General features: G+C 41.8%; 3 protein-coding genes across 3 annotated transcripts; 1 reads left to right on the top strand and 2 right to left on the bottom strand.

The window, feature by feature from the left end:
• Positions 1-47,975: 47,975 nt before the first annotated feature.
• Positions 47,976-99,577, bottom strand: LOC142668212 (uncharacterized). The gene is made up of 6 exons (XM_075847083.1): positions 99,458-99,577; positions 86,766-86,863; positions 86,593-86,671; positions 86,372-86,469; positions 86,107-86,218; positions 47,976-50,593 (listed from the first exon to the last, which is right to left on the bottom strand). Exons 1-6 carry the CDS (start codon positions 99,540-99,542, stop codon positions 49,740-49,742), a joined length of 1,326 nt encoding a protein of 441 aa, XP_075703198.1. The 5' UTR covers positions 99,543-99,577; the 3' UTR covers positions 47,976-49,739.
• Positions 99,578-99,605: 28 nt separating this feature from the next.
• LOC142696031 (oocyte zinc finger protein XlCOF29-like) lies at positions 99,606-107,110 on the bottom strand. The gene is made up of 3 exons (XM_075847618.1): positions 106,853-107,110; positions 100,315-100,478; positions 99,606-99,833 (listed from the first exon to the last, which is right to left on the bottom strand). Exons 2-3 carry the CDS (start codon positions 100,390-100,392, stop codon positions 99,606-99,608), a joined length of 306 nt encoding a protein of 101 aa, XP_075703733.1. The 5' UTR covers positions 100,393-100,478; positions 106,853-107,110.
• Positions 107,052-244,244, top strand: LOC142657594 (uncharacterized). The gene is made up of 8 exons (XM_075832778.1): positions 107,052-107,343; positions 111,337-111,500; positions 111,967-112,140; positions 112,225-112,348; positions 115,777-115,874; positions 116,040-116,154; positions 123,223-124,489; positions 243,626-244,244. Exons 2-8 carry the CDS (start codon positions 111,423-111,425, stop codon positions 244,242-244,244), a joined length of 2,475 nt encoding a protein of 824 aa, XP_075688893.1. The 5' UTR covers positions 107,052-107,343; positions 111,337-111,422.
• Positions 244,245-259,888: the final 15,644 nt, after the last annotated feature.

The following is a 259,888-nucleotide window of genomic DNA, read 5'->3' as shown; positions in this document are numbered from 1 at the left end:
GTGATAGCTTTCTGAGAACAGATAATGTAGTAGCGTTACCTGCAGTCCTATGTAACACCACAGATAGCAGTGATAACTCTCTGAGTACAGATAATGTAGTAGACGTTACCTGCAGTCCTATGTAACACCACAGATAACACACAGTGATAACTCTCTGAGTACAGATAATGTAGTAGATGTTACCTGCAGTCCTATGTAACACCACAGATAACACAGTAATAACTCTGAGTTCAGATAATGTCGTAGATTATAACTATACCCACAGACACATATAAACACACAGAGGCATATATATAGGGCAGCAGAGTATAAAAGGGGCAGCAGAGTATATAAGGGGCAGCAGGGTATATAAGGGTCAGCAGGATATATAAGGGGCCAGCAGGGTATATAGGAGGCAGCAGGGTATATATGGGACAGCAGGGTATATAAGGAGCAGCAGGGTATATAGGAGGCAGCAGGGTATATAGGGGACAGCAGGGTATATAGGAGGCAGCAGGATATATAGGGGAAGCAGGGTATATAAGGGGCAGCAGGGTATATAAGAGGCTGCAAGGTATATAAGGGGCAACAGGGTATATAGGGGCAGCAGGGTATTTAGGGGCAGTAGGGTATAAGGGAGGCAGCAGGTTAGATTAAGGGCAGCAGGGTATATAGGGGGCAGCAGGATATATATTGCAGCAGGGTATGTATAGGGGCAGCAGGGTATATAGGGGGCAGCACAGATATCTTCGTTTGTCTGTTCTACTTTAATATTGAACACACACTTTTACAAAGAGACATAAACACATGCAGAGACACACACACTGTAACGTATACACATACAAACACAGAGACACATACTGTATACACACAGAGACACATACTGTATACACACAGAGACACATACTGTATAGACATAGAGACACTGTAAACACATAGAAACACATATTGTATACACACAGACACATACTGTATATACTAACATACACACACACACATATACACACAGACACATAGATACTCACCATCTCTCCTTGCTGACGGCATCACAGGTTTCTTGCAGGACGGACTGTGGGCAGAGCTTCCTCCTCTTCACTTGTTCCTCGGCTTTTACTCCATTTATGTAACTAAGAGCAGAGCACAGAGTAGAGGCAGAGCCCAGTGGCGCCCCCCACATGCTCGCACGCCTCTAAGGCCGGCCATGAATATACCCAATACATATTAACTTGTTATGTGTATTGGACTATACTGATAATATACTGTGAATATCTACTGTGTTCTGTTTATTCTGTGTTTTATTATCTAAGTGTGATTTGTATTAATAAATATTACTTTTATTATACTATTGCATTGTGAATTACAATGTGAACATATACACTTAGGGGCTAAGAAGATAGTTAGCGTTAATACAAAGGAAAGGTAGGGAAGCTAGGCATAACCCTAGTGACGCTAGTATGAAGGAGGTAGTAATAGTGGGTGACACTAGCCCAGTGAAGCCCACTGTTATGCCAGCCCTTTAACATCAACTCTACCATATGAGGCGGTTAAAGAAAGGACAGTAAATAATAAGGGGAAGGTACAAAAGTGGGTATATGTTACAATTGCTACTAAAATCTAATTTTTATTGATTAATGATAATTAAAAAATCAATATTGATATGAATATGCCGAATGCAGAGACCCCTATTTCTGCATTCTAAGGGTCAATCAGACTTAGCGTCTAATATATGCCCAATCGTACTGTACTATAGTCATCTCGTAAATGTTGACCGTTGATGGTATAAGTGCCTATTGTGATGGAATATATATGGCACTTATCTACACCTTGACTAAAATAGGAGCACCTTAATCTATACCTGATTGTATAAGGTGTGGGCTAGTTGTCCTGCAACTAATATACTAAGAATGATCGTATATAGTATGTTGCTTCAGAATTACTGCTCAATGACAGTAATGGTGTAGTGCATAGAATGGTGCTAGATTGAACCTGGCATGCACAGCTGGAACTGCCGTAGATGCTCTATTTAGACCTGGTATTTGTAGGACAAGGTAAATAGAGATGCAGTTGATTCCTTGAGCCTCTCTCCCTATGAATATGTGCGGTAGAGATACTCTAGTCTGGGCCTGGTCACTGGGCACTGCTCACCAACATAGAAACTCCTCCACTCGTGTGCTGAACGGAGGAAGCGATGGAGCAGTGGGGGAGGGCAGGCTAGATAAAGGCTGAGTGTGATACTGCTCTCCGGCTCTGTACTGACTCCGCTCGTATACAGAGCGGGAGCAGCCGGGCGTCTTGTGTGGCATCCCACAAGACATGAGGGGAGATCCCTGGAATGTTTTTTATTTGGAAATTTTCCTCTAGTAAATCTGTGAGACACTTTTTATTGTATCCGAAGCTTAGAAGCATTTTGTTCAGACGCCATTTAGGGGATCTGTTGACCTAATCAGTAATCTGTAAAGATAGGAAGATAGGGGAGTGATCCGAATGTAACTGCGTACCAATACCGACTGTGGAGCAGCATTGTAAATGTTCCTGAGAAATGAACAAATAGTCAAGGCACTGGAATGACCTATGGGCAGATAAGTAGAAGGTGTAATCAATACTTGAGGGTGAAAGACTCCTCCTCAGGATGTCCTTTTCCAGAGACATAATCAAATTAGTTTGCATGACAACACAAGGACCAACTTTGTCTCTGTGGGGCTCCCATCACATCTGGGTGCTAATATAATCAATACTTTGGAAGCCAGACAGCGACACTCCAGTACCCACAGGTCTACAGAAATGGCTGTATGGGACAAAAGAAATATAATCCTTCAAAGCCCTCCTGTCATAATTCATATTGTATATAACCCAGCTAGGTATATGATCCAGGAACTCGGACGCTCCTTGGGTCTCAAGCGCAGGGATTCTCGACCATGAGAAACCCCAGAACTGAATGTTGGTTACAATTATTAATATGTCATAGTCATGTTTGGTATGCCAGGGTTGGTTAATATATGCCCGGGAACCTGTCGGACATAGTATCTCGCTACGAGATTCATATAAAGCGTTATAACCGATTAGAATTGTGTCCGACAACTTTCCCTGTTTTGCATGTAATTAGCCATCCTCCTTCCACCTGACCAGGAGGAGGGGTGAGGGGTCTTGTTTGGACCCTTTATAGTGGCATACCAAGAAATACACAGTGTCAGACCAAAGGAGATGCGACCACATTGCAGTTCTGTCCACCTTCAAGCTGTTCTCCTCAGTGGGATCTCAAACCTATCAAATACGTAAGAAGCCTGTTATTCTTTGCTTTATTCCATTTTATTTTGTAACTTTTTTGCTTATATGTATGTCATTTTATTTACATAATTTTTGTAACCTTTTTTGTAAGCACTGTACTTTCGTATATTAAACCTTAACATTAATAAGTTTGTTCCTTGCTGCTCTAAACCTACCCACAACCTCGAAGAGGAAAAGCATAACCTGTTGAATGCTATTTAGATTCAGTGTGTGCCTGTGTGAACGTGTGTGTTACCAGGAGGAGGCTCTTGTCGGCCTAATACGGCAAGTGGTGGCAGCGTTTTGTGTGGATGTGTGAACTGGTTTTGGGGTGCGCTTTAACTCATTGTTAGCCTGTTGCGATAGGTGTGTGTAATAGTGAGAGTGGACAAGCGGAGTTCCTCTTTACAGTAGCATCCAAGTCACGTGTGCCGGGAGTGGTGTTCGTGACAATATCTAACAGCCATGGAATCTGATTGGTATTGGGGACATAGACATTGGCAAAACTAAAGAGTTGTGATCCCACATTCCCCTTAAAGGGAACCTGTCATCAGCATTTCATCTATTAAACCAGCAATAGCTGGTGGAAGTGGGTGAAAAATCATTTTTATGTAGCCTATAATTATCTTCTGAATCAGCTCTGTACCTATAGTATTCAGTTTTTTTTGTTACCTGTGCTGTATGCTAATGAGCATAAAAGAGTCATATCTTCATTTGAAAAGAGTTATATCTTCATTCCTCAAGCCTTTCCAAGTTATCCCCGCCTCCTTACTTTTCATTGACAGCTTAATTTTGATTGACAGCATTCAGGGCGGGCCAGTTTTTGGCGGTGGGCAGGCATAAGAAGAGGAACAAACAAGACTGCCGGATTTTTACCATAAAAGGCGCAAAATGTTTGCACACCGTTATTTAAGGTCGGAGGAGGAGTTTAGGAGAGGGGATAACGCCAATGATCTTTTGACAACAGCAGCCAGCTGAGTCCCCTCTGAGTCTTGTAAATGAGTAACATAAGAAAAGGGTATATTTCTCTGGAAAACGATGCTCACCCCTCTTGCGGCAGAACTGTCAGAGCCATTGTGATACCACAAAGGATATTATGAGAACGAGTTTGGGGTAATGATTAAACTAGAAGTGCGCTTCTTGCAGGAACAGTATAGAGCAGTGTTGTTTTTTAAGTAGGGAAAAATTTCCTTTAACCCAAGTCCTTTAACATTGTAGGAGACTATAGTTACATCGGCCATTACAACAAACTAGTGTAAGAGGATAGCATGTGCCAGGGCTGTCGCAAAGGATGAGCATCAGCTTCTCTACTATAGGAAAGTGTGAAGAGACAAGTGAGTGTGTGTCTCTTGCAACAAACAAAACATAACAGTAAAATTAGAAACAGTTTGTTAATCTTCATGAATATGAATATATCGAGTAGTGGACAACACGTGTCCTTCATATGTGAGAGGAGTGTTTTCCCTTGCTTTGGTCAGGACTAAATCCTTGTCTAGAAAATTAAGGAAGCGGCAAATTATATCCTGGGGGGGGGGGCTCTGTAGGTTTTGCCTTAGAGCAGAGAGACCTATGTGCACATTCAATGATGAAGATCGAAGATATGTCTGCTCCCACAATAGATTTGCAGATCTGCAGGGATGCTGACAGAATGTCAGTCTCCGGGATGCCGCGAATGCGGACATTGTTCCTTCTTCCCCTGTTCTCTTGATCCTCAAGAGCAGTATACAGGGAATTTATATGATCCTCACAGGATGAAAAGCACTGTGAGACTGCTATATTATAATCCAGGAGTGAGGCTTAAGTGTTCTCTATCACTTCAACTCTATGGCCTATATTCCCAAAGTCCTCCTTGAAATCAGTTAGTTCTCTGACCAACAGCTCTGACCAACAGTGCTTTATGGAGAACTTTTTTAAAGAATGACCTGGAGAGAGGGAAATCTCCTGTCTCTATTGTCTCCTCTGATTCACTCTCACCTTCTAAAGCCTCATGGCATGGGTCTCCTCGGCTTGATGCTGCTGCAGGCGGCACCTTGTGAGGCCGCGCCCTCTTCTGTTTTTTTACAATTTATTGAGATTGCCCTGTGATCCTGATGTTTTTTCTGAAACAGTTTGTTCCCTGGTATTTCCCACGCCATATTTCACCATAATGTGATCGATCAGGCTAGCGTTAGTTTAATTAGAAGGTCAGTGAGAGTGAAGAGCTCAGCGGTGTGCGTCCATGCAGTTCAGCTGTTGGCTCCGCCCCCCATAATAGGCAATCTTTATCTGATTGGTGGGTGTTCGACTCTTGGACTCCCCATCAATTAGCTTTATTAAAGGGGTCATCATTCCTTTCACTGCTCCATACTGTTAGACAGGGGGCACACTTGTAATGCCTCTTCACTCTATTACACACTTCTGCCATTCATTTTAAATTCACAACATCTCCAAGCTTGGGGCCGTGCTACGTTGCACTGTAAAGGTGATAATCTTTTACCTACAAAAAAATTATATATTAAAAGCATTAGTCAATGAAAAATACAATTAACATAAAAGACTTATGGCCGGAGCTCCCTGCTAGGTATAAGGAACAGCAGCATCTGAAAAATGGTGCTACGCCCGGGAGGACCCGCTCCATCCGTCTGGGCTACCGCCTTCTGGAACCTATCCCGCATTGACAGCTATCTCTTCTGGATGATACTTTCTAAAAAATGAGGGACCAAAAAACTAAATATGACTAATATTCAGAACTAAAACATGCTTGAAAGATATTTTTAATGTACTAACAATTTAAAAATGAATGTAATATTAAAAATTAAGTCTACTATTAAATTATTTTAAACATAATAAGAGAAAATAAAACACTATATGTGTAGCCGAATTATAAATCAAATAATAAAAAAAAAGATTCATATTCTGCAAAATACTGAAATTAACATGAAACCGTTGTCTGCAGAGTTGAAAAGAGATGAGTGTGAGGGACGTGTGTTCCAGGTTTGTAGTGGAATGTATTGTGTGTATTCACATGTGTCATATTTTGATGCCAAAAATACAGAATCTACATATGGAGCATACAACCAATATGTTAACCCCTTAGGGAGCAGACATTTTCCCCCTTATTGACAAAGGAAATTTATGAAAAATATCACATTCATAGAGAAGACCCCTGCGCATTGTGCCTATTACAGAAGAAGCAAGTGCAAACTTGACAAACGACACACTAGGTAGGTCACTACCTTCCCTCAGGCGCAATTCTCAGCAGCATTCGCGGTGGAACGCGCACACAGAGTACCCGCACGACCGCCGCAGCCAGGTATGCCACCAAGACCCTTATTAGCTCATTTACTCAATTGGAAGGATCGGGATCAGATTCTGCAGATGGCTCGTTTACATCCCAATATCCAGTACGAGAATTCCAAAATGATGTTGTATTCAGATTTTTCGGCGGAGTTACAAAAAAAGCGCGCCACATTTATTGCGGTGAAGCGGAAGATGCGGGATCTGAATATATCCTATTCCATGGCTTATCCGGCTAGTTTATGCATTACTGATGGAGGAAAGGCGGTTTTCTTTGGAGATCCGAGAGAAGCGGAGGAATGGCTATCTATGCGACCAGGCGACCGTCGGGATTGAAAATAGCCACATGCGACTCGTCAGGCTGGCCGAGATACCGGAGGTCCAGGTATGCAGTACGGCTTTTCTTCTTGGTGAACGGACTGGCAGATTGGTGACTGAGCCAAGACATTCTGATTTGAATTCCTGAAGCCATGAGATGGGGTGGCCGACTCATCCTTTTATCCTATGGACTGTCCGGTGTTTCTGGCTGAACGTATAAAGAGGTATGATGGGGAATAGCGGGGGGAACTTGGGCTAATATAGTTGCTTTATTTCTGTGCAGGTTAAAAGTACCATCTTTATTGTATGCACAGATACCCCGAAACAGTCAGCTATGAAATAACAGCTACATTTAAGCCTTTACAGGTTGCTGATAAGTTTACCCATGGGAGGGGAACCATCTCATGGGAGTCCCCACAGGGGGAAGTTATGTTTTGTTGGATGAAAGTTACAATGCTTGCTAGATGTATTCGGCAATATACGAGATATATGCTAAAGATATATAGATTTCATCATACACAGGGGATATGGGGGGGAATCCTGGTCAAACATGTGCAGGTAGGCGTACATGGCTGATTTGAAAGTTATGTCCTGGAATATTAGAGGCATGGGCACTCCCCGTAAGAGAATAGCGGTGTTTCAACATGTGAGGGAATTTGGGCCGCATATTCTATGCCTCCAGGAGACGCATCTAGTGGCTGATACAGCACATCGCTTAAAAAAACCATGGGTTCAATGGGCGGAGCACTCGTGGCACACAACGTATTCTCGTGGGGTCTCTATTCTAGTTCATAGATCGGTAAGGTGGAATGCCACGCAGACGGTGTGAGACACAGAGGGGAGATACGTATTTACCCATGCATATATTAATTGTGTCCCATTTGTGATAATAGGGATATATAATCCACCCCCAGCAAATTTGTCCATAATACAGTCAGCAGTTCACTTTGTTTCCAGCTACCCTGACGCTAAGGTAATATGTATGGGAGATTTTAATCTTCTGTTGAATCCGTCCCGTGATAAATTTGTACCTCGGGGTGGGGCTGGGGAATTTACCTCAACCTCCAACCTGCAACGCATGACGGACGAGATGGGATGGGTGGAGATGTGGAGACTGAGACATCCTCAATCTATTGAATTTTCCTGTTTTACTCCTGCCAGTGGGGCACTGTCTAGAATAGACTATGTGTTCGGTTCGGTTTCACTGGGACCCAGGGCGACTGAGGTTGAATATGCCCCTCCTGGTGCCTCGGATCATGCGCCATTACAGGTGACGTTTCGTTTATATGATAGACAGGCTAGCAAACTCAATTGGAGGGTCCATCCATTCTGGTTGTCGCTGATAGGGACAAACTACCGAATTCCTGATCAGCTAACCCAATTTTTTTAAATCCATGGCGAGGAGACTGCCGCCCTTTTGAAGTGGGACACATTTAAGGCATACTTGAGGGTCTGTTTGCGGTCGACTATCTCCTTTATTAAAAAAAACATCCAGGGCGGAGGAAGATAGATTGGCAGGGAAATGGAAGGACAGGGAACAGACATTTATAGAGGAGCCGACTGATGAGAACAGATTGCAATGGCAGCAGGCGGGCAGACTGTATCAGATATATCTCAAGGAGAAGGGGGACAGGAAGTTGTTCTTCCTTAAACAAAATGCCTTTGAATTGGGCAATAAGTCTAGTAGATTATTGTCACATGTAGTACATTCTAATCAATCCTCTCCTGCTATTCTGGAAATTCTAGATGAAGGGCGTCAATCTATTCATGACGCTGAGCAGATAGGGGATCGGTTCCGTAGATTCTATATGGATTTATATACATCCCAATGTGATTACTCGGAGGAGTCATTGAAGGAATATCTGGAGGGGATAGCATTTCCGCAGATATCAAGGGAACATAGGGATTATTTGGATGGGGCTTTCAATCTGGAAGAATTACAGACGGCTGTGAAGGATCTAAATAGTGGGAAGGCGCCAGGGCCTGATGGGATCCCGCTGGAAGTGTATTCCCGATATTTGGATATCATTGGTCCTGAATTGCTCCAGATGTATACGGCAGCCTTTGAAATGGGGGAATTTCCTACTTCTTTATATGAAGCTACCATTATTATTTTGCTGAAACCGGACAAGGATGCTTTGGAGTGTGGATCTTACAGACCTATCTCCCTGCTCAATCTAGACTACAAGATATTAACAAAAATTTTAGCGAACAGACTTAACCATATTATAACCTCAATCATACATGAGGACCAATCTGGCTTTATCCCGGGGAGGTCCACGTCTGGGAATATTCGAAGGGTTCAGGCGGTTTCACAAGTAGGGAGGCAGTTGAATAGGCAATGGGCATTGGCGTCTCTTGACGTGGCAAAGGCCTTTGATTCGGTGGAATGGAGATACTTACACGCGGTTCTAACTAAATTTGAGTGCGGGCCTGAATTCTCCAAATGGATATCCATCTTATACAAACATCCTAGGGCGAATTTGTTAGTTAACGGGGTGGGTACGGCTTTATTTGATTTGAGCAGGGGCACTAGGCAGGGATGTCCACTATCTCCTCTTCTCTTTGCACTAGCCATAGAACCCTTGGCTCTTCGCATACGCCAGGACCATATATTTAGGGGCGTGAATATTGGCAATAGGGAGAGTAGGATAGGATTATATTCAGACGATATGGTTCTATATATGTCCGAGGTACACAAAACTCTACCAAGGGCTATTGACATTGTGAATTGTTTTGGTCAGTACTCGGGTCTGCTGATAAATTGGGCTAAATCGGCACTGATGCCTTTGTGGGAAGTGGATTGGCCAGATATATATTATAACCTGCCGGTAGTTAAGAGTTTTAAATATCTAGGCATTCACATCACTAAGCTTCCAGCGGAGTCTCATGACAAAAATATATACCCATTGGAGACCCTATTTATAGAAAAATTTAGGCCATGGAAAACGCTGCCGTTGTCCGTGGCGGGACGCGTGAACTTAGTAAAGATGATCCTTTTACCAAAAGGATTGTATTTACTGGAACATGCGAATGGACCCATTCCGAGATATTTCTTTGATAGGTTACACTCTCTTACGGCTAGCTTTGTTTGGGGGACATCTCTAAGGAAAATTGCACTGACTAAGCTACAGCGTCCATGGCACTACCTGATTTCTACACCTATTTTTTGAGTGGTCAACTGCGATACTTGAAGGAGTGGATCAGCAAGGGGAAGGAATCCTTCTCCGACTATGCTTTGGGACAGGTGCTGGGCGTTTCAGTCATGTGGCCGGTGTTGGAGAATCCAGCTTTGTTTAGAGGAAACCTGCTTCTGCTTCACAGACTAGCACATCAGGTGTGGAAGGCAGCAAAGTTGATGTGTAGCTTTGGGGCTATGGAGGAAGGAACGCCGCTGGGGGATAATCTCATGTTTTCACATTTACACATATTGGAGGGATCTGAGTATTGGAAGGGAAATAGAGTCCAATGTATGGGGGATGTGTATGATGACAATGTGTTGCTATCATTTACCCAGATGATGGAGAAATTTGGATTAAATCGCACCCAGTTTTACAGGTATCTGCAATTAAGACATGCGCTGACCGCACAGTTCAAAATGCAATCCCCGTCTATTTCAAAATTCCCGCTGATAGGAGTGCTTAAGACACAGGGACCCAAGGGTATCATCTCAGCACTATACACCCATCTCCTAAACGCAAAAATTGAAACGCAAACGCTGTCTGTGCAGATGACATGGCAGGAGGTTATCCCCGGTATGTCAGAGGAAGACTGGATGGAGGCTCTGGAGTCTCCTTTGCTGGTATCTCCATCTGTTAATAATAGAATGACTCAACTGTACATTTTACACCAGTGCTACCTTACACCAACTACTTTACATCGCATGGGCAGGATGCCAAATTCTGAATGCCATAGATGCCATTCCTCTGGGGCTGACTTCATGCATCTCATATGGGGTTGTCCCTGTGTTAGCATATTCTTGGATGCGATACTGGAGGTATTAAATAGCATTGTTATGGTGCCCATACCCAAAACTCCGGAAGTATGTTTGTTGGGTTTGCTGCAGGAGGAAAGATGGACATTTCATATACGGGTGTTTCTCAGGGAAACTCTATTTCTGGCTCGGAAGGCTATAGCCCTGAGATGGATCGCGGATAAATCCCCCACGATTGAGCAATGGAAATCACTAGTTAATACTGTCATACCGTTTGAGAAAGTTGTATACAGAAATAGGAAATGTGAAAAGAAGTTTGGGAAGATTTGGGATGACTGGCTCGCAACATCAGAGACCTTGGGAACGAGAGGGAGAATGCACTCTTTAATGCAGTAGATTTCAGGGAGTGGAAGAGAGAGAGAAAGAAATGAAGGATGTACTGTTATATTGGGTAAATATGTTTAGACCGATCTTTACTAAATATAGGTATAACGGAATAAACTATGATTCAACTTGGATATTTTCTGAACATGTAAGGCTAGGATGTACTGTATGATCTGTACTATGTACTGTATGAAAATGTATGGAATGATATGTGTTAAATTTCCACGTACTATTGTTTGATTTGCTGTAACATCGTATATTGTTTATTGCAAGCTTGGAGTTCAATAAAACGAGTTTAAAAAAAAAAGAATGGAACAATGAGGCGTTGGTGGCGACCTTTTGGCAGGGACTGTCCTCGCACACCAAAGACGAGCTAGAAGCCCACGATCTTCCTTGTATCCTAGATGCTCTTATCCTGATGGCTACCCGGGTCGACATGAGGATCCAGGAACATGCTAAGGTGGTTCAGCGGGAGAGACGTTTTCACAGACTTGCACCCTCGTTCCAGAGACCACTAGTGCCTCCTCTTGTTGCTCTACCTCAAGAACCTATGCAGGTAGACAAAATCAGACTGCCCGAGCAGGAGAAACAGCGCAGACACTCTTCAGGTCTGTGTCTATATTGCAGCCTTAAAGAGGCTCTGTCACCAGATTTTGCAACCCCTATCTGCTATTGCAGCAGATAAGCGCTGCAATGTAGATTACAGTAACGTTTTTATTTTTAAAAAACGAGCATTTTTGGCCAAGTTATGACCATTTTTGTATTTATGCAAATGAGGCTTGCAAAAGTCCAAGTGGGCGTGTTTATAGTAAAAGTACAACTGGGCGTGTATTATGTGCGTACATCGGGGCATTTTTACTACTTTTACTAGCTGGGCGTTCTGACGAGAAATATCATCCACTTCTCTTTAGAACGCCCAGGTTCTGGCAGTGCAGACACACAGCGTGTTCTCGAGAGATCACGCTGTGACGTCACTCACTTCCTGCCCCAGGTCCTGCATCGTGTCGGCCACATCGGCAACAGAGGCTACAGTTGATTCTGCAGCAGCATCAGCGTTTGCAGGTAAGTAGCTACATCGACTTACCTGCAAACGCCGATGCTGCTGCAGAATCAACTGTAGCCTCTGGTGCCGATGTGTCCTCGCTCGTCCGACACGATGCAGGACCTGGGGCAGGAAGTGAGTGACGTCACAGCGTGATCTCTCGAGAACACGCTGTGTGTCTGCACTGCCAGAAGCTGGGCGTTCTGAAGAGAAGTGGATGATACTTCTCGTCAGAACGCCCAGCTAGTAAAATTAGTAAAAACGCCCCGATGTACGCACATAATACACACCCAGTTGGACTTTTACTTTAAACACGCCCACTTGGACTTTTGCAAGCCTCATTTGCATAAATACAAAAATGGTCATAACTTGGCCAAAAATGCTCGTTTTTTAAAAATAAAAACGTTACTGTAATCTACATTGCAGCGCCGATCTGCTGCAATAGCAGATAGGGGTTGCAAAATCTGGTGACAGAGCCTCTTTAAAGGCCTTTTAGTGCACCAATGTCCACAAAAGCTGGGAAACTCCAGCACCAAGGGTTGGTTGGAAAGACAAATCTAGGTGGGACGATGCCAAATGTCTAAGCCTCTCCCAAGTTATCTATTCCTGCGACCATCATCTCTGGAGAGACATCACACTTCTCCTCTGCCTATCTGGATTCTGGAGCAGCTGCACATTTTATCCAGCAGGTTCTAGTAGATCGTCTACATCTAGAGACCGTCAGACCAGACGCGCGTTTCGGCGGGATGCCTTCGTCCGGGACGGTCTCTCTCTGCAGAGGTATCATCATGGGTATGTTGTTGTTTTCACCCCTTCCATGCTGCTTCATTTAAACTTTTTTTGGAGCGGTATTTGGCTGCATTTTTTTGCCCACAAAAGCATTACAGGATGTTGCTTAGCAACAGGGTGCTGGTGTTATTCTAATCTCAGACTCCACAATTGACTTAGTTCCCTTGTGCACATTACTATACCATTCATGTCATTGCTTGCACAATACTTCCTATCATCTATTCAACCAGTCTGTTTGCTCCAGTAAAACAACTATATACTGTTTATATTTGTTATTTATCTTACTTTGTACATATATCCTCTGCATTGGATGAACGTTTTTATTCATGCTTTGCATGACTCATCTTTTAATCTCTGCAATTTTCGAATAAAGTTTATATTTTCTTCAATCATATGTGTTGTGTTAATTGTGCCCCACACTTTATAGGTTATATATTAGATGTTGAGGGTCAATGCACCAAGATTTACTTGGTTTTACTAAGATCTTGCTCTGGATTCGGTCAATGTTATTTATTTTTTCTACATATATTAGCAAGATCGTTTCCTGTATGTACCAATAGGTTTATGTTAAATCCTTAGGGGCAGTAAATAGCATTCCGTCAGAGGAGATAATTAATGGGATAGAGGTACATGGGCGCTCCAACCTCGCCAAGTATGCTAGTAGTTTGCCATTCTTATCACCAAATTCAAACACTAATGTATCAGTAGACAGCAAAGTTTTTTTGTTTGTTCAATATGTAGAGTGTGCATCTCCTTCTTGGTTCCTGCCCATTGACTTTTGTTAGCTGCACAGGGATCTGCAATATATTCTCTCTCAGCCCTCTGAATCTCACCCACCAGGAACCTCTCCTTCTCCCGGGACGCTGCTCTGCACTTTGCCACCCCTGCCGCAAAAGCACCTCTAACCGTGGCTCTTGTAGGTGTCCCATACTACCAAGGGGTCCGGGTAGGAAGAGTTATGTTCCCAATATAAATTGTGAGAGGACAACACCTCAGACCTGACCTCAGGAGAGGACAGTCATGCTGGATGGAGTCTCCATATTTTGGAGTCAGCTGGAGGACCAGCTGAAAACGTCAGTATGACAGCTGAATGATCCGAGATTCCCCTAGGAGTGACGTCCAGAGAAGTGACTGCAGGTAAGAAGTCCCAGGACGCCATGGCAAGATCAATTTTAGAGAACGTTTTATGGGCAGAAGAGTAATGAGAGTACATTTTGTCGGTCGGATATTTCCAGTGCCACACATCTGTCAAATGAAGCATTGAGGACCAAGAGTTAAGCTGAATAGAAGATGGGTCCGTTCCTCCCGTACGATCCACCGAGATATCAGGGACCGCATTGAAGTCACCTACACATAACAGTGGGCCAGCAGGGAATTTTGACAATTTCTGAGCTATTAAATCCAGCAGTGCAGGATCCATAGGTGGGGAATCGTATATATTAACTATAGTAAAATTTGATGCATGTATTGAACAGTGTATTATAACATATCGCTCAAAATGGTCACAGGCTACCTGCAACACCTCGAGGCGCGCACTTTTGGCAATGAGGATCGATACCCCACGAGAATAGGTAGAATATGAGGAATGATACCCTCTCGCAATCCAAGACCGCTTAAGGGGTAACATTTTTTTGTCCAGTTAAATGTGTCTCCTGTAAACATATAACATGGGGCGAGTGTTTCTTAAAAAAATTGAAAACAAGAGCACGTTTCAATTTAGAGTAAAGCCCACGGACATTCCAGCCCAAGACCTTAATTGGAGCTATAGTACGCCTGGAGCATAGGAAGCAGCCGGAGACCTAGTGCAAACATAGGATAGGAATGAAGAAAAAAAGAGTGCACAATCATTCACACAAGCAACCATCTTACATATCATGGAACCATATAATACAAGAAAAAATAGACCCCAAAAATCCCTCTCAAGCACTAAACTCTGCTAGTGCAGACCTTTACCCACTAACTGAGAACAATGGTCCCTGACTAAGCTAACAGCTAACATATCATCACAGTCCCGAGACCTAACCCCACTGAAAGGGGGGGGGGGGAATAAAAAATAAAGCAAATCACATAAGAAAAGTGATAATTTCAACATTGTGGGGAGAGAAAAAAATCTCGCTGTAGGGCCATCAATCACCCTCAATTTGGCAGGATATAACATAGCGTACTTGTATCTCTTTTCTTGGAGTTTCTTCCTGACCTCCGTAAAACGAACACGCTGCTTCCGTATAGTGACTGAAAAATACGGGTAAATGGAGATCCATTCGCTATTAAATAGGATAGTTCCTTTGCACCTTGCTGCTTGGAGAATAGCATCTCTAGCCCGCTCAACAGTAAAGAATGCTGAAAAAACAGTAGCATCAAAGGTCTCCTTTAACCACCATTCCAGGAAAGTGACTGAGTCTGTGCCTTCTGTCTTTTCAGGTAGCCCTACTATGTGGATGTTATTCCTTCTAAGTCTATTCTCAAAGTCATCAGCCCGTTCAGCAGAGGCCTCCACCTGCCTCCTTAAGTTCACAATCTGAGCCGGAATAGGACGTAGAGTATCCTCGACCTCTGAAATCCTGAGCTCTATTTCGGTAGCACGTTCCCTCACCTTTTGCACATCATGCCTCAGTATAACAAAGTTTTGACACAGTTCATCAACTTTAGTAACTAGCAAAAATTGACAGGAGTTAATCGCAGACAGTAGTTCAGCAAATTTTGTATCCACATATGAGGAAGAAACAGGCTGGTCCTATGGTGATAATTGTCTGGGAGGACTCAGTGATCCATCAAATATGGACAAAGACGGGTCTGGAGAGGCGGGGAGACGTTCAGGTCTAGTAAATTGTTCCAGCTTCTTCACTGTATTATCTTTGATTTTAGACAGGGCCGCACCAGGGGCACTATCCTCTAGATTGTCTAATGATTCTTCATCAGAAGGGGGTATGTAGTTCCCTGTCATGGATCTAGTCTTCCCCTTTTTTCCTGCCTTACTACCTCACATGCTGTAGAAGAGAGGCTTCAGGGTATACTTAAGATGGAGGGTAATCAGGAGCAATGGATGGAGCAAGCCCACTGGCTACGGTGTATTGCGTCACAGGGAACCAGTGCAGGACCCAGTGCTGGGTAAATAATAAGTATGTGCAGATAGCGTAGTCTTACGGCTGACAATGTCTTATGAGGCACCGGGGAAGAATCCTCCTTTCTCTAATGGGACTCTCGCTCAGACAGCATGTCTATAGGTGGCAGTGCAACACCCACCTCACAGCGAGTGACATATAGGCAATGCAGGGTGTCTCCATGTCAGCAGGCCATCCACCAGCAGTCTTTGTCACTAACCTCCTCCAGCTCAGATCTCCACAGGCAGGACAGTGCTCTAGCATGTGGCCCATCTCAGCCAACCTCCACGCGTCAACCTGAAGTGCCGCTTGGTCCCCCCGCTCCTCGATCCAGCGAGGCCCCACAATCTTCGATCCTGAAACTACACACAGGCATGGATATAGGGGGGAGTGTAGTCACTTTTCCTGCCTTTGTGAGCGTCTTTGCAATAAAGATGGCAGTGATTTTGTCAGGATGAGGAGTCAGGGAACTTCAGGAGCACTGTGAAGCACGTCTACTCAGGCAGACATCCGGCCACGCCCCTCTTATATGTCTATATTTAAAAAAAATCACCCAACACCAGCAACTGTGATATAAAATATACATATTTAAATTTCAAAGGGTGGAAATCAAGGAGATGCTATTGACAGAGTTGCTCTCATAGGTAGATAAATTTCCAAGTATACATATATACATTCCAATATACGGCCGCGTTCAATAGTGATCGCGGCTTTTTAGGGGTTAAGCTATAATCGCCGGCCTGCTACACGATAGCGGCCGGCGATTGTAACTATGGCAACCGGACACCAAACAATGGCGTCCGGCTATGCCATCGACGGAAGCAGACGAAGTCAGGACCCACTATACTTGCTGTCAGTGAGTAGCTGACAGTTCTGATACACTACACTACGCATGTAGTGCAGTGTATTAGAATAGCGATCATGGCCTCCTGCCCTCAAGTCCCCTAGTGGGACAAAGTATTAAAGTAAAAAAAGATGTGTAAAAATAAGAAAATAAAAGTAATAAAAGTAAAAATCCCCCTTTTTCCCTTATCAGTCTTTTAGTATTAATAAAAATAGATAAATAAACAAATAAACTATACATAATTGGTATCGCCGCGTCCGTAACGGCCTGAACTACAAAATTATTTCATTATTTATCCCGCACGGTGAACGCCGTAAAAGAAAATAATAATAAACTGTACCAAAATCACAATTGTTTGGTCACTTCACCTCCCAAAAAATTGAATAAAAAGAGATAAAAAAGTCGAATGTACCTAAAAATGGTACTGATCGAAACTACAGTTCGTTACGCAAAAAATAAGTCCTCGCACGGCTTTCTTGATGGAAAAATAAAAAAGTTCTGGCTCTTAGAATATGGCAACACAAAAAGTAAATTATTTTTTACAAAACGTATTTTATTGTGCAAAGACATAAAAAAAGCTATAAACATCTGGTATCGCCGTAATCGTATCTCCTCGCAGAATAAAGTGAATATATCATTTATAGCGCACGGTGAACACTGGAAAAAAAAAATAGAATAAAAAAACAATAGTAGAATTGCTGTTTTTTAGTCACCACGCCACCTAAAAATAGAATAAAAACTGATCAAACAGTCGTATGCACCCCATGAAAACTGCAATGAATTCCTCAAGGGGTCTAGTTTCCAAAATGGGGTTTTACCGCACTAGGGCCACATATGGGATATTTCTCAAAACTGAAGAACCTGGCCAATAAATATTAAGTTGCGTTTCTCTGGTAAAACCTTTTGTGTTATAGAAAAAAATGCTATAAAAAGGATTTTCAGACAAAAATAAATATGTAAATTTCACCTCTACTTTGCTCTAAATTCCTTTGAAACACCTAGAGTTCATAAACTTTCTAAATGCTGTTGTGAATACTTTGAGGGGTCTAGTTTCTAAAATGGGGTGTTTCATAGGGGTGTCTAATATATGGGCCCCTCAAAGCAACTTCAGAACTGAACTGGAACCTAAAAAAAAATAAAAATAAGGCAATGCTTCTCCTAATGAGCATTGCCTACTCCAAGATGACCCCAGTTTTGACCGTTTGTATAAAAACGGAGACCCCTATTAGACCGTTTCAGTGCCCGGTTTTCCCAAGCATACACCACCGAGACGTGTATTTCTATTGATGAGTTCTTGGTACATTTTAAAGGGAGGCTTGAATTCCGCCAGTACCTGCCTGGTAAGAGGGCAAGGTATGGTGTGAAGATGTATAAGCTGTGCGAGAATGTATCAGGGTATAGCTACAAATTTAGGATATATGAAGGAAAGGACACCAGTATTCATCCCCCAGAATGCCCCCCCCCCTTTATTGGGAGTTAATGCAAAAATTGTGTGGGATTTGGTGCACCCACTGATGGACCAGGGTTACCACCTCTACCTGGATCATTTTTATACCAGCTTCCTACTCTTCAACTGCCTCGCTTCCAGAAGTCCTGCGGCATGCGGCACTGCTACAAGAAATCTGAGAGGCCTCCCTAAGACTCTGTGTAATGATGGGGGTAGGGAAACGGACAAGTGAGCCCTAATCTACCCGCCACTCTGTCCCTGCCTACTTGCAACGACCCGCCCTAGGTGACGGGGTACAACTGGGCGGCGGTCCCTATGCTCAGTAAATGCACGAGACAAACAGACAAGGGTACACAAAGCTAAGGGAAATGGGGCAGTTGCCCACGGCAACACTGTGAGCAACAAGAGTGGTGAACGAGCCGAGTCAAACCAGGAGTGCACGAGGTACCAAACGCAGAGCAGGAGAGTAGTCAGTAAGCCAGGGTCAGTATGGAGCAGGATCAAATAGTTAGAAGCTGTAGCTGGGCCAGGAAACCACACGAGAAGAATCACAAGCAAAGGAGGAACAGGAAAGGCAGGTATAAATAGACAGAGGGCGGGAGCTAGCTCCGTCTGGCCAGGCTGCGATAGGCTCTCCCACTCCTAAGCCGGCCATCCTGAGTGGTGGAAGATGGAGTCAGTCTCAGAGACATAGACTCAGGTGCAGACTGATTACCTATGGGCGTATACACAGAAGTTGTGCCTGGCAGATACTTTACAGTACCCCCCCCCCTTTTATGAGGGGCCACCGGACCCTTTCTAAGTGGACCTGGTTTATTGGGGAAACGAAGGTGGAACTTCCTGACCAATACCCCAGCGTGAACATCCCGGGCGGGTACCCAAGTCCTCTCCTCAGGTCCGTATCCTCTCCAATGGACCAGGTACTGGAGGGAGCCTTGGACCATCTTGCTGTCCACAATCTTGGCCACCTCGAATTCCACCCCCTCAGGGGTGAGAACGGGAAGAGGAGGTTTCCTCGAGGGAGCCAAGGACGGGGAGCAGCGTTTAAGGAGGGAGGCATGAAACACGTTGTGTATTCGAAAAGATGGGGGCAACTCCAGTCGGAAGGATTGAGGACTTCAATGACCTTATACGGCCCAATAAACCGGGGAGCAAACTTCTTGGACGGGACCTTAAGGCGCAAGTTCCTAGACGATAACCACACCAGATCCCCGACCATAAACAAGGGGTTAGCAGAACGTCTTCTATCAGCCTGAGTTTTTTGTACGCTCTGGGACGCCTCTAGGTTCCTCTGAACCTGGGCCCAGACTGTGCACAGTTCCCGATGAACGACCTCTACCTCGGGATTGTTGGAACTACCAGGTGAAACGGAGGAGAACCGTGGATTAAACCCAAAATTACAGAAAAAGGGGGAGACCCCTGACGAGTTACTGACCCGGTTATTAAGGGAAAATTCGGCGAGGGGAATGAATGAGACCCAATCATATTGACAGTCAGAGATAAAACACCTTAAATATTGTTCTAGAGATTGATTAGTCCTCTCAGTTTGGTCATTAGTTTCAGGATGGAAGGCAGAGGAGAAGGACAGATCAATCTCCAACTTTTTACAGAAGGCTCTCCAAAACAATGAAACAAATTGTACCCCTCTGTCCGAAACAATATTGACAGGGACCCCATGGAGACGCAGGATGTGTTTGACAAACAAGGTAGCTAACGTCTTGGCATTGGGTAGTTTCTTGAGGGGCACAAAGTGGCACATCTTACTGAAGCGGTCTACTACAACCCACACCACCGACTTGCCTTGAGATGGAGGCAAATCGGTGATAAAATCCATGGAGATATGGGTCCAAGGTCTCTGGGGAATGGGCAAAGAACGTAGTAAGCCCGCTGGTCGGGACCTGGGAGTCTTGGACCTAGCACAAACCTCACAAGCGGCGACGTAGGCCTTAACGTCTTTAGGCAACCCAGGCCACCAATAGTTTCTGGCAATGAGGTGTTTGGTACCCAGGACACCTGGATGACCAGATAGTGCGGAGTCATGATTTTACCTAAGTACCCTTAGCCGGAATTGCAGGGGAACAAACAGCTTGTCCTCAGGAAGGTTCCCAGGAGCTGAACCTTGATCAGCCGCAATTTCTGAGACTAAATCAGAATCAATAGAAGAAATGATTATACCAGGGGGCAAAATACAAGCAGGATCTTCCTCCAAAGGAGGACTGGCCATGAAGCTACGCGACAGTGCATCGGCCTTAATTTTTTTAGACCCAGCCCTATAGGTAACCAAAAAGTTGAATCTGGTAAAAAATAGCGCCCATCGATCTTGTCTCGGGTTTAGCATCCGGGCAGATTCTAGGAAAACCAGATTCTTGTGGTCGGTAAGGACCGTTACCTGGTGCCTAGCCCCCTCCAGGAAGTGGCGCCACTTTTCAAATGCCCATTTAATGGCTAAGAGTTCGCGGTTGCCAATATCATAGTTACTCTCAGTGGGCGAAAACTTCCGGGAGAAGTAGGCACAGGGACGGAGATGGGTGAGGGGACCTGGTACCCTGGGACAAGACAGCCCCCACTCCCACCTCGGATGCGTCAACTTCCACGATAAATGGCTCCATTTGGTTGGGCTGAACCAGCACCGGGGCCGAGATAAAGCACTTATTAAGGACCTCAAAAGCCTGGACAGCCTCAGGAGGCCAGTGGAGGAGATCAGCACCTTTGCGAGTGAGGTCCGTAAGAGGCTTAGCGATGACCAAGAAGTTAGCAATAAATCTCCTGTATTAATTAGCGAACCCCAAGAAACACTATAACGCCTTCAGGGAGGCAGGTTGGACCCATTCCGCCACAGCCTGGACCTTGGCGGGGTCCATGCGGAATTCATGAGGAGTGAGGATTTGACCCAAAAATGGTATCTCCTGTACCCCAAACACACATTTTTCGGTTTTAGCAACCAGTTTTTTTTCCCGAAGGACCTGGAGCACCTTCCTGACATGCTCAATGTGGGAGGACAAGTCCTTGGAAAACACCAGTATGTCATCAAGGTACACTACAAGAAATACCCCCAGGTAATCTCTTAAAATCTCATTTATGAAATTCTGGAAGACCACAGGAGCATTACACAACCCAAAGGGCATGACGAGGTATTCGAAATGACCTTCGGGCGTGTTAAACGCAGTCTTACACTCATCCCCCTCTTTGATGCGGATAAGGTTATACGCCCCCCGTAGATCAAACTTAGAGAACCACTGGGCCCCCTGAACCTGATTAAAAAGATCAGGAATCAAAGGAAGGGGATACTGGTTCCTTACAGTGACCTTATTCAAGTTACGGTAGTCAATGCATGGCCTAAGACCACGATCCTTCTTCCCTACGAAGAAGAAGCCAGCACCTACCGGAGAAGTAGAGGGGCGAATGTAACCCTTGGCCAGGCATTCCTGGATATACTCTCTCATGGCTTCACGTTCGGGACAAGAAAGATTAAATATCCTACCCTTAGGGAGCTTAGCTCCTGGTACCAATTCGATAGCGCAATCGTATTCTCTATGAGGAGGTAACACTTCGGAGGCCTCCTTAGAGAAAACATCAGCGAAGTCCTGAACAAACTCAGGTAGCGTGTTCACCTCCTCAGGGGGAGAAATATAATTAACAGAAAAACATGACGTCAAGCATTCATTACCCCATTTGGTAAGCTCCCCAGTATTCCAGTCAAACGTGGGATTATGCAATGATGGGGGTAGGGAAACGGACAAGTGAGCCCTAATCTACTCGCCACTCTGTCCCTGCCTACTTGCAACGACCCGCCCTAGGTGATGGGGTACAACTGGGCGGCGGTCCCTACGCTCAGTAAGTGCACGAGACAAACAGACAAGGGTACACAAAGCTAAAGGAAATGGGGCAGTTGCCCACAGCAACACCGTGAGCAACAAGAGTGGTGAACGAGCCGAGTCAAACCAGGAGTGCACGAGGTACCAAACGCAGAGCAGGAGAGTAGTCAGTAAGCCAGGGTCAGTGTGGAGCAGGATCAAATAGTTAGAAGCTGTAGCTGGGCCAGGAAACCACACGAGAAGAATCACAAGCAAAGGAGGAACAGGAAAGGCAGGTATAAATAGACAGAGGGCGGGAGCTAGCTCCGTCTGGCCAGGCTGCGATAGGCTCTCCCACTCCTAAGCCTGCCATCCTGAGTGGTGGAAGGTGGAGTCAGTCTCAGAGACATAGACTCAGGTGCAAACTGATTACCTATGGGCGTATACACAGAAGTTGTGCCTGGCAGATCCTTTACACTCTGCTTGGGCAAACACTCAGAAGGGGTGAGAGCAGGGCACAATCTAGCAGCAACATATTGTGTGTCACGTACAAGGACAAGAGAAATGCCACACCAGTACCCATGTACCTGTACGAGGTACCAGTACAGAGACCCCCAAACCAGACTGCATTCTGGACTACAATAGGTACATCGGAGGGGTGGACTTGTCAGATCAAGTCCTGAAGCCCGACAGCGCCATGCAGTGTTGTATAAGAAGCTGGCCGTGCACATCATACAGATGGCATTGTACAATGCGTACGTGCTACGTCGATCTACAGGCCAGACGGGAACTTTCCTGGAATTTCAAGAGGTAGTTATCAAGAAACAAATTTTTAGGGACCAAGAAGGGGGGGCACCCAGTACTTCTGGAAGCGGGGCCACACGCATCGTACAAGGGCAGCACTTTCCAGGAGATGTTCCCCAAACTGGCAAGAAAGGAAAAAGTCAAGAGGTACAAAGTCTGCTATAAGAGGGGGATAAGGAAGGACACAATATATGAATGTGACACATATCCCGAAAATCTAAGGCTCCGTATGAAAGAGTGCTTCAAAATGTATCATACATCCCTTGATTTTTAATCTACCCCAGTTTTAATTACCCTGATGCACTCCGCACAGTTTATCCCCCTCATCTTTCCCTTCTGAGCCCTTATGCGTGCCCAGGCAGCTGATAACAGCCACATTGAGGGTATTGCCATACCCGTGGGAACACACAGTTTATGGGGACATACAGTTTATAGTGTGTATGTCTCCGGTCAAAATGCTCACTACACCTCTAGATGAATGCCTTAAGGGGTGTAGTTTTTAAAACAGGATCACTTCTTGGGGGTTTCAACTGTACTGGTACCTCAGGGGCTTCTGCATACATGACTTCGCACCAGGAAATCCCCAGTAGGCCAAATGGTGGTCCTTTCCTTCTGAGTCCTCCCATGGGCCCAAACGTCAGTTTATCACCACAAATTGGGCAACTTGGGCAACAAAATGGGGTATTTTTTTTCTTGTGAAAATAATATATTTTGAGCTAAAGCTACATATTCTTGGAAAATATATATATTTTTTAAATTCCCAGCCCAATTCAAATAAGTTCTGTGAATAAACTATGGGGTCTAAATGGTCACATTACCCATCAATTAATTTCTTGAGGGGTGTAGTTTCCAAAATGGGGTCACTTCTGGTGGGTTTCCATTGCTTTGATACCTCTAGGGCTCTGCAAATGCGACATGGCACCCGAAAACCAATCCAGCAAAATTTGCGCTCCAAAGAACACACAGCGCTCCTTCTCTTCTGAGGCCACCCATGGGCCCAAACGGCAGTTTATCGCCACAAATGGGGTATTGCTGCACTCAGGACAAATTGGGCAACAAAATGGGGTATTTTGTTCCCTGTGAAAATAAGAAATTTTTATCAAAAATGACATCTTATTGGAAAAAATGTAATTTTTTACATTTCACAGCCCAATTCAAATACGTGCTGTGTAAAAACTGTGGGGTCAAAATGGTCAGAACACCAATAAATGAATTCCTTGAGGGGTGTAGTTTCCAAAATGGGCTCACTTCTGGTGGCTTTCCATTGCTTTGATACCTCTGGGGCTCTGCAAATGCGACATGGCACCCCAAAACCAATCCAGCAAAATCTGGACTCCAAAGAACAAATAGCGCTCCTTTCCTTCTGAGCCCTCCTATGGGCCCAAACGGCAGTTTATCACCACAAATGGGGTATTGCTGCACTCAGAACAAATTGGGCAACAAAATGGGGTATTTTGTTCCCTGTGAAAATAAGAAATTTTTATCAAAAATGACATTTTATTGGAAAAAATGTCATTTTTTTTAATTTCACAGCCCAATTCAAATACGTGCTGTGTAAAAACTGTGGGGTCAAAATGGTAACAATAACAACAACAACCATAAATCAATTCCTTGAGGGGTGTAGTTTCCGAAATGGGGTCAATTTTAGGGGATTCCTACTGTTTTGGCACCTCAACACCTCTTCAAACCAGGAATGCTGCCTAAAATATATTCTAATAAAAAAGAGGCCTCAAAATGCACTAGGTGCTTCTTTGCTTCTAGGGCTTGTGTTTTAGTCCACGAGTGCACTAGAGCCACATGTGGGAAATTTCTAAAAACTGCAGAATCTAGACAATATAGATTTAGTAGTGTGTTTCTCTGGTAAATCCCTCTGTGTTACAGAAAAAAATTTAATACAATTGAAATTCAGCAAGAAAAGTTAAATTTGAAAATGTCACCTCTACTTTTCTTTAATTTCTGTGAAATGCCTGACGGGTTAAATAAACTTTCTAAATGCTGTTTTGAATACATTGAGGGGTCTAGTTTTCAAAATGGGGTGTTTTATGGGGGTTTCTAATACATAGACCCTCAAAGCCACTTCGGAACTGAACAGGTACCTTAAAAAAAAAGGCGTTTGAAATTTTCTAAGCTTTGTAACGTCCAAGAAAAATAAAAGAATGTTCAAAAAATGATGCCAATCTAAAGTAGACATATGGGAAATGTGAACTAGTAACTATTTTGGGTGGTATAACCGTCTGTTTTACAAGCAGAAGCATTCAAATTCCGAAAAATGCTATTTTTTATACATTTTCTCAAAATTTTGCAATTTTTCACCAATAAACACTGAATATATCGTCCAAAGTTTACCACTTACATAAAGCCCAATTTGTCACGAGAAAACAATCTCAGAATCGCTTGGATAGGTTTAAGCATTCCGACGTTATTACCACATAAAGTGAAATGTCAGATTTGAAAAATGGGCTCTGTGCCTTAAGGCCAAAACAAGGCTGCGTCCTTAAGGGGTTAAAGTAAACTTCTTAAATATGTCTAGACTATTACATGGTATTATCTTTGTTCTGTCTTTCTTAGCACTACATTTTATGACATACAAAACAATGTCATAAATAACATCAATGTTTTCTTATCTGCCTTATCTTAGAATGCCATTTGCATCCTGTTCTGCGTGGTCTTCTGTGTGGTGACTACAATTATTTTCCTGTTTCACACAGCTTATTTCAAAAACTGCTAATGAGACATTTTTATATAATGAATATTCTTTAATTGATAGTTATTTTGATAACTAAAGAAAAAGCTATAATCTTAATACACCTTACTCTCAATTACTCAATTTCCTCTTTTTTACAAAATACTGTATTCAACTGTTCTGTCTCTATTGGACCCGATACCCCTATGGAAGCTCAGATCTTTCTATCCCTTCCTTTACTAGTATAGCGGCTATTAGAATTTACCTATCATGACTTACAGTGGATACTGTGGTATGGCAGAAATGAACACGGGTAGCCGTGTAAACTGTGGGATCGTCAAACTTAACTTGAGATCCTTTCCCACAGATCAGCTGTAAGTCATTTATCTAAAGAACAAATTAAGTATATTTCGGCCACACATGAGCCTATCCCTTCCTAACCCCTTCTTACCCTACATAACTACACTGTAACTTAAAACAAACTAGAGAGGTGTCTTAGTTTACGAAAGATATAGAAATTGAAACAGGTGAGAAGTATAAGGATAATTAAAATGACAAGTATTGGGTGTAAAATCCAGTTGAAAACTCCATTTGCCATTGAGGACCATCCCTTGAAGACATCATACCAATGATGTTGGGTATCAGTCTCTATCTTGGTTCCCAAATTTACAAGTTGCTTGCCGACAAAGGTAGTGTATATCTGTCTCTCAGTCAGCGTCTTATTCCTAATCTGCAAATGTTGCTCAAGCTGCTTCGTACGATTGATTATCTTAATCATTTCCTCGAGAGAAAGAGTAATATTAGAATCAGGGATAGTACCAAGATACTTGTTTAGTCAAGTCAGGAAGAAAAGAGAAAGTTTCATTGTTTCAAGTTAGATGAGTAACATTAGACAAACATCCAGAAAAAGGGTTAGACAAATGAAACATACTAGTAGTTCTATTATCTGGTTACAATACAAACATACTGTGGATATACTTCTTGGAAAAACATAAAATCCATGGATTCAGCTATTGTGTTACTACTATTTGGCATCTATCAATCAGATATAAACCTGTTATTTTCTGTGTCCCTCGCTTTGATGACTGTTGTGTAATAATGCAACATTTTATCTTAGTTTCATTATGTAGTGTCACATTAATCAAGTTCCCTTTGGGTTCTATCAACATCCTTCCTGGAATTGGGAATCCTTTTTCTACCGACTACCATAAGGTATTTATTCCTGTTACAGTCAAATTAACTACTGTGCAGCGGAAATTTGGTGAACATGTAAAATTGTCTTGAGTTCGGTCATGTGTGGAGTTTATCCAACCCCATGTTCTTCTACCACTAGTTGGCACATTTATTAAAGTATATCCAGGTGCATATAAATGTATGTGTAGAAAGCAAAAAACAATGGTAGAGAGCCATATAATGAACTTCATTATGTGTGTTCACTGAGAGGCTTTTTCAGAAATCTTTCACAGTGAGATGCATGGATCCACGTAGGCTTGCCTTCCACCTTTACAGATGTACAATTTAGCCGTCTTTACCTTGACTTTTAACGCATTAAATAAACAATGGCTAGATCTCTTAGCTTGACCTTTTCAATGACTTTTCAATGGCTTTTGTTGTGTGATATCACGCTGCAGCAAGTTATCAGAGTCAAGTTAAAGATGGCTACATCTGTAGGTGTGATAAGCTGGACTTGGTAAGGACCGTCAAATCTGGGTTCCAGTGTTTTCCTGATGTGACTCTTAATTGTCACCCAATCTCCATGCTCGAAAAAATACCTGTCATGCACTTCGGATCTGGAATAGAACTAAAAACACAGTGATGCACCTGCTATAAATTCTTTTGTAATGCACCCACATATGTAGTTAAATCTGATTGTAAATTCTGCAATTGCTATGGAAAGTATAAGCCTGTCTTTGGTGGTCCACCAAACACTTCATAAGGACTAAGTGTAGTCTTTCTATTAGGTGTAGTTCTAACTGAATACAGTGGAAGTGGGAGACACTCTGTCCATGGTCTTCCCATCTCTGTCATTGAATTGTGAATTTTCAGCTGTAATGTTCCATTTAATCTCTCAACCTTGCCACTGCTTTGTGGGTGGTATGGTGTATGAAATGCTTGTGTGATCCCTAAGGCTGTCATTATTTCTTGAAGTACTTCTCCAGTGAAGTGTGTATCTCTGTCACTTTCTATAACCTCAGGTAGTAATAATAATAATAATAATAATCTTTATTTATATAGCGCCAACATATTACGCAGCACTTTACAATTTAGAGGGGACATGAAACAAACAATATCAGACATTACATAGTGACAAAGTTCATTTACAATTCAAACCTGAGGAGTGAGGACCCTGCTCGCAAGAGCTTACAATCTATGAGGACATAAGGGAGACACAAAGTGTAATAGTGTTTATTCTGTACAATGGTCCGGCCATTTTTATACACATGCGGTGGTGACATAAAGCTGCATGAGCCGGTAAGCAGCCAGTATCCGTGTATGACGGACATGAAGAGGAGGAGTGTGAGGGAATCTTATTCTGATGACTAATCTATAAGGGGGCTATGGAAAGGAGTCAGATTAGGGAATGTTATAGGCCTGTCTAAATAGATGTGTTTTCAGGGCACGTTTAAAACTGTGGATATTGGGAATTAATCGGATTGTCTGGGGTAGCGCATTCCAGAGGACGGGTGCAGCACGAGAGAAATCCTGGAGACGGGAGTAGGAGGTTCAGATTATGGAGGATTTTAATCTAAGGTCGTTGGCAGAACGTAGAGCCCGAGTAGGGTGGTAGACAGAGATGAGGGAGGAGATGTAAGGAGGTGCAGCACTGTGGAAAGCTTTGTGGGCGAGAGTAATAAGTTTGAATTTTATTCGGAAGGGGATGGGCAACCAGTGCAGTGACTGGCACAGATTAGAGGCGTTGGTGTAGCGGTTGGTCATAAAGATGAGCCTGGCTGCTGCATTGAGGATAGATTGGAGCGGGGAGAGTTTAGTGAGGGGAAGACCGACTAGTAATGAGTTACAGTAGTCAAGACGAGAGTGAATCAGAGCAACAATGAGAGTTTTGGCGGTTTCCTCCGTAAGAAAAGAGCGGATTCTGGAGATGTTTTTGAGGTGAAAATGACAGGAGCGTGAAAGTGATTGTATGTGAGGAGTAAAGGAAAGATCTGAGTCAAAAATAACCCCGAGACAGCGGGCGTGCTGCTTAGGAGTGATGATAGTGCCACACATTGAGATGGAGACATCAGGTTTTGGGAGGTTAGTTGATGGTGGGAACACAAGGAGCTCAGTTTTAGAGAGATTCAGTTTCAGATAGAGAGAGAGAGGACATGATGTTAGAGACAGCGGACAGACAATCACTGGTGTTCTGTATTAGAGCAGGGGTGATGTCACGGGAAGAGGTATATAATTGGGTGTCATCAGCGTAGAGATGGTACTGGAAGCCAAATCTGCTGATGGTTTGTCCAATAGGAGCTGTGTAGAGAGAAAAGAGCAGCGGACCTAGGACTGATCCCTGAGGAACCCCGATAGCAAGGGGAAGAGGAGAAGAAGTGGAACCAGCAAATGACACACTGAATGAGCGGTCAGAGAGATAGGAGGAAAACCAAGAGAGAGCCGCGTCCTTGAGGCGTTTGTGGTCTACAGTGTCAAAGGCTGCAGAGAGATCCAAAAGAATAAGGAGAGAGGATTTACCGTCCGATTTAGCCACCAAGAGATCATTTGAGACTTTAGTAAGGGCAGTTTCTGTGGAGTGTAGAGTGCGGAAACCAGATTGTAAGTGGTCAAGAATGGAGTTAGCAGAGAGACACCATATCTGCACACCATTTCTGTCATTAATTATTTTGCTGTGGCTCTGGTAGTAGGCCATGACTCAGGCCATCCAGAGAAAAGATCAATGCATACCAACATATACTCATAAGTATCCACCCTTGCCAATTGTATAAAACCAATCTGCTGTCTCTGGAACGGGTACAATGGCCTGGGTGTGCATCTTTGTGGCACCTTCACAGTTCAACCTGCATTATGCCAAGCACAGACAACACACCCCTGGTCAAACTTGGCAGCAATATTGTTGAATTCTGGCACTACCCAGTGCTTACTTACCATTGCTTCCTTCGACTGGTGAGTAGGGCCATGTGAGTGGGCATACATCATATGGTATAATACCCTGGGCATGCAGTTTAGTACTTACAGCAAATAGCCCATTCTCACATTCTGTGCACCCTTAGCTATCCATTCTCCATTCAACTTACATAGTTGATCCAAATCCACCTCCCCTGCCTTTGGCAAGGCTTCCACAACATACATCATCATGGGGAGGGGGAAGAACGTGGCTGCTTTAGAAGCAGCGTCTGGTCTTCCATTTCCTTCTGCTTCACGTTTCTACTCCTTAGTATGAGCTTGCACATTAACTATTGCAACCTGGGCAGGCAGCTCAGGTGCACTGAAGAGCTGGGCTACCATATTCATATACTTAATGGGTTTTCCTGAGGATGCAACAAAGTCTCTGCTGCGCCAAATGGGACCAGTCATGTGCAATGCCAAATGCATACCTGGAATCAGTGATAATGTTTGCTGTCTGATCCTCGGCCATTATACAAGCCTCAGTAAGTCCTTTCTGCTCCGCCTCTTGAGCTGACATAATAGGAGGAAGTGCCTCCTGCTTAAAGAGACTCTGTCACCAGATTATAAGTGCCCTATCTCCTACATAATCTGATCGGCGCTGTAATGTAGATAACAGTGGATTTTATGTTGAAAAACTATCATTTTTGATCAAGTTATGAGCAATTTTAGATTTATGGTAATTCGTTTCTTAATGCCCAACTGGGCGGTTTTTTATATTTGACCAAGTGGGTGTTGTAAAGAGATGTGTATGATGCTGACCAATCAGTTCATACACTTCTCTCCATTCATGTCCATTTGTACCCAGCACAGCGTGATCTCTGTCACATACACCCACATTAACTTTACTGAAGTGTCTTGAGAGTGAATAGACATCGCCTCCAGCCAGGATGCGATGTCTATTCACACTCCCTTTGCTTCAGTAAAGTGTGATCTTGCGAGAAAGCCCCCAACTTTACCGAAGCGTCGGGAGTGTGAATACACATCGCATCCTGGCTGGAGGCGATGTCTTTTCACTCTCAAGACACTTCAGTAAAGTTAATGTGGGTATATGTAACAGCACAGCGTGATCTCGCGAGATCACGCTGTGCTGAATACAAATGGACATGAATGGAGAGAACTGTATGACGCTGATTGGTCAGCGTCATACACTTCTCTTTACAACGCCTACTTGGCCAAAAGTAAAAAATCGCCCAGTTGGGCTTTAGAAACGAATTAGTATAAATCGAAACTTGCTCATAACTTGCAGAAAAATGATTGTTTTTCAAAATAAAAACCAACGTTGTTATCTACATTACAGCGCGGATCAGATTATGTAGGAGATAGGGCACTTATAATGTGGTGACAGCCTCTTTACTTATATAGGAGATAGGGCACTTATAATGTGTACTAGTATCACCAGTGTATGTTCTAATACAATGTCACTAACTTTGGCTTTGAGCACCGCACAGGCTGCTACTGCTCTTATACAAGAAGGTGCTCCTCTGATAACTGAGTCTAGTTGTGTCGAGTAGTAGCCCAAGAGTCTGTTTTCCCTACTGGTGCTGGGTCAACACCCCTTGTGTGTTTGCCTGATGTTCATGACAGAAAAGGGTGAAGGGTGTGTTGTAATCGGGATTTCCTAGCGCTGGTGCTTCAAGCACAGAATTCTTTAGCTGTTCAAAACAGCTTTCAGTTTCATCATAATTTTGAAAGATCGTTTGTTACAGTTTGCTATTAGGTCATAAAGAGGCTGCATGAGGGACGAAGCTGAAGGAATCCATTTGCGACAATATCCCACCAAGCCTAGGAAGGTATGTAATTCCCTTTTTGTAGTTAGGGCCAGCATTAGGTGCGGGCAAACTTGGCAATTGCCCAGGGCCCCCATCTTCTTAGGGACCCCTGCCCGCGGCTGCTACGGGACCCAAGGCATGAGGGGGCCCATGCTGCCCAGCCCATAACATCGGAAGGGGCACCGGTGCTAGCGACAGCCACATTCACTTGTATCTGCGTCCTAAGGACACAGATATAAATGAATACTACAGGCCTCAGGCCTATAAGGTGGTGGGAATAATCTGTGCGCAGGCAGGCCTGATAACGACACTGGATCACGCTGGTCTGCGCAAGCGTCCCGTCCGGAGGCTGTGCACCGCTCCGTTCGTCGTGTGAATGGGGTAAGTAAATGCAATATTTTTCTTTTTTGGGGGGTTATGTGGCAATATACAGGGAGGATTGCTGTGTGGCACTATATGCTAAGGGAGTCAATGTGGCACTACATACAAGGGAGGGGGCTGTGTTGCACTATATACAAGGGAGGAGCGCTGTGTCGCACTATATACATGAGAGGGGCACTGTGTGGCACTATATACAAGGGAGAGGGTTCTGTGTGGCACTATATACAAGGAGGGCTTTGTGGCACTTAATAAAATGGGGGCTGTGTAGCACTATATACAAGGGAGGAGGGCTGTGTAGCACTATATACAGGGTGGCTGTGTGGCACTATATAAAAGGGGGGCTGTGTGGCACTATATACAATGAGGGCTGTCTGGCACTATACACAAGCGGGAGCTGTGTGGCACTATACACAAGGGGAGCTGTGTGGCACTATATAAAATGAGGGCTGTGTGGCACTATATACAAGGAGGCTGTGTGGCACTATATACAAGGGGGCTGTGCGGCATTATATACAAGGAGGACTGTGTGGCACTATATACAAGGGGGGTTTTGTGGCACTTTATACAAGGGGGACTGTATAGCACTATATACAAGGGAGGAGGGCTGTGTGACACTATATACAAGGGAGGGCTGGGTGGCACTGTATACAAGGGGGGAGCTATGTGGCACTATATAAAAGAAGGGCTGTTTGGCACTATATACAAGGGGGCTGTGTGGCACTATATACAAGGAGGATTGTGTGGCACTATACACAAGGGGGGAGCTGTGAAGCACTATATGCAAAGGGGCTGTATGGCAATATACTAAGGGGGGGCTGGGTGGCACCATCTACTAGGGGGGCTGTGTGGCACTATTTTCAAGAGGGGGGGGCTGTGTGTGTAGCAATCTACAGGGGGCTGTGTGTGGCGCAATCTACAGGGGGCTGTGTGTGGCACTATCTACAGGGGCTGTGTGGCACTATCTACTAAGGGGGGTGTGTGGCACTATATACAAGGGAGCGGGGCTGTGTGGCACTATTCACAAGGGGGAGCTGTGTGGCACTATGCACAAGGGGGGAGCTGTGAGGCACTATACACAAGGGGGAGCTGTGAGGCACTATATGAAAGGGGGCTGTGTGGCAATATACTAAGGGGGGGCTGGGTGACACTATCTACTAGGGGGCTGTGTGGCACTATCTACAAGGGGAGACTGTGTGGTGCTATCGACAGAAGGTTGTGTGGCACTATCTACAGGGGGCTATGTGGCACTATATACAAGGGAGGGGGCTGCGGGGCACTATATACAAGGGAAGGGGCTGTGTGACAATTTATACAAATGGGCTGTGTGCCACTATCTACTAGGGGGCTGGGTGGCACTATCTACAGGGGGCTGTGAGTGGCGCTATCTATAGGGGGCACAAAGGCGGCATCACTGCTGTGGGGGCACAAAGGTGTCAGGTTACTGATGGGGCACTTTTATTGTGTTGAGCACTGAGGGATCATTATTACCACCTGGGGCACTGTGGATTATGAATTTGTTTAAAGGATGGGGTATAGGTGTGGAGGATGATGGAAAAGCGAGAAACCTACATGTCTGTGCGTCAAATTCTGCAAAGACAAGTCATGGATGGAATAAGTCGTCACAGTCGTCTGGGCCGGATGGAGAAATAAAGGGAAAGTGAACGACTCTAATCAAAGAAAACATCACCTGTGAGTCACTAGATATAAATGTGCTGTAATCACTTATATAGTCTGCAGAGCTCCTGTGTATAACTGGAATCTTCTACTATATGGTCACTACATGGTGGTAATATTGGTCTTTGTATAGTGTTTTTTTATTCAGTAACATTATGGGGGTATTATTGAGTCACTATGTGGTTATGGTGTGGCGGTATTATTCAGTAACGGTATGGGGGTATTATTGAGTCATTATGTGGTTATGATATGGAGGTATTATTCACTAACGGTATGAGGTATTATTCAGTCACTTTGGTTATCGTGTGGAGGTATTATTCAGTAACAGTATGGGGGGTATTATTCAGTCATGGTGGTTATGGTGTGGCGGTATTATTCCATAACAGAATGGGGGTAATATTTAGTCACTATGTGGTTATGGTGTGGCGGCATTATTCAGTAACAGTATGGGTGTATTATTCAGTCACTTTGGTTATGGTGTGGCGGTATTATTCAGTAACAGTATAGGGGTAATAATGAGTCACTATGTGGTTATGGTGTGGCGGCATTATTCAGTAACAGTATGGGGGTATTATTCAGTCACTATGTGGTTATGGTGTGGCGGTATTATTCAGTAACAGTATGGGGGTATTATTCAGTCACTATGTGGTTATGCTGTGGAGGTATTATTCAGTAACAGTATGGGGGTATTATTCAGTCACCATGTGGTTATGGTGTGGCAGTATTATTCAGTAGCAGTTTGGTGGTATTATTCAGTCACTATGTGGTTATAGTGTGGAGGTATTATTCAGTAACAGTATGGGGGTATTATTCAGTCACTTTGTGGTGATGGTGTTGAGGTATTACTCAGTAACATTATGGGGGTATTATTCAGTCACTATGTGGTTATGGTGTGGAGGTATTATTCAGTAACAGTATGGGGTATTAGTCAGTCATTATGTGGTTATGGTGTGTAGGTATTATTCAGTAACAGTATGGGGGTATTATTCAGTCACTATGCGGTTATGGTGTGGCGGTATTATGTGGATCTTATATTGTCTTATTATTAGTAATAAGGTCTTATAATAGGGAGTTGTGTTCAGTAACAGTATGCAGGTAATATTTCATCTGGTATTGGTATTTAATAACATACTATGTTTATAGATAATTTTTTTGTGTGAGAGGGGGGACATATGCTTTAGGTTTTGCAACACTCCTGGAGGCGCTACAAACCAGTGATGCAGTTCTCTCCACACTGCCTCCTAAATTGACTGCATTATTGATACAGCAAGAGTGTGCTCACATCAGCTTTTGGTTTCTGTTGATGGCATCTGTCAGACCTGTCCGTCGGTGGAACCCATCAACGGAAAAGCAAACGGAAACAAAAGCTTCCATTAAAAATGGTTTCCATTTGTGTCCGTTCCGTAAGGATTACGTTTTTTTTACATAATCAATAGTGCAGTCGACTGATTACAGATTAGTGCAAACCATATGTCAGTACATTATATTACCATTGTAATGCTATGGTTTCCGTTCGGTTCGCGTTCATGGGTTCCCCTGACGGAGAGGTCTGGCGGAAGCCATCAATGGAACCTTGACTCAGATGTGAACAGGCCCTAATTCAGCATTTGGGGCCCCACTTTTAACTGTGCCGAGGGCCAAATTTTGTCTAAAACCGGCCCTGACCATAGTTAGAAGAAGCCAGAATTCTGGCGAAACGCGCGTCGGGTGCTTAGCAACAATTTTAACAATCCTCTGGTGCACCACTTGGCCCTAGCTGTCTAGGTTCCACTACTCGGTCTACGTTCCTCACATTGCAATCACGGCTGCCAGCTGGTTGTCCGTGCTCGTGGCTGCAGTGCGCCCTGCTGAGTCTATCAGCTGGGTGTTTGCATTCTGTCTGGCTTCTTACCGGCTCCCGTTGGTGACTCCTGTTCACCTGCGGGTACTGACAGCAGCCTCGCCGCACACATTCAGTTGCTCCTGGGGTGAGGTTCGGTGCTGGACCTTAGCCCTCGCCGCTCTGCTTTTGCCCAGGTACCACTGAGGCATACCTTGCCATCAGGCAACTTGCAGGCGGTCAATGTGACACTGCTTCTCGGCTCACAGCTGAGCACGGCCACTATTGCTCACGGCCGTCCTAATAGCAGAGTCATTCCCGTGAATGACTCTCTCACATTGCCTCTCAGCTGACAGCTGAGAGTGTTCCTACTATTACACACGGCCGTTCCCAACGCTGCTGCTCTGCTCTCCAGGGACACCAGCGTGAGGGTGCGGTTTAGTGACTGTTCACACCGTTATACCAACACTAACGCAGGGGAGAGAGGCTTGCAAGGTCTCACCTCGCTTATCATTACACTTCTCAATACGCAGCTGGGCATATCTCCACTGGCCCAGCTGCACTTATTACCACATAGTGTAACTGTTAGGGATCTGCCAGGTACTTCATCTAGCTATACTCCTGGGATTAATCAATCCACACCTGAGGCCAGACCTGTTCGACTGACACCATCTCCCACCAACCAGGGTGGCAGGCTCAGGAGTGGGAGAGCCTATCGCGGCCTGGTCTCTCGGAGTTAGCTCCGCCCCCTGCCCTTTATTACCTGCCCTGTGCTCTCCCTCAGTGCTTGTAATTCTTTTGGATTCCTGGCCCCACTGCTGCTTGCTCCAGCCTGCTTCTGCCGTGCTTCTGCCTTGCTGCAGTTCTGCTTGACCTGCTTTGCTTGCCCTGGCTTGCTTCTGTCTCCGTGCCCGCTCGGGTGTACTCACTTCGTCCTGGTCCTGACTGTTCGTTCGCCGCCCCGTTTCCTTGGCGTTCCGTGGCTACTGCCCCTTCCCTTGCGTGTTCCCTGTTTGTCTTCCAGTGCACTTAGCCAGCGTAGGGACCGCCGCCCAGTTGTACCTCGTCGCCTAGGGCGGGTCGTTGCAAGTAGGCAGGGACAGGGCGGTGGGTAGATTAGGGCTCACTTTCCCTTCACCTCCTTCCTGCCATTACATAATTACAAGCCCTTACCTAGTCTACCCTTTCTCCTACGCTGACGCTATCATGGACCCCCTTGAGACCCTGACCCAGCAGATGCAGGGCCTCTCCCTACAGGTCCAGGCCCTGGCCCAAAGGGTCAATCAGGGTGACGCTGCTTTAGTAGTACCCCTCACCTCACCTCTAGAACCCGACCTCAAGTTACCTGACCGGTTTTCAGGGGACCGTAAGACGTTTCTCTCCTTCCGGGAGAGTTGCAGACTGTATTTCCGCCTAAAGCCCCACTCCTCAGGTTCCGAGAACCAGCGGGTGGGTATCATCATATCCCGACTCCAGGAAGGGCCCCAAGAGTGGGCCTTCTCCTTGGCTCCTGACGCCCCTGAACTTTCCTCTGTTGATCGTTTTTTCTCTGCCCTCGGACTCATTTACGACGAGACTGACAGGACTGCTTTAGCCGAGAGTCAGCTGGTGACCTTACGTCAGGGTAGGAGACCGGTTGAGGAATACTGTTCTGATTTTAGGAAGTGGTGCGTAGCTTCTCAGTGGAACGATCCGGCCCTAAGGTGCCAGTTTAGGTTAGGATTATCTGACGCCCTGAAGGATCTGCTGGTTAGCTACCCCTCGCCTGACTCCCTTGACCAGGTTATGGCCCTAGCAGTACGACTTGACCGACGTCTCAGGGAACGTCAGCTAGAACGCTTCAGTGTGCTCCCCTCTGACTTTTCTGCGATTCCCCCCGAGGTCCCGTCTCCTCGCCCCTCCACGGAGGACTCGGAGGTACCTATGCAACTCGGGGCCTCCATGTCCCCTCGACAACGTAGGGAGTTTCGCAGAATGAATGGTCTCTGCTTCTACTGTGGGGACGACAAGCATCTACTGAACACCTGTCCCAGGCGCAAGAATAAGAAGCCGGAAAACTTCCGCGCCTAAGTGATCATCGGGGAGGTCACTTGGGCGCACAGGTATTTCCCGTTAATGTGAAACGCAATAAAATTTTGCTTCCCTTTCAGGTCTCGTTTGCTGGCCGGTCTGCCACGGGCAGTGCTTTCGTGGATTCTGGCTCATCTGCTAATATCATGTCTGTGGAATTTGCTATGTCTCTAAAGATGCCTTGTATTGATTTACCTTATCCTATCCCTGTAGTAGGAATCGACTCAACCCCCCTTGCTAATGGTTATTTTACACAGCATACCCCTGTTTTTGAACTCCTGGTTGGCTCCATGCATTTGGAGCAGTGCTCTGTACTGGTGATGCAGGGATTATCGTCTGATCTGGTATTAGGTCTTCCCTGGTTGCAGTTGCATAATCCCACGTTTGATTGGAATACTGGGGATCTCACCAAATGGGGTAATGAATGTCTGATGTCATGTCTTTCTGTTAACTCTATTTCTCCCCGGGAGGAGGTAAACACGCTTCCTGAGTTTGTTCAGGACTTCGCCGATGTGTTTTCCAAGGAGGCCTCTGAGGTGTTGCCCCCCCATAGAGATTACGATTGCGCCATCGATTTGGTGCCTGGTGCCAAGCTTCCTAAGGGTAGGATATTTAATCTTTCATGTCCTGAACGTGAAGCGATGAGGGTATATATCCAAGAATGCCTGGCCAAGGGTTTCATTCGCCCCTCGACTTCTCCTGTAGGTGCTGGCTTCTTCTTCGTGGGGAAGAAGGATGGTGGTCTTAGGCCGTGCATTGATTATCGTAACCTGAATAAGGTCACCGTAAGGAACCAGTACCCACTTCCTTTGATTCCGGATCTTTTTAATCAGGTACAGGGAGCCCAGTGGTTTTCTAAGTTCGATCTACGGGGGGCATATAACCTTATCCGCATCAAAGAGGGGGATGAGTGGAAAACTGCGTTCAACACACCCGAGGGTCATTTCGAATACCTGGTCATGCCCTTTGGGTTGTGTAATGCCCCTGCTGTCTTCCAGAATTTTATTAATGAAATCCTGAGAGATTACCTGGGGATATTTCTTGTTGTGTACCTTGATGACATACTGGTGTTTTCCAAGGACTGGTCCTCCCACGTGGAGCATGTCAGGAAGGTGCTCCAGGTCCTTCGGGAGAATAATCTGTTTGCTAAGACTGAAAAATGTGTCTTTGGGGTACAGGAGATACCATTTTTAGGGCAAATCCTCACTCCTCATACATTTCGCATGGACCCTGCCAAGGTTCAAGCTGTGGCGGAATGGGTCCAACCTGCCTCCCTTAAGGCGTTACAGTGTTTTTTAGGGTTCGCCAACTATTACAGGAGATTTATTGCCAACTTCTCGGTCGTCGCTAAGCCTCTTACGGACCTCACCCGCAAGGGTGCCGATGTCCTCCATTGGCCCCCTGAGGCCGTCCAGGCCTTTGAGACTCTCAAGAAGTGCTTTATCTCGGCCCCCGTGCTGATTCAGCCCAACCAAGAGGAGCCATTTATTGTGGAGGTTGACGCTTCCGAGGTGGGAGTGGGGGCCGTCTTGTCCCAGGGTACCAGCTCCCTCACCCATCTCCGCCCCTGTGCTTACTTCTCTAGGAAGTTTTCGCCCACGGAGAGTAACTATGATATTGGCAACCGCGAACTTCTAGCCATTAAATGGGCGTTTGAGGAGTGGCGGCACTTCCTGGAGGGGGCCAGACACCAGGTAACGGTCCTTACGGATCACAAGAATCTGGTTTTCCTAGAATCGGCCCGGAGGCTTAATCCTAGACAAGCTCGGTGGGCACTATTCTTTACCAGATTTAATTTCTTGGTTACCTATAGGGCTGGGTCCAAGAATATTAAGGCTGACGCTCTGTCACGTAGTTTCATGGCCAATCCTCCTTCCGAGAAGGATCCCGCTTGTATTTTACCCCCTGGTATAATCGTCTCTGCCACGGATTCTGATTTAGCTTCTGATATCGCGGCTGATCAGGGTGCAGCTCCCGGGAACGTCCCTGGGGACAAACTGTTTGTTCCCCTGCAATACCGGCTGAGGGTACTCAGGGAAAACCATGACTCCGCTCTATCTGGTCATCCTGGCATCTTGGGCACCAAACACCTCATTACCAGAAACTATTGGTGGCCTGGGTTGCCTAAAGATGTTAGGGCTTACGTCGCCGCTTGTGAGGTTTGCGCTAGGTCCAAAACCCCTAGGTCCCGACCTGCGGGCCTACTACGTTCCTTGCCCATTCCCCAGAGACCTTGGACCCATATCTCCATGGATTTTATCACCGATTTGCCTCCATCTCAGGGCAAGTCGGTGGTGTGGGTGGTAGTCGACCGCTTCAGCAAGATGTGCCACTTTGTGCCCCTTAAGAAGCTACCTAACGCCAAGACGTTAGCTTCTTTGTTCGTGAAACACATCCTGCGTCTCCATGGGGCCCCAGTCAATATCGTTTCTGACAGAGGGGTACAATTTGTTTCCTTATTTTGGAGAGCTTTTTGTAAAAAGTTGGAGATTGATCTGTCCTTCTCCTCCGCCTTCCATCCCGAAACTAATGGCCAAACGGAAAGGACCAACCAATCCCTGGAACAATATTTAAGGTGTTTCATCTCGGACTGTCAATTCGATTGGGTCTCATTCCTTCCCCTTGCTGAATTTTCCCTGAATAACCGGGTCAGTAACTCGTCAGGGGTCTCCCCGTTTTTCTGTAATTTCGGGTTTAACCCAAGGTTCTCCTCCGTCTCCCCTGGTTGTTCCAATAATCCTGAGGTAGAGGAGGTTCATCGGGAACTGTGCACTGTCTGGGCCCAGGTTCAGAAGAACCTAGAGGCGTCACAGAGCGCACAAAAGATTCAGGCGGATAGTAGACGTTCTGCTAACCCCCGGTTTGTCGTCGGGGATTTGGTCTGGTTGTCGTCCAGGAACTTGCGCCTTAAGGTCCCGTCCAGGAAGTTTGCTCCCCGATTCATTGGACCTTATAAGATCATTGAAGTCCTCAACCCTGTATCCTTCCGTCTGGAGCTCCCCCCATCCTTTCGCATACATGACGTCTTCCATGCCTCCCTCCTTAAACGCTGCTCCCCGTCCTGGTCCCCCTCGAGGATACCTCCTGTTCCCGTTCTCACCCCTGAGGGGGTGGAATTCGAGGTGGCCAAGATTATGGACAGTAGGATGGTCCAGGGCTCCCTCCAGTACCTGGTTCATTGGAAAGGATACGGGCCGGAGGAGAGGACTTGGGTACCTGCCCGTGACGTTCACGCTGGGGTATTGATCAGGAGGTTCCACCTCCTCTTCCCCACTAAACCGGGTCCCCTTAGTAAGGGTCCGGTGGCCCCTCATAAAAGGGGGAGTACTGTTAGGGATCTGCCAGGTACTTCATCTAGCTATACTCCTGGGATTAATCAATCCACACCTGAGGCCAGACCTGTTCGACTGACACCATCTCCCACCAACCAGGGTGGCAGGCTCAGGAGTGGGAGAGCCTATCGCGGCCTGGTCTCTCGGAGTTAGCTCCGCCCCCTGCCCTTTATTACCTGCCCTGTGCTCTCCCTCAGTGCTTGTAATTCTTTTGGATTCCTGGCCCCACTGCTGCTTGCTCCAGCCTGCTTCTGCCGTGCTTCTGCCTTGCTGCAGTTCTGCTTGACCTGCTTTGCTTGCCCTGGCTTGCTTCTGTCTCCGTGCCCGCTCGGGTGTACTCACTTCGTCCTGGTCCTGACTGTTCGTTCGCCGCCCCGTTTCCTTGGCGTTCCGTGGCTACTGCCCCTTCCCTTGCGTGTTCCCTGTTTGTCTTCCAGTGCACTTAGCCAGCGTAGGGACCGCCGCCCAGTTGTACCTCGTCGCCTAGGGCGGGTCGTTGCAAGTAGGCAGGGACAGGGCGGTGGGTAGATTAGGGCTCACTTTCCCTTCACCTCCTTCCTGCCATTACAGTAACAGTCATTACTTCAATCAAGGCTACACTGCCAGTCTCAATTCAAGACAGAGTGATCGGTAGAACCCTTAGCTTAACAGCTTCATTCATTCATAATGCAATCTGTGGCAGTTACAGTATAATCATCTAGTACTACTAACGGAACATACGGACAGCAATATTATATATCACCTCATCATTTAATTCATGGCCAAGGGTATGTGAATTGAGGGGTCACTCACACATACCAAATTGCACCACTGGACCTTTTAATCATTTGTTCCTTTTAATGCAAATATAATAAAAGTTAATTATTAATTTTCTCACAGACCACATTCTTTTCCCCTTTTCCTTTTCCTGATCTAACTCAGCTCAACTTGGTGGTGTACACCAATGTGGTCTCTTTGACACGATACAATATTGTGTAATAGGTGATCTTCACCAACCTTTGCTAGTTAGTGGGTTTAACTTGGCAAGTGCCCCCTTCCTCTGTGTTATATGCTTCGTCTGGGAAGACATGCAGTGACCTAGAAAGAGGACTTTTTGGACCTCTTACGTCTAGGGATAAATATGTATCCAAGTGGGTATAGAACTACTATCTGCCACATTTTAACATCAAGTCTTTCTTCCATAGCCAAAAAATGCAGACTCAGTTTCCGGGGTCTAATTCTTTGCATTCGCCCCTTTTTTGGTGAGGGCAGAGATGGAAGCATAAGTGAAGAAAAATTAGGGATGAACGGACGGTAGAAATTTGCAAAGCCCAGAAACCTCTGTATAGCACGGAAACCTCGAGGACGAGGCCAATCAAGAATGGACTTTACTTTTTCAGGATCCATATGGAGTCCATGATCCGAAACAATATAACCCAGGAAGAGTAAGGTTCAAAGGTGCATTTTTCCCATTTGGCAAAAAGGTTTTTTCCCCTTAACTGCGACAGGACTTGCTACCGATGTGTCATCAGATCGGGTGAGTATATCAAGATGTCATCTAGATAAACCACCACGCAGACATACAATAGATCCTGGAATATATCATTCACAAATTCCTGGAACCCAGTTGGAGCATTACATAACCCAAAGGGCATCTCGAGATATTTATAGTGATCATCTCTGGCGTTGAATGCAGTCTTCCACTTGTCATTTTTACAGATACGCATCAAGTTATAAGCCCCACGAAGAACCAGCTTAGTAAAATTCTTGACTCCACAAAAACGGTAGAAGAAGTCAGAAATCAGCGGTAAGAGGTATTTGTTTTTGACCATGATTTTATTCAAACCACAATAGTCTATGCAAGGCCGAAGGAATCCATCTTTTTTCTCAACAAAGAAAAATCCCTCTCTCATGGTTCTACTTGACATATGTTGACATGGCTTGGGTTTCGGGTAGAGAGAGGATATACCCGTCTAAGAGGAGGTAAAGTTCCAGGAAGTAATTTGACCAGACAGTCGTATGGACGATGTGGCGTTAGGGTCTCAGCCTTCTTCTTGCTTAACATGTCTGCATAGGAGGCAGACCAGGAAGGAACTGAGACACAGGAGGTCGGGCAGGATGAACCACAGGCAGACAGTTGAAGTGACAGCAAGATCCCCACTGAAGAATTTCTCCAGAATGCCAATCAAGCACTGGAGCATGCGTGCAGAGCCAGGGTATTCCCAACAGAATTGGATTAATAGCCACAGGTAAAACGAAGAAGGCTATATGTTCAGAGTGTAGAGCATCCACATGTAACTTCAATGGTTCAGTGATGAACAGAATTGGGCCTGGCAACAGATGACCATTCACGGAAGCCACCGCTAGAGGTTTATTTGGAGGAGTCATGGACAAGTGGAGACGTTTTACTAAGGCCTGGTGTATGAAGTTCCCAGCCACTCTAGAATCCAGATAGGCAGAAACAGAATGTGAGTCTTCACCAGCGAGGATAGAGACAGTAATCTAGAGTTTAGGAGAGAATTTTACAGAAGGCAAAGGTTTACCTAGGGTAGTCTCTCCTATCAACCACAAGATAGGAAGAAATTGAGACAGCACTCCAAAATATTCAAAAATAAAGATCCTTTTATTCCACGTGTGTGCAACGTTTCAGCTCAGTGCGAGCCTTTCTCAAGCATAACAGTGTGACACTCAAAGCACATATATATGCAGTACAAAATCACAAAAGCCAATTACATATATATTATAAAATCGTGAGAACATGATACATCAAATATGTATAACATTTATAACAGTAGAATCCCCTATGAATATGGCAATACATACATGGGGAAATGAATGTGAATTATTAAATACATTTAGTATAAACAGTGTGTTTATTATAATAAGGCCAATCAATCAGATGGGCTACATGTGTGTGATAACATGTGAACAATGTCTAAAGACAGGTGAATGTTATAAAATTTAAGTTAAAAACATCTTACCCTCGCTGGATCGGCTGATGGCTTCAACCGATCCTTGAGGCAAAACTTTGAGAAAAAATGTCTGAAAAAAAGAAAAAAAGAGAAATATATTAAATATTTTTCAAAATATGAATGGTATATCTAAACCAATATGGTATAAATAATGTATATAAAGAAACATCTGCCCGTGGGTTTACCATCTTCCCTACACTGCCCCTCTTCCTCTATAGTCAGGAAATCAATAACAGTTTGACCATTTTTGTATTATGAATATACCCTTTATATATATATTTTCTTTATATACATTATTTATACCATATTGGTTTAGATATACCATTCATATTTTGAAAAATATTTAATATATTTCTCTTTCTCAGACATTTTTTCTCAAAGTTTTGCCTCAAGGATCGGTTGAAGCTATATATATATACACACTGCTTCTATGCTTTATTATATGTACCCTATTCCAAAATATATTTTTTCCACATTGTATATTTGTCCATGCTTTACCTCTAATTTAATACTCTCTTTTTTGTGATGCGGTTGTTCTGCGTTTGTGCACTACGATTTTATTCTATATAGTAAAATTCTTATCTCTATACTCATTATGGGATATTGAGATCCATCACTCATTGAATATTATCATAGGGACATAATATCTGTCCTTCTTCAAAATACTGTTCTATATACTATATATTGCTGTCTATATGGCTGATTAAATTTTTGTAGTTTTACTAGAGGATAACATGGACTTATATCGTATGAGGTGGTTCTGCCCTTTTCCAAAATGGCGCAGAGTATTGTCAGTGAGTTCCGCGCAAGCGCGAACAGATGAAATACACTGTGACTAATATCCGAAATTGAGAGGATCTGACGCCATTCGTATGGAATTTGTAACGGTGAGTGGCCCTCTACTAAAATGGCGATTTTCGCTATGAGTGGGCTATGCGCATGCGCGATATGACGCGATGTGCGATGACTCACACCAACAGGTAATAGGATTACTTAACATTTAGATCTACATAGTAGAGAGTGTAAAATGCCATCAGCCGATCCAGCGAGGGTAAGATGTTTTTAACTTAAATTTTATAACATTCACCTGTCTTTGGACATTGTTCACATGTTATCACACACATGTAGCCCATCTGATTGATTGGCCTTATTATAATAAACACACTGTTTATACTAAATGTATTTAATAATTCACATTCATTTCCCCATGTATGTATTGCCATATTCATAGGGGATTCTACTGTTATAAATGTTATACATATTTGATGTATCATGTTCTCACGATTTTATAATATATATGTAATTGGCTTTTGTGATTTTGTACTGCATATATATGTGCTTTGAGTGTCACACTGTTATGCTTGAGAAAGGCTCGCACTGAGCTGAAACGTTGCACACACGTGGAATAAAAGGATCTTTATTTTTGAATATTTTGGAGTGCTGTCTCAATTTCTTCCTATCTTGACTGAGGGGTCACTCTTGGACTGTGACCTGGGAGATGTGCACCCGTTCGAGAGAATTAAAGCCGTCCTGTGCTGCTGATTTGCTCCTATCAACCACAGGTGCTGGAGCTTTCCGGCTTCTGAGAACCCTGCGGCACAAAATGACCCTTTCGTCCACACTACATGCATAGGTTAGCAGGTTGTCTATGCTGCCTCTCTTGGTTTGATAGTCTGACCCGGTCAACCTGAATTGTTTTTTTCAGAGGTAGTAGCGTTAGAAAGCAGCAGGGGTCTCTGAAAATTACGCGCCAATCTAGAGGGCTTTCTCTCTCGGAGGGTTTCCTGAGAGCATTCTCGGAACCTCAGGTCTTTGCGGGTAGCCAAGACAATAAGGGAATCCAGAGTGGAAGGGAGATCACGACCTGCCAGATCATCTTTAATCCTACTGGCCAATCCTTGCCAGAAGGTTGTGACTAGGGCCTTGTTGTTCCAAACAAGTTCCACTGTGGGAGTCCGAAATTGTATAGCGTATCTCCTACCATCAAACCTCCTTGACGAAGGGACAGAAGGGATACAGCGGCAGAAGATGTACGGCCTGGTTATTTGAAGACGGTGTGGAAGGTGTCTATGAAGAGATGCAAGTTTGACTCCAGTCTCTCACATTCCCAGAGAGGGTTTTCCCATGCCAAGGCCTTGCCATACATCAGTGAGATGATAAAGGCTATTTTCGTCTGGTCCAACGGAAACAGATGGGAATGCAATTTAAAGTGGATTTTACATTGATTGAGGAAGCCGAAACAGGGTTTGGAGTCACAGTCATAGTGGGGTGGAAGTGGCAATTGAATTCCAGCTCCAGAGCTAACTGGAACTATGGCTGGCTGAGGAGTAGCTGGAGCTACAGCTTGTGGAGCTTTCGGAATAAGAACAAGAGCGATGTCCAGTCAACTAGTGATGGTATTTACTGCCTGCAGTAGCTGATTCTGGCATAATCGGAGGTCTCACATATCATCCTGCATAACTTGAACCGGTTTTTGGTTTGCCAGCTTTGTCCATGGCCTAAGCAGACTGTCACGTCTACTGGGAATGTGGACCCACTGGGTTACTCCGCCGTAACGGAGCAGCTGCTGGTCAGACAAGTTTAGGACAGTCACTGATCGATGGTACCTTGATGGCAGGCTGGTGTCGGATTACTGGAGGTGGGCTTGTGCTGAAATATCAGAAGCTAGCTTGTGCTGGATTATCGGAAGCTGGCTTGTTACAGACAGTGGAGTCATCACAGACCCTGGAGTCAGGATACGGGACTGGACACGGAGACAGGACTCAGTATGCAGGGCTGAACACGGACACAGGTTTCAGGGAACTGGATATGGAGCCTTCGCAGACTAACTCTGGGTTAGAACTAACATTGCTCAGGCACTGGGGCAGAGGGCAGGGTGTGCAGGGATAGGCTGGAGACACTTTAATGGTGCGGGTGCTGGTGCTTTAAGAAACCATCTTAATTCTGCGTGTGCACTTTGGGAACCAGGAGCAGGAGGCAGAGCACGTCAATGTCCACAGCGAAGAGGGAGACGCCGGCGGTTAGTAGAAACAAACTGACAGCCGCAGCCGCCATGGGAGGGGAGATGTCGGCAGTCTGCGGCTGTCGGTGCTACAGCTGAAAATTCTAACAGAAGGTTGTATGACTGCATTCCACTGTTACCAGTAATGGTGAATTAATTAAAACCCACATGCTTCATACATTATATGGCCCAGAGTCATGTCAATTTTGGATAGCAGAATGTGTGTTTTAGAAATACATGAAAAAATTAGTATCTGATCTATTTCTCCTCAAATTGGCTTAAAAGCAATCAAGCTAGTTTTCTTTTGCAAATGTAAAGCTGACTCACCAGCAATATTCTAGCAGTGTAATTTGTTTCTTCCCAGCTCAGTTGCATCCATGTATTTTGAACTCTTTCATTATGGGCAGCTGTGTCATGTGATCTCAGTCTGACCACCAGAATAGACTGTGCTATGTGTAGACAGGAGATCATTTCACTTGTGTGTCTGTCTTCCTGTGAACTACAGGGTTACATAACCACCAATCAGGTCTGAGAACCCTCCCAGCTCCACCCTCCACATTCCTCTGTATGTCCACCATGCATATAGTGCTGCTGAAGAGATTTTTTCTTTCCTATCTAAGGGAGCAGGAGTGCAGTGATATAATAGGTGATTCCACACAATGATTAGCTGCAGTTATTAAACTCCCCTGACTCACGCTGTCTATACTATCTGTGAGTGTTGTGTGCAGAGAGTCCAGTGTATTTCTTTAAGATGCTGCTCACTGTCTCCTCTTGTAAGTACTGGAGAAAAATATCACAAGCCGGAGGCAGAGGAGACAGGCTGAAGCTGCATCACTTAGGATACACTAAAACTCTAGTGTCAGGATAGCAGTTCTATGTCACTGATCCATCACTTGCTGCACTTAGATAGTACTCAGAGCAGAGCAAGTGCAGTGTGGTGTGACTCCTCCCCCTCTGCAAAGCCTGAAGCATCATGGGAAATGTAGTATGCATTAGGGGAACCATATCAAAGGGGAAGATGGCAGTCAACCCATAAATTATGTTGTGCCTGCTATCGCTGACTGCCGGCACATCTTACTTACTCAAAAATAGATATTGGGATGCACTCCTCAATCTATTGGAGTGGTGCTAGTAAGGTAGGGACGAGAATCCCACAATATTGGAAATATATAACCCCAGCACACACAGAGGTACACAAGAGATCCAGATGCAAACAAATTTAAGTTTTATTGCAACAAAAGTTGGTAAAGTTGAGGTAGTAAGCGACTTGGTAAAGACGTTTCGGCCGAACCTCGGCCTTTGTCACTGTTCGTAGATAACACTGGTATGGGATGTCCGCCGGATACACAGGGAAGATCCGGAGGACATCCCATACCAGTGGTATCTACGGCTCTTAATGCCGGCGTCTCCCTCCCCAGAGACAACTGCACATGTGGCTGCAGCTTCCCCACTGAATCATCTAGGGTGGACGCGTGCTTGTTCCCAACCTTAAAAGGGCCAGCGCCACACCTGTTCAAAGTTCCCTAGTCAATCCCTAATACATCCGTGACTTTAAGAAGGGCTCTGCCCTTCCTCTCCTTGCCGGATCATTGTTGTGTCTGCCCATGTTAGTCTTTGCAAATGGTCCCTTAGTTGTATCCTGTATCTGGTGTTCCTGTATCTCATATCCAATAATTGTGTTTGTTCCTGTGCGCAATCTGGTGTTGGAGTCGAGGGTGCCATCTGTGGCAAGCGTCATCTGTGCCAAGTATCATCTGTGACAAATGTCTGTTACGCTACGTGTCTGCTACGCCTAGTGTCTGCCACGCCGAGTGTTTGCCAAATCATCTATCCAGGTACCCTTGTCCTAGAGACTATTATTGACTATTGTTTGGCCAGCTGCTACTCCGATATGTCGAAGCGGCCTAGTGGGTCCACTTACCCCATAGCCATGACAAATCAAATACACAGGTATACACAAGAGCCTCTACATTATACTTTAATAGAAGCCTATGCGGCATTATGTAGGAAAATAAAATTGCTGCAGTGCCTTAACTATGGCGACTCAGATTGGATACTTGAATATGTGTTTATTCATCCCTAAGGATTTCAGGTATTTCCCAATTTTCTTGGCTCTTTGAAATCAGTTTGAAACGTCTCCTGATCGCCTGTATTTCGACGTTAATTTAACCTTTTCCCCTTTTTTATCTCCTTCCTTCACCCCTTTTCAGGGAAGTTTATCAGCATACATTTCAACAACAAAGAGGAAAACAATCCATATGTCTGAGGTTTAAGTAAACCAATTTTTTCTAAAACATCTCTAAGGATCGAATCACACTTTTATGAAAAAATTATTGATGCATTTTATTTAAAAAAAAGCCAGGAGTGGTTTCAAGACAGGAATAGAAAATATAAAGTAAGAATTTATACTTCTTTCTGCTGGATTTACTTCAGGCTTTTTTCATGTGATTTTTTTTAAACATAGTGCATCAAAAAATACATAAAGATATACTCACTCAAAGCAATTTTGCAGCCAAAATGTCTGAATGGAGCTTGTAGAATCAACCTAACGCAGATAAATGGAACAATCTTCAGTTACAAATATGCCATGAGTGAATAAAGCGAAAAAACGATTCTAATAATTTGTACCAATTGTGGAGAACCTGATTCTAATTTTAGGTCTATTAAAGTCGTGATAAATATGACATTTCCTTCAATTGTAAATTCACAGATATTTTTCCTTTTAATTAATTATTGCAAAAACTATTATTTTCTTATTGTCTGTTTTATGTCTGTGAAGAGCCTGATGTGTGTTAAAAACTTATTTTGCTTTTATAGCATTTATCACATTCCAAACAAAAATATGATTTCTTCTCCATGTTTATTCTCTGATGAGTTCCCAAATATTATTTCCTTGGAAAACCTATTTCATGCATAGAACATCAAAACAGCTTCTCCCCTGTGTGACTTCTCTAGTGAGTCCTAAGTCTGGCCTTCGTAATAAAAAAAATTCCCACAATCCGAACATGAATATGGCTTCTCTCCTTTGTGAATTCTCTGATGTGTAACGAGACTTGATTTTTGTGTAAAACATTTCCCACATTCTGAACATGAATATGGCTTCTCCCCTGTGTGACTTCTCCCATGCAAAACAAAATTTGATTTATTTGTAAAACATTTCCCACATTCTGAACATGAATATGGTTTCTCACCTGTGTGAATTCTCTGATGTATTACAAGACTTGATTTCTTTATAAAACATTTCCCACATTCTGAACATGAGTATGGCTTCTCTCCTGTGTGAATTCTCTCATGTATAACAAGATATGATTTCTTTAGAAAACATTTCCCACATTCTGAACATGAATATGGCTTCTCCCCGGTGTGAATTCTGTGATGTGTAACAAGATTTGATTTATCTGTAAAACATTTCCCACATTCTGAACATGAATACGGCTTCTCTCCAGTGTGAACTCTCTGATGTGTAACAAGGTTTGATTTGACTGTAAAGCACTTCCCACACTCTGAACAGGGGTATGGCTTCTCCACTCTGTAACTTGTGTGTGAAAAATGACCTGAGCTTTTTGTAAACTGTTTACCACATTGAAATCTTTTACCCCCTCTCTGAGCTGTACTTGTGGTAATAATCTGTGATTTGTCAGGAGAAGATTCATCATGATTACGAGAATTATATAATAGATCTGTACTCTGAAGTCCTGGATGTATATTAATGGTAGTGAGATTTTCTCCTTTAGAGTGCTGAATGATATCTTCATCTTCTGCTTTATAATTTAGAAATAACACGAAGTTCCCCTCAGAGTTCATGCTGGGATTATCTGTTAGGATTAAAAATAAATTTTTGTTTTTTTTGTCTTTTTTTTAAGCCATAAAGTTGACATAATCATAACAATCCAATTACGCTGGAAACACACATGTTTTTTTTTTAGTCAAAGCCAGAAGTGGATCCAGCAGGAAGGAAAAGTATAAGCCATACCTTATGAGTTATTCCCTGGCTTTGGCTAAAAAAAACACCAAACAAACTGCACCAGAAACTGCACGTGTGATTCAGCCGTATAAAGTTTTATATAACACTTTAAAATATATTGATGATAAAGTACAGGATTCTGTTCTACACAGTCACCACTTTTATTACATAAACCTTTACTTTAGGTGTTTCGCAAGAATGAAAGCAAAGTGGAAGTGAAATGTAAAATTTTCACTTTTATTTTCCCCAGAAATTAAATTTTAATATACACTACCGTTCAAAAGTTTAGGGTCACTTAGAAATGTCCTTATTTTTGAAAGAAAAGCCAGTTTTTTTCAATGAAGATAACATTAATCAGAAATACACTCTATACATTGTTAATGTGGTAAATGGCTATTCTAGCTGCAAACGTCTGGTTTTTAATGCAATATCTACATATGTGTATAGAGGCCCATTTCCAGAAACCATCACTCCAGTGTTCTAATGGTACATTGTGTTTGCTGTGTTAGAAGGCTAATGGATGATTAGAAAACACTTGAAAACCCTTGTGCATTTATGTTAGCACCGCTGTAAACAGTTTTGCTGTTTAAAGGAGCTATAAAACTGACCTTCCTTTGAGCTAGTTGAGAATCTGGAGCATTACATTTGTAGGTTCGACTAAACTCTCCAAATGCCTAGAAAAAGAGAGCTTTCATGTGAAACTCGACAGTCTATTCTTGTTATTAGAAATGAAGGCTATTCCATGCGAGAAATTGCCAAGAAACTGAAGATTTCCTACAACGGTGTGTACTACTCCCTTCAGAGGACAGCACAAACAGGCTCTAACCAGAGTAGAAAGAGAAGTGGGAAGCCCCGCTGCCAAACTGAGCAACAAGACAAGTACATTGGAGTCTCTAGTTTGAGAAATAGACGCCTCATAGGTCCTCAACTGGCAGCTTCATTAAATAGTACCCGCAAAACGCCAGTGTCAACGTCTACAGTGAAGAGACGACTCCGGGATGCTGGCCTACAGGGAAGAGTGGCAAAGAAAAAGCCATATCTTTAGACTGGCTAATAAAAGGAAAAGATTAATATGGGCAAAAGCATTCTATCTGTAATGGAGTGGCCAGCGCAGTCACCAGATCTCAACCCCATAGAGCTGTTGTGGGAGCAGCTTGACCGTATGGTACACAAGAAGTGCCCATCAAGTCAATCCAACTTGTGGGAGGGGCTTCTGGAAGCATGGGGTGAAATTTCTCCCGATTACCTCAGCAAATTAACAGCTAGAATGCCAAAGGTCTGCAATGCTGTAATTGACCCCAAACTTTTGAACGGTAGTGTATATTTATTTTCCTGTAATACAGCAGGTGCTCACAGAGAAACAGAACTCAATCTTTATTACACTGATTCTACAGTTTTTAGGAATATCCCATATGTGGCCCTAGTGTGCTACTTACTGAAGCACAGGTATAGAAATGAAGGAACACCTGGTGGATTTTGGGGCCTCTTTTTTTATTAGGAAGTTTTCCTAGGCTCATTATAGGGTTGCAGAGGGCTTGAGGAGCCAAAATTTAAGAAACACCCTTGGATTTTGCTTGGTAGTAGTTTTATTTGGTGTTTTACTGGTAAATAAGTTTATAATGTGGGGACATACTTAAGCAGTGACGAGTACATAACACCATAATAAGAGGGTATAATAATGGGGCAAATAATAAAATTAATAATCCATAGATGTGCGGTACGCTGTGAAGCAATCCTTTATGCACAGGCTAGTGTCGCACTGATAGATGTCGTCCATTCAAATTCCTTTTTTATAACACACTGCACCTTATTTGGGACCTCTTCTTCTTTGTAGTTTAGGAAACTTTGCTGGGAAAGTGTTGCCCTGGTATAATAAAACCCTTGCTTCTAGTAGATTTGCTCACGCCCATATATTAAGGCCCAAATATTAGGGCCTTGATAATCACCTCTTAAAACTGAAGGACTGTTACCCCTTTTAAGATGTTCCCCTCTGGCCTGCAAGATCAGGAAGATTTATCCCACCTTTTATTATTTTTCCATCATAGCCACATGAGGGCTATTTTTTGCGGCACAAGCTGTCGTTTTTATTAGTACTAATTTAGAGTACACGTGACTTTTTGTTAAATTTTTTGTGAAGAAACGTGAACAGACAAGAGCAATTGTGGCATTTTTTATTATTTTTTTTACGGCATTCAATGTGCAGCTTCGGAACAGATGGACTAATCACATAGATCGACGGTTGGTACCAAAGCTAACTGGTCTCCGGCCGGCTAGCAGAACATCAGCTGTCAGTAAATGTCCACCGTGCGATCTTGAGCAGGGACAGTCTTACTGAAGTCACTTGACGTACATGCACGTTGTTTTGTGTTAAAGATGTAGAACAGTGAAATTGAATAAACAGAGAATAGTAAAGAAGCATTATGACATTTTTGGTTCAGCTGTTACGCATAGCAGTTATGAACCTCCTCCAAGATTAACTGTGTGTCCAACATTAGTGGTAGTGATACCACATATTAAGTAGTAGATGAAGGTGATGAAGCTCGCTTACAGGGGTGAAGAGACTCCATCGCCTTCTGTGGGTCATCTAAGAGCCACGTTTTCCCATCAAGTGAGAATCTCAATTTAGAAGGATATTGGAAACTAAAACAGATGTTCTTTTCCAGAAGAATTTTGCAGACAGGATTGAATCCTCTGCATTTTGTCACCACCCCAGTAGTAGAAAAGTCCCGAAACAGGAGCAAACGTTGAATTTTATGGACTAAAGGTTGATCGAGCCTGATTCTGGGGGCTCTTTCAATGGCAATAGCACCAGAAGTCGTCACAATATTCAGTGCCTGAGGGAGCCATGCAGAAGTGACCTGGAGCAATTTGATAGGTCATACAGATTGTGGTACACTGATGAGGCGTAGATATCTTTCTTTCTTTATTTATATTACTTATATAGCACCAACATATTCAGCAGCACTGTACATAGGTCCTCAGTCACTGTCCCCATTGGGGCTCACAATCTAAATTTTCTATTGGTATGTTTTTGGGGTGTGGGAAGAAACAGGAGTGCCCGGAGGAAACACACGCAAACACGGGAAGACCATACAAACTCAATGCAGATGTTTTCCTTGGTTAGCTTTGAACCCAGGACCCAAGAGCTGCAAGGCAAGAGTGCTAACCAGTGAGCCACCGTGATGTCATTTCTACAAACTATTAAGTCCAGAGAGAATTTGAAAGTAGCCAGACGAGAATCTATCGCCATCATCAATAGCGCAGTAATCATAAATTATTTTCGTCCATATACGGATACGGATGTGATGAAGGATGTGGGTGCATCTTAATGAGGAAAATTCTCCCAGGGTGTTGTAAATCTGTGGGGTGTGTTGAGCAAGGATAATGAAGGACTCGTCAATATGCCTAGAAGCTCCACCAGGTCCTGCAGATTCACAGCATCCTGGACCCGATTAGAAAGGACTGTGGGTGTCAGTAGTCCTGTGGATTAGACTATGAACAGAAAGCTCTCTAAGCTACACAAGGTCTTGCCTGTTTCTCAGCCCACCAATGCATTGCTGATTTCACCGGGTACTTTGCCCTGGATCATCCATGCTGGTTAATGGAGCCGCTTATTTCTTAGTGCATGGGAAAGAGTGTCATGTGAGTATGGCACGTGCTAGTAGTGCAGGTGCCATGCTGTGCATATGATGCGGGCAGCGACCTTCGAGGATGGTGGAGAGCTTGTCCTTGAGAAGCAGGATCTTGTCCGTCATGCTCCTTTTTCACCTACTGGTGGGATTATTTAGGGGCTTTATTATAGTCCAGATTCAGCAGCTCTACTAAAACGTGGTCGATGCGAAGCGACGCCTACTGAAAGTCAATGAAGCGACGCCTACTGAAAGTCAATATCATTTACTGGGGGGGGGGGGGACACCAGCAAATTCGAAAGCAATTTTTTCTGAACTTTGTTTTTAACTTTTTTACACAAAACACAGTGCAGTATAATTAATGTACAGGGTGGGCCATTTATATGGATACACCTAAATAAAATGGGAATGGTTGGTGATATTAACTTCCTGTTTGTGGCACATTAGTATATGGGAGGGGGGAAACTTTTCAAGCGGGGTGTTGACCATGGCGGCCATTTTGAAGTTGGCCATTTTGTATCCAACTTTAGTTTTTTCAATGGGAAGAGGGTCATGTGACATCAAACTTATCGAGAATTTCACAAGAAAAATAATGGTGTGCTTGGTTTTAACGTTACTTTATTCTTTCATGAGTTATTTACAAGCTTCTCTTTGTTTACAGCCATTGACATGTCGCAGAGGTTAACACGTGAGGAGCGGATAGAAATTGTGTTGATGTCTGGTGAACGCAGTACCCGGGTCATTGCAGCAGATTTCAAAGCAAGACACCCTACGAGACCACCCATCTCCCATGCTACAGTTTGCAAACTGCTTGCCAAGTTTCGTGAAACTGGTTCAGTGTTGGATTTGCCCAAATGTGGACGCATGAAAACTGTCACTAATGAAGAAACATCAGTGGCTGTCCTAGCTTCATTCAGCAAGAGCCCACAGCGTAGCACTCGCTGCATGTCACTGGAGAGTGGCGGATATTAGCCACTCACAAATGGCACCCTTACAAACTCCAGCATCTCAACGAGGATGACACAGATCGGCGCACTGAATTTGCAGAATGGGCAAAACAAAAATTGGAACAGGACCCTCAGTTTACACAGAACATTTTGTTCAGTGATGAGGCAAACTTTTATGTGAATGGTGAAGTTAACAAACAAAACCTCCGCTATTGGTCTGACACTAACCCACATTGGATAGATCCCTCCAAGACTGTTGGAACACAAAAATTGATGGTATGGTGTGGTATATGGGGTACAAAGATAGTGGGGCTATTCTTCATCAATGGAAACCTCAAGGCCACGGGATATCTGAAATTGCTACATGATGATGAGTTTCCCTCTTTATGCACTGAAGCTGGCACGTTCCCTGAGTTTGTCCAGCAAGATAGTGCACCACCACATTATGGGTGTCAGGTCCGAGCATTCCTAGATGAAGTTTCCTGGAAAGTGGATTGGTCGTCGTGGGCCAGTTGAATGGCCCCCTAGGTCTCCCGATCTGACCCCCTTAGACTTTTATCTTTGGGGTCATCTGAAGGCAATTGTCTATGCTGTGAAGATACGAGATGTGCAGCAACTGAAACTACGGCTACTGGAAGCCTGTGGTAGCATTTCTTCTGAGGTGTTGCTATCAGTGTGTGAAGAGTGGGAGAAGAGGGTTGCATTGACAATCCAACACAATGGGCAGCACTTTGAACACATTTTATAAGTGGTCAGAAACTTGTAAATAACTCATGAAAGAATAAAGTAACGTTAAAACCAAGCATTGTTTTTCTTGTGAAATTCTCGATAAGTTTGATGTGTCACATGACCCTCTTCCCATTGAAAAAACTAAAGTTGGATACAAAATGTCCGACTTCAAAATGGCCACCATGGTCAACACCCAGCTTGAAAAGTTTCCCCCCTCCCATATACTAATGTGCCACAAACAGGAAGTTAATATCACCAACCACTCCCATTTTATTTAGGTCTATCCATATAAATGGCCCACCCTGTATATTGATTCTATGGGTCATTACGATATATTTTTTTTGGGGGGGTGATATAGGTGAAGAAAAAAGTGGAGTCATCAGGAGGCGCTGCTACACACGGGATACATGCAAACCTGTGAACAGTAGTAAATCACGTATGCAGTTGAAAGTTCCAAAGGTTTATTGTAGAAACAAATGGCAACGCGTTTCAATGCTGGAACAGCATCTTCATCAGGCCATAAGACCTTCGATATACAAGGTCTTAAATACTAAATTGCTAGCAGAGAAAAACCGCCAAAGAAACGGAGGTCAGAGGGCAATGATGACGTCATTACCGGGATCAAACGGTCCAGGGCGTATCATTTCCATCAGGAATACATATTTAGATAAAACAACACAAACAATGTAGTACATCCACAATAAACACTGTTAAAATGCAACAACGCTTATTAATACGAAAATGAATACAAAATAAATGAATATAAAATATTTTCTCAGTTATTAATACAAAACTATATAAGGATTGAATAATATATAAAAACTGGTACAATAAATGAATTATGTTAATAAAAGGAGGATGCAGAAAACGAATAAAAAACTTTAGCAAGGTGCCATGGGTTGCCAGGCAACGCAAACTGTGTCAGTGAACGTACCTGAAGAAAAAACAACAGGTTATGACTAGAGATGAGCGAACCGGGACAACCGAACCCGGTTTCGGTCCGAACATCGTGAAAAGTTCGGTTCGCAGCGAATCCGAACTTCACCGGGTTTGGCCGAACACGTTTTGACCGAACCCGGCTTATGAGTCACTGATTTTCCGGTACGCGACATCAGGAGATAGTCACTGTCCAGGGTGCTGAAAGAGTTAAGCGATCGGCAGTAACTGTTTCAGCACCCTGGACAGTGACTTCCGATCACAAGATACATCAACGTGTAAAAAAAAATAGAAGTTCCTACTTACCGATAACTGCGTGCTTCTTCCTCCAGTCCGACCTCCCGGGATAACGATTCAGTCCAAGTGACTGCTGCAGCTAATCACAGGCCGATCACAGGCTGCAGCGGTCACATGGACTGCCGCGTCATCCAGGGAGGTCGGGCTGGATGCCGAAAGAGGGACGCGTCACCAAGGCAACGGTGACGCGTCCCTCTCTTGACATCCAGCCCGACAACCCTGGATGACGCGACAGTCCATGTGACCGCTGCAGCATGTGATTGGCCTGTGATTGGCTGCAGCGGTCACATTGGCTGAAACGTCATCCAGGGATGTCGGGCCGGATGTCGAGAGGGACGCGTCACCAAGGCAACGGCCGGGAGGCCGGACAGGAGGAAGAAGCAGGAAATTCTCGGTAAGTACGAACGTCTTTTTCTTTTTTACAGTTTGCTCTATATTGTGATCGGAATTCACTGTCCAGGGTGCTGAAAGAGTTACTGCCGATCAGTTAACTCTTTCAGCACCCTGGACAGTGACTATTTACTGACGTCGCCTAGCAACCCTGCCGTAATGCCGGGTGCACACATGTAGCCACCCGTCATTACGGGAGCTCCATACATGATTTATTATGGGCTTTCTTGAATTACAGGTTCGGTCCGAATCGAACTTTTTCAAGAAATTCGGCGAACCAGCCGAACCGAACTTATCATAAGTTCGCTCATCTCTAGTTATGACTGCGAAACTTGTCTACGAACAGGACAGAAGGGGAATGTATAAGAGAACAAGACTTCTAAAAGGTAAGCTGTTCCCGACAATGATACTACTTTTGTAGCTACTCAAGGGCTGATTCAGATATGTCATTTAGACCGTCTGGTTGGAGGGTCTGCAATTTGAAAATCCAATAATTTTCTCGTTGTTTCAGCTTACAGAATCTGTTAGTAACGTTATGGAGAATGTGTTCTATAGGGGTAATGACGATGTTACTAAATTGGCTATTATGTGCAGAGGCAAAATGACGGGAAACACTGTGTTTCATGAAACCCGTATTTACATTAATTCTGTGATGGTTAATCCTCGTACGTAGGCACTGTGTTGTACGACCGACATACTGCAAGCGACACGGACAGTCCAACATATATATTACATAGGAACTCCCGCAATTAAGGAAGCTCCTAATAGGAAACGATTGATTTGTTACTGTGGATGTATATGTACTTTTTTTGTGTGCTATATTAGTACAGCACACACAACGTTGACGACCACATTTGAAGGAGCCAAGTGTCTTTGGAAACATAGTAAGACACAGAGTTTCAGAGCTCCTTATTTTACTGGGTGCTAAAATGTTTTTTAATGACCTTGAACGTCTGAATGTGATTATCAGTCTATCGGGTAGCTCGGTTTTCAGGTAGGGATCACTCCTCAAGATATGCCTCAGATTCTGTAAGCTGAAACAACGAGAAAATTACCTTTAGAAGTCTTGTTCTCTTATACATTCCCCTTCTGTCCTGTTCGTAGACAAGTTTCACAATCATAACCCGTTGTTTTTTCTTCAGGTACGTTCACTGACACAGTTTGCGTTGCCTGGCAACCCATGGCACCTTGCTAAGTCTTTTATTTGTTTTCTGCAAAATTAAGCATATTGTGTTAAAGAGGCTCTGTCACCAGATTTTGCAACCCCTTTCTACTATTGCAGCAGATCGGCGCTGCAATGTAGATTACAGTAACGTTTTTATTTTTAAAAAACGAGCATTTTTGGCCAAGTTATGACCATTTTTGTATTTATGCAAATGAGGCTTGCAAAAGTACAACTGGGCGTGTTTACAGTAAAAGTACAACTGGGCGTGTATTATGTGCGTACATCGGGGCGTTTTTACTTCTTTTACTAGCTGGGCGTTAGGAATGGGAGTGTATGATGATGACGAATCAGCATCATCCACTTCTGTTCGTTAACACCCAGCTTCTGGCAGTGCAGACACACAGCGTGTTCTCGAGAGATCACTCTGTGACGTCACTCACTTCCTGCCCCAGGTCCTGCATCGTGTCGGCCACATCGGCACCAGAGGCTAGTTGATTCTGCAGCAGCATCAGCGTTTGCAGGTAAGTAACTACATCGACTTACCTGCAAACGCCGATGCTGCTGCAGAATCAACTGTAGCCTCTGGTGCCGATGTGTCCTCGCTCGTCCGACACGATGCAGGACCTGGGGCAGGAAGTGAGTGACGACACAGCGTGATCTCTCGAGAACACGCTGTGTGTCTGCACTGCCAGAAGCTGGGCGTTCTGAAGAGAAGTGGATGATACTTCTCATCAGAACGCCCAGCTAGTAAAATTAGTAAACACGCCCAGATGTAACACACATAATACACGCCCAGTTGGACTTTTACTTTAAACACACCCAGTTGGACTTTTGGAAGCCTCATTTGCATAAATACGAAAATGGTCATAACTTGGCCAAAAATGCTCGTTTTTTAAAAATAAAAACTTTACTCTTATCTACATTGCAGCGCCGATCTGCTGCAATAGCAGATAGGGGCTGCAAAATCTGGTGAAAGAGCCTCTTTAAGTCCGCTTCCTCCTTTTATCTGTATTATTAACTGAGAAAACATTTTATATAAATTTATTTTGTATTCATTTTGTATTAATAAGCGTTGTTGCATTTTAACAGTGTTCATTGTGGATGTACTACATTGTTTGTGTTGTTTTATCTAAATATGTATTCCTGATGTAAATTATACGCCCTGTGACCGTCTGATCCCGGTAATGACGTCATCATTGCCCTCTGGCCTCCGTTTCTTTGGCGGTTTTTCTCTGCTAGCAATTTAGTATTTAAGACCTTGCATATCGAAGGTCTTATGGCCTGATGAAGATGCTGTTCCAGCATTGAAACGCGTTGCCATTTGTTTCTACAATAAACCTTTGGAACTTTCAACTGCATACGTGATTTACTACTGTTCACGGGTTTGCATGTATCCTGTCTGTAGCAGCGCCTCCTGAAGATTGCACTTTTCTCTTCACCTATATCACTATTCACTACGGTCTCCTGAAGCATCACCGGGATCGAGTCTTGGCAGCAGGACACACATCATTCAGAGCTTTCCTTCATCCTTTACCTGGATAGTAGTTTATTGGTCTTCTCTACTATCATCCACCAGGGTAACCTGCACTATCTGGCGCCGGGTTTAATTTTTATTAAACTTTATTCAAGTTAATAATCCTTATTTTAAACCTTTATGGACAAAAACTACTGACTGTATCACTGACAAGTATGCGAATAAGCAGTTACCGGTGGCAAACCTGGGCCCTATGCTGCAATGGTAACTCATCGGGGGCGCTGATAGGCAGACAAAGGAAGCTCCCTCTCTCTGTTACACTCCTTAGTTTCAGCAGCTGAAGATTAACCAAAACATCAAAGGTGTTAAACTGCCGGGATCAGAGTTCTCTCCAATCCCGTCACTTGCAGAAGGAGCCCAACTGTGTATAAGGCCTAATTCACAGGAACGTATTTTATGCCAATGCTGTCCGTTGAAATAAACTGACAGAACACTGACCCATGCAGTACAATAGGTCTATTCAGACATCCGTGTTTTTTTTACGGAGAGTGTATCCGTTGCATGCAACTCACCGCATGCGATATTCTAGTCTGTTTTTTGCGGACCATGTCACTCATTGAAGTCAATGGGTGCGTGGAAAACAAGGACTACACACGGATGACATCTGAACCAAGGATAAATGTTCATGAAGAATGCTGGAAGAAGCTGTGCTATGAGGGGGAAATCGTCCAAGTAAGATATGATGATCCCTTAGTCCCACATGAATGCCATTCTTTCTACGATGAAATTCTAAAGGAAAGGCCCTGAAATGGTTAGTGAAGTACAGGAGAAACCTTTCGAACTGCAAATAGGAGAAATGTCTGATACCATAGAAGAGATGGGACGTGGGAATACGAGTCTTTAAAATCTATGGTGTACATTACTGCATGCTTATTTATTAGAGGAATGGTTGCTCGGAAAGATTCCATCTTGAACCATCTGTATTTTGTCAACTTGTTCAAGTATTTGAGGTTTAATATGGTTCCGTATGAACTATTCTGTTTACCGGCTAGAAAGAGTTTTGAGTAATTGCCTTTGAATTTAACCCCTTAAGGGCGCAGCCTAGTTTGGGCCTTAAGGCTCAGAGCCCATTTTTCAAATCTGACATATTTCACTTTATGTGGTAATAACGTCGGAATGCTTAAACCTATTCAAGCGATTCTGAGATTGTTTTCTCATGACACATTGGGCTTTATGTTAGTGGTGAAATTAAGGACGATATATTCAGTGTTTATTGGTGAAAAATTGCAAAATGTATAAAAAAAATAAATGTATAAAAAATAGAATTTTTCAGAATTTAAATGCATCTGCTTGTAAAACAGATGGTTATACCACCCAAAATAGTTACTAGCTCACATTTCCCATATGTCTACTTTAGATTGGCATCGTTTTTTGAACATTCTTTTATTTTTCTTGGACGTTACAAAGCTTAGAACATAAACAGCAATTTCTCATATTTTTAAGAAAATTTCAAAAGCCTTTTTTTTAAGGTACCTGTTCAGTTCTGAAGTGGCTTTGAGGGGCCTATGTATTAGAAACCCCCATAAAACACCCCATTTTGAAAACTAGACCCCTCAAAGTATTCAAAACAGCATTTACGTTTATTTAACCCTTTAGGCATTTCACAGGAATTAAAGTAAAGTGGAGGTGAAATTCGCAAATTTCATTTTTCTTGCTGAATTTCAATTGTATTATTTTTTTTTCTGTAACACAGAAGATTTTACCAGAGAAACACTACTAAATATGTATTGTCCATATTCTGCAGTTTTTAGAAAGGTCCCACATGTGTCTCTAGTGCGCTCGTGGACTAAAACACAAGCCCTAGAAGAAAAGAAGCACCTGGTGGATTTTGAGGCCTCTTTTTTATTAGAATATATTTTAGACTGCATGCCAGGTTTGAAGAGGTGTTGAGGTGCCAAAACAGTAGGAATCCCCCAAAAGTGACGCCATTTCGGAAACTACACCCCTCAAGGAATTCATTTATGGTTGTTGTTACCATTTTTACCCCACAGATTTTACATGGCACGTATTTGAATTAGGCTGTGAAATTTAAAAAAAATGACATTTTTTCCAATAAAATGTCATTTTTCATAAAAATTTCTTATTTTCACAGGGAACAAAATACCCCATTTTGTTGCCCAATTTCTCCTGAATGCAGCAATACCCCATTTGTGGCGATAAACTGCCGTTTGGGCCCATGGGAGGCCACAGAAGGGAAGGAGCGCTGTGTGTTCTTTGAGGTGCAGATTTTGCTGGATTGGTTTTGGGGTGCCATGTCGCATTTGCAGAACCCCAGAGGTATCAAAGCAATGGAAACCCACCAGAAGTGACCCCATTTTGGAAACTACACCCCTCAAGGAATTCATTTATGGGTAATGTGACCATTTAGACACCATAGTTTCTTCACAGAACTTATTTGAATTGGGCTGGGAATGAAAAAAAATATTTTTTCCAATAATATGTCGTTTTAGCTCAAAATTTCTTATTTTCAAAAGAAATAAAATACTCCATTTTGTTGCCCAATTTGTCCTGAGTGCAGCAATACCCCATTTGTGGTGATAAACGGCCGTTTGGGCCCACGGGAGTGCTCAGAAGGAAAGGACCACCATTTGGCCTACTGGGGATTTTCTGGTGCGAAGTCATGTATGCAGAAGCACCTGAGGTACCAGTACAGTTGAAACCCCCAAGAAGTGACCCCGTTTTAAAACTACACCCCTTAAGGCATTCATCTAGAGGTGTAGTGAGCATTTTGACCGGAGACATACACCCCATAAACTGTAATGTGGGTTCTCCTGGGTACGGTAATACCCTACATGTTGCTGTTATCAGCTGCCTGGGCACAAAGCAGGGCTCAGAAGGGAAAGATGAGGGGATATGCTGTGCGGAGTGCATCAGGGTAAGTAAAACTGGCGTAGATTAAAAATCAAGAGATGTATGATACATTTTAAAACACTTTCATACAGAGCCTTAGTTTTTCAGGAAACGTGTCACATTGATATATTGTGTCCTCCCTTATCCCCCTCTTAGAACAGACTTTGCACCTCTTTTGAATTTTTCCTTTCTTGCCAGTTTGGGGAACTTCTCCTGGAAAGTGTTGCCCTGGTGCGATGTGTGTGCGCCCCCCCCTTCCTGGTCCCTAAAAATTAGTTTCTTGATAACCACGTACGCATTGTATAATGCCATCGGTATGATGTGCACGGCCAGCTTCTTATATCACACCGCATGGCGCTGTAGGGCTTCAGGGCTTGATCTGACAAGTCCACCCCTCTCATGTACCTACTGTAGTCCAGGATGCAGTCTGGTTTGGGGGTCTCTGTACTGGTACCTCGTACAGGTACATGGGTACTGGTGTGGCCATGTATTGTTGTCAATACAAGTATATCTCTCGTCTTGTACTTGACACACAATATGTTGCTGCTGAATTGTGCCTCTCTCTCAACCCTTCTGAGTGTTTGCCCAAGCAGAGTCTTAGGGAGGCCTCTCAGATTTCTTCTAGCAGTGCCGCATGCCACAGGACTTCTGGAAGCGAGGTAGTTGAAGAGTGGGAAGCTGGTATAAAAATTATGTAGGTGGAGGTGGTAACCCTTGTCCAGAGGTGGGTGCACCATATCCCAAACAATTTTTGCATTAACGCCCAGTAAAGGGGGGGGGGGCATTCTGGGGGCTGAATACTGGTGTCCTTCCCTTCATATATCCTAAATCTGTAGGTATACCCTGATGCACTCTCACACAGCTTATACATCTTCACGCCATGCCTTGCCCTCTTACTCGGCAGGTACTGGCGGAATTGAAACCTCCCTTTAAAATGTACCGAGGACACATCAATAGAAATACAATTCTCGGGGGTGAATGCTTGGGAAAACCGGGCACTGAAACGATCTAATAGGGGTCTCCGTTTATACAAACGGTCAAAACTGGGGTCATCTCAGGATGGGCACGGCTCATTATCAGTATAATGTAAGAAGCGAAGTATTGCCTCATTTGTATTTTTTTTTAGGTTCCAGTTCAGTTCTGAAGTTGCTTTGAGGGGGCCATATATTAGTAACCCCTATCAAACACCCCATTTCAGAAACTAGACCCCTCAAAGTATTCGCAACAGCATTTAGAAAGTTTATGAACCCTTTAGGTGATTCACGGGAATTTAGAGCAAAGTAGAGGTGAAATTTACATATTTATTTTATCAGAAAATCCTTTTTATACCATTTTTTTTTATAATACAAAAGATTTTACCAGAGAAACGCAACTCAATATTTATTGCCCAGATTCTGCAGTTTTGAGAAATATCCCACATGTGGCCCTAGTGCGGTAATGGACTGAAGCACCGGCCTCCGAAGCAAAGGAGCACCTAGTGGATTATGAGGCCTTTTTATTAGGCACCATGTCCGGTTTGAAGAGGTCTTGTGGTGCCAAAACAGTGGAAACCCCCAAAAATTTACCCCATTTTGGAATCTAGACCCCTTGAGGAATTCATTGTAGTTTTCATGGGGTGCATGCAACTTTTTGATGAGTTTTTATTCTATTTTTAGCTGGCGTGGTGACTAAAAAACTGCAATTCTACTATTGTTTTTTCATTCTATTTTTTTTACAGCGTTCACCGTGTGCTATAAATGACATTCACTTTATTCTGCGTGGCGATTCGATAACGGCGATACCAGATGTTTATAGTTTTTTATGTCTTATGGCGTTTGCACGATAAAATACTTTTTATAAAAAATCATTCACTTTTTGTGTTACCTTATTCTAAGAGCCAGAAATTTTTTATTTTTCCATCAATAAATCCGTGCGAGGACTTATTTTTTGCGTAACGAACTGTAGTTTCGATCAGCACCATTTTTAGGTACATGCGACTTTTTGATCTCTTTTTATTCCATTTTTTGGGAGGTGAAGTCACCAAACAATTGTGATTCTGGTACGGTTTATTATTTTCTTTTACGGCTTTCACCGCGCGGGATAAATAACAAAATAATGTTGTAGTTTAGGCCGTTACGGACGCGGCGATACCAATTATGTATAGTTTGTTTATATATTTTTATTAATAATACTGATAAGGGAAAAAGGGGGATTATTACTTTTAAAATGTCCCACTAGGGGACTTGAGGACAGGAGGCCCTGATTGCTATTCTAATACACTGCACTACATGCGTAGTGAAGAGTATTAGAACGGTCTGATACTCACTAGCCATTGTTAGGTGTCCGGTTGCCATAGTCACCATTGCTGGCCGCTATCGTGTTGCAGGCCGGCGATTGTAGCTTAACCCCTACAAAGCCGCGTTCGGTATTGAACGCGGCTTTTAAAGGACGGGTGTCGCAAATTTTTTTTTTAGATAATATTGCTTCTAGTATGTTATTCAAATACATTTTATTTATTTGTGTGTTTGTGTTTTACTTTTTTCTAACTTTTACTTCACTATGGGGGCTGACATTTTGTTTTTCATCTGTGTATGTGTCGATTAACGACACATACAGAGATGGAATACGGCAGCTACAGTGCATAGGAGTCAATGAACGGGAGCCGTTCCATTGACTCTTCTCTCTGGCTCTGTACTGCACAGATGCAGGTCAGAGTCACACAGCAGATCAGCTGTTTGCAGGGAGATAGCAGGCGCCATACTGAAGACCAGCTGAACTGCAGGTAAGGTGTGTGTCTCTGTCTGTCCGACCCTCTCTCACAGACCCCCGCTCTTGTGACCCCGACGGGCCCCTCCCCCAAACGGGCCCCCCCTTCGACGGGCAGGAGACTCTGTATAAAGGACACATGATGTAACTGTCCTGGGAAAGCTGGGTGACAATATGCCCCCCAGTTTTCCCAGACCCCTGAACGATAAATCTCTCAATCTCTCTAGTTGTGCTGAGACTGAGAGGTTCATTAGTCACATCCGCAAACAGTCTCAGCACAACTAGAGAGATTTACTGTTCAGGGGTCTGGGAAAGCTGGGTGACCACCATTACACCTCCTACTGGAGTGTGAGAGGTTCATTAGTCACATCCCTAAACAGACTCCAGTAGGAGGGGTAATGGTGGTCACCCAGCTTTCCCAGAAGCAGATATAACCAGGAAAGGGCAGGATGGACGGGCTGAGGGTGCACAGAGTTTTTGGTGATACCCCTCTGTCATGTGATCGGACCTAGGTTACCGGTTCATCAGACGGGGTTCATGTGACAATAAATCTGTCCATAACAAGAGACAGTGGACTCAGGACAAGCCCTGCCCTCATGCCGTAGTTGTGTGGTTCTGTCTGCAGTGATGGCGGTGGGTGGCTCTGACACCCGCCTCCCCCGTCGGGTCATCTCAGGACAGAAGGGGTGTCCGGATTGGAGACACAGCGCCGCACCTGTCCTCAGGTTGTGTCTGGTATTGCAGTTCACCTCCATTGACATGAATAGGACAGAGCTGTAATACCACACACGACCTGAGGACAGGTGCGGCGCCATGTTTTCCTGGACGACCCCTTTAAGACTTTTCCTGTGTGTGTGGCAGAGCGGAGTGTGCACGGGCGCCGCTGATACTTCATAGCCACTTATCAGCGGTTTTGAAGAATCAGCGGCGAGCACCCTCCCCCACACACACACACACACACACACACACAAATCCCTCCAAACACGCAAAATCAAGTGTAATCAAGCATTTTTTTAATGTGTTTTTTTGCACGTAAAATGTGCAAAAAAAAAACATGTCAAATACATGGCGTGTGAACCGGTCAACTGAAAAGTCATTCACTTCCATCAATCTAAGGCTGGGTTCACACAACCTATTTTCAGGCATAAATGAGGCGTTTCACGCCTCGATTTACGCCTGAAAAGACTGCTCCAATACGTCGGCAAACATCTGCCCATTCATTTGAATGGGTTTGCCGACGACCTGTAATTTTACGCGTTGCTGTCAAATGACGGCGCGTAAAATAACAGCCTCGGCAAAGAAGTGCAGGACACTTCTTTGGACGTAATTGGAGCAGTTTTTCATTGAATTCAATGAAAAACAGCTCCAAATTACGGCCGTAATTGACGCCTCGCAAGACGCAAGTACGAGCAATTACGTCTAAAATGACGGAGCCGTTTTCTCCTGAAAACAGCTCCGTAATTTCAGACGTAAATGCAGTTAGCGTGTGCACATACCCTAAGGGTAAGGCCACACACAATGTTTTCAGCTAAAAAATCGGAAGCAGAACGCCTACAAGCATCTGTCCATTGGTTTCAATGGGAAATATGGCGTTCTGTTCCGACAGGGCGTTTTTTACGTGGTCGTTTTCCAAAAACGGCACGTAAAAAGACGCCCGACAAAAATGAAGTGCACATCACTTCTTGGGCCGTTTTTTGGAGCCGTTTTTCATTGACTTTATAGAAAAACAGCTCCAAAAACGGCCGTTAAAAAACGCGAGTTTGATAAAAAAAATGGCTGAAAATCAGGAGCTGTTTTCCCTTTGTTTAGTAAGCGTGTGAACATACCCTTAGCCTTTTGGTGTGTCCTATAACTTCTGCCAGCTGCAGAATCACACCCAATATGGCTGCCGGACACTGCTTAGCAATTTGAAGCCACCTTTTCCTGGCTTGTAGGAGGGAGGGGTGAGATTCGCTCCCACATTTACAGCAGCTGTGAGTCAGGTTGCTTTGCCTTATTCACCTTGCTGTAATTCTGGGAAGTGCTCCCCCTGGTGGCCAACATTGGAAAACATGTCAAATTGTTATTTAATTTTTAATACTTTCCACCATATGGAAAAAAAATAAATAAATAATACACCAAAAAACGTAAAAAATATAATAGAAATAAGTAACGACACTTTAAAAAAAAAGGTTTAATTCGCGACACATTCCCTTTAAGGGGTTAATCAGCGGGGACACAGCGATCGGTCCCCAATGTTGGAGCTGCGACAGCTGCTGTACGAGACAGCAGCTGTCACAGCTCCTGCATGTGTCGGGAAGACGGCCGAAATGGCCATTACTCCCGCGACGTAATATTCCGTCGCTGAGCGCAAACGGCATGGTTAGCGCGGCGGAATATTACATCGCTGAGCGCGAAGGGGTTAAAGAATGTGGTTTCTGCCTTTTAATAATGTCAGAAAATCGCTTGACTGAAGTTGAGTAATCTGGAATTTATCTGGAGTAAGATTTTCAAACTTCTCGTGACATATTGTACTTTATGTTAGTGGAAAAATGTGATCAATAAGTACAGTATTTGTTTGTGAAAAACACCAAACTTTAGAGAAACTAGAAAAATGCTAATTTTTGCTAAAACTTTAATGTATCTGCCTGTAAAACAGTGTGAAAGATGGTTTATTTGCTTATAATCTCTGTATTAAATGACATTATGAATTACCATGCAGGATGCCGAATTACTAAAATATGTATTCTCCATGTAGTCTTTATATGATGTGAAAGTGATTAAAATAATGTTTAAAATGATTTCATTTCGTGCAGCGGCCATCTTGTCTGGAGTTCCCATCTTGGTTCTTTTGTAGTGAATAAGAAAGTCATTGTTCCTTTAAGACAAGTATATTAAACGCTGATTTCGTATGTTTCTTAGTTAGTTATCTTTGACCTTGGTTCCCATACAAAGCTTGCAGAGAAGGGACAGTGTAAAGGATCTGCCAGACACAGCATCTGTGTCGACGCCCGTGGTTAATCAGTCTGCATCTGTGCCTAGGTCCGATAGAGTGACTCCATCTGCCACCACTCAGGCTGGGAGGCTGAGGAGAGGGAGAACCTATCACAGCCTGACCAGACGGAGCTAGCTCCCGCCCTCGGTCTATTTATACCTTCATGTCCTGCTCTTCCTTTGCCTGTGATTCTGTCTCATTTCCTGGCTCTACTGTTCCTGCTAGTACTATTGACCTCTGCTTCAAATTGACCCTGGGTTTACGGACTACGCTCCTGCTCTGCGTTTGGTACCTCGTACACTCCCGGTTTGACTCGGCTCGTTCACCACTCTTGTTGCTCACGGTGTTGCCGTGGGCAACTACCCCATTTCCCTTAGCTTCTGTGTACCCTTGTCTGTTTGTCTGTCGTGCACATATTGAGCGTAGGGACCGTCGCCCAGTTGTACGCCGTCGCCTATTACGGGCCGTGCAAGTAGGCAGGGACTGAGTAGCGGGTAGATTAGGGCTCACCTGTCTATCTCCCCACCCCGACATTACAGAATTACAGGCCCATATACCCTTTTCTACCCTGGTTCCTACACAACTATGGACCCCCTTGAGACCCTGGCTCAGCAAATGCAGTGTCTCTCCCTACAGGTCCAAGCACTGGCTCAGAGGTGCAACCAGCCTGATGCTAACCAGGTAGTACCCTCCATCTCACCTCTTGAACCCCAACTCAAGTTGCCTGACTGGTTCTCAGGGGAACGGAAGAATTTTTTTCTCCTTTCGGGAGTGTTGTAGGCTCTATTTCCGATTAAGACCCCACTCCTCAGGTTCTGAGAGCCAGCGAGTGGGTATAATTATGTCCCGGCTCCAGGACGGCCCCCAAGACTGGGCCTTCTCCTTGGCTCTGTTGACCTTTTTTTTCCTGAACTCGGGCTCATCTATGACGAGACTGACAAGACTGCCTTTGCCGAGTCAGCTGGTGACCTTACGTCAGGGTAAGAGACCCGTTGAGGAGTACTGTTCTGACTTTAGGAAGTGGTGCGTTGCTTCTCGGTGGAATGACCCTCCCTTGAGGTGCCAGTTTAGATAGGGTTTGTCGAACGCCCTGAATGACCAATTAGTTAGCTATCCCTCTTCTGACTCTCTAGATCAGGTTATGGCTTTAGTGGTACGTCTTGACCGACGTCTCAGGGAATGATGACTTGAACATTTTTGTGCCTTCGCCTCTGGCTCCCACATGATGGCTCCCGAGGTTCCGTTGCTTCGTTCTTCCATGGGAATCTCGGATGAACCAATGCAACTCGGGGCCTCCGTGTCTCGCCAACAACGTAGAGAGCTCCACAGGAAGAATGGTCTCTGCTTCTACTGTGGGGATGAAAAGCATCAAGTGAACAACTGTCCTAGGCGTAAGAATAAGCAGCCGGAAAACTTCCGCGCCTAAGTGACAATCGGGGAGGTCGCTTGGGCGCACAGGTATTTCCCGTAAATATGAAACCTAATAAGATCTTGCTTCCCTTTCAGGTCTCTTTTGAGGGTAGGTCTGCCACCGGCGGTGCCTTCGTGGATTCAAGGTCTTCTGCTAATATTATGTCTGTGGAATTTGCTATGTTTCTAGCTATGCCATTGATTGATTTGCCTAAACCTGTCCCGATAGTGGGTATCGACTCCACTCCACTTGCTAATGGTTATTTTACGCAGCATACCCCTGTTTTTGAACTCATTGTTGGCTCCATGCATTTGGAGCAGTGCTCTGTACTGGTGATGCAGGGATTATCGTCCGATTTGGTTTTAGGCCTTCCCGGGTTGCAGATGTATAATCCCATGTTTAACTGGAATACTGGGGATCTTACCAAATGGGGTAATGAATGCATGAAGTCCTGTTTTTCTGTTAATTTTATTTCTCTCCCTGAGGAGGTGAACACTCTAACGGAGTTTATTCAGGACTTCGCTGATGTTTTTTCTAAAAAGGCCTCCGAAGTGTTACCTCCGCATAGAGAATACGATTGCGCAATCGATTTGGTACCAGGAGCTAAGCTCCCTAAGGGTAGGATTTTTAATCCCCCTTGTCCCGAACGTGAGGCCATGAGAGAATATATCCAAAACAAAGCCTGGCCAAGGGTTGCATTCGCCACCCTCTACTTCTCCGGTAGGTGCTGGCTTCTTCTTCGTAGGGAAGAAGGATGGTGGTCTTAGGCCGTGCATCGATTACCGAAACTTGAATAAGGTCACTGTAAGGAACCAGTATCCCCTCCCTTAGATTCCTGATCTCTTCAATCAGGTTCAGGGGGCCCAATGGTTTTGTAAGTTTGATCTTCGGGGGGCTTATAACCTTATCCGAATCAGAGAAGGGGATGAGTGGAAGACTGCGTTTAACACGCCCGAAGGTCATTTCGAATACCTCGTCATGCCCTTTGGGTTGTGTAATGCTCCCACGGTCTTCCAGAATTTCATAAATGAGATTTTAAGAGACTACCTGGGGGTATATCTTGTAGTGTACCTTGATGACATACTTGTGTATTCCAAGGACTGGTCCTCCCACATTGAGCATGTCAGGAAGGTGCTCCAGGCCCTTCGGGAAAACAGACTCTTTCCTAAACCCGAAAAATGTGTGTTTGGGGTACAGGAGATACCATTTTTGGGTCAAATCCTCACTCCTAATGAATTCCGCATGGACCCTGCCAAGGTTCAGGCTGTGGCTGAATGGGTCCAACCTGCCTCCCTGAAGGCGTTACAGTGCTTCCTGGGGTTTGCTAATTATTACAGGAGATTTATTGCTAACTTCTCGGTCATCGCTAAGCCTCTTACGGATCTTACTCGCAAAAGGTGCCGATCTCCTCCACTGGCCTCCGGAGGCGGTCCAAGCTTTTGAGATCCTTAAGAAGTGCTTTATCTCTGCCCCAGTGCTGATTCAGCCTAACCAAATGGAGCCATTCATCGTGGAGGTTGACGCCTCCGAGGTCGGAGTGCTGTCTTGTCCCAGGGTACCAGGTCCCTCACCCATCTCCGTCCCTGTGCCTACTTCTCCAGTAAGTTCTCACCCACTGAGAGTAACTATGATGTGGGAAACCACGAACTCTGCCATTAAATGGGCATTTGAAGAGTGGCGCCACTTCTTGGAGGGGGCTAGGCACCAGGTAACGGTCCTTACCGACCACAAGAATCTAGTTTTCTTAGAATCTGCCCGGAGGCTAAACCCGAGACAAGCTCGATGGGCGTTGTTTTTTTTACTAGATTCAATTTTGTAGTCACCTATAGGGCTGGCTCTAAAAATATTAAAGCTGATGCACTGTCGCGTAGCTTCATGGCCAGCCCTCCTTCGGCTGCTTGTGTTTTGCCCCCAGGTATAATCATATCCTCTGTTGATTCTGACTTAGTCTCCGAAATTGCGGCTGATCAAGGTTCAGCTCCCGGGAACCTTCCTGAGAACAAGCGGTTTGTTCCCCTGCAATTCCAGCTAAGGGTACTCAGGGAAAATCATGACTCTGCACTATCTGGCCATCCAGGCATCCTGGGTACCAAGCACCTCATTGCTAGAAACTATTGGTGGCCTGGGTTGCCTAAAGACGTTAAGGCCTACGTCGCCACTTGTGAGGTTTGTGCTAGGTCCAAGACTCCCAGGTCCCGACCCGCGGGCTTACTATGTTCTTTGCCCATTCCCCAGAGACCTTGGACCCATATCTCCATGGATTTTATCACCGATCTGCCTCCATCCCAAGGCAAGTCGGTGGTGTGGGTTGTAGTAGACCGCTTCAGTAAGATGTGCCACTTTGTGCCCCTCAAGAAACTACCCAATGCCAAGACGTTAGCTACCTTGTTTGTCAAACACATCCTGCGTCTCCATGGGGTTCCTGTCAATATTGTTTCTGACAGAGGGGTACAATTTGTTTCATTGTTTTGGAGAGCTTTCTGTAAAAAGTTGGAGATTGATCTGTCCTTCTCCTCGGCCTTCCATCCTGAAACTAATGGCCAAACTGAGAGGACTAATCAGTCTCTAGAACAATATTTAAGGTGTTTTATCTCTGACTGTCAATATGATTGGGTCTCCTAGATTCCCCTCGGTGAATATTCCCTTAATAACTGGGTCAGTAACTCGTCAGGGGTCTCCCCCTTTTTCTGTAATTTTGGGTTTAATCCACGGCTCTCCTCCGTTTCACCTGGTGGTTCCAACAATCCCGAGGTAGATGTAGTTCATCGGGAACGGTGGGCAGTCTGGGCCCAGGTCCAGAAGAACCTAGAGGCATCCCAGAGCATACAAAAGACTCAGGCATATAGAAGACATTCTGCTAACCCGTTGTTTGTGGTCGGGGATCTGGTGTGGCTGTCTTCAAAAAATTTGCGTCTTAAAGTTCCGTCCCAAAAATTTGCTCCCCGGTATATAGGGCCGTACAAGCTCATTTAGTCCTTAACCCCGTCTCCTTCCGGCTGTATTTACCCCCGTCTTTTCAAATATACAACGTGTTTCATGCCTCCCTCCTGAAACGCTGCTCCCCGTCCTTGGCTACGTCGAGGAAACCTCCGGTTCCTGTTCTCACCCCTGACGGGGTAGAATTCGAGGTGGCCAAGATTGTGGACAGCAGGATGGTCCAAGGCTCCCTCCAGTACCTGGTCCATTGGAGAGGATACGGGCCTGAGAGGACAGGACTTGGGTACCTGCCCGGGATGTTCACGCTGGGGTATTGCTCAGGAGGTTCCATCTTCGGTTCCCCAATAAGCCAGGTCCACCTAGGAAGGGTCCAGTGGCTCCTCATAAAAGGGGGGTACTGTAAAGGATCTGCCAGACACAGCTTCTGTGTTGACGCCCGTGGTTAATCAGTCTGCATCTGCTCCTAGGTCTGATAGAGTGACTCGATCTGCTACCACTCAGGCTGGTAGGCTGAGGAGTGGGAGAACCTATCACAGCCTGGCCAGACGGAGCTAGCTCCTGCCCTCGGTCTATTTATACCTTCATTTCCTGCTCTTCCTTTGCCTGTGATTCGGTCTTGTTTCCTGGCTCTGCTGTTCCTGCTAGTACTATTGACATCTGCTTTAAATTGACCCTGGCTTTACGGACTACGCTCCTGCTCTGCGTTTGGTACCTTGTATACTCCTGGTTTGACTCGGCTCGTTCACTACTCTTGTTTCTCACGGTGTTGCCGTGGGCAACTGCCCCATTTCCCTTAGCATCTGTGTACCCTTAACAGTTTGTCTGTCGTGCACTTGTTGAGCGTAGGGACCGTCGCCAAGTTGTACGCCGTCGCCTAGGACGGACCGTGCAAGTAGGCAGGGACTGAGTGACGGGTAGATTAGGGACTCACAGGTCTGTCTCCCCACCCCGACATTACAGACAGGGATTGACATGGGAGGGTGGCAAATATGCATGTGGGAATGCCTCCCCATCTTACAGGAATATTCTTGCCTAGAGAGATAAGGCACCTGAAAACCTGATGTGTGAAGAATTATAATGCTGTATCTGGAATGTATCGTACGTCTGTAATTGGCTGAATAAGAGTTATTGTCACATTGCTTCTGATTGGTTAACCTCAAGTCTACACTCCATTTGAATGATATTATAATTGAGTTTGGCAATAAACGTCCAGAGAAGTATTTTGAGAATACCAGCAGCGTCTGTGTTTTATTTCTCCTCTCTCAATATATATCGGTATGAAATCTCCTGATTAGGATGCTGGATAAAGTGCCCGGCGTGAGTGTCTGTTGGAACACTCGTCTAAATTTCAGTCCAATATATTTTGAGACATTGACTTCCATGACAACAGATAGCAATACCACACAAAATAGGTACTAATTAACATTTCACATATATCTACTTTATGTTGGCATTGTTTTTTAACATCTTTTTTTTTCTAGGACGTTACAAGGCTTAGAACACTAGCAGCAGTTTCTCACATTTTCAAGAAAATTTCCAAAACCTATTTTTATAGGTATCAGTTCACTTCTGAAGTGGCTTTGAGGGCCTTATATATTAGAAACCCCCATAAGTCACCCAATTTTAAAAACTGCACCCCTCAAAGTTTTCTAAACAGCATTTAGAAAGTTTCTTAACCCTTTAGGAGTTTCACAGGAATTTAAGCAAAGTAGGGGGGAAATTTACGAATTTCTTTTTTGTCAGAAAATCCATTTTAATTTATTTTTTTCCGTAACACAAAATGTTTTACCAGAGAAATGAAACTCAATAATTACTGCCCAGATTCTGCAGTTTTTAGAAATATCCCTCATGTGGCCCTAGCGTGGTAATGGACTGAAGCACCGGCCTCAGAAGCACCTAGAGGATTTTGGGGCCTCCTTTTTATTAGAATATATTTTAGGCACCATGTCAGGTGTTAGGTGAACAAAAAATATAGATTCTGGCTTTTACAATTTATTTATTTTTTACGGCGTTCACCGTGCGGGTTAAATAATGATATATTGTGATAGTTCAGACTTTTACGGACGTGGCGATACCAATTATGTTTATTTATTAAATTTTTTATTATGCTCTAGGGGGAAAATGGAAAAGGGGGATTTTTTGAACTTTTAATTTAAAAATTTTTTTTTTTTACACAAAAAAACAACTTTATTTAACTCATTTTTACATTTTTTATTAGTCCCCCTAGGGGACTTCAACCAGCGATCGTTAGATCGCCTGCACGATATACTGCAATACTAATGTATTGCAGTATATCGTGATTCTGACAGTCTCCTATGAAGCCCTGCCGGAGGCAGAGCTTCATAGGAGTACCAAGATGGCGGATCTGGGGGACTTCGTCAGACCCCCAGGCAGCCGTGTGAACCAACGGCTCCCCCCGATCTCGCTGCGGGGGTGGGCGTTGAGACGTTACAGGGGGTCGCCCTCTCTATTGAACGCGGCATTTAACGGGTTAAACAAGCGGGATCGCGCTAATTGCATTGCAATTCTTTCATGAGTTATTTACAAGTTTCTGACCACTTATAAAATGTGTTCAAAGTGCTGCCCATTGTGTTGGCTTGTCAATGCAACCCTCTTCTCTCACTCTTCACACACTGATCGCAACACCGCAGAAGAAATGCCTCCCGATCTGACCCCCTTAAACTTTTATCTTTGGGGTCATCTGAAGGCAATTGTCTATGCTGTGAAGATACGAGATGTGCAGCAACTGAAACTACGGATACTGGAAGCCTGTGCTAGCATTTCTTCTGCGGTGTTGCTATCAGTGTGTGAAGAGTGGGAGAAGAGGGTTGCATTGACAAGCCAACACAATGGGCAGCACTTTGAACACATTTTATAAGTGGTCAGAAACTTGTAAATAACTCATGAAAGAATAAAGTAACGTTAAAACCAAGCACACCATTGTTTTTCTTGTGAAATTCTCGATAAGTTTGATGTGTCACATGACCCTCTTCCCATTGAAAAAACTAAAGTTGGATACAAAATGGCAGACTTAAAAATGGCCGCCATGGTCAACACCCAGCTTGAAAAGTTTCCCCCCTCCCATATACTAATGTGCCACAAACAGGAAGTTAATATCACCAACCATTCCCATTTTATTTAGGTGTATCCATATAAATGGCCCACCCTGTATATAAAGAGCTAAAGAACCCATTTAGTAACTCTGCCTTCTCTTCATCCCCTGTGACAAACTCCCCAATATCACTATTTAGGGGTCCTACATGTTCAGACCTTGGCTTTTTTTCATTTACATACTGGAAGATTTTTTGGGGATTTGTTTTATGATCCTTGGCCACATGCCTTTTGTTTTGTATTTTTGCTGATTTTATTACTTTTTTTTACAGATTTTATTATGCTCTTTGTAATTTACAAAGGCTACAGCTGTACCCTCAGATTTGTATTTGTGAAACTGTATCTGCAACAGGTTTAGGAAATGTTTCCCCTTCACAGTTGTAGCCGAAGCATGACACCAATATCCCGGTAATTAAAATATCCCATTAACCCTACAGTACCCCACCTGTGCAGCCCGCTCCATTTGTTTTTATATTTGACCTTCCTTCTCCTCAGTTATATTGGCGGGTCTATAGATCACACCAAAAGTAATTTTTTTCAGTGTTTACCTCCCTTTGTAATTCCACCCACGAGGTTTCAACTTCCTCACAATCTTCACCCACTATTGTCTCTTTCACACTCGCCTTCATATCACTTCTCACATATAGACATACACCCCCTTCATATCACTTCTCACATACAGACATACACCGCCTTCATATCACTTCTCACATACAGACATACACCCCCTTCATATCACTTCTCACATACAGACATACACCACCGCCTTTCCTATTCGCCATGTCTTTCCGAAACAGTGTAACACCCTGTAGGTTTACAGCCCAGTCGTGTGAAGAGTCTAGTTATATTTCAGCAACACCAACTATATCTATATTTTCCTCCAGTACCAAGGCCTCCAGCTCCCCCATTTTGCTTGCTAGACTTCTGGCATTTGTGAACACACTTTAACTTACATTTCAAATGGTCACGTTCGGTATCAAATTTGATTATTAACCCCTTCCCGCAAAATCACGTACAGTTACGTCATGGGAGATGGACTGTTCCCGCATCTCCACGTAACTGTACGTCATGGAGATGAAGCTGGCTCAGGAGCTGAGCCAGCGATATCACCGCCGGGTGACAGCTGTATGTTACAGCTGGCACCCTGAGGTATCGGCCAGGACCGGAGCTAGCCTCCGATCCGACCGATTAACCCCTCACATGCTGCGTTATATAGCGATCGCAGCATGTGAGGAGTTTATAGCCACCGGCGCCCCAGCAACGTGATCGCTGGGTTGCCGGTGGCTGCAAAGGCGATCGGAGGGCTAATGCTTACCTCCCGGTCCGCCAGCAACGGAATCCTCCTATGCCCCGTCGTCGGCGGTGCACAGGAGGCTTCCGGTACCATCGGCAAGATGGCGCCGGCTCAGCTTCCGGCTCAGAAGCTGAGCCGGCGTCATCAGCAGTGGGTGTCCGCTGTATGTTACAGCGGACACCCCGATCTATCGCCAGGAACCGGAGCTAGCTCCGATTCCTGGCATTAACCCCTTCGATGCAGCGATCCATTGTGATCGCTGCATCCTAGAGGTTTGTAGCAAATCGGCAGCCTTGCCACGCGATGGCAAGGCTGGCGACTGCTACCATGGCAACAGGAGCCCTAACAATGGACTCCTGTCTGCCATTACGTAAGCTAATTAGGCCCCGCCCAGAGGCGGAGCCTGATCGGCTTGCTGTCAGTGAACGACTGACAGTTCTAATACATTGCACTACATAGGTAGTGCAATGTATTAGAACATCAAACAAACTGTTGGACCTTCAAGTCCCCTAGTGGGACTAAAGAAAAGTGTAAAAAAAAGTATAAAAAAAAGTGTCAAAAAAGTAAAAATAAAAGTTGTAAAAAATACAATAAAAGTTTAAAATAACACAAAACACAATCGCCCTTTTTCCCTTATCAAGTCATTTATTATTGAAAAAAATAATAAAAGCCATACATATTTGGTATCGCTGCGACCGTAACGACCTGAACTATAAAAATATTATGTTATTTATTCCGCACAGTGAACGCCGTAAAAAAAATAACTAAAAAATACTGACATAATTGCTATTTTTTGGTCACTTTGTCTTCCAAAAATTGAAATAAAAAGTGATCAAAAAGTCGCATGTACCTAAAAATGGTACCTATAAAAACTAACTCGTCTCGCTTAAAACAAGCCCTCATACAGCTCCGTCGACGAAAAATTTAAAACCGTTATGGCTCTCACAACTTGGCGACAGAAAAAATCCATTCTCTTTACAAAAGTTATTTTATTGTGCAAAAAGTTGTAAAACATAAAAAGTGCTATAAATTAGGTATCACCGGAATCGGACTGACCCGCAGAATAAAGGTAACATGTAATTTATAACACGTGGCGAACGCTGTATAAAAAGTACTAAAAAAATATGCCAGAATTGCTGTTTTTTGGTCACCTTGCCTCCCAAAAAAAAGGATAACAAGTGATCAAAAAGTCGCGTGTACCCCAAAATGGTACCAATAAAAATTACAGCTCGTCACACAAAAAAAACCAGCCCTCATACCACTACGTCTATGAAAAAATAAAATTAGTCAAGGCACCAATAAGCCAGGAAATAAAAATATGCAGTTGTGCCGGCCCGAGGGGAACGTTTCTTGTTTCAAGTGGCGAATTATCAAGGCCCCTAAAATTAGGGATCCAGGAAGGGGAGGGCCCAAACATAACTGCTGGAAGTGAGGGTGCCCGTATTATACCAGGACAACACTTTCCCAGCAAAATTCCCCAAACTTCAAAGGTGCGGACCAAAAGGGGAATAAGTAAAGACCATTTATTAGTGAGACACCGGCCTGTGCAGAAAGGATTGTGTCACAGCATAACACACATCTATGGATTATTTTATTGTTTTTTTTTACCCCACTATACCACCTGACTATGCCCCTTATATACTCCGCCCGCCTTACATGTGCCCCCACATTATAAACGGAAACACCAGTAAGACTCCAAACAAAACTACTACAAGCAAAATCCACGCTCCAAAAGCCAAATGGCTCTACCTCCCTTCTGAACCCTACAGTGTGCCCAAACAGCAGTTTACTTCCACATATATGGCATCGCCATACCCGGGAGAACCCTTTTAACAATTTTTGGGGTGTGTGTCTCCAGTGGCACAAGCAGGGCGCCACATATTGGCATATCTATTGAAAAAACATTTTCACTCTGCAACATCACGTGCACACCAATTTCTGCCAATCACCTGTGGGGTTAATATGCTCACTACACCCCTAGGTGAATACCTTGTGGGGTGTAGTTTCCAAAATGGGGTCACTTCTGGGGGGGGATCCACTGTTTTGGTCCCACAGGGACTTTGCAAATGCGACATAGCGCCCAGAAACCAATCCAGCAAAATCTGTACTCCAAAAGCCAAATGGCGCTCCTTCCCTACTGTGCCTAAACAGCAGTTTATGACCACATATGTGGTATTGTCATACACAGGTGAAGTTGCTTTACACGTGTTGGGGTGCTCTTTTACATTTATTTGTTGAGAATATGAAACATTTTCAGCTAAAACTACGTCTTATTGAAGAAAAAGGATTTTTTTTATTTTCACTGCCCAATTCTAATAAAATCTATGAAACACCTGTGGGGTCAAAATGCTCACTACACCCCTAGATGGATTCCTCAAGGGGTGTAGTTTCGTGAATCGAGTCACTTTTGGGGAGTTTCCACTGTACTGGTACCTTAGGAGCTTTGCAAAAGTGACATGGTGTCAAGAAACCAATCCAGAAAAATCTGTGCTCCAAAAGCCAAATGGCATACTTCTCTTCTGATCCTTGCCGTGTGCCAAACAGAAGTTTATAACCACAAATGGGGTATTGCCGTACTCCAGAGAAGTTGCTTTACAAATGTTGGGGTTCTTTTATTCCTTTATTTGTTGAGAAAATGAAAAATGTTGAGCTAAAGCTACGTCTTATTGAAGAAAAAGGATTTTTTTTATCTTCACTGCCCAATTCTAACAAAATCTATGAAACCCCTGTGGGTTCAAAATGCTCACTACACCCCTAGATGGATTCCTCAAGGGGTGTAGTTTCCTAAATGGAGTCACTTTTTTGGTGTTTTCACTGTTTTGGTCCCTTAGGGGATTTGCAAATGCGACGTGGTCTCCGCAAACCATTCCTGCTAAATTTGAGCTCCAAAAGCCAAATGGCGCTCTTTCCCTTCTAAGCTCCGCCGTGTGTCCAAAAAGCCGTTTATGACCACATGCGGGGTATTGTTTTACTCGGGAGAAATTGCTTTACAAAAGTAGTGGTGCATTTTCTCCTTTTAGTCCTTGTGGAAATTAGAAAAAATTAGCTAAACCTGCATTTTCTTTGAAAGAATGTAGATTTTCATTTTCACGGCCTACTTCCAATAATTTCTGCAAAAAACCTGCGGGGTCAAAATGCTCACTATACCCCTAGATAATTTCCTCAAGGGGTATAGTTTCCAAAATTGTGTCACTTTTGGGGGATTTCCACTGTTTTGGTGCCGCAAGAGCCTTTTTAGACCCGACATGGAGCCTAAAATATTTTCTAATAAAAAGGAGGCCCCAAAATCCTCTAGGTGCTCCTTTGCTTCTGAGGCCGGTGCTTCAGTCCATTACCGCACTAGGGCCACATGTGGGGTATTTCTAAAATTCTGCAGAATCTGGGCAATAGATATTGAGTTGCGTTTCTCTGGTAAAACTTTCTGTGTTACAAAAAAAATAGATGAAAAATGAATTTCTGCAAAAAAATAAAGAAATGTGAACATTTCACATCTACTTTGCCTTAATTCCTGTGAAACATCTAAAGGGTTAAGAAACTTTCTAAATGCTGTTTTGAATACTTTGAGGGGTGAAGTTTTTAAAATGGTGTGACTTATCGGGGGTTTCTAATATATAAGGCCCTAAAATCCACTTCACATCTGAACTGGCCCCTGTAAAAATAGCCTTTTGAAATTTTCTTGAAAATGTGAGAAATTGCTGCTAAAGTTCTAAGCCTTTTGATGTCATAGAAAAATAAAAGGATGTTCAAAAAACGATGCCAATCTAAAGTAGACATATGGGTGATGTTAATTAGCAACAATTTTGTGTGGTATTACCATCTGTCTTACAAGCTGATACATATAAATTTAGAAAAATGCAAATTTTTGCAATTTTTCGCTAAATTTTTGTGTTTTTCACAATTAAATACTTAATGTATCGAGCAAATTTTGCCAGTAACATAAAGTCCAATCTGTCACGAGAAAACAATCTCAGAATCGCTTGGATAGGTAAAAGCATTCCGGAGTTATTACCACATAAAGTGAAACATGTCAGATTTGAAAAAATTGGCTGTGTCCTGAAGGCCAAAACAGGCTGTGTCTTGAAGGGGTTAAACATTATTTGGGCATTTTTATTTTCAATGTTGTTTTCTAACAAAAGGATCTCCTTATACTTTTGCCTAGTCCTCTCCCCACAATCTATTTCTCCCCCCACCAATATAGTCTGACTCCTCTATAACCTAAGTACCCCTTTATATTCTACATTGACCTCCCTCCTCAGCCCTAGTTTACATACTCCGCCACCCCAGCTAGAAATCTCTCCCCAGTACAGCGGACCCATTTTCATTTACGTGCAAATCATCTGCAGAATACAGTTTCTACCCCAATGAAAAGTCAGCCCAGTGCTCAAAGCCTTCTCCTCTACACCAAGACTTAAGCCATGCATTTAACGCCCTGAGCTCCCGCTGTCCTTCCTGTGATGCGCATGGCACAGGCAGTATTCCTGAGAATACTATCTTGGAGGTCTTTCCCTTCAGCTTGTAGCCTAGTTCTTTCAATTTTTCTTAAGGCTCCTCCACCTTCCATGTATTCTGTCATTGGTACCCACATGGACCACGACAGCTGGATCATCACCAGCCCCTCCCAGTAACTTATCCACCCACTCCACCACATGCAGAACCCTGGCACCAGGGAGACAGCAAACCATTCGGTTGAGGCGGTCTTGGCGACAAATTATAATATCCGTCTTCCTGACGATAGAATCCCCTACAACTACTAATTGTCTTGCCCTACCTGCATTAACATCCCTACTAGCTGGGCAGTTCTCCCGGCTGTATCAGTATCCACTAGGGCTGCCATTCTGAGACCGACACCCTCGCATCATCACCAAACTTGACAATTTTGCTAGGAATAACAGAAACTGGATTGGCCTTCCTCTTCTTTGACCGCTTTCTACTGCCCCTAACTACATTTACCCAGCTACTTGCCTGGTCCTGCTGACCCATGTCTTCAACCCTCCAGGTTTACCCCAGTAACTGCTTGCTCAGTGAGCAGCATGCTCCGTTTAAGATCGTCTATCGCCCTCAGTGTTGCAGTGTGTTACACTGTGAAGCAATCCTTTCTGCACAGGCCAGTGTCGCACTGATAAATGCTGTCCTTTCTTATCCCCCTTTTGGTCCACACTCTCCACCTTTGCAGTTTGGTGAATTGTTCTGGGAAAGTGTTGTCCTGGTATAATACGGGCACCCTCACATCCAGCAGATATGTTTGGGCCCTCCCCTTCCTGGTTCCTGAATATTAGAACCTTGATAATCACCTCTTGAAACAGAAGAAATGTTCCCCTTGGGCCTGCACAGCTAAACATTTGTTCAACCCTGACTTACGTAAGCCCTAACTTATTTATTTTTTCATAGACGTAGTGTTATGAGGACTGTTAAATGGTACCATTTGTTTTTAGGCAAACTGATCAAAAAAAAAATCGCGATCCTGTATAAATTATATGATAACATTATTCTGCGGGTCAGTACAATTATGGCGATAACAAATTGATATAGTTTTTATATGTTTTACAGAATATATATATATTTTTTTATAAAATCATGTTTCTGGGTCGTCAAATACTAACAGCCATAACTTTTTTGCTTTTCCGTCGACGGAGCTGAGAGGGCTTATTTTTTGCAGGACGAGCTCTAATCTTTATTAGTACCATTTTTGGGTACATGTGACTTTTTGATCACTTTTTATTCTATTCTATTTTTTCTGTGAGGCAAGGTGATCACCGTGCGTTATAAATGGCATGTTAACTCTAGTCTGCGGGTCAGTACGATTCCCGCGATAGAAAATTTATATAGTTTTATACAACTTTACGCACAATAAAATACGTTTTCTGTAAAAAGCATGTATTTTTGGTTTCGCAATGTTCTGAGAACCATAACTTTTTAATTTTTCCATTGGAGGAGCTGTATGAGGGCTGTATTTTACAGGACGAGCCATAGTTTTTATTGGTATCATTTTTGGAGACATGTGACTTTTTGATCAGTTTTTATTAACTTTTGTTTTTAGTCCCACTAGGGGACTTGAAGACCTCTTTTTTTAAAAAGCTATTCTAATACATTGCAGTACCTATGTCGTGAAATTCATTAAAATTGTCAGTTTTACACAGGCAGCAAGCCTATTAGGCTATGCCTCTGCCATGGCATTATAGGCTTCCGTACATTATTGTAGGCCTTTAGTTGCCATAGCAACCATCTGCCGATCGGCTACAAACCACTTAAATACCACGGTTGCTATTGACCACAGCATCTAGCTCTGGTCCCTGCCGTTACAGCAGGGTGTTGGCTGTAATATACAGCTGACACCCACGTCTGATAGCGCAGGTCAGCTTCTGAGCCAGCGCCACCAGCTTGCCAAAACTGTACGACAAAATGTGGCAACACCTTGCTGCTCATAGAGTTAAACAGTTGTTAACTCCTTCTTGACATGTTATATCTACAAATATGGTATAATGAATATGTAATATTCTAATGTCATATATAAAATGGTTTTCAGATGTTGCGGTCAAGGTGAACATGAAACATGATTTTTACAGATGAAACGTTTGTTTAACATGAATCACCTGTGAAAACTGCAACCGCATAGAAAACAAAAAAAACAAAAAAATTGCAGTAAAAATGCTTGCATTTTTGAATGTTTTTTTTTTTTTTGTGCGGTTTCGACCGAAATGTCTGTATATACACTAATACTACATAGATATATAAAAAGGTCTTGTTTTTGTGTGATTCGTTTTTTTAGGGGTAGCATTTAACACTGATACAATAACTTTATTGTATTGTTGGTATTCCCGTATTAAAAACTAAGTATGTGCATGTTCTCTACTGTTTACTGCAGTGATTCCCAACCAGGGTGCCGTGACACTCCTAAAATCCACTGCCACAAGAAGTCGAATTCCCGACTCTCTAGGAGCAGAATCCCCAGCCAGAGGGAGCCCCTGACAAGACTGTCCATATATAGACAAGGACGTCAGGGATTCCTCCTAGAGTGGAATCCCTGGCCACAGCGTGGCCGATGCTCTGGCTGGTGATTCCATTCCTCGAGGGACCTCTAATGGCGCTGTCTACATGGCGGGGGGGGGGGTAACGCTATCTTCAAGGAGGGCGTGGCACTATCGACATGGGCACTATATACATGGGATACTGTGGCACTACCTACATGGGCAATGTGTGTGTCAATATCTACATAGGCACTGTGTGTGGTACTATTTGTGGACTGCAACAAACGGGGCGTTATACTATGGGGAATTATAATGTATGGGGCAGCTATGGTGGCATTATACTGTATGGGGCAGCTATAGTGGTATTATACTGTATGGGGGAAGTTATAGGGACATTATACTGTATTGGGAAGCTATGTGGGCATTATACTGTAATGGGGCAGCTAGTTTAACATTTTTATTTGCGCCAGTGACTTTATAGTCGTGTCAAACGAGGTCATAAAATTCACAGGCAAAAATAACCTCTTCCCGACATCTGCTGTATATGTATGAGGAAAGTTGGAAGAGAATGTATAGAGTGGTTCACGGGCTGAGCCCGCTACAAAAGCTGCATGTGTTGGTTGTATGTTACAGCCCATACTTGCACTTTTTGCAGCACCCCCAAGAATACCTATCTATACGTGTGGTGCCCGTACTCTGCTTTTTTCGTAGCCCGCACTTCACGGCAACAAACGGAATCGGAGAGGGGGGAGCACTTTGCCACCTCCCGCGCGATTGTGGGGTGCCAATGGTTGTCATAGCAGCCAAGGGAGACTTAAAAATAAATAAAAGGAAAACACAGTTAAACCCTTAAAGAGAACATGTCACCTGCAGCTGACAGTAAGAATGCAGGCCCCTTACAGATTCTGACGCTTTTTATTTTTTTATTCTAGCCCAACCGTTTTGGTGCTCGATAAGCAAATGAGGCCTTTAACTTGACAGTCAAAGGCCTCATTTACATATCGGACAATAGAACTAACAGCCCCGATAGCTCAGGAACGATGGGGGCTGCAGGAAAAAATAAAAAGCATCAGAATCTGTGAGGTGCCAGCAATCTAACTGAGATGTCAACTGCAATTTATTGGGTAGGTGAAAGGTTCTCTTTAACGCACTATGATGTGCCCATACGTCATGGTGCAGGAGGAGAATTATGGAGCGGGCTCACGCGCTGAGCCCACTCCATACGCTGCGGGTGTCAGCTGTGTATTACAGCTGAAACCCGGGACTAATGGCCAGGAACAACGATCGCTGAAAACTTTATGTAACTGTTTTAAACACTTTTATAATTAAAATTATAGCACTGGAATTTGAAGGAAGCCAGGAATAAGGGGAGGTATATGGTTAAAAAAAATACTTACAGGTCCTCCTTAACAAACCTCCCAATTCACTTTTTAAATTCATTATTACTGACCTGTGGTAACACCTCCTGGAATTTCCTCCTCCACTTCACTCTTACACGGTTGATCGTCCCTCACCCGCTCTTCTGCTTCATCCTCCGCTTTAATATTAGTCAGATCTTCCCCCTGATTTCACATATGTAACAATTCAGTACAGTACAGCCGAGAGTGCGAAGAATCTAACAGATCAACATAAGAAACCACCAAAATCTATGACCGCAGGACCAAAAAGCTCCACACCCCCTATATAGATCTGGTATAGGGCTCAGCTTCATCTACCTGATGATTCTCTGGGACATTGTGATTTTCCTCTGGACAGTCCTGGGAATACAGAGGACTGGGACATCTCTCTGGTGGATTTCTCCTATTGGATCCATCTGTAGGAAACACACAGTGGCGGAATAGAGTTTACAAGTGATGATGAGATGATGGGAGTTGTATCTAGGTGACCCTCAAACCAGGTTCGTCTTTACAGCTAATGAATGTCTCCCGCTCCTTACACTGCTGATCAGCCATTAAATCTGTCTCCTCTTCTGCTTCATCTTTTACCTCAACCTTAATATCAACCAGATTTTCACCCTAAATTGAAACGAAAAAAAAACCAACTAATTAAAATGAATTTGGGTTCAATGACTTTATGGTCATATTTTGATGAGACTTTAGCACTATCTACCTGATGATTCTCTGGAACATTGTGATTTTCCTCTGGACAGTCCTGGGAATACAGAGGACTGGAACATCTCTCTGGTGATTTTCTCCTACTGGATCCATCTGTAGGAAACACACAATGACTGAATACATGACTATTGTATATCTGTCTATATATATCAGACACGTCTATGTGTACTGATCAGAGCCGAAATGACAAGGTTGAGGTCCTCACTACCTGTGTCGAGGTCCTTGCACCTTGTAAGCCGCAGGCCTAAAGTAGACGGTGTCCTACCAGAGCGAATAGTGGGGTGCCAACTGCTCCCTGCTCTGCCATAGTATTCAACTGTATCTGCATTCTGTGGACGCAGATACACTTGAAAGTAGCGGGACAACAGGGCGCCTCTATTTTAAGAGTTCCCTGCCAACCCCAAAAAAAGGATTAGGGCATCACGTGCTTATTAGCATCTTAAAGGCTGTGTACTCCTTTATAAGCAATATTTGTTGGTTTTAGGGGATTATAAACGTGTTTTTAAATTGACTTTTAGTAAAAACTTTTTTTTTTTTTAGTTTTCACGATACAGCTGTTATGTCTCCTCTATACACAGAAGCTGGATCATTCACGATCAGCCAAATCGTGAAGTGACCTGAGGACTCGGCTGAGAGCGGGTCCTGTGTCTCAAGACACATCACAATAATTACCATCACATCTAAAAGGTGATGAACATTGATACACAGGACCCGCTCTCAGCCGAGTCGTCAGGTCACTTCACGATTTGGCTGATCGTGAATGATCCAGCTTCTGTGTATAGAGAAGACATAACAGCTGTATCGTAAAAACTAAAATAAATAAATAAAAGTTTGTAATCACCTAAAACATATTTTTAATAAAGAATAAAATAAAAAAATTGCCTATAATAAGGTGTACATAGTCTTTAACCCCTTAACGCCCTGTGACGTACTATTACGTCACGGGCAGTGGAATGTTAATGCTATGACGTAATAGTACGTCAGTTCGCGTTAACAGGGTACTGTGTCTGCAGACAGAGTCTTAAAGCTATCACTGCTTCAAGGCCAGGACCGGAGCTAGCCTCCAATCCGGCCGATTAACCCCTTAGGTGCAGCACTCAAAAGCGAGCGCTGTATCTATGGTGTGTATAAGCAGATCAGAACCCCGCAATGAAATTCTGAGGATTGCTCCGGCAGACAAGAGGCCTAACAATGGCCTCCTGTCTGCATAGAACGAGTGCCTGCTTTGTCCCGCCCAGAGGCGGGGCCTAAAAGGCGTCTGGCCTCAGTAACAAGATGGCGAAGGCTCAGAAGCTGAGCATGCACCATCAGCCGCTGGTGTCAGCTGTATGTAACGACAAGGAACAGAGATAGCTCAGATCCCTGCGATTAACCCCATAGATGCCGCAATCAAAAGTGATCGCGGCATCTTAGTGATTTGTAGCGATCGGCATCGACACAATGTAATTGCGACGATGCCGATCGTTGCTATGGTAACCGGAGGCCTAATAATGGCCTCCTGGTCTGCCACGTACAATAGCCTATTAGGCCCCACCCACAGATGGGACCTAATAGGCTTGCTGTCAGTTAATGACAGACAGCTCTAACGTATTACACTACAAGGGTAGTGAAATGCATTAGAGTAAAGATCAGAGGTGCAGGCCCTCAAGTCCCTTAGCGGTACAAAAAAAAAAAAAAAAAAGTTTATAAAAAGTTGAATATAAGTGTAAAAACAAAAGTTTCAAGTTAATAAAAACAAACACTGACTTTTTCCCTGTAATAAGCCTTTTATTATAGGAAAAAATCTAATTGTTTAAAAAAGTACACAAATTTGATATCACCGCGTCCGTAACGACCCCAACTATAAAACTGTAATGTTATTTTCCCCACACGGTGAACACCGCAAAAAAAGAATAAAAAACAATTCCATAATCGCTATTTTTTGATCATCAAGTCCCATGTACCCCAAAATAGTACCAATAAAAACTAGCAATAAACAAGCCCTTACACAGCTTTTTTGACAGAAAAATAAAAAAGTTCTGGCTCTCAGAATATGGCGACACAAAATGTGCAGTGTCCAAAAGCTAATAAGATCGGGCTGCATTTATCAGTGCGACACTGACCGCATATCTCTGAAATATTATTTATTTACCGCATTATGATACCCCCTTATTATAACCTGATGTTCTCCGCACAGATTTCATTTGCTCCCACATTATGAACTGAAATACCAACAAAACAACTACAAAGCGAAATCCGCACTTCAAGAGCCAAATGGCGCTCCCTCCCTTCTGAGCCCTACAGCGTGCACAATCAGCAGTTTATGTCCACATACATGGCATCGCCATACCCGGGAGAACCAGCTTACGAGGTGTGTGTCTTCGGTGGCACAAAATATTGTGCACTAAAATGGCATATCGGTGGAAAATTGCAATTTTCACTTTGCACTATCCGCTGCACATTAGTTATTTTCAGAAAAACACCTGTGGGGCAAAAATGCTCACTACACCCCTTAAAATGCCTCAAGGGGCGTAGATTCCAAAATGGGGGTCACTACTTGGGATTTGTTTTACTATTTGACCTCAGAGCCCTGCAATTGTGGACCAATGCTCTGAAAAACACCTCAAATGCGCATGTTGCTCTTCACTTCTGAGCTCTGTCATATGTCCAGGAAAATGTTAAATGCCTTTTGGGGTGTAGTATCCAAAATGGGGTCACTTCTTGGGGGCTTCCACTGTACTCTGGTACCTTAGGGTTTTGCAAATGCGACATGGTGCTCAAAAACCAATCCAGCAAAATATGCATGCCAAATAGCGCTCCTGCCTGTTTGGCCAAAAAGCAGTTTATGACCACATATGAGGTATGTCCGTACTCTGGAGAAATTGCTTTACAAATGTTGGTGTGCTTTTTCTCCTTTTATCTCTGAGGAAATAAAAATATTCACGTTTTTATTGGGAAAAAATGTTGATATTCATATTTATGGCCTAATTCCAATAAAGTAAGGGGTCACTTTTGGGGGTTTCCTACTATCTGGGTCCCGCAGGCACTTTGCAAACGTGACATGTCACCCGAAAACCATTCCAGCTAAATGTGAGCTCCAAATGGTGATCTTTCCCTTTTGACCCATGCCGTGTGTTCAAACAGCAGTTTATGACCACTTATGGGGTATTGCAATAATCGGGAGAAATTGGTTTTCAAATGTTGGGGTGCTTTTTCTCCTTCATGCCTTGTAAAAATTTCATTTTTACGGCCTAATTCCACTCAAGTCCGCAACAAAACTGTGGGGTCAAAATCCTCACTATAATCCTCGATAAATTTCTTGAAGGGTGTAGTTTCCCAAATGGGGTCACTTTTTGGGGGTTTCCACTGATTTGGTCCCTCAGGGGCTTTGCTAATGCGACATGGCACCCAAAAATCATTGCAGGAAACCTTGAGCTCAAAAAGCCAAATTGTGCTCCTTCCTTTCTAAGCCCTACCGTGTGTCCAAACAGCAGTTTATCACCACATATGGGGTATTGCCGTAATCAGGAGAAATTGCTTTTCAAATGTTCGGGAGTTTTTTCTCCTTTATGCCTTGTAAAAATTTTACATTTCTACATTTTATTGGAAAAAATATGGATTTTAATTTTCACGGCTTCATTCCACAAATTCAGTAAAAAAATTGTGGGGTCAAAATGTTCACTATACCCCATGATAAATTGCCTTGGGGGTGTAGTTGGTCAAATTATGTCTTTTTGGGGATGTTTTCACTTTTTTGGTATCACAAGACCTCTTCAAACCTGACATGGTTCCTAAAATATATTCAAATAAAAAGGAGGCCTCAAAATCCCCTAGGCGCTCCTTTGCTTCTGAGGTCTTTGTTTCAGTGAATTAGCAAACTAGTGCCACATGTGGGATATTTCTAAAAACTGGAGAATGCGGGCAATGAATATTGAACTGTGTTTCTCTGGTAAAACCTTCTGTGTTAGGGCCGATTCACACGAACGTGAATTGCGTCCGTGCAGGCCGCGTGGTTTTCACGCGGCTCGCATGGACCAATAGAAGTATATGGGGCAGTACAGACAGTCCGTGCTTTTTGCACAGCGTTTGTCCGCTGCGTAAAAAGCGCGACATGTTCAATATCTCGGGGTTTTTCGCGCATCACGCACCCATTGAGGTCAATGGGTGCGTGAAAACCACGCATGCTGCACGGAAGCACTTCCGTGCGAACTGGCTGTTTCGCGCAACAGCTGTCAAAAGGATGAATGTAAACAGAAAAGCACCACGTGCTTTTCTGTTTACAAACATCCAAATGGCGTGTCATAATGATGGCGGCTGCGCGAAAATCACGCAGCCGCGCATCATATGCTGCTGCCACACGGAGCTGTCAAGTGGCTTTCACGCAGGCAAAACGCAGCGGTTTTTGCGTGCGCAAAAACGTCACGTTCGTCCGAATCAGGCCTTACAGAAAAAAAAAAAAAAAGGATTAAAAATGAATATCTCCAAAAAAAAAATTACATTTGTAAACTTCATCCCCACTTTGCTGTAATTCTTTTGAAACGCCTAAAGGGTTAATAAACTTTCTAAATGCAATTTTGAATACTTTGAGGGGTTTAGTTTTTAAAATGGGGCGATTTATAGCGTCCATGGCCGCGGGGCCGTCGGGTTTGTTCACGTCCTGACGCCCGCAGCCATGGATCTGGCTTCTGCTCCGGTCCGTTGTGTCCCGTAGGGTGCGCACACACGCTCGTGCTCACTCTTAAAGGGCCAGCGCGCACACATCAAGAGAATCATCATCAAAACACATGATTTCCTGGACTATAAGAAGGCCCCAGCCCGTCTGATCCTTGCCTGAGCGTTGTTAGTATATCCCAAGTCTGTCTTGCAAATGGTCCCTTAGCGTTTCCCGTTCCAGTTGTTACCCGTGCCCTGTTTCCTGTGCTGTGTTCTTGTTCCTGTGCCTACTAGTTGGAGTCGTTTCTACTGCACCTGTGTCATCCGCCACGTCCTGTCATCTGCCACATCCAGAGGGATTCGCCATGTCTAGCGCAACCTGCAGCACCTGCTGTCATCCGCCACCTCTGGTGTTACCTGCTGCACCCACCTCCATACAAGCCAGAGCTGCGGCCACTGTCTGGACTATCCAAGTACCCTTGTGCAGGACTTTGTATTGCTGGGGTTCCCTGTTTGGACAGCTGCCTCCCTGCTATGGCAGTGCGGCCTAGTGGGTCCACATACCCACAGATCATGACAGGATTTGCATTGTATGGGCACCTCAAAACCACTTCACAACTGAACTCGTCCCTGTAAAGATAGCCTTTTGAAATTATGAAACTGTGAGAAATTTCTGCTAAAGTTCTAAGCCTTGTAACGTCCTAGAAAAATAAAAGGATGTTCAAAAAATGATGCCAATCTAAAGTAGACATATGGGAAATGTTAATTAGCATTTATTTTGTGTGGTATAACTGCCTGTCTTACAAGGAGATACATTTAAGTTTAGAAAAATGCAAATTTATGCAGTTTATCGCAAAATGTTGGTGTTTTTCACAATAAAATACTGAATATATCGACAAAATTTTACCACTAACTTAAAGTATAATGTGTCACGAGAAACTATCTCAGAATCACTTGGATAGGTATAAGCATTCTAGAGTTATTACCACATAAAGTGACACGTCAGATTTGATAAATGGGGCTGCGTCCCGAACGTGCCAACTAGTCCATGTCCTTAAAACCTCTTCCCTCCTCAGCCCTTTTTCAGATTTTCACTTTTGTTTTTTCCTCCCCACCCTCCAAAAGCTAGATTTTTTTAATCTTCCGTCTATATAGCCATACGAGGGCTGTTTTTTTCCAAGACAAGTTGTAGTTTTTCATGGCACCATTATTCTACCGCTTAATGTACTGGGAAGCTGTAAAAAATAAAAATATTTGTGGGGTGAAATTGGCAAAAAACAGCGATTATGCCCTTTTTTTGGGGGTTTTGTTTTTATAGGATCCATCAGCCAGTAAAAACGACATATTCACCTTGTTCTACAGGTTGATACGATTACGGCGATACCATATTTATATGGTTTGTTTTATGTTTTACCACTTTTAAAAAAGATAAAACCATTTGCTAAATTAAAAAAATCTTTTGTGTCGCCATATTCTGAGAGCCATAACTTTTTATTTTTCCATCAATTTAGCGTTGTGAGGGGTTACATTTTGTGGGGCAAGTTGCAGTTTTCACTGATACCATATTGGGGCATATGCGACTTTTTGATCACATTTTATTTAATTTTTTTGGAGCGCTAAGGTGACAAAAAAAAAAAAAAGGTGTATAAAAGAAACTCCTTTCTGGGGCACTCCTGTGCTGGTACTCAGATAAATTTACAGTCGGCTTTCAAAGAATATGAATTTATTTACACAAGCGTATAAAAGCAAATACTAATGTAACGCGCTTTAACCTCGTACTGAGGTCTTCGTCAGGCATAAAGCATCACTTAAAATCTCATCCTAATAAATACCCTGGCTTCATTGCTTAACGCCCAGTTCAAGTGTACAGATACAGATAGTGAACACAAACTACCCCACAATAAAATAATTTTATTAAAAGAAACAAAATTAATATTTCCTTTTTATTATCAAGACATAAATATAAAATAAAACAGTTCAATACAAATTAAATTTTAAAACCCTCCCACAATGAACTTTTAACCCTTACACTTGAATTGGGCGTTGAGCAATGAAGCCGGAGTATTTATTAGGATGAGATTTTAAGTGATGTTATATACGGTGCCTGACGTAGACCGAAGTACGAGGTTGAAGCGCGTTGCATTATTATTTGCTTTTATACGCTTGTGCGAATAAATTCCTATTCTTTGAAAGAGGACTGCAAATTTATCTGAGCACCAGCACAGGAGCGCCCCAGAAAGGAGTTTCTTTTATACACCTTGTCATTGATTACCTGACTACGGGAGGACCCCCAGCATTGGAGCTACACGCCCAGAGTCCACTCCCGAGGCCTGCACACTATACCGACATCGGGCAAAGATTAAACACGACACGTTCTAAAGTTGAGTTGTGCCGATGATCCTGCACAACTCCACCAGGTGAGTCTACCTAGATTCACTGCACATAAACTACCGTTCAAAAGTTTAGGGTCACTTAGAAATTTCCTTATTTTTGAAAGAAAAGCACCATTTTTTTTCAATGAAGATAACATTAAATTAATCAGAAATACACTCTATACATTGTTAATGTGCTAAATGACTATTCTAGCCGCAAACTTTTAAACGTTTGGTTTTTAATGCAATATCTACATAGGTGTATAGAGGCCCATTTCCAGCAACCATCACTCCAGTGTTCTAATGGTACTGTAATGATAGGGGTAGGGAAACGGACAAGTGAGCCCTAATCTACCCGCCACTCTGTCCCTGCCTACTTGCAACGACCCGCCCTAGGCGGCGGGGTACAACTGGGCGGCAGTCCCTACGCTCAGATAGTACACGAGACAAACAGACAAGGGTACACAAAGCTAAGGGAAATGGGGCAGTTGCCCACGGCAACACCGTGAGCAACAAGAGAGGTAAACGAGCCGAGTCAAACCAGGAGTGTACGAGGTACCAAACGCAGAGCAGGAGAGTAGTCAGTAAGCCGGGGTCAATATGGAGCAGGATCAAATAGTCACAAGCTGTAGCTGGGCCAGGAAACCACACGAGAAGAATCACAAGCAAGGAGGAACAGGAAAGGCAGGTATAAATAGACAGAGGGCGGGAGCTAGCTGAGTCTGGCCAGGCTGCGATAGGCTCTCCCACTCCTAAGCCTGCCAGCCTGAGTGGTGGAAGCTGGAGTCAGTCTCAGAGACATAGACTCAGGTGAAGAATGATTACCTATGGAAGTTAACCCCGAAGCTGTGCCTGGCAGATCCTTTACAGGTACATTGTGTTTGCTAACTGTGTTAGAAGGCTAATGGATGATTAGAAAACACTTGAAAACCCTTGTGCAATTATGTTAGCACCGCTGTAAACAGTTTTGCTGTTTAGAGGAGCTATAAAACGGACCTTCCTTTGAGCTAGTTGAGAATCTGGAGCATTACATTTGTGGGTTTGATTAAACTCTCGAAATGGCTAGAAAAATAGAGCTTTCATGTGAAACTCGACAGTCTATTCTTCTTCTTAGAAATGAAGGCTATTCCATGCGAGAAATTGCCAAGAAACTGAAGATTTCCTACAACGGTGTGTACTACTCCCTTAAGAGGACAGCACAAACAGGCTCTAACCAGGAGTAGAAAGAGAAGTGGGTGGCCCCGCTGCACAACTGAGCAAAAAGACAAGTACATAGAGTCCCTAGTTTGAGAAATAGACGCCTCGCACGTCCTCAACTGGCAACTTCATTAAATAGTACCCGCAAAACGCCAGTGTCAACGTCTACAGTGAAGAGGCGACTCCGGGATGCTGGCCTTCAGGGCAGAGTGGCAAAGAAAAAGCCATATCTGAGACTGGCTAATAAAAGGAAAAGATTAATATGGGCAAAAGCACACAGACATTGGACAGATGAAGATTGGAAAAAAGTGTTATGGACAGACGAATCGAAGTTTGAGGTGTTTGGATCACACAGAAGAACATTTGTGAGACGCAGAATAACTGAAAAGATGCTGGAAGAGTGCCTGACGCCATCTGTCAAGCATGGTGGAGGTAATGTGATGGTCTGGGGTTGCTTTGGTGCGGAGATTTGTACAAGGTAAAAGGGATTTTGAACAAAGAAGGCTATCACTCCATTTTGCAACGTCATGCCATATCCTGTGGATAGCGCTTGATTGGAGCCAATTTCATCCTACAACAGGACAATGACCCAAAGCACACCTCCAAATTATGCAAGAACTATTTAGGGAAGAAGCAGGCAGCTGGTATTCTATCTGCAAAGGAATGGCCAGCGCCGTCACCAGATCTCAACCCCATAGAGCGGTCGTGGGAGCAGCTTGACCGTATGGTACGCAAGAAGTGCCCATCAAGCCAATCCAACTTGTGGGAGGGGCTTCTGGAGGCATGGGGTGAAATTTCTCCGGATTACCTCAGCAAATTAACAGCTAGAATGCCAAAGGTCTGCAATGCTGTAATTGCTGCAAATGGAGCATTCCAAGACGAAAGCAAAGTTTTAAGGAGAAAATTATTATTTAAAATAAAAATCATTATTTCTAACCTGGTCAATGTCTTGACTATATTTTCTAGTCATTTTGCAACTCATTTGATAAATATAAGTGTAAGTTTTCATGGAAAACACAAAATTGTCTGGGTGACCCCAAACTTTTGAACGGTAGTGTACACCGTGTTCCAAATTATTATGCACATTGGATTTAAGGGTCATAAACATTTAATTATTAGTTTTTCAATTAAACTCATGGATGGTATTGTGTCTTAGGGCTCTTTGGATCATTGTAATCAATCTCAGACACCTGTGATAATTCATTTGCCAGGTGTGCCCAATCAAAGGAAAACTACTTAAAGAGACTCTGTCACCACATTATAAGTGCCCTATCTCCTATATAAGTAAAGAGGCTCTGTCACCACATTATAAGTGCCCTATCTCCTATATAAGGAGATGGGCGCTGTAATGTAGGTGACAGTAATGCTTTTTATTTTAAAAAACGATCTTTTTTCACAAAGTTAGGAGCGATTTAAGTTTATGCTAATGAGCTTTCTTAATGCCCAAGTGGGCATGTTTTTACTTTCGACCAAGTGGGCGTTGTACAGAGGAGTGTATGATGCTGACCAATCAGCATCATGCACTCCTCTCCATTCATTTACACTGCACTAGCGATATAGTTATATCATTATGTGCAGCCTCATACACAAACCCTAACATTACTACAGTGTCCTGATAATGAATACACATGAAATCCAGCCTGGACGTCATGTGTACTCAGAATCCTGACACTTCTGAATCTTTTTTGTGAGATTCCAGCAACGGATACGAAATCTCGCGAGATCTCGGAGCTAAACGAGATTTGGTGTCACTTGCCGGAATCTCACAAAAAAAAAAGAGTCAGAAGTGTCAGGATTCTGAGTACACATGACGTCCAGGCTGGATTTCATGTGTATTCATTATCAGGACACTGTAGTAATGTTAGGGTTTGTGTATGAGGCTGCACATAGCGATATAACTATATCGCTAGTGCAGTGTAAATGAATGGAGAGGAGTGCATGATGCCGATTGGTCAGCGTCATGCACTCCTCTGTACAACGCCCACTTGGTCGAAAGTAAAAGTACGCCCACTTGGGCATTAAGAAAGCTCATTAGCATAAACCAAAATCGCTTCTAACTTTGTGAAAAAAGATCGTTTTTTTAAATAAAAAGCATTACTGTCACCTACATTACAGCGCCGATCTCCTTATGTAGGAGATAGGGCACTTATAATGTGGTGACAGAGTCTCTTTAAGAAGGACGTTCCACATTATTAAGCAGGCCACAGGTTTCAAGCAATATGGGAAAGAAAAAGGATCTCTCTGCTGCCGAAAAGCGTGAAATAGGACAAGGTATGAAAACATTGGATATTTCAAGAAAACTTAAGCGTGATCATCGTACTGTGAAAAGATTTGTGGCTGATTCAGAGCACAGACTGGTTCGTTCAGATAAAGGCATAATGAGGAAGGTTTCTGCCAGACAAATTAATAGGATTAGGAGAGCAGCTGCTAAAATGCCATTGCAAAGCAGCAAACAGGTATTTGATGCTCTCTGGTGCCTCTGGAGTCCCGGGAACCTCAAGGTGTATAAAGCTACTATTCGGCCACTCCTAAACAATGCTCACAAGCAGAAACAGTTGCAGTGGGCTCAGAAATACATGAAGACTAATTTTCAAACCGTGTTGTTTACGGAGGAGTGCCGTGCAACCCTGGATGGTCCAGATGGATAGAGTAGTGGATGGTTGGTGAATGGCCACCATGTCCCAACAAAGCTGCAACGTCAGCAAGGAGGTTGCGGAGTCATGTTTTGGGCTGGAATCATGGGGAGAGAGCTGGTAGGCCCCTTTAGGGTCCCTGACGGTGTGAAAGAGACCTCTGCAAAGTACGTAGAGTTTATGACTGACCACTTTCTTCCATGGTATAAAAAGAAGAACCGTGCCTTCCGTAGCAAAATTATCTTCATGCATGACAATGCACCACCCCATTCTGCAAAGAATACCTCTGTGTCATTGGCTGCTAGAAGCATAAAAGGAGAGAAACTCATGGTGTGGCCCCCATGTTCCCCTGACCTCAACCTTATAGAGAATTTTTGGAGCATCCTCAAGCAACATATCTATGAGGGTGGGAGGCAGTTCACATCAAAACAGAAGCTGTGGGAGGTTATTCTGACATCCTGCAAAGATATTCAGGCAGAAACTGTCCAAATACTCACAAATTCAATGGATGCAAGAATTGTGAAGGTGATATCAAAGAAGGGGTCCTATGTTAACATGTAACTTGGCCTGTTAAGCTTTTTTTTATTGAAAGAGCTTTTGATTTCTGTAAATATGACCTCCTGATGCTGCAAATTCAACAAATTACCATTTTAGTTCTCTTTACAACCTTTAAAATGTTTTGATCTCTGTTGTGCATAATAATTTGAAACAGTGCATTTTGAGTTTTTTACTTCTAAAAAAAAAATCTATTATTAGGAGATTTGTTCAATAAAATTCGCATTCTAACGGTTCATGGCTTGAAGATTATACTGACTGTCATTTGCATCGACTATTTAGGAAAAATCTGCGAAAAATAATATTTGCATAATAATTTGGAATGCGGTGTATATCGTACATATTCCTGAACTTTATTACCTTTTTTATTTTTTCTAAGTAGCAGAAATCTAGATGAGATTCTGGATCAGGCTCACTCACCTCCTGACGGCCGCAGCCATAGGTCTGTGAGCGCTGGTCCCCATCTCCTCATCAGGAGATGCCAGCGTTCACTTCCACTTCTCTCGGCCGGGTCCCGTAGGCTGCGCGCGCATGCTCGTGCCCGCTCTTAAAGGGCTAGCGTGCGCTCCTGAGTTAATGTGTCAAATTAGCCCATGAGCACCCTGGACTATAAGAGGGGCCCAGCCCTTTCCTGCCTTGCCTGAGCTTTGTTGTCGTTACCCTTTTATGTCTATGCAAATGGTCTCCTAAGTGTTTTCCAGTTCCCAGTATTTCCCGTTCCTGAAACCTGTAACCTGTGCTATCCTGGTCAAGTGCCGTATTGAGTTGAAGTCGTGCTGTGCTGCGTACCATGCCTGTCCTGCTTCACCACGCTGGTGCCTGCCTGCTGCCTAAGTCCCAGCCGAGCCTGTCTTGCTTCTGCCTGAGCTACCACAGGTACACCTATACGAACTAAAGACTGTGACCTGTGTCCTGTTGGCCAGCTGCCATACCGTCAAGGCGGTACGGCCCAGTGGGTCCACGTACCAAACGTGACACCTTGTGAAAATGCTGCAGCATTTCCACACAGAAAATTCTGTCGGACGTTCCGCAGTGTCTACGTCGTGTGTGGATGTATCATAAGTGGGAATAAGATTTAACTTATCCAAGTCATTCTGAGATTGTTTTTTCGGAACACGTTGTACTTTATATTAGTGGTAAATTTAGCTCCAGACATTCTGTGTTACATAGTTAATAAGGATGAAAAGAGACACAAGTCCAACCTATAATCTGACAGTGTTGATCCAGAGGAAGACAAAACTCCCCATGAGGTGGATGACAATTGTCTTATTAGGGAAAAACTATATGTCTCTACTTACCTTGTGATGTGTCCGGCCGGTAGTTCTCCATCGTGACCTCCTCGTACAGATCCTTGTGTTCTTCTAGATACTCCCACTCCTCCATGGAGAAATAGACAGTGACATCCTGACACCTTATAGGAACCTGATATACACAATAATACAGTCATTACCCAGACACCTCCAGTGCGGTTACTGTAGAATTTCCCAGCATTCCCAGCAGTGCCACCTCTCCAGTCAGCAGCTCAGTCATCTTGTAGATCAGTTCTAAGATCTTCTTCTCATGTATCCGGGAATGAGGGGGAGGTTCTGTGATGGGACTACTGCTCCATCCTCCTGACTCATGGATGATGGGAGTCGTACAGTCACCCGATGTCTTCTTCACTATTGTGTACTCCTGTGTATGGAGAGAGACACTAAGAGAACTGAACACAGTATTCCCCACTCAGTAGAAAGAGGGAGATTGTGACCCCGCTGTATAGAGCTCTAGTGACCCCACATCTGTAATACTGGAGACCTCACCTACAAAAAGACATTGAGGAAATAGAACGAGGCCAAAACTAAAAAGGAAATAATATTGGGGGGACTAGATGGACCATGTGCTCTCCTCCTGCCGTCATCTTCTATGTTTCTATATAGATGTCATCCAGATCCTCCGGGTTCCTTGTCATTCTCATTACTCTACAACATTACTATTGCTGCATTGGTGACATGACACATAACTGACCATATTGGTGGCTGATCTTCAGCTTTTCTGCTGTTGGCTTCTTGACGTCACTTGGAAGATCTGGACGCTGTTATACAGGACACTGGATTCTTCCTATTATGTATTGTCCCTTCCCTATGTGTGACTTGTTCTATAATGTAGAAAAGTTTACCTCTCCGTTCAACAGGTAGATGATCTCCAAGGTGAAGTCTAATATTCTTCTGCTCATCTCATTCCTGTCCTTGTCCATCCTTGATGGGTCATTCAGGGGAAGGAACGTTGTGGAGGAGAAGATGAGAAAACTGGAGGAACTGGAGGATCTAGTACTGCAGACGTCTTTATGAAGAAAGGAGAAGATGGAAATCATACAGGGGACAACATCATGTGTGACATACAGAACCTCACTTATTGGCCATTGAGAGAAACATTTTTGTCAGAGCCGTCACCACATGGAATAAAGGGGTATTCCCAACACTAACATTTCTCCCCAGGATATGCCAGAAATGTCTGATAGATGCGGCTCTACCTCTGGCCGTGCTCGGCTGTTTCTGGAACTCCTATACAAGTGAATGGAGAGACACAATCTGCTCAGGTCCTCCTGCTATATAATATACCCCTAATAAGTTTTTACAGATATTAGAAGTTACCTCAGAGATCCTGGATCCTCAGAGAGATCTAAAGTTCATATTTATTACAGTATTTCCCTATTCCTTGTAGACTGTTCACATCTGAATGACAGACACCAACCACGGCTTATGGAAACCGGCCGTCCAGCGCGCATGTGCGGGAGGTCCCGCCAGTCCAGCGCGCATGTGCGGGAGGTCCCGCCAGTCCAGCGCGCATGTGCGGGAGGTCCCGCCGGTCCAGCGCGCATGTGCGGGAGGTCCCGCCGGTCCAGCGCGCATGTGCGGGAGGTCCCGCCGGTCCAGCGCGCATGTGCGGGAGGTCCCGCCGGTCCAGCGCGCATGTGCGGGAGGTCCCGCCGGTCCAGCGCGCATGTGCGGGAGGTCCCGCCGGTCCAGCGCGCATGTGCGGGAGGTCCCGCCGGTCCAGCGCGCATGTGCGGGAGGTCCCGCCGGTCCAGCGCGCATGTGCGGGAGGTCCCGCCGGTCCAGCGCGCATGTGCGGGAGGTCCCGCCGGTCCAGCGCGCATGTGCGGGAGGTCCCGCCGGTCCAGCGCGCATGTGCGGGAGGTCCCGCCGGTCCAGCGCGCATGTGCGGGAGGTCCCGCCGGTCCAGCGCGCATGTGCGGGAGGTCCCGCCGGTCCAGCGCGCATGTGCGGGAGGTCCCGCCGGTCCAGCGCGCATGTGCGGGAGGTCCCGCCAGTCTAGCGCGCATGTGCGGAAGGTCCCGCCAGTCCAGCGCGCATTTGCGGAAGGTCCCGCCAGTCCAGCGCGCATTTGCGGAAGGTCCCGCCAGTCCAGCGCTCATGCGCGGAAGGTCCCGCCAGTCCAGCGCTCATGCGCGGAAGGTCCCGCCAGTCCAGCGCTCATGCGCGGAAGGTCCCGCCCGTCCAGCGCGCATGTGCGGAAGGTCCCGCCAGTCCAGTGTGCATGTGCGGAAGGTCCCGCAAGTCCAGCGTGCATGTGCGGCAGGTCCCTTGACATCAGACTTGGCCCTTTCCTGGCTCTCCTCATACCTTACCAACTAAACATTTACTATCGGCCACTCACACACCACCTCCACCTCGTCCCACCCTCTCTCTGTTAGTGACCCTTAAGGGTCTCAGTATCCTGGGACCCTTACTCTTCTCCCTCTAAAGTTTTGGTGAAATTTACCTCTCTGGTCTTGATGTTACCTCCCTGCTATCTAGAGTGTCTAACAGTTATCTCCTCCTTCACCTCCCACTTCCTAAAGATCAACATGGAGAAACCGGAATGATTTTCACCCCATTTCACTCAACTCCCTTACCAGAACTATCAATCACAGTTAATGACTCCACAATGTTCCCCGTCTCACAGGTCCGTTGTATTGGAATAACCCTTAATTTCAAACGGCATAGCCAAGCGCTTACCACTTCTTGCTGCCTCCACCTCAAAAACCCTCTAGAAGTCAGTCTTTCCTCACCCTCGAACAGACAAACATGCTAGTATATATGTCCTCGTCATCTACCATCTAGACTACTCCAACATCCTTCTCTGTGGCTTCCCATCTAACACTATTGCACCCCTCCTACCCATTCTCAACTCTGCTGCAAGGGAAAATCTACCTCTCCCCTCATTCCACCTCTGTGGTCACTGGCCACCCATTACCTACTAAATTATGTTCAAAATATTAAAAATGACATACGAGGCTGTCAACATCATGTCCCCTCCATACATCTCTGCCCTAATCTCCCGATACCTACCTACATGTAATCTCCAGTACACTGTCGACTCCATACATCTCTGTCCTAATCTCCCGATACCTACCCACACGTAATCTCTGGTCCTCACAAGACCTTCTTTGCTTTTCTTTTATCTGTTCCTCACATCATCTAGAAGATTTCTCCCGTGCATCCCCCATAATCTGGAACTGTTTAACCCAACACATCAGATCTCTCCCACCATCCAAACCTTCACTAGCAACCTGAACACCCCCTCTTCGGAAGAGCTTACACCCTGCAATAACCCGGCTGCCACTACTGCAATGGATGACCAGCTTCTACCCTCACCTACTGCCTCCTTCTCTTGTAGAGTCTACGCGGGCAGAGTCTCTCCTCTTGTAGAGAGCAGTCTATACGGACAGTGTCCCTCCTTCTCTTGTGGAGTCTACGCAGACAGGGTCTCTCTCCTTGTCTTGTAGAGTGCAGTCTACACGGGCAGGGTCTCTCCTTCTGGACCAGTCTGTCATTCATTAATGTTTATTGTCTCTTGTTTTGTACTTAACCCCTTAGACACAATTTTCATTTTCTTCTCTCCTTCCAAAAGCCATAACTTTTTTAGTTTTCCGTTGATATAGACGTATGAGAACACGTCTTGTGCGGGACGTGATGTAGTTTTAAAGGGGGATTTCCAACGGATAGGTCATCAGTATATGATCGTGGGGGCCCGACACCAGGACCCTGCACCCATCAGCTGCTCTGGCTGCCGGTTGTTTTAAACGGTATGCAGTAGTTTGAGGCGGAAGCAAATGTCTCCGACCACTGCACAGCGGACGTTCTGTAGAACTGCAGCCCTGCTCCTATTCACTTTAACACTGCAGCATGGCCGCTATTCCGTGACCGGAGCATCTGCTTTCAGGATGGACGTCTGGTACACAGAGGCAGCCAGAGCAAATGACCGGTGCGGAGTCCGGGTGTCGGACCCCCACAGATCATATACTGATCACCTATCCGGTGGAGGTCGTCAGTTGTCCGATCGTGGAAAACCCCTTTAATGTCCCCTATAAAGTACAGGGAAAAAGAAAGAAAACTTGTGGGGTGGAATAACGGAAAAACTGTGAATCCGGTTGTATTTTAGGATTCGTTTTTGCGGCGTTCTCCATGCGGTAAAAATGACTTGTTACCTTTATTCTCCGTTTAATACGATTACGACGACACCAAATTTATATATTTATCTTCAACAAGGAAAGAACGAGTTGTTCAAAAAAGAAAACAGTTTTGCGTCGCCAAATTGAGAGACAGAATGTTTTATATTTCCGTTGACTGCGCGGTGTGAAGGGTTTTATATGTCCGGGGATTGCGCGGTGTGAGGGGTTTATATTTCCGGTGATTGCGCGGTGTGAAAGGTTTATATTTCCGGTGATTGCGCGGTGTGGGGGGGTGTTTATATTTCCGGTGATTGCGCGGTGTGAAGGGTTTTATATGTCCGGGGATTGCGCGGTGTGAGGGGTTTTATATTTCCGGTGATTGCGCGGTGTGAGGGGTTTTATATATCCGGTGATTGCGCGGTGTGAGGGGTTTTATATTTCCGTTGACTGCGCGGTGTGGGGGGTTTTATATTTCCGGTGATTGCGCGGTGTGAGGGAGTTTATATTTCCGGTGATTGCGCGGTGTAGGGGGGGTTTATATTTCCGGTGATTGCGCGGTGTGAGGGGTTTTATATTTCCGGTGATTGCGCGGTGTGAGGGGTTTTATATTTCGGGTGATTGCGCGGTGTGAGGGGTTTTATATTTCCGGTGATTGCGCGGTGTGAGGGGGTTTATATTTCCGGTGATTGCGCGGTGTGAGGGGTTTTATACTTCCGGTGACTGCGCAGTGTGAGGGGGTTTATATTTCCGGTGATTGCGCGGTGTGAAGGGTTTTATAATTCCGGTGATTGCGCGGTGTGAGGGGTTTATATGTCCGGTGATTGCGCGGTGTGAGGGGTTTTATATTTCCGGTGATTGCGTGGTGTGAGGGGGTTTATATTTCCGGTGATTGCGCGGTGTGAGGGGTTTTATATTTCCGGTGATTGCGCGGTGTGAGGAGGTTTATATTTCCGGTGATTGCGCGGTGTGAGGGGTTTTATATTTCCGGTGATTGCGCAGTGTGAGGGGTTTATATTTCCGGTCATTGCACGGTGTGAGGGGTTTATATTTCCGGTCATTGCGCGGTGTGGGGGGGTTTATATTTCCAGTGATTGCGCGGTGTGGGGGGGTTTATATTTCCGGTGATTGCGCGGTGTGGGGGGTTTTATATTTCCGGTGATTGCGCGGTGTGAGGGGTTTATATTTCCAGTGATTGCGCGGTGTGGGGGGTTTATATTTCCGGTGAATGCGCGGTGTGGGGGGTTTATATTTCCGGTGATTGCGCGGTGTGAGGGGTTTTATATTTCCGGTGATTGCGCGGTGTGAGGGGTTTATATTTCCGGTGATTGCCCGGTGTGGGGGGGGTTTTATATTTCCGGTGATTGCGTGGTGTGAGGGGTTTATATTTCCGGTGATTGCGCGGTGTGAGGGGGGGTTATATCTCCGGTGATTGCGCGGTGTGAGGGGTTTTATATTTCCGGTGATTGCGTGGTGTGAGGGTTTTATATTTCCGGTGATTGCACGGTGTGAGGGGTTTTATATTTCCGGTGATTGCGCAGTGTGAGGGGTTTTATATTTCCGGTGATTGCGCGGTGTGGGGGTTTATATTTCTGGTGATTGCGCGGTGTGGGGGGGGTTTATATTTCCGGTGATTGCGCGGTGTGAGGGGGTTTATATTTCCGGTGATTGCGCGGTGTGAGGGGTTTATATTTCCGGTGATTGCGCGGTGTGGGGGGTTTATATTTCCGGTGATTGCGCGGTGTGAGGGGTTTATATTTCCGGTGATTGCGCGGTGTGAGAGGTTTTATATTTCCGGTGATTGCGCGGTGTGTGGGGGTTATATTTCCGGTGATTGCGCGGTGTGGGGGGGTTATATTTCCGGTGATTGCGCGGTGTGAGGAGTTTATATTTCCGGTGATTGCGCGGTGTGGGGGGGTTATATTTCCGGTGATTGCGCGGTGTGAGGGGGTTTATATTTCCGGTGATTGCGCGGTGTGAGGGGTTTATATTTCCGGTGATTGCGCGGTGTGAGGGGTTTTATATTTCCGGTGATTGCGCGGTGTGTGGGGGGTTTATATTTCCGGTGATTGCGCGGTGTGGGGGGGTTATATTTCCGGTGATTGCGCGGTGTGAGGGGGTTTATATTTCCGGTGATTGCGAGGTGTGAGGGGTTTTATATTTCCGGTGATTGCGCGGTGTGAGGGGTTTTATATTTCCGGTGATTGCGTGGTGTGAGGGTTTTATATTTCCGGTGATTGCGCGGTGTGAGTGTTTTATATTTCCGGTGATTGCGCGGTGTGAGGGGTTTTATATTTCCGGTGATTGCGCGGTGTGAGGGGTTTATATTTCCGGTGATTGCGCGGTGTGAGGGGTTTTATATTTCCGGTGATTGCGCGGTGTGTGGGGGGTTTATATTTCCGGTGATTGCGCGGTGTGGGGGGGTTATATTTCCGGTGATTGCGCGGTGTGAGGGGGTTTATATTTCCGGTGATTGCGAGGTGTGAGGGGTTTTATATTTCCGGTGATTGCGCGGTGTGAGGGGTTTTATATTTCCGGTGATTGCGCGGTGTGAGGGGTTTTATATTTCCGGTGATTGCGCGGTGTGAGGGGTTTATATTTCCGGTGATTGCGTGGTGTGAGGGTTTTATATTTCCGGTGATTGCGCGGTGTGAGGGGTTTTATATTTCCGGTGATTGCGCGGTGTGAGGGGTTTTGTGGGTGACATTTTGGGATCTTTTTATTCCATACGTTGGAGAATCGCGGCGACCAATAACAGCGACGTTCACATTGTGAATTATTTCTGCCGGTTATAACTTGATATTTTAATAATTTGGACATTAACGGATGCGGTGATTACGTTATTTTTAATGTTCACATCATTTATTGGAAAAAACAACAAACAAAAAAGAACCGTATTACATTGGTAACCGGTCTATATCGCGCAGTTTCTTCGGAGGACAGAGGAAGCCGCGATCTCTTACTGATCAGATGCCGCAGTCGCTATTAATCACGGCATCTGAGGGGTTAAGCGGCCGGGATTGCGCTGTCTCTGATCTTGGCGGTTGCCGGCGGCTGTCAGTAGTCGTGTACGGTGCAGGCTCCGCTGCTTCTAGTGTGACGGCGCACGTACAACATAATACTATAGATCTGATGTCACCAAGGGGTTAAACCCTCCTGTATTTCATATTTACAGCGCTAATAATAAATAATAATAATTACCAACACTGTGCCAGACAAAAACGCACCAAAACCGGACAGAAATGACCTCATGTAAACTTACCTTACTACTGCATCATGGGAAATATCCTGACTGATAACAGAGAGAACAATAAACAACAGCGGTGACCTGAAGTCATGTACACCCGCCCAGCGCTGCTCTCTACCTCATACAGCTAAAGGACCTGTGTTGACCTCACCATCATGTGACCGGGTCAGGAGGGGCGGGGCTTATCAGTGAAGAGGTGTCATTGCCCAAACCCCTCATAGAGCTCTTCCCCTAATGTCACGTGATCATCTTCACAGCTCCTTCATCCACCACTTCTCTCCACTGATAAATCCCGCCCCTCGAGTCCCGGTCACGTTGTGGTGACGTCATCACAGGTCCTTCAGCTATTTCCGTGTAAGAGGTAGGGAGCAGCGCTGGTCGGGTGTTCTCTCTGTTATCAGTCACCCCTGTATGAGTGTGTATACAGAGAGCTGTCAATCACTGAGTGACCCCGCCCACTGGGCTCCTAGCCGGGATTTAACCCCTCCAGTGCCGGCCTCTTTGGGGTAAGTGGTTATTTCTGGTCTTTGTAGTGGTCGGATGGTTTGTGGGACGAGTCGTGTTTTGTAATGACATAATATTCGGGACTTACAACTTATTCACTGACTTTTATACATTTCTTGTTAATGTCGTTCACCGTGCGGTTTAAGGGAATGTTCACATGTAGCGAATACAACCCACAACACGCAAGGAAATCACCCGAATATTCACCCCAAATGGTGGACGTATAATCCCCCCGAATATCTACAACAGAAATACAACCAGCCCGATCCCCACCTCTCCGAGCGTTACCATAGCAACACGTCCCTGCTCTTCCGGCTGTGTCCGGGGGACCCCTATAATGACATGTGACCTCTCCGGCCTGTGATTGGCTGCAGGGGTCACATGACGCCTTCTGTTTTATATATGTGTAACCTGCAGCGTTGCTGTGAACACGCGGCGGAGCCGCAGAGGATTCTGGGAACAATGCGATATCCTGCGTGTCTATAATCCGCACCGCAGGTTAACCCCTTCACCACCAGGACAGTTTAGTTTCCCTCCGTCTTCTCAGATCTATAACGTTCTGGTTTCTCTGTCAGTCTCGCGGTGCGAGGATTAGATTCTGCCGGACGAGTTGTAGATTTTCGGGGCGTCATATAAAGTATCACATAATCTCACTGCAACTGCAAAACTTCTGCGTTAAAAGCGTCCTGATTACGGAGATATTTCTATAGTTTTTCATGACGTGCGACATTTACCAATTAAATCTAATTTTTAGAAAAAATATATTTTGTGTCGCCACTCTATATCTTTCCGTGGATTGTGCGATGTGACGATTGTGTTTTGCGGGACGAGCTGTAGCTTTTATTGGTGTATTTTGGGGTACATGGGACTTTTTGATCACATTTTATTCCATTTTTGGGCGCTAAGGTGACCAAAAAACAACAATCTGGCTGTTTTTATCCCTTTTTACAGCGTTCACGGAGTGGGATAAATAACGTTATTTTGTGTTAGTTCAGACTTTTACGGACGCGGCGATACCAGTTTCTGTTCACATTCTGATCACTGTATGAGCCACTTGCCACTTCACGACAACCTCTTTAATGTGGGTCCCGACTCTATCGTTTTCAGCACCACATGGCGGCCACTGCCACCGCAGAATCGCACCTGCAGAGGGAGCAACCCAGAGGCCCAAAAGCACCCATGTTATCAGGCCATGCCAAGCGTCTTTAGCTCTGGGCCACGTCCCCCCACTACAGCAACAGATACCACCCCACAGCACCACAACATGTGCACAATGCTGATGTGTTGCAGTATTTTGTCATTTTTACAGGCTTCTATTAAAGGGTTATTCCCGTCTTCATAAATCCAGCTAATAAGCTCACCCTTCTAAAGTTAATAATTATTCTAATTACCTGTCTGTCGCCCAGCGATGTCGTTTTCTTTCTATCCTCGATTGAAGTCGCTGTCAGTCCCTCTTTGTTTGTAGCTTATTGTCTAGTGATCCGGGCAACGCTATTTACCTTTAGCGGTGGCCGCGCTTGCGCAATGACATCCTCTCCGTCCTTAGAAGAGGATGTAACTTTTCTCATGAACGCGCATATCGGCGCATGCGCAGTAGATGCAGGGCAAGGCACCAGTCGTGAGGAGAAGTCTGCGGAGGCTGAAGGTTTGTGAAGTGTGTGTGTGTGTGTGTGTGTGTGTGGATCATACATGGCCATACAGACCTATATACATGCAAACGTGCAAACATACATACACACACACATACATACATATACACACACATACACACATACATACATACACACACATACATATACACACACATACATATACACACACACACATACATACATACATACATACATAGAAAAAAAAACTCACATAAGACGTTCCCACGAAGATCTGAACGGTCCCGTCACTTTTCTTCTCCCATTCACAATAACAGAGCGGTGGGCGCAGGTGACGTAATCACTTGGGCCTGATATGATTACGTCATCTGCGCCACAACGCATTGTTGCTGTGAATGCGAGCGGCGCCAAGAAGAAGGAAGATGGCAAGTGACGGGACCGTTCAGATCTCCGTAGGAACGTCTTAGGTGAGTTTTTTTAAATATATTTTCTGTTGTTCGCCGGGTGCTGATGCAGGACCGGTGCGGCGGCTAAAGATATTACATGGGGTGAGAGGGGGGGGCAGCGTAGTTGGGGGGGGAGAAGTGGCTTGCCGAAACGGGGTGAATAGAATGTTGCATTGAAGGGTTGCGTGTTGTTGGCATTCACGATGTGTTCGTCTCAACCAGGCTTACCATGCCTGGCTGATACGAACATTCTCCCGATGCTGCTAGAACTACAGTATCTAGCAACATCGGGAGCGCGCACACTGCAGAGCGGAGCAGCTTGATTGACATCGAGCCGCTCACGCCCCTTTTTAGAAAAGATAACCAGCACTTGCTGAGTTATCAAGTGTAAAAAAAAGGTAGTTAGGAAATACATTTTTAAAAAGTTTCACAGCAAATGTTTTATTATTTAATTCTAGCTTAGAATGTCAAAAAAAAAAAAAATTGGACTCAACTTGGGAATAACCCTTTAAGCTTTGCCAGACGCAGAGAGTAGGCAGATCTGGGGGCCTTCGTTAGACCCGCGGGCTGCCATGACAACCATTGGCACCCTGCGATCGTGTCACGGGGGGAGGGCGATGGGCTGTCTGAGAGGGCCACGCCCCTCTTTTTAATGGCTTAAATGCCGTGGTCGCTATTGACTGCAGCATTTATGTGGTTAAACGGCCAGGTCTGCCATATTTCTGCTCCTGTAACCCCCTTCCCGCAAAATGACGTGCCAGGTACGTCATGGTGCGCGGGGGGGTGATGTATGGAGCGGGCTCACGCGCTGAGCCCGCGTCATACGCTGCGAGTGTCAGCTGTGTATTACAGCTGACACCACGGACAAACGGCCATCGCTGTTCCGGGCCGTTTGTCCGTGGTGTCAGCTGTAATACAGCGAGTGAGCCCGCTCCATACATCACCCCCCCCACACCATGACGTACCCGTAAGGGGGTTATAGGAGCAGAAAGATGGTAGACCTTCATTAGACCCCTTCCCTCCGGGCTGCCATGACAACAATCCATACCCAGTGATCGTGTCGTGAGGGGCCGATGAGCTGTCAGGGAGGACCACCCTGTCTGTCTTACAGCTTAGATTCTTCAGTCGCTATTGACCACGGCATCTAAATAGTTAAATGTCCGTAATCGTAGTTCGCACAGGTCGCCAGCCTTTGCAGCAGGGGTCCGGTCTTCCCTTTGTCATGTGAACGACTCCTGAGCGGTAAATGTCCTGGGCAGGAAGGGGTTAAATGAGTAAAATACAAGTTTATACTAAATCTTATCCCACAAAACAATGTATCACTCTGCTCTGCTCCACCTGCGCTATAACATGACACGAGATCACACTGCATGTTCCCTTTATATATGTCACCTCAGCTGCTGCAGAACCTCACAGTTCACATCAAACACTGGCTGCATAGTGTGCACCACGTCTTGTGAGATGTCAGCAATGTCTCCCCAGTATCCGCCATGTGTCAGGTTGTCAGGAGTCAGGTCTTCATTGTCTGGGGGAAAATGTCTTCATTTTACTCTTCTCACCTGAGAGATATGCCATAAATATCTGATATATGGGGTCCCACCTCTATGTGGAGAACGGGGGTCCCCCGACCCGCCTGGTGAGGTGATGACTACATCCAGGTTGAGAATGAATGGAGAGATGACCACACATGTGCCCGACTCTCTACATTCACTTGTATAGGAGGTCCAGAAACAGCCGAGCACGGCCAGAGGTGGAGCCGCATCTATCAGACATTTCTGGCATAACCTGGGGAGAAATGTCCGTGTTGGGAATAGCCCTTTATTCCATGTGGTGACAGCTCTGAGAAGATGTTTCTCTCAATGATGAATAAGTGAGGTTCTGTATGTCACACATGATGTTGTCCCCTGTATGATTTCCATCTTCTCCTCTCTTCATAAAGACGTCTGCAGTACTAGATCCTCCAGTTCCTCCAGTTTTCTCATCTTCTCCTCCACAACGTTCCTTCTCCTGAATGACCCACCAAGTATGGACAAGGACAGGAATGAGATGAGCAGAAGAATATTAGACTTCACCTTGGAGATCATCTACCTGTTGAGCGGAGAGGTAAACTTTACTACATTATAGAACAAGTCACACATAGGGAAGGGACAATACATAATAGGAAGAATCCAGTGTCCTGTATAACAGCGTCCAGACCTTCCAAGTGACGTCAAGAAGCTGAAGATCAGCCACCAATATGGTCAGTTATGTGTCATGTCCCCAATGCAGCAATAGTAATGTTGTAGAGCAATGAGAATGACCAGGAACCAGGAGGATCAGGATGACCTCTATATAGAAACATAGGAGATGACGGCAGGAGGAGAGCACATGGTCCATCTAGTCCCCCCAATATTATTTCCTTTTTAGTTTTGGCCTCGTTCTATTTTCTCAATGTCTTTTTGTAGGTGAGGTCTCCAGTATTACAGATGTGGGGTCACTAGCGCTCTATACAGCGGGGTCACAATCTCCCTCTTTCTACTGAGGGGGGAATACTGTGTTCAGTTCTCTAAGTGTCTCTCTCCATACACAGGAGTACACAATAGTGAAGAAGACATTGGGTGACTGTATGACTCCCATCATCCATGTGTCAGGAGGATGGAGCAGTAGTCAGAGCCCCATCACAGAGCCTCCCCCTCACTCCCGGATACATGAGAAGAAGATCTTAGAACTGATCTACAAGATGACTGAGCTGCTGACTGGAGAGGTGACACTGCTGGGAATGCTGGGAAATTCTACAGTAACAGGACTGGAGGTGTCTGGGTGATGACTGTATCATTGTGTGTGTCAGGTTCCTATAAGGTGTCAGGATGTCACTGTCTATTTCTCCATGGAGGAGTGGGAGTATCTAGAAGGACACAAGGATCTGTACGAGGAGGTCATGATGGAGAACTACCGGCCACGCACATCACAAGGTAAGAAGAGACATATATATTGTCATGAACAAATACACAGTAAACAGTGAGGTCCTTGTTCTTCCCAAACCTCTGTCCCTAGTCCCTACTTACTTGTACGACCCGACCTAAGCGACGGCGCACAACTGGGCCGCATTCCCTATACTGGTAGAAGTGAAACTGACAAACAGATAAGACAGAGACAGTACGAAATAACAAAGGGTCACCTGGGAAGTACACGGAGGGAGAGGCAGGGCAATTGCGCCGCTGACAAGTCCGGGCGCAAAAGGCGGAGTCTGGCAGGCAGGGTAAAACCGGGAGAGTGTGGAAAAAGTCAGAAGGCAAAGAAAAGTCACGAGTCCAGGTCACAAGAAGTCAAAAAGCAAGTCACTCAGAGGAGTCTGAAACAAGGGAAAGCACCAGGCAAGGAAACACTAATTACAGACGAAGGCCAACTATCCCAGGCTGAAATAAATAAGGAGGGGGCGGGAGCTCAGGAACATCAGCCAGGATTTGATTGGCTTGACGCTCCTGAGCTCTTATTGGCTGCAGACTGCCTCAGTCTGCCAGGCCGGGCGACGCCCGAGCGAGTAACTCTCGATGTCCTGGAGACCGAGGGAGCCGCAGGTAGAGAGTACATGACATATATATTGGCATTACTGTGGGCACAGGCTGGCACTGGCGGCCATGTTGGGAACACCTACTGTAAATCTGTGATGTGGGGGCCATTACTTTACACATCTGTGCAGATTTGTGCGGAGGGTGATTCATGTGTGGAACAAAAAAATCATGGGAGTCTCCTTGTAATATTTGTCCCACCACAGACAACGTGGTTTGTTGTACACATCATTTTGGTTAATCTCCGTAGCCTTCTGGCTTTTTCCACAATGGACCAACATACACAGTCACGTGAGTCTTCTCCTTCCAGGGTGACACCAGCCCACATGTCATGATGTCGTCTCTTATAGACTGCGCCCATATGTTAAAACACCTTTCGGGCAAGCCCGGTCAACTTCAGCCAGAGTTCAGGAGAACAACGGCTTCCGACATGTCGCTCCACTTACCCTGACTCTGAGGATCACAATGTAAATACATAAAGAACAGCACTTTCTCCACGTCGAAATGTCAGAACTCTTGCTGCAATAAATATGAACTGTAAACATTCAGATGCAATAGCCTTTTTACGGCGCTGCATCGGAATAAGTAAACCGAGGAGGGAGACGTTAAATCTGAGCGCCGCATCTGAGTGATTTTTTTAGAGAGGGAGGGAGCTCCCCCTCAACCCACCGACACCCGGCGATAAGATCGCCGAGTGTCTGTGTCTCCGGTGGCAGCCGGGGGTCTAATAAAGGCCCCCAGGTCTGCCTGTAGTAAATGCCTGCCCAGGTTATGTCTCTGGCATGGCCTAGCAGATGCCTGTCCGTTTTACACGGACAGGCATAATACACTGCAATACAGAAGCATTGCAGTGTATTATAAATGCGATCATCGGTTCGCATAGTAAAGTCCCCTATTGGGACTAGTAAAAAAGTGAAAAAAAGAAAAACCCACTTTTCCCCCTTACAAACTGCTTTATTATTAAAAAACAAAATAAAGTTAAAAAGTTACACATATTTGGTATCGCCGCTTCCGTAACGACCCCAACTATAAAGCTATTGTATCATTTAACCCGCACCGTGAACGCCGTAAACTAAAAAATAAAAAATAAAAAACCATGCAAAAATTGCTGTTTTCTGTGAATCCTGCCTTAAAAAAAATGTCATAAAAATTGATCAAAAAGTCGCATTTACTCCAAAATGGTACCGATCAAAAGTACAAGTCGTCTCTCTCTCTCGCCGAGTGTCTGTGTCTCCGATGGCAGCCGGGGGCCTATATAAGGCACCTAGGTCTGCCTGTAGTGAATGCCTGCTAGATCTTGCCAGAGGCATGGCCTATAAGATGCCTGTCCGTTTTAAACAGACAGGCAGTAATACACTGCAATACAGAAGTATAATTATTTATACAAATTTTTTTAAAGAAAAATGAAATCCCACTTTTTTCCCTTACAAAATGCTTTACTATTATAAAAATAAAGTAAAAAGGTTACACATATTTGGTATCGCCGCATCCGTAATGACCCCAACTATAAAGTTATTAGCTTATTTAACCAGCACAGTGAACGCCGTAAAAACTAAAATAAAAAACAATGGAAAAATTGCGGTTTTCTGTGAATCCTGCCTTAAAAAAAATGTGATCAAAAAGTCGCATCTACTCCAAAATGGATTCAATAAAAACGACAAGTCGTCCCACAAAAAAAAAGCCCACAAAAACTCATAATTTAGAAAAAAAAATTGTTTTTACTGTGTAAAAGTAGTAAAACATACAAAATCTATACAAATTTGGTATTATTGCAATCGTAACAACCCGCTGAATAAAGTTATTGAGATTTATACCACACGGCAAACGGCGTAGATTTAGGACGCAAAAAAGAGTGGCGAAATTTCAGGTTTTTTTCTATCCCCTCCCCCCAAAAAAGTTAATCAATAAATTCTATGTATCCAAAAATGGTGCTATTAAAAATACGACTTGTCCTACAAAAACAAGACCTTATACAGCTATGTCGATGCAAAAATAAAAAAGGTTATAGCTCTTGGAATGCGACGATGGAAAATACCTTGGTCATTAAGGTTTAAAATAGGCTGGTCATTAAGGGGTTAACTGAAAATAATTCCTAAAAAAATATACGACTAGTCCCGCAAACAACTAGGCCTCAAATAACTATGTAAGACATCCAGAGTGATCGGAAGAAAGCAGGAATAGATTGGGCGCTGTCACCGTTGTGTAGATAAGTATAAGAAGATTTATTAGGAATGTACAACGCTTTTCAAGGTCGATCTGAGCTCTTCCTCAGGTGAATTCTACCCGATGCTGGAGGCCTGCATGGTGGAGCAGCGGTCACAGACCCTACTTGATTCACCACTGCTTTTATTGCACTATGGAGTGCTCTCCATTACTTATTCTCAAATAGCTGTGTAGCCTTAATAATAAAAAAAAGTAATGGCTGATGGAATGTGAGGAGGCAAAAACGAAAAACTGATCTTAGTCCTTATGGTAAAAATGGCTCAGTGCTTAAGGGGTTAATAAGCTCGCGACACCCTCTAATGTTTTTGGATTAGCAGGGCACTCCTGCTAATGAGATGCGTCCTGCTGCTTTCAAGTGTGTACGTTGAATATTATAGCGTAGTAGGAAGCCGTCATTCCCCTGCGACGCCATTGGCTCTCATTTGCCCATAGGCCACATCACGCCTGCCACCTACCAAGTGCTAGAATTCTAGTACAGTTGGTGAGGACCCAAATACTATAATGTACGCTCTAAAAATAAACATGGAATTGCAGATGTTGGGAGAATTGTCTGATATATAGACAGATATACAGTAGTCATGTATTCAGTCACTGTGTGTTTCCTACAGATGGATCCAGTAGGAGAAATCCACCAGAGAGATGTCCCAGTCCTCTGTATTCCCAGGACTGTCCAGAGGAAAATCACAATATCCCAGAGAATCATCAGGTAGATGAAGCTGAGCCCTATACCAGATCTATATAGGGGGTGTGGAGCTTTTTGGTCCTGCGGTCATAGATGTGGTCATAGAGTTTGGTGGTTTCTTATGTTGATCTGTTAGATTCTTCGCACTCTCTGCCGTATTGTACTGAATTGTTACATATGTGAAATCAGGGGGAAGATCTGACGAATAATAAAGTGGAGGATGAAGAAGAAGAAGAGCGGGTGAGGAGTGATCAACCGTGTAAGAGTGAAGTGAAGGAGGAAATTCCAGGAGGTGTTACCACAGGTCAGTAATAATGAATTTAGAAAGTGACTTTAGAGGTTTCTTGCAGATTAACTATCATTTACATATTTCCCCCCCCCCCCCCATAAATCAATAGTATAAATGAAGATAAGAAACTTTGTAATTTATATTATTACAGAAAAATCCTTTTTTTTTTTTCTCCACTCAGACTCCTCTCCTCACCCCCCTCTGACTTCTGCTCTGAATTTACTGATAAAATCCATAGACAGGTGTCTGTACACTAAGAGATCAGGTTAAAGCTTCTGCCCATAAAAGTCTATGGAGAGGGTGGAGGAAGGAGCTGCTGCAAAGAGAGAGACACAGATGCTGCTTCTAGTAATGCTATATCTCATGGAAACGCGTTAGGTGTTTTACTAACTCTATGAAAGAGATGTTAGACTCTGAAGACTTAGTCCATTCAGGGTTCAGTTATTTGCTCTGATTCACTAAGGGATAGAGGTATTGATACTCTTACACAGGTCATTCATATGGCGCTATAGCTATTTTTTCCTGTGTATCACTCCCTTATAGTCCTTCCCTGCTTGGTTAGCCTGTTACTTGGAAAGACAATTTTGGCTACAGTAGCCCACTTTTAATACTGTATATAATTAACTAGAATTTTAGTATTCTCATTCAGGTGGATTGTATTTAATATTTTAGTGGACGCATCAATTAATTATCCTATATAGAATTTTGTTTGTATTACTAGGCTAGACAAGTAGTTTAAAGTGCCGCAGGGTCTGTGCAGCAGCGCCTATAACATGGTGCACTCCGCTGCATATGTATGGGGTAGTGAAAGGTTCTTTAACACTGTTAGGGTATGTGCACACGTAGTGTTTTCAGGCATATTTCGTGGCGATTACGCCTGAAAAAAACGGGAGCAGAACGCCTGCAAACATCTGCCCATTGGGAAATACGGCGTTCTGTTCCGACAGGGCGTTTTTTATGCCTCGCTTTCAAACAACGGCGAGTAAAAAGACGCCCGCGAAAAATGAGCCGTTTTTGGAGCCTTTTTTCATTGACTCTATAGAAAAACAGCTCCAAAAACAGCCGTAAAAGATGCAGCGAAAAACGCGAGTTGCTTAAAGAGAACCTTTCACCTCCCCAAACATGTACAGCTGAGTGCAGCAAGTTATAGGAAAGGCTTCACAAACCGTGTCTCACGTAAAATTATTTTTCTAACTCCCTCCGTTATTTACATATTGGTGCCATTATATCTTGTGCCCATTATGTAAATAAGCCCCTGAACAGTCAATGGGGCGTTTCTAACTAACTAAAAGGCAAGGGGGCGTGATGTATCCGCTCTGACACTGTCCAATCAGCTGCGGACAGTGTCAGGGCGGCTAGCGCTGTGTTCTCTCCCGCGAGAACACGCACAGACTTGGTGGTTGTACTGCAGATAGCGTGGGCGTGCACCTGGCCATTCGCGCGCACATCGACGGATGTAAGTAGATCTCCTTCTCCTCGTCTCTGCTTCTTCTCCTCGTCTCTTCGTCTCTTCTCGTTTTGTGGCGGCGGGAGTGGTGATGTCGATGTGCGAGCGAACGGCCGTGCATGCACATGCGCACCCACGCTATCTGCAGCACAACCACCAAGTCTGTGTTCTCGCGGGAGAGAACACCGCGCTAGCCGCCCTGACACTGTCCGCAGCTGATTGGTCAGTGTCAGAGCGGAGACTTCACGCCCCCTTGCCTTTTAGTTAGTTAGAAACGCCCCATTCACAGTTCAGGGGCTTATTTACATATCGGGCACCAAATATAATGGCACCGATATGTAAATAACGGAGGGAGTTAGAAAAATAATTTTACGTGAGTCAGGGTTTGTGAAGCCTTTCCTATAATATGCTGCACTCAGCTGCACGTGTTTGGGGAGGTGAAAGGTTCTCTTTAAAAAAAAGTCTGAAAATCAGGAGCTGTTTTCCCTTGAAAACAGCTCCGTATTTTCTGAAGTTTTTTAGTAAGCGTGTGAACATAGCCTAAGCCTGATGGTTTTACAGTGACCGCTCGTGGCTTAACAAAGGCCTCATGACCTATAGTAATGCCTGTTATACCTTAGGGATGTCTTATCATTGCCATGAGTTTTATACTACATTACATTACTAAAAAATATATAAAGGCCCCTTACTGGCACATAAATATTGTCGGCCGAGTTCACATCTGTGTTAAAGGCTCCGTTCTGATACTGCGTCACAGATTCCTTCATGTTTGGAGGGAAGAATTGCGCAGCATGCGTCGCTGTTTTCGTCTCAAAAGGACAGACACTATTAGAGAACCCGTTAGAAGTCAGTTGGGTCCTATGACAGAACAGTAAAATGGAAATGATGATGCAGATGTGAACTGAGCCTTAACCCCTTCCCCCGGCTTGCATTCTGGGCCCTAATGACCAAGCCATTTTTTACGTTTTTCCATCGTCACATTCGAAGAGCTATAACTTTTTTATTTTTGCGCCAACATAGTTGTATAAGGTCTTGTTTTTTGCGGGACAAGTTGTATTTTTTAATAGCACCATTTTGGGGTACATATAATTTATTGATTAACTTTTATTAACTTTTTTTGGGGAGGCGATAGAGGAAAACCTAAAATTTCACCACTCTTTTTTGCCTCCTAAATCCACGCCGTTTACCGTGTGGTATAAATAAAAACTTTTTATTAACTTTATTCAACTTTTTTTTTACTTTTATACTAGTCCCACTAGGGGACTTTACTATCCAATCATCCGATCGCTTTTATAATACACTGCAATACTTCTGTGTATTACTGCCTGTCCGTTTAAAACGGACAGGCATCTGCTAGGCCATGCCTCTGGCATGACCTAGCAGGCATTCACTATAGACAGACCTGGGGGCCTTTATTAGACCCCCAGCTGCCATTGGAGACACAGACGGTGTCGGTGGGATGAGGGGGAGCTCCCTCTCTCTCTCCAAAACAACTCCGATACGGCGCTCGCTATTGAGCACCGCATCTGAGGGGTTAAATGGGTGAGATCGATACTAATATCGATCTCACACGTTCCAGCAGGGATGCCCGCAGCAATCAGCTGCCTCTGGCAGCTGAGAGCAGGGACATTTAATGGCTCCCTGCTCTGATTATTTATCCTGATGCAGCGCCGTGAAAAGGCTATTGAATCAGAATAAAGCCCACTAATGACCGCCGTGAAAAGGCTTATCGGCGGTCATTAAGGGGTTAAACTAATAAAAAATATGTAAAAAGGAAAACTTACAACAAACAAATTTATATTTTTTACCAATTCAATACAGTTATTGTATCAATATTAAATGCTACCCCAAAATGATGTGTATAAAAGCTCCTGCTCCAAAAAGCAAGGCCTTTAACCCCTGTACGACATCTGCTATATATATATATATATTCTATAGATTCATTACACACAGAGTGATCTATTTCCAGCATTTTTTTCTTGTAATGATGATGATTAAGGGAACAGTTCATGAAAACCCAAAATTTAGTGTCTCAGAAAATTAGAATATTATATAAGCCTAATTTCAAAAATTATTTTTACTACCGAAATATTGTCCTACTGAAAAGTATGTACAGTATATGCCCTCAAACACTCCTGCTCAGTGTCCAAAGTCCTGTTTTCAGATGAAAGTAAATTTTGCATTTCATTGGGAAATCTCGGTCCCAGAGTCTGGAGGAAGAGTGCAGAAGCACTTAATCCAAGTTGCTTGCCGTCCAGTGTGAAGTTTCCACAGTCAGTGATGGTTTGGGGGCCATGTCACCTGCTGGTGTTGGTCCACTGTGTTATATAAAGTCCAGAGTCAGCGCAGCCGTCTAGCAGGACATTTTCGAGCACTTCATGCTTCCCGCTGCTGACAAGCTTTATGGAGATGCTGATTTCATATTGCAAAAAAAAAGTTTTTTTGCGCTGATTTTGACGTGGAAACTCCGTTGGAATCAGCACCAAAAAACTTCCAAAACCGCCTCCTGTTCATTTCAATGGGAGGTGAAGGCATTTTGCATGTTCTTTCTAGCCACGGTTCCGCCTCTGACCTCCCATTGAAGTCAACAGAAGGCAGAAAAAGCATTTTTTGCAGTGTTTTTTGCATGCATCCCTCAATGGGGCCGAAAAACGCTGCGAGAATTGCGGCAAAGTGCAGGCAGGTCAAAAGATGAGCTCATCGTTCTGGTACCCTTGCACCAAAGGTTTCGGGGCTTCTATTGTTGTCCTGAAAAAGGACGGTTCGGTTTGCCCCATCCTGGATCTCAAGGACCTCAATGCTCATGTTCGGGTCTGTCATTTTTGGAAGGAATCTCTCAAATCTCTTATAGCTTCCATGGATTAGGGGAAATTTCTTACTTCTGTTGACATCAGACGTTTTTTTACACATCCCAATCTGTCCTACCCACCAGCGCGTCCTGCGCCTTGCGGTACTGTCTCGTCATTACCAATTTGTGGCCCTTCCCTTTGGTCTGGCAGCCCTGAGAGTTTTAACGAAGGTTCTACCAATCGTGATGGTACACGATTCTACCTGGGTGCTGTCGGTCACCTTGTACCTAGAAGACATCCTAATCAAGTCTCCCTCTAAGGAGGATAACGAGATGGCTCTCCAGATCACTCCTAACACGGAGTCGGTTCGGTTGCATCCTCCACTGATCCAAGTCTTGCCTATTTCCTTCACAGCAGATTGTTTTTTGGAGGTCACCTTCAACACTTGCAAAGGTTTCCCTTCCTCCGGAATGTCTTCTCATTCCTCAGGACGGGATTCGTTCCCTACAGATGCCTGTGGCAGACTCACTTCACATGTACATGTGGGTGCTCGGGACAATTGTGGCATCAATCGACTATTCCGTTTGCGCAGTTCCACATGCGCCACCTACAACGGGTGATCCTCTTCCAGTGGGACAGTTTTTTTTTTTTTTGTTTTTTTTGTAATCGCTGGATCTAATTTTCATCCTCCTCTGTCCGTCGCTTCAGTGGTGGATCACTTCTCCGGCCGTTCCCAGGGGGTGCTCCTTCCTCCCATTGAACTGGCTGTTCCTCTCCACGGATGTCAGCCTCAGGGACTGTGGTCTCCACAGGAGTCTTCCTTTCCCATCAATCTTCTGGAATTGGCAGCCATTTTTCTGTGCCTCCTGCACTGGACTCAGTCTCTGTCCTGGATCCCGGGGAGTGGTCTCTTCACCAAGATGTTTTCAACCAAATTTGTCTCAAGTAGGGTTGTCCGGACGTTGACTTATTCGCATCCAGGTTCAATTGACAGGTCCCCTGCTCGGGATCCAGAGACCTGCGCTGTGGAGGCTCTGGTGGCGCCCTGGTCGGACTTCAGTCTCCTGTACATATTTCCTCCTTTGGCTCTCCTGCCACAGCTCCTCCAATGGTATAAGGCAGTGGGGATTGCTGCTATTTTGATGGCCCCAGATTGGCATGTCGCTGTTGGTATGCGGACCTCGTGTCCATGTTGGCGGGTGTCCCGTGGCCCTTACCTCTCCATCCTAACCTTCTCTCTCCGGGACCTCTCTTTCACCAGAAATTAAGGTCGCTACTTTTAATGGCATGGCTTTTGAAGCCACCATTCTGAGGGTTTCTGGCTTTTCGGAAAGTGTTATCCTTACCATGCTTAAGGCCAGAAAGTCTTCTTCAGCCCATGTTTACCACCGTACATGGAAGGCTTACCTGGCTTGATGTAAGGATTCCCCCTTTAAGAGTCACAGCCCACTCTACCAGAGTGGTTGGGGCCTCTTGGGCTGTGAGTCTTAAGGCCTCTGCCATTTTTAATTATGCAAGGCGGCCACGTGGTCTTCTCTGCACACCTCGGTTAAGTTCTACCATGTGGATACTTTCGCCTCTGCAGACGCTTCTCTGGGTTGCAAGATATTGCAGACATCTGTGAAATAGCTGACCATTTCCTGTATACTCACCGTAAAATCCTTTTCTTGTCCAGTTCATTGGGGACATAGCTCCCACCCATTTATTCCAAGGTTTTGTTGTTTAGAGTTGTCAATTGAGGGATTCCCCTCTAGTGTTTGACATACTTATCTTACCTTGTATCTGCTACTCCTACTGCTTGCGGACAGACTGAATAGTGAATAGCTCAGTGTCTGTGGGCAGGGTATATCCTGTAGGAGGAGTCCCTTTTTTATTTCATAGTGTCAAGCCCCCTAGTGGCAACAGCATATACCCACGTTCTGTGTCCCCCCAATGAACTGGACAAGAAATGGATGCGTGGCCTCTGGGAAAGGGTGTGGTCACAAATGTATTATAATTTACGCCAGTAAACGTAATTGCTGTGAATTATAGTGGCGAATCTACGCCAGCTCCTAGCCCCATTGAACAGTTAAAATAAAAATAAAACACCTAATCACTCCAGCGATGCTCATACAACATAATGACGTCGAGCAGCGCCAGGAAGTTCTATGCGACACAACACTATTAATGTTAACGTTCTGCATCACATATAAGGTCCTGAAGCTGCTTGTACAAGCTGCGCTGGAGTGATAAGGGTGCCGGAGGGGAGAAGAGAAACGCTGAGACAAGTATGTTGTTTTTTTTATTTTATGGGCAAAAGGTAGGAGGAATGGATGACGTATGGCTGCGATCGTTACACTACAGTTTTGGCGCACGACCAGGCCGAAAAAGATGCAACACATTTATGAAGAGGCTTTCGCCACTTCATAGATGGGTTGGCATTTACTCCAATTTTTCTTTCTATTGAGACTGGCATTTCAAATTCCGCCTATTAAGTTTAGTTGTTTGTATTAAAGTGATTCCCAATATGTATTGAAGGGCCATATGTGTTGGCACAGGAGAGGCTTAATTGCCTGACATGGTTGTACTTTTCAGATTTTAGAATTTTATCTTAAGTCTAGGTTTATGTAATAAGTGGTCAATAAAGAACTCTGGACTTCACATAACAATTCAAAATGTATCAATGACAGAGCTTTATATGGATGTATAATTCCCTTTTCTGCTAAATCCACTGTTGGTTTTTGCTTAAAATAACAAAAAAACAAAAAAAAACGCTTAACTGCATGTGTGTTTCCAGCCTAATAGAAATGTTATAATTTTTTTCTACTTTCTGGCTTGAAAATAACAAAATCTATTTAATCCTAACAGAAAATCCCAGTAAGAACTCTGAGGGAACCTTAAACTATAAAGCAGAAGATGAAGATGTCATGCAGCAGTCTTCAGGAGAAAACCTCCTTAATGTACATCCAGGACTTCACAGTACAGATCTATTACATAATTATGCTAATAATGAAGAACCTACTTCTGACCAATCAGAGATTGCTAACACAAGCACAGGTCAGAAAGGCGGTAAAAGGTTTCAGTGTGGTAAACAGTTTACAAAAATCTCAGGTCGTTTTACACACAGAAGAATTCACACAGGGGAGAAGCCGTATTCATGTTCAGAATGTGGGAAATGTTTTGCACATAAATCACGTTATGTTATGCATAAGAGAAGTCACACAGGAGAGAAACCGTATTCGTGTTCAGAATGTGGGAAATGTTTTACACATAAATCACGTCTTGTTAGACATGAAAAAATTCACACAGGAGAGAAGTTATATTCATGTTCAGAATGTGTAAAATGTTTTACAAATAAATCAGATCTTGTTGTGCATGAGAGAATTCACACCGGAGAGAAGCCGTATTCTTGTTCAGAATGTGGGAAATGTTTTACAAATAAATCAAATCTTGTTGTACATGAGAGAACTCACACAGGGGAGAAGCCGTATTCATGTTCAGAATGTAATAAATGTTTTATACACAAATCACGTCTCGTTAAACATCAGAGAAGTCACACAGGGGAGAAGCTGTATTCATGTTCAGAATGTGGGAAATGTTTTACAAATAAATCAGGTCTTGTTATACATGAGAGAAGTCACACGGGAGAGAAACCATATTCATGTTCAGAATGTGGGAAATGTTTTATACATAAATCACGTCTTGTTATACATGAGAGAAGTCACACGGGAGAGAAGCCGTATTCATGTTCAGAATGTGGGAAATATTTTGTGAATAAATCAAATCTTGTGAAACATGAAATAATTCACTCAGAAGAAAGGCCATATTCATGTTCAGAATGTGGAAAATATTATATATATAAATCAGATCTTGTTAGACATGAGAGAAGTCACACAGGTGAGAAGCCATTTTCGTGTTCAGAATGTGGGAAATGTTTTACACAAAAATCAAGTCTTGTTAAACATGAGAGAATTCACACAGGGGAAAAGCCGTATTCATGTTCAGAATGTGGGAAATGTTTTACAAGTAAATCATACCTTGTTATACATGAGAAAATTCACACAGGGGAAAAACCATATTCATGCTCAGAATGTGGGAAATGTTTTACAAGGAAATTAAATTTTAAAACCCATCAGAGAAATCACCTAGAGAAGAAACCATTGTCTTCTTTTTAACACATGGGTATTCAGAGATTAAAACAGGCAATAAGTATGTTTTATTATTGGGGTGGAATTAGCTTGGAGCTGCCAAACACTCAAATTATATTTGCATGAGGTCAACTGTGACCAAGATCCATTAGAAAAAGTATTGCGAATATAAGAGTGTTTACATGAGTATATTTTTTTTCGTGTTTTTTTTTTGCAGTGATTTTTATAATCGTGGCAACAACATGGTTTCTAAAACTTTGGCACAGTTGTGCCGAGATTATGAAAATTGAGGCAAAAACAGAGACGACTATCGACACATGTAAACATAAGGTAGAGAGAAAAATCTTGTTTACTTTCAAAGCAGTAAAGCTGAATTGTCACCATAAAACTTCATTTTTATTACTGTATTTATAAATTCACCCAAACTGCAGGAGAATCCATAGTATCCGTAAGGGCACCCCATGTAAACTTTTGTATTTTTTTAAATTTTATTTAACTGTGTATTTATTGAAAAATGTTTGATTTTTTTCCAAAAAAAACAATAAAAGATACATAAAGAAAACTGAGTCATCTGCAATATTCTGATAGCTAAAAGACAATATGAAATAAAACAAAATCAATAATACATATTCATCCAAATATAAAGCATAACAAAAATTTCCAAAATATCCAGTGGGAGCGGAAGCATATAAAAGTAGGATAACTCCACAATAAAACACCGTAGACAAAACTGCACATAAAAAGACGGAAACACAAGAAGGTAAGAGGGAAGCCGTAGTGAACTTAACCAACATGATGTCCATATGAGATAAAGATACAGTTGATGGGCAATCCAATCCATATCTGATAAGGCCCAGGTTTAAATCAAAGGCGTCAACCCTATCATGTAATAGAGCAGTAAGAAACTAAGCTTCTAACATCCTTAATTCTGGCATAGAGATCTGTCACAGAAAGGGGAGAGACCTGTTTCCACTGCCTGGCTATCAGAAAGCGGGCTCCCATCATTATATGTAAAATTAGTCTGGTTGATCGTCCCTCTACAGTGGTGGGGGGAATATTAAGCAAATAGGACATAGACTCTAGGGGATATCCCGGGCCAATGCCCCTGAATAATGAGTTTGACCTCTGACCAGAATGGCTGAATTAACGGGCACTTCTCGAAAATATGAAAAATGGACCCTCTGGACTGTCCACACCTCCAGCAGATCAAAGTAAGGCATAGATTGAATTTGTGGAGAAAATCTGCCTATTTTTATTTTACACCATCCTCTGCACATTAATTTCTAATCAAAAAAACACCAGTGGGGTTTAAATGCTCATTACACCCCTAAAACTGCCTTAACGGGTGTAGTTTCCAAAAAAGGGGTCACTACTTAGGGGTTTGCTTTACTATTTGACCCAGGGGCCCTGCAATTGTGGGCCAATGCTGCGAAAATCACCAAAATAGGCCTCAAATGCACATGTCGCTCTTCACTTTTGAGACCAGTCTTGTCCAGGCAAATAATAAATTGCTTGAGAGATGTAGTTTGCTAAATTGTGTCCTTTTTGGGGATGTTTCCACTGTTTTTTTAAAGGGATGATGGTGGTTATATAAGGGGATGATGGCTGGTATACACAGGGATGATGGGGGTTAATGCAGAGATGATGGCTTGACTACCCATCATCCCTTTATATAACAAACAATCCCTGTATATAAATCCCATCATCCCTGTGTATACCAGCCAGGCTACCCCTGTCGTATAGCTTTGTATGGCGTAAATCTACTGCTCCCAGCATGACCCGAACAATGGTAAGGATATGCTGGGAGATGCTGTTTTAAAAAACAAAAAAATCATACCACCCATCATCCTCCTGCCGATCATACAGTGACTACATTACTGATTAGAGGCAGAATAAATGTTTACATTAAGTGACTCACCGGTGACCTCTTAGATTCTAGTTGTTCTTTTTCTCTTTTCTTCTCCATCTGGTTCAGACCTCTATGATGACTTCTCCCGGCCACAACACATTTCTGCAGTTTTCCGCAAATGTCTTCAGCTCACTTTTCAAACATTTCTGCACCTATAAACGAAGATAAAATCCTCATAAGGCTGGGTTCACACGAGCATGATACGTCCGTAAAGGACGGAAAGTATTTCGGCCGCAAGTCCCGGACCGAACACACTGCAGGGAGCCGGGCTCCTAGCATCATAGTTATGTACGACGCTAGGAGTCCCTGCCTCGCTGCAGGACAACTGTCCCGTAGTATAATCATGTTTTCAGTATGGGACAGTAGTTCCACGGAGAGGCAGGGACTCCTAGCATCGTACATAACTATGATGCTAGGAGCCCGGCTCCCTGCAGTGTGTTCGGTCCGGGACTTGCGGCCGAAATACGTTCCATCCTTTACGGACGTAACATGCTCGTGTGAACCCAGCCTAATAGTGCCACACACTACACCCCTAAATATAATAGCGTTATACTCTGCAGCTATAATTATAATAGCACCATACACTGTGTCCCTGATTATAATAGCACTATGCACTGTGTCCCTGATTATAATAGCACTATACACTGTCCCTGATTATATTAGCACCATACACTGTCCCTGATTATAATCGCACCATACACTGTATCCCTGATTATAATAGCACTATACACTGTGTCCCTGATTATATTAGTACCATACACTGTGTTTCTGATTATAATAGCACCATGCACTGTGTCCCTGATTATAATAGCACTATACACTGTCCCTGATTATATTAGCACCATACACTGTCCCTGATTATAATAGCACCATACACTGTATCCCTGATTATAATAGCACCATACACTGTGTCCAACGCACACAGTGCTCCCTGTAGACAGTGCCCCATAGATCCCCCTGTAGATAATACCCAAATTTAGCCCCCTGTAGATAGTGCCCAACATAATGCCCCCCTGTAGATAGCGCCCTACATATAGCCCCACTGTAGATAGCGCTCTACATATAGCCCCCCCTCTAGATAGCGCTCTACATATAGCCCCTTGTGGATAGCGTTATACATATACCCCCCCTGTAGATAGCGCTCAACATATAGCCACCCTGTAGATAGTGCCCCATATATAGCACCCCCTGTATATAGTGCCCCACGTGTAGCCCATCTGTAGATAATGCCCTACACATAGCCCCCCTGTAGATAGTGTCCCACATATAGCCTCCCCTGTAGATTGTGCCCCACATATAACTCCACCCATAGAGTTTGCCCAACATATAGCCCCCCATGTAGATAATGCCACTCACACTTTTAAGTGAAAAAAAAATACTCACATACTCCGGTTCCTGCGCTGTCCTGCTTCAATGCAGATCTGCTCTCCTCTGAGCAGGTCTACTGGGGCTGAACGACACTTGCGTCGTTGAAGGGCGCTGATTGGCAGGGCAGAATGACTTGCCCTGCCAATCAGCGCCTTTCAACAACAGAAGCAGCGCGATGACGTCATCGACATTTTGCCCTGCCAATCAGCGTCATTCTTAGGCGCTGAATGGTTGGACGTAACATGCTCGTGTGAACCCAGCCTAATAGTGCCACACACTACACCCCTAAATATAATAGCGTTATACTCTGCATCTATAATTATAATAGCACCATACACTGTGTCCCTGATTATAATAGCACCATGCACTGTGTCCCTGATTATAATAGCACTATACACTGTCCCTGATTATATTAGCACCATACACTGTCCCTGATTATAATAGCACCATACACTGTGTCCCTGATTATAATAGCACTATACACTGTGTCCCTGATTATATTAGTACCATACACTGTGTTTCTGATTATAATAGCACCATACACTGTGTCCAACGCACACAGTGCTCCCTGTAGACAGTGCCCCATAGATCCCCCTTTAGATAGTACCCAAATTTAGCCCCCTGTAGATAGTGCCCCACATATAGCCGCCCCCCTGTAGATAGCGCCCTACATATAGCCCCCCTGTAGATAGCGCTCTACATATAGCCCCCCCCTCTAGATAGCGCTCTACATATAGCCCCTTGTGGATAGCGTTCTACATATACCCCCCCTGTAGATAGCGCTCAACATATAGCCACCCTGTAGATAGTGCCCCATATATAGCACCCCCTGTATATAGTGTCCCACGTGTAGCCCATCTGTAGATAATGCCCTACACATAGCCCCCCTGTAGATAGTGTCCCACATATAGCCTCCCCTGTAGATTGTGCCCCACATATAACTCCGCCCATAGAGTTTGCCCAACTTATAGCCCCCCCTGTAGATAATGCCACTCACACTTTTAAGTGAAAAAAAAAATACTCACATACTCCGGTTCCTGCGCTGTCCTGCTTCAATGCAGATCTGCTCTCCTCTGAGCAGGTCTACTGGGGCTGAACGACACTTGCGTTGTTGAAGGGCGCTGATTGGCAGGGCAGAATGACTTGCCCTGCCAATCAGCGCCTTTCAACAACAGAAGCAGCGCAATGACGTCATCGACATTTTGCCCTGCCAATCAGCGTCATTCTTAGGCGCTGAATGGTTGGGCACGGAACGTGCCCGGCCATTCAGCGCTTTTGCATGTAATTGCACCTGTGTCATATTGACGTAGGTACAATCAGTGAAGTAGGTTGTGGCGTGGCTGTTTTCAGTTGTGCTGCCGCCCCTCAGACAGGCAGCAGGCCTCTGTGGCGTGGCCGCGGAGGGGGCAGCAGGAGCAGTGATAATGGCGCGGGTGGTCGCGGTGGACACACCACCTCAGTTGGCAAGGGGCCACCGCCCCCTGCCCCACCCCCTCCGCTAACTACGATACTGTATGGGGCCCCTCTCTTGTTTGTATGGCACTGACCATGAACATATGTACAGTTATCTTGTCTATTAATGTCTTAGCCCATAAAGGGGTTTTCTTGTTTAGACCATCTCTTTTCATATGCGTTATGAAGGTATACGGAGGTAATAGAGCGAAGTCCTCCACACAGAAATCCCATTTATTATCCACAGGAGAGTGCTGCTACAATAGAGGGGGGGTCCATGCGTTACACGAATAGCCCATTTAAAGAGACATCTCATGATAACAACAACTGTTCAAATGTCCTATTAGGATATATGAACATCATAGAGAGAATCCCCTGCTTAGGACACCCCTCTATGAGCTAGGGCGGAGAGTTACTGCTAAGACTCGATGTATTCATGTATTACTGTACTCGGATACCTATTAAAGGGGTCGTCCAGAATTATAAAAACATAGCTGCTTTCTTCCAGAAACAGCTCAGCTCCCTTGTAGTGAATGTCCTATATACTGCAATACCACACTGAACCTGTGGACAGGCATGGCGCTGGTTTTTTTTTTATGAAAGCGGCCATGTGTTTCTAATCCTGCACAACCCCATTACTGTGAATTAACATTGTGTAATATCACATAGGTCTCTGCAGGGAAAATGTGCAGCCGTCCTCAGCTTCCCACAGAAATAAAGACTTTCATAGACTGCTTTATGTTGCTGAATATTATCCCCCTGCCCAATACCTTTGTGATAACAGCCACGATCAATGTGCCAGTGGCAGATATAATAAAAGATGATTTTTTTTTAATAGTGATACATATATAAAAAACAATTCGACAAAGCCCTGAAAGCTCCGCTAGATACTAAACTCCACCACATGCTGAGAAATAAGGACACAGGAGACTCGTTATATGGAAGATGATTCATTTTATCATGTGTATTTTTTATATGTATATTATTAATGTGAAGGACATCCCTATACCTAAAGCTGTTGACCCAGAATTAGGCAAAAACCCTAGACACGTTTGGCCAATAAGTATCACGGGAAAATTCCTTCTTGACCCCAGAAAATGGCGATCAGTTATAAACCCCGGATCAAAGCCGCTAATACGATGACTAGACGTGTTACAGGATTATCTGTTCCCCAATCCAAAAGAAGAGGCAGCACTCCTTATTCATCCAACATACAGGCAACGTTTCACCTTCCCATTGAAGGCATTTTCAAGCCCTGACGATGCCTTCAATGGGAAGGTGAAACGTTGCCTGTATGTTGGGTGAATAAATTTAGTTTTTTTTCTATACCATTGGAGTGCTGCCTCTTCTTTTGGATTGGGGTCTAATTTCGTTTTGAGGTCTTTTGTCAAGATTCCTCTGAGGATAGCACCCACTACATGCTACAGTGCAGATCCTATATTTCATTTGTTCCTAGGATCATCTGTTCTATATCTATCACCCTGACTGCTGGTTACTAAGGGCTGTGAGTGGTTCTGGATGTGCTGTCCTGTATAACTGCCGAGTTATATATAATAGTGATGTATTAGGGTTTATATTATAGTGAGGTTTATCCATTAGAGTGGGGTACGCATCAGGGATGTAACCTTTCCCCATTATTGTTTGTCCATTTGATTGAGGCCTTGGCCTTAACTCCTTAATGACCAGCCTATTTTAAACTTTAATAACCAAGATACTTTTTAAGTTTTTCCATTGTCGCATTCCAAGAGCTATAACTTTTCTATTTTTGCGTTGACATAGCTGTATAGGGTCTTGTTTTTTTGCAGGACAAGTTGTATGTTTTAATAGCACCATTTTGAGGTGCATATAATTTATTGTTTAACTTTTATTAACTTTTTTTGGGGGGGGGGAGAAAAAACAGAAATTTTGCCACTCTTTTTTTGCGCCCTAAATCTACGCCGTTTACCGTGTGGTATAAATAACACAATAACTTTATTCAGCGGGTTGTTGCGATTGCAACGATACCAAATTTGTATAGTTTTTGTATGTTTTACTACTTTTACACAGTAAAAACACGTTTTTTCAAAAATTATTTGTTTTTGTGTCTCCATATTTGAAGCCATAACTTTTTTATTTTTCCGCCGATGCAGTTGTATGAGGGCTTTTTTTTTGCGGGACGACTTGTAGTTTTTATTAGTACCATTTTGGAGTAGATGCGACTTTTTGATCACTTTTTATCAATTTTTTTTAAGGCAGGATTCACAGAAAACAGCAATTTGTCCATTGTTTTTTATATTATTTTTTACGACGTTCACCGTGCGGGTTAAATAATGTAATAGCTTTATAGGTGGGGTTGTTACGGACGTGGCGATACCAAATATGTGTAACTTTTTAACTTTATTTTTATTTTTTTAATAGTAAAGCATTTTGTAAGGGGAAAAAGTGGGTTTTTAATTTTTTTTGAACATTTTGTTTTTATTAACTTTATAAAACTTTTTTTTCTTACTTTTTTACTAGTCCTACTAGGGGACTTTAATATTCGATCCTCCGATCGCTATTATAATACACTGCAATACTTCTGTATTGCAGTGTATTACTGCCTGTCCGTTTAAAACGGACAAGCATCTGCTAGGCCATGCCTCTGGCATGACCTAGCAGGCATTCACTACAGGCAGACCTGGGGGCCTTTATTAGGCCCCCAGCTGCCATCGGAGACACAGACACTCGGTGATGATAGCGCCGGGTGCCAGTGGGATGAGAGGGAGCTCCCCCGCCAATCACCTGTTTTGAAGGGGACACAGCACTCGTACGAGAGCTGGTGCTTCCCCTTCATTCCGGTCACTTGCTCACATTGTGAATCCGTGTCGGTGATTCACAGTGTGAGCGAGTAAGTGAAATGAAGGGGAAGCAGCTGTCGTACCAGCGCTGCGGCCCCTTCAAAACAGGTGATTGGCGGGTTCCGGGAGACGGACCCCGACCCAGCAGCTATTGATGGCCTATCCTGAGGATAGACCATCAATGTTTAGGGACTGGACAATACTTTTAAGCCTACGATGTAGCAGGCTTAGAGGGCCCATGAGATAGGATCACAGATTGTGTGATGCTGTCTGCTGGGCCCTGTATCTAAGCCAATCACATGGTAGGCTTAGATACAAGGCCCATGTGTGATCCTGTCTGCTGGGCCCTGTATCTAAGCATCTTACATAAGCACATGGTAGGCTTAGATACATGGCCCATGTGTGATCCTGTCTGCTGGGCCCTGTATCTAAGCATGTTACATAAGCACATGGTAGGCTTAGATACATGGCCCATGTGTGATCCTGTCTGATGGGCCCTGTATCTAAGCATCTTACATAAGCACATGGTAGGCTTAGATACATGGTCCATGTGTGATCCTGTCTGCTGGGCCCTGTATCTAAGCATCTTACATAAGCAAATGGTAGGCTTAGATACATGGCCCATGTGTGATCCTGTCTGATGGGCCCTGTATATAAGCCTACCACATGTACTGTATAAGATTACTGTCTGCTGGACCCTGTATCTAAGCCTGCCTTGACAGATAGTATCACACATGGGCCCTGTACCTAAGCCTACCACATGTGTTACTAATCGTTTTTGTTGTGTTTGTTTTTTTACAGGTTCGGTCGTTGGACTACGTCGGATTCGAGGACTACTTCGATGACGGCTTTTTTATTATCATTAAAATGGTTAATGAGGGTTGTCTGGGTGGTTTTTATTTCAATAAAATATTTTTTCTATGTCTTTGTTTGTTTTTTAAACTTTATTACTACCGCCTAAGTAATGGCCGCTGGCTGATTGACAGCGTCCATTACTAAGGCGAGGCTTAGTGTTAGCCAGTAAAGAGGCTAACACTAACCCCCATTATTACCCCGGTACCCACCGCCACATCGGTGTCGGGAAAAGCTGGTATGATCCAGTACCTGACCATCTGTAGTGATGGTCGGGCAATGGGGCGGCCGCAAGCTGGTATTATTAGGCTGGGAAAGGACAAAAACTATGGCCCTTCCCCCCTGGTAATGTTAACATGCTGCTGCTTTCTTGTATCTGGCTGGTTATGAAAAATGGGGGGGGACCCCGCCAGATACAACAGCAGCGGCCTAGCATTACCAGGGGGGAAAGGGTCACTGTTTTTGGCCTTTCCCAGTCTGATATTACCAGCCTGTGGCTGACCCGGTACCTGACCATCACTACAGATCACTACAGATGGTTGGTACTGGTTCGTACCCGGCTCTTCCCAGTACCACTGGTGACGGTGGGTACCGGGGTAATGGGGGTTACTGTTAGCCTCTCTGCCTGCTAACATTAAGCCTCATCTTAGTAATGGATGTTGTCAATCATCCAGCAGCTATTAATAAGGCGGTAATAATAAAGTTTAAAAAAATACAAGGACATGGAAAAAATATTTTATCGAAATAAAAAAACAAACACAACCATCATTAACCATTTTATTGAGAATAAAAAAAATGCTGTCATTGAAGTAGTCCTCGAATCTGACGTAGTCCAACAACCGAACCTGTAAAATAACACAAACACACAAAAATAATTAGTAACACATAAAAAAGAAAAACAATTCTTATACTTCCCTTTTCTGGATCCAGCGCTGGAACCGCAATGTCAGCGATCTGGTCCCTATATCTAATCCTATCATGTGTGATACTGTCTGCTGAGCCACTGTATCTAATCCTATCATGTGTGATACTGTCTGTTGAGCTACTGTATCTAATCCTATAATGTGTGGTACTGTGCTGAGCCACTGTATCTAATCCTATACATAGTTTTTAGGGTTGTAGTGCTATAGCTATGCTGTCTCCTATACACACACATATACACAGACATACACACACACACACACACACACATACACACACACACACATATATATATATATATATATATATATATATATATTCAGGAGTGCAGTGTATAGTACTATTATATTCAGGAGTACAGTGTATAGTACTATTATATTCAGGAGCACAGTGTATAATAATATATTCAGGAGCACAGTGTATAGTAATATATTCAGGAGCACAGTGTATAGTAATATTATATTCAGGAGCACAGTGTATAGTACTATTATATTCAAGAGTGCAGTGTATAGTACTATTATATTCAGGGGAGCAGTGTATAGTACTATTATATTCAGGAGTACAGTGTATAATACTATTATATTCAGGAGCACAGTGTATAATACTATTATATTCAGGAGCATAGTGTATAGTAATATTATATTCAGGAGTACAGTGTATAGTATTATTATATTCAGGAGTACAGTGTATAGTACTATTATATTCAGGGGCGCAGTGTATAATACTATTATATTCAGGAGTACAGTGTATAGTACCATTATATTCATTGTATGATACTATTATATTTAAAAGCATAGAGTGTGGCATCATGAGAATTTTATCTTCGTTTACAGGTGCGGAAATGTTGGAAAAGTGAGGAGCCGAAGACATCTGGGCTGTGAACTGCATAAATGGGCCGTGCCAGAGAGAAGTCATCATAGAGGTCTGGACCGGATGGAGACGAAAAGAGATAAAGAACGAAAAATAATCTGAGACATCACCTGTGAGTCACTCAATGTAAATGTTTATTCTCCCTGTGACTGATCAGTACTGTAGTCACTGTATGATATGCAGCGAGATGACGGATGGTAGCATTCTTTTTTGTTAAACAGCAACTCCCATCATATCCTAACCATCTAGACCGGAGACTTCTGCAAGAAGAAGCGCGGTGGATTCACCGACTTAACACCATGTCTCCCTCAGGTCTAAATGAGGGCTTTACCTTCAGTGCGTTTCTTTGATTTTACAGCAATGAATTGAGATTTCATTTTCTGTTTCATCTCTATCTACACTACTAGGTGGTTGGAGAGATACATATACATATATAAAAACTATAATACTATCGTGTACCTGCCATATACCAAGTGATTTATAGGTACTTTAAGAATTTTTCCAAATAATATGATGACCATGCATATTCTAATGTTATGGTCTGGTGATACGTTTATAACTATACTACCATCTTGACCACATAGTGGCAGTGGCTTGTTGTCACAGACACGCTATATCTATTATTGATCCTGAGGTATTTGTCAGATGTATTATATATCTCCATATGGGGATCTTTGGAGTACTGTCAGAGTTCACGAATAGCAGTTTTTTATATATAGGGGACTAACCTTGCTGCCTAATATTTTTACCACATTCTATACAGGAAGCGGCCCTTTCTAGCCCTAATTCTAAGTGCCTCTACCCCAGTAATGCGCATGCGCTATTTCTCAGTGATATTCTGAACATCAAACCGGAATAATCTACTTGCTTATATCAAAACTCTGCCTGTAATTTGATTTACGGCATAGGTGCTGTCAGTTTAATTCTATACTCATGGTTGTTGCGACATAGGATATATATGGGTCTCCTTTTTTTGTTACTATATTAATTTTCGCCCTTTATTGTTTATTGGTGCCAGTAAATATTTATTTCACCCTTACATAGCCACAGGCCCCTTATCCCTATTCTCTGCAGTACCAACGTATCCTGAGAATGCACATATGCCGGTCGTCGGCAGTCCGATGATGACAGAAATTTATACACTTCTTTATCCATTGGTTAAATCCTATGCTGGTAGAGTGTGCTGGGTTAGCAGGAAAAGGAGTCACCGCGGGCGCTGCTGCACTTCAATGGAACCAAAATGCTTTGAAGGTCCGGATTGTTGATAATAATGTACGGAAGAGTATAAGAATGAATGGAATTTATTGATAGTATGACTACGCGTTTCAATGCCGTACCGGCATCTTCAGGTCATGAATGAACATTCAAAAGTCACTGTTTAAATAGCCATGTTAATGTTGAAAAAAACCCGCCAATGTGAACGGGGTCAAGGTGTTTAAGTGACGTCATAGTTCAAAGTTCAAAATTCAAAAGACCGGATAAACACACAAAAAACAGTAAAAAGTATGTCATATAATAAAAACAATTAAAATAATAGAGAAAGAAGAGTATTATATAGAAAGAAGAATATGAAAAGTGAAAAAAAAAAAATATAATGAAAACCATGTAATTAGGAAGACTTGAAATGTAGTACGGAATGTATCAAAAAGGATGCCGAAGCTACACGATAAAAAAGCTGCCCGGATAATATAGGATACTAATATAAGTGGATGCAGATATAAATATGGACTACATATATGGTGTGTGGTATAAAGGTTCTAACCTTTATGTTCCAAAAATATAGTTTTAGAATGATAGCCATAATGTCGGCAATAATTCCAAAACGGCAATATGCATATAAGGAATTGTGAAAATAAAATTATAAAAAACACTAGTCAAAGGCAAGCTAGATTTCAGAAATATTAAAAAGCCAAAATTGTATAGTATGTTTGAATATATAACACTATATACAAAGTATGCTAAAAATAAAAAAGATGAAAGGTAAAGAAGGAAATACATCGGCAATGGAAAAAATTATTTTCATAGTAAGAATATTTCAATACGAATTACATTATAAAAAATTGTAAAAGTACACAAACTAACAGAACTGTCGGGAAATGCCAGAGAGGTAATAGCCTTATAGATTAAAACAAAGTCGGCAAAGCCGATAATTTGTAATTGATGACCCAACGAAATTAAGAGAGAGCAATATGTCATGAATGAAATTCAAAAAGGAAACGTAATGAAAAATATATCTGAGGGGGGGAGCATCAAAAATGTGTAAGAAATAGACCGGTAACGTGGTAAACGGGTTATGTATAAAATAGGGATATATATAAGAGATACAGTAAACTGTAAAGTCGGCAAAGCCGGAAAATGTATTTGGTGATGCAACGAAATAGATAAAGAGCACTATGTCATGGGTAAAAAAATAATAATAAATAAATAAATAAATAAAAAATATAAATAAAAATAAAAATAAATATAAATATAAATGATAATAAAAATAAAAATAAAAAAGCATAACCAAAAGTATAACTGAAAAAAGGAGCATCATAATGTATATGAAAATCACCAGAAACGTAATAAAAGGATATGTATAATATAAATTTGCATACACAATAATATAATATAATATAATGATAAATTAATAATCAATGATGTTTGACAGCAGAAAACAAAAAGTTAGATGATAAATAATAAAGTGATTTACTAATCAAGGGTGGATTCAGATATATCATTAAGGCCATCTGGTTGGAGGGTCTTCATTTTAAAGATCCAGTAATTTTCACGCTGTTTAAGCTTACTGAATCGATTGTTAATATTAAGTGGAATTTGCTCTATAGGCATGATACGTATACTACTGAACTGGCTGTTGTGTATGATGGAAAAGTGTCGAGAGACACTATGTTTCAAAAAACCGGTGTTTATATTGAATCTGTGATTATTGATCCTTGTACGTAAACATTGTGTAGTGCGGCCAATGTATTGGAGATGACATGGACACTCCAACATATAAATAACAAACGAGCTTCCACAATTGAGAAAGCTATTAATATTAAAAGATTCTTTAGTTACTGCAGATGTGTAGGTGGATGTTTTATGGGTTATATTGGTACAACACATACAGCGCTGTCGACCACATTTGTAAGAACCAAGAGTCCTAGGGAGCAAAGTGGAGCAGAGTGCCATGGAATTTTTTATTTTACTTGGTGCTAAAATGTTTTTGTGGGATTTGGATCGTCTATAGGTGATGATAGGTCTATCAGGTAATTCTGTTTTTAAGAAAGGATCATTTTTCAGGATATGCCAGTGTTTATCAAGAACCTCTCAGATTTTTTTTACTTCCACTATTGAATGATGTAATAAAATTATTACAAAAATGTTGTTTATTTTTAATTGCTTTCTCATGTTTGACGCATGAATCTTGCGAGAGTAGAGCAGCTTTACGACGTGCCCCTTTAATGAGACTCAAAGGAAAATTCTTTTCCCTGAATCTTTTTTCTAATAGATTGCATTCCTCTATGAAATCTGAGTCTGTTGTACAATTCTTTCTCACCCTTCTAAATTGACCAAAGGGGACATTTTTTATCCATGGGGGATAGTGGGCGCTGTTAAAGTTTAAATAGCTGTTGACATCCACCGTTTTGAAGTGTGTCCTTGTAGTAAATTTGTTAATACTGGTATCAAAAGCAATAGTCAGGTCTAGAAAGTCAATAGACATTGTAGAAAAGGTATGTGTAAAAGACAATCCTAAACTATTCGTATTTAGGGACTCAATAAAAGATATAGCCTCAGTCTCATTGCCCAACCAGATGAAAAGAAGGTCGTCTATGTAACGCTTATAGAATAAAATTTTGCTTTTGAAGGGGTGATCATGATAAATATACTGGTCTTCGAAATGTCCCATATACAGATTGGCATAGGATGGTGCGAACCTCGAGCCCATGGCGCATCCTTTAATTTGACTATAAAATTTGTTATCAAAACTAAACGAGTTATGATTTAAAATGAAGTCAACACATTTGATTAAAAATTCGGTTTGATTCCCAGACATACAGGTTTTGGTGGAAAGTGTCGACCTAATGACCTCAAGACCTTTGGAATGGGGAATGTTACTATAAAGGGCCGTTACATCAGCAGTAAGAAAATTGATGGGGTACATAGAGTTAGTGACATTTATTGAGTGAAGTTCTCTTATTATTTGGGTGGAATCCCTGAGATATGAAGGTAGGCTAATTACTAGAGGTTGAAGGTGAATGTCAATGAAGTGTGAGAGATTACTGGTCAAGGACCCAATGCCCGATATGATAGGACGTCCAGGGGGATTTGTGATGGACTTATGTACCTTGGGGAGATGATATAGAAATGGCATAGAAATCTTTGCAGTTTTTTATATATAGGGGACTAACCTTGCTGCCTAATATTTTTACCACATTCTATACAGGAAGCGGCCCTTTCTAGCCCTAATTCTAAGTGCGTCTACCCCAGTAATGCGCATGCGCTATTTCTCAGTGATATTCTGAACATCAAACCGGAATAATCTACTTGCTTATATCAAAACTCTGCCTGTAATTTGATTTACGGCATAGGTGCTGTCAGTTTAATTCTATACTCATGGTTGTTGTGACATAGGATATATATGGGTCTCCTTTTTTTGTTACTATATTAATTTTCGCCCTTTATTGTTTATTGGTGCCAGTAAATATTTATTTCACCCTTACATAGCCACAGGCCCCTTATCCCTATTCTCTGCAGTACCAACGTATCCTGAGAATGCACATATGCCGGTCGTCGGCAGTCCGATGATGACAGAAATTTATACACTTCTTTATCCATTGGTTAAATCCTGGGCTGGTAGAGTGAACTTGCTGGCACTAAGTTGAAATTTCGTTTATCTACGCATGCGCCTGAAACTCACTCGGATATCTACTGTCCGGGTGATGTCGATTGCACTAAGTCTTTGTTTCACCGCTATACGCATGCGCCGCTTCCTGTCTCTCATTGGAGTGTCTTATCCCTTTGCTTATTCGTTGGTCAGCTACAGCTGAGAGGCCATAGTGTCTTCCTCACTGTCATAGGCTGCCTGTCCTGACACACCCTCAGATCTGTCATCTTACACATCTATATTAGGATCTCTTTCATTCCGCGCCGCCATTAGCCCCGTGTACCCCTGAGGACGCTACTTGGTAGCGAAACATGTCGGGGGGGCTGCTAAAATTTTAAACACTCACCGCTGACCGGACTTACTGTCATACATTAGTTACTTTAATAATCTAACTGGCTAGGGAAGATACTAGTGCTCCTATGTCAATTACTACATGTGCCTGTTAACACAGGGAACATATGTTTACGTCCGGCCATCAGGTAGTGATAATTTTAACCCATTGTTTGTGGTCTGTCTAGCTATACGTAGCTGAATAAAGGTTATTTATTTTACTATATTTTTGGTAGTTGGGAAATTGGGCTTGGTTGCTTGCAGGCAACCTTTTCTTGTGTAATCACCTGTGAGTCACTCAATGTAAATGTTTATTCTCCCTGTGACTGATCAGTACTGTAGTCACTGTATGATATGCAGCGAGATGACGGATGGTAGCATTCTTTTTTGTTAAACAGCAAATCCCATCATATCCTAACCATTGTTCAGGCTATACTGGGAGTTGTCGTTTTATGTCGTACAAATTTATACAGCAGGGGTTCTATACTGAGCTTGGTTATGGAGTTATATATATGTACTGAGCTTGGTCCTGGGGATGTATATATATATATATATATATATATACTTAGCTTGGTTCTGGTGCTGTATATATATACTGAGCTTTGTTCTGGAGTTATATATATGTACTGAGCTTGGTTCTGGCGTATATATGTACTGAACTTGGTTCTGGGGATGTATATATGTACTGAGCTTGGTTCTAGTGCTGTATATATGTACTGAGCTTTGTTCTGGTGCTGTATTTATGTACTGAGCTTGGATCTGGTGCTGTGTTTATGTACTGAGCTTGATTCTGGTGCTGTATTTATGTACTGAGATTTGTTCTGGTGCTGTATTTATGTACTGAGCTTTGTTCTGGTGTTGTATTTATGTACTGAGCTCGGTTCTGGGGCTGTATTTATGTACTGAGCTTGGTTCTAGTGCTGTATATATGTACTGAGCGTCACGGAGTGGGTTAATGGACCCACTAGGCCATACCGCCGTAGCGGGAAGGCAGCTGGCCAAACCACAGGAAACCCCAGAAATACAATGTCCCGCACAAGGGTACCTGGATAGTCCAGACGGTGACCGAAGCTCCAGCACAGATGAGATGGGTTCAGCAGATGGCGCCAAACGTGGCGGATTCCTCCGGACGTGGCAGATGAAACCGGACGTGGCAGATGACACAGGACGTGGCAGATTCCTGTGGACGTGGCAGATGACACCGGACGTGGCAGATTCCTCTGGATGTGGCAGATGACACAGGACGTGGCAGATTCCTCTGGACGTGGCAGATGACACAGGACGTGGCACCATTTGATACTAAGGCAAAGCATGGGAAATAGGCACAGGGAACAAGGCACGGGTAACAACAGGAACGGGAAACACTAAGGGACCATTTGCAAGACAGACTGGGAAAACAAACAACGCTCAGGCAAGGATTAGAAGGCCAGGGGCCTAATTATAGACCAGGAAATAGTGGCAGTTGATGATGATGACGATTTCCTATTTGCGCACGCTGGCCCTTTAAGGCCGGGCGCGAGCGTGTGCGCGCACCCTACGGGACACAGCCGAACGGAGCGGAAGTGAGCGCTGGTGTCTCCTAGGAGGGAGACGGAGACCAGCGCTCACAGATCCATGGCTGCGGTTGTCGGGAGGTGAGTAAATCCGACGGCCCGCGGCCATGGACGCTACAGTATCCCCCCTCTTACGCCCCCTCCTCTTGGGGCGAGAGTGAGAGAGGAACTTTTTAATAAGAGCAGGAGCGCTGAGGTTCTCTTCTGGCTCCCAGGACCTCTCCTCAGGACCAAACCCTCTCCAGTCCACCAAATAAAAAGTCCTTCCTCCTACCCTTTTGCAGTCCAGGATCTCCTTTACCTCGAATACATCAGAAGGACCGCTGGAAGCAACTGTGGAACTAGAAGTCTTGCTGTAGCGGTTCAGGACCACTGGTTTCAGGAGGGACACATGGAAGGAGTTAGGGATTCTGAGGGTGGGAGGCAGCCGCAGTTTATAGGAGACAGGGTTGATTTGTTGCAGGATCTCGAAAGGACTAAGGAACCTGGGAGCAAACTTGTATGAAGGCTCCCTCAAGCGAATGTTCCAAGAGGACTGCCAGACTTTAGTCCCAGGAAGATACTGAGGCGGCTCTCTTCTCTTAGTATCTGCCTTTCGCTTCATGCGATCTATTGCCAGCAAAATAGAGGACCGGGTCTGTTGCCAGATTTGCAGGAAGTCCCCATTTGCACAGTCATCAGCGGGTACCTGAGATGAAGTTGATACAGGAAGAGGGACTCTGGGATGTTGACTGTACACGATGTGAAACGGAGTGGAAGTGGTGGACTCACTTGTGTGGTTGTTGTAAGAAAACTCGGCCCATGGAAGAAGCTGTACCCAGTTATCGTGCTGTGAAGAGATGAAGTGGCGGAGATAATTTTCCATGATCTGGTTGATCCTCTCAACTTGCCCATTGGACTGGGGGTGATAGGCAGAGGAAAAGTCCAAACTCACATCCAGGAGTTTACAGAGGGCTCTCCAGAACTTGACGTAAACTGAACGCCCCGGTCGGACACAATGTGTAGAGGCAAGCCATGCAAGCGAAAGATGTGCCGAATGAAGAGACTCGCCAGATGAGGAGCAGAAGGTAGGCCGGTCAGCGGGATAAAATGAGCCATCTTAGAGAACCGATCCACCACCACCCAGACAGTGTTACATCCTGCTGAGGGGGGAAGGTCTGTGACGAAGTCCATCGCAATGTGCTGCCAGGGGGCATTGGGTACAGGCAGAGGTTGAAGCAGGCCGGCAGGCTTGGAGTGAGTCACTTTGTTAGAGGCACACACCGTGCAAGAAAAGACAAAGTCCAGAACATCCTTAGGTAGCGTGGGCCACCAAAAGTGACGAGCAATCAGGTCTCGGGTTTTACGGACACCAGCGTGCCCAGCAAGTTTAGAACTATGTCCCCAGCGGAGAATTCTTCCCCTGTCTGCCAACCGAACAAAAGTCCTCCCAGGAGGGATGTCTCTAACCTGCAGAGGATTAGCAGTGACAATGCAGGACGGGTCTATGATGGTCTGAAGGGACTCCACCGTGTCTTCCGTCTCAAACGATCTGGACAGGGCATCGGCCCGCACATTCTTGTCCGCGAGACGGTAGTGGAGCACAAACAGAAAACGGGCGAAGAACAGCGACCACCTGGCTTGACGAGGATTCAGTCTTTGAGCGGACTGAAGGTAAGTAAGATTCTTGTGGTTGGTGAAGATCAGGATGGGGTGAGTAGCGCCCTCCAGAAGATGTCTCCACTCCTCCAGAGCCAATTTGATGGCCAGCAGGTCCCGATCTCCAATGGAGTAATTGCGCTCAGCAGAAGAAAACAGTCTAGAGTAGTAGCCACATACTACTGCCTTTCCTTTGGAGCTCCTCTGGAACAGAAGTGCACCTGCACCAACAGAGGAAGCGTCCACCTCCAGTGAGAACTGCCGAGATACGTCAGGATGATGGAGGATCGAGGCTAAAGTGAAGGCTCTCTTGAGGCTAATAAATGCGGACTCTGCCTCTGGAGTCCACACTTTGGCGTTCACACCCTTCTTGGTAAGGGTCGAGATGGGAGACGTCAGAGAAGAGAAGTTAGGAATAAACTGCCGGTAGAAATTGGCGAATCCCAGGAGCCGCTGTATGGCCCTCAAGCCTTGGGGACGTGACCAGTCCAGGACAGCCTTCACTTTCTCAGGATCCATCTTGAGGCCTTGATCCGAGATGATGTAGCCCAGGAATGGCAGAGAACTCTTCTCAAAGATGCACTTCTCCAACTTGGCGTATAAATTATTCTCCCTCAATCGTAGTAGAACCTGACGGACATGCCTCCGATGAGTCGTCGGATCTGGGGAGAAAATCAAAATATCATCGAGATAAACAACAACACAGACATAGAGGAGATCTCGGAAGATATCATTAACGAACTCCTGAAACACTGCGGGAGCATTACACAGTCCGAAGGGCATCACTAGGTATTCGTAGTGCCCGTCCCGGGTGTTAAAAGCCGTCTTCCATTCATCACCACGGACTATATTATAAGCCCCCCGCAGGTCTAGCTTAGAAAAAATTTTGTCCCCTCGTGTGAGATCAAACAGCTCAGAGATGAGTGGCAACGGGTATTTGTTCTTGACTGTGATCAGGTTGAGGCCCCGGTAGTCAATGCAGGGACGAAGGGATCCATCCTTCTTTTTAACGAAGAAGAATCCAGCCCCGGCCAGGGAGGAAGATTTTCGTATAAAACCCCTCTCCAGATTCTTCTTCATATAGGCCGACATGGATAGAGACTCAGGCAAGGAGAGAGGATATACCCGTCCACGGGGGAGAGAGGCATTAGGAACCAGTTCAATGGGGCAGTCATAAGTCCGATGTGGAGGCAGCGTCTCAGCCTCCTTTTTGCTGAAAACATCTGCATACTGAGCAAAATGGGGAGGCAGTCCCGCCAACGACTGAGGCAGAGGAGGCTTGACAGGATGGATCTGCAACAGACAACGACCATGGCACTTGGAGCCCCATTGACGAACCTCTCCAGAATTCCAGTCCAGGACTGGGGCATGTAGTTGAAGCCAAGGCAGGCCCAGCAGAACAGGATTGATGGCCTTGGGCAAAACAAGGAAATAAATAAATTCAGAATGAAGTACTCCAACCTGGAGCTTCAACGGCTTGGTTTTAGAGATGATGGGATCAGGCAGAGGCAGTCCATTAACTGAGGCAACAGCCAAAGATGTCTCCAGGGGAACTGTGGGCAACTGAAGATGATCCACAAGCTCTTTCTGGATGAAGTTTGCAGCAGAGCCAGAGTCAAGATAGGCAGAAACTTGATGCGTCCTCTCGCCGGATACCAGGGTCACAGGAATAGTCAATTTGGAAGCGAATGCACTGTTAGATTCCGTTCCACCTAGGGTTGTCTCTCCAACCAATCCTAGGCAATGGGGTCTCTCCGGCCTCTGGGGACACAGACGCACAATATGTCCTCCATGGCCGCAATACAGACAAAGTCCAGAAGTGCGTCTGCGTTGTTTCTCCTGGGTAGACAATTTGACATAATTACCCTGCATCGGATCCTCTAGTGGGACGACTGAGGAGGATTGCGGGACAGCAGAATCCAGCCTGGGAAGTTCTCTCCCCCGGAGAACCTCTAGGGAACGTTCCCGGATCCTCATGTCAACACGGGGGGCGAGTAGGATAAGATTGTCCAGGGTAGATGGCAGATCACGAGCAGCCAGCTCGTCCTTGATCCCTGAAGACAGTCCCTGCCAGAATGTGGCCACCAAAGCCTCGTTGTTCCAGGTCAATTCAGCAGCCAGGATACGGAACTGGATGGCATACTCGCGCACGTAGAGGTCTCCCTGGTGTAGGGTTAGCAAAGATGCAGCAGCCGAAGAACCTCTCCCAGGTTCCTCAAAGATCGAGGGGAAGGTCCCTAAGAAGCACTGCAAGTCCCGGGTCTCTGGTCCCTGATGTTCCCACAGAGGATTGGCCCATGCCAGGGCTTTGCCAGTAAGGAGAGAGATGATGAAGGCGATCCTGACGTCATCCGAACAGAAGGACCTGGCATGTAGTCTGAAATGGATCAGGCACTGATTCAAAAATCCCCTGCAGGACCTCGGATCTCCGTCATAGCGTGGAGGTAGCGGCAAGAAACACAGGGGGTTGGTACCGGTACAGACAGGAAGTGTAGCAGGAGGAACCGCAGGGACGGGTGCGGTGACGACTGTGGTTGGAGCGAGCAACCGATGGGCTATGGAGTTCACCGACAGGAGGAGCTGGTCTTGTCGTGACTGGAGATCCTCCATCTCGGCCAGCATGGCTTGTGTCGTCAGAAGATCAGAATATGGAATAGATTACTATATCAGTACTCTTCACGTATAGCATTGGTTAAAATGGTAGTTTTACCTATGGTAATGTATATTTTTGGCAATGTGCCACTTTGGATTCATAAAGATATTTTTAAAACTTTGGAATCCTTGGTGAATGATTTTATATGGAGGGGCAAAAGAACCCGAATTAAATATTCAAGATTATGCATCCCGACACAAGATAGAGGGTTTGCCCTGCCTGATTTCTATTCTTACTTTCTGGCAGAGCACCTACAGCCGCTGATGTACTAGTAGTCTGGCAGCTAATAAGCCTTTTCTAAAAGAAGAAGGGCAAAACTATTTGAATTGTATTATTCAGCTTTTGGAGGTAGGAGCTCTCTGGAAAAGAAAATACTCTGCAAATCTCTTATTTAAACTCCATATCAAAATGTGGAGGGAAACTAGGGATAGAAAGGCCATCCAGGGCTTCTTACAAAATACTCCATTATGGAATAATAACTCACTATCAGAGTCACTGCTGATTGAGGAGAGTCAATTTTGTGTGAGACATGGAATCTTTCAGATCTTTCATTTATTCATTAATGGGGATCTGAAGTTTTTTGGAACTCTCCAAAAATAATTTGGGTTATCAAAACATAGTTGGTTAATGTACGCACAAATTTTGCACACGTGAAATACTACTAATGATACAAATAAATTTAGAATAAAACCTTTTCCTATAAGTGATATTCTATTAAACAATTCACATAAAAAGGGTGTTATTTCACTCTGTTATAAACACTTGAGTAAATTCTTTAAAAAAAAATTTGAATTTAATATCACTAATAAATGGGAAGGAGATCTGGGACAAATTTCTCAGGAACAATGGATCTCAATATTTAGAAATTTCCAGAAGACTTCACTTAACTTGTCACATCGTTTTACACAATTTATGATGATCAATAGACTTCACTATATCCCACCAGGAAATTGGCTATAATGGGATATAGAAGTGGGAACGTTTGCCCCAAATGTGGTATTAGGAACACAGATCTTGCACGCCTGCTTTGGAGATGTCCAAAGTTAAAACAGCATTGGACCCAAGTACTGGAGGTTATCCAAACAATTATTCCTTCGGGGGTAATCCAAGAAGGTACTCTGTTAATTCTGGGAGATTCAACTAAAATCGATAAATTATATAAAAATTAGTCCAATTAATAATCCAACTATTTAGAAAAAGTGGGGGGGATTAGCGAAAAGGGCCAGGGCTATCTCTGGCCGACAAATGTACTTTTATTTATATTTAAAAAAAAAAATTCTAAAGCACTTCCCAATCAATGTAATAAATATTACATGGTACCGTCCGGAATGATAATAACAAACCAAAAAGAAAAAGAAAAAGTTCCGGCCAAAGCCAGCACACCGTGGGTTACAAAATTAATGAAATTGTATTTAATTTAGTTTTAAATATTAAAATATATACCAGTTCTTCTGGAGCCCCATGAACAACTAGTCCATATATGGACAGTGATGTCAGGAGCTTTAAGATTCCACAATCCCCGGTCAGAGTATCAGAAATGCTGTGGCAGGGGATTCCGCTCCAGGAGGAGCCACTGACGTCACTGTCCATATGTACATATTATATAATATATGATTGTGATTGGTTGCTATGGTAACACCGCTGTTTGTCTGCACTATTTGTCACACACTGTATAATATATGATATAATGTATCTATGTGCTGATCATACAGATTCTATAATATATGATTGTGATTGGTTACTATGGTAACACCGCTGCTTGTCTGCACTATTTGTCATACACACTGTATAATATATGATATAATGTATCTATGTGCTGATCATACAGATTCTATAATACATGATTGTGATTGGTTGCTATGGTAACACCGCTGCTTGTCTGCACTATTTGTCATACACACTGTATAATATATGATATAATGTATCTATGTGCTGATCATACAGAGTCTATAATATATGATTGTGATTGGTTGCTATGGTAACACTGCTGTTTGTCTGCACTATTTGTCATACACACTGTATAATATATGATATAATGTATCTATGTGCTGATCATACAGATTCTATAATATATGACTGTGATTGGTTGCTATGGTAACACCGCTGCTTGTCTGCACTATTTGTCATACACACTGTATAATATATGATATAATGTATCTATGTGCTGATCATACAGATTCTATAATATATGATTGTGATTGGTTGCTATGGTAACACGTCTGTTTGTCTGCTCTATTTGTCATACACACTGTATAATATATGATATAATGTATCTATGTGCTGATCATACAGATTCTATAATATATGACTGTGATTGGTTGCTATGGTAACACGGCTGCTTGTCTGCACTATTTGTCATACACTGTATAATATATGATATAATGTATCTATGTGCTGATCATACAGATTCTATAATATATGATTGTGGTTGGTTGCTATGGTAACACGGCTGCTTGTCTGCACTATTTGTCATACACACTGTATAATATATGATATAATGTATCTATGTGCTGATCATACAGATTCTATAATATATGATTGTGATTGGTTGCTATGGTAACACTGCTGCTTGTCTGCACTATTTGTCATACACACTGTATAATATATGATATAATGTATCTATGTGCTGATCATACAGATTCTATAATATATGATTGTGATTGGTTGCTATGGTAACACGGCTGCTTGTCTGCACTATTTGTCATACACACTGTATAATATATGATATAATGTATCTATGTGCTGATCATACAGATTCTATAATATATGATTGTGATTGGTTGCTATGGTAACACTGCTGCTTGTCTGCACTATTTGTCATACACACTGTATAATATATGATATAATGTATCTATGTGCTGATCATACAGATTCTATAATATATGATTGTGATTGGTTGCTATGGTAACACCGCTGCTTGTCTGCACTATTTGTCATACACTGTATAATATATGATATAATGTATCTATGTGCTGATCATACAGATTCTATAATATATGATTGTGATTGGTTGCTATGGTAACACGGCTGCTTGTCTGCACTATTTGTCATACACTGTATAATATAGGATATAATGTATCTATGTGCTGATCATACAGATTCTATAATATATGATTGTGATTGGTTGCTATGGTAACACTGCTGTTTGTCTGCACTATTTGTCATACACTGTATAATATATGATATAATGTATCTATGTGCTGATCATACAGATTCTATAATATATGATTGTGATTGGTTGCTATGGTAACACGGCTGCTTGTCTGCTCTATTTGTCATACACTGTATAATATATGATATAATGTATCTATGTGCTGATCATACAGATTCTATAATATATGACTGTGATTGGTTGCTATGGTAACACGGCTGCTTGTCTGCACTATGTGTCATACACACTGTATAATATATGATATAATGTATCTATGTGCTGATCATACAGATTCTATAATATATGATTGTGATTGGTTGCTATGGTAACACCGCTGTTTGTCTGCACTATGTGTCATACACACTGTATAATATATGATATAATGTATCTATGTGCTGATCATACAGATTCTATAATATATGATTGTGATTGGTTGCTATGGTAACACTGCTGTTTGTCTGCACTATTTGTCATACACACTGTATAATATATGATATAATGTATCTATGTGCTAATCATACAGATTCTATAATATATGATTGTGATTGGTTGCTATGGTAACACGGCTGCTTGTCTGCACTATGTGTCATACACACTGTATAATATATGATATAATGTATCTATGTGCTGATCATACAGATTCTATAATATATGATTGTGATTGGTTGCTATGGTAACACTGCTGTTTGTCTGCACTATTTGTCATACACACTGTATAATATATGATATAATGTATCTATGTGCTGATCATACAGATTCTATAATATATGATTGTGATTGGTTGCTATGGTAACACGGCTGCTTGTCTGCACTATGTGTCATACACTGTATAATATATAATATAATGTATCTATGTGCTGATCATACAGATTCTATAATATATGACTGTGATTGGTTGCTATGGTAACACGGCTGCTTGTCTGCACTATTTGTCACACACACTGTATAATATATGATATAATGTATCTATGTGCTGATCATACAGATTCTATAATATATGATTGTGATTGGTTGCTATGGTAACACCGCTGCTTGTCTGCACTATTTGTCATACACACTGTATAATATATGATATAATGTATCTATGTGCTGATCATACAGATTCTATAATATATGATTGTGATTGGTTGCTATGGTAACACCGCTGTTTGTCTGCACTATGTGTCATACACTGTATAATATATGATATAATGTATCTATGTGCTGATCATACAGATTCTATAATATATGATTGTGATTGGTTGCTATGGTAACACTGCTGCTTGTCTGCACTATTTGTCATACACTGTATAATATATGATATAATGTATCTATGTGCTGATCATACAGATTCTATAATATATGATTGTGATTGGTTGCTATGGTAACACGGCTGCTTGTCTGCACTATTTGTCATACACTGTATAATATATGATATAATGTATCTATGTGCTGATCATACAGATTCTATAATATATGATTGTGATTGGTTGCTATGGTAACACCGCTGTTTGTCTGCACTATTTGTCACACACTGTATAATATATGATATAATGTATCTATGTGCTGATCATACAGATTCTATAATATATGATTGTGATTGGTTGCTATGGTAACACGGCTGTTTGTCTGCTCTATTTGTCATACACACTGTATAATATATGATATAATGTATCTATGTGCTTATCATACAGAGTCTATAATATATGATTGTGATTGGTTGCTATGGTAACACCGCTGCTTGTCTGCACTATTTGTCATACACACTGTATAATATATGATATAATGTATCTATGTGCTGATCATACAGATTCTATAATATATGATTGTGATTGGTTGCTATGGTAACACGGCTGCTTGTCTGCACTATTTGTCATACACTGTATAATATATGATATAATGTATCTATGTGCTGATCATACAGATTCTATAATATATGATTGTGATTGGTTGCTATGGTAACACCGCTGTTTGTCTGCACTATGTGTCATACACTGTATAATATATGATATAATGTATCTATGTGCTGATCATACAGATTCTATAATATATGATTGTGATTGGTTGCTATGGTAACACCGCTGTTTGTCTGCACTATTTGTCATACACACTGTATAATATATGATATAATGTATCTATGTGCTGATCATACAGATTCTATAATATATGACTGTGATTGGTTGCTATGGTAACACCGCTGCTTGTCTGCACTATGTGTCATACACACTGTATAATATATGATATAATGTATCTATGTGCTGATCATACAGATTCTATAATATATGATTGTGATTGGTTGCTATGGTAACACCGCTGCTTGTCTGCACTATTTGTCATACACACTGTATAATATATGATATAATGTATCTATGTGCTGATCATACAGATTCTATAATATATGATTGTGATTGGTTGCTATGGTAACACGTCTGTTTGTCTGCTCTATTTGTCATACACACTGTATAATATATGATATAATGTATCTATGTGCTGATCATACAGATTCTATAATATATGATTGTGATTGGTTGCTATGGTAACACCGCTGTTTGTCTGCACTATTTGTCATACACACTGTATAATATATGATATAATGTATCTATGTGCTGATCATACAGATTCTATAATATATGATTGTGATTGGTTGCTATGGTAACACGGCTGCTTGTCTGCACTATTTGTCATACACACTGTATAATATATGATATAATGTATCTATGTGCTGATCATACAGATTCTATAATATATGATTGTGATTGGTTGCTATGGTAACACTGCTGTTTGTCTGCACTATTTGTCATACACTGTATAATATATGATATAATGTATCTATGTGCCGATCATACAGATTCTATAATATATGATTGTGATTGGTTGCTATGGTAACACGGCTGCTTGTCTGCTCTATTTGTCATACACTGTATAATATATGATATAATGTATCTATGTGCTGATCATACAGATTCTATAATATATGACTGTGATTGGTTGCTATGGTAACACGGCTGCTTGTCTGCACTATGTGTCATACACACTGTATAATATATGATATAATGTATCTATGTGCTAATCATACAGATTCTATAATATATGATTGTGATTGGTTGCTATGGTAACACCGCTGTTTGTCTGCACTATGTGTCATACACACTGTATAATATATGATATAATGTATCTATGTGCTGATCATACAGATTCTATAATATATGATTGTGATTGGTTGCTATGGTAACACGGCTGTTTGTCTGCACTATTTGTCATACACTCTGTATAATATATGATATAATGTATCTATGTGCTGATCATACAGATTCTATAATATATGATTGTGATTGGTTGCTATGGTAACACGGCTGCTTGTCTGCACTATTTGTCATACACACTGTATAATATATGATATAATGTATCTATGTGCTGATCATACAGATTCTATAATATATGATTGTGATTGGTTGCTATGGTAACACGGCTGCTTGTCTGCACTATTTGTCATACACTGTATAATATATGATATAATGTATCTATGTGCTGATCATACAGAGTCTATAATATATGATTGTGATTGGTTGCTATGGTAACACCGCTGTTTGTCTGCACTATGTGTCATACACTGTATAATATATGATATAATGTATCTATGTGCTGATCATACAGATTCTATAATATATGACTGTGATTGGTTGCTATGGTAACACCGCTGCTTGTCTGTACTATTTGTCATACACTGTATAATATATGATATAATGTATCTATGTGCTGATCATACAGATTCTATAATATATGATTGTGATTGGTTGCTATGGTAACACCGCTGCTTGTCTGCACTATTTGTCATACACACTGTATAATATATGATATAATGTATCTATGTGCTGATCATACAGATTCTATAATATATGATTGTGATTGGTTGCTATGGTAACAGCGCTGCTTGTCTGCACTATGTGTCACACACTGTATAATATATGATATACTGTATCTATGTGCTGATCATACAGAGTCTATAATATATGATTGTGATTGGTTGCTATGGTAACACCGCTGTTTGTCTGCACTATGTGTCATACACTGTATAATATATGATATAATGTATCTATGTGCTGATCATACAGATTCTATAATATATGATTGTGATTGGTTGCTATGGTAACACCGCTGCTTGTCTGCACTATGTGTCACACACTGTATAATATATGATATACTGTATCTATGTGCTGATCATACAGAGTCTATAATATATGATTGTGATTGGTTGCTATGGTAACACTGCTGCTTGTCTGCACTATTTGTCATACACACTGTATAATATATGATATCATGTATCTATGTGCTGATCATACAGATTCTATAATATATGATTGTGATTGGTTGCTATGGTAACACCGCTGTTTGTCTGTACTATTTGTCATACACACTGTATAATATATGATATAATGTATCTATGTGCTGATCATACAGATTCTATAATATATGACTGTGATTGGTTGCTATGGTAACATTGCTGTTTGTCTGCACTATTTGTCATACACTGTATAATATATGATATAATGTATCTATGTGCTGATCATACAGATTCTATAATATATGATTGTGATTGGTTGCTATGGTAACACCGCTGTTTGTCTGCACTATGTGTCATACACTGTATAATATATGATATAATGTATCTATGTGCTGATCATACAGATTCTATAATATATGATTGTGATTGGTTGCTATGGTAACACTGCTGTTTGTCTGCACTATTTGTCATACACTGTATAATATATGATATAATGTATCTATGTGCTGATCATACAGATTCTATAATATATGATTGTGATTGGTTGCTATGGTAACACTGCTGTTTGTCTACACTATTTGTCATACACTGTATAATATATGATATAATGTATCTATGTGCTGATCATACAGATTCTATAATATATGATTGTGATTGGTTGCTATGGTAACACTGCTGTTTGTCTGCACTATGTGTCATACACACTGTATAATATATGATATAATGTATCTATGTGCTGATCATACAGATTCTATAATATATGATTGTGATTGGTTGCTATGGTAACACCGCTGTTTGTCTGCACTATGTGTCATACACACTGTATAATATATGATATAATGTATCTATGTGCTGATCATACAGATTCTATAATATATGATTGTGATTGGTTGCTATGGTAACACCGCTGCTTGTCTGCACTATTTGTCATACACACTGTATAATATATGATATAATGTATCTATGTGCTGATCATACAGATTCTATAATACATGATTGTGATTGGTTGCTATGGTAACACCGCTGCTTGTCTGCACTATGTGTCACACACTGTATAATATATGATATAGTGTATCTATGTGCTGATCATACAGATTCTATAATATATGATTATGATTGGTTGCTATGGTAACACCGCTGCTTGTCTGCACTATTTGTCATACACTGTATAATATATGATATAATGTATCTATGTGCTGATCATACACATTCTATAATATATGATTGTGATTGGTTGCTATGGTAACACGGCTGTCTGCACTATTTGTCATATACACTGTATAATATATGATATAATGTATCTATGTGCTGATCATACAGATTCTATAATATATGATTGTGATTGGTTGCTATGGTAACACGGCTGCTTGTCTGCACTATTTGTCATACACACTGTATAATATATGATATAATGTATCTATGTGCTGATCATACAGATTCTATAATATATGATTGTGATTGGTTGCTATGGTAACACTGCTGTTTGTCTGCACTATTTGTCATACACACTGTATAATATATGATATAATGTATCTATGTGCCGATCATACAGATTCTATAATATATGATTGTGATTGGTTGCTATGGTAACACCGCTGCTTGTCTGCACTATTTGTCATACACACTGTATAATATATGATATAATGTATCTATGTGCTGATCATACAGATTCTATAATATATGATTGTGATTGGTTGCTATGGTAACACCGCTGCCTGTCTGCACTATGTGTCATACACACTGTATAATATATGATATAATGTATCTATGTGCTGATCATACAGATTCTATAATATATGATTGTGATTGGTTGCTATGGTAACACCGCTGCTTGTCTGCACTATTTGTCATACACACTGTATAATATATGATATAATGTATCTATGTGCCGATCATACAGATTCTATAATATATGATTGTGATTGGTTGCTATGTTAACACTGCTGTTTGTCTGCACTATTTGTCATACACTGTATAATATATGATATAATGTATCTATGTGCTGATCATACAGATTCTATAATATATGATTGTGATTGGTTGCTATGGTAACACCGCTGCTTGTCTGCACTATTTGTCATACACACTGTATAATATATGATATAATGTATCTATGTGCTGATCATACAGATTCTATAATATATGATTGTGATTGGTTGCTATGGTAACACGGCTGCTTGTCTGCTCTATTTGTCACACACTGTATAATATATGATATAATGTATCTATGTGCTGATCATACAGATTCTATAATATATGATTGTGATTGGTTGCTATGGTAACACCGCTGCTTGTCTGCACTATTTGTCATACACACTGTATAATATATGATATAATGTATCTATGTGCTGATCATACAGATTCTATAATATATGACAATGATTGGTTGCTATGGTAACACCGCTGCTTGTCTGCACTATTTGTCATACACACTGTATAATATATGATATAATGTATCTATGTGCTGATCATACAGATTCTATAATATATGATAGTGATTGGATGCTATGGTAACACCGCTGCTTGTCTGCACTATTTGTCATACACACTGTATAATATATAATATAATGTATCTATGTGCTGATCATACAGATTCTATAATATATGACTGTGATTGGTTGCTATGGTAACACGGCTGTTTGTCTGTACTATGTGTCATACACACTGTATAATATATGATATAATGTATCTATGTGCTGATCATACACATTCTATAATATATGATTGTGATTGGTTGCTATGGTAACACGGCTGCTTGTCTGCACTATTTGTCATACACACTGTATAATATATGATATAATGTATCTATGTGCTGATCATACAGATTCTATAATATATGACTGTGATTGGTTGCTATGGTAACACTGCTGTTTGTCTGCACTATTTGTCATACACTGTATAATATATGATATAATGTATCTATGTGCTGATCATACAGATTCTATAATATATGATTGTGATTGGTTGCTATGGTAACACTGCTGTTTGTCTGCACTATTTGTCATACACACTGTATAATATATGATATAATGTATCTATGTGCCGATCATACAGATTCTATAATATATGACTGTGATTGGTTGCTATGGTAACACTGCTGCTTGTCTGCACTATGTGTCATATACACTGTATAATATATGATATAATGTATCTATGTGCTGATCATACAGATTCTATAATATATGATTGTGATTGGTTGCTATGGTAACACGGCTGCTTGTCTGCTCTATTTGTCACACACTGTATAATATATGATATAATGTATCTATGTGCTGATCATACAGATTCTATAATATATGATTGTGATTGGTTGCTATGGTAACACCGCTGCTTGTCTGCACTATTTGTCATACACACTGTATAATATATGATATAATGTATCTATGTGCTGATCATACAGATTCTATAATATATGACTGTGATTGGTTGCTATGGTAACACCGCTGCTTGTCTGCACTATTTGTCATACACACTGTATAATATATGATATAATGTATCTATGTGCTGATCATACAGATTCTATAATATATGATTGTGATTGGTTGCTATGGTAACACGGCTGCTTGTCTGCACTATGTGTCATACACTGTATAATATATGATATAATGTATCTATGTGCTGATCATACAGATTCTATAATATATGATTGTGATTGGTTGCTATGGTAACACCGCTGCTTGTCTGCACTATTTGTCATACACTGTATAATATATGATATAATGTATCTATGTGCTGATCATACAGATTCTATAATATATGATTGTGATTGGTTGCTATGGTAACACCGCTGCTTGTCTGCACTATGTGTCATACACTGTATAATATATGATATAATGTATCTATGTGCTGATCATACAGATTCTATAATATATGATAGTGATTGGATGCTATGGTAACACCGCTGCTTGTCTGCACTATTTGTCATACACACTGTATAATATATGATATAATGTATCTATGTGCTGATCATACAGATTCTATAATATATGATAGTGATTGGATGCTATGGTAACACCGCTGCTTGTCTGCACTATTTGTCATACACACTGTATAATATATAATATAATGTATCTATGTGCTGATCATACAGATTCTATAATATATGACTGTGATTGGTTGCTATGGTAACACCGCTGCTTGTCTGCACTATTTGTCATACACACTGTATAATATATGATATAATGTATCTACGTGCTGATCATACAGATTCTATAATATATGATTGTGATTGGTTGCTATGGTAACACCGCTGTTTGTCTGCACTATTTGTCATACTTTGTATAATATATGATATAATGTATCTATGTGCTGATCATACAGATTCTATAATATATGACTGTGATTGGTTGCTATGGTAACACGGCTGTTTGTCTGTACTATGTGTCATACACACTGTATAATATATGATATAATGTATCTATGTGCTGATCATACAGATTCTATAATATATGATTGTGATTGGTTGCTATGGTAACACGGCTGCTTGTCTGCACTATTTGTCATACACACTGTATAATATATGATATAATGTATCTATGTGCTGATCATACAGATTCTATAATATATGATTGTGATTGGTTGCTATGGTAACACGTCTGTTTGTCTGCACTATTTGTCATACACTGTATAATATATGATATAATGTATCTATGTGCTGATCATACAGATTCTATAATATATGATTGTGATTGGTTGCTATGGTAACACGGCTGTCTGCTCTATTTGTCATACACACTGTATAATATATGATATAATGTATCTATGTGCTGATCATACAGATTCTATAATATATGATTGTGATTGGTTGCTATGGTAACACCGCTGCTTGTCTGCACTATTTGTCATACACTGTATAATATATGATATAATGTATCTATGTGCTGATCATACAGATTCTATAATATATGATTGTGATTGGTTGCTATGGTAACACGGCTGTTTGTCTGCACTATTTGTCATACACTGTATAATATATGATATAATGTATCTATGTGCTGATCATACAGATTCTATAATATATGATTGTGATTGGTTGCTATGGTAACACCGCTGCTTGTCTGCACTATGTGTCATACACACTGTATAATATATGATATAATGTATCTATGTGCCGATCATACACATTCTATAATATATGATTGTGATTGGTTGCTATGGTAACACGGCTGTCTGCACTATTTGTCATATACACTGTATAATATATGATATAATGTATCTATGTGCTGATCATACAGATTCTATAATATATGATTGTAATTGGTTGCTATGTTAACACTGCTGTTTGTCTGCACTATTTGTCATACACACTGTATAATATATGATATAATGTATCTATGTGCTGATCATACAGATTCTATAATATATGACTGTGATTGGTTGCTATGGTAACACTGCTTGTCTGCACTATGTGTCATATACACTGTATAATATATGATATAATGTATCTATGTGCTGATCATACAGATTCTATAATATATGATTGTGATTGGTTGCTATGGTAACACCGCTGCTTGTCTGCACTATTTGTCACACACTGTATAATATATGATATAATGTATTTATGTGCTGATCATACAGATTCTATAATATATGATTGTGATTGGTTGCTATGGTAACACCGCTGCTTGTCTGCACTATGTGTCATACACTGTATAATATATGATATAATGTATCTATGTGCTGATCATACAGATTCTATAATATATGATTGTGATTGGTTGCTATGGTAACACCGCTGCTTGTCTGCACTATTTGTCATACACACTGTATAATATATGATATAATGTATCTATGTGCTGATCATACAGATTCTATAATATATGATTGTGATTGGTTGCTATGGTAACACGGCTGTTTGTCTGCACTATTTGTCACACACACTGTATAATATATGATATAACGTATCTATGTGCCGATCATACAGATTCTATAATATATGATTGTGATTGGTTGCTATGGTAACACGGCTGTTTGTCTGCACTATTTGTCATACACACTGTATAATATATGATATAATATATCTATGTGCTGATCATACAGATTCTATAATATATGATTGTGATTGGTTGCTATGGTAACACCGCTGCTTGTCTGCACTATTTGTCATACACTGTATAATATATGATATAATGTATCTATGTGCTGATCATACAGATTCTATAATATATGATTGTGATTGGTTGCTATGGTAACACCGCTGCTTGTCTGCACTATTTGTCATACACACTGTATAATATATGATATAATGTATCTATGTGCTGATCATACAGATTCTATAATATATGATTGTGATTGGTTGCTATGGTAACACTGCTGTTTGTCTGCACTATTTGTCATACACTGTATAATATATGATATAATGTATCTATGTGCTGATCATACAGATTCTATAATATATGATTGTGATTGGTTGCTATGGTAACACCGCTGCTTGTCTGCACTATGTGTCATACACACTGTATAATATATGATATAATGTATGTATGTGCCGGTCATACAGATTCTATAATATATGACTGTGATTGGTTGCTATGGTAACACCGCTGCTTGTCTGCACTATTTGTCATACACTGTATAATATATGATATAATGTATCTATGTGCTGATCATACAGATTCTATAATATATGATTGTGATTGGTTGCTATGGTAACCCCGCTGCTTGTCTGCACTATTTGTCATACACTGTATAATATATGATATAATGTATCTATGTGCTGATCATACAGATTCTATAATATATGATTGTGATTGGTTGCTATGGTAACACCGCTGTTTGTCTGCACTATTTGTCATACACACTGTATAGTATATGATATAATGTATCTATGTGCTGATCACACAGATTCTATAATATATGATTGTGATTGGTTGCTATGGTAACACCGCTGTTTGTCTGCACTATTTGTCATACACACTGTATAATATATGATATAATGTATCTATGTGCTGATCACACAGATTCTATAATATATGATTGTGATTGGTTGCTATGGTAACACGGCTGCTTGTCTGCACTATTTGTCATACACACTGTATAATATATGATATAATGTATCTATGTGCTGATCATACAGATTCTATAATATATGATTGTGATTGGTTGCTATGGTAACACGGCTGCTTGTCTGCTCTATTTGTCATACACACTGTATAATATATGATATAATGTATCTATGTGCTGATCATACAGACTCTATAATATATGATAGTGATTGGTTGCTATGGTAACACCGCTGTTTGTCTGCACTATTTGTCATACACACTGTATAATATATGATATAATGTATCTATGTGCTGATCATACAGATTCTATAATATATGACTGTGATTGGTTGCTATGGTAACACGGCTGTTTTCTGCACTATTTGTCATACACACTGTATAATATATGATATAATGTATCTATGTGCTAATCATACAGATTCTATAATATATGATTGTGATTGGTTGCTATGGTAACACCGCTGTTTGTCTGCACTATTTGTCATACTTTGTATAATATATGATATAATGTATCTATGTGCTGATCATACAGATTCTATAATATATGATTGTGATTGGTTGCTATGGTAACACTGCTTGTCTGCACTATTTGTCATACACACTGTATAATATATGATATAATGTATCTATGTGCTGATCATACAGATTCTATAATATATGATTGTGATTGGTTGCTATGGTAACACCGCTGCTTGTCTGCACTATTTGTCATACACACTGTATAATATATGATATAATGTATCTATGTGCTGATCATACAGATTCTATAATATATGATTGTGATTGGTTGCTATGGTAACACTGCTGCTTGTCTGCACTATGTGTCATACACTGTATAATATATGATATAATGTATCTATGTGCTGATCATACAGATTCTATAATATATGATAGTGATTGGTTGCTATGGTAACACCGCTGCTTGTCTACACTATTTGTCATACACACTGTATAATATATGATATAATGTATCTATGTGCTGATCATACAGATTCTATAATATATGATTGTGATTGGTTGCTATGGTAACACCGCTGCTTGTCTGCACTATTTGTCATATACACTGTATAATATATGATATAATATATCTATGTGCTGATCATACAGATTCTATAATATATGATTGTGATTGGTTACTATGGTAACACCGCTGTTTGTCTGCACTATGTGTCATACACACTGTATAATATATGATATAATGTATCTATGTGCTGATCATACAGATTCTATAATATATGATTGTGATTGGTTGCTATGGTAACACCGCTGCTTGTCTGCACTATTTGTCATACACACTGTATAATATATGATATAATGTATCTATGTGCTGATCATACAGATTCTATAATATATGATTGTGATTGGTTGCTATGGTAACACCGCTGCTTGTCTGCACTATTTGTCATACACACTGTATAATATATGATATAATGTATCTATGTGCTGATCATACAGATTCTATAATATATGATTGTGATTGGTTGCTATGGTAACACCGCTGCTTGTCTGCACTATTTGTTATACACACTGTATAATATATGATATAATGTATCTATGTGCTGATCATACAGATTCTATAATATATGATTGTGATTGGTTGCTATGGTAACACGGCTGCTTGTCTGCACTATGTGTCATACACTGTATAATATATGATATAATGTATCTATGTGCTGATCATACAGATTCTATAATATATGATTGTGGTTGGTTGCTATGGTAACACCGCTGTTTGTCTGCACTATTTGTCATATACACTGTATAATATATGATATAATGTATCTATGTGCTGATCATACAGATTCTATAATATATGATTGTGATTGGTTGCTATGGTAACACTGCTTGTCTGCACTATTTGTCACACACTGTATAATATATGATATAATGTATCTATGTGCTGATCATACAGATTCTATAATATATGATTGTGATTGGTTGCTATGGTAACACCGCTGCTTGTCTGCACTATGTGTCATACACTGTATAATATATGATATAATGTATCTATGTGCTGATCATACAGATTCTATAATATATGATTGTGATTGGTTGCTATGGTAACACCGCTGCTTGTCTGCACTATGTGTCATACACTGTATAATATATGATATAATGTATCTATGTGCTGATCATACAGATTCTATAATATATGACTGTGATTGGTTGCTATGGTAACACCGCTGCTTGTCTGCACTATTTGTCACACACACTGTATAATATATGATATAATGTATCTATGTGCTGATCATACAGATTCTATAATATATGATTGTGATTGGTTGCTATGGTAACACCGCTGCTTGTCTGCACTATTTGTCACACACACTGTATAATATATGATATAATGTATCTATGTGCTGATCATACAGATTCTATAATATATGATTGTGATTGGTTGCTATGGTAACACGGCTGCTTGTCTGCACTATGTGTCACACACACTGTATAATATATGATATAATGTATCTATGTGCTGATCATACAGATTCTATAATATATGATTGTGATAGGTTGCTATGGTAACACCGCTGCTTGTCTGCACTATTTGTCACACACACTGTATAATATATGATATAATGTATCTATGTGCTGATCATACAGATTCTATAATATATGATTGTGATTGGTTGCTATGGTAACACTGCTGCTTGTCTGCACTATGTGTCATACACACTGTATAATATATGATATAATATATCTATGTGCTGATCATACAGATTCTATAATATATGATTGTGATTGGTTTCTATGGTAACACCGCTGCTTGTCTTCTCTATTTGTCATACACACTGTATAATATATGATATAATGTATCTATGTGCTGATCATACAGATTCTATAATATATGATTGTGATTGGTTGCTATGGTAACATCGCTGTTTGTCTGCACTATTTGTCATACACTGTATAATATATGATATAATGTATCTATGTGCTGATCATACAGATTCTATAATATATGACTGTGATTGGTTGTTATGGTAACACCGCTGTTTGTCTGCACTATTTGTCATACACTGTATAATATATGATATAATGTATCTATGTGCTGATCATACAGATTCTATAATATATGATTGTGATTGGTTGCTATGGTAACACGGCTGTTTGTCTGCACTATTTGTCACACACTGTATAATATATGATATAATGTATCTATGTGCTGATCATACACATTCTATAATATATGATTGTGATTGGTTGCTATGGTAACACCGCTGCTTGTCTGCACTATTTGTCATACACACTGTATAATATATGATATAATGTATCTATGTGCTGATCATACAGATTCTATAATATATGATTGTGATTGGTTGCTATGGTAACACTGCTGTTTGTCTGCACTATTTGTCATACACACTGTATAATATATGATATAATGTATCTATGTGCTGATCATACAGATTCTATAATATATGATTGTGATTGGTTGCTATGGTAACACCGCTGCTTGTCTGCACTATTTGTCATACACACTGTATAATATATGATATAATGTATCTATGTGCTGATCATACAGATTCTATAATATATGATTGTGATTGGTTACTATGGTAACACTGCTGTTTGTCTGCACTATTTGTCATACACACTGTATAATATATGATATAATGTATCTATGTGCTGATCATACAGATTCTATAATATATGATTGTGATTGGTTGCTATGGTAACACCGCTGCTTGTCTGCACTATGTGTCACACACACTGTATAATATATGATATAATGTATCTATGTGCTGATCATACAGATTCTATAATATATGATTGTGATTGGTTGCTATGGTAACACCGCTGCTTGTCTGCTCTATGTGTCATACACACTGTATAATATATGATATAATGTATCTATGTGCTGATCATACAGATTCTATAATATATGATTGTGATTGGTTGCTATGGTAACACTGCTGCTTGTCTGCACTATTTGTCATACACACTGTATAATATATGATATAATGTATCTATGTGCTGATCATACAGATTCTATAATATATGATTGTGATTGGTTGCTATGGTAACACCGCTGCTTGTCTGCACTATTTGTCATACACACTGTATAATATATGATATAATGTATCTATGTGCTGATCATACAGATTCTATAATATATGATTGTGATTGGTTGCTATGGTAACACTGCTGTTTGTCTGCACTATTTGTCACACACACTGTATAATATATGATATAATGTATCTATGTGCTGATCATACAGATTCTATAATATATGATTGTGATTGGTTGCTATGGTAACACGGCTGCTTGTCTACACTATTTGTCATACGCACTGTATAATATATGATATAATGTATCTATGTGCTGATCATACAGATTCTATAATATATGATTGTGATTGGTTGCTATGGTAACACCGCTGCTTGTCTGCACTATTTGTCATACACACTGTATAATATATGATATAATGTATCTATGTGCTGATCATACAGATTCTATAATATATGATTGTGATTGGTTGCTATGGTAACACCGCTGTTTGTCTGCACTATTTGTCATATACACTGTATAATATATGATATAATGTATCTATGTGCTGATCATACAGATTCTATAATATATGATTGTGATTGGTTGCTATGGTAACACCGCTGTTTGTCTGCACTATTTGTCATACACACTGTATAATATATGATATAATGTATCTATGTGCCGATCATACAGATTCTATAATATATGATTGTGATTGGTTGCTATGGTAACACGTCTGTTTGTCTGCACTATTTGTCATACACTGTATAATATATGATATAATGTATCTATGTGCTGATCATACAGATTCTATAATATATGATTGTGATTGGTTGCTATGGTAACACTGCTGCTTGTCTACACTATGTGTCATACACTGTATAATATATGATATAATGTATCTATGTGCTGATCATACAGATTCTATAATATATGATAGTGATTGGTTGCTATGGTAACACGGCTGCTTGTCTGCACTATTTGTCATACACTGTATAATATATGATATAATGTATCTATGTGCTGATCATACAGATTCTATAATATATGATTGTGATTGGTTGCTATGGTAACACTGCTGTTTGTCTGCACTATTTGTCATACACTGTATAATATATGATATAATGTATCTATGTGCTGATCATACAGATTCTATAATATATGATTGTGATTGGTTGCTATGGTAACACTGCTGTTTGTCTGCACTATGTGTCATACACTGTATAATATATGATATAATGTATCTATGTGCTGATCATACAGATTCTATAATATATGATTGTGATTGGTTGCTATGGTAACAGTGCTGCTTGTCTGCACTATTTGTCATACACACTGTATAATATATGATATAATGTATCTATGTGCTGATAATACACATTCTATAATATATGATTGTGATTGGTTGCTATGGTAACACGGCTGTTTGTCTGCACTATTTGTCATACACTGTATAATATATGATATAATGTATCTATGTGCTGATCATACAGATTCTATAATATATGATTGTGATTGGTTGCTATGGTAACATCGCTGTTTGTCTGCACTATTTGTCATACACTGTATAATATATGATATAATGTATCTATGTGCTGATCATACAGATTCTATAATATATGACTGTGATTGGTTGCTATGGTAACACGGCTGCTTGTCTGCACTATTTGTCATACACACTGTATAATATATGATATAATGTATCTATGTGCTGATCATACAGATTCTATAATATATGATTGTGATTGGTTGCTATGGTAACACGGCTGTTTGTCTGCACTATTTGTCATACACACTGTATAATATATGATATAATGTATCTATGTGCTGATCATACAGATTCTATAATATATGATTGTGATTGGTTGCTATGGTAACACGGCTGTCTGCACTATGTGTCATACACACTGTATAATATATGATATAATGTATCTATGTGCTGATCATACAGATTCTATAATATATGATTGTGATTGGTTGCTATGGTAACACGGCTGCTTGTCTGCACTATTTGTCATACACACTGTATAATATATGATATAATGTATCTATGTGCTGATCATACACATTCTATAATATATGATTGTGATTGGTTGCTATGGTAACACGGCTGTTTGTCTGCACTATTTGTCACACACTGTATAATATATGATATAATGTATCTATGTGCTGATCATACACATTCTATAATATATGATTGTGATTGGTTGCTATGGTAACACCGCTGTTTGTCTGCACTATTTGTCATACACACTGTATAATATATGATATAATGTATCTATGTGCTGATCATACAGATTCTATAATATATGATTGTGATTGGTTGCTATGGTAACACCGCTGCTTGTCTGCACTATTTGTCACACACACTGTATAATATATGATATAATGTATCTATGTGCTGATCATACAGATTCTATAATATATGATTGTGATTGGTTGCTATGGTAACACTGCTGCTTGTCTGCACTATGTGTCATACACACTGTATAATATATGATATAATATATCTATGTGCTGATCATACAGATTCTATAATATATGATTGTGATTGGTTTCTATGGTAACACCGCTGCTTGTCTTCTCTATTTGTCATACACACTGTATAATATATGATATAATGTATCTATGTGCTGATCATACAGATTCTATAATATATGATTGTGATTGGTTGCTATGGTAACACCTCTGCTTGTCTGCACTATTTGTCATACACTGTATAATATATGATATAATGTATCTATGTGCTGATCATACAGATTCTATAATATATGATTGTGATTGGTTGCTATGGTAACATCGCTGTTTGTCTGCACTATTTGTCATACACTGTATAATATATGATATAATGTATCTATGTGCTGATCATACAGATTCTATAATATATGACTGTGATTGGTTGTTATGGTAACACCGCTGTTTGTCTGCACTATTTGTCATACACTGTATAATATATGATATAATGTATCTATGTGCTGATCATACAGATTCTATAATATATGATTGTGATTGGTTGCTATGGTAACACGGCTGTTTGTCTGCACTATTTGTCACACACTGTATAATATATGATATAATGTATCTATGTGCTGATCATACACATTCTATAATATATGATTGTGATTGGTTGCTATGGTAACACCGCTGCTTGTCTGCACTATTTGTCATACACACTGTATAATATATGATATAATGTATCTATGTGCTGATCATACAGATTCTATAATATATGATTGTGATTGGTTGCTATGGTAACACTGCTGCTTGTCTGCACTATGTGTCACACACTGTATAATATATGATATAATGTATCTATGTGCTGATCATACAGATTCTTTAATATATGATTGTGATTGGTTGCTATGGTAACACCGCTGTTTGTCTGCACTATTTGCCATACACACTGTATAATATATGATATAATGTATCTATGTGCTGATCATACAGATTCTTTAATATATGATAGTGATTGGTTGCTATGGTAACACCGCTGTTTGTCTGCACTATTTGTCATACACACTGTATAATATATGATATAATGTATCTATGTGCTGATCATACAGATTCTATAATATATGATTGTGATTGGTTGCTATGGTAACACCGCTGCTTGTCTGCACTATTTGTCATACACACTGTATAATATATGATATAATGTATCTATGTGCTGATCATACAGATTCTATAATATATGATTGTGATTGGTTACTATGGTAACACTGCTGTTTGTCTGCACTATTTGTCATACACACTGTATAATATATGATATAATGTATCTATGTGCTGATCATACAGATTCTATAATATATGATTGTGATTGGTTGCTATGGTAACACCGCTGCTTGTCTGCACTATGTGTCACACACACTGTATAATATATGATATAATGTATCTATGTGCTGATCATACAGATTCTATAATACATGATTGTGATTGGTTGCTATGGTAACACCGCTGCTTGTCTGCACTATTTGTCATACACTGTATAATATATGATATAATGTATCTATGTGCTGATCATACAGATTCTATAATATATGATTGTGATTGGTTGCTATGGTAACACCGCTGCTTGTCTGCACTATTTGTCATACACACTGTATAATATATGATATAATGTATCTATGTGCTGATCATACAGATTCTATAATATATGATTGTGATTGGTTGCTATGGTAACACGGCTGTTTGTCTGCACTATTTGTCATACACTGTATAATATATGATATAATGTATCTATGTGCTGATCATACAGATTCTATAATATATGATTGTGATTGGTTGCTATGGTAACACGGCTGTTTGTCTGCACTATTTGTCATACACTGTATAATATATGATATAATGTATCTATGTGCTGATCATACAGATTCTATAATATATGATTGTGATTGGTCGCTATGGTAACACCGCTGCTTGTCTGCACTATGTGTCATACACACTGTATAATATATGATATAATGTATCTATGTGCTGATCATACAGATTCTATAATATATGATTGTGATTGGTTGCTATGGTAACACTGCTGTTTGTCTGCACTATTTGTCACACACTGTATAATATATGATATAATGTATCTATGTGCTGATCATACAGATTCTATAATATATGATTGTGATTGGTTGCTATGGTAACACCGCTGCTTGTCTGCACTATTTGTCATACACACTGTATAATATATGATATAATGTATCTATGTGCTGATCATACAGATTCTATAATATATGATTGTGATTGGTTGCTATGGTAACACCGCTGTTTGTCTGCACTATTTGTCATATACACTGTATAATATATGATATAATGTATCTATGTGCTGATCATACAGATTCTATAATATATGATTGTGATTGGTTGCTATGGTAACACTGCTGCTTGTCTGCACTATGTGTCACACGCTGTATAATATATGATATAATGTATCTATGTGCTGATCATACAGATTCTATAATATATGATTGTGATTGGTTGCTATGGTAACACCGCTGCTTGTCTGCACTATTTGTCATACACACTGTATAATATATGATATAATGTATCTATGTGCCGATCATACAGATTCTATAATATATGACAATGATTGGTTGCTATGGTAACACCGCTGTTTGTCTGCACTATTTGTCATACACACTGTATAATATATGATATAATGTATCTATGTGCCGATCATACAGATTCTATAATATATGATTGTGATTGGTTGCTATGGTAACACGTCTGTTTGTCTGCACTATTTGTCATACACTGTATAATATATGATATAATGTATCTATGTGCTGATCATACAGATTCTATAATATATGATTGTGATTGGTTGCTATGGTAACACTGCTGCTTGTCTACACTATGTGTCATACACTGTATAATATATGATATAATGTATCTATGTGCTGATCATACAGATTCTATAATATATGATAGTGATTGGTTGCTATGGTAACACGGCTGCTTGTCTGCACTATTTGTCATACACTGTATAATATATGATATAATGTATCTATGTGCTGATCATACAGATTCTATAATATATGATTGTGATTGGTTGCTATGGTAACACTGCTGTTTGTCTGCACTATTTGTCATACACTGTATAATATATGATATAATGTATCTATGTGCTGATCATACAGATTCTATAATATATGATTGTGATTGGTTGCTATGGTAACACTGCTGTTTGTCTGCACTATGTGTCATACACTGTATAATATATGATATAATGTATCTATGTGCTGATCATACAGATTCTATAATATATGATTGTGATTGGTTGCTATGGTAACAGTGCTGCTTGTCTGCACTATTTGTCATACACACTGTATAATATATGATATAATGTATCTATGTGCTGATCATACACATTCTATAATATATGATTGTGATTGGTTGCTATGGTAACACGGCTGTTTGTCTGCACTATTTGTCATACACTGTATAATATATGATATAATGTATCTATGTGCTGATCATACAGATTCTATAATATATGATTGTGATTGGTTGCTATGGTAACATCGCTGTTTGTCTGCACTATTTGTCATACACTGTATAATATATGATATAATGTATCTATGTGCTGATCATACAGATTCTATAATATATGACTGTGATTGGTTGCTATGGTAACACGGCTGCTTGTCTGCACTATTTGTCATACACACTGTATAATATATGATATAATGTATCTATGTGCTGATCATACAGATTCTATAATATATGATTGTGATTGGTTGCTATGGTAACATCGCTGTTTGTCTGCACTATTTGTCATACACTGTATAATATATGATATAATGTATCTATGTGCTGATCATACAGATTCTATAATATATGAGTGTGATTGGTCGCTATGGTAACACCGCTGTTTGTCTACACTATTTGTCATACACACTGTATAATATATGATATAATGTATCTATGTGCTGATCATACAGATTCTATAATATATGATTGTGATTGGTTGCTATGGTAACACGGCTGTTTGTCTGCACTATTTGTCATACACACTGTATAATATATGATATAATGTATCTATGTGCTGATCATACAGATTCTATAATATATGATTGTGATTGGTTGCTATGGTAACACGGCTGTCTGCACTATGTGTCATACACACTGTATAATATATGATATAATGTATCTATGTGCTGATCATACAGATTCTATAATATATGATTGTGATTGGTTGCTATGGTAACACGGCTGCTTGTCTGCACTATTTGTCATACACACTGTATAATATATGATATAATGTATCTATGTGCTGATCATACACATTCTATAATATATGATTGTGATTGGTTGCTATGGTAACACGGCTGTTTGTCTGCACTATTTGTCACACACTGTATAATATATGATATAATGTATCTATGTGCTGATCATACACATTCTATAATATATGATTGTGATTGGTTGCTATGGTAACACCGCTGTTTGTCTGCACTATTTGTCATACACACTGTATAATATATGATATAATGTATCTATGTGCTGATCATACAGATTCTATAATATATGATTGTGATTGGTTGCTATGGTAACACGGCTGTTTGTCTGCACTATTTGTCATACACACTGTATAATATATGATATAATGTATCTATGTGCTGATCATACAGATTCTATAATATATGATTGTGATTGGTTGCTATGGTAACACGGCTGCTTGTCTACACTATTTGTCATACGCACTGTATAATATATGATATAATGTATCTATGTGCTGATCATACAGATTCTATAATATATGATTGTGATTGGTTGCTATGGTAACACTGCTGCTTGTCTGCACTATTTGTCATACACACTGTATAATATATGATATAATGTATCTATGTGCTGATCATACAGATTCTATAATATATGATTGTGATTGGTTGCTATGGTAACACTGCTGCTTGTCTGCACTATTTGTCATACACACTGTATAATATATGATATAATGTATCTATGTGCTAATCATGCAGATTCTATAATATATGACTGTGATTGGTTGCTATGGTAACACGGCTGCTTGTCTGCACTATGTGTCATACACACTGTATAATATATGATATAATGTATCTATGTGCTGATCATACACATTCTATAATATATGATTGTGATTGGTTGCTATGGTAACACCGCTGTCTGCACTATTTGTCATACACACTGTATAATATATGATATAATGTATCTATGTGCTGATCATACAGATTCTATAATATATGACTGTGATTGGTTGCTATGGTAACACCGCTGCTTGTCTGCACTATTTGTCATACATACTGTATAATATATGATATAATGTATCTATGTGCTGATCATACACATTCTATAATATATGGTTGTGATTGGTTGCTATAGTAACACTGCTGCTTGTCTGCACTATGTGTCATACACTGTATAATATATGATATAATGTATCTATGTGCCGATCATACAGATTCTATAATATATGATTGTGATTGGTTGCTATGGTAACACGGCTGTTTGTCTGCACTATTTGTCATACACAATGTATAATATATGATATAATGTATCTATGTGCTGATCATACAGATTCTATAATATATGATTGTGATTGGTTGCTATGGTAACACCGCTGTTTGTCTGCACTATGTGTCACACACACTGTATAATATATGATATAATGTATCTATGTGCTGATCATACAGATTCTATAATATATGATTGTGATTGGTTGCTATGGTAACACCGCTGCTTGTCTGCACTATTTGTCACACACACTGTATAATATATGATATAATGTATCTATGTGCTGATCATACAGATTCTATAATATATGATTGTGATTGGTTGCTATGGTAACACTGCTGCTTGTCTGCACTATGTGTCATACACTGTATAATATATGATATAATGTATCTATGTGCTGATCATACAGATTCTATAATATATGACTGTGATTGGTTGCTATGGTAACACTGCTGCTTGTCTGCACTATGTGTCATACACTGTATAATATATGATATAATGTATCTATGTTCTGATCATACAGAGTCTATAATATATGATTGTGATTGGTTGCTATGGTAACACCGCTGCTTGTCTGCACTATTTGTCATACACACTGTATAATATATGATATAATGTATCTATGTGCTGATCATACAGATTCTATAATACATGATTGTGATTGGTTGCTATGGTAACACCGCTGCTTGTCTGCACTATTTGTCATGCACTGTATAATATATGATATAATGTATCTATGTGCTGATCATACAGATTCTATAATATATGATTGTGATTGGTTGCTATGGTAACACGGCTGTTTGTCTGCTCTATTTGTCATACACACTGTATAATATATGATATAATGTATCTATGTGCTGATCATACAGATTCTATAATATATGATTGTGATTGGTTGCTATGGTAACACCGCTGTTTGTCTGCACTATTTGTCATACACTGTATAATATATGATATAATGTATCTATGTGCTGATCATACAGATTCTATAATATATGATTGTGATTGGTTGCTATGGTAACACGGCTGCTTGTCTGCACTATTTGTCATACACTGTATAATATATGATATAATGTATCTATGTGCCGATCATACAGATTCTATAATATATGATTGTGATTGGTTGCTATGGTAACACCGCTGCTTGTCTGCACTATTTGTCATACACACTGTATAATATATGATATATTGTATCTATGTGCTGATCATACAGATTCTATAATATATGATTGTGATTGGTTGCTATGGTAACACTGCTGCTTGTCTGCACTATGTGTCATACACCCTGTATAATATATAATATAATGTATCTATGTGCCGATCATACAGATTCTATAATATATGATTGTAATTGGTTGCTATGGTAACACGGCTGTTTGTCTGCACTATTTGTCATACACACTGTATAATATATGATATAATGTATCTATGTGCTGATCATACAGATTCTATAATACATGATTGTGATTGGTTGCTATGGTAACACCGCTGCTTGTCTGCACTATTTGTCATACACTGTATAATATATGATATAATGTATCTATGTGCTGATCATACAGATTCTATAATATATGATTGTGATTGGTTGCTATGGTAACACTGCTTGTCTACACTATTTGTCATACACACTGTATAATATATGATATAATGTATCTATGTGCTGATCATACAGATTCTATAATATATGATTGTGATTGGTTGCTATGGTAACACTGCTTGTCTACACTATTTGTCATACACACTGTATAATATATGATATAATGTATCTATGTGCTGATCATACAGATTCTATAATATATGAGTGTGATTGGTTGCTATGGTAACACCGCTGCTTGTCTGCACTATTTGTCATACACGCTGTATAATATATGATATAATGTATCTATGTGCTGATCATACAGATTCTATAATATATGATTGTGATTGGTTGCTATGGTAACACGGCTGTTTGTCTGCACTATGTGTCACACACTGTATAATATATGATATAATGTATCTATGTGCTGATCATACACATTCTATAATATATGATTGTGATTGGTTGCTATGGTAACACGGCTGCTTGTCTGCACTATTTGTCATACACTGTATAATATATGATATAATGTATCTATGTGCTGATCATACAGATTCTATAATATATGATTGTGATTGGTTGCTATGGTAACACGGCTGCTTGTCTGCTCTATTTGTCATACACTGTATAATATATGATATAATGTATCTATGTGCTGATCATACAGATTCTATAATATATGATTGTGATTGGTTGCTATGGTAACACCGCTGCTTGTCTGCACTATTTGTCATACACTGTATAATATATGATATAATGTATCTATGTGCTGATCATACAGATTCTATAATATATGATTGTGATTGGTTGCTATGGTAACACCGCTGCTTGTCTGCACTATTTGTCATACACACTGTATAATATATGATATAATGTATCTATGTGCTGATCATACAGATTCTATAATATATGATTGTGATTGGTTGCTATGGTAACACGGCTGCTTGTCTGCACTATTTGTCATACACTGTATAATATATGATATAATGTATCTATGTGCTGATCATACAGATTCTATAATACATGATTGTGATTGGTCGCTATGGTAACACCGCTGCTTGTCTGCACTATTTGTCACACACACTGTATAATATATGATATAATGTATCTATGTGCTGATCATACAGATTCTATAATATATGATTGTGATTGGTTGCTATGGTAACACCGCTGCTTGTCTGTACTATTTGTCATACACTGTATAATATATGATATAATGTATCTATGTGCTGATCATACAGATTCTATAATATATGATTGTGATTGGTTGCTATGGTAACACGGCTGCTTGTCTGCACTATGTGTCATACACACTGTATAATATATGATATAATGTATCTATGTGCTGATCATACAGATTCTATAATATATGACTGTGATTGGTTGCTATGGTAACACGGCTGTCTGCACTATGTGTCATACACACTGTATAATATATGATATAATGTATCTATGTGCTGATCATACAGATTCTATAATATATGATTGTGATTGGTTGCTATGGTAACACCGCTGCTTGTCTGCACTATGTGTCATACACTGTATAATATATGATATAATGTATCTATGTGCTGATCATACAGATTCTATAATATATGATTGTGATTGGTTGCTATGGTAACACTGCTGTTTGTCTGCACTATTTGTCATACACTGTATAATATATGATATAATGTATCTATGTGCTGATCATACAGATTCTATAATATATGATTGTGATTGGTTGCTATGGTAACACCACTGCTTGTCTACACTATTTGTCATACACACTGTATAATATATGATATAATGTATCTATGTGCTGATCATACAGATTCTATAATATATGATTGTGGTTGGTTGCTATGGTAACACCGCTGCTTGTCTACACTATTTGTGATACACACTGTATAATATATGATATAATGTATCTATGTGCCGATCATACAGATTCTATAATATATGACTGTGATTGGTTGCTATGGTAACACCGCTGCTTGTCTGCACTATTAGTCATACACAATGTATAATATATGATATAATGTATCTATGTGCTGATCATACAGATTCTATAATATATGATTGTGATTGGTTGCTATGGTAACACTGCTGTTTGTCTGCACTATTTGTCATACACTGTATAATATATGATATAATGTATCTATGTGCTGATCATACAGATTCTATAATACATGATTGTGATTGGTTGCTATGGTAACACCGCTGCTTGTCTGCACTATTTGTCATACACACTGTATAATATATGATATAATGTATCTATGTGCTGATCATACAGATTCTATAATACATGATTGTGATTGGTTGCTATGGTAACACCGCTGCTTGTCTGCACTATTTGTCATACACACTGTATAATATATGATATAATGTATCTATGTGCTGATCATACAGATTCTATAATATATGATTGTGATTGGTTGCTATGGTAACACCGCTGCTTGTCTGCACTATGTCTCATACACTGTATAATATATGATATAATGTATCTATGTGCCGATCATACAGATTCTATAATATATGATTGTGATTGGTTGCTATGGTAACACTGCTGCTTGTCTGCACTATTTGTCATACACACTGTATAATATATGATATAATGTATCTATGTGCTAATCATACAGATTCTATAATATATGATTGTGATTGGTTGCTATGGTAACACTGCTGCTTGTCTGCACTATGTGTCACACACTGTATAATATATGATATAATGTATCTATGTGCCGATCATACAGATTCTATAATATATGACTGTGATTGGTTGCTATGGTAACACCGCTGCTTGTCTGCACTATGTGTCATACACTGTATAATATATGATATAATGTATCTATGTGCTAATCATACAGATTCTATAATATATGACTGTGATTGGTTGCTATGGTAACACCGCTGCTTGTCTGCACTATTTGTCATACACAATGTATAATATATGATATAATGTATCTATGTGCTGATCATACAGATTCTATAATATATGACTGTGATTGGTTGCTATGGTAACACCGCTGCTTGTCTGCACTATGTGTCATACACTGTATAATATATGATATAATGTATCTATGTGCTAATCATACAGATTCTATAATATATGACTGTGATTGGTTGCTATGGTAACACCGCTGCTTGTCTGCACTATTTGTCATACACAATGTATAATATATGATATAATGTATCTATGTGCTGATCATACAGATTCTATAATATATGATTGTGATTGGTTGCTATGGTAACACGGCTGTTTGTCTGCACTATTTGTCATACACACTGTATAATATATGATATAATGTATCTATGTGCTGATCATACAGATTCTATAATATATGATTGTGATTGGTTGCTATGGTAACACGGCTGTTTGTCTGCACTATTTGTCATACACACTGTATAATATATGATATAATGTATCTATGTGCTGATCATACAGATTCTATAATATATGATTGTGATTGGTTGCTATGGTAACACTGCTGCTTGTCTGCACTATGTGTCATACACTGTATAATATATGATATAATGTATCTATGTGCTGATCATACAGATTCTATAATATATGATTGTGATTGGTTGCTATGGTAACACCGCTGCTTGTCTGCACTATTTGTCATACACACTGTATAATATATGATATAATGTATCTATGTGCTGATCATACAGATTCTATAATATATGATTGTGATTGGTTGCTATGGTAACACTGCTGCTTGTCTGCACTATTTGTCATACACTGTATAATATATGATATAATGTATCTATGTGCTGATCATACAGATTCTATAATATATGATTGTGATTGGTTGCTATGGTAACACTGCTGCTTGTCTGCACTATGTGTCATACACTGTATAATATATGATATAATGTATCTATGTGCTGATCATACAGATTCTATAATATATGATTGTGATTGGTTGCTATGGTAACACCGCTGCTTGTCTGCACTATTTGTCATACACACTGTATAATATATGATATAATGTATCTATGTGCTGATCATACAGATTCTATAATATATGATTGTGATTGGTTGCTATGGTAACACTGCTGCTTGTCTGCACTATTTGTCATACACACTGTATAATATATGATATAATGTATCTATGTGCTGATCATACAGATTCTATAATATATGATTGTGATTGGTTGCTATGGTAACACGGCTGTTTGTCTGCACTATTTGTCATACACTGTATAATATATGATATAATGTATCTATGTGCTGATCATACAGATTCTATAATATATGATTGTGATTGGTTGCTATGGTAACACCGCTGCTTGTCTACACTATTTCTCATACACACTGTATAATATATGATATAATGTATCTATGTGCTGATCATACAGATTCTATAATATATGATTGTGATTGGTTGCTATGGTAACACGGCTGTTTGTCTGCACTATTTGTCATACACTGTATAATATATGATATAATGTATCTATGTGCTGATCATACAGATTCTATAATATATGATTGTGATTGGTTGCTATGGTAACACGGCTGCTTGTCTGCACTATTTGTCATACACACTGTATAATATATGATATAATGTATCTATGTGCTGATCATACAGATTCTATAATATATGATTGTGATTGGTTGCTATGGTAACACCGCTGTTTGTCTGCACTATGTGTCATACACTGTATAATATATGATATAATGTATCTATGTGCTGATCATACAGATTCTATAATATATGATTGTGATTGGTTGCTATGGTAACACGGCTGTTTGTCTGCACTATTTGTCACACACTGTATAATATATGATATAATGTATCTATGTGCTGATCATACAGATTCTATAATATATGATTGTGATTGGTTGCTATGGTAACACCGCTGCTTGTCTACACTATTTGTCATACACACTGTATAATATATGATATAATGTATCTATGTGCCGATCATACAGATTCTATAATATATGACTGTGATTGGTTGCTATGGTAACACCGCTGCTTGTCTGCACTATTAGTCATACACAATGTATAATATATGATATAATGTATCTATGTGCTGATCATACAGATTCTATAATATATGATTGTGATTGGTTGCTATGGTAACACCGCTGCTTGTCTGCACTATTTGTCATACACACTGTATAATATATGATATAATGTATCTATGTGCTGATCATACAGATTCTATAATATATGATTGTGATTGGTTGCTATGGTAACACTGCTGTTTGTCTGCACTACTTGTCATACACTGTATAATATATGATATAATGTATCTATGTGCTGATCATACAGATTCTATAATACATGATTGTGATTGGTTGCTATGGTAACACCGCTGCTTGTCTGCACTATTTGTCATACACACTGTATAATATATGATATAATGTATCTATGTGCTGATCATACAGATTCTATAATATATGATTGTGATTGGTTGCTATGGTAACACCGCTGCTTGTCTGCACTATTTGTCATACACACTGTATAATATATGATATAATGTATCTATGTGCTGATCATACAGATTCTATAATACATGATTGTGATTGGTTGCTATGGTAACACCGCTGCTTGTCTGCACTATTTGTCATACACACTGTATAATATATGATATAATGTATCTATGTGCTGATCATACAGATTCTATAATATATGATTGTGATTGGTTGCTATGGTAACACCGCTGCTTGTCTGCACTATTTGTCATACACTGTATAATATATGATATAATGTATCTATGTGCTGATCATACAGATTCTATAATATATGATTGTGATTGGTTGCTATGGTAACACAGCTGCTTGTCTGCACTATTTGTCATACACACTGTATAATATATGATATAATGTATCTATGTGCTAATCATACAGATTCTATAATATATGATTGTGATTGGTTGCTATGGTAACACCGCTGCTTGTCAGCACTATTTGTCATACACTGTATAATATATGATATAATGTATCTATGTGCTGATCATACAGATTCTATAATATATGATTGTGGTTGGTTGCTATGGTAACACCGCTGCTTGTCTGCACTATTTGTCATACACACTGTATAATATATGATATAATGTATCTATGTGCTGATCATACAGATTCTATAATATATGATTGTGATTGGTTGCTATGGTAACACCGCTGCTTGTCTGCACTATTTGTCATACACACTGTATAATATATGATATAATGTATCTATGTGCTAATCATACAGATTCTATAATATATGATTGTGATTGGTTGCTATGGTAACACCGCTGCTTGTCTGCACTATTTGTCATACACTGTATAATATATGATATAATGTATCTATGTGCTGATCATACAGATTCTATAATATATGATTGTGGTTGGTTGCTATGGTAACACGGCTGCTTGTCTGCACTATTTGTCATACACTGTATAATATATGATATAATGTATCTATGTGCTGATCATACAGATTCTATATTACATGATTGTGATTGGTTGCTATGGTAACACCGCTGCTTGTCTGCACTATTTGTCATACACACTGTATAATATATGATATAATGTATCTATGTGCTGATCATACAGATTCTATAATATAGGATTGTGATTGGTTGCTATGGTAACACGGCTGTTTGTCTGCACTATTTGTCATACACACTGTATAATATATGATATAATGTATCTATGTGCCGATCATACAGATTCTATAATATATGACTGTGATTGGTTGCTATGGTAACACGGCTGCTTGTCTGCACTATTTGTCATACACACTGTATAATATATGATATAATGTATCTATGTGCTGATCATACAGATTCTATAATATATGATTGTGATTGGTTGCTATGGTAACACTGCTTGTCTACACTATTTGTCATACACACTGTATAATATATGATATAATGTATCTATGTGCTGATCATACAGATTCTATAATATATGATTGTGATTGGTTGCTATGGTAACACTGCTGCTTGTCTGCACTATTTGTCACACACTGTATAATATATGATATAATGTATCTATGTGCTGATCATACAGATTCTATAATATATGACTGTGATTGGTTGCTATGGTAACACCGCTGTCTGCACTATTTGTCATACACTGTATAATATATGATATAATGTATCTATGTGCTGATCATACAGATTCTATAATATATGATTGTGATTGGTTGCTATGGTAACACTGCTGCTTGTCTGCACTATGTGTCATACACACTGTATAATATATGATATAATGTATCTATGTGCTGATCATACAGATTCTATATTACATGATTGTGATTGGTTGCTATGGTAACACCGCTGCTTGTCTGCACTATTTGTCATACACACTGTATAATATATGATATAATGTATCTATGTGCCGATCATACAGATTCTATAATATATGATTGTGATTGGTTGCTATGGTAACACTGCTGCTTGTCTACACTATTTGTCATACACACTGTATAATATATGATATAATGTATCTATGTGCTGATCATACAGATTCTATATTACATGATTGTGATTGGTTGCTATGGTAACACCGCTGCTTGTCTGCACTATTTGTCATACACACTGTATAATATATGATATAATGTATCTATGTGCTGATCATACAGAGTCTATAATATATGATTGTGATTGGTTGCTATGGTAACACCGCTGTCTGCACTATTTGTCATACACTGTATAATATATGATATAATGTATCTATGTGCTGATCATACAGATTCTATAATATATGATTGTGATTGGTTGCTATGGTAACACCGCTGTTTGTCTGCACTATTTGTCATACACACTGTATAATATATGATATAATGTATCTATGTGCTGATCATACAGATTCTATAATATATGACTGTGATTGGTTGCTATGGTAACACCGCTGCTTGTCTGCACTATTTGTCATACACACTGTATAATATATGATATAATGTATCTATGTGCCGATCATACAGATTCTATAATATATGATTGTGATTGGTTGCTATGGTAACACTGCTTGTCTGCACTATGTGTCATACACACTGTATAATATATGATATAATGTATCTATGTGCTGATCATACAGATTCTATAATATATGATTGTGATTGGTTGCTATGGTAACACTGCTTGTCTGCACTATGTGTCATACACACTGTATAATATATGATATAATGTATCTATGTGCTGATCATACAGATTCTATAATATATGATTGTGATTGGTTGCTATGGTAACACTGCTGCTTGTCTGCACTATTTGTCATACACTGTATAATATATGATATAATGTATCTATGTGCTGATCATACAGATTCTATAATATATGACTGTGATTGGTTACTATGGTAACACCGCTGTTTGTCTGCACTATTTGTCACACACTGTATAATATATGATATAATGTATCTATGTGCTGATCATACAGATTCTATAATATATGATTGTGATTGGTTGCTATGGTAACACCGCTGCTTGTCTGCACTATTTATCATACACACTGTATAATATATGATATAATGTATCTATGTGCCGATCATACAGATTCTATAATATATGATTGTGATTGGTTGCTATGGTAACACTGCTGTTTGTCTGCACTATTTGTCATACACAATGTATAATATATGATATAATGTATCTATGTGCTGATCATACAGATTCTATAATATATGACTGTGATTGGTTGCTATGGTAACACCGCTGCTTGTCTGCACTATTTGTCATACACTGTATAATATATGATATAATGTATCTATGTGCTGATCATACAGATTCTATAATATATGATTGTGATTGGTTGCTATGGTAACACTGCTTGTCTGCACTATTTGTCATACACACTGTATAATATATGATATAATGTATCTATGTGCTGATCATACAGATTCTATAATATATGATTGTGATTGGTTGCTATGGTAACACGGCTGCTTGTCTGCACTATTTGTCATACACTGTATAATATATGATATAATGTATCTATGTGCTGATCATACAGATTCTATATTACATGATTGTGATTGGTTGCTATGGTAACACCGCTGCTTGTCTGCACTATTTGTCATACACACTGTATAATATATGATATAATGTATCTATGTGCTGATCATACAGATTCTATAATATATGATAGTGATTGGTTGCTATGGTAACACGGCTGTTTGTCTGCACTATTTGTCACACACTGTATAATATATGATTGTGATTGGTTGCTATGGTAACACCGCTGTTTGTCTGCACTATTTGTCATACACACTGTATAATATATGATATAATGTATCTATGTGCTGATCATACAGATTCTATAATATATGATTGTGATTGGTTGCTATGGTAACACGGCTGTTTGTCTGCACTATTTGTCACACACTGTATAATATATGATATAATGTATCTATGTGCCGATCATACAGATTCTATAATATATGATTGTGATTGGTTGCTATGGTAACACTGCTGCTTGTCTACACTATTTGTCATACACACTGTATAATATATGATATAATGTATCTATGTGCTGATCATACAGATTCTATATTACATGATTGTGATTGGTTGCTATGGTAACACCGCTGCTTGTCTGCACTATTTGTCATACACACTGTATAATATATGATATAATGTATCTATGTGCTGATCATACAGATTCTATATTACATGATTGTGATTGGTTGCTATGGTAACACCGCTGCTTGTCTGCACTATTTGTCATACACACTGTATAATATATGATATAATGTATCTATGTGCTGATCATACAGATTCTATAATATATGATTGTGATTGGTTGCTATGGTAACACCGCTGCTTGTCTGCACTATTTGTCATACACTGTATAATATATAATATAATGTATCTATGTGCTGATCATACAGATTCTATAATATATGATTGTGATTGGTTGCTATGGTAACACTGCTTGTCTACACTATTTGTCATACACACTGTATAATATATGATATAATGTATCTATGTGCTGATCATACAGATTCTATAATATATGATTGTGATTGGTTGCTATGGTAACACCGCTGTTTGTCTGCACTATTTGTCACACACTGTATAATATATGATATAATGTATCTATGTGCTGATCATACAGATTCTATAATATATGATTGTGATTGGTTGCTATGGTAACACTGCTGCTTGTCTGCACTATGTGTCATACACTGTATAATATATGATATAATGTATCTATGTGCTGATCATACAGATTCTATAATATATGATTGTGATTGGTTGCTATGGTAACACCGCTGCTTGTCTGCACTATTTGTCATACACTGTATAATATATGATATAATGTATCTATGTGCTGATCATACAGATTCTATAATATATGATTGTGATTGGTTGCTATGGTAACACCGCTGCTTGTCTGCACTATTTATCATACACTGTATAATATATGATATAATGTATCTATGTGCTGATCATACAGATTCTATAATATATGATTGTGATTGGTTGCTATGGTAACACGGCTGTCTGCACTATGTGTCATACACACTGTATAATATATGATATAATGTATCTATGTGATGATCATACAGATTCTATAATATATGATTGTGATTGGTTGCTATGGTAACACCGCTGTTTGTCTGCACTATTTGTCATACACACTGTATAATATATGATATAATGTATCTATGTGCTGATCATACAGATTCTATAATATATGATTGTGATTGGTTGCTATGGTAACACGGCTGTTTGTCTGCACTATTTGTCATACACTGTATAATATATGATATAATGTATCTATGTGCTGATCATACAGATTCTATAATATATGATTGTGATTGGTTGCTATGGTAACACCGCTGTTTGTCTGCACTATTTGTCATACACACTGTATAATATATGATATAATGTATCTATGTGCTGATCATACAGATTCTATAATATATGATTGTGATTGGTTGCTATGGTAACACTGCTGCTTGTCTGCACTATTTGTCATACACTGTATAATATATGATATAATGTATCTATGTGCTGATCATACAGATTCTATAATATATGATTGTGATTGGTTGCTATGGTAACACCGCTGTTTGTCTGCACTATTTGTCATACACTGTATAATATATGATATAATGTATCTATGTGCTGATCATACAGATTCTATAATATATGATTGTGATTGGTTGCTATGGTAACACTGCTGTTTGTCTGCACTATTTGTCATACACTGTATAATATATGATATAATGTATCTATGTGCTGATCATACAGATTCTATAATATATGATTGTGATTGGTTGCTATGGTAACACCGCTGCTTGTCTGCACTATTTGTCATACACTGTATAATATATGATATAATGTATCTATGTGCTGATCATACAGATTCTATAATATATGATTGTGATTGGTTGCTATGGTAACACCGCTGTTTGTCTGCACTATTTGTCATACACACTGTATAATATATGATATAATGTATCTATGTGCTGATCATACAGATTCTATAATATATGATTGTGATTGGTTGCTATGGTAACACCGCTGCTTGTCTGCACTATTTGTCATACACTGTATAATATATGATATAATGTATCTATGTGCTGATCATACAGATTCTATAATATATGATTGTGATTGGTTGCTATGGTAACACCGCTGCTTGTCTGCACTATTTGTCATACACAATGTATAATATATGATATAATGTATCTATGTGCTGATCATACAGATTCTATAATATATGATTGTGATTGGTTGCTATGGTAACACCGCTGCTTGTCTGCACTATTTGTCATACACTGTATAATATATGATATAATGTATCTATGTGCTGATCATACAGATTCTATATTACATGATTGTGATTGGTTGCTATGGTAACACCGCTGCTTGTCTGCACTATTTGTCATACACACTGTATAATATATGATATAATGTATCTATGTGCTGATCATACAGATTCTATAATATATGACTGTGATTGGTTGCTATGGTAACACGGCTGCTTGTCTGCACTATTTGTCATACACTGTATAATATATGATATAATGTATCTATGTGCTGATCATACAGATTCTATAATATATGATTGTGATTGGTTGCTATGGTAACACTGCTTGTCTACACTATTTGTCATACACACTGTATAATATATGATATAATGTATCTATGTGCTGATCATACAGATTCTATAATATATGATTGTGATTGGTTGCTATGGTAACACGGCTGCTTGTCTGCACTATTTGTCATACACTGTATAATATATGATATAATGTATCTATGTGCTGATCATACAGATTCTATAATATATGATTGTGATTGGTTGCTATGGTAACACGGCTGCTTGTCTGCACTATTTGTCATACACACTGTATAATATATGATATAATGTATCTATGTGCTGATCATACAGATTCTATAATATATGATTGTGATTGGTTGCTATGGTAACACTGCTGCTTGTCTGCACTATTTGTCACACACTGTATAATATATGATATAATGTATCTATGTGCTGATCATACAGATTCTATAATATATGACTGTGATTGGTTGCTATGGTAACACCGCTGTCTGCACTATTTGTCATACACTGTATAATATATGATATAATGTATCTATGTGCTGATCATACAGATTCTATAATATATGATTGTGATTGGTTGCTATGGTAACACCGCTGCTTGTCTGCACTATGTGTCATACACACTGTATAATATATGATATAATGTATCTATGTGCTGATCATACAGATTCTATAATATATGATTGTGATTGGTTGCTATGGTAACACCGCTGCTTGTCTGCACTATTTGTCATACACACTGTATAATATATGATATAATGTATCTATGTGCCGATCATACAGATTCTATAATATATGATTGTGATTGGTTGCTATGGTAACACCGCTGCTTGTCTGCACTATTTGTCATACACACTGTATAATATATGATATAATGTATCTATGTGCTGATCATACAGATTCTATATTACATGATTGTGATTGGTTGCTATGGTAACACCGCTGCTTGTCTGCACTATTTGTCATACACACTGTATAATATATGATATAATGTATCTATGTGCTGATCATACAGATTCTATAATATATGATTGTGATTGGTTGCTATGGTAACACCGCTGCTTGTCTGCACTATTTGTCATACACACTGTATAATATATGATATAATGTATCTATGTGCTGATCATACAGATTCTATAATATATGATTGTGATTGGTTGCTATGGTAACACCGCTGTTTGTCTGCACTATTTGTCATACACACTGTATAATATATGATATAATGTATCTACGTGCTGATCATACAGATTCTATAATATATGATTGTGATTGGTTGCTATGGTAACACGGCTGCTTGTCTGCACTATTTGTCATACACTGTATAATATATGATATAATGTATCTATGTGCTGATCATACAGATTCTATATTACATGATTGTGATTGGTTGCTATGGTAACACCGCTGCTTGTCTGCACTATTTGTCATACACACTGTATAATATATGATATAATGTATCTATGTGCTGATCATACAGATTCTATAATATATGATTGTGATTGGTTGCTATGGTAACACGGCTGCTTGTCTGCACTATTTGTCATACACTGTATAATATATGATATAATGTATCTATGTGCTGATCATACAGATTCTATAATATATGATTGTGATTGGTTGCTATGGTAACACTGCTGTCTGCACTATTTGTCATACACTGTATAATATATGATATAATGTATCTATGTGCTGATCATACAGATTCTATAATATATGATTGTGATTGGTTGCTATGGTAACACGGCTGCTTGTCTGCACTATTTGTCATACACACTGTATAATATATGATATAATGTATCTATGTGCTGATCATACAGATTCTATAATATATGATTGTGATTGGTTGCTATGGTAACACTGCTGCTTGTCTGCACTATTTGTCACACACTGTATAATATATGATATAATGTATCTATGTGCTGATCATACAGATTCTATAATATATGACTGTGATTGGTTGCTATGGTAACACCGCTGTCTGCACTATTTGTCATACACTGTATAATATATGATATAATGTATCTATGTGCTGATCATACAGATTCTATAATATATGATTGTGATTGGTTGCTATGGTAACACCGCTGCTTGTCTGCACTATTTGTCATACACACTGTATAATATATGATATAATGTATCTATGTGCCGATCATACAGATTCTATAATATATGATTGTGATTGGTTGCTATGGTAACACCGCTGCTTGTCTGCACTATTTGTCATACACACTGTATAATATATGATATAATGTATCTATGTGCTGATCATACAGATTCTATATTACATGATTGTGATTGGTTGCTATGGTAACACCGCTGCTTGTCTGCACTATTTGTCATACACACTGTATAATATATGATATAATGTATCTATGTGCTGATCATACAGATTCTATAATATATGATTGTGATTGGTTGCTATGGTAACACCGCTGCTTGTCTGCACTATTTGTCATACACACTGTATAATATATAGTTACATAGTTACATAGTTACATAGTTAGTACGCCTGAAAAAAGACACATGTCCATCAAGTCCAACCAAGGGAAGGGAAAAGGGAAGGAAAAATTTCTACACATAGGAGCTAATATTTTTTTGTTCTAGGAAATTATCTAACCCTTTTTTGCAGCATCTACTGTCCCTGCTGTGACCAGCTCCTGCGGTAGGCTATTCCATAAATTCACCGTTCTTACTGTAAAGAAGCCTTGTCGCCTCTGCAGGTTGAACCTTTTTTTCTCCAGACGGAGGGAGTGCCCCCTTGTTTTTTGAGGGGGTTTTACAAGGAACAGGATATCACCATATTTTTTGTATGTGCCATTAATATATTTATATAAGTTAATCATGTCCCCCCTTAGTCGTCTTTTTTCAAGGCTAAATAGGTTTAATTCTTTCAATCTTTCCTCATAACTTAAATTCTCCATGCCCCTAATTAGCTTCGTTGCTCTTCTTTGTATTTTTTCCAACTCCAGGGCATCCTTTCTATGAACTGGAGCCCAGAACTGAACTGCATATTCTAGATGAGGCCTCACTAATGCTTTGTAAAGTGGTAATATTACATCCCTGTCCCGCGAGTCCATGCCTCTTTTAATACACGACAATATCCTGCTGGCCTTTGAAGCAGCTGATTGACACTGCATGCTGTTATTGAGTTTATGATTTACAAGTACACCCAGATCCTTCTCAACAAGTGAATCCGCCAGTGTAGCGCCCCCTAGGACATATGATGCATGCAGGTTGTTGGTACCCAGATGCATAACTTTACATTTATCTACATTAAACTTCATTTGCCAAGTGGACGCCCAAACACTTAGTTTGTTTAAATCTGCCTGTAATTCATGAACATCTTCCATAGTCTGAACTATATTACATAGCTTGGTGTCATCTGCAAAAATAGAAATCGTGCTATTAATCCCTTCCTCTATATCATTAATAAATAAGTTGAATAATAGGGGTCCCAGCACTGAACCCTGGGGTACACCACTTATTACCGGGGACCATTCAGAGAAGGAATCATTGACCACAACCCTCTGGATACGGTCCTTGAGCCAATTCTCAATCCAATTACAAACTATATTTTCTAAACCTATAGTCCTTAATTTACCCATTAGGCGTCTATGGGGGACAGTGTCAAATGCCTTTGCAAAGTCCAAAAACACTAAATCCACAGCGGCCCCTCTGTCTAGACTTCTGCTCACCTCTTCATAAAAACAGATTAGGTTGGTTTGACAACTTCTGTCCTTAGTAAAACCGTGCTGGCTGTCACTTATAATGCTATTTATTGTCACATAATCCTGTATATAGTCCCTCAATAGTCCCTCAAACATTTTCCCCACGATGGATGTTAAGCTTACTGGTCTATAATTACCCGGGGAAGACCTAGAGCCCTTTTTGAAAATAGGCACCACATTTGCCCTGCGCCAGTCCCTTGGCACTATACCTGTCACTAGAGATTCTCTGAATATTATGAAAAGGGGGACAGAAATAACTGAACTAAGCTCTTTAAGAATTCTAGGGTGTAACCCATCTGGTCCCGGGGCCTTGTGCACATTTATTTTATTTAATTTAGCTTGGACCATCTCTACATTCATCCAATTCAGTATATCAACTGATATATTAACAGCACTGGCACCGGCTACATCAGCTGCTCTTTCTTCTGTTGTATATACAGAGCTAAAGAACCCATTTAGTAACTCTGCCTTCTCTTGATCCCCTGTGACCAACTCCCCATTACCATTATCTAGGGGTCCTACATGTTCAGACCTTGGCTTTTTTGCATTTATATGCTTGAAGAATTTTTTAGGATTTGTTTTACTATCCTTGGCCACCTGCCTTTCATTTTGTATTTTTGCTAATTTTATTACATTTTTACAGATTTTATTAAGCTCTTTATATTTTACAAAGGCTACAGTTGTACCCTCAGATTTGTATTTTTTAAATGCCCTTTTTTTGTCATGTATTGCCCCTTTCACAGAAGGTGTAAGCCATGTGGGGTTTAATTTGAGTCGTTTATACTTATTACCTGTAGGAATAAATTTTGCACTATAATAACTCAAAGTAGATTTGAAAATCTCCCATTTATCATTTGTTCCATTATTTGACATTAGTTCTTCCCAGTCCATATCCTGAATTGCCGCCCTCATCCTGGGGAAATTGGCTTTCTTAAAATTAAATGTTTTTGCCCTCCCAGCCTGCGTTTGTTTTTTACAGTATAGGTAAAATGTAACTATATTGTGATCACTGTTACCGAGGTTTTCACGAACATTGACATTCCCAACAAGATCTGCATTATTAGAAATGACCAGATCCAACAGAGCTTCACCTCTAGTCGGGTCTTCCACAAACTGGCCCATAAAATTTTCCTGCAACAGGTTGAGGAAATGTCTCCCCTTTGCAGTTGAAGCCGAACCATGACACCAATTAATATCCCGGAAATTAAAATCTCCCATTATCACTACAGTACCCGCCTGTGCAGCCCGCTCCATCTGTTTATATAGCTGACCTTCCATCTCCTCAGTTATATTGGGGGGTCTATAGATTACACCAAAAGTAATTTTTTCAGTGTTTACCTCCCTTTCTAGTTCCACCCACAAGGTTTCAACCTCCTCACAGTATTCACCCACTATTGTCTCTTTCACACTCGCCTTCATATCATTTCTCACATACAGACATACACCACCACCTTTCCTATTTGTCCTGTCTTTACGAAAAAGTGTAAAACCCTGTAGATTTACAGCCCAGTCATGTGAAGAGTCCAGCCATGTTTCAGCAACACCAACTATATCTATATTTTCTTCCAGTATCAAGGCCTCCAGCTCCCCCATTTTGCTTGCTAGACTTCTGGCATTTGTGAACATACACTTTAACTTGCCTGTCAGTTTTTCACTTTTATTATCAGAAATGTGATTTGACATTAATCGGTCCTTTTTATTTACACTGATGTTTTGTAACGAAAGGATCTCCTTATCTTGTTGTCTAGTCCTCTCCCCACATTCTGTTTCTCCCCCCACCAATATAGTCTGACCCCTCTCTAACCTGGCTACCCCTTTTTTTTTCTACATTGACCTCCCTCCTCAGCCCTAGTTTAAATACTCCGCCACCCCAGCTAGAATTCTCTCCCCCAGCACAGCGGACCCCCTTCCATTTAGGTGCAAATCATCTGCAGAATACAGTTTGTACCCCAATGAAAAGTCAGCCCAGTGCTCTAGGAACCCAAATCCTTCTCCTCTACACCAAGACTTCAGCCATGCATTTAACTCCCTAAGCTCCCGCTGTCTTTCCTGTGATACGCATGGCACAGGCAGTATTCCTGAGAATACAACCTTGGAGGTCCTTCCCTTCAGCTTGTAGCCTAGTTCTTTAAAATTATTCTTAAGGCTCCTCCACCTACCATTTATTCTGTCGTTGGTACCGACATGGACCACGACAGCTGGATCATCACCAGCCCCTCCCAGCAATTTGTCCACCCGTTCCACCACATGCCGAACCCTGGCACCAGGGAGACAGCAAACCATTCGGTTGAGGTGGTCTTGGCGACAAATAATTCTATCCGTCTTCCTGATTATAGAATCCCCTACGACTATCAATTGTCTTGGCTTACCTGCATTACCATCCCGCCGACTACTAGCTGGGCTGTTCTCCCGGCTGTTAGGGAGATCAGTATCCACTAGGGCTGCCATTTCTGAGACTGACACCCTCGCATCATCACCCAACTTGGCAATTTTGCCTGGAATGTCAGAAACCGGATCGGCCTTCCTTGTCTTTGACCCCTTTCTACTGCCCCTAACTACATTAACCCAGCTACTTACCTGATCCTGCTCACCCATGTCTTCACCCTCCAGTTGTAACCCACTAACTGCATGATATAATGTATCTATGTGCTGATCATACACATTCTATAATATATGATTGTGATTGGTTGCTATGGTAACACCGCTGTCTGCACTATTTGTCATACACACTGTATAATATATGATATAATGTATCTATGTGCCGATCATACAGATTCTATAATATATGAGTGTGATTGGTTGCTATGGTAACACGGCTGTTTGTCTGCACTATTAGTCATACACAATGTATAATATATGATATAATGTATCTATGTGCTGATCATACAGATTCTATAATATATGATTGTGATTGGTTGCTATGGTAACACTGCTGCTTGTCTGCACTATTTGTCATACACACTGTATAATATATGATATAATGTATCTATGTGCTGATCATACACATTCTATAATATATGATTGTGATTGGTTGCTATGGTAACACGGCTGTTTGTCTGCACTATTTGTCATACACTGTATAATATATGATATAATGTATCTATGTGCTGATCATACACATTCTATAATATATGATTGTGATTGGTTGCTATGGTAACACGGCTGCTTGTCTGCTCTATTTGTCATACACTGTATAATATATGATATAATGTATCTATGTGCTGATCATACACATTCTATAATATATGATTGTGATTGGTTGCTATGGTAACACCGCTGCTTGTCTGCTCTATTTGTCATACACTGTATAATATATGATATAATGTATCTATGTGCTGATCATACAGATTCTATAATATATGATTGTGATTGGTTGCTATGGTAACACGGCTGCTTGTCTGCACTATTTGTCATACACTGTATAATATATGATATAATGTATCTATGTGCTGATCATACAGATTCTATAATATATGATAGTGATTGGTTGCTATGGTAACACCGCTGCTTGTCTGCACTATGTGTCATACACACTGTATAATATATGATATAATGTATCTATGTGCTGATCATACAGATTCTATAATATATGATTGTGATTGGTTGCTATGGTAACACGGCTGCTTGTCTGCACTATTTGTCATACACACTGTATAATATATGATATAATGTATCTATGTGCTGATCATACAGATTCTATAATATATGATTGTGATTGGTTGCTATGGTAACACCGCTGCTTGTCTGCACTATGTGTCATACACACTGTATAATATATGATATAATGTATCTATGTGCTGATCATACAGATTCTATAATATATGATTGTGATTGGTTGCTATGGTAACACGGCTGCTTGTCTGCACTATTTGTCATACACACTGTATAATATATGATATAATGTATCTATGTGCTGATCATACAGATTCTATAATATATGATTGTGATTGGTTGCTATGGTAACACCGCTGCTTGTCTGCACTATTTGTCATACACACTGTATAGTATATGATATAATGTATCTATGTGCTGATCATACAGATTCTATAATATATGATTGTGATTGGTTGCTATGGTAACACCGCTGCTTGTCTGCACTATGTGTCATACACACTGTATAATATATGATATAATGTATCTATGTGCTGATCATACAGATTCTATAATATATGATTGTGGTTGGTTGCTATGGTAACACTGCTGCTTGTCTGCACTATTTGCCATACACTGTATAATATATGATATAATGTATCTATGTGCTGATCATACAGATTCTACAATATATGATTGTGATTGGTTGCTATGGTAACACTGCTGCTTGTCTGCACTATTTGTCATACACACTGTATAATATATGATATAATGTATCTATGTGCTGATCATACAGATTCTATAATATATGATTGTGATTGGTTGCTATGGTAACACTGCTGCTTGTCTGCACTATGTGTCATACACTGTATAATATATGATATAATGTATCTATGTGCTGATCATACAGATTCTATAATATATGATTGTGATTGGTTGCTATGGTAACACTGCTGTTTGTGTGCACTACTTGTCATACACTGTATAATATATGATATAATGTATCTATGTGCTGATCATACAGATTCTATAATATATGATTGTGATTGGTTGCTATGGTAACACTGCTGTTTGTGTGCACTACTTGTCATACACACTGTATAATATATGATATAATGTATCTATGTGCTGATCATACAGATTCTATAATATATGATTGTGATTGGTTGCTATGGTAACACGGCTGCTTGTCTGCACTATTTGTCATACACTGTATAATATATGATATAATGTATCTATGTGCTGATCATACAGATTCTATAATATATGATTGTGATTGGTTGCTATGGTAACACTGCTGTTTGTCTGCACTATTTGTCATACACACTGTATAATATATGATATAATGTATCTATGTGCTGATCATACAGATTCTATAATATATGATTGTGATTGGTTGCTATGGTAACACCGCTGCTTGTCTGCACTATTTGTCATACACTGTATAATATATGATATAATGTATCTATGTGCTGATCATACAGATTCTATAATATATGATTGTGATTGGTTGCTATGGTAACACGGCTGTTTGTCTGCACTATTTGTCATACACACTGTATAATATATGATATAATGTATCTTTGTGCTGATCATACAGATTCTATAATATATGATTGTGATTGGTTGCTATGGTAACACCGCTGCTTGTCTGCACGATTTGTCATACACACTGTATAATATATGATATAATGTATCTATGTGCCGGTCATACAGATTCTATAATATATGACTGTGATTGGTTGCTATGGTAACACGGCTGTTTGTCTGCACTATTTGTCATACACACTGTATAATATATAATATAATGTATCTATGTGCTGATCATACAGATTCTATAATATATGACAATGATTGGTTGCTATGGTAACACCGCTGCTTGTCTGCACGATTTGTCATACACACTGTATAATATATGATATAATGTATCTATGTGCTGATCATACAGATTCTATAATATATGATTGTGATTGGTTGCTATGGTAACACCGCTGTTTGTCTGCACTATTTGTCATACACACTGTATAATATATGATATAATGTATCTATGTGCCGGTCATACAGATTCTATAATATATGATTGTGATTGGTTGCTATGGTAACACTGCTGCTTGTCTGCACTATTTGTCATACACACTGTATAATATATGATATAATGTATCTATGTGCTGATCATACAGATTCTATAATATATGATTGTGATTGGTTGCTATGGTAACATCGCTGTTTGTCTGCACTATTTGTCATACACTGTATAATATATGATATAATGTATCTATGTGCTGATCATACAGATTCTATAATATATGATTGTGATTGGTTGCTATGGTAACACCGCTGCTTGTCTGCACTATTTGTCATCCACTGTATAATATATGATATAATGTATCTTTGTGCTGATCATACAGATTCTATAATATATGATTGTGATTGGTTGCTATGGTAACACCGCTGCTTGTCTGCACTATTTGTCATCCACTGTATAATATATGATATAATGTATCTATGTGCTGATCATACAGATTCTATAATATATGATAGTGGTTGGTTGCTATGGTAACACTGCTGCTTGTCTGCACTATGTGTCACACACTGTATAATATATGATATAATGTATCTATGTGCTGATCATACAGAGTCTATAATATATGATTGTGATTGGTTGCTATGGTAACACTGCTGCTTGTCTGCACTATTTGTCATACACTGTATAATATATGATATAATGTATCTATGTGCTGATCATACAGATTCTATAATATATGATTGTGATTGGTTGCTATGGTAACACTGCTGCTTGTCTGCACTATTTGTCATACACACTGTAAAATATATGATATAATGTATCTATGTGCTGATCATACAGATTCTATAATATATGATTGTGATTGGTTGCTATGGTAACACCGCTGTTTGTCTGCACTATGTGTCATACACTGTATAATATATGATATAATGTATCTATGTGCTGATCATACAGATTCTATAATATATGATTGTGATTGGTTGCTATGGTAACACCGCTGCTTGTCTGCACTATGTGTCATACACACTGTATAATATATGATATAATGTATTCATGTGCTGATCATACAGATTCTATAATATATGATTGTGATTGGTTGCTATGGTAACACTGCTGCTTGTCTGCACTATTTGTCATACACTGTATAATATATGATATAATGTATCTATGTGCTGATCATACAGATTCTATAATATATGATTGTGATTGGTTGCTATGGTAACACCGCTGTTTGTCTGCACTATTTGTCATACACACTGTATAATATATGATATAATGTATCTATGTGCTGATCATACAGATTCTATAATATATGATTGTGATTGGTTGCTATGGTAACACGGCTGCTTGTCTGCACTATTTGTCATACACTCTGTATAATATATGATATAATGTATCTATGTGCTGATCATACAGATTCTATAATATATGATTGTGATTGGTTGCTATGGTAACACCGCTGCTTGTCTGCTCTATTTGTCATACACTGTATAATATATGATATAATGTATCTATGTGCTGATCATACAGATTCTATAATATATGATTGTGATTGGTTGCTATGGTAACACCGCTGCTTGTCTGCACTATGTGTCATACACACTGTATAATATATGATATAATGTATCTATGTGCTGATCATACAGATTCTATAATATATGACTGTGATTGGTTGCTATGGTAACACCGCTGCTTGTCTGCACTATGTGTCATACACACTGTATAATATATGATATAATGTATCTATGTGCTGATCATACAGATTCTATAATATATGATTGTGATTGGTTGCTATGGTAACACCGCTGCTTGTCTGCACTATTTGTCATACACACTGTATAATATATGATATAATGTATCTATGTGCTGATCATACAGATTCTATAATATATGATTGTGATTGGTTGCTATGGTAACACGGCTGCTTGTCTGCACTATTTGTCATACACACTGTATAATATATGATATAATGTATCTATGTGCTGATCATACACATTCTATAATATATGATTGTGATTGGTTGCTATGGTAACACTGCTGTTTGTCTGCACTATTTGTCACACACTGTATAATATATGATATAATGTATCTATGTGCTGATCATACAGATTCTATAATATATGATTGTGATTGGTTGCTATGGTAACACTGCTGTTTGTCTGCACTATTTGTCATACACACTGTATAATATATGATATAATGTATCTATGTGCTGATCATACAGATTCTATAATATATCATTGTGATTGGTTGCTATGGTAACACTGCTGTTTGTCTGCACTATTTGTCATACACACTGTATAATATATGATATAATGTATCTATGTGCTGATCATACAGATTCTATAATATATGACAATGATTGGTTGCTATGGTAACACCGCTGCTTGTCTGCACGATTTGTCATACACACTGTATAATATATGATATAATGTATCTATGTGCTGATCATACACATTCTATAATATATGATTGTGATTGGTTGCTATGGTAACACCGCTGCTTGTCTGCACTATTTGTCACACACACTGTATAATATATGATATAATGTATCTATGTGCTGATCATACAGATTCTATAATATATGATTGTGATTGGTTGCTATGGTAACACTGCTGTTTGTCTGCACTATTTGTCACACACTGTATAATATATGATATAATGTATCTATGTGCTGATCATACAGATTCTATAATATATGACTGTGATTGGTTGCTATGGTAACACCGCTGCTTGTCTGCACTATTTGTCATACACTGTATAATATATGATATAATGTATCTATGTGCTGATAATACAGATTCTATAATATATGATTGTGATTGGTTGCTATGGTAACACCGCTGCTTGTCTGCACTATTTGTCATACACACTGTATAATATATGATATAATGTATCTATGTGCTGATCATACAGATTCTATAATATATGACTGTGATTGGTTGCTATGGTAACACCGCTGCTTGTCTGCACTATTTGTCATACGCACTGTATAATATATGATATAATGTATCTATGTGCTGATCATACAGATTCTATAATATATGACTGTGATTGGTTGCTATGGTAACACCGCTGCTTGTCTGCACTATTTGTCATACGCACTGTATAATATATGATATAATGTATCTATGTGCTGATCATACAGATTCTATAATATATGATTGTAATTGGTTGCTATGGTAACACGGCTGTTTGTCTGCACTATTTGTCATACACACTGTATAATATATGATATAATGTATCTATGTGCTGATCATACAGATTCTATAATATATGATAGTGATTGGTTGCTATGGTAACACCGCTGCTTGTCTGCACTATTTGTCATCCACACTGTATAATATATGATATAATGTATCTATGTGCTGATCATACAGATTCTATAATATATGATTGTGATTGGTTTCTATGGTAACACGGCTGCTTGTCTGCACTATTTGTCATACACTGTATAATATATGATATAATATATCTATGTGCTGATCATACAGATTCTATAATATATGATTGTGATTGGTTGCTATGGTAACACCGCTGTTTGTCTGCACTATTTGTCACACACTGTATAATATATGATATAATGTATCTATGTGCTGATCATACAGATTCTATAATATATGATTGTGATTGGTTGCTATGGTAACACTGCTGTTTGTCTGCACTATTTGTCATACACTGTATAATATATGATATAATGTATCTATGTGCTGATCATACAGATTCTATAATATATGATTGTGATTGGTTGCTATGGTAACACGGCTGCTTGTCTGCACTATTTGTCATACACACTGTATAATATATGATATAATGTATCTATGTGCTGATCATACAGATTCTATAATATATGATTGTGATTGGTTGCTATGGTAACACTGCTGCTTGTCTGCACTATGTGTCATACACACTGTATAATATATGATATAATGTATCTATGTGCTGATCATACAGATTCTATAATATATGATTGTGATTGGTTGCTATGGTAACACTGCTGCTTGTCTGCACTATGTGTCATACACACTGTATAATATATGATATAATGTATCTATGTGCTGATCATACAGATTCTATAATATATGATTGTGATTGGTTGCTATGGTAACACTGCTGCTTGTCTGCACTATTTGTCATACACACTGTATAATATATGATATAATGTATCTATGTGCTGATCATACAGATTCTATAATATATGATTGTGATTGGTTGCTATGGTAACACCGCTGCTTGTCTGCACTATTTGTCATACACAATGTATAATATATGATATAATGTATCTATGTGCTGATCATACAGATTCTATAATATATGATTGTGATTGGTTGCTATGGTAACACTGCTGCTTGTCTGCACTATTTGTCATACACACTGTATAATATATGATATAATGTATCTATGTGCTGATCATACAGATTCTATAATATATGACTGTGATTGGTTACTATGGTAACACTGCTGTTTGTCTGCACTATTTGTCATACACACTGTATAATATATGATATAATGTATCTATGTGCTGATCATACAGATTCTATAATATATGATTGTGATTGGTTGCTATGGTAACACGGCTGTTTGTCTGCACTATGTGTCATACACACTGTATAATATATGATATAATGTATCTATGTGCTGATCATACAGATTCTATAATATATGACTGTGATTGGTTGCTATGGTAACACCGCTGCTTGTCTGCACTATTTGTCATACACACTGTATAATATATGATATAATGTATCTATGTGCTGATCATACAGATTCTATAATATATGATTGTGATTGGTTGCTATGGTAACACCGCTGCTTGTCTGCACTATTTGTCATACACACTGTATAATATATGATATAATGTATCTATGTGCTGATCATACAGATTCTATAATATATGACTGTGATTGGTTGCTATGGTAACACCGCTGCTTGTCTGCACTATTTGTCATACACTCTGTATAATATATGATATAATGTATCTATGTGCTGATCATACAGATTCTATAATATATGATTGTGATTGGTTGCTATGGTAACACGGCTGCTTGTCTGCACTATTTGTCATACACACTGTATAATATATGATATAATGTATCTATGTGCTAATCATACAGATTCTATAATATATGATTGTGATTGGTTGCTATGGTAACACGGCTGCTTGTCTGCACTATGTGTCATACACACTGTATAATATATGATATAATGTATCTATGTGCTGATCATACAGATTCTATAATATATGATTGTGATTGGTTGCTATGGTAACACCGCTGCTTGTCTGCACTATTTGTCATACACTGTATAATATATGATATAATGTATCTATGTGCTGATCATACAGATTCTATAATATATGATTGTGATTGGTTGCTATGGTAACACGGCTGCTTGTCTGCACTATTTGTCATACACACTGTATAATATATGATATAATGTATCTATGTGCTAATCATACAGATTCTATAATATATGATTGTGATTGGTTGCTATGGTAACACGGCTGTTTGTCTGCACTATGTGTCATACACAATGTATAATATATGATATAATGTATCTATGTGCTGATCATACAGATTCTATAATATATGATTGTGATTGGTTGCTATGGTAACACTGCTGTTTGTCTGCACTGTGTCACACACACTGTATAATATATGATATAATGTATCTATGTGCTGATCATACAGATTCTATAATATATGATTGTGATTGGTTGCTATGGTAACACTGCTGTTTGTCTGCACTATGTGTCACACACACTGTATAATATATGATATAATGTATCTATGTGCTGATCATACAGATTCTATAATATATCATTGTGATTGGTTGCTATGGTAACACCGCTGTTTGTCTGCACTATTTGTCACACACTGTATAATATATGATATAATGTATCTATGTGCTGATCATACAGATTCTATAATATATGACTGTGATTGGTTGCTATGGTAACACGGCTGCTTGTCTGTACTATTTGTCATACACTGTATAATATATGATATAATATATCTATGTGCTGATCATACAGATTCTATAATATATGATTGTGATTGGTTGCTATGGTAACACCGCTGTTTGTCTGCACTATTTGTCACACACTGTATAATATATGATATAATGTATCTATGTGCTGATCATACAGATTCTATAATATATGATTGTGATTGGTTGCTATGGTAACACCGCTGCTTGTCTGCTCTATTTGTCATACACTGTATAATATATGATATAATGTATCTATGTGCCGATCATACAGATTCTATAATATATGACTGTGATTGGTTGCTATGGTAACACGGCTGTTTGTCTGCACTATTTGTCATACACTGTATAATATATGATATAATGTATCTATGTGCCGATCATACAGATTCTATAATATATGATTGTGATTGGTTGCTATGGTAACACTGCTGCTTGTCTGCACTATTTGTCACACACTGTATAATATATGATATAATATATCTATGTGCTGATCATACAGATTATATAATATATGATTGTGATTGGTTGCTATGGTAACACGGCTGCTTGTCTGCACTATGTGTCATACACACTGTATAATATATGATATAATGTATCTATGTGCTGATCATACAGAGTCTATAATATATGATTGTGATTGGTTGCTATGGTAACACCGCTGCTTGTCTGCACTATGTGTCATACACTGTATAATATATGATATAATGTATCTATGTGCTAATCATACAGATTCTATAATATATGATTGTGATTGGTTGCTATGGTAACACCGCTGCTTGTCTGCACTATTTGTCATACACACTGTATAATATATGATATAATGTATCTATGTGCTGATCATACAGATTCTATAATATATGACTGTGATTGGTTGCTATGGTAACACCGCTGCTTGTCTGCACTATTTGTCATACGCACTGTATAATATATGATATAATGTATCTATGTGCTGATCATACAGATTCTATAATATATGATTGTGATTGGTTGCTATGGTAACACTGCTGCTTGTCTGCACTATTTGTCATACACACTGTATAATATATGATATAATGTATCTATGTGCTGATCATACAGATTCTATAATATATGATTGTGATTGGTTGCTATGGTAACACGGCTGTTTGTCTGCACTATTTGTCATACACACTGTATAATATATGATATAATGTATCTATGTGCTGATCATACAGATTCTATAATATATGATAGTGATTGGTTGCTATGGTAACACGGCTGCTTGTCTGCACTATTTGTCATACACACTGTATAATATATGATATAATGTATTTATGTGCTGATCATACAGATTCTATAATATGTGATTGTGATTGGTTGCTATGGTAACACCGCTGCTTGTCTGCACTATTTGTCATACACTGTATAATATATGATTGTGATTGGTTGCTATGGTAACACGGCTGCTTGTCTGCACTATTTGTCATACACACTGTATAATATATGATATAATGTATCTATGTGCTGATCATACAGAGTCTATAATATATGATTGTGATTGGTTACTATGGTAACACCGCTGCTTGTCTGCACTATTTGTCATACACACTGTATAATATATGATATAATGTATCTATGTGCTGATCATACAGAGTCTATAATATATGACTGTGATTGGTTGCTATGGTAACACGGCTGTTTGTCTGCACTATTTGTCATACACACTGTATAATATATGATATAATGTATCTATGTGCTGATCATACAGATTCTATAATATATGATTGTGATTGGTTGCTATGGTAACACTGCTGTTTGTCTGCACTATGTGTCATACACTGTATAATATATGATATAATGTATCTATGTGCTGATCATACAGATTCTATAATATATGACTGTGATTGGTTGCTATGGTAACACGGCTGCTTGTCTGCACTATGTGTCACACACACTGTATAATATATGATATAATGTATCTATGTGCCGATCATACAGATTCTATAATATATGACTGTGATTGGTTGCTATGGTAACACCGCTGCTTGTCTGCACTATTTGTCATACACACTGTATAATATATGATATAATGTATCTATGTGCTGATCATACAGATTCTATAATATATGATTGTGATTGGTTGCTATGGTAACACCGCTGTTTGTCTGCACTATTTGTCATACACACTGTATAATATATGATATAATGTATCTATGTGCTGATCATACAGATTCTATAATATATGATTGTGATTGGTTGCTATGGTAACACCGCTGCTTGTCTGCACTATGTGTCATACACTGTATAATATATGATATAATGTATCTATGGGCTGATCATACAGATTCTATAATATATGATAGTGATTGGTTGCTATGGTAACACCGCTGCTTGTCTACACTATTTGTCATACACTGTATAATATATGATATAATGTATCTATGTGCTGATCATACAGATTCTATAATATATGATTGTGATTGGTTGCTATGGTAACACCGCTGCTTGTCTACACTATTTGTCATACACACTGTATAATATATGATATAATGTATCTATGTGCTGATCATACAGATTCTATAATATATGATTGTGATTGGTTGCTATGGTAACACTGCTGTCTGCACTATTTGTCATACACACTGTATAATATATGATATAATGTATCTATGTGCTGATCATACAGATTCTATAATATATGATTGTGATTGGTTGCTATGGTAACACTGCTGCTTGTCTGCACTATTTGTCATACACACTGTATAATATATGATATAATGTATCTATGTGCTGATCATACAGATTCTATAATATATGATAGTGATTGGTTGCTATGGTAACACTGCTGCTTGTCTGCACTATTTGTCATACACTGTATAATATATGATATAATGTATCTATGTGCTGATCATACAGATTCTATAATATATGATTGTGATTGGTTGCTATGGTAACACCGCTGTTTGTCTGCACTATTTGTCATACACACTGTATAATATATGATATAATGTATCTATGTGCTGATCATACAGATTCTATAATATATGATTGTGATTGGTTGCTATGGTAACACCGCTGTTTGTCTCCACTATTTGTCATACACTGTATAATATATGATATAATGTATCTATGTGCTGATCATACAGATTCTATAATATATGACTGTGATTGGTTGCTATGGTAACACCGCTGCTTGTCTGCACTATTTGTCATACACACTGTATAATATATGATATAATGTATCTATGTGCTGATCATACAGATTCTATAATATATGATTGTGATTGGTTGCTATGGTAACACGGCTGCTTGTCTGCACTATTTGTCATACACACTGTATAATATATGATATAATGTATCTATGTGCTGATCATACAGATTCTATAATATATGATTGTGATTGGTTGCTATGGTAACACGGCTGCTTGTCTGCACTATTTGTCATACACTGTATAATATATGATATAATGTATCTATGTGCTGATCATACACATTCTATAATATATGATTGTGATTGGTTGCTATGGTAACACGGCTGTTTGTCTGCACTATTTGTCATACACACTGTATAATATATGATATAATGTATCTATGTGGTGATCATACAGATTCTATAATATATGACTGTGATTGGTTGCTATGGTAACACCGCTGCTTGTCTGCACTATTTGTCATACACACTGTATAATATATGATATAATGTATCTATGTGCTGATCATACAGATTCTATAATATATGATTGTGATTGGTTGCTATGGTAACACCGCTGTTTGTCTGCACTATTTGTCATACACACTGTATAATATATGATATAATGTATCTATGTGCTGATCATACAGATTCTATAATATATGATTGTGATTGGTTGCTATGGTAACACCGCTGTTTGTCTGCACTATGTGTCATACACTGTATAATATATGATATAATGTATCTATGTGCTGATCATACAGATTCTATAATATATGATTGTGATTGGTTGCTATGGTAACACTGCTGTTTGTCTGCACTATGTGTCATACACTGTATAATATATGATATAATGTATCTATGGGCTGATCATACAGATTCTATAATATATGATAGTGATTGGTTGCTATGGTAACACCGCTGCTTGTCTACACTATTTGTCATACACACTGTATAATATATGATATAATGTATCTATGTGCTGATCATACAGATTCTATAATATATGATTGTGATTGGTTGCTATGGTAACACTGCTGTTTGTCTGCACTATGTGTCATACACACTGTATAATATATGATATAATGTATCTATGTGCTGATCATACAGATTCTATAATATATGATTGTGATTGGTTGCTATGGTAACACGGCTGTTTGTCTGCACTATTTGTCATACACACTGTATAATATATGATATAATGTATCTTTGTGCTGATCATACAGATTCTATAATATATGATTGTGATTGGTTGCTATGGTAACACCGCTGCTTGTCTGCACTATGTGTCATACACACTGTATAATATATGATATAATGTATCTATGTGCTGATTATACAGATTCTATAATATATGATTGTGATTGGTTGCTATGGTAACACTGCTGCTTGTCTGCACTATGTGTCATACACTGTATAATATATGATATAATGTATCTATGTGCTGATCATACAGATTCTATAATATATGATTGTGATTGGTTGCTATGGTAACACCGCTGTTTGTCTGCACTATTTGTCATACACGGTGTATAATATATGATATAATGTATCTATGTGCCGATCATACAGATTCTATAATATATGATTGTGATTGGTTGCTATGGTAACACCGCTGTTTGTCTGCACTATGTGTCATACACTGTATAATATATGATATAATGTATCTATGTGCTGATCATACAGATTCTATAATATATGATTGTGATTGGTTGCTATGGTAACACCGCTGTTTGTCTGCACTATTTGTCATACACTGTATAATATATGATATAATGTATCTATGTGCTGATCATACAGATTCTATAATATATGATTGTGATTGGTTGCTATGGTAACACGGCTGCTTGTCTGCACTATGTGTCATACACTGTATAATATATGATATAATGTATCTATGTGCTGATCATACAGATTCTATAATATATGATTGTGATTAGTTGCTATGGTAACACGGCTGCTTGTCTGCACTATTTGTCATACACACTGTATAATATATGATATAATGTATCTATGTGCTGATCATACAGATTCTATAATATATGATTGTGATTAGTTGCTATGGTAACACGGCTGCTTGTCTGCACTATGTGTCATACACTGTATAATATATGATATAATGTATCTATGTGCTGATCATACAGATTCTATAATATATGATTGTGATTGGTTGCTATGGTAACACTGCTGTTTGTCTGCACTATTTGTCATACACACTGTATAATATATGATATAATGTATCTATGTGCTGATCATACAGATTCTATAATATATGACTGTGATTGGTTGCTATGGTAACACCGCTGTTTGTCTGCACTATTTGTCATACACACTGTATAATATATGATATAATGTATCTATGTGCTGATCATACAGATTCTATAATATATGATTGTGATTGGTTGCTATGGTAACACCGCTGCTTGTCTGCACTATTTGTCATACACTGTATAATATATGATATAATGTATCTATGTGCTGATCATACAGATTCTATAATATATGATTGTGATTGGTTGCTATGGTAACACCGCTGCTTGTCTGCACTATTTGTCATACACTGTATAATATATGATATAATGTATCTATGTGCTGATCATACAGATTCTATAATATATGACTGTGATTGGTTGCTATGGTAACACGTCTGCTTGTCTGTACTATTTGTCATACACACTGTATAATATATGATATAATGTATCTATGTGCTGATCATACACATTCTATAATATATGACTGTGATTGGTTGCTATGGTAACACCGCTGCTTGTCTGCACTATTTGTCATACACACTGTATAATATATGATATAATGTATCTATGTGCTGATCATACAGATTCTATAATATATGATTGTGATTGGTTGCTATGGTAACACGGCTGCTTGTCTGTACTATTTGTCATACACATTGTATAATATATGATATAGTGTATCTATGTGCAGATCATACAGATTCTATAATATATGACTGTGATTGGTTGCTATGGTAACACCGCTGCTTGTCTGCACTATTTGTCATACACACTGTATAATATATGATATAATGTATCTATGTGCTGATCATACAGATTCTATAATATATGATTGTGATTGGTTGCTATGGTAACACCGCTGCTTGTCTGCACTATTTGTCATGCACACTGTATAATATATGATATAATGTATCTATGTGCTGATCATACAGATTCTATAATATATGATTGTGATTGGTTGCTATGGTAACACGGCTGTTTGTCTGCACTTTGTGTCATACACACTGTATAATATATGATATAATGTATCTATGTGCTGATCATACAGATTCTATAATATATGATTGTGATTGGTCGCTATGGTAACACGGCTGCTTGTCTGCACTATTTGTCATACACACTGTATAATATATGATATAATGTATCTATGTGCTGATCATACAGATTCTATAATATATGACTGTGATTGGTTGCTATGGTAACACCGCTGCTTGTCTGCACTATTTGTCATACACTGTATAATATATGATATAATGTATCTATGTGCTGATCATACAGAGTCTATAATATATGATTGTGATTGGTTGCTATGGTAACACTGCTGCTTGTCTGCTCTATTTGTCATACACTGTATAATATATGATATAATGTATCTATGTGCTGATCATACAGATTCTATAATATATGATTGTGATTAGTTGCTATGGTAACACGGCTGCTTGTCTGCACTATTTGTCATACACACTGTATAATATATGATATAATGTATCTATGTGCTGATCATACAGATTCTATAATATATGACTGTGATTGGTTGCTATGGTAACACGGCTGCTTGTCTGCACTATTTGTCATACACACTGTATAATATATGATATAATGTATCTATGTGCTGATCATACAGATTCTATAATATATGATTGTGATTGGTTGCTATGGTAACACCGCTGCTTGTCTGCACTATTTGTCATACACTGTATAATATATGATATAATGTATCTATGTGCTGATCATACAGATTCTATAATATATGATTGTGATTGGTTGCTATGGTAACACCGCTGTTTGTCTGCACTATTTGTCATACACACTGTATAATATATGATATAATGTATCTATGTGCTGATCATACAGATTCTATAATATATGATTGTGATTGGTTGCTATGGTAACACCGCTGCTTGTCTGCACTATTTGTCATACACTGTATAATATATGATATAATGTATCTATGTGCTGATCATACAGATTCTATAATATATGACTGTGATTGGTTGCTATGGTAACACGTCTGCTTGTCTGTACTATTTGTCATACACACTGTATAATATATGATATAATGTATCTATGTGCTGATCATACAGATTCTATAATATATGATTGTGATTGGTTGCTATGGTAACACCGCTGCTTGTCTGCACTATGTGTCATACACACTGTATAATATATGATATAATGTATCTATGTGCTGATCATACAGATTCTATAATATATGATTGTGATTGGTTGCTATGGTAACACCGCTGCTTGTCTGCACTATTTGTCATACACTGTATAATATATGATATAATGTATCTATGTGCTGATCATACAGATTCTATAATATATGACTGTGATTGGTTGCTATGGTAACACCGCTGCTTGTCTGCACTATTTGTCATACACACTGTATAATATATGATATAATGTATCTATGTGCTGATCATACAGATTCTATAATATATGATTGTGATTGGTTGCTATGGTAACACGGCTGCTTGTCTGTACTATTTGTCATACACATTGTATAATATATGATATAGTGTATCTATGTGCAGATCATACAGATTCTATAATATATGACTGTGATTGGTTGCTATGGTAACACTGCTGCTTGTCTGCACTATTTGTCATACACACTGTATAATATATGATATAATGTATCTATGTGCTGATCATACAGATTCTATAATATATGATTGTGATTGGTTGCTATGGTAACACCGCTGCTTGTCTGCACTATTTGTCATACACACTGTATAATATATGATATAATGTATCTATGTGCTGATCATACAGATTCTATAATATATGATTGTGATTGGTTGCTATGGTAACACGGCTGTTTGTCTGCACTTTGTGTCATACACACTGTATAATATATGATATAATGTATCTATGTGCTGATCATACAGATTCTATAATATATGATTGTGATTGGTCGCTATGGTAACACGGCTGCTTGTCTGCACTATTTGTCATACACAATGTATAATATATGATATAATGTATCTATGTGCTGATCATACAGATTCTATAATATACACTACCGTTCAAAAGTTTGGGGTCACCCAGACAATTTTGTGTTTTCCATGAAAACTCACACTTATATTTATCAAATGAGTTGCAAAATAACTAGAAAATATAGTCAAGACATTGACAAGGTTAGAAATAATGATTTTTATTTGAAATAATAATTTTCTCCTTCAAACTTTGCTTTCGTCAAAGAATGCTCCATTTGCAGCAATTCCAACATTGCAGACCTTTGGCATTCTAACTGTTAATTTGCTGAGGTAATCGGGAGAAATTTCACCCCATGCTTCCAGAAGCCCCTCCCACAAGTTGGATTGGCTTGATGGGCACTTCTTGCGTACCATACGGTCAAGCTGCTCCCACAACAGCTCTATGGGGTTGAGATCTGGTGACTGCGCTGGCCACTCCATTACAGATAGAATACCAGCTGACTGCTTCTTCCCTAAATAGTTCTTGCATAATTTGGAGGTGTGCTTTGTGTCATTGTCCTGTTGTAGGATGAAATTGGCTCCAATCAAGCGCTGTCCACAGGGTATGGCATGGCGTTGCAATATGGAGTGATAGCCTTCCTTATTCAAAATCCCTTTTACCTTGTACAAATCTCCCACTTTACCAGCACCAAAGCAACCCCAGACCATCACATTACCTCCACCATGCTTGACAGATGGCGTCAGGCACTCTTCCAGCATCTTTTCAGTTGTTCTGCGTCTCACAAATGTTCTTCTGTGTGATCCAAACACCTCAAACTTCGATTCGTCTGTCCATAACACTTTTTTCCAATCTTCCTCTGTCCAATGTCTGTGTGCTTTTGCCCATATTAATCTTTTCCTTTTATTAGCCAGTCTCAGATATGGCTTTTTCTTTGCCACTCTGCCCTGAAGGCCAGCATCCCGGAGTCGCCTCTTCACTGTAGACGTTGACACTGGCGTTTTGCCTGCACTATTTAATGAAGCTGCCAGTTGAGAACCTGTGAGGCGTCTATTTCTCAAACTAGAGACTCTAATGTACTTGTCTTGTTGCTCAGTTGTGCAGCGGGGCCTCCCACTTCTCTTTCTACTCTGGTTAGAGCCTGTGTGTGCTGTCCTCTGAAGGGAGTAGTACACACCGTTGTAGGAAATCTTCAGTTTCTTGACAATTTCTCGCATGGAATAGCCTACATTTCTAAGAAGGAGAATAGACTGTCGAGTTTCACATGAAAGCTCTCTTTTTCTAGCCATTTTGAGAGTTTAATCAAACCCACATTTGCCTCTATACACCTATGTAGATATTGCATTAAAAACCAGACGTTTGCAGCTAGAATAGTTATTTACCACATTAACAATGTATAGAGTGTATTTCCGATTCATTTAATGGTATCTTCTTTGAAAAAAATCTGTGCTTTTCTTTCAAAAATAAGGAAATTTCTAAGTGACCCTAAACTTTTGAACGGTAGTGTGTATATATATATATATGTATATACATTTACAAAGAATATAGAAACGATATACTTTGTATTCCCTGTGCCCCTTCATTTTAGAATAGGCAGGCAGGAATAGTAGGTTAGTTAGCTTGATAACAAATTGTTAGTTAGTTAATTAATTAATTCATACATTAACTATTTAGTGATAGTAATATAAAATATGTGTTGCATATGTAGTAAAACTATATATTTTTTGAAAGTGTGATTTGTTCTAAAAAAAACAACAAAAAATTGTTAAAGGGGTTGTCCGAGATAACATAATATTTTAAATAACACCATTAAATCATTTAAGTTATAAAAATAAATACATTTGTAATATACTTACGTTTTCCTGCCGTCGGGAACTTGATTGTTGACGTCTCTCTCTGCTCCAGCTCTGCCGCGTTGTTGATCTTGAATTCTTGCCGAGTATACGACACGTCACTTGTGATGTGGTGTATATCGGCTTGTTCTGTTGAGAACAGCAGGGACCGCGAGAACAGCAGTGACAGCGCATGCGCGTTACTGGATGTGAAGCAGAAGAAGCCGATATACACCACGTGACAAGTGACGTGTCGTATACCATCCGAGGTCTCTCTGGTACAAGACCATGTGATCGGGATATGACACAACAGTGGAGGAGGCTGAAAAGGTGACGTCAGAGCTCATGTGGTCAGAAGGAAGAAGCAGCCAGAGCGGAGAACAGAAGCAAGATTGCACGGGTAAGTATATTATGCAATTTTTAATATGTGTAATTTATTTCTAAATGTACTTAAAAAATAAATCTCGGACAACCCCTTTAAGTTATCCAAAGTAGTTTAGCAGTTATGACAGTTTAAAAGAATGTATGCCAAAACTTAAAATTTAGGCCTGGTCATTGAGGCTTCGATGATCCTTGGTCCTGAAAGGGTTAACTGACCAATACGATTACATCAATCCCCCATCTAGCCTGTCCCTGTACATAAGTCTCCAGTAAAGATTTAGCTTTCAGGTAATACGTCTTTAAATCTGAAATACGAGAGTCCACAAATAGTCCGTGTGCTATGCTGAGATCCGAATTGATGGCATCAAATCTCTTTTGATATTCCTTCCATTTGAATTTAAGATGGGAGTTTATATGTCCTCGCATAACTACATTGGAACTTTACCAAAATAAGGCCACATCATCCAGATGAGTTATGTTATCATCTACATCATTTGACCAGTGGCTAGAGAGATATTTGCAAAAGTCATCAGAAGTCAAAAGATATGAGGGAAACCACCAGTTTCGACTATGAGGCACAGGTGCGCCTATGGTGAATTCTATGCAAATTAGGGCATGATCTGATATAAGTACGTTCATAATGTCAGCATCAGTGATCGAAGGGAAAAGGGAGTTCGGCAGTTCTAGAGTGAGTATTGTGCACATGTGAGTAATGCATGTAGTCCCTGGAATTGTGGTGTATAATATGCCATGGGTCACAAAGTGAAAAATTTTCTATTAACGAGAGAAGGGAAGATGTCTGCATGCGATCTTGTAAGGTCGGATTAGATCTATCAACTTCAGACTTGAGAGTCAGGGTAAAATCACCACCCACAATTAAAGTGTGTAATTGTCTCTGGAGAAGAAAGTTAAAGAGAGAAGAATAGAATTCTACATTGGGATAGGTGGGGGCATATGCATTAAGAAGACTATAGTGACGGGTAGTAATCGTCACGTCAATATATAAAAAATGTCTATCAGGGTCCAAGTACGTGTCATAAACGTCAAGTGTAAGGGTACGTTCACACAGCTTATTTTCGTCCGTTTTTCAGGCCGTTAACGGCTGAAAAATGACCGAAGGATCGGAAGCAGAATGCCTCCAAACATCCGCCCATTGATTTCAATGGGAAAAACAGCGTTCTGTTCCGACCTTCTGAAAAACGGCTGCAAAAAAGAAGTGCATGTCACTTCTTGAGAGGTTTTTGGAGCCGTTTTTCATTGACTAATACCGGTCGTAAAAAACGCAGTGAAAAACATGACTTTGAATAAAAAACGTCTGAAAATCAGCTGTTTTCCCTTGAAAACAGCTCCGCATATTCAGACGTTTTTGATTTTGTGTGTGCACATACCCTTAGGGATTTATGGAAGAGGGTCGCCACTCCTCTAGATTTAGAGCTATATGAAGCAGTATAACAGTCACCCAGCCAAGGAGCCTTTAAAGAGCGCACTTCTCCCTCTCGCCAATGTGTCTCCTGTAAGAACACAATATGAGGGCGTAAGTGCTTCAGATGTACAATAACCTTCTTGCCCTTGACTCCAGTATTAAGACCGGCAACATTCCAGCTGACCATTCAGAATGTAAGTAGTGTGGTGGTAGGTGTATCTGGAGTTCTATAAATGGTGCTATCCTACTCCTGAAGGAGTGATCTGGGTGTATAACGGTAAAAAGAGTCGGGTTCTGCTGTCTCAGCGAGCAGGGAATCCCATGGTGTAGCAGTAAGGTGGAGAGACACGAGTCCAAGGAAAGGAGGGGCAAGGAAAGACCTGGGTTAACTTCTTAACGACCGCCCACCGTCTTTTGGCGGCAGGCAGTGCAGGTGCTTCATCTACAGCGACGTCTTTTTCCATCACTGTAGAAGAGACTAATGAGCGCTCCTCTATGTGCTCATCCTCTAAGCAGGGGCTGTAACTTACAGCTCCTGATCTTAGAGCAGCCTGCTAAATACAGCTCCTGTTTAATCCCCTCCTCGATCGTGTCACCGGATATCCGGTGATGTGATCAAAGACCGGGGAATCCCTCTGCAGTCAGCCCTGGGGACCTAGAAAGGACCCCAGGGCTGTCTGTTCAGTTTTCCTGCTGTTAGGGCACACTGTGTGATATCATAGTGACACAGTGTAATATATTAGCATACAGGACTTTGCTAATACATTAAAAGTAAAAAATTAAGTTGTAAATAAAGTTCCCTTAATGGGATATAAATAAATAAAAAAGTAACAAAAATAAAAATATTTCATAAAAAAGTCCATTATTTTGCATAAAATAGATTTTATTGCCCCTACATTGCAGAAAAACAAAAAACTACACATATTAGGTATCTACACGACCGTAATAACCTAAAGAATTAATTTAACAGGTATATAGTGTGAAATGTGAACAGAATAAAAAATACACAAGAAAAATAATGCAGAGAATCGCTTTTTCCTATATTCCCACCGTAAAAAAAATATTCTACCACTTAAACTGCGAAAAAACAAAAATCCAATTTCTCCCTCATAAAATAAGGCCTCATAGAGCCTCATCAATTAAATAATAAAAAAATTTATGGCTGCTGAAACGCAGAGAGGCAAAAACTGAAAAATGTAGCTCGTCATTATGGGGTTAAGAGTCTGATAAGGGGTATGAATTCATTGTGTATCTGGTGTGTACACAGATGACATGTGTGCGACCTGTGAGGAAGCGGGGAAGAGGACTTTGTCCGGGCGTGCCGCTGCTGCAGTGGAAGATTGTAGAGTCTGCAAGAGCCAGAAGCAGCAGCCACACTACAACTTGGTGAGTGACTCTGCTGTGCAAAAGCCACAGGTTCAGTGCAATGATTTAATTTATGTTGCCCCCATCCACCTGTCACCCCCTACCCCTCCAGAGAGCCAGAGCCCTTATCAGGATGCATATCCCCCTGAACCCACTCCTACCCCTGTCACTTTCTGCTGTCTTAGCTACCTCCCCCCACCCACAGAGCCCCTGCCACCTATTCTCCCCCACCCACAAAGCCCCTGCCACCTATTCTCCCCCTGCCCACAAAGTCCCTGCAACCTATTCTCCCGCACCCACAAAGCCCCTGCCATCTATTGTCGCCCCGCCCACAGAGCCCCTGCCACCCATTCTCCCCCCGCCCACAAAGTCCCTGCCACCTATTCGCCCTCAGCCCACAAAGCGCCTGCCATCTATTCTCCCCCAGCTGACAGAGCCCATGCCACCTATTCACCCCCCTTACAGAGCCCCTGCCACCTTGTCTTCCCCACGTACAGAGCCCATGCAACTTATTCTCCCCCTGCCCACAGAGCCCCTGCCACGAAGTCTCCCCATGAACAGAGCCCATGCCCCCTTTTCTACCCCCGCCCACAGAGCCCCTGCCACCCATTCTCTCCCTGCCCACAGAGCCCCTGCCACCTAGTCTCTCTCAGCCCATAGAGCCCCTGCCACATAGTCTCCCTCAGCCCACAGAGCACCTGCCACCTAGTCTCCCCCCACCCACTAAGCCCTGATAACTAATCTCCCCTCACCCACTGAGTCCCTGTCACCTAGTCTCCCTCCGCTAACAGAGCCCATGCCAACTATTCCCCCCCCCACAGAGCCTTGCCACTTTTTCTTCCCCCACCCACAAAGTCCCTGCCCCCTATTCTCCCCCTGCCCACAGAGCCCCTGCCACCTATTCTCCCCCCACCCACAAAGCCCTTGCCACCTATTCTCCCCGTCTCACAGAGCCCCTGCCACTTATTCTCCCCTGGCCCACAAAGCCCCAGCCAGCTATTCTCCCCCCACCCACAAAGCCCTTACCACCTATTCTCCCCGGCCCACAGAGCCCCTACCACCTATTTTCCCCCCGCCCACAGAGCCCTGCCACCTAGTTTTCCACCGCGAACAGAGCCCATGCCACAAATTCTCTCCCTGCCCACAGATCCCCTGCCACCAAGTCTCCCCCTGCAACAGAGCCCATGCCACCTATTCTCCCCTTGCCCACTGAGCACCTGCCACCTATTCTCCCCCTGCCCACAGAGCCCCTGCCACCTAGTCTCTCCCCCGCCCACAGTGCCCCTGCCACCTATTTTCCCCCCACCCACAGAGCCCCTGCCACCTAGTCTCCACCCACCGACAGAGCCCCTGCCACCTAGTCTCTTCCCACCCACAGAGTCCCTGCCACCAAATCTCCCCGCGCCCACAGAACCCCTGTCAACTAGTCTCCCCCACCCAATGAGCCCTGACACCTAGTCTCCCATCGCCCACTGACTCCCCCGTGAACAGAGCCACTGCCACTTGTTCTCCCCCTGCCCATAGAGCCGCTGCCACCTATTTTCCCTCACCCACGAAGCCCCTGCCACCTATTCTCCCCCTGCCCACAAAGTCCCTGCAACCTATTCTCCCGCACCCACAAAGCCCCTGCCATCTATTCTCGCCCCGCCCACAGAGCCCCTGCCACCCATTCTCCCCCCGCCCACAAAGTCCCTGCCACCTATTCGCCCTCAGCCCACAAAGCCCCTGCCATCTATTCTCCCCCAGCTGACAGAGCCCATGCCACCTATTCACCCCCTTACAGAGCCCCTGCCACCTTGTCTTCCCCACGAACAGAGCCCATGCAACTTATTCTCCCCCTGCCCACAGATTCCCTGACACCAAATTTCCCATTGCCACGGAGCCAATGCCACCTAGTCTCCCCCCCCCTGACAGAGCACCTGCCACCTATTCTCCCCCTGCCCACAGAGCCCCTGCCACCTATTGTCCCCTCGCCCACAGAGCCCCTGCCACGTAGTCTCCCCATGAACAGAGCCCATGCCCCCTATTCTACCCCTGCCCACAGAGCCGCTGCCACCCATTCTCTCCCTGCCCACAGAGCCCCTGCCACCTAGTCTCTCTCAGCCCATAGAGCACCTGCCACCTAGTCTCCCCCCACCCACTAAGCCCTGACAACTAATCTCCCCTCACCCACTGAGTCCCTGTCACCTAGTCTCCCTCCGCTAACAGAGCCCATGCCAACTATTCTCCCCCCCCCCCACAGAGCCTTGCCACTTTTTCTTCCCCCACCCACAAAGTCCCTGCCCCCTATTCTCCCCCTGCCCACAGAGCCCCAGCCAGCTATTCTCCCCCACCCACAAAGCCCTTGCCACCTATTCTCCCCCGGCCCACAGAGCCCCTTCCACCTATTTTCCCCCGCCCACAGAGCCCTGCCACCCAGTCTCCCACCGCGAACAGAGCCCATGCCACAAATTCTCTCCCTGCCCACAGATCCCCTGCCACCAAGTCTCCCCCTGCCATAGAGCCCATGCCACCTATTCTCCCCTTGCCCACTGAGCACCTGCCACCTATACTCCCCCTGCCCACAGAGCCCCTGCCACCTAGTCTCTCCCCCGCACACAGTGCCCCTGCCACCTATTTTCCCCCCACCCACAGAGCCCCTGTCACCTATTTTCCCCCTGCCCACAGAGCCCTGCCACCTAGTCTCCACCCACCGACAGAGCCCCTGCCACCTAGTCTCTTCCCACCCACAGAGTCCCTGCCACCAAATCTCCCTGCGCCCACAGAACCCCTGTCAACTAGTCTCCCCCACCGAATGAGCCCTGACACCTAGTCTCCCATCGCCCACTGACTCCCCCGTGAACAGAGCCACTGCCACCAAATCTCTCCCTGCCCACAGAGCCGCTGCCACCTATTCTCCCCTTCTCACAGAGCCCATGCCACCTATTCTCCCCACGCCCACAAAGCCCCTGCCACCTATCCACCGCCCGCACACAAAGCCCCTGCAACCTAGTCTCCCAGCGCCCACTGAGCCGCTGTCACCTAGTCTCCCCCTGCCCACAGAGCCCCTGCTACCTAGTCTCCCCCCTGACCATAGAGCCCCTGCCAACTAGTCTCCCACTGCCACCTAGTTTCCACCCTGCCCACAGAGCCCCTTCCACCTAGTCGTACCCCGCCCACAGAGCCCCTGCCAACTAGTCTCTCCCTGCCCACAGAGCCCATGACACCTAATCCTCCCCTGCCCACAGAGCCCCTGACACTTTTTGTCTCTACCCTGCCACTCCACAGAGCCATTGCCAGTATCACACACGATAGGCTTAGATACAGGGCCTCAGTAGAGAGTATTACTCATGATAGGCAAATATACAGGGCCCAGCAGACCGTATCACACATAATAGGCTTAGATACAGGGCCCCAGCAGACAGTAGCTTAGATATAGGGCCTCCACAGTATTATACTTACCTAGTCTTGCTCCTGGTTCGAGTCCTCTTCACCTTCTGGCCCAGCACTAGATCCTGACGCCATTTAGTGCCAGGACGTTATCTGCGCCACGCACACAACCAAGTAACCATGGCAACCAGCATGTCCAAACTGTTATTATGGGATATCAGAGGACGTTACAGGGAGGAGGTATAAGAGAAGAGAACTACAACTCCCAGCATGTCCAGACTGTTATTATATGATATCAGTGGACATTACAGGGAGGAGGTATAAGAGGAGTGAACTACAACCCCCAGCATGACCAGACTGTTATTATGTGATATCAGAGGACATTACAGGGAGGAGTATAAGAGGAGAGGACTACAACTCCCAGAATGTCCAGACTTTTATTATGTGATATCAGAAAACATTACACGGAGGTGTATCAGAGGAGAGGACTGCAACTCCCAGCATGTCCAGACTGTTTTTATATGATATCAGAGGACATTACAGGGAGGAGGTTTAAAAAAGAACCAAAAACATATTTGATTTTATTTAAGTTTTTTATTAGTCTCCCTAAGGGACTTGAATCATCAATCATTGGATCGCTTGCACAATATACTGCGACACTAATGTATTTCGTGTTCTGGCAGAGCTTAATATGTGTACAGCAATGGCAGACCTGGATGCCTTCAACAGGCCCCCAGGCTGCCATGACAACTTTTGGCAGCCTGCAATCGCAACACTGGGGGGGGGGGGCAGCACCCCACTTTCTAATGTCTTAAATGCCAAGGTCGCTATTGACCGTGGCACCTAAGGTGTTAAACTAGTGGGATCGTAGTAATTCACAGTCCCGCACGTTGCATTGAAGTGTTGGCTGTAACATACAGCCAACACATGCATCTTATGGAGCGGACTCAGTCCGTGAGACCGCTCCATACTTCCTTTTCCAACTTTGGCTTTGTAAATATACGGAGCAGGAAAGAGTTAAATTAGTAAAATACAAGTTTATACTAAGTATACAAAAATCACACTGCATGTTCCCTTTATATATATGTCACCTCAGCTGCTGCAGAGCCAAACAGTTCATATCAAACACTGACTGCATAGTGTGCACCACGTCTTGTGAGATGTCAGCAATGTCTCCCCAGTATCCGCCATGTGTCAGGTCGTCAGGACTTCATTGTCTGGGGGGAAATATCTTCATTTTACACTTCTCACCTGAGAGATATGCCATAAATGTCTGATATACGGGGCCCCACCTCTATGTGGGGAACGGGGGTCCCCCGACCCGCCTGGTGAGGTAATAACTACATCCAGGTGGAGAATGAATGGAGAGATGACCACACATGTGCACGACTCTCCATTCACTTGTATAGGAGGTCCAGAAACAGCCGAGCCCGGCCAGAGGTGGAGCCGCATCTATCAGACATTTCTGGCATATCCTGGGGAGAAATGTCCGTGTTGGGAATACCCCTTTATTCCATGTGGTGACGGCTCTGAGAAGATGTTTCTCTCAATGATCAATAAGTGAGGTTCTGTATGTCACACATGATGTTGTCCCCTGTATGATTTCCATCTTCTCCTTTCTTCATAAAGACGTCTGCAGTACTAGATCCTCCAGATCCCCCAGTTTTCTCATCTTCTCCTCCACAACGTTCCTTCTCCTGAATGACCCACCAAGGATGGACAAGGACAGGAATGAGATGAGCAGAAGAATATTAGACTTCACCTTGGAGATCATCTACCTATTGAGCGGAGAGGTAAACTTTTCTATATTATAGAACAAGTCACACATAGGGAAGGGACAATACATAATAGGAAGTAATAGGAAGAATCCAGTGTCCTGTATAACAGCGTCCAGACCTTCCAAGTGACGTCAAGAAGCCAACAGCAGAAAAGCTGAAAATCAGCCACCAATATGGTCAGTTATGTGTCATGTCACCAATGCAGCATTAGTAATGTTGTAGAGCAATGAGAATCAGGAGGATCAGGATGACCTCTATACAGAAACATAGAAGATGAAGACAGGAGGTGAGCACATGGTCCATCTAGTCCCCCCAATATTATTTCCTTTTTAGTTTTGGCCTCGTTCTATTTTCTCAATGTCTTTTTGTAGGTGAGGTCTCCAGTATTACAGATGTGGGGTCACTAGAGCTCTATACAGCGGGGTCACAATCTCCCTCTTTCTACTGAGGGGGGAATACTGTGTTCCGTTCTCTAAGTGTCTCTCTCCATACACAGGAGTACACAATAGTGAAGAAGACATCGGGTGACTGTACGACTCCCATCATCCATGAGTCAGGAGGATGGAGCAGTAGTCCCATCACAGAGCCTCCCCCTCACTCCCGGATACATGAGAAGAAGATCTTAGAACTGATCTACAAGATGACGGAGCTGCTGACTGGAGAGGTGACACTGCTGGGAATGCTGGGAAATTCTACAGTAACAGCACTAGAGGTGTCTGGGTGATGACTGTATCATTGTGTGTGTCAGGTTCCTATAAGGTGTCAGGATGTCACTGTCTATTTCTCCATGGAGGAGTGGGAGTATCTAGAAGGACACAAGGATCCGTACGCGGAGGTCATGATGGGGAACTACCGGCCGCGCACATCACAAGGTGAGAAGATATATATATATATATATATATGTGTGTGTGTGTGTGTGTGTTTGTGTGTGTGTATATACAGTGAAGGAAATAAGTATTTGATCCCTTGCTGATTTTGTAAGTTTGCCCACTATCAAAGACATGAACAGTCTAGAATTTTTAGGCTAGGTTAATTTTACCAGTGAGAGATAGATTATATAAAAAAAATAAAAAAAATAACATTATTAAAATTATATATTTATTTGCATTGTGCACAGAGAAATAAGTATTTGATCCCTTTGGCAAACAAGACTTAATAATTGGTGGCAAAACCCTTGTTGGCAAGCACAGCAGTCAGACATTTTTAGTAGTTGATGATGAGGTTTGCACACATGTTAGATGGAATTTTGGCCCACTCCTCTTTGCAGATCATCTGTAAATCATTAAGATTTCGAGGCTGTCGCTTGGCAACTCGGATCTTCAGCTCCCTCCATAAGTTTTCGATGGGATTAAGGTCTGGAGACTGGCTAGGCCACTCCATGACCTTAATGTGCTTCTTTTTGAGCCACTCCTTTGTTGCCTTGGCTGTATGTTTCGGGTAATTGTCGTGCTGGAAGACCCAGCCACGAGCCATTTTTAATGTCCTGGTGGAGGGAAGGAGGTTGTCACTCAGGATTTGACGGTACATGGCTCCATCCATTCTCCCATTGATGCGGTAAAGTAGTCCTGTGCCCTTAGCAGAGAAACACCCCCAAAACATAATGTTTCCACCTCCATGCTTGACAGTGGGGACGGTGTTCTTTGGGTCATAGGCAGCATTTCTCTTCCTCCAAAAACGGCGAGTTGAGTTAATGCCAAAGAGCTAAATTTTAGTCTCATCTGACCACAGCACCTTCTCCCAATCACTCTCAGAATCATCCAGATGTTCATTTGCAAACTTCAGACGGGCCTGTACATGTGCCTTCTTGAGCAGGGGGACATTGCGGGCACTGCAGGATTTTAATCCATTATGGCGTAATGTGTTACCAATGGTTTTCTTGGTGACTGTGGTCCCAGCTTCCTTGAGATCATTAACAAGTTCCCCCTGTGTAGTTTTCGGCTGAGCTCTCACCTTCCTCAGGATCAAGGATACCCCACGAGGTGAGATTTAGCATGGAGCCCCAGATCGATGTCGATTGACAGTCATTTTGTAGGTCTTCCATTTTCTTACTATTGCACCAACAGTTGTCTCCTTCTCACCCAGCGTCTTACTTATGGTTTTGTAGCCCATTCCAGCCCTGTGCAGGTCTATGATCTTGTCCCTGACATCCTTAGAAAGCTCTTTGGTCTTGCCCATGTTGTAGAGGTTAGAGTCAGACTGATTAATTGAGTCTGTGGACAGGAGTCTTTTATACAGGTGACCATTTAAGACAGCTGTCTTTAATGCAGGCACCAAGTTGATTTGGAGCGTGTAACTTGTCTGGAGGAGGCTGAACTCTTAATGGTTGGTAGGGGATCAAATACTTATTTCTCTGTGCACAATGCAAATAAATATATATAATTTTGACTGTGATTTTCTAGTTTTTTTTTATATAATCTATCTCTCACTGGTAAAATTAACCTAGCCTAAAAATTCTAGACTCTTCATGACTTTGACAGTGGGCAAACTAACAAAATCAGCAAGGGATTAAATACTTATTTCCTTCACTGTATATATATATATATATATATATATATATATATATATATATATAATTTTTCTAGTCTGATTTTAATTTTTTTAAGTGTTAATTTAGTCATGTGTGGTATATTTGCATGTGATTCCTGATCTCTGATCACACGTTCCTCACTTTGCTGCAGTGCTGCACTAGGGGATGTTCACAGATTTGTTGTATAACTTTCCGTATTTCTGAATGTGGTCCTTTCTGCAGCAGGTGCATGACTTTTTATTAACATTCAGATTAGTTGGATTTCTGTAACAGTTTCTCCATGTGTGAACATGCTCTTATATAACCAGTAACTGATCTGCGCTGCTCTTTAGATCTCTACAACATGAGGAGTGTATTTTCACTTTATGGAGAATTGGGTTTCTACCGTGTAAAAATAGTTTTTTGCCTCTGGATCAACTGGGATTTGTAAGCTTAAAAAGGTTGAACTTGATGGACTTTATTTTTTTAATTTTTTATACCTTGTTACATTTTATTTTTTTAGAATGGAATATCAGGGGGATTGAACTCTCATAGACAAGAGGGGGAGACATTAAATAAAGGAGAGATAAAGAAAAGTAGATAGGGTACAAAATTGTGCCATGATTTTTCTTTTGTTTTTTTAAATGACAGGAAAGTATTTTCCTGTTAAATCAAAAGAAAATGTAATGATGGGGGTAAGGAAACAGACAAGTGAGCCCTAATCTACCCGCCACTCAGTCCCTGCCTACTTGCAACGACACGCCCTAGGCAACGGGGTACAACTGAGCGACGGTCCCTACGCTCAATAAGTGTCCGACAGACAAACAGACAAGGGTACACAGAAGCAAGGGAAAAGGGGCAGTTGCCCACGGCAACACCATGAGCAACAAGAGTGGTGAACGAGCCGAGTCAAACCAGGAGTGTACGAGGTACCAAACGCAGAGCAGGAGAGTAGTCAGTAAGCCAGGGTCAATATGAAGCAGGGGCAAATGGTTCAAGAAGCTGCAGCAGGGTCAGGAAATAAAACAAGAATCACAAGCAAGGAGGAACAGGAAAGGCAGGTATAAATAGACAGAGGGCGGGAGCTAGCTCCGTCTGGCCAGGCTGTGATAGGCTCTCCCACTCCTAAGCCTGCCATCCTGAGTGGTGGAAGATGGAGTCAGTCTCACAGACATAGAAGCAGGTGCAGGCTGATTACCTTTGGGCGTGGATACAGAAGCTGTGCCTGGCAGATTCTTAACAGAAGATCTGCAAAAAACCTTAAACTTTACATTTACTGTGCAAGGAGACGCTGCTGTTCATTACAAGCCGTTCTCCCTGCAGTAACACTATTGTCCGAGCTGTGCTCAGTACTTCTCCTCCTGCATGAGCACAGCTCAGGACAAGCAGTGAGAGGATTAAAGAGCGGATTCCATTATATTATATTGTTGGGGTTCACGTGATTGGGAGTTGTGTAATATTACGTACATACAGAATATGTGGCTGCCACAGTTTTGTCCGGTGATATAAGCAGATTGACGGATCTTTCAGCAGCGGGACCCATGGTGAACGGCTACTGTCTGGACCGGCTTCCTTTTTGAGAAGATTTGTTCAGTTAGTGTGGATGTGTCAGGTCTCTTATGTTTGCCTATCAGAGGGCAGCAGAGGATCGGCGGGTAGACGCTGAGATCTGGGATATAACGTTTTCTATGACATAATTCAGTATTTTCACGTAAAGAGCGGTATAAATGCTGCCAGGACTCCTAGAGAAAGCCTGTGAGTCCTGCTTCCCCCGCCCACGCAGAATGATTGACAGCTTTTTCTTTGTGACCCTGCTCATAAAATCTGAGGGTGTGACAGATGTTCCTGATGGGGCCGATGCCTGAGTTCCAAACACACGTTCCGTGCTTTACCTCCTGTCCGTGCAGAACATGTAAGGAGCGATGCTGGAAGAGGTTAATATCAGCCATTACGATCACCTGCTGTTAATCTGTCATGTACTTTAAACATCTGTGGGGAAGAACAAGACAATCATTTCTGTGACATGCCGCTCATTGGCAGTGTGGAGGATGGGCAGTCGTACCAGGTGTATGTTACTACCAGTCATCAATCTTTGCCAGCATGCCAAGATGGTCATACACATTAGAAGTATGTCGGCCGGACCTGCTGATTTTCTAATGTATATAGTGACTTCCCAACTCTCCCCGGATGGCAGATGTCGAGAGAGACAAGGATCTAGCTGTGGAATTTAAACATGCCGGTTCCTTTTGTTAGTAGATAAGCCGCAGCTAGATGAGTCTGACAGTGGGTTTCTCCCTTTTGAAAACACATACACACATTACCGAGCGTGCACGTATATGGGGGAGGGGAGGAACGATGGTTCACCTGACAGCTATCTAGAGTGTATGGCCGGCTTTAGGCTAGTAGTTCACAAAACTAAGATCTACACTAATCAGCCATAACATTAAAACCACCTGCCTAATATTGTGTAGGCGCCGCCAAAACAACTCTGACCCATTGAGGCATGGACTCCACAAGACCACTGAAGGTGTTTTGTGGTATCTGGCCCTATGACCTTAGCAGAAAATCCTTCAAGTCCTGTAAGTTGCAAGGTCTGGCCTCCATGGATCGGACTTGTTTTTCATCAGATCCTGGAAACAATTGAATACTATGGCTGAGCAGGGAGCCGTTGACGCCCCACCATCTACTCTGTTACGCAACTTTAGGCCTGCGGCTTTCAAGGCACAGGGACTGCGACACAGGTAGTGAGGACCTCAAGATTGTAATTTTGGCTCTGATTAATAAACATCGAAGTGTAGAGAGAAGTGTCTGATATATAGGCAGCCATACAGTAGTCATGTATTCAGTCACTGTGTGTTTCCTACAGATGGATCCAGTAGGAGAAATCCACCAGAGAGATGTCCCAGTCCTCTGTATTCCCAGGACTGTCCAGAGGAAAATCACAATGTCCCAGAGAATCATCAGGTAGATGAAGCTGAGCCCTATACCAGATATATATCTGGGGGCATGGAGCTTTTTGGTCCTGCGGTCATAGATGTGGTCAAAGATTTTGGTGGTTTCTTATATTGATCTGTTAGATTCTTTGCACTCTCTGCTGTATTGTACTGAATTGTTACATATGTGAAATCAGGGGGAAGATCTGACTAATATTAAAGTGGAGGATGAAGAAGAAGAAGAGCGGGTGAGGGGCGATCAACCGTGTAAGAGTGAAGTGGAGGAGGAAATTCCAGGAGGTGTTACCACAGGTCAGTAATAATGAATTTAGAAAGTGAATTGGGAGGTTTGTTAAGGTGAGGTTCCTCCTTAGTTCTACATTACAGTAACACTTCAGACAATGTGTTACACATAGTGCAGGACCTGAGGGAGCTGTGACTACACATAGAAGTTCTCTACAAGGTGATCTATGAATCCGGTCATGCATTAGGCTTAGTATCAGATTTTGGGTGGCACCAGATAGGGTTGGGCGATTACGACTTAAAGGGAATATGTCATCAGATGTCCGTATTGAACTACCACCAGGCTATTATAGATTAGGCTAACTTTATTCTGATGTGTATTATGTTTTTCAACAGAGTGCCTCCTTTGAAGAGAAAAAGCTTTTATTACATTTATGCAAATTAGCATTTTGAAGCAATGAGGGCATCACCATTGCTCCAAAATGCTCTCGTCATTCCACATTTTAACCCGCCTCCCTCCCTGCTTCCTTTGATTGACAGGGGCCTGGCAGCGTACTAGGCGAGTTCACACCTGGCCTCGTAGTGTAAGGAACGTGCGTGTGTACCGGCACACGATAAGGTAGGTAAAAAATGCAATCCTGTTTGTTGGTGACAAATAATAAAACCAGTATTAAAAATCCCTTCCCCACATGACCACACACCTTTCCTTTCCTGATTTGTAAAGCAGCCTTGATACACTAGGAGAGCATCTATGAATAAGAACTGAGAAGTTTGAAACGCGTAGGTGTTCTCTGCCTGGGATTTTTAATAGTGGTTTTATTATTTGTTACGAATAAACAGCATTGCATTTTTTACCTACCTTATCGTGTGCCGGACCCTAACTTTTTCTTGGATATTTACCTACCTCCGACGTGGATTCTTTGCCCGAACACCGATTGATCATGGGTTGTGGCGTCTTCATCCTGCTGCGAGGGTGAGCGGACGAATTTGTTTGTTTTTTTGCCTAGCATAATGATTATACTGCGCATGCGCTGATTAGGATGCAGCGCATGTGCAGTACAACCTTTAAATCACCATTCTAATCGGCACTACTGCGCATGCGCCAATTAGGATGTAATAAAAATAGTAAAACACCTAATCCCATTCCAACAACGAGTGGAGGAAATCCCTCTGCTTCTCCGGTCTGTGTGGCTTGGCGCATATTTTCAGATTTCGCTGGACTTCGGCCATATACCAAAGTTTTAGCTATCCTATTGGTCCAAGCTGTCCTCAATGCCTGCCCCAGTGGTATATACACAGATGATGAGGATTATAAACACAGATGATGAGGATTATATACAGGGTTGATGGGGTTATATACAGGGATGATGGCGGGCTGGTATATACAGGGGTGATGGGTGTCCCTGTATATTACGTTGTGTTCCCCAGTGTTTGATCAGTCAGGGCTGTCTGTTCAGTCTGCCTGCTCTTAGGGCACACTGTATGATGTCATAGTGACGCAGTATTGTGTATTAGCTTACAGGAGTATTCTAATACGTTATAAGTCAAAAATAAAGTTGTAAATAAAGTTATCGCTACATGGGATTAAAAAAATGTAAAAAAAATTGTCTAAAAAAAAGTCTTGATTTAACATAAAATAAATTGTATTACCCATATGTTACATAAAAACAAAAAAGCTACTCATATTATGTATCTACACGACCGTAATAACCTGAATAATTAATTTACTGATTTTTTAGCGTGAAATGTGAACGGGATAAAAAAAAAACAAAACAAAGAATGCTGAAAATTGCTTTTCCCTGTATTTTAGCCACAAAAAGAAATTATGTAACTTGTACAGTAAATTTTTTCAACCCCCGAAACTGGCGCAAAAAAAAAATAATTTCTCCCACATAAAACAAAGCCTTATACAGCTACGTCAATGAGAGGCAAAAATGAAAAAAATTAGCTGGTCACTAACCCCTTAATGACGCAGGCCTAAGCCTTAAAGGGAACCTGTTACCATCATTTCACCTATTATACCAGCAATACCAGGCGGTAGTGGGTGAAAAATCATTTCTATATGACCTATAATTGTCTTCTTAGTCGGCTCTGTAGCTTTAGTATTCCGTAATTTAGTATTCCCGCACCGTATACTAATGAGCAAAAAAGAGTCATATCTTCGTATGGAAAGAGTCAAATCTTTGTTTGAAAAAAGTTGAATCTTCATTCCTAAAGTCTTTCTGAGTTTACTCCGCCTCCTTACTTTTCATTGACAGCTCCTCGCCTTCCCCCAGCACACAAAATCATGCGCTTGTGCATTGATGTCCTCTTCTGGTGTGTGCGCACAAAGGGATTATTACGATAAAATGCGCAAAATGTTTTCAGACCGTTATTTACAGTCGGAGGAGGAGTTTAGGAGAGGGGATAATGGTAATGAACTTTTGATAGCAGCGGCCAGTGAGGGATAAGTGAAGTTTAATAGGTGAAATGCTGGTGACAGGTTCCCTTTAACCCCTTCCTGCTATTGGGCGTAACTGTACGCCCGGAAACCAAGTGAGTTCCCGCAGACGGGCTTACAGTCACGCCCTGCAGATAAAGCGAGCACAGGAGCTGTGAGCGCTTTATCTTCAGCGACTGTCAGCTGTTATACACAACTGACATGCCGCTGCAATGGCTGCGATGGATATTACCGCCGATCGCAGCCATTTAACCCCTTCAATGCGGCTGTCAATGACGTCCGCCGCATTGAAGTGGTTGACAGAGGGACGGGCCCCGTGCAGTGTATCGTAGCGGGGATCAGAAGACCAGATCTTCAAGTCCCCAGGTCAGTGTAAAAGAAAAAGTAAAAAATGTGAAAGAAAAATAAATAAATATAAGTTAATAAATAATAAATAAATAATAAAAACAACACTTGCCCCGTTTCCTGATCAACTCCTTTATTATTTAAAAAAAAATGAAAATATGAAAAAAAACTATACATAATACGTATCACCGCGTTCGGAACGGCCTGATCTATAAAAATATCACATTATTTTTACCGCACGGTGAACACCGTAACATTTTTTAATAAAAAACAATGACAGCATTTTATTTTTTGGTCATCTTGTCTCAAAAAAAATGTAATAAAAAGTGATAAAAAAGTTGCAATTAACGCAAAATGGTACCAATAGAAACTACAGTTTGTCGCGCATAAAACAAGCCGTCCCGCAGCGATATCAACGAAAAAATAAAAAAGTTATGGCTGTCAGAAAATGGCAACATTAATACATGTTTTTTTTTAGAAAAGAGTATTATTATTGTGGGAACGCAGCGAAACGTAAAAAAACGATATCAATTTGGTGTCGCTGTAATCATATCGCCCCGCAGAATAAAGTTAATGTTGTTTATACTGCACGGTGAACGCTGTAAAAAAAAAAAAAAGAAACGTGCTGGAATTGCTTTTTTTTGGTTTCCTCATCTCCCAAAAAATGGAATAAATAGTGATAAAAAAAATCGCATGTCCCCCAAAACAGAACCAATAAAAATTACAGCTCGTTCCACAAAAAACGCGCCCTCACACAGCTCCGTCACCGGAAAAATAACACGTTATCACTCTCAAAACGCAATGATTCACAATGATGCAAAATGACGGCCCAGATTAATTTTTTAGGTCCAGTAGAATTTGACTAAATACCCCACATCGTCATTTGCTGGACCCCACAGGTGGACCCTGTAGATGCAGCGGAGATGAGGAAACTTTAGGGCCTTGTGCGGCTTATAGGGCTAGTGAAGAAGTCAAAGATTAGGCAAAACTGGAGCGCAGATATTTTGTATAATACCCAATAATCCCGGCCTGTGTATAAAGGATTGGTTCAAAGCCACACCAATCCATGGATTATTCATTCTCCCCATTATTACATCATCCCATTATGCCCTGATGCACTCCGCCCAGCTTACATATGCCCTGATGTACTCCGCCCAGCTTACATATGCCCTGATGTACTCCGCCCAGCTTACATATACCCTGATGTACTCCTCACAGATTACATATACCCTGATGTACTCCTCACATATTACATATACCCTGATGTACTCCTCACATATTACATATACCCTGATGTACTCCGCCCAGCTTACATATACCCTGATGTACTCCTCACATATTACATATACCCTGATGTACTCCTCACATATTACATATACCCTGATGTACTCCTCACAGATTACATATACCCTGATGTACTCCTTACAGATTACATATACCCTGATGTACTCCTCACATATTACATATACCCTGATGTACTCCTCACATATTACATATACCCTGATGTACTCCTCACAGATTACATATACCCTGATGTACTCCTCACAGATTACATATACCCTGATGTACTCCTCACAGATTACATATACCCTGATGTACTCCGCACAGATTACATATACCCTGATGTACTCCTCACATATTACATATATCCTGATGTACTCCTCACACATTACATATACCCTGATGTACTCCTCACATATTACATATACCCTGATGTACTCCTCACAGATTACATATATCCTGATGTACTCCTCACAGATTACATATATCCTGATGTACTCCTCACACATTACATATACCCTGATGTACTCCTCACAGATTACATATGCCCTGATGTACTCCTCACATATTACATATACCCTGATGTACTCCTCACAGATTACATATACCCTGATGTACTCCTCACAGCTTACATATACCCTGATGTACTCCTCACAGCTTACATATAGCCTGATGTACCCGCACATATTACATATACCCTGTTGTACTCCACAGTTTACATATATCCTGATGTACTACGCACATCTTAGATATATCCTGATGTACTCCGCGCATATTACATATACCCTGATGTACTCCGCACAGCTTACATATATATATCTTGATTTACTCCTCACAGCTTACATATGCCCTGATGTACTCCGCCCAGCTTACATATAACCTGATGTACTCCGCCCAGCTTACATATACCCTGATGTACTCCGCCCAGATTACATATACCCTGATGTACTCCACCCAGCTCACATATGCCCCCACATTATAAGCTGAAATACCACTAATACACCATGCAAAATCTGCGCTTCAAAAGCCAAATTGTGGTCCAACTGAGCCTGGCAGTGTACTCAAATGGCAATTTATGACCACATATGGGGTATTCTGGAGAACCCGCTTAACAATTTATGGGATGTGTGTCTACGGTGGTACAAGCTGGGCATAACACATTGGTGTAAAGGATCTGCCAGACACAGCTTCTGTGTCGACGCCCATCGGTAATCAGTCTGCACCTGCTCCTAAGTCTGAGAGAGTGACACGATCTTCTACCAGTCAGGCTGGGAGGGTGAGGAGTGGGAGAGCCTATCACAGCCTGGCCAGACGGAGCTAGCTCCCGCCCTCTGTCTATTTATACCTGCATTTCCTGCTCCTCCTTTGCCTGTGATTCTGTCTGTGTCCTGGCTCTGCTGCTGCTGCTTGAACATTTTGTCCTCTGCTTCATTTTGACCCTGGCTTTACTGACAATTCTCCTGCTCTGCGTTTGGTACCTCGTACACAACTGGTTTGACTCGGCTCGTTCACTACTCTCCTGCTCTGCGTTTGGTACCTCGTATACTCCTAGTTTGACTTGGCTCGTTCACTACTCTCGTTGCTCACGGTGCTGCCGTGGGCAACTGCCCCATTTCCCTAACTTCTGTGTACCCTTGTCTGTTTGTCTGTCGTGCACTTATTGAGCGTAGGGACCGTCGCCCAGTTGTACGCCGTCACCTAGGACGGGCCGTTGCAAGTAGGCAGGGACTGAGTGGCGGGTAGATTAGAGCTCACCTGTCTGTCTCCCTACCCCGTCATTACAATTGGGCACTGAAATGGCATATCTGTGGAAAACAGCCATTTTCAATCTGCAACATCTATTGTTTACTCATTTTTGCAAAACACTTGTGCAGTCAAAATGCTCACTACACCCCTAGATCAATTCTTTGAGAGATCTAGTTTCCAAAATGGGGTAATTTTTCGGGGGGTACCACTGTACTGGTACTATAGCTCAATGCAACATGGTGTCAAAAAACGAATCTTATAAAATCTCCACTCCAAATACTAAATGGCGCCCCTTCCCTTTAGAGCCTTGCTGTGTGTCCAAATAGCAGTTTATGACCACGTGTGGGGTATTTCCCTACTCTAAAGAAGTTGCTTTACAAATGTTATTGTGCTTTTTCTCCTTTATTTTTTGAGAAAATGAAAATGTTTTAACTAATTCTGGGTCTTATTGGAAAATAATATAATTTTTCATTTTCACTGCCCATTTCTAATAAAATATATGAGACACCTGTGGGGTCAAAATGCTCACTACACCCCTAGATGAGATGCGACATGGTACCGAGAAATGAATCCATCAAAATCAGCGCTCCAAAAGCTAAATGGTGTGCCTTCCCTTCTGAGTCCTGCTGCTTGCCCAAACAGCAGTTTATGACCACATGTTTGGTATTTCCCTACTCTGGAGAAGTTACATTACAAATGTTGGGGTGCTTTTCCTCATTTATTTGTTGAAAAAAATGAAACATGTTGAGGTAAAGCTACATCTTATTCGAAAATAATGTAATTTTTCATTTTCACTGCCCAATTCTAATGAAATCTATGAAACACCTGTGGGTTCAAAATGCTCACTACAACTCCTAGATTAATTCCTCAAGCGGTGTAGTTTCCAAAATGGGGTCTTTTTTGGGGTGTTTCCTTTATTTTTGCACCACAAGACCTCTTCTAACCTGACATGGTGCCTGAAATATAATTTAAGAAAAGGAAGGCCCAAAAAATCCTCTAGGTACTCCTTTGCTTCTTGGGCATTTGTTTCAGTCCAGTAGCGCACTAGGGCCACATGTGGGATATTTCTAAAAACTTCAGAATCAGGGCAATAAATATTCAGTTGTGTTTCTCTGGTAAAAACCTTCAGTATTAGGGTATGTGCACACACACTAATTACGTCCGTAATTGACGGACGTATTTCGGCCGCAAGTCCCGGACCGAACACAGTGCAGGGAGCCGGGCTCCTAGCATCATACTTATGTACGATGCTAGGAGTCCCTGCCTCGCTGCAGGACAACTGTCCTGTACTGTAATCATGTTTTTCTGTAACACAGAAGGTTTTACCTGAGAAACGCAACTCAACATTTATTTTTATTAGAATATATTTTAGGCACCATGTCACGTTTGAAGAGGTCTTGTGGTGCAAAAACGTGAACCCCCCCCCCAAAAGTGACCCCATATAGCAGATGTTGACATTTTTTTTTGCGGCGGAAAAGCGGCAATTCCGCCGCAAAAAACACATCTCAGAAAGAAAAAAAATTCTTAGCCAGAAATCTGTGTTTCTTCGTCTAGGCCAGCCTCCTCGGGTGATGTTTTATCCCATGTAACCGCTGCAGCTCATTACAGGCCACAGCAGTCACATAGGATGAAACGTTATCCCAGAGCTGTAGGATATCGGAGGGACATGTGGCCATGGTAAGTATCAAATTTTAAATTTTTTTCAGTACAATTTTCGGCCGGAAATCCTTGCGGCGCACAGGGTGGATAAGCTTTGTGCTTTTGCGCAACGTATCTGCCCTGTGTGAACATACCCTTGTAGTGAGTATTGTCACTGATAGGGCTGTGCTGGGTTCAGTTAGTCCCAGCAGCAGCCTTCTCCTACCAGCATCTCAGCAATCATGTGACCAGTCACATGACCACCGGGACCAATAGAGGCAGCGGCCTCTATTATATACACAGTGCTCATTGAGCGATATGTACGTGAGTACAGAGAAGACAGAAGTTGTAAAACAATCGAAATTAAAAACCACATACATTTTGGTGATTGCCTTTGTACTTTGTAATTTATTTGGTTCTCCAATTACAAATCCCCTAATAACAGCTGAGAATAAAGATCCTCATTATAGTTCTATCTTAAATATGGGGCTGGGAAAGGAATTGAGGAGCTATTAGAAAACACAAGAGGTCCCCATGACAACTCTGCACACAAGTCACAAACGGACATGTTGTCTTCAGGATATTTCCATATTACAACCTTAGGCTCCAATCAGATCTCCGCTATAATCTACTGTACACTAAATAGCTCTTTTGGAACATGTCTTCTTTAAATGGACACTAACTTTTCAAACAACTTATGGTAATGTAATAGTATACCTGATATATATCAACTTTATAATTTACTTACAGTTAAAATGTAGCCATTCTATCCATGCAAATTTAATGTGAAGTTAGTGCCACTAGGTGAGAGACACACGAACGCTGCTGTTTATAGAAGTCTATGGAGAGGGTAGGGGAGGAGCAGGAGGAGGAAGCATGAACACAAAGACACATACACTGTTGCCTATAGAAGTGTTGAAAGAGGGGAGGGGGAGCAGAAGCAGAGAGAGGAGAATAGGTTGCTGGTAAGAGTAATAGGTCACACCAGTGCCGGATTTTCTGCTACACTGCTCCTTACTGCTGTATGATATGCTCCAGGCTGCTGCAGCTTCTAAGGGTGTGCTACAGAGAGATAGTGGACCAGGATGATTCTCTGCTCTGTATGTGTAGTGTATAGATGACATGATAGCAGTTAGGCTCCACCCACTACCTCAGGGAAAACTGAGAATTAAAGATAAAACCTGCAGAGGGAAAACTGCTAAAAGAATGCCATATACAAGTCATGTAATGGCCAGAAATAGTGTTATTCCTCCTGTACACACACATATGACAGATAATTCTGAAAAGTCATCTAAAAATTTGAAAGCTTTAAAAGGTCTTCTAGTTTTCTAGTGGGTATAAAGATGATGTTTTGTGTTTTTTTTATATTGGATTAAAAAGGTCCATGATTATTAGTAAACATCTATTGTAACCAGTTGCTGACCGCCCATAGATTATAAACGTCCTGGTGGTCCACACCTATCTCTCCAAGGACATTTTAAAAAGTCCAAAAGAATTTCCTCTCTACATCTCTCCCACTCCATCAGAGTTAAATATAATACTTATTTTATTACACAATATAGAAGCCCTATATGTTCTGAGAAAAACAAGACCAAATAAATATACAGTAGTGTTAAAAAAAATAGCAGTCCAACATCATTAACCTGATAAATCAATGTTTTTGGTAGAAGTGATCTTTCTACATAGCAAATAATTTACTTGTAAATGTAGTAGAGTAGTGTACAAAAAACAGACCCGACAATTAGGACAAGCATGCCGCTCATTCTGAATAATTGAATCATTCATTGAAAGGGGCTTGTTCAAAATAATAGCAGTGATGAGTTAAATTTGTGAAGTCAATCATTCTGTGGAATAACAGGTGTCAATTTTGGCCCTTATTTAAATGGATTTTCCCATGAGGGACACTTACACTGCTTCCATAACTGCTATTCACTACTATGGGAGTTCTGAAAACAACATAGCTCAGCGAGTTAGGTAACGCCCGACCATGTAATCAGGAAGTGGCCGGGAGTCAGCATGAGCACAAAAAGCTAGAACGGGGTTTAGGGGGCTCTGTTCTAGAGATAGGTGTGGGACCTGCATCTTTCTAACATTTATGTCATATCCTGTGGATATGTCATAAATGTCCCTCATGGGAAAAACCCTTTAAGGTAGGAGGGTGGAAAATGTTGCACATGTTGGTTATAGTGCATTTCCTTCTGACATACTGGGGAAAATGGGTTGTTCCAGACAATGTTCTGATGGAAAACATACTTTGATTAAAAAGTTGATTGGAGCGGGAAGAACATATAGAGAAGTGCAGCAAATTATAGGCTGCTCAGCTAAAATGATCTCAAATGCCTTGGTGGCAACCAAAACCTGAAAGATGCAGAAGGAAGCTGGAAACCACTGTTTGAATGGATCAAAGAATAGCCTAGATGGCAAAGGCTCAGCCAATGATCACCACGATAAAGATCAAAAAAGATCTGAAGTTACCAGTGAGTAACCTACAGATTCTGATTAATAACGCTGTCTATTCCACTACATTCCAAAGATGTTGTATAAAATTGAGATCTGGTAACTGTGCAGCCATTAGGATATACAGACCTCATTATCAAGTCCATGAATTCAGCCTGCGATGTGTGCTTTGTCTCATGACACATTATCTTGATAAATGTAGACTGTGGCCAAGATTAGATTGTCAATAACATTGTTAAGTTGTTGTATGTGTAATTAGTATTGAAGGACCAAATGTGTTGGCAGTGGACAGGTTTCATTGCCAGACTAGGTTCTGCTTTTAAAAAACAAATATTATTTTTTTTATCATGTCAATGTAATAAAAATGGAGGACTGGATGTTTTGTTATACAAAGCGTTATAAGGCTGGAATCGCACATATAGTTTTTGAGCTGAAGCCAAGAGTGAATTAAAAATGCATGGCTTAAACGTCTCCATCTTGCTTGATCCCCTTCTGCCTTTGGCTCAAAATACTGCATGTGTGTTTCCAGCCTAATATAAATGTTGTAAAGGATCTGCCAGGCACAACTTCTGTGTATACGCCCATAGGTAATCAGTCTGCACCTGAGTCTATGTCTCTGAGACTGACTCCATGTTCCACCACTCAGGATGGCAGGCTTAGGAGTGGGAGAGCCTATCGCAGCCTGGCCAGACGGAGCTAGCTCCTGCCCTCTGTCTATTTATACCTGCCTTTCCTGTTCCTCCTTTGCTTGTGATTCTTCTCGTGTTGTTTCCTGGCCCAGCTACAGCTTCTGACTATTTGATCCTGCTCCATACTGACCCTGGCTTACTGACTACTCTCCTGCTCTGCGTCTGGTACCTCGTTCACTCCTGGTTTGACTCGGCTCGTTCACCACTCTTGTTGCTCACGGTGTTGCCGTGGGCAACTGCCCCATTTCCCTTAGCTTTGTGTACCCTTGTCTGTTTGTCTCGTGCACTTACTGAGCGTAGGGACCGCCGCCCAGTTGTACCCCGTCGCCTAGGGCGGGTCGTTGCAAGTAGGCAAGGACAGAGTGGCGGGTAGATTAGGGCTCACTTGTCCGTTTCCCTACCCACATCATTACATAATCACAAGCCCTATACCTAGTCTACCCTGGTCCCTGACACTACTATGGTCCCTGACACTACTACCCTTGAGACCCTGGCCCAGCAAATGCAGGGTCTCTACCTACAGGTCCAGGCCCTGGCTCAGAGGGTCAACCAGCCTGACGCTACCATGGTAGTGCCCCTCACCTCACCTCTTGAACCCCACCTCAAGTTGCCTGACCGGTTCTCAGGGGACCGGAGGACTTTTCTCTCCTTTCGGGAGAGTTGTAGGCTCTACTTTCGCTTAAAGCCTCACTCCTCAGGTTCTGAGAGCCAGCGGGTGGGTATAATTATGTCCCGGCTCCAGGAAGGGCCCCAAGAATGGGCCTTCTCCTTGGCTCCTGACGCCCCTGAACTTTCCTCCGTTGATCGTTTCTTTTCTGCTCTCGGACTCATTTATGACGAGACTGACAGGACTGCCTTTGCCGAGAGTCAGCTGGTGACCTTACGTCAGGGTAAGAGACCTGTTGAGGAGTATTGTGCTGACTTTAGGAAGTGGTGCGTAGCTTCTCGGTGGAATGACCCTGCCTTAAGGTGCCAGTTTAGGTTGGGCCTGTCGAACTCCCTGAAAGACCTGCTAGTTAGCTATCCCTCTTCTGACTCCCTTGACCAGGTTATGGCTTTACCGGTACGACTTGACCGACGTCTCAGGGAACGACAACTTGAAAGTTTTTGTGTTTTCCCCTCTGACTCCCCCATGATGCCTCCCGAGGTCCCGTTGCGTCGCTCTTCCACGGAAGACTCGGAGGTACCTATGCAACTCGGGGCCTCCGTGACCCCCGACAACGTAGAGAGTTCCGCAGGAAGAATGGTCTCTGCTTCTATTGTGGGGATGACAAGCATCAAGTGAACACCTGTCCTAGGCGTAAGAATAAGCAGCCGGAAAACTTCCGCGCCTAAGTGATCACCGGGGAGGTCACTTAGGCGCACAGGTATTTCCCGTAAAAATGAAACTTAATAAAATCTTGCTTCCCTTTAAAGGAACAGTGTCATGGCAAATAATTTTTTTATATGTTAAAGATGTTAGTGCTGTAATAAAAACGTTTATATTCATTTGTGTGTTTGTGTTTTACTGTTTCTTATTTTTACACTTTTTCTTCCCTATGGGGGCTGCCATTTTTTGTTCCATTTCTGTGTGTGTCGATTAACGACACACACAGACATGGAGTACGGCAGCCACAGTCCCATAGGGACTGTGAACGGCTCCCGTCCCATTCACGTCCGTGTACGGCGTCTGTGTGGGAACTGCGCATGCGCCGCTCCCACACAGTCCTATTCGAAATTGGCGCCGTCCGGCGCCATTTTCCTGTGGACCGGAAGTCGCGGCCGGACTGTAATATTACTACTTCCGGTCGCGGCTTCCGGACTTGTGCACATGGAACAGCGGCAGCAAAGGGAGCGGACGGGCCGGAGGGAGCCGCGGCGGCAGGAGCAGGTAAGCGATTTCAATGTATGTTAGTGTTTGTGTGTGTTTACTACTGTATGTAAACCTACTACACTGTGGGTTACCTCAAAAAATGGCGACACACAGTGTAGGAGGTTAAACCTTTCAAACCCCTCGTTTATCCCGGCACTAGCCAGGATAAAGGAGGGGGGATGCTGAGAGCTCACTAGAGCGAGAGCTTTTAACCCAATGTTGCAATGCTGCAATTTTGGGAACTAGCTCCATCTAGTGACCAAAAATGGGTAGTATTATAAATTTGAAAAAATGTATAATATTTCCTGACTCGCGAAAAAAATAAAAAAAATTTGAACAATGTTTAATCACCCACACACTAAATGTTTAAATTTTAAAAAAAAAACATGTTTTTCGGGCGACACCATGCCTTTAAGGTCTATTTTGGTGGTAGGTCTGCTACCGGCAGTGCCTTCGTGGATTCAGGGTCTTCTGCTAATATCATGTCTGTGGAATTTGCTATGTCTCTAGCTATGCCTTTGATTGATTTGCCGAAACCTGTGCCTGTAGTGGGTATCGACTCCACTCCTCTTGCTAATGGTTATTTTACACAGCATACCCCTGTTTTTGAACTCCTTGTTGGCTCCATGCATTTGGGGCAGTGCTCTGTACTGTTGATGCAGGGATTATCGTCCGATTTGGTTTTAGGCCTTCCCTGGTTGCAGTTGCATAATCCCACGTTTGACTGGAATACTGGGGAGCTTACCAAATGGGGTAATGAATGCTTGACGTCATGTTTTTCTGTTAATTCTATTTCTCCCCCTGAGGAGGTGAACACGCTACCTGAGTTTGTTCAGGACTTCGCTGATGTTTTCTCTAAGGAGGCCTCCGAAGTGTTACCTCCTCATAGAGAATACGATTGCGCTATCGAATTGGTACCAGGAGCTAAGCTCCCTAACACGCCCGAAGGTCATTTCGAATACCTCGTCATGCCCTTTGGGTTGTGTAATGCTCCTGCGGTCTTCCAGAATTTCATAAATGAGATTTTAAGAGGTTACCTGGGAGTATTTCTTGTAGTGTACCTTGATGACATACTGGTGTTTTCCAAGGACTTGTCCTCCTACATTGAGCATGTCAGGAAGGTGCTCCAGGTCCTTCGGGAAAACAAACTGTTTGCGAAAACCGAAAAATGTGTGTTTGGGGTACAGGAGATACAATTTTTGGGTCAAATCTTCACTCCCCATGAATTCCGCATGGATCCCGCCAAGGTCCAGGCTGTGGCGGAATGGGTCCAACCTGCCTCCCTGAAGGCGTTACAGTGTTTCTTGGGGTTCGCTAATTATTACAGGAGATTTATTGCTAACTTCTCGGTCATCGCTATGCCTCTTACGGACCTCACTCGCAAAGGTGCTGATCTCCTCCACTGGCCTCCTGAGGCTATCCAGGCTTTTGAGGTCCTTAAGAAGTGCCTTATCTCGGCTCCGGTGCTGGTTCAGCCCAACCAAATGGAGCCATTTATCGTGGAAGTTGACGCATCCGAGGTGGGAGTGGGGGCTGTCTTGTCCCAGGGTACCAGGTCCCTCACCCATCTCCATCCCTGTGCCTACTTCTCCAGGAAGTTTTCGCCCACTGAGAGTAACTATGATATTGGCAACCGCGAACTCTTAGCCATTAAATGGGCATTTGAAGAGTGGCGCCACTTCCTGGAGGGGGCTAGGCACCAGGTAACGGTCCTTACCGACCACAAGAATCTGGTTTTCCTAGAATCTGCCCGGAGGCTAAACCCGAGACAAGCTCGATGGGCGCTATTTTTTACCAGATTCAACTTTTTGGTTACCTATAGGGCTGGGTCTAAAAATATTAAGGCCGATGCTCTGTCGCGTAGCTTCATGGCCAGCCCTCCTTCAGAGGAAGATCCTGCTTGTATTTTGCCTCCTGGTATAATCATTTCTTCTATTGATTCTGATTTAGTCTCTGAAATTGCGGCCGATCAAGGTTCAGCTCCCGGGAACCTTCCTGAGGACAAGCTGTTTGTTCCCCTGCAATTCCTGCTAAGGGTACTTAGGGAGATCATGACTCCGCACTATCTGGTCATCCAGGCGTCCTGGGTACCAAACACCTCATTGCCAGAAACTATTGGTGGCCTGGGTTGCCTAAAGACGCTAAGGCTTACGTCGCCGCTTGTGAGGTTTGTGCTAGGTCCAAGACTCCCAGGTCCCGACCAGCGGGCTTACTACGTTCTTTGCCCATTCCCCAGAGACCTTGGACCCAATACTCCATGGATTTTATCACCGATTTGCCTCCATCTCAAGGCAAGTCGGTGGTGTGGGTTGTAGTAGACCGCTTCAGTAAGATGTGCCACTTTGTGCCCCTAAAGAAACTACCCAATGCCAAGACGTTAGCTACCTTGTTTGTCAAACACATCCTGCGTCTCCATGGGGTCCCTGTCAATATTGTTTCGGACAGAGGGGTACAATTTGTTTCATTGTTTTGGAGAGCCTTCTGTAAAAAGTTGGAGATTGATCTGTCCTTCTCCTCTGCCTTCCATCCTGAAACTAATGGCCAAACTGAGAGGACTAATCAATCTCTAGAACAATATTTAAAGGGGTTGTCCGAGATATATTTTTATTTTAAATTTAAACACACAATGCACACATTAACTATTGAATAATATACTTACCTGTGCAATCTTGCTTCTGTTCTCCGTTCTGGCAGCTCTTTTCTTCTGATCACATGTCTTTTGACGTCACGTTTTCTTCCTCCTCCACTGTCGTGTCGTATCCCGATCACATGGTCTCGCCCCAGCGAGACCTCGGATGGGATACGACACGTCACTGGAGACGTGACGTTTCTGCGGGTGCCCGCCCGCCCAGCCTATGCAGCTTTTCACTGTGAGCGCGCCTATGCGTGTTCACAGTGAAAAAAAGTGAAGAGGGACGGCACCTGCGGACTAGAGAGGTACAGTGGCACTGTACCTTTAGTTCTTCCCCTATCAAAGCCTACACATAGTAGGCTTTGATAGGGGATTACACAACACGATGCAGCACACGGGTCGCATGCAGCCCTTGAGGCTGTTATCTGCGGCCCGCGGGACACCGTTGCGCCGTAGGACCGAGCAGGCCCAAGGAGGAGCCGCACTACGCTATTATATGCTCTGCTCCGATGTCAGGCGAGTCCCAGAGCAGAGCCTATAATAGTACACTGTTTAACAACTGGTTCCCGACCGCTGGCTGTGTTTTTACGGCCAGCGGTCAGGGACGGGTCCTTAAAACCCGAGCCATAGACTTTTTACGGCTCGGGTTTTAACTTTCTGCCCACGTGATCGGGCAGCTGAATGTCGGGTCTCCGGCTGTCAGTGACTGCCGGGGACCCTGAGGAGAGGATAGAAGCAGCTTTCGCTGATTCTGTCTTCTCTGATCACTTGTACACAGCGCTCAATGCGTGCTGTGTATAGGAATAGAGACAGCAGCAGCGGTGCTGTCTCTATTCCTCCCGGTGATCATGTGACTGGTCACATGATCTCCGAGGGCCGTTAGTGGCAGACTGTTGCTGGGTCTAACTAGACCCAGCACAGCCCTATTAGGGCATGACCACACGTGGCGGATTTCCTCCGCAACTGTCCGCATCAATGCCGCACAGAATCTGCGTCGCAGATTCTGCTGCGGATCTGCACAAAATGTGCAGAAAATTGATGCGGACTAGCTGCTGCGGACTGCGGGAAAAGTGCTTCCCTTCTCCCTATCAGTGCAGGATAGAGAGAAGGGACAGCACTTTCCCTAGTGAAAGTAAAAGAATTTCATACTTACCGGCCGTTGTCTTGGTGACGCGTCCCTCTTTCGGCATCCAGCCCGACCTCCCTGGATGACGCGCCAGTCCATGTGACCGCTGCAGCCTGTGCTTGGCCTGTGATTGGCTGCAGCCGTCACTTACACTGAAACGTCATCCTGGGAGGCCGGACTGGAGACAGACGCAGGGAGTTCTCGGTAAGTATGAACTTATATGTTTTTTTACAGATACATGGATATTGAGATCGGTAGTCACTGTCCCGGGTGCAGAAACAGTTACTGCCGATCGCTTAACTCTTTCAGCACCCTGGACAGTGACTATTTACAGACGTCTCCTAGCAACGCTCCCGTCATTACGGGAGCCCCATTGACTTCTTCAGTCTGGCTGTAGACCTAGAAATACATAGGTCCAGCCAGAATGAAGAAATGTCATGGTAGTAAAACCAATACGCTCCGCAGCACACATAAGATCTGCGGACTTCATTGCGGAATTTTGACTCTCCATTGAAGTCAATGGAGAAATTCCGCCATGAGTCCGCCACTGCTCCGCAACAGACAGAGCATGCTGCGGACACCACATTCCGCTCCGCAGCCTATGCTCCGCAGCGGAATTGTACGCATCGTCTAAACGAACACTGCTAAATTAAAGTGAAAGTCAATGGAGAAACGGCTCCGCTGCGGATTAACGCTGCGGAGTGTCCGCAGCGGAATTTAAGTGAAATTCCGCCACGTGTGAACCCGCCCTTAGTGACAATCGTCACTATGAGAGGGCTGATTTCCCCTGTAACTGTGCAGCCCCAGTTACAGTGGAAAAGATGGTGTAAAAGAAAGAAAAAAAATATATAAAATTCCCCAAAGGTCTTTTTTGACCTTTGAGGGACAGACAATAGTAATAAAAAAATAGTAAAGTACAAAAAAAATGTAATAATAAATACACATAAAATACCCACCCAAAAAAAATACCGTTCCCCCCGCCAATCATTGTTGTAACGCTAGCGCTGACCCAATTACCCTAAGGCTATGTTCACACGGGGTATTTTGCAGAGTTTTTTGACACGGAAACCGAGTCGCAAAACTCGGCAAAAACGGCCCGAAAATGCCTCCCATTGATTTCAATGGGAGGCGTCGGCGTCTTTTTCCCGCGAGCAGTAAAACTGCCTCGCGGGAAAAAGAAGCGACATGCCCTATCTTCGGGCGTTTCCGCCTCTGACCTCCCATTGACATCAATGGGAGGCAGAGAAAGCGTATTTCGCTCTGTTTTATGCCCGCGGCACTCAATGGCCGCGGGCGAAAAACACAGCGAAAATCGGCGTGCAGGGAGAGGAAAATCTGCCTCAAACTTCCAAACGGAATTTTGAGGCAGATATTCCTCCTGCAAAATACCCCGTGTGAACATAGCTTAATATAGACATGTAATATATAAAAATTTACGGCAGACACAAATAAAAGGTCTATTTTAGGGTAAAACTATGTTATTACCAAAAAAAAATAGCTGAAACGTAAAAAAGCTTATTTTTTTACTATTATTTTCAAACTTTATGAATAAAAATTCTAAAATGGCAAAAAAGGTGTGTATAAAAACGATAAAAAACGCAAAAATCACGTCGTTAGCCCAACAAATAAAAAAGTTAGAGCCATTTAACTAACGCGTGCTAAAAATGTATATACGGTGTCTGGTCCTGAAGGCTCAAAATAGCGCGGTCCTGAACTGGATTTGATCTTCTGGGGTCCTGTGTCTAAGACTACATTGTTAGGCTTAGATACAGGGTCTAACAGTGTCACACATGGAGCCTGTATCTAAGCCTAACACAATGTAGGCTTAGATACAGGACCCCAGATGACATTCTTTTTATTCCTGTATGTGTTCACACGGCCTATTTACGGACGTAATTCGGGCGTATTAACCCCCGAAATACGTCTGAAATTACGGCTTGAAAGCGTTGGCAAACATCTGCCCATTGAAAGCAATTGGCTGACGTTTGTCTGTTGACACGAGGCGTATATTTACGCGTCGCTTTCAAAAGACGGCGCGTAAATAGACGCCCGCGCCAAAGAAGTGTCATGTCACTTCTTCAGACGTAAATGGAGCCGTTTTCCATGGACTCCATGGAAAACTAGCTCCAGTTACGTCCGTAATGGACGCGGCACCTTTTTTATTTTTAATAAAATCGTTAACCAGTGTTGTGTGTGTTATTTTATTACAATATTTCACACAGGAGAGAAGCCACATTCCTGTTCAGAATGTGGGAAATGTTTTAGAGATATATCAAGTTGTGTTGCGCATGAGAGAATACACACAGGAGAGAAACCATATTCATGTTCAGAATGTGGGAAATGTTTTACACATAAATCAAGTCTTATTACACATGAGAAAAGTCACACAGAAGAAAAGCCGTATTCATGTTCAGAATGTGAGAAATGTTTTACACAAAAATTACATCTTGCTGCTCATGAGAGAAGTCACACAGGAGAGAAGCCATATTCATGTTCAGAATGTGAGAAATGTTTTACACAAAAATCAAGTCTTGTAAGACATGAGAGATGTCACACAGAAGAGGAGCCATATTCATGTTCAGAATGTGGGAAATGTTTTAAACAAAAATCAAGTTTAGCTAAACATGAGAAAAGTCACGCATTAGAGAAGCCATATTTATGTTCAGAATGTGGGAAGTGTTTTACACAAAAGTCAAATCTTGTTGTACATGAGAGAAGTCACACAGGAGAGAAGCCATATTCATGTTTAGAATGTGAGAAATGTTTTACTGCTAAAGCCAAACTTAGGGCTCATCAGAGAAACCACACAGGGGAAAAGCCATTTTGATGTTCTATATGTGGAATATGTTTTACATAGAAATACAATTTTGAAACTCAGAGAACTCACACAGAGTACAAACCATATTCCATAATCATAATCCACACACCCCTTGCTGTCATTCCCATTTATTGTTCTCCCAACCTCCGGGAAACGGAATGTTGAACAGTGATGGCATCTCTGCCTAGGCACATATCGATCTGCCAGACGAATAAACCAAGGTCTCTCAGTTCAAGGTTTCTGTCCCTCTCAGTTTGTGACAAATGGCGATAACTGGCACTTCGATGATCAGGAGGTATCGCACAATCATGCCACACCACTTGATTTTATTTTTGTTTCATGTGGCTAAAAAACTTTGCTTTCAATCTGGCTTTTATGCCCCCTTCCACATGCCACAGATTGGAGCTAGGTGCTTGACAATTTGATCATTTGCAAATCTTATCAACACCTGCTACTTCCTTGATTTGCAAAACCTTATGGCTTACTCTTCTTGGTTTTGCCTTTTCAATCACCAAGCACAATGTCAAGCATTGTATAAAGTGGTTTACTGCCCCTGGACTCTGGATATGTGCTTTGTGGAGTGACAAATCACACTTCTCTAACTGTATGGGTTGGTGAATGCCAGGAGAATGTTACCTGCCTAAATGCATTGTGCCAAATGTAAGGTTTGGTAGATGAGGGATAATGCTGTGGGGTTGGCCTAGGCCCCTTCGTTCCAGAGAATGGAAATCGTATAAATTCAGCATACCAAGAAATTTTGGACAACTGTAAGTTTCTAACTTAGCTGTAACGTTTGGGGGTAGTCCCTTATCTGTTCCAGCATGACTGTGCCCCAGTGTGGAAGAATTTGACTGATCCAGACAGATCCCTGAATTTAACCCCGTTGAACACCTTTGGAATGAATTAGAACAGTGATTGTGAGCCAGGCCCTCTCCGCTAACATCAGTGTTTGTCCTCAGATCTTCCATATGAATGGGCAAAAATTCCCACAGACATAATTCAAAATTTTTTAGAAAACCTTCCCACGGGAGTGGAAGCTGTTTTATCTACAAAATGGGGATCAACTCCATTTTAATACCTATAGATTTAGAATGGGATGTGTAGGTGTCCACCAGGATCCACCATTCATATTAGAGTGATCCTTTCTGTTCTGTAGAGATCACGTAAAAGCATACATCTCATTATCATCACAGGTAGTATTATACGGACCGGTACCACCTATATAGAGATAACATGGGATCCACCATCCAAAATAGACTGATCCTTCCTGTCCTGTAGAGATCACTTCTCAGCAGTCATCTCATTATCATCACAGGCAGGATTAAACTGGCAGGTAACACCAATACATAAAGAACACATGATCCACCATTGACAATTGGGAATGGACACAGCTCCCCTCCTATCCCTTTCTGTACAATGACCTCTGCACAGGTCACCGATTATGCCTAGAAATTGCTCCCATAGAAGTCAATGGGTTCTCTTCAGTTCACAGTTTCCTACGGTTCATGTGGCTGCTGTAAAGCGTATCTCTAAATGCTGTTAACGGCAATTCAGGCAAGATGGCTGCCTCCATAATCATGTACAGATAATAGAATAAATAGATTATCAGAAAAAGAATGTTTCACTATCTGATTTTATTTAGGTAATAAAAATATAGATAATACATTCACTGTAAAGAGGAAAAAGGCGCCAAAACAGCTTCCTGCAGGTGTTACTCCTCCCATAATTGGGAGTGGCCAGCAGTGCAGAGGAACTAATTAAATATATAAAACACATTAAATCAACTCAAACAGATAAAAAGTACAATGTGTATATATATATATATATATATATATATATATATATATATATTTATATATATATATGTTACGCTGAAATGAATAAATAATGCACTTAAAATAGCCCATTTCATATACTGTAGGTGGAACGAGTTACAAACAGGAGGTACCAATGTGGTTAAATGAAACTCTAAGGGGGGGGGGGCAATAAATGATACAAAGAAAACATTTACAATACTAAAGCAATAAGATCGTTTGGAGGCATAAAATAATTCTAAAGAAAAAAAAAATTGTGTAAAAGAAGGATAAGGCCCTGTTGACAGTTTTTTTGCCACGGAAACCGCAACAAAAAAACGGCCGAAATTGCCTCCTATTGATTTCAATGGGAGGTGGAGGCATTTTTTTCTCGCAAGCAAAAAAAAACTGCTCGCGGGAAAAAGAAGCGACTTGCCCTATCTTGAGGCGTTTTCCACCTCTAAAACCCCATTGGAATCAATGGGAGATTCTATCCTTGGCTTTTATACGGAGGGAAGTTTCAGACTGGGCCAGACTATGGTGTATCAATACTGGACCTAGGTAAGGCGGTGATTGTAGTGTATTTAGACTGTACCTGGGTAAGGATGTGCATGTAGTGTATCTAGACTGGACCTGGGTAAGGCAGTGGATGTTGTGTATCTAGACTGGACCTGGGTAAGGCTGTGGAGGTGGTGTATCTAGCCTAGACCTGGGTAATGCTGTGGATGTGCTGTATCTAGACTGGACCTGGGTAAGGTTGTGGATGTTGTGTATCTAGACTGGACCTGGGTAAGGCTGTGGATGTGGTGTATCTAGACTCGACCTGGGTAAGGCGGTGATTGTAGTGTATTTAGACTGGACCTGGGTAAGGCTGTGGATGTGGTGTATCTAGACTGGACCTGGGTAAAGCTGCGGATGTTGTGTATCTGGACTGGACCTGGGCAAGGCTTTGTATGTAGTGTATCCAGACTGGATCTGGGTAATGCTGTAGATGTGCTATATCTAGACTGGACATGGGTAAGGCTGTGGATGTAGTGTATCTAGACTGAACCTGGGTAAGGTTGTGGATGTAGTGTATCTAGACTGGACCAGGATAAGGCTGTGGATGTTGTGTATCTAGACTGGATCTGGGTAATGCTGTGGATGTGCTGTATCTAGACTGGAGATGGGTAAGGCTGTGGATGTAGTGTATCTAGACTGAACCTGGGTAAGGTTGTGGATGTAGTGTATCTAGACTGGACCAGGATAAGGCTGTGGATGTTGTGTATCTAGACTGGACCTGGGTAAGGCTGTGGAGGTGGTGTATCTAGCCTGGACCTGGGTAATGCTGTGGATGTGCTGTATCTAGACTGGAGATGGGTAAGGCTGTGGATGTAGTGTATCTAGACTGAACCTGGGTAAGGTTGTGGATGTAGTGTATCTAGACTGGACCAGGATAAGGCTGTGGATGTTGTGTATCTAGACTGGACCTGGGTAAGGCTGTGGAGGTGGTGTATCTAGCCTGGACCTGGGTAATGCTGTGGATGTGCTGTATCTAGACTGGACCTGGGTAAAGATGTGGATGTGCTATATCTAGACTGGACCTGGGCAAGGCTGTGGATGTTGTGTATCTAGACTGGACCTGGGTAAGTCTGTGGATGTTGTGTATCTAGACTGGACCTGGGTAAAGCTGTGGATATTGTGTATCTAGACTGGACCTGGGTAAGGCTGTGGATGTTGTGTATCTAGACTGGACCTGGGTAAGGCTGTGGAGGTGGTGTATCTAGCTTAGACCTGGGTAATGCTGTGGATGTGCTGTATCTAGACTGGAGCTGGGTAATGCTGTGGATGTGCTGTATCTAGACTGGACCTGGGTAAGGCTGTGGATGTTGTGTATCTAGACTGGACCTGGGTAAGGCTGTGGATGTAGTGTATCTAGACTGGACCTGGGTAAGGCTGTGGATGTGGTGTATCTAGACTCGACCTGGTTAGGCGGTGATTGCAGTGTATTTAGACTCGACCTGGGTATGGCTGTGGATGTGGTGTATCTAGACTGTACCTGGGTAAAGCTGCGGATGTTGTGTATCCGGACTGGACCTGGGCAAGGCTGAGCATGTAGTGTATCCAGACTGGACCTGGGTAATGCTGTGGATGTGCTGTATCTAGACTGGACTTGGGTAAGGCTGTGGATGTTGTGTATCTAGACTGGACCTGGGTAAGGCTGTGGATGTGGTGTATCTAGACTGGACCTGGGTAGGGCTGTGGATGTGGTGTATCTAGACTGGACCTGGGTAAGGCTGTGGATGTGGTGTATCTAGACACGACCTGGTTAGGCGGTGATTGCAGTGTATTTAGACTGGACCTGGGTATGGCGGTGATTGTGATGTATTTAGACTGGACATGGGTAAGGCTGTGGATGTGCTGTATCTAGACTGGAACTGGGCAAGTCTATGGATGTTGTGTATCTAGACTGAACCTGGGTAAGGCTGTGGATGTAGTGTATCTAGACTGGACCAGGATAAGGCTGTGGATGTTGTGTATCTAGGCTGGACCTGGGTAAGGCTGTGGAGGTGGTGTATCTAGCCTGGACCTGGGTAATGATGTGGATGTGCTGTATCTAGACTGGAGCTGGGTAATGCTGTGGATGTGCTGTATCTAGACTGGAGCTGGGTAATGCTGTGGATGTGCTGTATCTAGACTGGACCTGGGTAAGGCTGTGGATGTTGTGTATCTAGACTGGACCTGGGTAAGGCTGTGGATGTGGTGTATCTAGACTCGACCTGGTTAGGCTGTGATTGCAGTGTATTTAGACTCGACCTGGGTATGGCTGTGGATGTGGTGTATCTAGACTGTACCTGGGTAAAGCTGCGGATGTTGTGTATCCAGACTGGACCTGGGCAACGCTGAGTATGTAGTGTATCCAGACTGGACCTGGGTAATGCTGTGGATGTGCTTTATCTAGACTGGACTTGGGTAAGGCTGTGGATGTTGTGTATCTAGACTGGACCTGGGTAAGGCTGTGGATGTGGTGTATCTAGACTGGACCTGGGTAGGGCTGTGGATGTGGTGTATCTAGACTCGACCTGGGTAAGGCGGTGATTGTAGTGTATTTAGACTGGACCTGGGTAAGGCTGTGGATGTGGTGTATCTAGACTGGACCTGGGTAAAACTGCGGATGTTGTGTATCTAGACTGGATCTGGGTAATGCTGTGGATGTGCTATATCTAGACTGGACATGGGTAAGGCTGTGGATGTGCTGTATCTAGACTGAACCTGGGTAAGGCTGTGGATGTAGTCTATCTAGACTGGACCAGGGTAAGGCTGTGGATGTTGTGTATCCAGACTGGATCTGGGTAATGCTGTGGATGTGCTGTATCTAGACTGGAGATGGGTAAGGCTGTGGATGTAGTGTATCTAGACTGAACCTGGGTAAGGTTGTGGATGTAGTGTATCTAGACTGGACCAAGATAAGGCTCTGGATGTTGTGTATCTAGACTGGACCTGGGTAAGGCTGTGGAGGTGGTGTATCTAGCCTGGACCTGGGTAATGATGTGGATGTGCTGTATCTAGACTGGAGCTGGGTAATGCTGTGGATGTGCTGTATCTAGACTGGAGCTGGGTAATGCTGTGGATGTGCTGTATCTAGACTGGAGCTGGGTAATGCTGTGAATGTGCTGTATCTAGACTGGACCTGGGTAAGGCTGTGGATGTGGTGCATCTAGACTCGACCTGGTTAGGCGGTGATTGCAGTGTATTTAGACTCGACCTGGGTATGGCTGTGGATGTGGTGTATCTAGACTGTACCTGGGTAAAGCTGCGGATGTAGTGTATCCAGACTGGACCTGGGCAAGGCTGAGCATGTAGTGTATCCAGACTGGACCTGGGTAATGCTGTGGATGTGCTGTATCTAGACTGGACTTGGGTAAGGCTGTGGATGTTGTGTATCTAGACTGGACCTGGGTAAGGCTGTGGATGTGGTGTATCTAGACTGGACCTGGGTAAGGCTGTGGATGTGGTGTATCTAGACTGGACCTGGGTAGGGCTGTGGATGTGGTGTATCTAGACTCGACCTGGGTAAGGCGGTGATTGTAGTGTATTTAGACTGGACATGGGTAAGGCTGTGGATGTGCTGTATCTAGACTGGAACTGGGCAAGTCTATGGATGTTGTGTATCTAGACTGAACCTGGGTAAGGCTGTGGATGTAGTGTATCTAGACTGGACCAGGATAAGGCTGTGGATGTTGTGTATCTAGGCTGGACCTGGGTAAGGCTGTGGAGGTGGTGTATCTAGCCTGGACCTGGGTAATGATGTGGATGTGCTGTATCTAGACTGGAGCTGGGTAATGCTGTGGATGTGCTGTATCTAGACTGGAGCTGGGTAATGCTGTGGATGTGCTGTATCTAGACTGGACCTGGGTAAGGCTGTGGATGTTGTGTATCTAGACTGGACCTGGGTAAGGCTGTGGATGTGGTGTATCTAGACTCGACCTGGTTAGGCTGTGATTGCAGTGTATTTAGACTCGACCTGGGTATGGCTGTGGATGTGGTGTATCTAGACTGTACCTGGGTAAAGCTGCGGATGTTGTGTATCCGGACTGGACCTGGGCAAGGCTGAGCATGTAGTGTATCCAGACTGGACCTGGGTAATGCTGTGGATGTGCTGTATCTAGACTGGACTTGGGTAAGGCTGTGGATGTTGTGTATCTAGACTGGACCTGGGTAAGGCTGTGGATGTGGTGTATCTAGACTGGACCTGGGTAGGGCTGTGGATGTGGTGTATCTAGACTTGACCTGGGTAAGGCGGTGATTGTAGTGTATTTAGACTGGACATGGGTAAGGCTGTGGATGTGCTGTATCTAGACTGGAACTGGGCAAGTCTATGGATGTTGTGTATCTAGACTGAACCTGGGTAAGGCTGTGGATTTAGTTTATCTAGACTGGACCAGGATAAGGCTGTGGATGTTGTGTATCTAGACTGGACCTGGGTAAGGCTGTGGAGGTGGTGTATCTAGCCTGGACCTGGGTAATGCTGTGGATGTGCTGTATCTAGACTGGACCTGGGTAATGCTGTGGATGTGCTGTATCTAGACTGGAACTGGGCAAGTCTATGGATGTTGTGTATCTAGACTGGACCTGGATAAGGCTGTGGATGTTGTGTATATACACTGGACCTGGGTAAAGCTGTGGATGTTGTGTATCTAGACTGTACCTGGGTAAAGCTGTAGGTGTAGTGTATCTAGACTGGACCTGGGCAAGGCTGTGGATGTTGTGTATCTAGACTGGACCTGGGTAAGGCTGTGGATGTTGTGTATCTAGACTGAACCTGGGTAAGGCTGTGGATGTAGTGTATCTAGACTGGACCAGGATAAGGCTGTGGATGTTGTGTATCTAGACTGGACCTGGGTAAGGCTGTGGAGGTGGTGTATCTAGCCTGGACCTGTGTAATGCTGTGGATGTTGTGTCTCTAGACTGTACCTGGGTAGAGCTGTGGGTATAGTGTATCTAGACTGGACCTGGGTAGGGCTGTGGATGTGGTGTATCTAGACTCGACCTGGGTAAGGCTAAGGATGTGCTGTATCTAGACTGGACCTGGGTAAAGCTGTAGGTGTAGTGTATCTAGACTGGACCTGGGCAAGGCTGTGGATGTTGTGTATCTAGACTGGACCTGGGTAAGGCTGTGGATGTTGTGTATCTAGACTGGACCTGGGTAAAGCTGTGGATGTTGTGTCTCTAGACTGTACCTGGGTAGAGCTGTGGGTATAGTGTATCTAGACTGGACCTGGGTAGGGCTGTGGATGTGGTGTATCTAGACTCGACCTGGGTAAGGCGGTGATTGCAGTATATTTAGACTGGACCTGGGTAAGGCTGTGGATGTGGTGTATCTAGTCTGGACCTTGGTAAAGCTGCGGATGTTGTGTATCTGGACTGGACCTGGGCAAGGCAGTGTATGTAGTGTATCCAGACTGGATCTGGGTAATGCTGTGGATGTGCTGTATATAGACTAAACATGGGTAAGGCTGTGGATGTTGTGTATCTAGACTGGTCCTGGGTAAGGCTGTGGATGTAGTCTATCTAGACTGGACCAGGATAAGGCTGTGGATGTTGTGTATCTAGACTGGACCTGGGTAAGGCTGTGGAGGTGGTGTATCTAGCCTGGACCTGGGTAATGCTGTGGATGTGCTGTATCTAGACTGGACCTGGGTAATGCTGTGGATGTGCTGTATCTAGACTGGAATTGGGTAAAGCTGTGGATGTTGTGTATATAGACTGGACCTAGGCAAAGCAGATGTTGTGTATCTAGACTGGACCTGGGTAAGGCTGTGGATGTTGTGTATCTAGACTTGACCTGGGTAGGGCTGTGGATGTGGTGTATCTAGACTTGACCTGGGTAAGGCGGTGATTGTAGTGTATTTAGACTGGACATGGGTAAGGCTGTGGATGTGCTGTATCTAGACTGGAACTGGGCAAGTCTATGGATGTTGTGTATCTAGACTGAACCTGGGTAAGGCTGTGGATTTAGTTTATCTAGACTGGACCAGGATAAGGCTGTGGATGTTGTGTATCTAGACTGGACCTGGGTAAGGCTGTGGAGGTGGTGTATCTAGCCTGGACCTGGGTAATGCTGTGGATGTGCTGTATCTAGACTGGACCTGGGTAATGCTGTGGATGTGCTGTATCTAGACTGGAATTGGGTAAAGCTGTGGATGTTGTGTATATAGACTGGACCTAGGCAAAGCAGATGTTGTGTATCTAGACTGGACCTGGGTAAGGCTGTGGATGTTGTGTATCTAGACTGGACCTGGGTAGGGCTGTGGAGGTGGTGTATCTAGCCTGGACCTGGGTAATTCAGTCGATGTGCTGTATCTAGACTGGACCTGGGTAATGCTGTGGATGTGGTGTATCTAGACTTGACCTGGGTAGGGCTGTGGATGTGGTGTATCTAGACTTGACCTGGGTAAGGCGGTGATTGTAGTGTATCTAGCCTGGACCTGGGTAATTCAGTCGATGTGCTGTATCTAGACTGGACCTGGGTAATGCTGTGGATGTGGTGTATCTAGACTTGACCTGGGTAGGGCTGTGGATGTGGTGTATCTAGACTTGACCTGGGTAAGGCGGTGATTGTAGTGTATCTAGACTGGAACTGGGCAAGTCTATGGATGTTGTGTATCTAGACTGGACCTGGATAAGGCTGTGGATGTTGGGTATATACACTGGACCTGGGTAAAGCTGTGGATGTTGTGTATCTAGACTGTACCTGGGTAAAGCTGTAGGTGTAGTGTATCTAGACTGGACCTGGGCAAGGCTGTGGATGTTGTGTATCTAGACTGGACCTGGGTAAGGCTGTGGATGTTGTGTATCTAGACTGGACCTGGGTAAAGCTGTAGGTGTAGTGTATCTATACTGGACCTGGGCAAGGCTGTGGATGTTGTGTATCTAGACTGGACCTGGGTAAGGCTGTGGATGTTGTGTATCTAGACTGGACCTGGGTAAAGCTGTGGATGTTGTGTCTCTAGACTGTACCTGGGTAGAGCTGTGGGTATAGTGTATCTAGACTGGACCTGGGTAGGGCTGTGGATGTGGTGTATCTAGACTCGACCTGGGTAAGACGGTGATTGCAGTGTATTTAGACTGGACCTGGGTAAGGCTGTGGATGTGGTGTATCTAGTCTGGACCTTGGTAAAGCTGCGGATGTTGTGTATCTGGACTGGACCTGGGCAAGGCAGTGTATGTAGTGTATCCAGACTGGATCTGGGTAATGCTGTGGATGTGCTGTATATAGACTAAACATGGGTAAGGCTGTGGATGTTGTGTACCTAGACTGGTCCTGGGTAAGGCTGTGGATGTAGTCTATCTAGACTGGACTTGGGTAAGGCTGTGGATGTTGTGTATCCAGACTGGATCTGGGTAATGCTGTGGATGTGCTGTATCTAGACTGGACATGGGTAAGGCTGTGGATGTAGTGTATCTAGACTGAACCTGGGTAAGGCTGTGGATGTAGTGTATCTAGACTGGACCAGGATAAGGCTGTGGATGTTGTGTATCTAGACTGGACCTGGGTAAGGCTGTGGAGGTGGTGTATCTAGCCTAGACCTGGGTAATGCTGTGGATGTGCTGTATCTAGACTGAACCTGGGTAAGGCTGTGGATGTTGTGTATCTAGACTGGACCTGGGTAAAGCTGTGGATATTGTGTATCTAGACTGGACCTGGGTAAGGCTGTGGATGTTGTGTATCTAGACTGGACCTGGGTAAGGCTGTGGAGGTGGTGTATCTAGCTTAGACCTGGGTAATGCTGTGGATGTGCTGTATCTATACTGGAGCTGGGTAATGCTGTGGATGTGCTGTATCTATACTGGACCTGGGTAAGGCTGTGGACGTTGTGTATCTAGACTGGACCTGGGTAAGGCTGTGGATGTGGTGTATCTAGACTCGACCTGGTTAGGGGTTGATTGCAGTGTATTTAGACTGGACCTGGGTATGGCTGTGGATGTGGTGTATCTAGACTGTACCTGGGTAAAGCTGCGGATGTTGTGTATCCGGACTGGACCTGGGCAAGGCTGAGTATGTAGTGTATCCAGACTGGACCTGGGTAATGCTGTGGATGTGCTTTATCTAGACTGGACTTGGGTAAGGCTGTGGATGTTGTGTATCTAGACTGGACCTGGGTAAGGCTGTGGATGTGGTGTATCTAGACTGGACCTGGGTAGGGCTGTGGATGTGGTGTATCTAGACTCGACCTGGGTAAGGCGGTGATTGTAGTGTATTTAGACTGGACCTGGGTAAGGCTGTGGATGTGGTGTATCTAGACTGGACCTGGGTAAAACTGCGGATGTTGTGTATCTGGACTGGACCAGGGCAAGGCTGTGTATGTAGTGTATCCAGACTGGATCTGGGTAATGCTGTGGATGTGCTATATCTAGACTGCACATGGGTAAGGCTGTGGTTGTGCTGTATCTAGACTGAACCTGGGTAAGGCTGTGGATGTAGTCTATCTAGACTGGACCAGGGTAAGGCTGTGGATGTTGTGTATCCAGACTGGATCTGGGTAATGCTGTGGATGTGCTGTATCTAGACTGGAGATGGGTAAGGCTGTGGATGTAGTGTATCTAGACTGAACCTGGGTAAGGTTGTGGATGTAGTGTATCTAGACTGGACCAGGATAAGGCTCTGGATGTTGTGTATCTAGACTGGACCTGGGTAAGGCTGTGGAGGTGGTGTATCTAGCCTGGACCTGGGTAATGATGTGGATGTGCTGTATCTAGACTGGAGCTGGGTAATGCTGTGGATGTGCTGTATCTAGACTGGAGCTGGGTAATGCTGTGAATGTGCTGTATCTAGACTCGACCTGGTTAGGCGGTGATTGCAGTGTATTTAGACTCGACCTGGGTATGGTTGTGGATGTGGTGTATCTAGACTGTACCTGGGTAAAGCTGCGAATGTTGTGTATCCGGACTGGACCTGGGCAAGGCTGAGCATGTAGTGTATCCAGACTGGACCTGGGTAATGCTGTGGATGTGCTGTATCTAGACTGGACTTGGGTAAGGCTGTGGATGTTGTGTATCTAGACTGGACCTGGGTAAGGCTGTGGATGTGGTGTATCTAGACTGGACCTGGGTAGGGCTGTGGATGTGGTGTATCTAGACTCGACCTGGGTAAGGCGGTGATTGTAGTGTATTTAGACTGGACATGGGTAAGGCTGTGGATGTGCTGTATCTAGACTGGAACTGGGCAAGTCTATGGATGTTGTGTATCTAGACTGAATCTGGGTAAGGCTGTGTAATGGCAGGAAGGAGGTGAAGGGAAAGTGAGCCCTAATCTACCCACCGCCCTGTCCCTGCCTACTTGCAACGACCTGCCCTAGGCGACGAGGTACAACTGGGCGGCGGTCCCTACGCTGTCTAAGTGCACGGGAAAACAAACAGGGAACACGCAAGGGAAGGGGCAGTAGCCACGGAACGCCACGAGGAAACGGAGCGGCGAACGAACAGTCAGGACCAGGACGAAGTGAGTACACCCGAGCGGGCACGGAGACAGAAGCAAGCCAGGGGCAAAGCAAAGCAGGTCAAGCAGAACTGCAGCAAGGCAGAAGCACGGCAGAAGCAGGCTGGAGCAAGCAGCAGTGGGGCCAGGAATCCAAAAGAATTACAAGCACTGAGGGAGAGAACAGGGCAGGTAATAAAGGACAGGGGGCGGAGCTAACTCCGACAGACCAGGCCGCGATAGGCTCTCCCACTCCTGAGCCTGCCACCCTGGTTGGTGGGAGATGGTGTCAGTCGAACAGGTCTGACCTCAGGTGTGGATTGATTAATCCCAGGAGTATACCTAGATGAAGTACCTGGCAGATCCCTAACAGGCTGTGGATGTAGTGTTTCTAGACTGGACCAGGATAAGGCTGTGGATGTTGTGTATCTAGACTGGACCTGGGTAATGCTGTGGATGTGCTGTATCTAGACTGGACCTGGGTAATGCTGTGGATGTGCTGTATCTAGACTGGACTTGGGTAAAGCTGTGGATGTTGTGTATATAGACTGGACCTAGGCAAAGCAGATGTTGTGTATCTAGACTGGACCTGGGTAAGGCTGTGGATGTTGTGTATCTAGACTGGACCTGGGTAGGGCTGTGGAGGTGGTGTATCTAGCCTGGACCTGGGTAATTCAGTCGATGTGCTGTATCTAGACTGGACCTGGGTAATGCTGTGGATGTGCTGTATCTAGACTGGAACTGGGCAAGTCTATGGATGTTGTGTATCTAGACTGGACCTGGATAAGGCTGTGGATGTTGTGTATATACACTGGACCTGGGTAAAGCTGTGGATGTTGTGTATCTAGACTGTACCTGGGTAAAGCTGTAGGTGTAGTGTATCTAGAGTGGACCTGGGCAAGGCTGTGGATGTTGTGTATCTAGACTGGACCTGGGTAAGGCTGTGGATGTTGTGTATCTAGACTGGACCAGGATAAGGCTGTGGAGGTGGTGTATCTAGCCTGGACCTGGGTAATGCTGTGGATGTTGTGTCTCTAGACTGTACCTGGGTAGAGCTGTGGGTATAGTGTATCTAGACTGGACCTGGGTAGGGCTGTGGATGTGGTGTATCTAGACTCGACCTGGGTAAGGCTGTGGATGTGCTGTATCTAGACTGGACCTGGGCAAGGCTGTGGATGTTGTGTATCTAGACTGGACCTGGGTAAGGCTGTGGATGTTGTGTATCTAGAATGGACCTGGGTAAAGCTGTGAATGTTGTGTCTCTAGACTGGACCTGGGTAGAGCTGTTGGTATAGTGTATCTAGACTGGACCTGGGTAGGGCTGTGGATGTGGTGTATCTAGACTCGACCTGGGTAAGGCGGTGATTGCAGTGTATTTAGACTGGACCTGGGTAAGGCTGTGGATGTGGTGTATCTAGACTGGACCTGGGTAAAGCTGCAGATGTTGTGTATCTGGACTGGACCTGGGCAAGGCTGTGTATGTAGTGTATCCAGACTGGATCTGGGTAATGCTGTGGATGTGCTGTATATAGACTAAACATGGGTAAGGCTGTGGATGTAGTGTGTCTAGACTGGACCAGGGTAAGGCTGTGGATGTAGTCTATCTAGACTGGACTTGGGTAAGGCTGTGGATGTTGTGTATCCAGACTGGATCTGGGTAATGCTGTGGATGTGCTGTATCTAGACTGGACATGGGTAAGGCTGTGGATGTAGTGTATCTAGACTGAACCTGGGTAAGGCTGTGGATGTAGTGTATCTAGACTGGACCAGGATAAGGCTGTGGATGTTGTGTATCTAGACTGGACCTGGGTAAGGCTGTGGAGGTGGTGTATCTAGCCTAGACCTGGGTAATGCTGTGGATGTGCTGTATCTAGACTGAACCTGGGTAAGGCTGTGGATGTTGTGTATCTAGACTGGACCTGGGTAAGGCTGTGGATGTTGTGTATCTAGACGCGACCTGGGTAAGGCAGTGATTGTAGTGTATTTAGACTGGACCTGGGTAAGGCTGTGGATGTGATGTATCTAGACTGGACCCGGGTAAGGCTGTGGATGTTGTGTATCTAGACTGGACCTGGGTAAGGCTGTGGATGTGGTGTATCTAGACTGGACCTGGGCAAGGCTGTGTATGTAGTGTATCTAGCCTAGACCTGGGTAATGCTGTGGATGTGCTGTATCTAGACTGGAGCTGGGTAATGCTGTGGATGTGCTGTATCTAGACTGGACCTGGGTAAGGCTGTGGATGTTGTATATCTAGACTGGAACTGGGTAAGGCTGTGGATGTTGTGTATCTAGACTGGACCTGGGTAATACTGTGGATGTGGTGTATCTAGACTCGACCTGGGTAAGGCTGTGTAGGTGGTGTATCTAGCCTAGACCTGGGTAATGCAGTGGATGTGCTGTATCTAGACTGGAACTGGGTAATGCTGTGGATGTGCTGTATCTAGACTGAAACTGGGCAAGTCTATGAATGTTGTGTATCTAGACTGGACCTCGGTAAGGCTGTGGATTTTGTGTATCTAGACTGGACCTGGGTAAAGCTGTGGATGTTGTGTTTCTAGACTGGACCTGGGTAAAGCTGTGGATGTTGTGTATCTAGACTGGACCTGGGTAAGGCTGTGGAGGTGGTGTATCTAGCCTAGACCTGGGTAATGCTGTGGATGTGCTGTATCTAGACTGGAGCTGGGTAATGTTTTGGATGTGCTGTATCTAGACTGGACCCCGGTAAGGCTGTGGATGTTGTGTATCTAGACTGCACCTGGGTAAGGCTGTGGATGTTGTGTATCTAGACTGGACCTGGGTAAGGCTGTGGATGTGGTGTATCTAGACTCGACCTGGGTAAGGCGGTGATTGTAGTGTATTTAGACTGGACCTGGGTATGGCTGCGGATGTGGTGTATCTAGACTCCACCTGGGTAAAGCTGCGGATGTTGTGTATCCAGACTGGACCTGGGTAATGCTGTGGATATGCTGTATCTAGACTGCACCTGGGTAATGCTGTGGATGTGCTGTATCTAGACTGGAGCTGGGTAATGTTTTGGATGTGCTGTATCTAGACTGGACCCCGGTAAGGCTGTGGATGTTGTGTATCTAGACTGCACCTGGGTAAGGCTGTGGATGTTGTGTATCTAGACTGGACCTGGGTAAAGCTGCGGATGTTGTGTATCTGGACTTGACCTGGGTAAGGCTGTGTATGTAGTGTATCCAGACTGGACCTGGGTAATGCTGTGGATATGCTGTATCTAGACTGGACTTGGGTAAGGCTGTGGATGTAGTGTATCTAGACTGAACCTCAGTAAGGCTGTGGATGTAGTGTATCTAGACTGGACCAGGGTAAGGCTGTGGATTTTCTGTATCTAGACTGGACCTGGGCAAGGCTGTGGATGTTGTGTATCTAGACTTTACTTGGGTAAGGCTGTGGATGTTGTGTATCTAGACTGGACCTGGGAAAAGCTGTGGATGTGCTGTATCTAGTCTGGACTTGGGTAAAGCTGTGGATGTTGTGTATCTAGCCTAGACCTGGGTAATGCTGTGGATGTGCTGTATTTAGACTGGAGCTGGGTAATGCTGTGGATGTGCTGTATCTAGACTGGACCTGGGTACGGCTGTGGATGTTGTGTATCTAGACTGGACCTGGGTAAGGCTGTGGATGTTGTGTATCTAGACTGGACCTGGGTAAGGCTGTGGATGTGCTGTATCTAGACTGGACTTGGGTAAGGCTATGGATGTAGTGTATCTAGACTGAACCTCGGTAAGGCTGTGGATGTAGTGTATCTAGACTGGACCAGGGTAAGGCTGTGGATGTGCTGTATCTAGACTGGACCTGGGCAAGGCTGTGGATGTTGTGTATCTAGACTGGACCTGGGTAAGGCTGTGGATGTTGTGTATCTAGACTGGACCTGGGAA

This window comes from Rhinoderma darwinii, chromosome 1, assembly GCF_050947455.1.
Source record: "Rhinoderma darwinii isolate aRhiDar2 chromosome 1, aRhiDar2.hap1, whole genome shotgun sequence".
Taxonomy (NCBI): Eukaryota; Metazoa; Chordata; class Amphibia; order Anura; family Rhinodermatidae; genus Rhinoderma; species Rhinoderma darwinii.
This window is presented reverse-complemented; position numbering and strand designations above follow the sequence as displayed.

Bases quoted from the DNA above. Each gene is read 5' to 3' on its own strand.
- LOC142668212 (XM_075847083.1), bottom strand. From the start codon at position 99,542: ATGGAGGAGTGGGAGTATCTAGAAGAACACAAGGATCTGTACGAGGAG. The intron at 86,864-99,457 runs GTAAGTAGAGAC...TGTTTCCTACAG, and splicing joins CCGGCCGGACACATCACAAG to ATGGATCCAGTAGGAGAAAA. The intron at 86,672-86,765 runs GTAGATAGTGCT...GTTTCAATTTAG, and splicing joins ATGTTCCAGAGAATCATCAG to GGTGAAAATCTGGTTGATAT.
- LOC142696031 (XM_075847618.1), bottom strand. From the start codon at position 100,392: ATGGACAAGGACAGGAATGAGATGAGCAGAAGAATATTAGACTTCACC. The intron at 99,834-100,314 runs GTAAACTTTTCT...CTCCATACACAG, and splicing joins TCTACCTGTTGAACGGAGAG to GAGTACACAATAGTGAAGAA.
- LOC142657594 (XM_075832778.1), top strand. From the start codon at position 111,423: ATGGACAAGGACAGGAATGAGATGAGCAGAAGAATATTAGACTTCACC. The intron at 112,141-112,224 runs GTGACACTGCTG...TGTGTGTGTCAG, and splicing joins CTGAGCTGCTGACTGGAGAG to GTTCCTATAAGGTGTCAGGA. The intron at 116,155-123,222 runs GTCAGTAATAAT...TAATCCTAACAG, and splicing joins TCCAGGAGGTGTTACCACAG to AAAATCCCAGTAAGAACTCT.